The 271,690-nt window shown below is 42.4% G+C and overlaps 4 protein-coding genes and 1 long non-coding RNA gene across 11 annotated transcripts; 3 read left to right on the top strand and 2 right to left on the bottom strand.

The window, feature by feature from the left end:
- The first annotated feature begins 15,680 nt into the window (after positions 1-15,680).
- On the top strand, positions 15,681-41,239 carry NAB1 (NGFI-A binding protein 1). Of its 3 annotated transcripts, none has more exons than XM_054210313.1 (8): positions 15,681-15,915; positions 21,346-22,179; positions 27,801-27,934; positions 28,946-28,997; positions 34,441-34,551; positions 36,881-37,022; positions 38,202-38,327; positions 39,473-41,239. In XM_054210313.1, the coding sequence occupies exons 2-8, from the start codon at positions 21,361-21,363 to the stop codon at positions 39,562-39,564; spliced, it is 1,476 nt and encodes a 491-aa protein (XP_054066288.1). In that variant the 5' UTR covers positions 15,681-15,915; positions 21,346-21,360; the 3' UTR covers positions 39,565-41,239. The 3 variants fall into 3 exon arrangements, with proteins under 3 accessions (XP_054066288.1, XP_054066286.1, XP_054066287.1); XM_054210311.1 differs by having other exon boundaries at positions 15,683-15,915; positions 38,202-38,351; XM_054210312.1 differs by lacking the exon at positions 15,681-15,915 and adding an exon at positions 16,301-16,586 and having other exon boundaries at positions 38,202-38,351.
- A 52,019-nt stretch (positions 41,240-93,258) lies between these two features.
- On the top strand, positions 93,259-161,619 carry GLS (glutaminase). 4 transcript variants are annotated; one of them, XM_054210308.1, is made up of 18 exons: positions 93,259-93,633; positions 101,933-102,029; positions 102,530-102,651; positions 108,707-108,836; positions 109,577-109,656; positions 111,616-111,779; positions 118,482-118,540; positions 126,210-126,242; positions 126,513-126,571; positions 127,875-127,941; positions 128,493-128,543; positions 130,996-131,172; positions 132,297-132,428; positions 134,193-134,285; positions 156,504-156,565; positions 157,613-157,689; positions 157,868-157,931; positions 158,289-161,619. In XM_054210308.1, exons 1-18 carry the CDS (start codon positions 93,296-93,298, stop codon positions 158,443-158,445), a joined length of 1,962 nt encoding a protein of 653 aa, XP_054066283.1. In that variant the 5' UTR covers positions 93,259-93,295; the 3' UTR covers positions 158,446-161,619. The 4 variants fall into 4 exon arrangements, 3 of the variants coding, with proteins under 3 accessions (XP_054066283.1, XP_054066285.1, XP_054066284.1); XR_008467872.1 differs by lacking the exon at positions 156,504-156,565 and having other exon boundaries at positions 158,289-158,364; XM_054210310.1 differs by lacking the exons at positions 156,504-156,565; positions 157,613-157,689; positions 157,868-157,931; positions 158,289-161,619 and adding exons at positions 134,650-134,703; positions 135,105-135,299.
- A 687-nt stretch (positions 161,620-162,306) lies between these two features.
- STAT1 (signal transducer and activator of transcription 1) lies at positions 162,307-190,438 on the bottom strand. The gene is made up of 24 exons (XM_054210306.1): positions 190,298-190,438; positions 187,454-187,582; positions 186,664-186,808; positions 185,241-185,339; positions 183,240-183,335; positions 182,440-182,518; positions 181,202-181,293; positions 180,420-180,571; positions 179,990-180,148; positions 178,150-178,242; positions 177,644-177,703; positions 176,378-176,407; positions 176,198-176,291; positions 175,246-175,287; positions 174,688-174,771; positions 174,067-174,165; positions 173,448-173,583; positions 171,624-171,679; positions 170,442-170,536; positions 168,081-168,220; positions 166,606-166,791; positions 165,918-165,993; positions 165,377-165,479; positions 162,307-164,400 (listed from the first exon to the last, which is right to left on the bottom strand). Exons 2-24 carry the CDS (start codon positions 187,579-187,581, stop codon positions 164,377-164,379), a joined length of 2,268 nt encoding a protein of 755 aa, XP_054066281.1. The 5' UTR covers position 187,582; positions 190,298-190,438; the 3' UTR covers positions 162,307-164,376.
- Positions 190,439-191,639: 1,201 nt separating this feature from the next.
- On the bottom strand, positions 191,640-236,770 carry STAT4 (signal transducer and activator of transcription 4). 2 transcript variants are annotated; one of them, XM_054209677.1, is made up of 24 exons: positions 236,695-236,770; positions 234,048-234,176; positions 232,406-232,504; positions 218,876-218,974; positions 217,990-218,082; positions 215,997-216,075; positions 214,296-214,381; positions 213,246-213,397; positions 211,864-212,022; positions 210,904-210,996; positions 209,991-210,050; positions 208,567-208,584; positions 207,779-207,872; positions 206,906-206,950; positions 203,036-203,119; positions 202,659-202,757; positions 201,271-201,406; positions 200,086-200,138; positions 199,184-199,278; positions 198,617-198,753; positions 198,016-198,207; positions 196,741-196,807; positions 196,118-196,226; positions 191,640-193,964 (listed from the first exon to the last, which is right to left on the bottom strand). In XM_054209677.1, the coding sequence occupies exons 2-24, from the start codon at positions 234,066-234,068 to the stop codon at positions 193,938-193,940; spliced, it is 2,097 nt and encodes a 698-aa protein (XP_054065652.1). In that variant the 5' UTR covers positions 234,069-234,176; positions 236,695-236,770; the 3' UTR covers positions 191,640-193,937. The 2 variants fall into 2 exon arrangements, with proteins under 2 accessions (XP_054065652.1, XP_054065651.1); XM_054209676.1 differs by having other exon boundaries at positions 232,406-232,550; positions 236,695-236,764.
- Positions 225,059-237,793, top strand: LOC128912909 (uncharacterized). Its single transcript, XR_008467793.1, has 3 exons — positions 225,059-225,245; positions 226,421-226,509; positions 237,659-237,793. It is a non-coding gene; the product is annotated as an uncharacterized LOC128912909 (long non-coding RNA).
- Positions 237,794-271,690: the final 33,897 nt, after the last annotated feature.

The following is a 271,690-nucleotide window of genomic DNA, read 5'->3' as shown; positions in this document are numbered from 1 at the left end:
GATGAGATTTAAATTGTTTTGGTTATTTTGATACACAGCAGTGGTTTTATAGATACTGTGCTGTTATTGATTTAATAGCATGGCTGACAAACCTCACTGTGCATTGCTTGATGCTCCTCAGAAGCAGATGTTCTTTGGACACAGTTTCTTGCTCCCTGATGCCGCAATACACCATGTTCTTTCCAGTGCGAAGGCAGCATTCCTCATATGTTCTGTACTGACATCTGCAAGAAAGAAAGTCTTTGGTTCCAGGCTGAAATAATTCCTCTTTTGTGGAAGCTCTTTTGGTGTACTGGGAGCAAAACATGAGGCTAGAACCAGGCCTTCCGCTTAACTGGGTTTAGAGGTGTGCTTATTAGCACTAACCACGTTTTTTAACAACCATAGGGAAGCTGAACAACACCTTGGTAAATGAGTTATTTCACATTTAAGACTTGTGCTTTTACAACTGGTAGTGTCGCATCCTGAAATTGGGCTTACTGGTGGTGTGTGGGGCATGGCATGTGCAGCTGCAGGACCATATTTGACTTTTGGTCCTTTTTGTTATTGCAAGTGTCAGCGTCATGCCTGAAATGAAATGATGGTTGTAATAAAGCCAGGCAAAGGTCCTCCTGCCGTCCTCAGTACTATTATCAGCACTGCTGGAAGAGGCGTTAGAGCATCTTGAAGGAGCTACCGGGGCAGAGCAAAGGTGATGCCAGGAATAGGCAGAGTGAGGATAAGGCCATGCAGTACCACTGTGATGGGATATGAGTGAGCTGGGCCTCAGGCGTCTTGGTTCGGCTGCCAGTCGAAGCCATGAGGCTTGTCTGCAAAATTGTGAACCTCAGACAGCTAGGAACCGTGATGTCTTGCTTAAAGCTGGTATATTCCCTGCCACAGAAATGGCATTAACTCCTTTAGTGATAATTTGTAGCACAAATCCTGGATGTTTAATTGGATTTATCATGGCTATTGGGAGCATAAATGTGTTTACAGATTTGTTGTGAAAGCTTTTTTGTGTGTTTTTCTCATAGCAAGTCAACTTCCATGTGGTGCAATTATGTTCAAGATGTTCCCTGTAGCACTGGAATAATGTCAGATTATACTGTGTGTGCATGTTGTTCTTCAAAAGGGTTTTATCTGAGGCACGATGCACCCTGTCGGAAGGAGAAAGGGAGCTTAGTCTTTCATGAAGAAAGCCATGCAAAGCTTAAAACACAAGAAATTCTGTCAAATCCTGTTGTGTTATTACAGAGAAATGCTTGTCTCTGTCTACTGAAATGTGAAACTTTTTCCCCATTAACTTCCTTCCTGTTCCATCCAACTCTGCCAGAACTAAGTCCATCCGTCTGCAGCTTCCTACTTGTGTGCTGCATCCTTTTCAGCGCTGAAAGGTTGAAGCAAACGCAGTGAGACATTTCAGAGACAAGACTCTGGGGGGGGGCGGGGGAGAGATTACTTTCATTTGGTTTGGAAAGTTTCTTAGTTTATGTTTGGTTTGTCATCCTGTGTAGTTTGGCCTAGAAACTTGCAGCGTGTTTGATGCGGTGGTACAGGAACCCTGCGTGAAGCCCACTCACGTTGCCGGCCACGGGGGTGCCGCCGAAGGGATGCTGTGATATGGGAACCGCTGTCAGACGTCGGGGGCTCCAGCAAACGGTGCTGCGCTAGGGATGAAGCTGGCCCCTAGTGCTCCCTGTCAAACCTGTATTTTATTTTTTTTAATATTAACTTGGGTAACAATGCGATTTAACAATGCAGTTTCCTGTCTGATGGCAGTTCAGATATTAAATGTCATATCTGCCTAAAACTTTCATTCTTAACTATGACAAGTTTTCCCAGTGCTTTTCTAAGAGAGACAGTTGTGTTTCATTCCCTGCTGAATGATAGTCAGAAACCAAAATTTGTGCTGTAACCCATTATTATTGTTATTAATTGTTGTTATTAGTAAGCCTTGTAGAGGAGCTACTCGGAACAGCAGCACAACAATGCTCCCACTGTGGGAAAGGTCAGGATTTTCAGATGCCACCATTTGGAGCCTGTAACCTATTACTCTGCGTGTTGGTCGCAGGTTTTCTTTTTCAAAGTCGCAGTGAAGGACAATCTCCGGGGACATGCCTCTGCTCTTTCTTGCCACCTCTTTAGTCCGTCCCCTCCTTACAATGCCTCTCTGTCCAAGGGGAAGCTGCCGAGCCCTTTGGCTGAGGTTGGCAACGCAGTGAACAATGCAGGCATTTGAAAATTAGAAAGCTCAAAAGTCGTATTCCTGTGACCAGAGAGATGGATGGAAAGATCAAAGAAGAGGACACAAACTTGAGACAGTGTAGTGGGCTCTGGCATCTTACGAAGCAAACAGAAGACGGGCTCGGTGCCTGTGATGCACAGAGCATCACTGTTGCAACAGATAGAATATCTGTGCTGCAAAAATATGTATAGAAAGGCAGGAGGAGCTTGTAGCCATGCTTAGTCTGCCTCTCATCGAGGAGGTCCTGGCAGTTACCAGCCTTTCTGTCATAAGTGCTAATGAGGTAAGGAAGAGGAAGAAAGGACACAAGTAGATCGAAATTAAGTAGAAGGGAAAATCCATATGGCAATTGCTTCCTACAAATGAAGATGAGGCATCTCTGGCAACCAGATTTCTGGTGGCCCCTACGCAGATTCGTGCCAGCTGAGAGTCTGGCCCCAGAAACCGAGTGTGGGGCTCGGCTGAGACCAGAGTAACCGTGTATGCAAGCTTCAGGTAATATTTCTCATTGGCTTAGTAAACCTAGATCTGCAGATTTACTTTGCTGATTGAAAATCTGGCCTCAATTTAAAAAAAAAAAAAAAAAAAAAAGCCTGAAGCTCTGTGCAGGTATGTAAGAATGTACCCAAGAATGTAGAAACACACCTTTGTGGGCTTAATTGGGTAGATATTTTCCAGATTTTCCAGAACAGTTTGTACATTCAGAGGAAAACCACCATTAAAAAGCACAAAGTAGGCTTTACAGAAGCTCGGTGTCCAGGCCATTTTACAGAATTCAGGTTTTTACTCTGCTTCAATCTGGTTAAAAAGCCTGAAAGATGAGCCATTGCTAAGTATTTCACAAGACTCGTGAGTCATGCAAAATCCTATCACATTTTTCCCTCTGGTTGAAATCACAGAAGTTACAAATGGTAAAAGAGCTATTAAATCACAGATGAAGAATGCTGCATGATGGGTTGGTAATAATAAATAAATAAAACCCCCTAGTTTTTCTTTTAGTTTATAATTTCCTGGGCATGAATTCAAGAGGTAAGAGCAAAGTATCACAGCTCACCCTCTAAAAGGAGTGGCATGCAGCTGTATCCCTTGGAGAGTCGCTATTCCTTCTCTTGGTTTCTTTACTGCCCCAGGCAAATGGAGATTTTAATACCACTCCTTTATCTAGCACAGTTAATTTCCCCACCCTAGACCAGCTCAACTTCTCTGGCAGGTATGTTGGGGGATGGTGGACCCAAGCTTTCATCTGCTTCCAAGTCTTCTGCTAACAAAATTGCCCATTTGGGATCCCACAGAACCTGCTCCGTGCCTGGAGCGATCCGGGCAGGCAGGTAGGAGGTGACACTGCGTCCATATACTCTGCTCTACCAGTGCTGCTACTTCTGTAGTGTTAGGATACCTGTATCCCCTGGATATTTTTATTACGAGAATAAATCCTGCCTGGAACTACCGCTGAGATCTGCGGGTAAGTGCTGGGCTGGCCTCTCAACTTTTGTTTTTTGTATTCTTATGCCACTGTAATTGTTAAAATCCTTCTTTTATTTTCTTTTCCCTGAAACGCTGTGGTTGGGCTTCCCAGATGTTGTATTCTTAGTTGGTCAGAAATTTCTAAAGACCAAGAAGGAACTGAAGGAAAGCACTAGGCAGGGGGTCTTACGTGACCATAAACCATAATCAGAGGAAAAGTCTCACTTTCTGTTTCAGTCACTGTTTTTGGAGCATGTATTGGAGGTCAGAAATTACTTTTGGCACAAATAAAAGTAAATTCAAATAATAGGGAAAATATTTGCCATTTTTGCCAGTATTTGTTGAAAAAACTGAGGGGAAACAGTTATTTTTCATTGCTTACGTGGTTGAAATCTGTATGATTAGACTGGTTTTTAGCTGAGGGAAAATAGCGTAGTTCAGCGACTTTGCTTATGGCAGAGAGGGGAATAGTTCTGCTTCTCAGCAAACCTGAAACCTTCTTGCTATTAAGTAGATTTCTAATGACTTCTCCTTGCTCCTTTCTTCAAGTTCACATTTTCACACATTTTTTTCTTTCCCACAGTTACTTCATCCTCTCTCTAAGCAGTTCTTGCTGGAGAAAAAAGGAATGCAAAGAAAAGAAACGAAACTCAAATCACCGTAAGGTAGAACTGCTCACAGTGTTTAAGTGACAACCCTCAGAGCTAGCTCATTGCCACCAGCCGTACGATGGACAGCAGGAAACCCCAAACCCTGCTCCTCAGTTACGCGGCAGGGAGAAAGCAGCGCTCACCACGCGTGGCTGACAGGGTCCTCTTCTAGCGTCTTGTAGCGGATGATCTAGAGCCTAATCCACTTCTCTGCGCAATGTAAGGGGAGATGGTTAGCGGCAACCTTTGGGCATTCAGCTTCTTCCTTACTCCCCACCACTGTGTAGGATCTGCCATCTGATATTCCCTTTAGCAGTATGTGTGAAAGGTCACCAACACCCCTGAAACATCCTTCCATGTAAAATTAAATGTGTCCTCCTTTCAGATGGTTGCAAAATGCCACACATTGTAATGAACTGAGATACTAATTTATTGTAAAATATCCTTTGTGTATGTTAAGTTAATGACCTAGGTCTTGCCAATGCTAAAAATAAGTCTCAATATAGAAAAGGCTTATGGAATGGGCAAAATTGCTCATTTCCACAAAAAAAAAAAATCATCTGTTGTCAAAACATGTATCCTGTAACATCTGTAGCTCTCTGTTTCTTGTGGAGTAACACCAGACCTACTTACCCCTGCTCCTGCAGGTTTAGTGAGCGATTGTAATGTCTTTGTGTAGTGAGGATGCTGAAGTAAGACTTCTGAAAGCATATACAAAGATGTATTTATTTAAAAAAAAAAAAAATCAACTCGAGGTAAATACCCTGGCATGAAAAATTTTAATCCAAATGATTAAAGTTAGCAAGATCAAAGCACCTCAAAACAGGGTTTCATGACAGGAAATGTTAGGTAAGAGATGAAGCGCTCAGCCCTGCTAGTACTCATCACCTTAAGATGGATCAGCACCCTAAGAAGATCATATATTGTTCTGTCTCTGAAAAGCTGACAGCTAATTATGAAAACAAAAAGGCCTGTACGGCGATTATTGGAGTGAACCTTGCAGCTATCCACATATTACTCAAAGGTGACCATGTCTTTTCTGCTTTGTTTCTTAGCAAACCCCTTGGAAGAGGTTCTGCATGTATTTTAGTTGTGTTCGATACCTGTATGTGACCTTTCCCACCAATGTCAAACTCGCACAGAGGAAAGCAAGCTGCAGGCTTTGCTTTTGTCTGTCTGTTGCTAAAGCCTGTATTGGCCACCAGCTCCTTTCTGTCAGATCACAAGGTTAGTCTTTGTTCCAGTTCATCCAGCTGTCACTGCTGCTCTCAGGCACCGCCACCTGGGTCATATAGCAGTGGAGGATCAATTTTGCTGCTCTACCTCACGGCAGCATCCAGAAGAAGAAAGAAGAAGAAAATGGTGGGACTCCTTACTCTAGATCCAGTGGAGGTAGCCACAAGAGTGGTCACAGCTGCCAGAGCCAGTGATACTGTGATGTGTGCTTCCAGCTGTCTCGGGGGGGTTTGCCTCAACAGAGGCGTGAGGTGACCAGCCGCCTTTGTGGATTAGAGGAAGAAAAGTTGTGGTTTATTTGTGTGTGTCAGTAGCACCGGGATATCCCAAGCATGGGCCCAAACCCCATTGTGCTGGATCCCGTTGACAAGACAACCCCAGTTTTAGGAGATGGGAGTCTGCTGTGTGGATACTGGCAGGTAGGGATGGCGGGAATCAGTTTGATGAAAAAACAGAGTTTAGCACAACAAAACAAAGTCCCCCTTTCCCAAGCAGAGTGGCTTGTTTGTAGGCATTATGGCAAGACTGCCTTAAAAGACAGCCAGATGCCTGCTTTATACCTTTGGACAGATGTTTTGCCACGTGAAGAGCGCTCTCTCTGAAATGCAAAGCGTCCGTTTCCTGGTTATTGTGCAGTGGGTTTTCCCTGTGCTGGCTTGTCACCATGGCACTGGACTGGGAAAGCTGCAGATCAAAAGCTTTACGGAGCTGTATGGCTGAGACGGTTCTGCTTTCATCATCCATTAAAAAACCAATCAAAATGGAAGATGAGAACCTGCCTGCTTTAGGTTCGTATGCAAGTCATTATAGGACCAGGCAACAGCAGGGTACTTTCTCAAAGATGAGTAGGTTGGGCCTCTTCAGGAAATCTGCAGCAAACAGGTCATTCAGAAATAACTTTTTGAGGCTATGGAAAGTGGGTGAAAAGAAATGGCTACTGAAAAGGAGAAAACGCCGATGAAAGGGAGTCTTTTATCTGATATCAGAAACTGTTGGCTTTCATTCTGATCCTGTTGTTTTTGCTGTATGTGGCTTTTAGAGTGCCCTTAAATTGTCTTAAAAGGTTATTACTTTTCCAGTGGCATTAGAAAGGCTGAAATGATATTTGCAATGAGGGTAAGTTACTCTCTTGAGGTTTTGGCACCCACAGCTCCAGATTAACTGGAAATGTAGGCATTTAGTAAATCTGAAAATCAGTGCCTCTTAGCCCTACGTGCTCCGGAGAAGCCAACGTAAGTTTTGTCGGTAGGACCAGAGCAGAAACACAGTATATACCACAAAAGGGGCATATATCTGGAAAAATTAAGCCATCCAGAATGAATGCCAGCTTATAGGGTGGTGGCCTCTCTTCTTTTTGTCCAGACTATCTCATCTGTGGAAGTCAGAGATGCCCTGCTGTTGGTTGCATTGATGGGAACAGCTAGGACTTCCCTTCCTGGTATTAGTTTTGGCTGACCAGAGATGTAATTCTTACAAGTTTCTGTAACTTAAAATGGCCTCAGGTTTCTAGTTCCCAAAAATAAAAGAGCTCCATTCAAGGTCTGAAGTAGATTAAAGCAATGACTGCTAATCCAGAACTGGTTCTTGACATGCTCCATGAGTAGGGAGGTGGCTTCAACCGCGACGAGGCGAAAGGCCAGGTAGGACCTGGCAATCAAATACCAGGGCAGGGGACAAAAGGATAATACCAGTGAGGTATGTGTACTTAGGTACGCCCATATGTACAGCTGTATCTCCATTACACAGAAATGTTCCCTGCCTTGCCAGCAGTTACTATCTCACTGTTTTCCTTACAGAAAGAAAATCCTTGACAGACTTGAAGTGATGAGTAATGACTCCGCTTTCTTCCATTCCAGCTGCCACACAGGCATGTACGTTGATCCCCTGTTGGGCCAGCAAATTTGAACATCTTAACCTTTTCTGGTTGTCCCATGTCTGCCCTATCACTTACCGGTTGCTCCCTGTTGCAGTATGGCAGGGTCTTCTCTCAACAGACACTACGATTGTTTTTACAAGAAGAAAGGAAATACTCTACTGATAAACAGCGGTATATGTCTAGGGAAAGTGTCAGCACTTAAACCCGAGTCTTGCTTTTCCCTCTGAGTTGTCATTGCTGGATCCTCTGCCCTTCCTTACAAGTGGGTTTGAGGAGGTGGTTGTTTTGGCTGGAATTGGAGAGGCACAGGTGGTACCACCAGCTGTAAATTGGAGGAGGCACTTCCTGATTATGACCACTGCCTACACGCAGATCATTGCCAAGAGAGGAGCTGGAAGGCGCAGAAGCCTTCTCCTTACTTGGAAAAAAGGCCTGGAGGATAATCTTCACTCCCCTCTCCCGCAGGCTTTCACCTGTAGGCTTTGGGCTTCTTTGCAAGCACTTGGCTTCCCAAAATGCTGTGACGTGAATAATCCTCAGCCATCATTGAGACATGGATAAACTGAGGCATCGAGTATTTAAATTCACGCACCTGACATTTAGGCACTTGGGTCCATATAAAGGCACCGGGAGCTCTGGAGATGCAAACGCATGGCGCATTTGAAAGGCAGCTTACTTCTTAAAGGACTTCAACGTGGATTTAGATCCCTGCTTAACCATGGCAAAATAAGTGGTGAATGAGTAACTCCTTGATCTTTTCGAGGTCAAGATTTTGCCCTCTGGCTTTTAACCCTTGTGGCGAGAGGCTTGTGCCAAGCTGCAGAGCGAGCACATGCCAGGGTCTCCTGTGAGCAGTTTGGGATGTTGCTCTTGGGGAGGGTGTTTTTGGAGAGCACTGCTGGCCACCTGTGTAGGCAGGACCATCCTGGTCTGGACTGCAAGCACACACCGCCATTTGCAGTTAGGTATTTTTATTGCCAGGTTACAATTTTTTTTAATTATTGTCTGGTGCTCATGTCTCCACCTTCACATAATGAAGGCCTCTGCTGCTGGTCCTGACTTGCCTTGTCTTCAGGAAGTTTGGGGTGCTGTGTCTCCTTGTTTGCTGAAAGCCCTTTTCTTGGTCCCTCTTTTGGCCCATTGCCGCCTCACCGTCTTGGTTTTCATCTTGTCTTCTAAAAGCGGGTCCACTGCACAGCGAGCGAGGGAGAGGCGTCGGAGGATTAACCCACCACCGCGTGCTCCTCGCCCACGCACACGAGGAGAGAGCCAGATTAAAAGATTAAAGTTACAAACTGAAAACCCCCTCGGGCTACTGATGAGATCTGAGCGGCTGGCTGCGAAGCCAAACTCCCACTCCGGAGGTGCAGTGCTGCGCGCGCTGTCGCTCACACCGGAGCTGCCGGCTCCCTCCATCCCTTCCTGCTGACAGCTCCGGCTATTTTTACAGGCCAAGAATTAAATAATAAACTAGTTTTGTCCTGAAGGAGGGACCTGAGCAATACCCAGCAATACCTGGGGGCTCAGGGGGATGGTTTTATGCTCACCCTCATTGCATTCCTGAGACTGTGGGGTTTGCAGCCTCCACTGGTGCCTGGTTTGCCAGTGATGTAGCCACTGGATCACCTTGGTTGGGATGAGAGCCAGGGCTGGTGATCGGCAGCCACTGATGGTGGCAACGGTGTGACACAGGGAGGGTTGCAAGTCCTTTGGTGCTTTTCCGCCGCTCCAGAGAGGTCTCATACAAGCCTCACCCTATCAAACCTACTGCTAGATATGCCCGCAGTTTTATATCCCTTTCTCATGCTTATTACTGTATTTTCTTTCTTCCCCTCCCCCCCCGCCCCCGTATCTGCAGTAGGACTGGGCAAAGAATGGCCTTTTTGGCTTTTATGGCTGAAAGGCAGAGAAGTAAAACTGTCCCAAACCACAATACTATTTCTCTGCCTGTGTCTGTAGGTATGATACAAAATGAAATGAAATTATTTTTACTTGACCAAAGCAGTGAGTCTGAGCCAAGATGATGATTCCATTTAATACTTGGCATGCTGAGCTCTCAAAAGTAATTTTTTCCCCTTTTTTTTTTGTTGCTGTTGTTTTTAAGTTTTGGGGTGCTTTTTATCAGAAACAGACCATTTGAAAACAAAAAGTTCACCTCTGCTATTTTGAAAATGTTAAAATGGTGTATTTTGACATCTCAGAAGTTCCTCCTCCTCCCTGTACTTTTCAGATGAATCTTTTTGTCAGACAGAGACACAGACTGAACCTGCGAAGATGTTCAGTTCCTCCAGGGCTCCATGTTTCATCACATTTCCCAGCTATCGGCTGGGATTTTGCCCAGCTCTTCCCAAGTGCTTAGGTGACACCAGAGTGGAATGAGCACCGGTACCTTGTCGCCCTTGCAAGAAACAGTGTGGTGGTGCGTGTGGTGGCCAGGCAAGCAGTTGATAGTTTGACTATCAACGGCCCTTTGTGCAGCCCTTCCCACCTTCAGCTGTAGAAGCCTGCGTTGCTCGGGTCTCTGCCCCAGGGGAGGACAGCAGCAGGACCTGTGTTTCCCAAAGGATTGAAATGGGCACGGCTCAAATACCACACAGGCACAAGTCTAAAGTGGCGTGGTTTCCAGGTTCGTCCCTGTTTTGATGAAGACTAAATGAGAAGTTTCAGCAAAGCGTTGTTTTATGAATGGTAAGCTTACACAGGTCTTTGTCGGTGATGAATCTGTATCCTTGAACAGATTATAATTAGTGTACTATCTTATTTACATAGAATTGATCTAATTCAGATGACTAGATGAAATTCTTTGATCTTCAGGGTACAAGAGGTGAGACTATGATCACTTTAAACAGTTGCTCCTGGCCATAAAATCTACTCATTTGAAAATCAATAGAAAGATATCACTTGCAGCGTTGATGAGATAATTTCCTCTGCTACTCAGCCCTGACCCTGTTCTCCTGGTTCTCACCCTCCTGTCAAGTTTAAATGTCTTTTTTTTTCTTGAAGTTCCACTCCACCCCATCCTGCACAGCTCTCTGTGGGGGGGTGTGGGGGACACCGTCCTTTTCATTTGAAGCCACTTTCTGATTTACGTGCACCTGGCACGCACTCTTCTTCAGAACTCTTTTCCTGACCATGCATTCAGTCAGGTGTTGGAGCTGCCAAAAATACACCCCGCTCCATATTTGTTCTGCATTGCGTTGGATGAATGTATAGGTATAGCGTGGTGGAGACTGTAAACTTTCTAGGGCATGGTCTCCAACAAGTGCTGTCGTCTGTTCAGCAAGTCCTGCCCGTTGCACAACGGTATGAATATTTATGATGCTAAATAATAATCCTTGCCTCTGCCCCAGCACTCTCCTTCAGCAGATCTAGAATCGCTTCACTGAGGAAGCAGTCAAATCATTATCCTAATTTCCAGGTGGGGAAACTGAGGTACTGGAAGGTGAAATAACTTGTCTGACACCAGCAAAGGAGATCTAGAAGGGGAGTGCAGCCCTCTCTGGCCCCAGCTACATGGGCCTAGCCACTAGACCCTGCAGCCTCTTGGATGACAGCTAATAAAAATCCATGTTTATGCAATGCATTTTTGTCTTCTCCATTAACAGCAAACAATTTGAGTGTTTTCTTCACAGGCATTAATAGCCTCCCTGAGAAATATGTTTCAACATGCATTTTCAGCAGCACTCCTGCATGTGTTGTGCCCCAGTTAGCAGCGGTGACCTGCTAGGAGGAGGCAGACCGGGACGACGGGGAGAGGCGGCACCTTCGTCCCCGTGCCCCACTCCTCCTCCTCCGCCACCCCTCCGCTCCTCCGGTGGCAGTCGGAGAGGCTGGGGACCGACCACGGAGATGTTCTATGTGGAGCTCCTCGGGGAGCTGTACCAGCTGCTGTGTTGGCAGCCTTAGAGCTGCCTCTGGGTCTGACTTGCCGTCTTGTCTCCTTGAATATAATTGCTTGCTGCTAATTTATTTTTTTTTCTTTCCCTTTGGTTCTGTGGCACTCGTACCCTACTCAGATTCCTCGTCAATCTTGCAATCTGGGGCGTCTGAGGAAATAGAGAACTGATCATCTGCACATTTCTTCTGTATATTATGAAAGTGTCCCCATGCCATGTGTGATTCCAATCTTTCTTTTTTTGTTTAATCAGACAGAACATCAAGGTGTCAGACTGTACTGGCGAGGTCTGTGCGCTGAGCCGGGAAGGAAGGAGCCACTTCTGGAGACATAGTCCCTGCTCCCAGCTCCATAGAGGTGACGGCACCTCCGTCGCTTCCCCCTTTCTAACCCTGTGCTTTACCTCCCCATGCCCCGTACGGCTCAGCCTTGCAAATTTTCTGTGGCAGAGCATGTTCTCTCTCTTGCAGAGCCCGCTGGGGCAGGGCTGCTTGAACAGCTGTTCAGAACAAGGGGAGTCCTTGAGGAGCTGCAGAACGTGTCTGCCTGGAAACCTGCGTGTGCCGTGGATGAGCCCATTTCTCATTCTTTGGGGGTCTTGAGGAACCAAATCACTTCATGGAAGTGGCTAGAATTTTAAGCAGAGGCTTTTTTCTCACTTCTCTGTATAAATGATACCCACCCGGGTACCTTGGGACGGTGACAGAAAAAGCACTTATAGAAGGTTGGGTGGGTTTATTTGGGTGTAAGTACGTGTGCTCTTTGTTCGTGACACTGAATGTTCATCACAAGCTTTTCAGCACTCTGTAGGGCCTGTGTCATGAAGATGATCAGACTAGATAGTCCTCACGCTAGGTAAAGGTCTTAACATTTGGCATTTATTCCCTAGCTTGTAAGCATTTTAGGAAAGACAGACGGTCTGAAATAGAGGTTGTCTTCTGAGCTGAAGTTCTACTACCTCCATGACTGGATCCACCTGATTTATTTACTTTCTTAGCGTTACAATTTCTTGCTTTCACCTGCCCACTCTCGGTGCACTACAAGCATTTCAAACCCAGAACTCTCTCCATCCCGCCTTTCCCCTCTGTGCGGGGCAGACGTCTCCTGAAGGAGACTTTTACCTCCAGATGTCAGGACATTTGGGAGAAGGACCGTCCTCTGCGGGATGTAAGCAGAAGCAGTACCTGGGCAGGAAAGTATTTGAATTTTAATGATAGGACAGTGCTAAAAAACACTGTAAAAACACTTCCTTGCTTTTTGCTGGGGAAGTCTCAATTTGTCTCATCGGCTGCCTCTGGCTTTTTGCCCGGCGTTCTCAGATCTATTGGTGAAGGGAGACAGCAGAGCGCGTTTGTCCTATTCCTCTTCCCCAGCACCAGATGCCAGACTGGAGCAGATATGCCACCGTCCCTGGTCTGAGCACGCACTGCAGAGGGGGCTACAGTCTACTCACCCCTCTCCTACGTCTGCCCTGACACATTCAGTAGCCCCGCACAGGGCTGAGTTACACCTCGGTCCCCGGCAGCTGCCGGAAGCTCAGCATCTCTGCACATCCATTCGAATGCTCCCGAGGAAGCGCCGTTAGTCTCTCTAGGATGGGCACGCACAGTTCCAGGTGTGCAGGATCTCTGGCCGAGTCCCAGCACGGGATCACACTGGGTGGACTTTCAGAGGTGTCCTGGGAACTTCTTTCGAGAGAAGGGATTTGCGTCGAGCAGCCCTGGCGAAAATTTGACTTCCCATCCTGACGTGCACCGTCCCTGCTCCTTTTCCCCGTAGGAGCAGCTGCATTTCTGTTGCACAGGATGCATGGTATATCAGGCACTTAGGACAAAAAGTCTATAGAAGTGTGATTCTAATAATATTTTACAGCTTTAATTACCATGATTGTAGTGCCTAGAGGCGTATGCAAAAACATTTTGAGTGGGAGGAGAGAAGGCAGCGCTGTGAACATTTTTGTGGTTTTGCTGGGCAATGCGCAATTGAGTTTTCTCATGGGAACCACAGCATGCCAGGGAGAAAAGCTGCCTCTACCTCCTCGTCTGCTCCGTCGGGATACTGGCTCACACCCCAAAGCCAAGGAGACAACCACAGTTGCTTCGGTTTCAGGCAAGAGCTGGGCTGACCATGCCTTTGCTTTGCAGAGGGGCTCCAGGTGCAGACGCTACCCATTTTCTGCTGGCAACGGGTGTTTTTTCCTCGGCGACACCCCCTCCTGTACCCTCAGCGGCCGTTTCGCCCGCGGGGTGATTTCAGGATTGGGCAACTGCTGATTTGTGGCATCGATTTGCCAGCAGCCTCAAGAGCAGCGCGCCTGTTTCTGGGTCAGAGTACGCAACGCGGACGGAGCCCCCCGCTCCCGCCAGCTGCCCACCCGTCCCTGCCATCCACGGGGAGGGCACAAGGGGACGGATAGAGGGGTCCTCCAGCGCCCACCGCGCCGCCCTCCAGCACCCTTCCCCACAGCAGGCTGCACGGCACTGTCACTTCGCGTGAGGCCTACTGACAATCTTGACTAAAAAATAGGAAAATACCCCCTGCAGGAAGGCAAGTTTTTAGAGTTTAGGTGTTGCAAAATAAAAATGACGTGAAATAAAGATGCCTGCATTTCCCTAGCTACAGAATGCGGTCCTGCATCTTCAGAAAACTTTTTTTTAACCTGCACTCCTGGATCATATATTAATTTTCAGATGTATTTATGTAGTTTCTGTGACAGTGATTTGCCACAGGTTCATCACTGAGACGCTACAAAGCTGGGAGCCTTCTATTTGAAAAACTGGAAGAGTAATTTGATTTTATCTGGACGTGGCCACCAAAGAGCCAGCCCACGACTCGGCTTCCCGGCCGGCCGGTCCCAGCTCAGAGGAACAGCCACGAGGTACAATGCAGCCTTCTGCTACCCACCGTATTGACGGGAAGGCAACGAAACCTGAGCGGAAACCCTGAGTGATAAGGATTCCTGGCTACGGGAAGAGTTGGACATTGGCTACAAGCCAAGCGTATTTTATTGAGGCTTATTTTCCTCACTAATTTTTTCATCCGTTTTCTATTGTTACCTGCACTAAACAGAATTTACATTATTAAAACCTCTTATTTTAATCAACTCTGCATCAGTTAAATAAATACATGGTATCATTTCTCCTCACTTGACTTGACACTTGGTATTTTGTACAGACTTAAAAAAAAAAATACGAAGAAACTCTAATGAAATCCCAGTATCTTATAAAAGGGGCATTTGTTTTGACCCTAGCCTGGACAAGACTCCTGTGAGGAGCAACAATTCCATTTCCCGCGGCCACGTTACATTTCGTATGTTGAGTTTTTAAGAAGAAAAATCTGCCACTGGGTTGTCAAATGGCCAATGGTGATTAGCTCGTGAAGCTGTGGATGGAGATCCTCGACATCGCCACCTCAAGTACCCCGAGCTGCCACCAGCAGCTGGCATCATCGCTACACCCCGGAGGAACAAAAGGCGGCCAAAAAGGAAGATCAGCTTTATTTCTGCTCGGTGTTTTGAGTTCTGCCACGCATGTCACGGGCTGCGGTGTACCGTCACCTCCCGTACCGGGGTCTCTCGCCAGGTCTAAGGATGTCCTTCCTTCCGGCGGCGCTCGGAGGGGCGGTGGGAGCAGGGGGGCAGCTCTCCAGGCGCGGGGAGGCCCAAGACCATCAGGCGGTAACACCAAACGACGGCCACGGAGCCGTTCCCACGCACCTCGCGCTTGGATAACGGCTGCACCCATGGCCGGGGCAGGCGCGGGGCAGGGACGGGGAGGAGGACGTGGATGAGGAAGGCGCCGCTCGCCCCGGAGAGGTGATGCGTGCTGCCCTGCAACCTGGGCGATGGGTGACTCAGGCCGGCGAGTCTTCTCCTGGCCGGTCCCCTGCCCAGCCGGCTGGAAGGTGTCACCCGCTCCACGCCGCCCAGATCCCGCTGCTTCCGCCGGCGGGGCGTCACCCAGCCTGTCCCCGGAGGGTGCCCCGGTCGGCGGGGCGGGGCGGGGCGGGGCGGCCGCGGCGGGGCGCGCTGCCGGTGCGGCGGGGAAGGGGAGGGGGAGCGGGAGGGGGGCGGCCCCCGCCGGGCGCTGCGTCAGGCGGCGGTCGCGCGTGGGCGGGCGGCGGCAGCGCGCGCGGGATCTCCCCATGTGACCGCGCGGGAGGGGGCGGTGTGTGCGCGGGGCGGGGGCCGGCGGCGGGGACGGGGCACCGGGGGGGTGGGGGGGCGGGGGCGGCGCTAGGCCGCTCCCTCCCGCTCCCCCGCCCGCCCGCCCGCCCGCTCAGCCTCCGCGCACGGCAGGCGCGGCCGCGACGAGGCGAGCTGCGCGGGGTGGCCCGCCTGGCCTCCCCCACCCCCCCGCTCCTCGCCCCCCGCCTCGGCGGCAGCAGCGAGGCGGTGGCGGGGACCGGCTCGCCCACCCGCCCCGTCGATGGGAAAGGAGGAGCCTGGGCCGGCGGCGCGCAGGCGGGGGGGGCGCTGGCAGGAACTTCGGCGGGGCTGAGTCTGCGGAGCCGGGACGGCATCGAGGGAAGCCCCGGGCGGCCGGTGGCGACGGCAGCCTACTGCAGAGTACGTGCGGGACGGGACGGGGCCGCGGGGGCTGGGGCAGCCCGGGGCCAGCCCCGGGGGGGACGGCCGGAAGGAGCGGGCGGGGGGTGCGTGGGTGATTCCCGGAGAAATCCGGCGCGGGGGGGGGCGCGGGGGGCGGAAAGTACAGCAACGTCCCTGCCGTCTCCGCTGCTGCGGTGCGGGGGCGGCGGGGAGGGACGGGACGGGCGGGACGGGACGGGACCGGGCGGGGGCGGCGCCCCGCCGGCGGGCTGCCGGCCCAGCGCAGGGGTACCGGGGCGGGAGTGGGGGAGCGGCGCTGTGGTACCGGCCGCCCCCCCTCCATCCCCCGGCTTTGCAGTGCAGTGCCCCTCCGCGGCCTCCCCCCCAGCGCAGTGGTTCACCCCCTCCTTCCGCCCCGCGGCCGTTGGCGGGACGTGAGGGGTGTCCGGGGCCGGTGGCTCCAGGCGCCGCCGGCCGGGCCGGGCCGGGGGGAGACCGCCCCGCCTGTCCGCCGCCCGGGAACCCGTGTAGCCGTTACGGAGGAGCGGCCGCCGGGGAAGCTTCGGGGCCCCAGCTCGGGGGTGTTCCTGTCAGCGGGCTTGGCGGCTGCCCCCCCGCCCCCGCGTCGGCTCTCTTCCGCGGCCTGCCCGGGGCCGGCGGCGGCCGTGTCGCGGCGGGCATGCCGGGCGGTAGGTAACCCTCCCCGGGCCGCGCTCGGGTGGGACGCTCGAACCGATCGGGTGGGAGTCGTGAAGTATTTGGGCTCTTTTTTCTTTTTTTTTTTTGTTTTTTTCCAGCCCTTACACGGGTTTGTGGGGGTTTTTTTTGCACGTTTCAAGTTTCTTATTAGTTGAGGTGAGATATGCATCTGTATTTGAATGTGAAGCTCACTTAATAGATTGTATTTTGGCACATCTCGGAGCTAGACAAGAGTTTTTAATTTGTGAAGTCTCGCTTCTGCAGCTACATGTAATTTTCTTCTCCTGCTAAAAGTCCTTTGGAAACGCTGCAAAAATGTAATGAATATGCAAAGCAGCCAAGCTCTCAAATCCAAATCCGGTTTGTCTTCAGAGACTTTTCAAAACGCCCAAAGTGATCAAGATATATTATGAAATAATCACTTTTTCCTAAAATACAGGAATGTGATGTTTCGCACTTTCTCCTTGTGCGTATTCCTAACTTAATTGGTGACAGCTCAAATATAATTCACCTGAAATAAAAATCTCTAAAAATCGGTTTAGGGTTGCTCAATTGCTCTTACTTCTAGTGCAGCCTTAAAAAGCAGGAAAAGTGCTAGCGAAGTGGTTGCCCCGCGCTTACATCCCCCAACTCCCGCGTTTTCCTTCTCCCAATCCCTCACCCACGCCCACCACCTGCTCGCTGCAGCCATGTATCTTCCTGCCACCTCCGGGAAACGTGCCGCTCCGAACTCGGACCAGGCAGAATGGGGGGAAACGTTTGTTTTCCCCTGCTTAAAGACGTTGAGCTGGGCTGCTGCCGCCGCTGGTTGTCTTGATAGAGGGAGCCAGTTGCAGGAATAGGTTGCGATTCCTGCACTGATTGTTTACAAATACTTGGTAGTGCTCTGTGGTGTCTCTGTGGTTGTTGTTTTGCTTTTTTCCAGGAGTTATGTTTGTGGTCAGAATTAAGGTGACATCCCGCGTTTGGAGAGGAGGGCATGGCGTGTGGGGTGGGAGGCTGTGGATGTGGATGAGGTAATGTGGAAGATGGGAACGCGTGGCTGTGGGTTGCAAAGGCTGAGTGAAAAATCTAACTTGTGATTGCCGGGTTCTTCTGTGGCCATAACAGCATGCAACCTTGCATGTATTTTAAACAGCTTTTGTCTGTGGCGGGGAATTTCCTAGCTTCTTTGTTCATTCTATATGTGTAAAATGTAAAAGACAGCTGCTTTTCCCTTTGTGTTCCCACACTCCTTACGGGTATGGACGATGAGCAAAGAAAGGGGAGAAGCAGCAGCTCAACTGCCATCGCTGTGTTCATTTATTGCTGCAGACCTTCCCATGCCAGCTTCACATGCCTGCCTTTTGCCATAAAAGGGTTTGCAGCTGGCCATACCTTAGAAGATCTACTTGCTTGCTCCTAAGGCAGCAGATCATTCTGGTGAGCTTCTTAGGGTTTGCCAGAGGACGTTACTAGGCTGTTACTCCTGAACCGGGTTTGTTTGGGATCACAGATCAGAAAGCCTAAAGCTCATTGAGCAGGCTGTAGAAGAGGGGGAACACACGCGGTGCCCCAGCATTTTACCCGAGGTGCTCTCCCTGGTGAGGAGCATACTCAAGTCTCCTGGCTGTGAGCTCGCCCCGCGTCTTCTTGTTGCGTAATCACTTCTCGTGCTCACCCGTTGCCCCAAAAGTACGGCCCCAGCTGCACTAAATGAGAACAGCAGTGATGGAAAGCAGTACTTTATGTCTCTTAGATGCAATTTAAAGGTCACCTGAAAGATGTGTGGTGCTGAGACTTGAGTGGGTGTGCTTAGCACGGCTTTGCCGTAGCTGGATAGGTAAGCAAAGCTAGGCAGCAACAGCAATGCCATGTGTCCTTTGGGTTAACGGTCTCTTCTCATGCTGGCAGTGCTGCGCTGCTTTCTCAGCAAGCCTTGTTTGTTGCTTGTGCTCCTCTTAAGCCTCATCTTACTCCTCCAGGTTGACTAGCTTACCTGCTGTCCCGGGTTTGTAGGCTGTGAGCTGAGCCGAACCAGTGGAGTGGGCTGGTAGTGTCTGGAAAAGCAACATAGCTGGTGGCGTGGCGAGGCTGTCTCGGGGAGGGGAGGTAGCCTTCCCCTTGTAAAAGTTTAGAAATACTTGGGATGTCGTTGAGGTGAGTGTGGAACAAACTCGGTCTAATGAGAGGAGAAAAGAGGTCAAAAGGAGAAGCGTTTGGAAATGTAATGCAGAAATTGGTGGCAATCTTAAATGGAAAATTCGCGTGGCCCTCTCAGGAGTTGCTGTACTAAATTTGGAAAACAGAATTTGTCTTTAAAGTACAAAACAAAGGGGTTTCAGTCTTGCTTTAAATGCAAATCTCAACGCAGTCTGAACTGTGGACTCGCTACTGACGCCTCCATAGTACATATTAATCCAGTTTTATCTGTCATGAGGAGATTTGTTGATTAGAAGCCTCTAGGTAAAGGCTGCTCATGGACTGTTGCTGCTCTTCCAGCCTGTGGGCTGGAAAAATGAGCTCCATGCCTTGCCTGCAGCTCTTGGGCTGTGTGTAATTTCGCTGCCACCATCCTCCCTGGATTCAATTTAGCTCTCTGCACAAAGTCCATTTATGTAGATTTATGTAGATTTTGTGCCAAGATGGATGACTCTCGGAGCAAACGGGTATTCTTCTAACAGTTATGTAAGTTAATTTGTGGTATTGATGGTAGAAAGTCAGCATCATTTGAAATGGGAGGGTAGGAACAGTTTACTGAAATGCCACTAAACCATAAGCTGTTAGTTTTGTTTGTCTTGTCAAAGTTTGTATGGAATGGGAGGATTTTTCTAAGAACGTCTGTGAAGTAATGACAGTTTTTAAAATACTGAATTATGTCCTGTTTTCAGGATTACCTTAAGTGAGTGATTTTCCTCATTTTCCTTTCATTTCCACATCTTTGAGCGTAGATAGTAATTAATTGTTTTTTTGCAACTATTATTTTTGAAAGCTAAAATGTATTTCTAAAATAAATAGCTCTTAAATGTTTCCAGTTTGACCCTGAGTTCCGAAGGGTGCAGTTTATTAGCTCTTGAGCTCACCAGCCATTCCTTGAGGTGGCTGCTCAGATCTAAACGGCTTTTGCTGTCCATTCTGTTTTACAAATACCAGTGTACAAAGAATGATACGTGCAGCTGGTGGTTTGGGGTTTTTTGTACTTTTTGTGGTGTTTTTTTTCCGGGGCTTTTCTTCCTGAAGAGACCGGCTGTAGGTATTCTGTTCCTGTTGCACTTATTTTTGTAAGGGTGGCCTCCTAATTTTATTTTTCTCTAGTAGAGTTTAATCAAAGTTTTTTAGCAAAAGCCTGATCTTTCAGATGGCCCCTGAACAGAAGTTGAGTTCTGTTTGTTACACCTGTACATTTATTTTGAATCGCTGAAGAAAAAGCGCATATTATAAAAAAAAAAAAAAAAGCCAAAGTGCAAATTGTAAAAATAGTTTCTGCTTTAGTTTTACTTTTGATTATCAGTCTCCCAATGCCCCTAAGCATACATACATTCTTGCATTGGAGTTTTGGGGGGAGGGGGGTTGCACGTTATTAAAATAGTTTCCCCTCAATGTGTGCAAATCGTTCTGTAAGTGCTGATTTTTAGGTTTCTACTGCGCGTTTTTTAAAGTACAATGTGATGGTAGAACTAGAGTAATGTTAGCAGACCAGCTCCATGTTTTAGTTCTGTTGCTTTCCCAACCAACCGTAAATTACATGCTTTAGACCTTATTGATTGGTGGTTTAGCGTAATACTGGAAATTACTCGCTTGTAGTTGTGAAAGCCATCGTAGAGTGAAGAGGTATGTGTGATCTTAGAATTCTCTGAAGAGTTTATTATTTGCAGGCTAACTGGGGATAACGGGTTTTATGAAGTTGAAACTCGTGCAAATGTTTTTTCTGCAGCCATAAGCGTAGAATACTGCTGCAGTTTGTCTGTTGGGAGCCCTTACAGCGCAATCGCTGCATTGCTGAATAGTATTTCATGGCGTAAGTATCAATGACACGCAGGCCTGTTAGCAAATGCAGCAGGCAGGTGAATTCAAAGTAATGTTTTTAAACTATATGTGTTGGAATCCATCAGTATTTTTGCTTTGTCTGTGGATGTTGCTGCCATAATTAAGATCAGCAGAGACACTAGATCCTTTTTCTGTGAAATGGGGGGAAACTGTAGAAGTACTTGGTTCTGAAACACCATTTTGCTGATCCAGCTTCATTAATCCTCTGGGGTTCTGTGAAGCACTTTTCCTTGCTTTCCTTTTACAGTCCTCCACACTGCTATGGGGGAAACGATTTGGAATTAAGGAAAATCGAAACTGATGAGCTTTTTTTCTTCAGGGGATCACGTATTCAGTAATTCTTAGGAGTGTTTTGTGATCATTTTGATCTGAAGACATAAAAGAGAGTCAAGTAGAAGCAGTGAGCAATATTGAATGACATTCTTGGGAACAAACATGAAGTGGGAATGCTGAAAACAAGCTGGCTTCATGTTTGAATCATCTTTTTTGTAGGTGCATCGCAACTATCTGCTGATTTGTTTTTTCACAAATGTTTCCATTAAGTTAACTAGTAAAAAACCAGAGCTATTGCCCCTTTTTTCATTTCTATACGTGCTGTTATAATGAGAGAAAGGAATCCTGTCCTCTGAGTTGACAGCCTTACAGAAGGATTGGTGGTGGGGGGAATGCCTCTGGATGTCGGCGTTCTCATGCTCATCTTCTCTCTGTTTTTACTCCTTGCAGGTTCTGTCATCCGTGATGGCGTCAGCTCTACCCAGAACCCTTGGGGAATTGCAGCTGTATCGAATACTACAAAAAGCAAATCTCTTATTCTACTTCGATGCCTTTATTCAGCAGGGTGGTGATGATGTCCAGCAGCTCTGTGAAGCAGGTGAAGAGGAGTTTTTGGAGATAATGGCTCTCGTAGGCATGGCTAGCAAGCCCCTTCATGTCCGAAGGCTGCAGAAGGCTTTGAGGGACTGGGTCACAAACCCTGGTCTTTTTAACCAGCCTCTCACCTCCTTACCGGTCAGCAGCATTCCAATATATAAGCTGCCGGAAGGGTCTCCTGCGTGGCTGGGGATATCCTGCAGCAGTTACGAAAGGAACAGTAGCACCAGAGAGCCTCACCTGAAGATTCCAAAATGCGCTGCCACGACGTGCGTGCAAAGCGTGGGCGCAAGCAAATCCGATGTGGTGGGGAACTTATCGCTGCAGAGCGGCAGCGAACCGAGACTCTGGCAAGGACACCACACCACAGAGAGCGAACACAGCCTTTCCCCGGCTGACCTCGGCTCTCCGGCTTCACCAAAGGAAAACAGTGAGACCCTGGATGCCGCTGCTGCTCTGTCAGTTGCTGAATGTGTAGAACGTATGGTTCCCTCCCTGCCCAAAAGTGACTCCAATGAAGTCAAGGAGTTACTGAAAACAAATAAGAAACTGGCAAAGATGATTGGTCACATCTTTGAGATGAGTGATGAGGACCCTCACAAAGAGGAGGAGATCAGGAAGTACAGTGCAATATATGGCAGATTTGACTCGAAAAGAAAGGATGGCAAGCATCTCACCCTCCACGAGGTAATATACCTTGAGCGACAGTGTGCTTCCTCCCCTAGTCCTACACCTTTTATGAGATGTTGTTCACAGGGTACACTTTTTGTACGGGCAGTTCTCAGCGGGTGACGGGAGTTGTGTGTTCTACGCAGTTAGGTATATATACGCAGGCGCTATAGGCAGTCCTGCCCTGGGATGGAAATCTTGGGTGCAGTAGAAGTACCCTTTCCTGGGTGGGTGCGTGCATGTGTGCGCTGATGACTTCAACTTGGCGTCATCAGACTGCTCGGTCACTGGTGTCGCCTGTCAGACAGAGGGTTTAAACAGTTTTGTTCTGAAACAGCAAACCAGTGTTGAACTGAGTGTGGCCCTTGGGATTTTAGGTATTTGGCACTTTTTTAAAGCGGTACTGTCTTGGTGCTCCTTTGCAGCTTTGAGAGTAGTCAGATTGTTTGGAAGATTAGTAACTAAAATTGCTTGTGTCTGGTAACAGGATCACCTGGCTTGGTTACTGCCCTCTGCTGTCTTCCCTCTCCTCCAGACCCTGCTGTGTAGCTTGTGCCCTCGAGGTAAAAAGGATTCTGCTGATGAGGTCTCTAAACCCAGTGGGGTGGGATTTTTTTTTTGTGTGCGTGAATTGGGATGAAGCTTGATTATACAACCTGCGGGGTTTTTTGGACGCAGTAGTCTTAAGCCGGTCAAGTGGAGTGCAGACTATGTGAGGAGGAAGGGAAAGGACCCTCTCTGGTATAGGTGGGTGGCTGTAATTTGAAGGTTAGTCCTTTAATACCTGCGTAGCATCTGTTCCCTCTTGTCCTTAAAAGTCCACGCGGGCCTCCTTTGCCTCTCTTCTGGCATTCTTGAGGCTCACACTGCGTATGTTGTAACGCAATAGGTGTGTCTGTGTGGGGAATAGTTCCCTAGTGCCAAAGTACAGTACAAGAGGAGAACAAAATTCAAAGCAGTGCCAAAACGCTGTTGATATGAATGCTGCATCAGCATTTTCACAGTTAACTGTGATTGCAAAATTTCAGTTGGATTTAAAATTTGGCATGTAAGGCTTAGCTCCCAAAAGGAAAGGCAATGTTTATATTACAGGAGTGCCAAAAAGACTGTACTGGCTTTAGCCTTTTTTCGCTTCAAGAAGAAGTTTTGTAGGTGTGTGATCCATAGCATAAGACTAGGTTCTCTTTATGGTTCTGAGCAGAAGGGCAGACGAAATCAAGGCGTGTTTCTTTACATTTTTGTTTATGTATTTACATTTATAAGGCAACTGCGCACCACCAGCAGTGACTTCACTAGGGCTTTTACTACAGACTGGGGAGACGCTTCCAAGGGAACTTGTCAGTAGTCAGCCGCATTTGTACCGCAGAGTTTTAGTTGTGCAGCTTTCACTTATGTGCTTTGTGGCTTTATGTTGAACACTTATAATCTATGAATTCATCCAGTGTGCAAGAACAGATCTCGTCCTACTCTCCTGACCTTGCGGAAGTCTCTCCCGTAACAGAACAAGTTGCGTATGAGATGGAGGGCTTTTGCAGTCTCTTATATGGGGTAGCGGCTGCAGAAAATAGGCTGAAATCTGGGCAGACTTCTCAAAGGACAATTTCTTGGCATCTAGCAGTGTAATGGGAAGTGGGTGCCAGGGCCAGCTGTTGTCAGGTGTGTGGTAACCTCACGAGCAGCTCTACAAAGCTGGAAGAGTGAATAGTGGGGTGGTAGTTTGAAGGAGCAGTGTAGCAAAGAACTGGAAGAAAGGATGACTGCTCTGCCGCCTTTATTTTTTTTAGTACTGCACTACAGATCTTTACTACATCATTGTAAAACCATGTTTAAAAATGGAATGAGAGCATGGTTTGGCTTTAGGAAATATTTCTATCGCTATTATGATTAAGGGCACAAGATCAAAGGAGTATGTGGTTGACTTATGCCTCACTTACGCATATGGGGCCTCGCGGAACTTGATGGGAACTGCACTCATGCAAACAAGAAGAATTTGCTCATAATTGGTTTACTGTTTGCTTAAAGAGGCCGGATTTTACAAAGTTTTGTCTTGAACGGTTTTCTCTCCGTTTTCATTTTAAAGCAGAAAGTATACAAATAGTAGCAATGAGAGCATTTTTTTTGTTTAAAATCTGCTAAACCAGAGTTTGCCTTTTGTAAGCTGAACTTCAGTGGATTTTTGTTTTTGATGGCTTAAACAATTTGCTGCTCAGAAGGAAGGACCTTAAACAACCAGGGAGGTAAGTTTCTGCTTGTCCAGAGACTGTGTTTCTGCACGTGTTACTACATTCCAAGGCTGTCATTCTGCCTCGCAGTTCAAGGTTTCTCCTTGCAGCTGGCAAGGAGCAGCTGAATAAACTTCACTGAATTTAAAAAGCTTAAGTAGGGGTTAGCTTCTTAATGTAAAGATCAGGGTATCTGTCTCCTCTAGCAGAGTGGAGCTGCATGCAAATTAAACTCAAACTTGATGGAATTATTTGGTGGCGAATCAGTGAGAATGTTCTCTGTTTCAGTACGAACACTGGAGGGTCTCAGAGGGCCTGAGCAGCCATTAGAGACCAGTGAGAGCTGTAGACACTGAGCTGGTTTGGAAGCCTGTGCTATTGGTAGGAGTATTTGCATAGGGTACGGATCTAGCGTAAAATCTGATGCGGAATCCTTCCAAGATGTTTCAGAACTAATAAGTGTACCGTCCTTAATCCATCCTATTGTCTCGATATGACACAGCTTTTCAAGCATGGAGGGCGCTTTATGTTTAAAGTTGGACTGGAGGAGGGATGAGTACAAGGCATGCCCTTGAACTTGGTGACCCAGGCATGTTTGAGTCAGATTTGTAACTTGCGTGTTAATATTTCAGTGCTTGCCTCGGTACCTATAAAACTGAAAAAAATCCTGTTTAATCGTCTGAGAAACAGGAATAAGAAAGGCAAGTGATAAATTCTGTCTAGCTTGGTCTTTTCCTTTTCTTTTGCTGACTCACCAAAACAGTAGGGCTTGGTATTTAATTATGTTTTTTTAGTGGGGGAATCTATGAACCCCATCAGATGGGAATATACCCGTGCTTCTCCGTAGAGCCGGTATGGTTATGTGCTGCTCCGTGTCATTAAGGCTTCCAGCAAACAGAATCTTTATTTTTAGGCATGCAAAATGCTTTCTATCTCTAGTATTATGCCTCCTGAAAAAGGCAGGAAGCCATGATGCACTTCATTTCAGTAAGTCTGGATGTGACCTGAAAGAAGAAACTAGGAAAAACAAACAAACAAACATTTGGCTTTTCTCATATATTAGGATAAACAGCATTTGCCTATAACTACCCAAAGCATTTTCAGTCATTTCAGCTCTTTGCAACCTTTCAACACTTTATTGAGGGATTAAAAAAGCATCTTGAATTATTTTGTAACTATTAGCCATATTATTCCTCCTCAGCAAAGTAATAGCTATCACTGTTACAGAACTTAATGCCTGCTTTGGATGGTAATTCTTCTCATCAGTGTTGTATTAATCTTTTTTTTTCGTATCTACTTTTTTTCCCTGTGTTTTTTTATGAAAAGATAGGACCAGTTGTTCTACAATGTCTGTCTCAGGGGTAATAGTTTGTTATTTTTGTACATTGTTTTGTAGGAACATAGTAACCTAGAGATGTTTCACAGATTAAACCTAAACTTTCCACCCTTGTACATCTGATCTCTCTGAGATTTTTTTTTTTTTTTTTGGTCTGTATAGAGACTAAAGGATCAAGCAACATCCCAAGTTTGCCTGTTAAAGACATGTTTGCACTCTGATTAGTATTCAGGTATTGCAGGAAATGCCATACTCAGATCAGAGGCTTTTATGCCAAACACAGGAAAAAATGCTTGTGAAATATTAGGAACAGCAGGTCTGTGTGAGGTTTTACTAGAAATACTCCATGGGCACAGGCCACTGAGAGAATCTCAGCTCTTCTGATACATGTTTTTGTTTTTTCAACCTCCCTGGAGAACAAGTGTCACATTGGGCAAAATATAATTTTTTTTTTTTTCTAATTTGGATGTCATCAAGCACTGTGGCGAAGGACAGCATGGTTGCCTGTTGTTCATGTCTTATGACAGCCTCCATCCTTCAGGGACGGAGCGTGATGGGTTTTGGGTGAGGTGCTGGCCTCCGTGATTTAATTCACAGGTGATGTTCTGCAGGGTGGTAGACAGTGGGGTAAAGCAGCAAGTTTCTTTGTCTTCTCCCAAGAGATGCTGTTTAACTGCAGACGTGCTGGTCTGTCCTCAGCTTCACCTTCCATCCACTTCCATGAAAAGTGCTTCTTGTAAGGGCAGGGTTTTTGGTGTCTGAGGCCACGCGTGTGTGGTCCTGCCCATCCTCAGCTGCATAGCCTCGTGTGCTGAACCACGGCTGTTCTTTGCACTTGCCAGATCAAGGTTTGTGCTGTGTCGGCCCATCATGAATATGCTGACTGTGCTTTGAAAACCTAACTGCTTGGTAATATTCACTAGCCCGAGATGGATACAGAACATACTGTTGACGGTAGTAGCAAAGCTTAGGTTGTGCTCCTTTGCGAGAAGCCAAGCCCATTCAAAGCAGCTTAATTTCCAGAAATAAAGAGTAGAAGAGTTGTGGGCACTTGGGAAAAATACCAAAAATACCTGCAGTGTTCAGTTGGCCTCTTGCTGTTACGCCTCATTACAAATGCTGGCTGTTCTTCAGCTGAGGAAGAAGTGAAAATGTCTCTTCAGCCCCTGCTTACTGTGGAAGGAGCGGGGAATCTTCTCTCCAGCGTCTCGGTTTCAATGTCTCTCATTGCATTAATATTTTTGTTGTTGGTCCACACTGTTGACCATAGGTTTTTCAGACAGTGCTATTGTTAAGCTGGTATAATTCATGACAGTATCACCACTTCCTACGGGCTTCTGAAGAGCATTGTGAAACCGTTTTGAGCCTTAACTTTAAAGTGTTTTTTTTCCCCTCTTTATGAAACTATTGCCAGCAGCAGAGGCACTAGAAATGTGTCCTGGCAGGCTGAGGAAAACATCCTTGTTGCAAGTTACATTTGATTCATGTCTGAAGATAGTCTTCACAAACATGAGGGTGAGAAACACAGCTAAAAAAAGTTTAATCGTTTCTTAAACCATCACCTTCTACAGAATTTATGCTGCATTCACCAGGGAAAGCCATCTGTACCCACACTGTCAGGGCTTTTTTGTGGGTTTGTGTGGTGGTTTTTTTTTGTTTTTGTTTTTTTTTTTTTTTTCCCCCCTGAGTCCTGGGCATATTGCATTTATAAAAATAGTATTCCCTGTAAACCAGGCTTTGGGAGCCAAACACTGTGAACGTTCAGAGCTACTGTTTTATACTGAGATTTAATTAATGCTGGGATAAGGCACAAGCAGCGCACATTGAGACAGTCTTACAATAATGTTTTACTTTAAAGGACATTATATGCACCAACTACATTTATATCTTTTCCCAGAGGCTTACCTGGCTTGGTAAGGGTATAAAAGAGAAGAAACCCTCCACGGTTTAGTATACAATTATAGGTAATTTTACTTGCCATTGACATTTTTTTATTATTTCAGAAGAACAGGTACTTTTATGAGCACAACGGGTGAAAGTATACAAAACCATAAATCCCTGTTTTTGTGTTTAATTTGCAGCTAACAGTTAATGAAGCAGCCGCTCAGCTGTGTGTAAAAGATAACGCGTTGTTGACCAGGAGAGATGAACTCTTCGCACTAGCTCGGCAAATCTCTCGAGAAGTTACATACAAGTATACTTACAGGACCACCAAGTAAGATTTTAATTAACTCAAAGGACGTTTACTTGCAGGGAGCTAATCAGTCTGATAGCATTTCTTTTGAAGCACTAGAGACGCTTCCTTCTTGCTCTTTAGCTAGCAAAGTGCTCTTCTGAGGAGGGTAGGAAAATGCCATTTAAGTCGTGAAGCTTTTAAACTGCTAAGATTTAGCTGTCTTGAATTACCTTTTTATTTCCTCTCTAGTTTTCCAGATTTTGTGATGATAGTGCTTGTTGAGAGACATCTGAGAGGCTGGCGATTTCAAGTATTTAAGGCATTTTTGTATTTCAAGTTAATGTAAATAGGCAGAGTAGCCAAAGTTGCTTGATGTATCAATTATTTTTTTTCCAAACACAGATTTGGCTTGTTAGTTTCCAGAGAATGAAAAAGACAAGATCATAGGGAGTGACTTACAAACTTGCTCTAAAAGAACTGAAGCTAGTCCTAATTTTTGTTGTTACTGTTCTGTTAAATTAACTGCCCTTGTGAAAAAGTGACGAAGGCTTAACAGCTTTTAAAGACAATTAAAACATTACAGTGAATACATATGATTGAAAGTCTTGATACTTTCTATATATTGTTCTTAAACGTTAACTCCCTGATATGTGTAATACAGTATCCTTTCAAAATACATTTTCTTACACTTCTAGGAGCTTTTTATGGTTTTCCCTTGCTCCCCTTTCTTCCATAGTGATGTAAATACACATCCGTTCTGGGTAAGCAATGCCAAAGGCATTTCTGTAATTTTCTGTGCTCAGGTAGCTTTGCTTTCTGTTAGGAAGAAAAGTGCATGAGTTTCTCGACACCTTTGAAAAGGACACAAGGCCCTTATATTCCTCTATATTTGAGTGACGTTTACTGCCAAGTCCAAGTGAATTGAAGGCTTTTTCTGTGTATCTCACTTGTTCTTGCTTGATTAATTTTTCAGTCATGTTTTTCATGATTATTTCTGATGGTCAGGGTTAATGTGTTGTTTACTGACAGTGTATGTGTCTTCTCTTCTAGATCTAAATGTGGAGAAAGGGATGAGCTGTCACCAAAGAGAATCAAGATAGAGGTACAGTAATGTGACTTCTGTATTTTGACCTATGCATGCTAAAATTCACTTTTGTTTTGAAGGGATCTGTGTTAAGGAAATTTGTCAAAAAAACGTCTGACAGACAGTTGATGGGTGTGAGAGAGAGAGGGGGAGAACATCACCACCGTCTCTGCAAATGTCTTCTGCTTGATGGAGAAACCTGTAGGAACAAGGGTAAAGAGTAGGATTTACTTCATGGTAAAGTTACTGTCAGGGTTTTGCACTCTTGAGTAGGAGGGAGAGGAGTGGGACTTACTGACTTCCTGTAGTGGAATAAGCTCAACTGCTGTAGCATGTCTTTCCGTAAGGCCTCCTGCTTTTAAGTCAGTGTGGGGTAGGGTTTTCTTAATTTGCTAGAGTCTGCTTTTGATCATGTCCAGAATCCAGAGTTCTGGGTAAGGATTGATAGCAGAATACTAGCCATCTCTGACTATGCTATAAATTATAAAACTGATCACATTGAAAAGTTAAAAGCTGACAAATTGTTGTGCCTGTAGATATTAATTTACAGGTTTTGTAACTATTTTTCTGTAAAAAGCACATGTATACATGGCTAATGTATACACCTGTGCAAGGTGTTGCTTAGGGAGATGCTGGGAGTTTCTTGTTAGGAGCAGTTTCTCCTAAGAAGAAACTCCTAACACGTTCTTCAGTTACCACTGCTGGAAAGTAAATTTGAGGCCTTTTAATAAAATAAAAAAAAAAAAAAAAATTAAGTATGTATACCTATATATATAGGAATAGCAGATCCTCCTTTTTAATTTATTTTTTAAACAAGTTACTGTTTCGTGGGTATCTAATTCATCCTTAATGTTGTGAAGTTTTTTTATTGTACTTTTTATTCCAAAAGGTGTAGGTTAAATATGCATTAAAAGGTAAGCTAGGCCTGAGCTAGATTTGTATTTGACACGGCTATGCAATATATTCTTTAACTGTAGAGGAAAGTTGCAACGTATTCTGGAATGCTTTTCTCATACGTAACTCATTCTGTGATAAATGATGCACTAAATGCAAGGCTTCCATTTTTTTTCGGTAGTGCGAGACTGTGTTACCTGTACAAAGGCTTTTCCTGTGAAGCAAACCCCAGTGTGAGCCGCTAGTTTTGAAAAGGCACTTATGAATAGCTGTAGAGGAGTTATTTTAATTTTTTTTATTTATTAAGTTCCATCAGTCTGTGTACAGTTGTAGTTTGAGTTTACGTAATATAAAATAAATAAAATAAAATATACATGTGCACTTTTTACTGGTAGCCTTGGTGATAAGTCAGTAAGGATTTGCTTTGACCTATGCTGGTTCTTCGATCCACAAAAAAGAGCAGGGAAAAGCTATGTTAAATGGTTGTGTCCACCTTCACCATTATCTGCCTTGACCAACGCGTTGCAGGATGGTTGCTTGAGTCTCCCCTCTTTTGTCCAGCGTAGTCCTAATTTATAAGAGCTGTTGGGGAGCTGCCGCTCCTCTGCTTGAAATAGTTCACTGACTAATATATTAGATTTCAGCATTAGGAAGTTTTTCCTTCGTTCAGTAATAATTGACGATGAGCAAGTATCTAAAATGACACACTACAAGGGAGGTGCTTTTTTCCGCAGGATCTTCATTGAAGGAAGAAGTAAAATTAAAATCCTGAAAAATACAGGCTGAAACTTCGTGTTTTGGAGAGCAGGAAATTTGGGCAGCTTTAGGGAATGTGCATTCACTCATTTTCTGCGTGGTGAAATCTTGAGAGTCTGGAAGACCTGCTTTCTGTAGGCACTGTTTAGTTCAGTAATTCTGAGAACGGATGTTCACTTGGTTTTCTTTTTATCTAAAATTACCAGTCATATTTTAAAATGCTTGTGAAAATTTCATGTCCTAACTGTAAAAAATTAGTATTTCAGAAATATGACTTTTTTCCACAATAAGAAATTTAAAAAAATAACTTAATGAAATAATTCATTTGATAGCATTATTAATTTTGAAATGAACAGTGTTGTTATCAGCATAAATGTCTTTTTCCATACAAATTTGGGAGTCTTCTAAGGAGTAAACCATTACTTCAGTGCATTATAATTCTGAGGTACACTGTAAATCATGGACTTTTCTTCAAAGATACTAAAAAAGGATGCTGTACTACACAGTACATCACTTCTACATGTAGTGTTTTTGGTTCTTGGGGCTTGCATTTTGCAAAAAAAAAAAAAGTCTTAGTAGTACATTTGGGGATTTTGGGGGGGTGGTAAGTTTGTTTTTAGAAAGGTGGAGGTAAAAATGAAAATGGTAGCAAATGCTGCAGATTTTTTTTCTGTTCCGGATAAGAATTCCTTTTCCTATTTTTAAGGTTGTAATGCTTAATTGTGGCTCTGTTAGCTCACCATCGTGCTAATACCATGCAGAGCATCTGAACATGGGTGATTTTTTTTGTTGTTGTTGTAACTAGCTCTGTCTTTTTCATTTTTCTTTCCTTTTTTTTTTTTTTCTTTTGGTAAAGGTCATTTTGCCTTTCTCTTTTAAGGCTGAACTCTGTATTTTGATTCACCATTCCTTTACCCGTTAGTCATTAATGTCTCTGCAAAGCGTGGTCTAAAATACTAGTGCTTGAATTTGGAAAGTCTTCACACCCTGTGTGCATCGTGTAAAAGATTACTTAAAAAAAAAAAAAGGATGAGTTAATTTCCTGATATGTAATAACACTTAAAAAAACCTCCAGAGAGACTCTGAAGGTCATCCCTGAGCAGAGCTGTGTGTGCAAGCTGCACCATTGCCGGGTTACAGCCACCATTGTAAATTTATCCTCTTCGTGAATATGAAACTCACACAAGCATTACAAAGAAACAATATGCCATGAATTACATCAAATTACCTGTAAAAGCCTTTCTCTTCCCCTGTGAGCTCTCCCCCTCTTATTCGTAGAGTGGGTGGGCGAGCTGTGGGAGTGAAGTGTGGAGCGGAGAAGGGAAAAAATTCCAGGCAAATGACAGACTAAAGGCGTGGAGGCAGTGAAAAAGGGAATGGAGTGAATTGGGATTTGGAAGCAGATTGTAAAAAAGGGGTTATCGTTCCTAAATCTGCACTGGACAAAGAGCAGCACAGGAGAATGGGGATGGAAATGGCTTATCCTCCTGCCGAGCAGGGATCCCTCCTGCCTAGGTGTTGCGGGGCGGGGGGACCCCTTATTTTGTCATCTTCCGTGACTCAGTACCGGCATCGCTCAAAGCGATGAGCTGTTGTGGCACCAGCTTAGAAAGCAAAACAAGTCACAGGTATATCACGTAGAAATCTTGGAGGGAGAGGCTGCGTTGGGGTTGATGAGGTGCCCCATCAGAGTCGCTGCGAACAGCCAAGACAGCAAAGAGAGAGTTTTAAAAATATTCTTGCCGTCTGTGGTATAAAGGACAGTTGAACAAGAGGGATGGGGAGAGCTTGCAAAAGCTGGTTTCACAAAGCTCAGTGGGAGTCGGGGGCACAGGCAGGGAGGCCTGAGTGGAGGCTGGGAGGAAGCGTCTTCCCTCGGTGCCGGTACAGGTGGAGGGAGAGGAGAGAAAAGGCCCACCTCCACCATTGCTGAGGGGGTTGTAAAGAAAACCAGTGCAAGTGTAGGATTTGTGTTTTTTCACAAAAACAGCAAAAGCAGTAGAAGCTACTGTTTGCATAGGAAAAATGTCATTAGAGGGAGCGAAAAAGCACATGTGGGACTGAGAACATCTGCTGCACGAAGCTGCTTGAAAAACAACCGAGCAGCAGCGTGGCAAAACAAAAATGCTGCGCTGCACGCAGCAGGCTCTTCTGACCGCAGAGGGAGAAGGAGCTGCCGGGCAAACCTGGTCCTGCCTGGCCCAGCGGCTTCTCCTCAGCCCTCACCGAAGGGGCAGGGGGGAGGAGAACGGCCAGCAGCGGGGAAGGGCTCGGGGAAGGTGATCCAGAGCTGCATCGTCATCCGAGAGCTGTCTGTGTGACTGATGGGTGACAGTCAAGGCAAGAGGCAGCAGCGGGCAGCTGGCCCCGCTTTTGGGAAACAGCCTTTGGTTTTGTATTGGCAAGTGATCAGAGATGCGTTGTAAAGAGCCGTGTTACCTGTTATGTTGCAAAAATAGAATCCTGAGTGATAGGTTTTTGTGTATTCAGTTTCTCATCTTCCTACATATAATCAGGTCTTCCAGACAAATTCAGGTCTAACTATGAAAATGGTCAGGGCTTGTGGAAGTGTGCTGCAAAGCCTTTGTTTCTAGAGGATGAGGTTTTGTGGCAATTTACCTGGTTATGAAATTTTGCATGTGTTTTTCCCTGAGGGAGTATGTTGGGTGGATAAAAGTAATATGCAGTGTTTGGACATATTTTTTCCTGAGCACAAAGAATAGCTTTATTGGCATTATGTTGCACTAAGGGTCTGACCATCTCCCTGCGGGCAGCCTGCCAGGGGCATGGACCTTGTAAGTCCTTCCCCTGTGGTTTTTCTGAAAGATCACTTTTCTTGTTCTTGGGCTGTAATTTGTCCAGCTATTATCGAAAATGTTATTTACATGCACGTGCTTCTAGAATCCACAAGGAAAATATACCTCATTTGGTGTACTTTTGGTACCTGGGTCTACGGATCCTCAGTGACAGATGTCACTGTTTTCAGGTTTGGGGTCTGTCTTAAGATCTCTGGCTGCTTCTCATGTTTAAACAGTCACCTATACTGTGCTTTTGTAAACATTTCTGGGTGTTCCTCTATTTTACATGAGCTTTCCTTTTATAATGCCAAGCAGGATAAATTTCTCATCTTGAACCTTTGCTTCGATGATTAATTTATTTTAATGGAGTCTGGCAGGCTTTCACAGGAACTTTATTTGCTTTACATATGCAAGCTGCAAAAGAGATTTGCATGTCATAAGCATTTGAGACTGAAAGACTTATTGAATCATTATTTCCCATAGTATATAAAGCCTTTGCTACCCTGCTTTTAAAATAGTGATATTTCATTTTGTGATACTAGCATAGGTACTGTGTGAAATACATTGAATTTCGGGAGGCTTTGCTTGGTTTCTCACGGTTAGTATATCCAGCTGCCGTACCTTATTCTCAACTACATATAGACTTGATTTTTGAGGATCTCTAAAGCTGCTGTAATGAGTGACAGAAACCACAGGCCTGAATCTGCCTGGCAAGGCTGACTGTAAACTAGTTTAATGTCAGTGACAACAGTAGTCTGGATTCACCTGAAACTGTGAGAGATGAGATGTGATTGTGTTTGCCGGTTTAGATACACAGCAGTTGTTGTAGAGGGGCTGTGTGTGTTTTATGTGCAAACTTAAATGAAGTGGATAGCATGAACGTGTAAATTGCAGTCCAGAATTTTCACAGAAGTTCAGGAATGTGTTTTTGGTTTTTTGAGTATACAGAGAGGGTAAAGAAAAAACCAATAATATATCTCTCTTGGTGTTTGGTTTCTTCTTATGCTCAATAGGATGGTTATCCTGATTTCCAGGACACAGTCCAGACACTCTATCAGCAAGACAAAATGCCACTCGCTTTGGCTAAAGGAAAGAGTGAAGACCCAACAGCTCTTAATTCCCAGGTAAATCAACTACACTACACTGTGAATAATAGAGGCCATGTCTTTGTACGTTGATTTGGAGGTATTGTTTTGATGGCTGAAGTAATTACTGTCAATTTGCAAAGGCTACCTAGCTTAGCTGTGATTGCATCACTCTTAATTTGGGTTTACCTTCAGAAACTATTCTGATACAGTGCTACAGCTTTACCCTTGTTAGTTCCAAGGAGGTAAGATCAAGTGTAGTAAGCTTGAAAATACGTGATTGCCTGTTGGGAGCAAGTAGGGTACTATTGGTACAGTATGTGCTGTGTTACTTGTGTTATTAGCTATAAATGGAAAGTTCAAGTTACTGAGTCTACTGAGAAATAGAGTAGGCGATCTTGGAGTCCTCAGTTCTGACGTTTCTTGTAAGAAGAAAGGCCAATATATTTAGGAAATAGTGAGCCTCTGGATCTGAGAGGAGAAATCGCCTTTCTAAATAACATCTAGCCTGGTGGAAGTGCAGTATTTTCAAGTATCCAGAAAGCTTTTTATAAATGAAGACAGGTTTCCGATTATTTCTTTGTCTTTTCTGTACTGTGTCCCAGCCTTGAGGCAAAATACGTATCTCCTACTGCCAGTTGATGTCAAGGAGGGATTTTATGCTAAGTTGTAACAAGTTTTATTTTGTATAGCTGGTTTGGGCAAACGTAATCACTGAATTTTCATATAAGATTACATTTTGGAGTTACACTCGTGTTTTCTGAGACTAGATGTGTTACCCTGTCTCTTACCTTCTATTGCAAAGTAATGTACAGTCATACAATCTGTTCATTGTGATACATCAAAAAGCAATTGTGCTACGTGTTCTGATGTCACACAGTGATTAAATGAACTTAATTTTTGCAAGCTTATTTTCATCTTGTATACGCTTTAAAGTTTTCTTTGGTCGCTGCTACATAGCAATGAACTAGAGATTTATTTTAAGCTTAAATGCATCTGCAACTCTACAGGTTTTTCTGTGATGAGAAGCGTCATTGCAGTTTAAAATTTATCCCAGTTAAATAACAGTGACTTAGAAATGTTTTATTCTTTCAGAAATTTATTTTACAGTTCAAAAGGTCTAACAGGAGTGACAGAGTAGCAAAGTTAAAGCACACTTGAAAGTAAACTATTTGAAAATAGTTTCTTTTTTCACCTACCTCCCAAGACCAAGCTTGAGCTATCAGTGTTCTTCTGCAGAACCTGATGAGCTCTAAGCCAGAGGAAGTAAATACTGGTCGTGTCATTACCCTGCTGTCAGGGTCATCGCTGTGCTGGAGAACCTCAGACTTTGCTGGTCTCTTGTGTTGTCATTGCATTTGTAAATTGTTAAACTATGCTGAGTAAGCAGACTTTGGTGGGAAGTCAGGGCTTTCATCCTCTCCCAAGAAAAGTTACGTCCTCTGCAATTAATAGGCCTCAGTACTAGTTGAAACAATTCCATCATTACCAGAAAGAGAAATGAATTTTTTCCTATCAGTCGCAGCTGTTAAGTTCGTACACTTTCTGTTCTTATGCTCACTGTGGCTTTTCTAAATCAACTTTCTTGACTTGTGATTTTCTTTTTAGTTTTGCAAGATGCTTATTTACATTCTCAAGAACAAGATTATATTGAAAGTTAGAATTCTCTTGGCATTAAAGTCAATGACAAACATTAAGACGCCATTTCCTCCCACGTTGCACTGCATTGTTTAGTTTCACTCTCTAGAGGTGTATAGGTCTTGTTCTTCTTCTAGACAGACGTTTCACACCTTTATCCCCCACAAACATACTGTCATCCTACACGTTCAGAATGGCAGATTTTTAAGCTTGTGTAGTGCTGTTTCCTAAAATAAAGATTCCAAGATGTCTGGTGAAATCTTGGCATAAGTTTTTAGCAGATGTTGCCATTGCTCTTGGAATACTTTGTGAAGACATGTATTTGAACAGAACTAACTGGATAATTAAGACATTATTTTTTTGCTTTTCTTGATGTTCTCTTCACATAACCTGCAGTCCTAAAGTGCAGAAAGTGTTTTTTGTGTGTTTTTGAAGCAGATAATTTAATGTTGCATTTCTGCGTGGATGAACTACAGCAGCTTCCATTTTAAGTATTCTTGAGTGACTCAGATGTACAGTATGAAAATCTTCATGGGTGCAAAAATATTTTGTTTGCTTGATGGTTTTGAAGAAACTGTAAAGCACACATCTGTACATATGAGTCAACAAAAACCTATATCTAGGCTTTTAGTCTTTTTGATTTGATATTGGTTTTTTCCCTGTGTTTTGACTCACTATATGTATGTATATATAGAGAAGGTTGTTTTGGATTTTTTTGCTTTATTTGCAGTCAGAAAAGGTGATGGCAAAACAGATGGAGTTTCTTTGCAACCAGGCTGCGTTAGAGAGACGTCTTTCCACAGGGTGTTACAGACAAAACTCAGAAGAGCACAGCCCCAATGGCATGTCATTAGATAATGCTGACGGACAAGGTACGGTAGCTCCCAGGCATGGCGTTGCCGCTTAGCGAATGCATTTGATATTATGCAACCTTTGTCAATGGTGTTATTTATCTAGTGTAGAACACTGAGCACTGAATGGACAAGACAAGATCTCTGCCCTGGAGTGCTTGCAGTCTAAATAATGCAATCAGATGTACAGTCAGGTTACTCTTAATGCACCTGGGCAAACTGCTTTCCCTATGGATAACGTGAGAGGGAAGAGGTAGGGTGCGCTGCTATTGTTGAGGGCAGAACTTGGCTCTAGCTTTATTCTAAGTTTTGAAAATAGCGCAGAATGTTGCATTTTGTTTGTGTTCTTGCTCTGTGGAAATCGAAAGTAAAGCAGGTAATGTAGTTGGTACCCCTTTTTGTGTACCTGTTTGTGCAGTCTCAGAACAAAACCTGAGGAGCTAGCTATGTAAATTACTTAGAACTAAGCAGATTCTAATGATGTTCTTAGTAGCTTGTTGTTCTTCAAAAAGCTTACAGTTTTGTGGTTATCTCTTTGATTTACCAACTGGCTATTCCTTAGCTTGAATTAATTTTAGGAGTGTTTGTTTTGCTTCTGTGGGGTTTTCTTTTTTTTACTGTTGTGAAATGAGACAAAATGTTACAAACATGAGAAATACAAACAGAAGTTCTTTTATCTGTTTTTTAAGAGCTAGTTTGTTTAAGGAGGGGGGAAGAGAAGCAGTGGAGGGAGAAATGAACGGAATTGATATAACTAAGCATTAAAATGTAGGTTTTCATTTGTGTGTAGCAATGTGTCATTTGTGTCAAGCAATGTAGTACACAAGTACACAGGAAGAATTAGGTGTGTGGATTCAGCTCTTCTTGATAGTGCAAGTTGCTTTTACACTACTTATCCATTCTGCAGTGGGAGTGTGAATTTTTAGGATCTCAAAGGGGTTTTTGATCATAATAAGAGAGATTTTTTACTTTTTTTTTTTTATCTGGCTGTGTCCCTTTCTCGCAGTGCCTGTGGAACAGTCTGCAAAGCAGCATATTTACATAAGCCTTGTTTTGCCAGAAGTCATTCCTGAGCAGCTGGAATTTAGGATATGCTTTTGCTGATAGAATTAGTATGTCTTTAAATCTCTACCTGTTGTTTTTTTTTTTAATATTGTTTTGCTTTTAATGCATCAATGTTTTGCTGTGAATAACTTGCAGGTGAAAGACCGCTGAATCTCCGAATGTCAAATCTGCCAAGTAGACAGTTGCAGCACATTTCACTTGATGGAGAGCAGCATGTTGGAAAACCTCTGTGCAGTGATTTGATCCGGCTTTACCCCAGTGGTGAGGCAAAGTCCCAGTCCTCGGGTTAGTCCTGTCCATTGTAAATTACCCACCATTTCTTAAAAAGCCTGTGATGAACCTTGCTGATACATGATGTCTCTGAGTGAAGAAGCCAGTAGCTCAGCCTGGCATGCTTCCTGTGTAACCTTTAAATCAAGGCTTTAGACAAAACTTTGAGGAGTGTTACTGGCTAATCTAGAATCAGATTGAATATTAATTGGGGAAAGCTTAAAGGATACAGTAACTAGGGTTCGATAAGCAAGTTCTGGCATGTGTCTGTCTTCAGAGAGCAGTATTGAACCGAACTAGTGCTGTCGTTATAATGCAGTTTAATTATAATGTGGCTTCACTCTGTATAAAGGAACCAGACTTTTTTTTTTTATAAAAAAACTTGTTATTCTGGTTTATAAGGACCTAGCACTGTTCTGTTCCGTGAACAAAATTGTGCAGTAAGTATTTTGAACTGGGTTTCCCTTTCACTGACTTCTGCTCACTGGCAGACTTGTCATTTACCTCTGGCTAGCATCAGGAGACACTCATTCTAAGTTTGATAGAAGACAGCAAGAATTCCTTTGTGAAATCTGTATGGCTGGTTAAAGTTTAATACTTGGCACACTGAGATAAAGCCAGAAATTCTTGAGACTTTTGCAACTTTAGGAATAATAAAATCCTACCCGAGTTTGGAATATGCAATGGAAGAGAGGTTATTAGAAAGAAAAGATGGAAAAGCAGTTGTCTTGAAGACCGGGCAGAATCTTGCATCTTCCCCTTTGGTATATTGCAATCTTAGCTCACCTTTTTTGCAGTTTGTCCCGGTGATAATTCACGTAGTGAAATTTCTAGTTGGGGATTTTTACCAGTTCCCTTTCAAAATGCAAGTGAAGAGTGCATCTCTACAAGGCCCCGCTCCCGGGGCGAATTGAAGCAAATCAGTGGTGATTACTCTGTCATCACTGCAATGTAACTCAGGTGGTTTTAACCCAGCTGGGTTCAAGCCCAGTAGGAGAAGGCAGAATTTATTGCTTCAACTGTTAGTATCCATATGCTTCGTGGACCTTTTTCTTGAATTAAGAACAGAATATATTTGTTTCCAAGCAGTGGTTTTAACGTCTTTTTTTCTTTGTTTCTTTCTTTTTTTAATGCAGAAGGCCTCGGTATTTTAAAGGATTTTCCTCATTCGGCTTTTAACAATGTAGAAAGGAAGGTCATAAAAACAGAACCTGAAGACACAAGATAGTCATTCTGCTCTGGAAAACGGTGTCATAGTAAAGAACGAAACTTCACAAGAGAAAAAAAACCAGCCTTAATAACCAGTGTTGCCTCATTCAAATAAGAGATTTCAATAGCCAAAGCCTAAGAACTGGTACAGTAATCTGTGGAAACATGAAAGCAAGAGACACTGCAAACTAAAACAGTAATACAGGTGGATAAACATTCCTGTAAAAGTGGTTTTATAACGTGGGAAGATTCACAAATTAATATTGTGGGTCTTCATTATTTAAGAATGTATTATGTATTTGTATAACTTATCAAAGTAAATCTAGATGTCGGGACGTGTATTGAGTCCAGTAGATGTGGCTACAGTTCATTTTACTTGAAATTTCAGTGTCTACTTTAAGTGTACCTAGCGTACATATGGTCGTTAAACGTTTGAATTGAAAATCCTTGGAGAATTAGAAATGCGAACCTCGTGACACAATTAACAGCAAGTTTGCAACAATATTTGTAGAAAAAAAGAAAAATGCATAAAATATTTCATGGTTTAAAATGTTATGTGGATATAGCATTTGATAGACCTAGACCCTGATTCTGTATTATAGCGGACGTACTTGACACTTAACTGTTGTTACATCACTTGCAATGGTTTCAGCAGCCTTTGTGTAACACACTCACAGCGTAATACCTACCTACAGTTCAGGAGTGTAGAAAATGCCAGGTGGAGTATGGAAGAGTCCATGTGACTGGCTGCCATTCCGTTGGGAAAAACTATGGCTTTATATACTGTACAACTGCTAAACAGTCATTTGGTAGGAAACCCGAGAGACCGAGTAGCATGGACAGGGCTGCAAAAATTGTGATTCAGACCATTATGAATTTTTTAGACTTCTCTGTGGATCTTTTTTAGGAGAAAAAAAAAAAAATGCATCCTAGGTGTGGCAAAGATGAAATATGATGCAGGATTTCTGCATCGGTGTAAAAGGTTGCACTTGATATCCAGAAACCGTAAGATCTTTTGGAGGAGAGAGGCAAGGAGTTACGTCTTTAACATGTAACTCCTTATTAAGTGCTGTCCAGCCCACGTGATTCTATGAATATACCGTATACTGCATACAGTATGCCAATACGTTTCTTTATATATGTGATTAATTAACATCTGTATTCTTTATTTATTTGACAGTTTTTATTTTTTGTACATTTTCACTTTTGCAGATGTCATTTTTATCTAAGGAGAAGGAGTTGGCATATAACTTTGGAATTTACCCTGGTGTGTTTGTGTGCATCCATTTTTCCTCTGCGCAACTCCCTCAATACGAGTTGCTTCCCTGCAGCCAAAATAGTTATATGCCTCAGTTTCTGAATACAATTTTTGCCTATGACGTGTTCTGGAGGGGAAAGGGAGGGCTGAAGAAAGTAAGTTACCATGCCCGTGGGTTAACTTCCACATTCAGGTGTGCACTTCGTGTCTGCAGTTCGCTCTGTGTCATAGGTGTGTATTAACGATTCAGTCACAGTCTACGTTGTACTGAAACGGTCAGCAAAATGTGAGCTCAAATGTCTACACTGCAGTCTCTTATCACTGTAAACGTATCTAATTATTTTATCACTTTTGATTTGTGGAACAAAGCTTTATAGTAGAAACACCAGTAAACAACTTTTTATACTATTAAAATGTTTGGTTTTTTTAAAAAAAATGTTTCTTGAACTGTATGGTACTGTTTCACTTACTGAAGTATCTTACTTTAAGCAATGGAGTTCGCAGCTTTGCTGTTAGAAATAAGAGATTGAATGTGTAGTTATATTTCCTCTTTCCTGTTGTGTGAGCTAGTACTACGGATAAGATGTTTCTTCAGTTTGTAACGTTAGCCAGTGCCCTGGTTAGTACCTGAGCAGCTTTCACGAGACGCGTATGGAACTTGTTAAAGGACAGCTTAAGGTTTGAACTGTACAGCTTGAGTGACAGAAGGTGCCAAGCAACAAGGCTTTAGAGATGCAGGAGATGTTCTGTTATTTCAACATCTGGCACGAGCAAAAGTTGTGCGTGGATCGCAGAAGCTCGTAAGCTTGCTGGTCTCTTCGATTGAAGTGAGAGGAAGGAAAAAGAACTTGCGAAGCAGCACGCTCTTTCAGTTGAGTCCAGAATTTATTTTGTAAACACTAATGTATTAAATTTGCTATAAATTAAAGGTATATAACAGTTATATTTTTGAGTTGTAAATACAGTACTTTGTGTCACCACCAGTTGGTTATCTCTAGAATGATATTTCAGTTTATAGTCCAACAGGCCATTTCAGTCTCAATAAGCTGGAAGCAATTTTTTTTACTGGTTTGCAGCTGTACGATTATTTTTTTTTTTTTCTTTTTTACCTGGGCGGGGAGGGGGGGGGAAGGTGGGAGGTACATTCCGAGATTGCACATACATTTGGTAATCGCAAATATTCAAGCATTGGTCTTTCCGTGACAAAGGTCTGGGTGGACTGCAAGTTGGCTAGCCTCTGGAGGCGCAGGTGAAGGCTTGCCCTCGTCTGCTCTGGAAGGGTTGCTAGATTCAGGGTACTCTGGATCAAAGGCCAGCCCTGCACATGATGCCTGTTCTTATTCACATGTTTATATTGTTGCTTACAAAATAAAATTCACCGTGAGAACTCTTCGGTTTCCCCGGGGTTTTTCCTTCTTTTTTTTTTTTTTTTTTTTTTTTTATTTATTGTGTTTTCTAAAAGCAGATGTTAATTTTCTGGGGATAAGGGAGGAGAGGGAGTAGCGCGAACTGCAGCCCTCACTGGAGGAAGCCTTTTCCTGCTCTTGCGGTTGAATCCGTGTTGATGGGTGGCCTTGGTACATGCGCAGCCTGCGGGGCTTCAGTGGGCCGAGGCAAAGAGGGAGGAACTAAAGCCCCGGCAGGGCCTACAGCATGGCTCTCTTATTCAGTGCCCTCTTGCTTTTGCGCGTGCTCATACTTGCACGAGAATCCGCACAAAGCAGCTCTGCTGGGAGGCGATACCGGGCAGTCACAAGTGGTCTTTGGGAACTGAGGAGACAAAGCATCGCTGCCCGGCCCTATGGCTGCCCTCCGCAGTTGTCTTTGGTGATCCACCGTGTTCTAATGTGCTTTCTAAATGGTGGCCCACATCTCCATGGTCAAGTGCTGAAGTGGTGTTGGAGGACAGAAACTGAATGGGAGGTGGGGTATAAAAAGCGAAGAGGAACAAACCAGGGAGCAAAAATATCAAAGAGAAGTTGGGGGGAACCCCGCCAAAAACCTTCAAGAATGCCCAGGCTGCGGAGATGACGTAGAAGTCAGGCATGATGCAAAGCAGAGGGGAGAATCCACTCAGCGCGATGGGATCAGAGCCTTCTCCCAGCCCAGAGGAGATTAAAACATGGGAAATGGGAACCAATGGCGTAATGTTTGCTGGGTCTTGTCTGCACTTCCAGTGTGATCTTCCCCTGTTCTGGGAGAGGAAACAGGAGGAGGAAGGAAGGTGCTAGGCACCGTTGGCTTGAAGGTGCAAGGAGGGAGCAGAACATGGCACAAGTTATTTATTGCACACGAGTATAAATGGAAAACCTTTAGATACTTGGGGTTTTTTTAACTTGATCTAGGCCAAGGAGCGACTGACTAAAGTTCAGTAAAAGCAGAGCGATGCTGGACGGGCATGGTCCTACCAGGGCCCGCAGTGCGCCAGGCCCACTGGATTGTGTCTCATCAAGGTGCTGTGGAGCCCAACGCGTCGAGCGGGGAAGCACTGTTGGGTTAAACAGCTGTTACAGAAGGGTCATTAAGGTTAATTTGAAATTTCAGGAGGTGTCTGTTTTCTCATACAGTCAAAAAAACTGGGTGTTGTTTAAATTTTTATTGCTGGCTACCTGCCTAAAGCTCCTGTGTCTTTTTTTCTAAATCAACAGTTTATATGAGGGTCAGCGGGGAAGGCACCCGCTTGTGGCCGTGCCTTTCCTCCTGGCGATGGCTTTGCCCGTGACAACAGCTGCAGAACTCATTTCCTCCACGTTTTCTTTTTAAAATACAGAAAACCCGCACACAAACACCAGTTTCAGACATGGTGATGAAACGTCTTCCAGCGGCCCCTAGTTAAAGCGCAAATGCTCATTACTGCAGTAATTGGGCTTTGGTAAGGCTTTGGCTGGGATCTGGGCTCCTGAGGCGGTGGGGAGAGCACACCGTGCTCGGGGCCCCCAGCTCCGCTCCTTCCCTTGAGCGCAGAGGGATTTTCCAGCTGAAAAGTCGGCAGCGTCCTGAGCACCTTCATGCTGGCCGCGGGTGGGCTGGGCTGTGGTTTCGGGGTGCCGGCTGGCAGGAGCGGGGGTGTCCGCTCCCCCAGCTATGCCTCCACCCAGGCTAGGAGTGGTCGGGCTGTGGAGCTCGCTGGCTGTCTCCTTAAGGAGGAAAATGAGGAGAAATGCCGTGAGGCTCTTTTCTGCTGTACAGAAGGGTTGAAAAGATGTTGTGCTGCAGTGATTCAGTGGGGAAAGGATAAATCCCTCACATACACCTACGCACCACCACGAGAAAGAACTCCGTGGGCAGAGAAGGAGCAGAACATGAAATATGAATTTCCTCGAGCTGCTCAGGAGGGATGGCTTTCCAGAGCCCTTCCTCCATTGGCTCTGCACTCCCTCTGCCCGGCTGCCCAGCTGTGCCCGGATGAAGGTCTGCCTGTGCCCAGGGAAGGCCCCCAGGCAGCCCCATCGCTTGCACCTGCAGCTTTGGTGGAGGGCAAGGTCCCTTCTCAAATGGTTTTGGGCTGCAGTTCCCACCCAAGGAGATGGGTCAAGGCTGGCCGCCCATCCCTGCACAAGCTGGCAGCTCCAGCAGGCAGCGGCCCCGGGGCTGAGGGAGGTGGTGGAGGTGGCCCCCACTATGGAAAAGCTTGGAAAGCCCTAACGTAGCCTACTGCCAAGTCTTTGGGTCATCAGGTGGTGCCCCAGACGAAACCAGGTGGTTTTGTTTTGGGTCATCAGGTGGTGCTCACTCCAAAAACATCCCTCCCGGCCCAGTCCATGATACTCCTGACTCCCTGTCCTTTGGGTAAGTCCACAAAGAATACCGCTCTTGGGTGGAGGGGTTGCTTGGGGCTGAAAAGGTTGGAGTGGAGATGCTGAAAAGGTTGATGAGCGCTTTTGCCCACTGAACAAAATATTTGGAGGTCTTCAAAGCGTGTCAGTCTGTGACGTGAACCATCTGTGACGGCCTCTGGCAGAGCGGGGCCGTGCAGAGCCTGGAGCACGTGTGGAGTCCCCCAGAGGAGCTGCCGTAGTGAAGGCAGTCGCTGCTGGTTCACGTAGGTTTAGTTTACATTGCACGGTTCTTACTTGATTTTGTTTGCTTTCTTAAATATTTTATATTACTTCTCAGTAAGTTGGAATTCCTCCTGTATCTTTAGAGCATGTGTGTATGCAGTTAATTTCCTGTTACCTTGGGGATTTCAGGCAGCTTCGTTCTCAGAGCTATTTAGAAAATTATTTAATCACCTTGGAAAATCCTATGTAGCCAAAAAATCCTGTGTTTACTTATTACTCGGTTGTAAATTGGAGGTGCAAAACATAGCAGTACTGGGTTGTAAAACTGCACATAAGCCTCCATTGAAATCCAGTGCCAAAAGTAAAAAAAAAAAAAAAAAAAAAAAAAAGAAAGTTAACTCTTTGCATGCACTGACACAAATGCAAATGAATTTTTTTCATCACAAGGTTGGGCAGGAATTTCCGAGATTTCTGCGGAGCCGAGTAACCCCAGAGGTTCAGGGTAGCTCATCGGTGACACACCGAGTCAGGACGTGATCGTATTTACGCGTTTTGAAACCCCGTAATGACTCACCCGTATGCCATTAAAAGTTTGCGCTTCATAAATGTGTGTTTGGCTGCTGAAAAGGGGCAGCGTCAAACACCCACGGGCTCTCGGGAAGGCAGCCCTTCCTCCCGCCCTTGCCTCCGACGGGCGGGCAGGGTACGGGGGCACGGGCACCGGGATGCCGCAGGGCAGGGGGGTGCAGGCACTGGGATGCCACTGGGCGGTGGGTGCTGCCTGTGCCCTTGGCCCACCTCCTGCTTATCCCCAAAAGGGGATTTGCGTGGACATGAAACCGCTGCCCAAGGGGCCCTTGGGTTCAGCATGTGAAGGTTCAGCGTCGCCGTGCTGTAAAAAGAAGCGCGAGGTGGTGCCCCCCCTAAACACAGAAATGCCAGGGGACACTCTTTACGTTGCACAATGACGGGTTAAAGCCACTGGTCTCTGTGCTTTGCGGCACAGTTTGCTTGACCCCGTGCGTGTGTAAGAACCACCTTGTTTTTAAGGAACAAAATCCATCTTTTTCCCTGTACACAACACGAACCTCCCCAGGTGGCTGGTGAGCCCCCAGCTGATTCCGGGAGGGGACACGGTCCCAGCCTGGGGGTGACGTTGCCGAGGGCTCTGGCTGGTTTTGGGGAGTGGTGTGGGCAGCCTCGGGGTCCGCCTGGCGCTCACTCAGGAGCTCATGCCTCGCCGGCGCGCAGAGCTGAGCTCAGCAGCATCCTTCCGTATCTCCCCTCCCTGGCTCGCTTCCAGCCTCTCCCGCGTGCGCCCGGTTATTACTGTAGCATCCAGCATGTTTTACTTCATATTCATCTCTTTTGCACATACCGGCCCACTCACATATTAGATCTGAATCTCTTTTTTTTTTTTTTTTTCCTCCTTTTTTTTTTTTTTTTTCTTTTTTTTTTTTTTTGCTTGTTGCTCGGCAAAGCGGTGAGGCACGACACGCCGCCTGTTGTGACACATCCTGACAGGTCTCGGCGGCACGGCGCGGTACGGCACGGAGCAGCCGTCTCCGCGGCGCCCAGGCTGCCTCACCGGCCGGACCCACCAGCTCCCGGCAGCAGGCCACCTTTGGGGAAGCGGAGGAGAATGTTGGATGCTGTGGATGGTGATGGCACCAAAGGCGTCTTGGCTTTTGATACACACCTCTTGCCAAAGCAGGGAGAAAGGCATGGAAAACCGCAGCCGTTTGGTACGCCCAAAGCCGTGCTGTCGTCTTCGTAGATAATATTCTGGCTTTTCTTTCTCATGGGGGATGGTGGCCACGTTAGCTGAAGATGACTCTGTAGGGCTGGCTGGGGCTGCGTAGGATTCCTTGCTGTATTGCTAGCTTTGAAAGGGGAAATGCTAGAAACAGCGTTGAGTACACGGTTTTCAAATGATTTTGGTGAGTTAAGCGTGTGGCCCATTTTAATGGGCTATCACTGCACATCTCAAGAAGATAGGAAAAGCTTTTAAAGCTTGATAGCAACGATGAATTGCAAATGGGAGGGAGAGCGGATGGTATCTTCTGGCGGAGGGGCTGTGGTGGTGGCTGGGGAAGGCAGTCCCGGCGCACGCCTTCAGCAGGGGTGGCATCTCTCCAGCTGGGTTTTTCTCTTTTTTGTATCTTCTGAAAACTTGTTTTTCTAGTTGCTGATTTTCCTTTTCTGGAGTGACCTACTCAAAAGGACAAAAAGTACTTCTGCTGGCTGGTGGAGTCTGGGTTTTATTTAAATTTGTAGAGGAAAAAGTTGATATTCAAAGTGGCCATTTTAAACTATGCATCCATTGCGGGAGAGGTTAGGAAAAAATTCTTCACAGAAAGAGTGGTCAGACGCTGAAATAGGCTGCCCAGGGAGGTGGTGGAGTCACCATCCCTGAATGTGTTTAAGACTCGTTTAGATGTGGTGTTAGCGGATATGGTGTAGAGGAGAACTTTGTAGAGTGGGGTTGGCGGTTGGACTCACTGATCCCAAGGGTCTTTTCCAACCTAAGTGATTCTATGATTCTATGTCTGATGTATCTGTAGATGTTGTAATTATGAGATAAAGAAGTCATATCAGTGCTTGAAACCCAAGTTTAAATCTCATCCTCATGCAAACCATCTTCTCTCAGTGTCCGAAACAATCCGCTGGGTGTCCACGGAGCGGGGTCCCGCCTCATTTCCCAAAGGCTGTTCATTTCTTCCCTCAAACAGAGATTAGCAGACTTGAAGATGAGCGGACACCGTGCAAATTGCCTCGCTGCCTCCCTGCTTACCTGGAGCCATTTAATTTTGCCTTTGCTGTACCGAGCACTGGCTGGACGATGCTGGGTCTCCAGGTGGACACTTGTTGCGGGGTCTTTGGGGTTTTTTTCTAGCCATTTCCATGCATTTGGGGGAAATCAAAGAGGTTTGATGTGAACTCCACAGCTGAGACGGAGCCAGCGAAGAAGGTGGCGAGCCTGCATTCGGTGCAGGGAGGAAAAAAAGCCCTGCAAACCAAACTGAAAGGCTTTTAATTAAAACAAAAGATTAGATCAACGAAGTATTACAACAGGTGGTTAAATCCTGCGGCTAAACAGCCTGTGCTTTGTTCTCCCAGTCTGATGCATGAAGAGAAACTTTCTACAGGGCAAAGAAGGGATCCTGAATACATGGCATTAAAAGTTTATTACTGGTAACACGGCAAAATTGCCCCCCCCCTTTCACAGGGAGAAAGCAGAGACATGTAAATGCGCGGCTTACGTTGACAGGGCCTCCTGAGTGATGTCAAAAGTTTGCATTCCCATGGGATGGAAAGGGACTGATGGGGTTTGCTCTTCGCTGCGGCTGTGCGAGGGGCTGCCGGCGCCCCGCTTGCTCCCAAGGGCCGCGCCGCTGGCAGGGGAGAGCGGGGACACGGGTCCCTTGTGGCCGGTGCCTGGCTGGCGGTGAGGCACAGCCGCCCGCCCCGCTGCTGTACGCCCTGTTCGTTACACCGCTGTGAAGTTACTTCGCTCCTCACGGGCTGCGGTATTTGCAAAGCGCTTTGAACTATGGTGAGGGCTTCTGGGCAGTTCTGCAGCCACCCTGGGGAAGAGGTAGGATGTGTCACCTGCTGCTGCTTACCTGGCTCCACACCCCACGCCGTGCTGCGAAACTCCCTACCAGGGATGCCTTGTTCTTTGGGGAGGAGCTACACCTTGATTTTCAGAACTGTTGAGCAATATTTCGAGTCTCCTGCTCTTGGACACTTAGACTCATACAGCTAGAGGGAGATGATGGTGAGAAGCCGTGTGAACCCAACAGCGCGTGCATCCAGTCATCCAACACCCACACAGGCATCCCCTACAGCTCGTGGCTTTTTAAAGCTCAAGGCGAGAAGTCTCCTGGATCATGCTGGGCAACATGGTCTGCATGACAGGAGACACCCGGGCCACCAGCACGCTTCCCCTTGATTGTGCCGGTAGGTTGGCTCCCTACCAAAGAACCTGTCTGGAGCGTGTCCTCCCTGCTCCAGAGCTGCTGCAGGTCGCCCCTGTGGCTCAGGGCGAGGGCAGGTGATGCGCGGGGTGTTGGCAGCTCCAGGGGATGAAGTCGGTGCGACGGGGACGTGCCCTCGCTGCAGGCAAGCAGCGCAGACAAGCCCAAAGGCATTCCCAGCCCGGCTTGTGAGTCCTTCTCCAGTGGTGCCTGAGCATCTTAGGCTCCGGTCCTTCCATCCCTCAGTCCTTCCCTGAGGACTCAGGGAAACGGGTGAATGCTGTGTTTGCTCTTACAACCACAAATGATACCATGAAAAAGAATTACTGTTCAGAACAGTTATAATTTTCCTTCGAATTAAGGCTGGAGGTGTGGCGAGGTGGGGGGGAAGAAAAAAGAGACCCACGACCAAACAGTTTTGGTTGCTTGCTTGCTTTGCTCTACAGTCTGTGTCCAACAGAATTTGGGGGAACATTTATCTTCCTGAAAGACAACCTTTCATCAGACAAAAGCCCAACCCAAAACCCTCTTATAAATGTTCCAGAGGGAGGAATTGGATTAGTTATGGCCTGGGCACAGGGGGAAAAAAAAGAATCAGAGCTATCATCTGGTGCTATTAAAGCATCTGCCAAGCCACCATTTTAGGAGGCAGGTAAGTATAGTAGGTCCCAGAGGAGGGATGCTGCTCTCCCATCGAGTGGGTACCAGCAGGCAGAGCCCCAGCTCGGAGCAGAGCTGCCGGAGCAGGAGCCCCAAGAAGTGGTGCTGTGCCGAGGCTCGGCGCCGCCTGCTATTTTTCGCGGGATGAGGAAAACGCCTGACCCGGGGGCTCCTTCCCCCCGGGAGAGGACAGATGGTCTCCCGGTGAAGGCGTGGGACTGGGAATCGGGAGCTCTGGATGCCTTTCCTGGCTACATCAGAAACTTGCTATGTGGCACCACCTACTTATGTGCCCACGTTTCCTCCTCCTCCTCCCCCCTCGCTCACTGCTTTTTCCAGACCTTTCACCTCACTGCTCGAATGTGGGTTTTTTTTCTTTCACAGGGTGCTTTTTGCAGACTCGAAAGCCTCCCAGCATGCTGTCACCAGTACCTGGACCAGACGCCCACTCCTGCCCAGGCTCCTCCCCTCTCCTCACTCTTCCCATCAATCTCTGCCTTCCCCTCAGAGAAATGCTGCCGTTCAACGTCTCCTCCAGATACCGCTTGTGGCCAGAACTTCTCCTTGCTCTACTTTTGGAGCACGGCTATGGGTTTTGCCGCACGTGGTGCGCTCGGAGGCTGGGGCGATTGGGATGCTGAGGGCAGAGCCGGCACCGGGCACGGAGGCAGGTGGGCAGCGGGCAGGGTTCAGCCCCCGCGCCGTCAAGGCTGCTGGCAGGAGTGTCGTGATATCGGTGGATGTGACTCACAGCAGAGCAGCCTGACTCAGCTTACGGCTTTTTTGCTCTGGATGGACGAAAACCTTCAGAGCCGGGTGCTGCTCCTCCTCTTGGGTGCGTTTGTCCCGAGGCTCTGGGGTTCGCTGTAATTTGCTGCTTTGGGGTGATGCTCTCCGTTTTTGGCTAGAAGCGTGTGCTTCATGGAGCAGACACTGCCTAGGTAATAAGCTCAGTGCACGCTTTCTTACTCCCCAAAGATGATCGGTGTGACATGACACTCTGCCTCCCCTTCCCAAGGGCTCCTTCCAAAGGCGTCACTTTCCGTGCTCCATCCAGGCTGCGGCTGTCAATGTCCATTGATTTTAAGTGACTAATCCCAACATTGAGGTTATTTATTGCTGCCTCAAAAGGATGAGACGCCTGCTCCAAAGCAAAAACATCTACAAGATTTCTCAAGCCAGGTCCAGGCTGGGTTGCCCAGCGCATGTTGCTGCTCCCGGTCACCCAGGGGACGGATCAAGGTGACGAGCCATGGTTAGCAGTGCCAAAACGTCAGCAGTGTGAAACCCTTCTGGGGAATCTTTCACAGTTGCTGTTACTGCTTGCCACCCAGAACGAGCACTGGGGACCGTTTGAGGCTCCATTGGAGGCACAAACAGCATTTCAAAGCTGCTCCTGCTCCAGACGAGACTTGGAGCTCCCTCCTGCTCCAACCCATCTTCACACGGCTCATGTCCCTCCACAAGCTCTGTTCCGGCAGCCCCATCCCTTCAGGTCCCACTCGGTCGGTTTCTACCTTGGGAACATGCAATGGTGACTCCATGTCTTCAAATCCTGGTGGATGCCTCCCCTCGATAGACTGAGCGTAGCTCTGCTCGGGCACAGCAGCCACCCATTTAATTCAGGGCTTTTCATGATGAACTGTGGGGATGCAACAGCCACCGTAGCCCTTGCCTTCAGCAAGGCTTTTGGTGGGCTCCTAGTTGATAGCCTCACAAATGAGTTGAGAGGATGTCTCCTGGATGCAAACGCCCAGCAGGGCTGCAAAGGCCAGAGGTCCACATCCAAGTAGGAGTGTGCTTAAAGAGGAGACCGGAGGCATTTCCTAGGACCACCCATCCTTCCTCCAAAACACAAGGGTAAGGACAACTAGCTCATCTAGTCTGCAGAGAAAAGCTGGGAATGAGGGAGAGGAGTGATGCCTGCAGGATAAGGGGATGCCAGCGTATAAACCCTGAACCTACAGCTCGAAGCTGTAATTTTTCAGGAGCGACCAGCGGTGCCGAGCACGGGGTCCCGACGCTGGCGGCGTCCCCACTTGCTGCGGAAGAGCACGTAGAGCAGAGCAGCTTGTGAAAGTGCGTCAGAGCAAAAGGTGAACCGCAGGACTGGTTGAAAATATCTCTACTTTTCATAACCCAATAACATGTCTTGCATGTAAATTAGGTGTTTGATGTGTTCCCACCACCATCAGCAGGATTTTTATCTGCCTGCAAGAAAGGGAGCTGGGTAAGGACCTTGTGTTACTGAATAATCCTGTGAGAGAGGAGAATATAAGAACTAATTAAATTAAATCTTATTTAATACTTGGCTCAGGGTTAGGATGGTGATAAAAGAAGAGAAATTGTTTCCTTGTTGTAATATGGTAGAGCGTTAATTAAAAAAAAAAAAAAGCCCCAAATTGTGATGCCAGGTTGCATTAATATCCAGCTGTTGTGCTTTGCCTCTGCTGAAAGGGTCCTTTAAAATATATGGCTTTAAGTTTGCATAAATAAAAGCAACGGTCAAGGCTGAGAGGTGGCAATCAAAAGGGAAAGCAGAGAGGCTCTGCAGTACAGGGGCAGGAGGCGAGGTTTCTCAAGGAGCTTGGCTCTCCAGAAGAGAACACAAACCCGAGGTCCTCCCCACCTCTCCTGCTGCAGCCTCCAGCGAGGAAGCACGCCGGCACAGTGGAGATGGCGGGGCTTCTTCTTTCCCTACCCAGCAAAAGAGATGGCCAATCAACCTGATGAGAAATACAAGGGAATATGACTTCATCCCTAAGCTTGTAAACTTGCAATTTTGTAATCCAAAACCGAAGGATTCTAAAATGTCTTTTGACCTTCTTAAAAATTTATTTTATGAAATTCACATCAAAATATTTTATTTTGATATTTTTATAAAAATATTTTATTTTATTTTGATGGTTTAATCATAAATTTAAGGAAGAATCTTAGGTTATTTGTCTTCAGACCTCCTCGATGAAACTGAAATGTGCCTTCAAAATAATCTGGTTTTACTAAATCTGCATATATATTTTTTTCACATGGAGATCTGCTGGTTCAGAAGGAATTCAGCAAATCTGTGTGCTAGCACATTGCTAAACAAATTAGTCTTTCACAGAAGTAATTTGAAGGTGATGTTTTGGAAAAGCAGTAAGTGACAGAGGTATAAAGCTCATCAGATTTCAGAGTTCTTATGAAATGTCACAAAGGAAAATAATCTATAGCTGCTGAATGAGAACAAACCCAAATATTTTCAGTTTTCCATGAATTGGAATTTTGGAAGAATCAATTTTTTTAGAACTTTGAGGAAAATTTTTTTGAGCGACTCAAAATGATGTTAGTGCATAGGGATGTTTTGCCATTCCAACACGTCGTGTCACAGCTGGGAAGGCAGCGCGTTACGTGGCTTACAACCACTGACACATCATAATATGACACAAGAGCTTCAACAGTTATTATTTTTTTTAATTAAGAGTGGTTTGGGCTTGATACTGATTAAACTACCTTGCCTTTGTTTCCAGATGAAAGTGTCTCTTGTTCGTGTTGGAACAAAACGGTTTGACAGCTTTGCTAGGGCACAAACAGGAGCCACTTTGATCTAGAACAAAGAAAAGATGTCTCAAATAGTACCAGATAACAGCTGCTCTTTGTGATTGTAATGGAAAATAAAATGAGAATATTTCAACTATTCTTCTTGTCATAATATGACATGATACAATAACTACTTCTGACATGTAATCTAATAGGTAAAAATAATATTATTAGGTGGGAACTCCATAAAATAAGAATGATATTTTTTTTTAATGGGGAATCCTTCATTTATAAAGTGTCAATTTTCATCAATACGCATGTTTCGTCAACAGTTGAATTCTGTTGCGAGTGCCTTTGCGATGGAAAATTCTTGGTTTGGCCAAAGATTAAGAAACGGCTCTCACTAGCTTGGAGTCCTTGGTGCGCAGCTGCCTGGGATACAGAGATGTTCTTGCAGATGTGCCCCGTATCAGGGGACAATGTAAGAGCTCCGCTCGGCTGGGACTAGGAGGGGGATGCTGATGTCCATTAAAAAGTGGGGAAGCTGCAGGTTTTCTTCCCAAGAGAGACTTACTTGTTCAGTCTTTTTCCGAAACTGCATGCAAACATCCTCTGGGGTCTTAATTTATGGCTTTGTGGTCTTAATTTACGCCTTTGTGGTCTTAATTTAGAGCTTTGACTGATGTCTCTCCATGCTGAAGAAAGCTGTTATAGGAGGGAGGGTTTCCTTAGCCCGCTGGAGTTGGGCTCTCGCTTTCCTCACTCCAAACCCAAAGACTCCATGTTGCCAACAGCCGTGGCCTCGTGTAGCCACCACGCATTGAACGTCCCCCCTTGTCCCCTCACAGGCTCCCGGGGCAGGCAGGGACCCAACGTGGCCCTTCCCTGTCCCCTGCAGCCTGGCCATCGGCACGCTCGGTTGCAGAGCCAGGACCAGAGAAGCTTCCTGGGATCTGGGGGAAGACTCAAAAGCCACAGTCTGCTCCCAACAGCAGGTGAAGTCAGCTGAAACTTCAGGAGCTGTCAGTGGGGTTTCTGGCCAGTCTTGGCCTCGGGTGCTCCAGTGAGGAGCAGCGAATAAAACCTTAATTATTTTGTGTATGTAAATTGTCTCCCGAAACAGGCGTTTGGCAACCCTAATGGTTTTCTGCATGCCGGGGTGTAGCCAGGCACTAAAATAAGTCAGTCTGTAGGAGGAATGGGAGGTGGGAGATAGGGAAAACTCTTTTTATATTACTCTCCTTGCTATATTAAGAGGCATCGTTCCCTTTCCTGGCTCGAGAAAAAGCTCTCCCTCGGCTTGCAGACGTTCCCTCATCCTGGTTTAACTGCTCAGAAACCAGGATTTAAAAATCCTCATTTTTGGCATCATCCCCTGTATCCCTGTGACCCGTGGGGACGTGAGGAGGTCTCAGCTAAATCCAGCCGCAGGGCAAGGCCGTGGTGGTGCCATTAGCGGGTGCCGGGGCTTGGCGTCTGCACCACGTCCCATCTCGGCGGCCACTTGCAGACAGAGAGAACCTGAGGCGCTGGGCGCTGTGGAGAGGTCCTGCTCCTCCCAGAGAAGGGTGTGATGGCCCAGAGGGACCTCTTGCTTCTTGCTTTCCTTTTTTTTTTTTCCTTTTCTTCCCCTCCTCCTCAAAGCTTGCAGCTGGGTGTTGCTAGGGGTGAGGCTGCTGGGGCGGGGTGGATAACGTTGGACGTTCGTGTTTTAAATAATGGCGCCGAGCCCGGAGTTTTTGTTGTTTTTTTTTTTTTTTGGATGGGTGCCACCGTACTATTGTGGAAATCCAGAGAAATAAATAGCAAATAAGTGACTCCGACTCTTTGCTTGGTGTCTCTGCTCACGGCTAGTTACTCCTTATAGCTGTACTGCATCCCGTAACTATGACGATTTGCAACCCCTTCGAGCAGCCCTATTGCACCCGTCCTTGGAAACGAATCAATAAGCTGTTTAATCTGCGACACCCTCACATACAGAGAGAGGTCTATCTGCTCAGTTTACCCGACTTCTCTACCTCACCGGGAGCCTGTTGTGCTGCTGGAAGCTGACACGAGCGAGGAGGAACCGAGAGCAGGCTGTTTTCTTCCCGAAGTGAGTGGGAGTAGGCAGCGGGCGACGCTGTGCCCCCGCTCGTCGCTGCTGTTGTTTTCCACCCGAGAGAGGGGGAAGAGACGCAGACATCACGAAAGCTGGATCGCACTAAACCACTGCTTCTCCCCCACCCCCTGCCAAAGCCTAAACCCATCCCAATCCATCAAGCTGCTCAGAGTAGTAATTAATGAGTGTACATCGTTCCCAAATAGAAAAGCTCAGGTGAAAAGCGGAGCAGGGAAAGGCGACAGCCGACAGCCCCAGGTGCCCACCAGGAGCCCAGCGTGTCCGGCAAGGCCGGCCAGGGGCCAGGGACCCCTGTGCTCCTCACCATGGAGGAGATGTCCAGGAGCAGAGGCTGTGCCCAGGGCCAGGGGATGCTCAATAACCCACACCACCCCCCCAAGCCATTCCACTGCATGTAAAGATGTGTTGTTGTTTTTCCACAAAGCCTAAATATTGAGTTGCAGTGGAGGTGACGGTACCTTTTATTTCACCAGGGTTTAGGATAAAAAGCAAGTCAGGGGAGTGATTCCACAGAGGCGTATGCATATTTATTCACCCTACTCAGAAGCGTAGATGTTTGTGGGATACAGCCTTAACACAGCATCTGAAAATACACTGCTTGTCTAGCTATTGCTACTAACATCTACCCGTAACAATAGCATCATCATTTCTACACAAATCTACCTCAAGAGAGAAAACGCAGAGGAGACCCCACAGTAAAGACTGCCCGGCTCATGAGCCAGCAGCTCCACTGGAGCAAAACTCTGCATCCCAAAACCACTCCCCTTTCCCTCAGAAATGCAAAGGGAGTAAATTGTGAGGGTTGGGGGGGCTCTGTGGTTTGGCCTCATACCGAGACATGGCGGGGGTCCCCGCCTCTCTGTTTTCGGTAGAGGTAGGGATGTCATTCAAATGACCGGGCTGTGAGGAGGAGGAGGGAATGGGATGCTCTGACTCTTCCCCATGGGAGTGATTGCTCTTTTCTGGGGCTGTCTACTACGACACGTCACACCTAGGGCCAGTAGACAGCTAGTCCCTGTAAAATGATGGCAACTTTCAGGAGTGCAGGAAACACATCAAAGAGCTTCTATTGAGACCAACTTGATAATGGCAAGTTAACTTTGTAAAATGGGGCTTTTCCAATGAGCTGATTCCTCAGTGGTGGTTAGAGAATTTTTCCCTTTGTTCGCATTGTGTAAACACTGATTTACTCAGGCGTATTTTATAGCCTAATATAGCATTCTATTGAGTTTGAATACTAATTCCAGAAATGATCCATTTCTGTTGTCGGAGGAAAACCCCACCAATTTTCCACCATAGGGACTGTGTCTACCTTGTGCTTGGTGTAAGAACGAGCTGTCCAATAGAGCCTCCAATGCTGGGAGACAGCTGATCCGGTATTTTTCAAAAGGCATGTTTCTACAGGTAGCACGTAGGCCATTTGTTCACCATTACATCCATACAAATGTCATCCTGTATTTTGTTCCGCTTTTTTTTTTTTCTCCTGCATTCCCCAATCACTCACTTTCTTTTAAGCTCTTTCGAAAAGGGCTCCCGATGCTGTACAGACCCCCAGCCTGACAGTGTGAATATCGTACGTCCAAGATTTCCTCCTACAACATCAGGTGTTCTTTGCGGGTTAGAGAGCAGAGCCCTCACCAGACGACTTTGCTATAAAGCCTGAGGAGATCTGCTCTGACAGGGGCAGGCGATCCCCGCGCAGAGCCTGCTTACAGCGCTGCTGCCTTCTGATGCTCGGGTCTATTTTTGGAGCACTTGAAGTCTTGAATGTGTTAGGCTCTGAGATGCCATTTTGCTTTCTCTCAAAATAAATTCACAGTCTTTGTGGTCGAGGGCAAAAACGCCGAGTTTGTATTTTTCTTTCCATTGTTTAATAGAAAGCAGAAGAACCGTCCTTCAAAGCTATTCTTTATATGCCTTTCAAAGAAGAAGGAAAAGGCACAAGGCTTTTTTTGGTCTGCAGATCACCTTGGATTCCCATCTGCCATACCCACACCACCCTTTCACTCTTTGGTGAGCGGAACCAGATACATTCATTTTTTACTCTTTTTTTTTACATTTAGCTGCCCAGCTGAAATCAAGGTGGCAGTGGCGGCACAGCTGGGAGAGGGACAGCAGCTGGTCCTTGTTCTCCAGGGGCTTTGCTAATCACATTTCCTCCGGGCAGGGTGAGATGCAGCCTGTACCTCCTTGGGTTCCCATGTCAGGGTCTTTGGTAAAATTTCTCTTCTGAAAAGAAGACAAAAGCATATTTAAGCAGTTGCCATGTTTCAGCCTGTTTTCTTGTTGAGGACTTTCTTTGGGACGGATGCAAGAGGATGGATGCTATCACACCACCTAAGGCTTTGGTGAGGCCTTCCACGTTGTTACTGGCAGTCATCTGGTAGTTACTGGAAGTCTTCTGCTAGAAGACAAAGGTGGGTGAGCCTGGCTTTTGTGTTGCTGCTCGGGTGAGCTTTGCCTGTTGTCAGCTTGTCCTGTGCGATGCTGGTCTTCGTGTCAGCAGTCCCACGATAGCAATTCAGCCTCTGTTTGTGGCTGAGGGTGCCCGACAAGGGGACTTGTTCTGCTGTGCAAGCAAAAAAGCCACTTCATTCACTGTGGGCACAGCTGGGTCATGTACCACCTCTATGGGAGATGCTCTGGGTTTCCTCGCTGTTGTAACTAGATGGGAAGTGAGAAGATACACGGTGCTTAGGGACGTGCTTTAGTAGTGGACTTGGCAGTGTTAGGTTAACAGTTGGACTCAATGATCTTCTAAGATAAGTAAGAACCAGCACTTAGATGTTAAAGAGGTGGGATAATACCCCATAAGGTGTAAACTGCCACCGGGGTTTCATCTAAAGGACTGGCTCTCAGGTGTGGCTATGCACAGATTAATTGAGATGTTTAATCAGGTTTACTGTAATCAGGTTTGCTAGTGTCAGTGCGAAAGCCTTCCTGCCTGCCTTTGTTTGTTTAGAAATGGCATTAATCAATGTTAATTAAATAGACCAGGACCACATTCAAAGTGAAATTAGCTGTTCTCAAGCTAAATAAATGTTCAAGAAAGGGTTTGGGCTGGTTTAAGAGTCAGTGGCTGGGGGAACAGAGAGAGCTGGGGGTGGAAGGAACACCATGACCCCCGTCCCTGCATCGGGCGTCCGTGGGCTGCCTCCCCTCTGCGGAGCAGGGCCGTGCCTCTTGTGGAGCGCTGCCTCACAACAAGCGCATTTTTACTCCTCCGAATCGATGTAATTCCCGCTGCGAGTGGTGCCAGCCGTCCCTGCCTGCATTTATGCGCCCGCGGTTGGATTTTGCACGGTGTGTACCGACGTTGTTTCTTGGCACACGGCTTTCTCCCTGCGCTGTAGTGAGTGGGAGCAAATGTTCCCCCGTTCAGAAGTGGTCAAGGTGCTTTCAGCGGCTCTGTATGGGGAGGGAGGGCTCGTGGTGAGAGCCGCCAAGTGCCGAGATGCTACAGCCGCGGCACAGAGGCGAGCCTGAAAGTCGGTGTTTAAAGACCACAGATGTGTGAGCCTCCACCAAAGAGAAGCAAATATCCCATCTTATCCCAAGAGGGGTTCAGCCTCAAGCCCCAACAATATGCATCTCAGTCCCAAATAAAATTTGCAAAGAAAAGATTCTTAAACCGCTCCCCCCCCCAAATTATAAACAACCAGGGACCGTTGTGCAAGACCCTGGGAAGGCTGTGAATCTTTAACATCTGTGCTGGCTTGCTGGAAACCTCTGCCCCGAGAGGCAAAACCACCCACCTCCGTGCCCACCCGCCTGCGCGGCTGTCACGGTCCTTCCACCTCCTGCAGCCCAGGATGCGGGAGATGATTAATGTCGGTGGGGCGGGCATGCGAGAAGTGTTTGTCTTGATCTTAAATAAATAAGACACGTATGGAAATAATTGAATAAACGGCTGTGTTTTAACTGCAGCTCCTCTGGGGTGTATCATTGAGAGCTGATGCGTTAGGAGTAAGAGGGGAAAATGGGCAGCTTTATGATTCTTTTTGATTCTACTAATATATGGCATATAATCTGTAGGCCTGGAAGACAAAAGATCTCCTTCTTGAGCCTTCATTCCTTCACTGCTTCCCACTCAGAAGTGCTGCAAGGGACCGGCAAGGTCTGCGTGCTGCTTTCTGAGCCCCGTGCTCAGCAGTGCTGATGGCCATCAACGCACTAAAACCATTTGAGACTGTTGAGACTTAAGTTGCCTTATAATACCTTCTCCTTAAAGCCCCTGGTATCACAGAGTGCAGCTCTGGCTATTCAAAAGACTTGATTCAACTGCCAGTGAAGCTGGTGAAAATTTGGGTTAGGCCCAAGGCGGTGTTTTTTCCAGGCTGGTGAAATGTGCTGTTCTCTCCAACTTGCATGCGTTGCTCCCATTGAGCATAAAAAAGCAGGGAGAAAGCGCAATGCAATTGAAATCCAATCACGCGGTGTTTTTTCTATCCCTTTCTCTTCCTCCTCCCCCAGTTCTCCTGAAAACAAACAAAAACGAAATGAAAGAAAATGAACAAAAACAAGCAGGGGGAAAAAAAGGGAGAAGGGGTTGTTCAGTACCGAAGCGCCACATAATTACACGTTTCCTGGAAAAGAGGCCCGGTGGGGCATTACCCCCGCCTGCTGAGCCCTGCCGAGCTCCCCACACCGCTCAGCCTGTTTTTGGTACTTTTTGGAGTGTCTGGGATTGGGGCACAGCTCCATTTTAGGGCTGGTCACCCTCCTGATGCAGATGTTATTCCTGCGATAAATTAAGCGATTGAAATATGCGCTTCACTCATCCGAGATGTTTGAAATAATAATCAGCGCGCTCCCGGCGACGCAGCGCGCGGTGGTCTCCCGCGACGCACGGCTGGGAGGTAGGGTGCTACCCCTCTCGCCGGCTGCTGGGGAGAGCTGAGATCAGCCCCGCCGGGGGCAGCGAGCGCCCGGCCCCCCTGACTTTGTTTAAATAAACCTCCGGCTCCCGGAGCTCCTTTAACACTGGGCTGCGCTTTGCAGGTGGAGATGGGTTGTGCACAGGCACCCCCACCCCGCTGCTGCCGGGCGCAGGGGCAGCGCTGAGACCCGTTAGGAGCATGGATGGATGGATGGATGGAGAAAATAAAACGGTGAGCCCAAGCCTCAGCCACTGGGAAGCTTTGAATCCAGCAGCGAGATTCGGCTTTCAGTTACTGATCTGCTGTGCAGAAGGGAGTTAATCTGGATTTATACCCAGGGAGCAAAAGGAAGCAATTTGGCCCTGGGTTTCCCATCTCTAATTGCACGCCTGCAGCCTGTTCTCGCAGGGAGATGACAGGAGATTTGCCACCGACCTCAGCAAGCTCAGGTGTAGGCTCCAAGTTTCCCATCTTTATTTTTTTTCTTAATATTTAGTATTTTAGGCATGTCTTGGAATGATCCTTGTGACAACTTCATGAAACCCATCTGGCTCCTATCTCTTTTTTCTTTTTTTTTTTTTTTTTTTTTAATTATTTCTCACATGCATCTGTGCAAATCTAAATAAGCTATCGATGGTGAAATAACACACGCTGTAAAAGCGTGAACTCTGTCTGCTCGGTGCTTATTACCACCAAGTGCAAAGCCACTAAGAAAGGTGTTTCTAACTGGGCCTCCTGTCCCCGATAATTCAGGTGGTATTTGTGCAGACAAATCAGGGCACCAAAGCATTTATTTGCTTTTAGTGACAGGCACCATCTGCTGCATGCCTGCGAAGCGTTCAGGAAGGGATCCTGCCCGCCCGCCGCACGCAGAGAGGCTGTGGCAATGAGAATAATAACGGTGGATTTATCAGCAATATTTGGAGGCAGATGAGGGCAGAGGGTACGTCTGCGAGGGCAAGTGCAGGCACGGCCAGCGGTCCTGCCTGCTGGGAGTGGAGGGGCAGGGGGGTTAGCTCCAGCACAGGATGGCGTGACCTGGCCAACAGCTTCCAGGTGGGAGCGAGCATCTCCCGAGGATCCACGCTTACCCAGGGCAGCATCCCCCCAAACCAGGTCACGGCTTAAAGAGATCGCAGGCTTGGAAATGTTCCCCGATGGCTTTCGTGGATTCACCCACAAGTGCTACCTGCGGATAGATCGCCAGGCAAAAATACCCACTTGGGAGGAATTTGGGTACCCCTGGGGCACCCAAATTTGGGATAGTGAGGGACCATAAACCTGCTGGGTAGTGGGTGTGAAATCTTTGACAAGCACGGCATCTCGGTGGTAGCCTGGGTGTCGTTACTGCCTTCCGCTGTGACAGCAGCCGAATGGCACAGCCCCCGAGGTGCCCAGGACCGATCATCCCCGACGCCCTAATTAAGCTGTGCTGCTGGTGGCAGGCTGGCTCCCGCTCCTGCTGAAATGGGCACGTTAAGGTTTGGCACCACCACGTCGCCATCTGCAAAGGGAGGGAGAGGGTATGGCGCTGGTAGGGGTGGGAAAAGGCTGCGTGGTAAAGCACTGCAAGGGGAGCTGATGGAAAGGGTTTCGGAGCATCGCTGTGACTCTGTGTCTCAGAATAATGCTATCCCTGCTATAGCTATATATTTTTTTTAATTATTATTATTTTTTATTTTTTTCTTTAGAGCACAACAGGACTTTTTAAGAGGAAATAGCTACTCTTCTTTTGGGATAAGTAAGCAATTCACTCCTGGAAGAAGTTCCCAGGAATTTTTTGCTCTCGCACGCCTGTGCATCACAGCAGGGTCAGCTCCCCGTGCAAGTCAAATTCATGCAAAACAACATACATGTAGGCTCTAGTCTACTGGGCTTAGATCAGAGACGGATCAGATGACTCACAGGAATCTATGGAAATAGATCAAAGTAGCAGCACACGTTTGAAGAGAGCGCTTGCGTTCGGCAGGGAGCGGGGTTTTTTTGACAGCGGCTGGGAGCGTGAGTCAGAGCGTGGGCCGGCGTGGGTGGCTGCGGGGGCGGCTGCATCTGTGGGTGTCGGACCGAGACAGACGCAGATAGATGGCTGCAATTAAGTAGTTAGCGAAATGACTGTAATAGTAAAATGAATTTAAAGGTGCAGGTTGCAAACGCGGCACTCCTAAATAGCTCCTTCCCGGCAGCTCGGGGGCCCGGTGGGCGTTTCCCGTCGGATGCTCCGCTCCAGGAGCCAGTTATCCCTGCTGATGTGGGAGGCAAGTTGGGCGGCTGCTTGCTGGAAACCGGCTGATTTCCAGCTGCCGTGGAGGGCACGGGACGGGTGGTGAAGGCCTGCCCGGGGCGGCGGGCACTGACCCCGGCACACTCCTGCCAGGGAAGGAGAGCGGAGGGGAGGAAGGGATGCCAAGCAGAGCTGGTGAGGGAACGAGGAGAGGAGAACAGACCTACATTTACTGGGAATAGTTGCAAAACGCCCACACGCTTCTGTGGGACTAGGATCGTGCCCAGAGCTCAGAGAAAAGCTGAAGTTGGTGGGGATTTTCTTACGCTGCCCATCGCTATTGCTTCTAAAGACTGGCACTGGATCCCACTCCTGACATGACCCCGATACTCCGGTCCAGAAAGGCTGCTCTTGGGCTGTATCTCTGCCTTCGCAGCGAACGCAAACTTGCAATTAACTGCCACTGAGGGACCTGGATTCGGCTCCTTTGCTACTGGTCTTGGTGTCCCCATGATGGCAGCGGTGCCCGTGTTACACCAGCTTGCTGACTCCATCCCCGCGGGACCCCACCTCTCAGCAGCCCCATATGGGAGCTCCCTGGAGGGGGGAAGCGAAGCGAGACTCGTTTCCTCGCTGCTATTTTTAGGTATTGCGATTTCATGCCCTGCCAATCAGATTTGACAAGTCTGCGTGGCAGGAGTGTCGCGGTTTAGGCACGTGCGAGAAATCTGATTAAAATAAATAAATCAAGAAAGCCCTCACTCGATAAGCGACAAAGAAAATGCAAATCTTGTGGCCGCAAACCTGCACGCCCAGCTAAATCTCCACGCACGACCTGGGCGAGAGATCGGTGGTACCAGATACCTGCTTTGGACGGATTTTTTTTGACATTTAAGCTCCATTTCCACACAGCGGTGCTGCTGACTTAATTCATAGTATCAATGTACTCGAGTCTGTTAGTAATTTTTACGCGTTTGAGGGGGAAAAATTAAAGAAGTAATCCTCCAAGGCCAGCTTTGCCATTCTGTAAAAATGAGGTAGGAGGGACTGTATTTAGTGATGAATCCTGCTGTATTCAGTGATGAATTGTAATTAGATTTGCTGCCAACAAGGGCAAATGGCTTGGTCGTCTTATGAGCCGTGAGGATCTCGTGTGCCAGAACACAGCTCCCAGAAGAGACATCCTCCTGGGTCCTACAGGTGGCTTCCTGCACATTTCCAGACTGCACAGATCGGCCAGTTGGGGATTACCTGTGGTGCTCCAGAAAACCTCTTATCTTCTGGTGGAAACCGTCCCTGTTTATTAACGGTATTTCAATAAAGAACTTCCATGGATTTTTTTTTTTTTTTTAAGATATTGCTTGGTAAATACCTGTTACTGCCCTGCCCCCCCCTCGCTGGCCCTGCAAGGAGACATGGATAGTGGGGATTTCCTTCTCTGAGCACATGGCTGTGGAAGGAAGGTTTTATAATTTATTGATTTTTTTTTTTTTTTAATTTCTTTTTCTTTGAGATGTTCTGCACAGACAAGAGACCAAAGGATCGCCCTTCACTCTGATTGCTACACAGAGCACATTTTAGCAGGGAGAAAAAGTGTTATTTTGAATAATTAAAAAAAAAAACCCCAGCCCCTCTTGAAGTAGTAGATGTGTAAAATTAATGTATTTTTAAAAGCGTTGGTATAAGTGCTTCTAAATGTGTCCACTGTAGCATGCGCTGCCCACGCAGTTGCAGCGTTTCCCAGCGCGGGTGAGCAACACTGTCCTCTGCCGAGTGTTGTCAGAGCTGTGCACGGCCACCCCCAACACGGCCACCACCAGCTCCAGCGCCCGAGTCTCGCTTGGTTTCAGGAGAAGTCCTGGGTGCAACAATTTGCTTTTTGTAGCTAAACAAAGTCACACTGAAACGGTTGCCCAGTCCGGTACATTTACAGGGGGTTATCCCTGCCGGCGGGAAGGACAGACACCCGGTGATGCGTTGGGAGACTTTCAGGCTGGGTGATGTACGGAGGCGAGGAGCTGTATGGAGGTGAGCTGAAACTCTGGTGCCCACCTCACTCGCTGCAATTCCTGCGACGTTGCCTGCAAGCAATTTCATGGGATATAAGTTACTGGAGATAGTCCAGGTTTACTTAGTACACAGCTTCTTATTTTCCCTTCTCGTTTTCAACAATCTCTGGTCTACAGAGTTATCACCCATTGCGGTTTAAAATACTTATATTTCAAACTATGGATTGGAAAGGAGAGAAATTAAATTGCAACGTGATTTTTTTGGAGGCAAATTTCTATTCCTGTCTGTTCTCAGATTGGGGGGCAATTACAGTGTATCGGAGCTTGGAGTTTCATTTACCATCTTTGATTGTCAGGCAGTCAGATGCGTGCCTTTCCCCACCTCTCAGACCTGTAATTTAGCTGCTGCTCTGCCATGACACTTGACTCTGTTTTAATTACAATGATCACTCAATCTGGAAAGCTATTTCAAGGGGGCTGAGGGCTGGGCGTTCTGAGCCCTCTCCTGCTCGGAGGCTCTGCCCGGAGCCAGGGTGGTGGCCGTGCACCCTGGAAGGAGGGTTTTGCATCTCATGGGGGAAGTGGTGCAGGTTTAAAGCCAGGTTGGGATGACCGCAAAACAGCCCGAGTTCTGGGACACAGGGTAGAGCCCGGAGCCATTAACCAGCAGCATTTTCTGCTTTCTATTTTTGTGTAAAATCAGGGTTTTATTATTATTGTACTTTTTTTTTTGTTTCCCCTTCAGTGGCAACTGAAGATGTGTTTTGCAAGGACGATGAGCGAGAGCTCGCTGGGGTGTGCTGCACGCCAGCCATGCCAGCAGACAGCCTCCCTGACCCGCCATGCCGTGCCCATGCTGTGCCGTGCCTGTGCTGTGCCGTGCCCGCCGCATCCCTGCTCACCCTGTCCCACGCACAGCCCTCACCCCGGCCTCCTCACACTGACTCACCCTCCCGTGCGCCTTCGCACGCTGCTCTTTGCTGCTTCTCCACTCCCTGCCTCTGCCTTTTTTCCTTTTCTATCATAGCGTAGAATCATAGAATCCCAGGTTGGAAGGGACCTCAAGGATTGTCTGGCCCAACCTTTCTTGGGAAAAGCACAGTCTGGACAAGCTGGCCCAGCACCCTGTCCAGCTGAATCCTCAAAGTGTCCAGTGATGGGGAATCCACCACTGCACCAGGGAGATTATTCCAATGGCAGACTATTCTCATTGTGAAACATTTTCCTCCTGTGTCCAATTGGAATCTCCCCTGGAGTAACTTGTACCCATTACCCCTCGTCTTTTCCATGTGACTCCTTTTAAAGAGGGAGTCTCCATCTTCTTTGTAGCCACCCTTTAAATACTGTAACACGGTGATAAGGTCTCCCCTAGGCCTTCTTCTCTCAAGGTTGAGCAAACCCAATTCTCTCAGCCTTTCCTCATATGGCAGGCCTCCCAAGTCTTTGATCATCTTGGTGGCCCTTCTCTGGACCCTCTCCAGCCTGTCTGTATCTTTTTTGTATAGCAGGGACCAAAACCGAACACAGTATTCCAGGGGTGGCCTGACAAGTGCTGAGTAGAGTGGGACAATGACTTCTTTATCTCTGCTGGCGATGCCCTTGTTGATGCAACCCGGCATCCTGTTGGCTTTCTTTGCCCCTGCAGCACGCTGTTCACTCATACTGAGCTGCTTGTCCGTTAGGACCCCAGGTCCCTTTCCACAGAGCTGCTCCCCAGCCAGGTAGATACCAGCCTGTGCTGCACTCCTGGATTATGTTTTCCCTGGTGCAAGACCTTACACTTGTCCTTGTTGAACTTCATGAGGTTCTTGTTAGCCCACTCTTCCAGCCTATCCAGGTCTTCCTGCAGGGTGGCTCTGCCTTCTGAAGTGTCCGCTTCCCCACTCAGTTTGGTATCGTCAGCAAATTTCATCAGTGCACACTTGATCCCATCACCCAGATCACTTATGAAGATGTTAAACCGCGTTCAGGCCAGTATGGATCCCTGGGGGACCCCACTTGTGACAGGTTGCCAGTTTGAAAAGGAGCTCTTTACCGCCGCCCTCTGGGTGTACCTTGTCAGCCAGTTCCCCACCCACCACACAGACCACTTCTCTGGGCCGTAGTGAAGCCGTTAAACATTGAAAACAATTTTTCTCCCCATTGCCCTTAGCCGCCTGGGATGACAGCAAATGGCAGTCTCCTGCCATGCTGGTTTTTCACCTCCCACCTTGGTCAAGCTCTTGACCAGCTTGGGGATCAGTCCAGATGCTTCAGGAGATGGTGCTGTGATCCCTGCAATCTCTAAAAATATGGGCCCCCTTAGCACTGGGATCCTGAGGAAGGTGGGACACTGGGTAGACACCTGATGGGCTCTCCGTGTCAGCAAAGCTTAATGACAATGAGCTTTGTGTCTGTTTTTAATCTGCAAGAAAGGGCAGTGGGGAACATTGCCTTACTCCACTGGTTCCCTCTCATGGGGTACGGTGTGGGGGCACAGACCCCCCGTGCAGACAAACAGGGGCTGCTTCTGCTGTGGACCAGCTGCAGCCGGGACTGCCTTCTCCCCTTGCCTTCCGAGAGAGCGCAGAGGGGTCCTCTTATGCAGTTGGAAAAGATGACGTTTAATTTTCTTCTGATTTTTTCCTTTTTCCTCCTTCTCTTTTTTTCAGTTCCAAACACTTTTATCTCTGTCCTGTCACGAGGCTTGGCTTTCACTCCTCAGGGCTCTTATCGCTGAGCAAATATCCTTTACTGATATCATTTGTACCAGCTGAGGAGCAGCTCCGCACGCCTTACGAGTTCCAGTTTGATCACATATAGCATTTACAGGGTGAATTTGTTTATTTAAATAAGTTTCTAATCTTCTGCTGTATGGATTCTGGACAGGATGACCGCTTTCCTGGCAGCAAAGTTAGAGGCAGAACCTCCAAAAACAAGATAACATGGCATAATTCAAGAAAACTCCTGACTTTATGAACTGTAGTAATCAATGTTTCTATTTAATAAAGTTATAATTGTCTTGATTTGCTTCACGCCTAGTGGCTCAGCGGATGAAGCTTTGTGGTCCAGTGGCTGCTTATGCGGAGAGTTCTCGCAGGTAATGCCTGCTCTCCGGGTGTTAATGAACCAAAGCTCAGGTCTCTCCTCTCGGGCAAAGCAATGGTTGTCACTTCATCTTACCAGTGGTCCAGCAGAGCTGAAGGCACTTACCCAGGGCCAAGTCCCCTTCGTCCTGCTGCTGCTCTCCAACAGAAGGTTTCCCCGCAGAGAGCTGAGGTCCCGCGGCGTGGCTGTCACCGAGGTGCCCCAGTCCGTGGTGCACCTGGGGACACCTTTCGCAGGCCTCCAATGCAAAGTCCTTGGGAGCAGGGGAGTCTGCAGCGCAAGCGGTGGTAGAGGTTTGGGTGAGTTCCTGGCACGCACTCATGAAAGTTTCCTCCCAGGACATGATGCTCTGAAACTGGTGGGGATTAGAGTAGCTGCTGTGCAACTGCGCTGAGGCACACAGTGTTTCTGGCGGGCTGATTGAGAAGAGATTTGGGCTCCATAGGATCCTATTGAATGAGAGCAGCTGTTGAAGTGTTTTAAGAAATGACCTAGATAGTGTTTACTTGAAGCTTAGAAATTGCTGTGAGATGAGAAATCATTGTTTGCCTGTGTTTTGGTTTTTTTTGCTCACCATTCACAACTCACATCTTGGAAAGGGACGCTTTGGGAATCCCAGTGCTTCCAAAAAGAAGCACCACTCAAACCCTTGCTCTCGCGTGCCCTGCTAAAATCCCCCACCTGCGTATTTACGCTGGGCTGGGCAGCGGGGCAGCCTGGCACCAGGCAGCCTGTAGGACCAGGCTGCGACCCAGTGCGAAGGGCAAAGCAGGCTGAAGTGGCACAAAATAGCAGTATTTCCTGGGAAAAAAAATTACAAGGCATCTGTAAGCTAATGTTAATTCCCCTAATGAAGCAGCTAAGTGTCAGGTGTCAGGCATCTTTACCCTGTATGGGTAATTATTCATAGGAGAGAGAAGGGTGGTGTGTCCCGGTAGGGAGCTGCCTGCTGAGAGGCAGCTTCTGAAACGCTACGCAGGTCCCCTGCGTGGGATGTAACCCATCTGTGCATGATCAGGGTCCTTGCCCAGCGGGAAGATAACTCCATTTATCCCCTCCTCAGCACCAAGTACCCCAGACACCTTGAACTGGGGACAGTCTTGTTGCCCCCGGGGCAGGGGATGCAGTGTCAGCTGAGACATCTTATTTCCATATGACACCTGCTGGTACAAAAAAGGCACGGCTGCCTTTAGAAACAAGAGCTGCTTTGTGGCTTTTTATTTTTCCAAAAAAGCATGCACCTCTTCCTGCTTGCCCGTATGGGGTTTCTTGGTGCTGAGTTGGTGTTCTCAGTACTCTGACTCATTTTGGCAGGAAGGAAAGTACTTGTCCGAGGCACTTATCTGTACAGGACGTAGCTGTCTCGATGTCTTTGATTCTGCAGAAGATGAGCTTTCAAAAAAACCCCCACCCCTAAACTAATAAAATTTAAAATTATTTCAGTGGCAACAGAAACTGCTCTGAATGTGAACCGATGCAAAGTAGCTTAACGCCATCACCATAAAGAAAGGCGACCATATTTTCACATCGAAACACAGCTCTTGAACATCACCGAATTTTATTTTATGCTTTATCACTTTGCTTAAAGATGTTATCAGTTTTGTGCAACCTCTGCCCTCTATGTCAGCTTAACTGCCTGCTGCGTTTGTGGGAGGAAGGCAGTAGCGATGGAGAGTAGGAGCGTGGAGGCCCCCGTGGCTGCAGGATGGATAACCTCCATGGGTCCCAGCAAAAATCTGGCGCACTGCACTGGTGCAGGAGGGACCTGCGCCGTCAAAGGGTGCTTGAATGGCATTTTGCAGGGCCTGGAAGGGCAGCGGAGCTGCAAGGCATATTTACGCGCTGGTTTTCTGCTCCATCTGGAGAGGCAAAGCTGGAGTTGAGCAGGAATTACAGTCTGCCAGGCCCGACCTGAGAGCGGTGAGCACCTGGCCCCCGGAGGCTGGCTTTAGATCTGTCTCCATGTCCGATGGAAAAAAAAAAAAAAAAAAAAATGCTGGCTGGGAAAAAATATTCTGTTTACAATACTTGATAATATTTTTGTGCTGAGGACTGCTCTCTGGCTACATCACAAATACCAACTTGCTGGAGGCATCTCTCTGCTGATGCAAATCCCACTAAGCTTATTCTTAAATCCAATATCGCCCTGAGTGAACCGGCAGGTTTCAAACGTGGTCCCGAGCGCTGCGAAGGTTGCAAACCCTCAATTTAACAGTGTCGCTATATTCTTTGGCTGGCTGTTTAAGAAGAGTATCGCTCAACAAACAGTAGTTGAATGCATTCATGTCAAGTGAAATCATGCCTTTAAAAGGTTTAGTTGTCAGGTATTCATTAAAGCGGGTTTCACATCAAAATGATAGTCACTAATACAGCGAAAACATCTTTTATAGCTTTCAAGATTTTTATGTTACATTGTATAAATGCCGAATCTCCACTGGTACAGAAATGTCTTCCTGGACCTACCTGGTAGATACGAGACTGCATTTCTCTGGTCCCCTTCAGAAGAAAATTAATACAGTATATCAGTGTGGTAGGGACAAGGACATTCCTCAACTCAAAGTCCTTTATGTAAATAGGGCGCCATGGGCTGTAGCTGCAAATTTAGCATAGCATTCACATTGCTTCTGCAAATGGTTTTCCACCTTGTAAACACTAAAACTGGAGTTTGTCCTTTATTATCTCCGCAAAGTGAAAATTACCATTCTAACTTCATTATGTTTTTAAAGTAGCTGAGCTAAAAGGTAGTTCTGGCTTAAGAAATGGAAAGTCGGTAGCAATCTGGTCACTTCAAACTTTGGTTGTCTGGATGCTTTGAAGAATCTTACTCATCTGGGAGACTGCTAAATCAGCATTTAGTACTAACCAGTCCTTTTTCACTAGTCCCCAGGATGGAGAAACCCAGAGGACACCGCCAAGGCTGCCGTGGCAGGCGGCACCGAATTCAGGTTCAGGATAACGGGAGCTGCAGCACACTCAGCTCTCCCTGAAAGTCAGGCAGGTGCCAAAATATGGATCGAGGCATCTCACTTTAGACTAGCTATTTTTGAAACTCCTGGCCCTGGTGTGTGAATTGATGGCATTTCAGTTGCAAAGAGCAGATGGTACTCGCTAGTGATCCAGGACAGCTTTTTTGCATTAGTGTCAAAAATAGATCAAATGCCAGCTGTAACTCTTTTGGGTCAGTGGAGGTGAGTTCACAGAGTGATGTGCACAATACTGCAACGTGCAGCGGCAGGGAAAAATCAAGCGTTCCTTTTAGCAGCACAATGTGCTTTTCAAGAGCTTAAAATGCTATTTCCCCTGTCTTTTTGCACAGCTCAATTCCTTGTGCATTTCACTCGGCAGTAAACTAAATTGCCAGATACTATAAAAGTATTATTCTGCGTAGATTCACCTTTCGGTGTGGTGCAATTCAACGTTCGCATCCAGTTCTTGGAGGCACGTTGGGCTGTGCTGCTGATGGGGTGCTTGCACAGGGGCACGGTCCCCTCTCAACCCCGTGAGCTGGAGAATCACTAAATTTAGTGGTGCTAAGCAGGGTTGGGAGGGACCGGAGGGGAAGAAGGAGCTGCGGTGCCCTCGTTTGCCTTCCCAGGAAATCTAGTTTTAGAGGTCCTGGTGGGAAGGCTGCCAAGCTGATCCGCCTAAGAGCAGGCAGCGTAAAGAGGAGTCTGAGAGTGTTTTATGTTCATTAGGAAACCAGAGGTGATTTCCCTTTCTCAGCTTACGGCTCATTTTACGTATTGCTGAAGTTTAGTTGTACTCTGAGAAACTACAGAAAGGGGATGTAGTGTCAGCAAGGATGATCCTTTTTTGTTAGTTTAATTGGGTGCGTAACCTCTTTTTTTTTTTTTTTTAATTTTTTTTTTTTTTTGACTCAAGAAACCTGTGATGCAGAAAGAAGAGAGTTTGCATCATTTAAGGCAAAGAATGAGTTGTGTACGTGTAAGAAAGCTGGTCCACAGGCACACCCTGCTGGTTTGTAGGGAGACTGCAAAGGAAATATATATATATATATACACATACACACAAACACATTATAAAAAGGCAGCTTTCCTGCCTTCTTATAATCTACATTAACTTTTTTTTTTTCCCCATGGTATCTCTCTCTTGGTTTTCCTTTCTGAAAACAGGAGCAGTGATGCATGAGCTGCGAAGGAGGGATGTGCAGAAGTAAGGGAGGTTTCCTGAGCAGGAGGACTCCCGCAGCAGACCCCCAAAGCTTTTGGAAGTCTCTACCAGATCTGTGTGCCTACCAGAACGACTTCATAATGTGTGTAGCTGAAACAGCTAAGATCTAAAGGAGGTTGTATGTGACACCTCTGCGTGCCCTAAGCGAGGTAAGCAACACTGCGAGCTCAACTGTTCTCAGGATTTTTCCACATGAAGAAAATTACCGGAATAGCAACAGAGGAAAAAAACCTGTTCTTTGATTCTGCTCTGGAATGTCTCCCAGATGCCCGTGTGATGATTGCCTCCATATGACTTTCCACCCAAAAGACAAAAAAAAAAAGGAAAAAAACAAGGATGAAGGCAATAATGCTCCCTTTATCCCTGAATAAAATGTCTGCAGTGATTCAGAAGTAGCTAGCCCAGTCGATTTCCGCACGCAGACCCGCTGCTGTTAACAGTATGACTGAATTACCTGGGAGCAGTAAGTGGCTTCAAATTGTATCTGGCCTTCACAGGGCAAATATTGAGGCTGGTGTTTTGAAGAGTTGTAGGTGGTCTTTGGCCAGCCCATTTGAAAGCTCTCAAGTGGAGCCAATTTTGAAAAATTGCTGCGCAGCTGAAAATCAAGCTTTTTTTAGAGATGCCAGACCAGAGACACCCTTCTTCATTAGTTCTGGAGTGGGTGAACACCTGCCTTTTTCGAGAGACATACTGCAATTTTCTTATATTTGGGAGTCATAAGACTGCTGGAGAGAGAGCTGCCTGGGGAGGGGTGAACTGAAAAAGATCCCTTGTTTCTGGTGCATGACCCCCAGGGAGCACAGGCGGGAGCACAGCTGTCTGAGCATTAGCACCTACCGGGGTCTCTCTTCTTCCTCCACCCATGATTTGGGTAACCATGGCAAGCTGGTACCTGCATAGCCCTGCCCGTGACAGGTGGGTGCCCGACAGCCCCCAGGTTCCCTGGCTGTAGCACCTCGCTAGGGTCGTGCCTGAGCTTCTTGGTCCTGGGTACGCTGGCAGGACTGGGGGAAGCTACTGGGTTCTTGATGTTGCCTGGTAATAAAAGCGATGTCATGGGCATGCAGGAATATGAAGTTTGGACTTCTCCCTGTGAAATCACTGTGGGAAAGGGGACGGAGACAGAAGGGGTATCCAGTAGCACGAGCAGGCTGCATGTAGAGCTACTCGGGAAGCTCCCCGAAGACCAGGAGCCTCACCTGGAGGTAAGCCACGTTTCTTTTTGCCATTTATCCTCTTTATACCTGGTGTAAATAACGCTTGTGGGGACTCCAAGTTTTTCTGACTTGTTGGAGAAGGAGGTGATATTACAAATTATGGTGCCTAACTCACTCTCATTGGAAAAGAGCTTAAAGGAAAAATCATCATTAATATGATGATTCAGTTTTCATTCACCCTTTTTGTCAGTACCCCGTGCTCATCTACATAACCGGTTTGGAAATCCTCTTCCAGCCCCTTCCCCAGACTGGGTAAGCGTCAGGCCTTCACTCTTGCGAGGGTATGGTTGGATGCTGGGCCCTGGGAACCACGGGGCTTCTATTCCGTTTGCATCCGTAACCCGTTTTTATCCTGTAAGGAGGGCTTTACCTTCGGGAACAAAGTGGTTTTCCATGAGCTCAGTTCGAGCCCTGCAGCCCGAAGTGCAGTTATCAGTTCACACCTCTAGGTTGTGCTTCTGGACAGCTTTTCTCATCAGCTCCCATGGCTCTCCTAGACCCGTCCTGGAAAATGACGCACTTTCTATCTTACTTCTCGTAGATTATATTTGTCGGGGAAATAATTAATCGCTTGCATTTTTTGTATAAACCTATAATGAGCTTATAATAAATCGGAGTAAGATAGCTGCCTCATGGTCAAATAAACGGCAAATATAGCAACATCCTCAATAATAATAATCCACGCAGATATATGCCTGTGTATATTTTATGATACTTTTATACGGTGCCAGTGGCGTGCTAAGAACTTCAAAGCCTTGGAAGACGGATCTTTGCCCTGCAGCACTTGCAAAGCAAACAGCCACTGAGGGGAAGGGTAGCAAGGAAGTGCCCGATATAGTTGGGATGTTTGCACAGTAATGTTATTGCTTTGCATAATTAATGGCAGTGGCATGAGGAAAATGCTGGGGCTGATACTTTTTTTTTTTTTTTTTAAGGGTTGAGGGTTGTTTTTTTTTTTGGTTGGTTGGTTTGTTTGTTTTTCGTGATGAAAGATCCCTGTCAGTGACCACGCCTGATAATGTGCCGGTTCTCAAACTTTGTGAAAAGCCTGGGCTGATTTTGCTGTGACAGTAGGGAAGGGCTGTGCCTTGTGCTGCTAAATGGAGAAGTAGCTTGGATATGGCAGGCGCAGGAGGAAACAGGGAGATTGGCTCAGAACAGGTTTAATTTAGTTGTAACAGGTTTTATTTTATTTTGCTTAATGACTTTGGAGAAGAAACAAAAACATTTCTTGTTTCTGCGTATCCAGTTTGCATTGTTTTTACAGCATGATTGTTTCTTAGTTCTTCTCCTTCTCTCATACACAGACAAAAAAAATGCTATTTTGGATTAAGCCGTCACTGTGGTATGCGTGGTGGTACTACACAAGGAAGTAAACAAGGGAAAAAAAAAAACAACAGTGCACCACAACTCTTCTCCTTGCACTACAAACCTACAGTCAAAAATATTTTTGTTGTTCTCCAGTAGCTTTTATGATGTCCTGGTCTTTGTTCCGATTTCCGCAATAGTATTTGTAAGATAAGCTATGAAAGCAGTGGGAGATACGACGGGCCTTTCCTGATAGACCAGCCTCCTGTAACACAGTAACCCCGCTTGTTATCTACAGCGAGTGCATGATGATGCACAAATACCTTGGATTATTATGAGATTAATTTTGGGTGGAGCGGTAAATCCCCCATTGACTCTGCACGTGTCCAGGCACTCGTTCAGCAGGGCTCACATGCTGCCGGAGCGCGGGGAGACAGCCCTCCTCTTCCAACCAGGACGGTGCGGCCTCCTCTCTCTGCAGATATTTTGCTGGGGAGGAAAAAAGCCCACAGGGCTCTGGAGGGAGAGTCTGTTACGCACCGTTTTTGCAAAGTGCTCATCAGTGTCCCTTCAAAAAGGAAACAGCACTTAGTAAGATGATGTTCCACCAGAACGGGAACAAATAAAGGGGGCAGCAGCTGCAAGGTGATGAATTTCAGCTTGTCCCTTCAGCTAACAAGACTTTTTTTTTTTTTTTTTTTTCCCCCCTGCCATGACATTATTCCAACTGAATGCTCTTGAGGTTTGAGAAACCACCATGTAAATAATGGCATTTCAACTTTGGAAGTGAGTCATCTCCAAGCTAAGGAGTGCACAAAGGCTCCCTTCAGTTGCCTCACGGAGCAGGGTGATGTGCGTTTGTAGCTCAAGTTGTCAACTTTTAAGAACAATTGCAGGCCTCCAGAAAAATCAATGGGGATATTGCTAATCATTTACAAATAAATGATAAATCCTGTTAGTTTGCTATCCCAAAGTAATTGCTGCTGCTTAGGCAGAGAGGGCTGAAGGCTAAAGATACTCTTGGCCACTGGATTGCTATCCTCAGCTGCCCCGTCTGCTGCAGATTATCATCTTCTCTGTTACCTTGCTTCAATAGTTCATTGAATCCATGCCTGAAACTGGATCTCTTAAAGAAAACAGATTTTCTTTAAGAAAGAAATGCAAATGTTTAATCAACTTTACACACCAGTGAGGTGTTAATTGTTAAGACTTTGTGGGTTAGGATGGTTGACACAGAGTAACTTTACCCTCTCCACCATAATCACGTGCAGAACTAAGTACAAACTTGCATCTCTGCAGCTCCTTTGAAAATTTAGGAATCAAGAGATTTGGGCTGAGCCTTATCTGTTCAAGCACGAACACATTCGGGCTTAAACCTGGCTTCCAACTTGAGTGCAGCATAAATATATATGTACCCGCTGTCTGAGTAGTCTTCTGTCCCTTCCTTTTGCTTCTCAGTATTGCTGCTGCAGTAACTGAAGTGCTTGTCATCTTTAAATTGCTTTGCAGACCCTGGACTTGAGACAATAGTTGTTTTTTTGGCTAAAAGCTCAAAAGGGAGTTAGTTGGGCTGGTGCGTGTGTTACTCCCCATTCTCTGGTACCCTTTGTGAGAGGGCTCCTGGGAGGGATGAGTAAGGGCCCAGCCCAGTCTCCTGGTAACTCAAGTCATTGCGGGGCATTGTTTGATGAGGCTTTCCCTGTTTTCTGTAATGCTTGGATGACCGTGATGCCCAGGGATCAGGGGCGAGGGGCAGAGCTCTGTAGAGTTAAGCACTATATGAACATGTGATAAAGAGACAAGTGCTGAAGAGTTTACAGGCTATTGTTGGTGGGCAAAGCCAATTGGACCAGCGTTACAATTCCTCTGGGCTGGTTTGGTTTTGGGTGGTGTTTGTTTTTTTTTTTTTTTTGGGGGGGGGGGGATGGGTGTTTGGGTTTTTTTTAAATGGGAAAGTCAGCCAGCATTTAGCAAAAGAAAAAAGAGGAATTCTGTTTTCACCTTTCCGGTTTGATACTGGTACGATGGATACCAGAGTGCAGCTCTGATTTTGCAATGAAGACTAAAAACTAAGGGAATAGCTAAACCCAGCTGAGCCCGGAGCTTTGCCTTATAAGGGAACTGCCAGAAAGCGCCGTTCCCCGGCCAGCCTCTCCTCGGCAGAGAAATCCATAAAGCAAAGTGGTGATGTGTCAGAAAGGAGGCTGCAGGGATGGCCAGAAAAACGACGCTCCTTCAAATAACTTTGCGAAGCTTCAGCGTGAAGGAGGCCACCGGCTTCCTCCTCAAGAGCCGTGTGCGCAGTCACGCTGAAGAAACATCCATAAGTTTGCCTGAACAGGAGCCTCCTTTGTAACAGCTAGTGCGGAGAGTCTCTATTGCAGGCTGGAACTTCAGCTGACTTTTCCTCAGCTGGAAGCTATAAACACCTTCTGGACTACCAGGCACTTTCAGCTGACTGGAGAGATCTCCTTCCCCCGGTTTAGGAAATATTCCTGGCTTCAGCTCCTGGTTGCCACCCCGTCCCCGAGCCCGAGCTGTCCTTTCTGACTCCTAGGGCAGATCATTCATGCTGCCGTCCCTAAGAGCCTCATCCATCTGCAGACATGCCCGAGCAGCCCCACAGGTTTCGGGAAGCGAAATAGGGCTGACAGGTCCTCTTCTTGTGCCATGGGTCCCTTCCTGAGTAAACGTGGTGCTAGAGAGACAGCAAAGACTGCTGGCTCAGCAACAAAGGTAGTATATTTTTTTAATTAAAAGGGTAAGTGGTTATGAAATGTTCCTGAAGCCTTAATGTGACTAGGCATTGACAGCACCAGTTCTGTTGGCAGTATAATCAATTTAAATAGATCTGCTAACGTCTGCCGTGCAGCCATGTGACTCCCCTGGGTTTTGGCGTCTCAGCTGCAAGGCAGCGATTGCAGAGGGCTCGCTGGGGTGGAGCGGGATGAAACACAGCCTTGGCAGGAGAGAATAAGGTCGTCTTTGTACATGAGGCAGTCTCCCAGAGCAGAGCATCCTGGTGCTACTCCAGCCCCCAGCTCTGCTGGGGCTTCCTCCAGTGCTGCAATCGCAGGCTAGTAAAACGTGCCGTCAGGCAGAAACTGAATTTGCAAATGAGCAGATGTGGGGAAGTTCCCATGCTCGTTTTAGAAAAGAAGGGCCAAAACTGAGAAACCACCGCCAGCTTGCCGTGCGTGGATTGTTGTCCAACAGAAGAGCTTCATCTGATCTTACCTGGTGTTGAGCCCGACTTTGAAGACCACAGAGCAGGGCAGAGACCTCCCAGTGCTTTGGGAATTGAGCTTGATCAGCCCCTCCGCTTTGGAATTAAGCGGATCCTCCCTGAAGGGGAGAGGTACCTCTGAGGAAGGTGTTTAGTGCAGATCATCAGAGGTGCTCTGAACCTGGTTATGACTTTTTTGGGGAGCAGGTTCAACTCCAGAATACACTTTGAGGGCAAGTGGCCGTGTAACATGTGAAACCCGCTTGTGAGAGCGCTCGCATTATCACCTGCTGTCACTGCTGTTATGAGGTATGGGTGAGGTTAATCTGTCACGTAGCCATCAAGCTGGGATAATTTTTAGGGGGTAATGATAAAAAGCTGGCGTTATTAAATGAAAGCTACAGCTCCCCTCACTAAAGGATCTACAGTATAAAGTGGTAAATGTGTGTATATGCTGCCATGCATGTAAAAACTTTATTTCTGCAGAAACATCTGATATCCAAGAGCTCAATTAGGTCTGATGAATGGGCTTAAGCTTACACTTCAAGAGCAGTCTTTAGAAGCACAAGGACGTTTCCCCACATTAAATATGTACCTATATAAGTGGCTCTGTAGGGGTCTGAAGCATCACCCACTGAGCATGGGTGCAGGAACATTGCACCTTGCCAACAACTCTTAACAGGTTTTAGCAAAACCTAAGCCCTAGCAATAATTCAGAATAATAAATCCTTTTTCACAACATTGTCTCTATTAACGCTGTAAAAACTTGAATTTAAATTAAATCAGTCCCTATCTTATCTCCATCAGTACTTAGTACAGAATCACAGAATGACAGGGGTTGGAAGGGACCTCTGGAGATCATCTAGTCCAACCTCCCTGCCAGAGCAGGGTCACCTCGAGCAGATTGCACAGGAACGCGTCCAGGAGGGTTTTGAATATCTCCAGAGACAGAGACTCCACCACCTCTCTGGGCAGCCTGTTCCAGTGCTCTGCCACCCTCAAAGTAAAGAAGTTCCTCCTCATGTTTAGGTGGAACTTCCTATGCTCCAGTTTGTGCCCATTACCTCTTGTCTTGTCCCCGGGCACCACTGAAAAGAGCCTGGCCCCAACAACACCAGTACGGTGTCCTTTGTCCCAGTGGGACTGCTTCACTGTGTGCCAGAATTTGACCTCCCACATGGGAGCAAACCACACTGGAACCTGTCAGATCTAGAAACATGATGAGGTACCTGTCCCTCAGGAACGTTAAGCCTGTACACTTCCATCTCAGGCTGCAGTTAATAATTGATGTTCCTCAGATGTAAGCTACATGCTTCTGAGAAAATAAAAACAAACATACATTCCTGCCGCGAATGTCCCCGTGTCTGAATGTGAACTGCTAATGAGTAACTTTAGCACATAGTTTGGGAAACAGCGTATAAGCTCTTTTGTATGAGGCTTGCTTAAAACCCTCAGTTTTGCTGCTTGAAAGTTCTTGCTTCAGGGCAATCCCAAGCACAAATACAGGCTGGGTGGAGAATGGATTTGAGAGCAGGTCTGAGGAGAACTTGGGGATGTTGGTTGAGAAGCTCAACATGAGTCGGCAACGTGCACTCTCAGCCCAGAAGGCCAACCTGGGCTGCATCAAAAGAAGTGTGGCCAGCCCGTTGAGGGAGGTGATTCTCCCCCTCTACTCTGCTCTTGTGAGACCCCACCTGGAGTACTGCATCCAGCTCTGGGGCCCCCAACGTAAGAAGGCCACAGACCTCTTGGAGCGAGTCCAGAGGAGGGCCACAAATATGATCAGGGAGCTGGAGCACCTCTGCTATAAAGACAGGCTGAAAGAGTTGGGGTTGTTCAGCCTGGAGAAGAGAATGGTCTGGGAAGACCTTATAGCAGCCTTTCAGTACTTAAAGGGGGGCAACAGGAAAGATGGGGAGGGACTCTTTATCAGGGAGTGTAGCGACAGGATGAAGGGTAACAGTTTTAAACTGAAAGAGGGGAGATTTAGATTAGATATTAGGAAGAAATTTGTTATTCTGAGGGTGGTGAGACACTGGAACAGGTTGCCCAGGGAAGTTGTGGATGCCCCATCCCTGGAAGTGTTCAAGGCCAGGCTGGATGAGGCTTTGAGCAGCCTGGTCTGGTGGGAGGTGTCCCTGCCCATGGCAGGGGGGTTGGAACTAGATGGTCTTCAAGGTCTCTTCCAGCTCAAGCCATTCTATGATTCTAAATATTACAGCGGTGAGAAGAGTATTCTTGAGCATCTTTTTTCTAACCTGTGATTTTGTGTGTGCTCTTCCTAGCCACTCTTCTTCACCTGGTGTCTTTTCCTAAATGCATAATGTAGCTTTTTGGAGTGCACATAGTCATACAGATGTCTTGTTCTAGGTATACAGTATGACTTGGCTTTGACTCATGGGCTTGTCTGGGCTGATTTTCCACTCAAATTGTGCTCTTCCAAACAGCAGTGACTGCTGGGGTGATGGTGGCAATCGCTTGTGCTGTCATCTGAAGCATCATGGCTGTGTGGGCTGGGATCTGCTACCTGCATTGCTGGCGAAAAACAGACGATGTGCCTCTGGCATCCACCAGAAATACTAAATGTCTCAGGCTGTGAGCTCCTCGATGTGGTGGTCTCTAAATGCTTGGAAAGCACTTAGCACGTAGCACTGCTGCTGCTTGCAGCACTAACCTGATAGTGAGGATGGTCAAAAGTAGCTGCTGAGGTCTTGCTGGTACCACTGGTCCCGCAACAGGCCTCAAAACTGACCAGAGTCAGCGCAGCACGTCCTGGGCACTACATCCAGTAACCTCATGGTCGAGCATCTCTCTTGGCTCAGCACAGCCTTCGTAGGCACGTGTGACCTCTGCAATGGCACGGGACAGCCTTGGCATTTTGCAGCACTTTATCGAGCATTATGGGATGATGGTTTTTAGCTAAAGTTGAAACGTATGATGTATTTTCTTTCACTGCAGAAGATAAATCCCAGCTATTCTTGAGCTGGTGGTCATCAGAACCTGATGCTGTGGAAAACCAACACTTTACCCTGGCACAAAAAAAATGTAAGACTATCGCTTGCTCTGCTCTTCATGAAAAAATTGTTTTTTGAGCACTCACCTTAAACGTCTGTCTGTATGGTCAACAGACTGCTCAACCACCGTGGCTATTCCTTTTTGCATCTAGAAGGATGTACTGTGCATGATCTGTGTCACTGTATTCTCATTATAGCTACCTGCCTATTAACATAATCCTTTAATTGTCATTACATTGATAAATTACATGCTGGGTGCTGTTGCACAGTCCAGCGAAGCAGTTTTCCTTTCAGACGTGGCATCTGTTCCTCCAGGTTAACTGGCAGTGCCTGTCTGGAAGGGATGGAGTCACGCCTGGCGAGCTGGGGGGACTCCTATCTCACCTCACTTCTGCTTCTTTCATCTGTCAGTTCCATGACCTTGTTCTTGAAACAGCATGTCTTCCCTCTGGTGTATGCATTTTTTTCATGTTTAAGTTTAGTCAAAATCCAGGGGGCTCAGGCCTGACTTTAGTCTAAGGACTATAATTTTCACATGTACTCGCATGGTTTCTTTTTTGTTGTTTTCTTCTTCCCTTGCTCATGAAGCCCCTCTGCTCCATCTCCTGCCAGAAGATTTACTGCATCCGAGCTTACTGCCTGCCTTTCGCTGGGAGTAATGTACCCCATCACTTCTATGCGCGTCTTCAGCGCCCGCTTTCCCAGCTGACTCCAGCCAGCTGCTGCAGGCTGTGCCTTTAGCTCCTCTACCTGCCAGCCTGAGCGAAATGGTGGTTTTGCAGGAGAATGGTGGCTTTGACCAGGCACCCATCTGATGGAGTGATGCTCGGCAATATCCTAGCGCTGTCGGGGTGCCAGTCATGTCTCCAGTGCTTTGACTGCCTGGTTGGGGAATAGATTCAGAGGGTGTAATGGTGCAGGCCGTGAATGAAAGCTGCATTACCTAATGGGCCTGACTCCACAGTGCTGTGTAGACCATGCATCTGTCCTAGTGTTTTGTGAATGTCTGTTGTTTAAGTCTGGCTAAGATCTGTACAGGTTCTGCTATTTAAGCAGGGACTTCAGAGAATATAGGTCAGCTAGTTTACCTGGGCTGTAAACCTTTATTTTTGGTGTAGCTAGGTGTATTTTGGCTGTGTTGATACATACTTCTCCATCTAGACAACTTTGCAAGTAACATTTGTGGTATAAATCTTGTCTGGTGATGACAACTAACAAGATGGTCAAGTTGCCGTACGTATGTCTTCTGGTGGCTTCACTGTCTTGTATGTTCTGTAGGGCAACATTGACTCCGGGCAGCAAGAAAGGAGAAGGAACCTCCTTTGATGCTGCCAAACCACACGAGTTATGCCGGACACAGGCAGTATCAGGGGATGACTCACAGGATGATATGTCAGCTATGTGACCTTCTGAGCTGGGGCTCAGAGCCAGTTGGAGAGCATGGCCGAGCTTGCTCAAGACAACTCGTGCTTTCATTGTTATTGTCGTGCAGCCTTTTCAATGCCGTGGCTGATGTCGCCTGCATGTCCCAAAGCAGCTGATGAGGCTACTTGACCCCTGTTAGTCCTCTCAGTAGGGCTTGAGTATTGAAATAAACACGTGGCGGGGGACACGTTCACCTCCAGATGAACAAAAAAGGATCTCTTTCACTTGCCCTGTGTGAGAGCTGTTGGGATGATTTAGCATATCCAAAAATGCAAGTGGTTAGTAACGCCACCCATATTATTGCAAATGCTTTCCAGACACAAGACGTTGCATTTGTGTTGCTACAGCTATAGTAGCGTAGCCTCTTTTATCGTGCATCTTTACCGGGGCAGGGAAAGCTTGCTTTGTGCAGTTGCAGCATTATCAGATTGCTGAAAGCCCCCACTTCATTTATTTTCAGCTCCTCGGAAGTGCTGACGGCCGTTGGCCAGGCTGCTGAAGATGGCTGTGAGGTGAGAGAGATCGCAGCACTCTTCTCTGGCAGCGGCGAGGAAGGATGTTTTTGTGGTGAGGAGGAGCCAGGCACAGGTATGTGGAGTCTGGCTGCGCTCATCTGAGAAAGCGGAGGGGAAGCCTCGCATGGGTCTGTTTTAATCCTTGGGGTTTAGAGTCAAATAGCTGCATGGATTTGCAGCGAGCATGTCGGTCCTGTATGCAGGAAGGCTGCGCAGAAGCATGGAAAAGTGCCAGTAACTCTTATTTCAAGCTCTGCGATAGGTCATGTCCGTGGTGTAACTGACTGAGCCACGCTCCCACTCGCTGGCGTATCCTCCCTGCGTCCAGCCAAGCTCTGCCGTGGGCATCCAGGAAATCCTTTCCACTGAGTCAGGGAAAGGACCCTGTTGTGTAACACGGAGTTTGCACCCTATTGTGGCTTCCACACGAGATTAGGACAGCATCTGCACTTTCCCTGAACTAATGTTCAAGTATGCTAGCAGCCAGCCTTCCTGGGGTGTCCCCTGAAAACTGTAAAATGAATTAAAGGGACACTGAAGCCCCACTTTGCAGGGACGAGCAACAGCTGCCGGACTTGCCAGGGAGAGCCAGCGGGCTCCAGCTTACAGCTGCTTCCAATCACTTCCATTTCCTGGATAATAGTGTTCATTTCCTTCCAGATTTTACTTGCCTGGGAACACAGTAACATCTGCTCCTCCAGGTTTCATGAAAGATGAACTTCTGTATGGCAGAAAGGGCTTTGTCTTTTTGCTTTGTTTTTTTCTCAGAACAGCTGCTTTAAGCGAGGTTTAGACCTGAAAGACAATTATAAAAATTATAAGCTTGCCTCTGTGTTTGGCTATTTGCTAAACAATTTCTCCTCCTGCTTGCTCGCAACGCCAGCCCCAGCTCTGGAAGGCCGTTTTTCCCCGATGTTTGGGGCCGCACGCAGGGCACCGACGGGCTGTGTCTCCTGAGCGCTGCCTCATGTCGCACAAAAGCTGAACAGATTGGCGGTGCCGCTAAAATGTGCCTGTGTTGTAGCCAATTCTACTGGGGATGCATAAAACGCTACGGAAATAAACCTTTCCCATGCAAAGATACGTTCAGTCAGCTGCACTAATGTGAGTAAAAACTGAAAAGGTTCACAACAGTGAGAGTAAACAGATTATTTGTTTAGTGAAAAATACCTCTTTAAATGCTCACCCCTCTGTGTAAGCTTGCACTTAGAGAATTCAGAATTTACTTTTTTTTAGTAGAATATGACATAGTTCATCTCTATAGGATCACTTATGGAACATAGATCACAGGTTTTTTGCATAAAACTAAAAGTAATTAGCTTTGTTAAAAATGCTATGTACCTCATGGTTACCAGTAACATCATTCCTCATCGCGTGTCTCCTCTCTTCACTCTATAGTTATATGGTAAAAAAGTAAGTAACTCTTTAGGGAAGAAGAGTCAAGTAGTTAAGAATAGTTTTATTCTCGCGCAGCCCAATTCTAAGATTTCAACCCATAGCTCTCCTACTGTCTTCAGCGGAAGCCTAGCATCTCCTACAGCCTCTTGAAGGCGGCATTTATGCAAAGGACCTCTCTTTCTGGGCATCACACGGTCTTTTAACAGACCTTTGCACACATGCAAGTCACGACGCAGTGGACTGACTCTTTCCTAGAACATCCCTTTCCGCTCGAGACAGTGCGCCCCGACGTCCCTCTGCCTCGAGATAATGTGTAACAGGCTGCCAGACTGTTTGGAAATAATCTTCTCCATCCATTTGCAGCTCTGATCTGAAAGCCTCTGAGAGTTGAAGGTTAAGCAGTTCGAGTTCCAGCCGGAATAAGCAGCCTGACTTTATATGTGAACTCTGAAACACGCATTCAAAGGTTGCACCTGTAACTTCCAGGGCACAGCTGCCTATTACCCATGTCCTTGAACTCAGAAGACCAGTAGGTAACGGAGGTGCAGAGAAACTAGCTTTGTCCTGCCACGGACGAGCCGAAGCCAGTCTGCTCTCCTGCTGCTCTTTTTGTAGCACTAAATTCCCAGCGTTGAGTTTCAGCAGTACTCGGCAGGCTCACGACCGTCTGTCTGGGTGACAGCCATCCGGTGACTACGCTGCTTCTACCCTTCATCTCATGCGTGCAATGCTCTTCCAATTTTTAAGATGTAAGTCCAGCCTCCCAATAACTGTCACCTAAACATTAGAACTTTACAGGGGACAGAAATAAGCAGGCAAGAAAGCACAGGTGTAGCACTATTAAAAGGTGCTCATTCTTTTTCTCTTCCCTGCAATGTTTCAAAGACGGCATTGGAACCATTTGTGTGCAATCTATTCAGGGATGCAAAAAAAATGCTAGCAATCTTTTTTTAGAACTACTACGTGGGAAGAGCACTGTTCCTCATGGTTTTTCCAAACAATCGCTTAAGCTGCTGGTAATCCTGAGCAGAGCTGAATGCCATTCAGCTGGGCTGCACCGGGCATACAGAACTGGGCCAGATCCTTGGGAAACGATCAGCAGCGTTCCACCACACACATCCCTCAGCTTTCCCTAAAGTACAGGGTCATTGTACAGAGCTGGTGGATGTATCAGTTCATTAACTTATGAAGTCAATGGTTCTCGATATACAAATTACTATTGAGATGCAAATTAACCTTTTGCCTGTTAGCTGTTAAAATAAAGGGTATAATCTCTATGTTCAGGATGTTTGTAAAAGATTATTACTCACTAGCATGTGGATTTTGATTGATTCTTTCCAGTTCTAGTAATCATTAACAACTACTGGTAGTTTAAGAATTACTTTTTATTTCAAAGGGTAGACTTTATTTGGCTTTACACCAAGGTAGATTAAGTAAGCCACACTGAGCAGTTATTACCTTTCTCTTCAATCATACTGCTGTATAAAGAGGCAATACATTCTACTGCTTGTGCGTTTTCAACTCTGCATTTCACCTTTAGTATTAATAAAATATGTTGACATATCAAACAATGTAACTAATAGGTAAAGTAAAACAAGAATGAGTCACTACTTAAACTATTTTTTTTAGATCATGCTTTGTCTATTAAAGTATATCAATCGAAAGACAGAGATACAACTTAGAAGGCAGATAACCAGACGAAAAACTTACAGAAATGTAGAAGGTGAGATAAACTGAATAAATAAAAGAACAGCATCAGAATACACATAATGAAAGTCCAAGAAATAAAACAGATGTAGCTTCTTGATTAAACACGATGGACAGGAAGACACGTGCCTGATCTTCAGTTTGTAATTCTGCTGTAGATACGATGCAGTAAGTCAAAGCTGAGGAGGAAACAGAAAGGTGGCTGGCTGATGTTTTCTTAACCATAGATATGTGAATAACTACATGTGTCTGTTCTGCATGCCTTCTGGCCCAAAATACTCGACATGAGTTCATTTTTCATTTTTTCTATTTAAGTCCTTTTAGCACAAAATATCCTCCCTACCGCAGCTTGGTTCTGGTCTTGTTGCTCAGAGCCAATTCTCAGGTGTCTAATGGGAGTTTAGTCTAATGCAGCACATACAGCAAAGAGCCTGAAGACAAAAAAAAAATAATCATATCAAATGGACTACTGGTAGGGTCTATTAGATTTGTTCTCAAATTAGGCCCATGATGTCCTGAGTGATTGCTGTAGGGTATTAGAAGGTTACTTTGTGTGCAATAATGTGACAGAATAAGGGATTTTCTAGTAATTCCAGAATTGCTTGTATTTCCTCCTAAAATCAATATAACCATATCATCCAGACAGACAACTGGTTTGGCTTCATGCTCTGTTATAAGGATATCTAATTGTCTGAAGTCCTGTTTGTTGACCAAGCAACCAGGAGAAATTTTATCTAAATATTCAAAATATCCAGGCCACTCGGTCATCGTTTAAAAATTGCCTGTGACAGGAAGGCTGTGAAGTCTGTTGTCCAACAACATCCCTTTCCTGTGGTACAAGGCCAAGCATACAGAGAGAAACAAAATTATCAGAATTTCTTGGCCACCGCTCTTCCTTTGAGCCACCCTATGGCAGGTGTAAATCAAGCTCCTCGAGACCTGTTTCACAGATTTATTATGTGAGACTCCTCTTTCTCAGAAAGGAGAATTATCACTCATCGATTTTTAACCCAGGTTGTTTCGCTCACGCATTTTACAGCGTGACCCAATTCAATAATTGTCTCAGAACAACTGAGGCGGTGACAAGCCACGGCATGTGCGTGGGAATGGGTGACTTTGCCCCCAGATGTAATGTTAGAAACATTCCAAATTTCAACAGCACAAGCCAGTCAGTCAAGGCAGAAGCCCACATAATTTGGTCTAATACTGCTATGGAAACTATGCTGCGGGCTAAAAATACTATTTAAAAAGTAGAGATTCTGTTCTTCTGTGTTTTTTCTGTCAACTCCTTGCTTCAGTGAGAGGGTTTCAATCCCTGCCTGAAAAGATGGACCATTATGGAGCAGTTAAAGATGATGTGAAGGTGTTCTGTGATGGCAGTTAACACTAAAAAACACAAATTTTGTGCTTTCACAAGTGTTTCAAATGCACTAAAAATACCTTACAAGAATGTTGAATGTTTGTTTTCTTGGAAGTTAGGATGAACATACACACATTTAAGCACTAAACTAGTTATTAGCAAAAAATACCTGCTTAATCCAGGCTAATTTACAACCTGGATTGCTCCATTCTCTTAAATCTTTCAATTCGGTCTTGCGAATCTTGAGTCCCCGCTGGCCTACTGTGGTGGAACTGTTCAAAAGTCCTTGTCTAAATATTAAATACCCTTGGAGTGTGATGGTACAGTGTGTGCTACTGGAAGCGCTGCTGGTAACGTGTCTGCAGTCACCAGCAACACGTCAGCTCGCCCACTGGTACCAAGAGTTTCTGCGTTGCTATGCTTCCTTGCCTCCTTCCTTTCACCTCCTTAAGAAGGTTAGGTGTTTATAAAGAGAGAATTACATGGTGGGGGGGGGAGATATCTTCCTTCAAGGTTACATTCTTCAAGAATTAAAAAACATTGGATGTTTTCTCATTAGTCTTTATGGGACTGGTTGTTTTTAAGTCAACAGAAGACTTAAACAGTCTTGCAACTTGCAAGGAGACTCGCAGCTCCTGGTTGTTGCAAAGGAAGGCTGAGCCCTAAATTGCCTGAAGTGTCCGTTCCTCTCCCCTCAGTGGGGCAACAGAAATGAGAAGGTGCCGAAAATATCAGGGCAGAAAGAAACATGTGGGTTTTGCTGATGAGTTTGCCATTTCAGAAGTGCTGGGGTTTTGTTGGTGCTAGCATTGTTCTCTGCACTCACGGTGGTTTTTATGTGCTGCAGAGGAGCCGTCTGGAGGTTGGAAACTTTTAAACTATTTGGATTACCACTTATGATGAGACAGTTTCCATTACAGACTGATTGCTTGTTTTGCTTGCTTGATTTTAACTTGTTTTGTTTTGTTTTCCTCCAGGATGGGTAGCCCTGCTCCTAAGCCTGGGTGTCCTTGTAGGCTTAAGCTTCTACATGGCTACAAGTAATTTTAACCTCAATTCGTGAAAGGGCAAAACAAGCTGTGTGAGAGAGGGTTTTTCTACATGAGAATGTGAAATGGGATGCACTTGTGGTTTTGCCTGAAAGACTGCATCTCTCCAAGTGCCTTTTTGTAAAGTGCTAGAATTCAGAGCTGAAAGCAACCAACTCGGGACAAGGTGTGGCTACAGCGCACCGTCACCTCCATCGCTTCAGGGATGGGGTGGCACGTACAGATGTTATGGTCAGCCAGCGATCGCCCGGCACTGCACAGCTTCGTATGTGCCAAGCCAGCTTGTGGTCAGCCTAAGTGCTCTGACCTTTGCTTAAAGGCAGGCGGCAGTTTTACATGTCTGTTCTCAAAAGCGTCTAGGTGTGAGTTTATGGACCCACCCGAGCAGCCTGTTCTTCTGCTCCTGGGGTCTGTCCTGAAGGCTCAGTGCAGACATCCGGGATACAATGGAGCAGCCAGGTGATATTGTCCCTTGTTTCTATTTGCTGCTAGCACAAGGTTACCAAGGCTAATATTTGAGGATCAGGAACGCAAAGAGAAGATCCAAGTTTGCATCCACTCCCTGGGTTGCTGTGGTATGAAGACCTGGACTGCAGTTCGGCAGGTGTCATCAGAATTAAGCACTGAATATGATCGTGTGTGGAACACATGGGTTTTGTAACGCAATGATTTAAGTATGTTGTAGCACAAATAATATGCAGTGTGCTGGATGCAGCAGGGGATGTTTCTCTGGTAGGTCAGCTGTTGGCTTTTGGAGGTGAACGTTCTGATGAGGAAAGGATTTTGCATCTGAAGAGTGCTGTAACTGATAACGTGCAGGAGGAACAATGGTTCTGTCTCGCTGGCGAAGATGACAGGAAATGGGTTAACAAATAATGAGGAAAAAATTGTGCCAGACTTTGCCGACCATCCTCAATTAAGCTACTTCTATTATTTGCTTGCTCTTGTGTATATTTGTCATATACAGTAGAAAACACAATATATTGTCTCTTAATCACGCTAGGAGTCTCTCAGGCCCTTGTGTCTCTTCATGTCAGTCTCGGCAAATCCTCCAAATATTTTTGTTGCTTTCTTTTGAATGAATTCCTCGCTGCCCCTGTTTGCCTGGAATGAGAGTGACGAGAAACGAGCTATGGGCTCATTGATGCACTACATGGGGGAGATGACTTTGAATTTTTGCTATTTCTTGTCACTTGAAGTCACTCCCTCAACTATTGCCTTCCAGGTAAATTATTCCTCTGAATATTTTCCTCCTTGTTGGATTTCTAAGCTATTACGCCTAAACATTTTAAATTTAATTTTCTTACATTAAATCCTAACTTTATCTACTACTTATGCTTCTATGCTCAGAGGAAGCTGTTCCGTATCCTCTGTACAATCCAACAGGGAACATTTCTTGTGACTGAGCACCTTTCATTTGAATCTGTATCAAAATGTCACCCAAATGTGCAGCAAGTTAGCCTCACAAAAGAAAAAAATATTAATTTTAGGAACTGCTGTTAGAATCGGTAGGAGTACTGGAGTGTCTGGTCCTCAGTTCTCTTTTAGAAAGCATTACCCAGCAACACATGAAATGAAGCCAACATAACCATTTAAAATAGCAAAGTAAACAGTTCATGTCGTAGTCAAGATAATCCTTCATTTCTGCTGCTTATCTGAGATCTGCCCTGCCGATCTGATGGGAGGATTTAACCTTCCTGAAAGCTGGTATCAGTGCATGTGCTTGAACTGGGAAGACCTCTTTCCACCTGCTTTTCAGAGCCCTTTCTCCTAGAAGATTAACGCCGCTATGCCCCTTTTAGAAAGAAAACCCGCTGAAATACGGATTATTTTTAGAGGCATATACTGGGAATATTTTGCTACAGTACAGCTTAAGGGAAATACTTGAAAAATAACGCCTATTTTAAAAACTTGCTTTTTTTTCCTTTTCTTTACAGAAAAACCCTGTTGTCTTAAATTCGCATCATTTTTGTCTTACAAAAGTACGCGTATAGCTGCGGAAATTAAAAAGAGAACCATTGGTTTATGGTTACCGCCGGTTATGTAACCAACTCAAAATAAGAGCCATAGGGAATTTCAATTTCAAATTTCTTTGCACTATGTTGGAAACCATTTTTTTTGTAATTTTCTGTTTCTCTTGGGATACTGTGTGAAGCACAGAATGGCAGAGCAGATGGCCTGTCTTCTATTGCCAGAGAGACGAGTAATAGCGCTCTGTTCAAGAGGCAAGGCTAAAGGGGGTTTCTTTGAGATGTGGGAAAGCCCAGTCCAACACCTGCATCAAAGAAAAAATCAGAGTCGGTTTAACACTTTTCACAAGCAAATGGATGTATTTCTGATGTTATCTTTACTCCATTTTTTATGGCTTATTTTAAAAGTAAAAAAAAAAAAAAAATCCATCTTTTAATTAAGATTCTCTAGTATACCTGCACCTTTGGGAGAGGAAAGAATCACTGGGTGAAACTTCTTAGGCTTAGTCATAGTAGGAGTGAGGAATGATGTCCTGAACTATGTAGCAAAAGTTCTCAGAATAGGGAATGAGTCACTGTTGCCCTTGAACTTTGTGAATCTGAAACTATATTTATCATTTTGCATTGTTCCCAAGCTGTGTATTTGTAGTTCCACACACAGAGCAACTTGCCTTTTCTGCCCTGAGGAGCTAAAACACACACAAGGGAAATTCCAGGGAGAGAAACTGAGGATTAATTTCTTGAAGTGAGTGTTAAGAATATTTGTGTTGGGAGATTACAGGGTGATGCTAAAAGGTTAAATAAAGGAATAAGGCAATAGCATACAAAGTAAAAAAAAAAAAAAAAAAAAAAAGAAAAAAAAGGAAATGAGTAAAATTAAAGAGTTCACGTAGGGTCAAGAATGTGAGAATGTGTAACATGGGGTACCGTCATGAGATGCAAGTATTTTTGTTAATGTAGTATTTTTTCTTTTCCTTCCCACAACCTTATTTGCAACATTCAGAACAGAAACCAGAGCACTAAAAGGAAAGACGTGGCTCGTTAAATTTTGCATTCTTCTTCTCCCCCCCCACTACAGTGTAAGAGGTGAATTAGACAAGTTTTTGAACCAGGTCAGTTGCTAAACAGCTGGCTTGTGAAAGAGTGCAGCTGTCACGCCGAAAATATCACCTCGGCACTAAAAATCAGTGGGGAATCTTGTAAGTGCCTGCAGAGCTGTGTGTTCAATTAGTGACCAAACGCACACGCTGGGAGCGTGCTTGCTCTCCGGCACACAGCAGCAGCCCCTGTAGAGAGAATGGAAGAGGTGTTCGAGAGACCTCTATCTTTAGAGCATTTTACATAATGGAATTTAAAAAATGAGAAATATTATTATTGGGTGGCAGGATAAAAGAGGCAGTTATTGGCTTGCCAAAAAGACTTAGCAAATGGAAATCCAGAAGCAGTTCCAGGGTAATGTAATAAGTATGTGAGAACTGTAGGTACTTTGCATTTTTGTATGTGATGTAACTGTAGGCCAGGATTACACGTCCCACACTGATATTTCAAGTTTCCTTGTTCAGTGGGAAGGAAAACCACTGGTGCGCTGAGACTCATTTTATAGGCATAGGTTATCAGCTATCTTTAAATCTGCTTCCAAAAACTCTCATGGCTGTTTTGACAATTTATTAGCAGAAGGAACTCCTGTGGGCATTTGCGCTCCGGTGTAAATATAAGCAAAGGCTATTCTCAATGCCTGTTCATAGTGATTATCTCAAACTCGGAGTGCATGGAAAACAGGTAACAAAACCCCCTCTGTGTTTTACGTGGCTGGTTAAGAGCAATTTACTAAGCCTAGGCGGCTGAAACTTTCAATCTGGGGGGGGGGGTGGAAAATAAAATACCAGTATCTTCAGAGTTAAACATTTCCAACAAAGTGTGCAGGAGGATCATTTTAACTTAGAACTAACCTTCTCCACCCCCACCTCCCCCCAAACACAATAAACATACCAAAAGAAATAAACCTCAATGGACGGGGAAATCGTTCACAAGGAAATTTAGCAGTAATAGACTTGGAACTACAGAAGTATTTACATTTTTGCTCAGAAAATTATGATTCCTGAAATGAGAGAAAGCCTGTGGCAATTTAAACACTGGTTTCCATGTTGGCATTACTGATGAAGTAGGATGACAAGAGATCTCCTCTTCTACTGTTACCCATAATGGATACAATTGACTAATACAGATTTGTACTCATCTAGGACAAATTTAGCAATTGGTTATGCGAGCGAAGAGTTTCACCAAGTAACTGCAAAATCCGTGACTTCCAAGATGCTCTACACTGGCAAGTGGCACGTTGGGATGCCATGACAGAAGCTGAAGTATACGTCAGGAGTGACATTTATCCCTTGTGCTGCAGCCCTATGTTTTTTTTCTGCTACTCTTCCCACTTCGGCTTTTGGCATTGCATTACTATGTGTCGGTGGCTCCCAAACTGAGAGCTGGAGGTGAGCAGTAGCAAAATTTTCACGCTGATGAAGTGTTTGACGGCGTGAACACGAAGAACGGCCGCACCCAATTCATCTAGACGTCCAGGTGTTTTACTTCTTACCTGTTTGTTGTTTCTTGTGGGTTTTTTTTGTAAAGTTGTACACTTTGGCCTCCACAGGGAGTGCTGGCACTGAGCTATGCAATTGAACTTTTCTTGCAAGCGCGTGGAAACCCATCAGCGGACCCGGGCGATAACAGAAATGTTCGCCCAAAGCATCTGGGCTCCGCTCTTCCCGCTCAGGCTGTTTCCAACACCCCGTTGTTCCCCCAGCCCGTCCCCGCAGCGCCCGACGGGCAGGACGGGGCCGGCTGCCGCCGCAGGCCGTGCCGCCCGGACGGCTCCGCGGCGGGAGCATTCCGCTCCCGCCCCCACCTATATAAACGTAAAAATAAAAAATCGCCCGTATCCATGGCAACCCAAACCTGACACCGACGGAGCCCAGCCCCTTTCCTTACAGGCCGCCGGGGAGGGAAGCGCCGCCGGGGGCGGTTTCACGGGGCCCGCGGGGACCCCCGGGCGCTCCCGGCACCGCCCTGCAGGTGCCGGCCTCACCCCGCGCCCCTTCCCCGCCGCCGGGCCACGGCCCGGGCCCACCCGCGTGGGGGCGGAGGTTACTCAGACTTTCCCTCCCCTCAGGACCCGGGGCCGACAGAAAATGGAGGCGCGGGAAGGGCGGGGTGACTGCGGGTGCGGACGGCGGCCCCGGCCCGCTACGCGCCGCCGCCGCCCCGCCGCTCCCCTCAGCGCGCCGCCGCCTGGCCCTGCGGCCCATCCGCCGGCGGGGGGCGCTGCTCGGCGCTGCTCGGCCCCGCTCCGCCCGGGGGCCACGGCCTGTACCGGCCCCCACGTCCTTATCTGCCCCCGCCGCCCGCGGGCCTCCCCCCGCTCCGCTGCGCCCAGACCCCAGCGGCCCGCGGGCGGCTGGTCCCGCGGCGGGGGCGTGGCCCGGCCGGGAGCGGCGTCCCCCCTGGCCAATGAGCGCGCCGCCTGCCTGACAGTTAGGCAGCCGCCGCCAATGGGGGCGGGCGGGGGCGGGCGCGGCGGGGTGCGATCGGCGCGGCAGGCCGGCGGCCGGGGCAGTCGGCGGAGGGAAGTGGCGCAGCATGATGCGGCTGTGGCGCTCGGCGCTGCTGCGGGAGCTGCTGCTGCTCGGCCCGCCGGGAGCGGCCGGCGGCGGCGGGCCGGCTCCCGGCGCCGGCCCCAGGCGCCTCCCGCCGCCGCTGGCCGCCTTTGGCGTGAGCCCGCCCGCCTCCCGCCGCGGCCCGGGGCTGCCGCCGCCCTCGGCGCGGGGTCTGTGCACTCGCTCGGAGGGAGCCTTGGAGGAGCCGGGGAAGGGGGCGCAGGCTCCGCCGCCCACCCCCGGCGAGCCCCCCGCCGACAGCGGCCACAATAACCACGGCGGTGGCAAGGAGCTGGCCGGAGGCGGCGGCGGGGGGGAGAAGTGAGTGCGAGGGGGGCGGCGGGGGCGTGCCGGGGCGCGGGCGGCGGGGCCGGGCCGGGCGGCGGGGGATGCGGAGGCGCCATGTGAGCGCCGCCTTCCCCTCGCGCGCGTGGTGCCTGCGGAAGGGGGCCGGGCCAGGCCAGGCCAGGCCGGGCCGCCCTGGGTGGGGCGCGGGGGCCGCCGGGTTCTCTTCCCCGTCAGGTGCGAGGGCCGGGCGGCGGGGAGGGCGCCGCGAGGGGGCCCCGGTGGCGGGCTGGGGTCGATCACGGCCGTGCCTGTGCGGTGCGGGCCCGGCTGCCGCCTGCCTCCGGGTGGGTGGTCGGGGCGCCCGGCCAGCGCCGCGGTGCGGGGCTGCGGGGTCCGGCGGGTCGTGAAGGGCGGGCTCGGAAGGGGGGGAAGGAAGGAGCCCCTCGGGGCTGCCCCGGCCGCTGCTAGGGGTCCCTCCCGCGTCAGGCTGGGGGTGCGGGGGGGGGTGGGGTTTGTGCTTTGGCTCGGAGGAGGCAGCCTGCATCTGTGTGTCTTTTTCTAGCGCTGCTGCTTGCATAAAATATTTTCCAAGAGAAGTGGAAGCTGTGTCATCTTACATTAATTATTAAAGGCAGCGCACGGGGTGTGTAGTTCGGCCTTGGAAGTTTTGCAGCGCTTTCTTCTCCACGTCTACATCTAGTGCAGTCAGGGACAGATACTAACCGCCCACGAGTGATGTGTACACACGTTCATAGGTGCTGCACAACGTGGCCCTGTGCTGAGGCATCCTCATTTGTCCCTAAGTGGCAAAGGTACCTGCAGGTAATAGAATGATAAGACTGTATGCGTTTATGAAGCTAATATTCCTGCACTTAGAACCTGAAATATTGTTAAAAAAATTGTTCAGGGACAGGCGTAGTAGATAGTAGCGGATACCGGGGATAGAGTATAATGATGAAGTAAATGGGCTGATGGTTCTTAGCACTCTCTTAGTCCTCAGCGTTTTGCAGATTTTGAAAAAGTCTTGTTCATTTCCCACCTCCCCGTCTGACAGTTCGCCCCTTGCTTGTTTGAACCTGCTGTTAAAGGAGAAGCTGCTGCCCAACACCTGGGTACAATTACTATCTCTGATAGCCTTTGACAAGAAGTTTGACAGCTTAACTGCAGGCCCTGTGAAGACCCATCTCCTTTCAGCGTGTTTGGAACATGCCACTTGGCTCTTCTGTAGGCAGCCCGTGTGTCATCTTTGCGCTGCTTGTGGGGTGGCATAATTAAAATCTAAAACCAAGCTGCTTTCCCAGGCTTTGGTGTGCTTATTACTTAGATGAAAAAAGCAAAAGACAGAGGAAATAAGGCCTTGTTTTGACACTGAGCAAAATCTTTCGTAGCCTAATGCTAAGAGGAAGTCTAGAAAAGATTCCACAAGGCCAGTTGGGAAGGCCTCAGCCCCTAGCTTTTTAATAGTTCTGCTTTTGAATTGTGGTTTTTGGTGTTTTGTTTTCTTTTTTTTTAGCATGAATTTGTAGTCCTTTGACATGGCAGCTGGGGAAGGAAGCTATCTTCTTTTCCCCTTTCTCCCAACCAAATGTCTTGGCTGCTCAGCTTGGTTCCAGCTTTTTGTTCCAACAGGATATAGTCTTCTTTAAAGGCATCGTTTATTTCTGCCGTCAAATGCCTTAAAAATGCATGCATGTCAGGTTACTTAACCATATACAATATAATACACAATCACGTGTATTATTATTATATTTATGCTATTGTTCAATGTGTATGAAGTCTCCTCTTTGAATTAGCTCTACACGTAATGTTTTGAAACAAAATATTATTCAGCTGTGGCTCAAGTAGGTGTGGTTTATAAAGGTACTTCCGATTTCAATGAGAAATCCAGACAGTACCATTAAAAACTTGGGAAAAACCAGGATGCCAACTGTGAGGGGTTTTTTGAAGATGTTGAGAAGGTGATTTATTAAAGAGGTAATATTTTCTTAAACTGAGCTTTTGTAAGAGCTTCCTACAGCTAGCATCAATTAGGGAAATCCTGTAATTTCTAATACGTCTGGTAAAGCTATGTAGTCACAAACCACTTATACACTTTGAATCATTTTTGGCTTTTGACAAAAGGGGGCATTTGAAAGTCAGATGCCTGTTCTTTGAGCCTTACTGCAAAATGAACAAGGAACAATTATATAAAACATACAGCATATAGTTATGAACAAGGAAAAAGCTGAAAACAATTTCTTTTCAGTTCAGGCTGTGCAGGAATTCCTGGTGGCACATTAGCCAGGCTGCTGGATACTTTCATTCTTATTTTTCTTACTTCAGAGTTATGAAAATCTTCCTTAAGCAATTGTAAATGATACATTACATGTGGAAATCTTTGCTATATTAAGACAGAGTGCAGGATTCATAGGAAAAGTGAACTTCTTCAAAAGACTGGTTTCTGGAATAAATTGGCAACTGGGCTAAGTCAGTGTAGTCTGTGTGTTCTGCCGATTCCTGCACTTTGCTGTCCATCAGTATATAACATTTGACTTGTGTTTGGCAGATGATTTGTGGACCCAACTGGGAAGACAATAGTCCTTTTCATGCTTTCTTTTTTTTGTTTGTTTTGGGGGATTATTTTTTTCTATTCGGTTGTAAGGTCATCGTTCTAGGAGGCTGGAATAACCTACAGGGTCAAAAGACAGCACTAAGATTTTCTTGCTCATTTATTTTCTTAACATCCTCATCTGCAGAGAGTAGGAATTGCAAGTGAAAACCTCAAGTGTTTTGTGCAAAGACTGTACAGAAATTTAAACAATTTAATTCCTCGTAGAGGGAATAAATTATGCGGTCTGGTGGCTGATGAAATAACTAGTATTCCATTGCATAACCAGATCCCCTTGTGCATTTTTTTCCTAAACATCTTCCGCCACCTCCTTATCCCTGCTATCCAGCCTTCACTCTGTGTATCCACCTGAAACTTAATACATTTTGGAAAGGAAGAATATTTGAGCTTAAACTGAGAGTGGTTATAGACTGGTAATTTTGATTTATGAAGGCTGTGGATTAAGATGCAATCATATCTGTGTTCATGCTTAAATACTTAAAGCACAATACCCAGTACAGTCCTAAATTATAAACTTGTATGGTATTTAATAGCGTTTACTTCTCTTTTTGATATAACTGTGCATCGTTCACTTTTACTTTCAATATAAGTGTACATTCTTGTTCTTACATCTTATGCTGGACAGTAGTAGGATCAAACATAGCTTATCTTAGTATAAGCTATTTCTAAATTACGAAGGCCTTGATTAAGGTGAGAGGAAGGAGCAACATGTGAGCAACCCTGATTTTTGAAGTCGAGCTAAATGGCATTACTGATGGATATTATATGGAATATAACAAAATGTTTAATTAAGGTATTTTATTAATATTTTTTTTCTTAAAATGACAAGGGAGTGGTAGTACTCCTTTTTAAGGACAGGGGTGAACTCTGGAGATACTTCTTAAAATTAATCTTGCTTTTGCACCTGGTCCAGATTCCAGAGGAATAACTGTATAGTAGCAGTGGTTTGTCTCACTGTTACTCCTGTTGGAGTGTGGATATAGTACTTGCAGCTACAGGTAACTGTTAGAAATGCCTTTTCCTTAGACCTTTCATAACTTCCTTCGAGGCTAAGGTTTTGAAGCAACAGTTCTTGTTTTTACCATAAATGCTTTGACATCTACTAAAACATGTCCGTCTTTGGTCTAAGTTTATAAATATGTAGTTTTGTCTGAATTTTGTAAGCTCTCATGTAAATGGTTATCCACCACTGTTAATGGGATCAGCGTCTAAGCATGCAAGTGGACAGAAAGTGGTTATTTAGTGACTTGACAGGTGTTCGTGTCTTTTAGTTGGAGATCTGTTACCAGTAGTATGATGACAACTTCTTCAAGATGCCTGTTTTAGATAGAGTGGCTGCCAACTGTAGCCCTTGCAGCTTTCATAGAATCATAGTTTGGGTTGGAAGGGACCTTTAAAGGTCATCTAGTCCAACTCCCCTGCAGTAAGCAGGGACATCTTCAACTAGATCAGGTTGCTCAGAGCCCCGTCCAGCCTGACCTTGAATGTTTCCAGGGATGGGGCGTCAACCACCTCTCTGGGCAACCTGTGCCAGTGTCTCACCACCCTCATAGTAAAGAATTTCTTCCTTATATCTACTCTAAATCTTCCCTCTTTTAGTTTAAAATCATTACCTGTTGTCGTATTGCAACAGGCCCTGCTGAAAAGTCTGTCCCCATCTTTCTTATAAGCACCCTTTAAGTACTGAAAGGCCTCAATAATGTCTCCCCGGAGCCTTCTCTTCTCCAGGCTGAACAACCCCAACTCTCTCAGCCTGTCCTCATGGGAGAGGTGCTCCAGCCCTCTGATCATCTTCGTGGCCCTCTGCTGGACCGGCTCCAACAGGTCCATGTCTTTCCTGTGCTGAGGACTCCAGAGCTGGATGCAGTACTCCAGGTGGGGTCTCACCAGAGCAGAGTAGAGGGGCAGAATCACCTCCCTCAACCTGCTGGCCACGCTTCTGTTGATGCAGCCCAGGATATAGTTGGCCTTCTGGGTTGCAAGTACACATTGCTGGCTCATGTCCAGCTTTTCATCCACCAGTACCCCCAAGTCCTTCTTGGCAGGGCTGCTCTCAATCCCTTCATCCCTCAGCCTGTATTGATACTGGGGTTGCCCCAACCCAGGTGCAGGACGCTGTACTTGGCCTTGTTGAACCTGATGTGATTCACATGGGCCCACTTCTCGAGCTTGCCAGGTCCGTCTGGATGCATCCCGTCCCTCAGGCGTGTCAGCCACACTGCTCAGCTTGATGTCCTCTGCAAACTTGCTGAGGGTACACTTGGTCCCCCTGTCTATGTCATTGATGAAGATATTGAACGGTACTGGACCTAATACAGACCCCTGAGGGACCCCCTGTGACAGTTGTGACCTTGTATTTCTATGACTGGTGTCTTATTGTTAATAATGAGTCTTTAACTATTATTAGCAGTATCGTATCTTTGTATCTTTTGTTCTATGAATCCTGTTTTACATTTTGCCAGTTACATCTTGAAGTACAAAGTAGGAGTGTTTCATTGTATTTGAAATTTAATCTTTTACATTGTAGAAATCATAATTTCGCTTTTGTTAAAATGGAAGCCTGTGTGGAATCTGGTATAAGCATTGTGCTGATGCAAAAGGAAGAGCTGAAGGAAGGAACGTTAAGGACTACAAAGTCCTTGTGCTTGCAACTCCTGTATTCTGTTTATATTTAAAGAGCGGTGTGGAGCATTCACCAGTATTCTAGCCCACAGATGAGAGTACCACTGGAGAAGTCTAGTTGTGTAGTAGTCTGGTGCTTAATTTTAATTTCTTTTTTTTTTTTTAAAGAAGGGAAATAAGTGTCAAAGTCCTTATTCTTGAAATGGAATAAACTGGAATTACCACTTTAAATCAGCTGTGGAAACTGCAAGTTCCCTGACTTGAAAAACAGCTCTTTACACCGTGTGCTGAACAGCACTATCTTGCTAAGTGTGCTCCCAGTGCCAAAACATAGCTTTTAGGTTAAGCAAACATTAGTTACTTACATCACTGACCTGATAAACTGCAGAGCAAGCCTTTTCACCTCTATTTAGCTGATAAACTTTATCAAAAGATGGACTATTTGACAAAAAGCAATTTTCTGTAAATATATTGAATGCCATCCTCTTTACTTTGGCAGTCAGTGCAGATCCATTGTTAAATTAGGCTGACTGACCCAATATTGAACAGCAGCAGATGTGAAAGATATGGAAACTATGTCAAGAGAGAATTTATGCTGTGAAAGGTGCATATCTCTTTAATAGATTAAAATCTTATGAAGAGGCAGATAAAAATCTTGGTCAAATGTCTGAGGGTTTGTTTTTTTTCTGCACCCTTCCAGATAGAAATTCCACATTTGGAACAGATGTAAAATTCTGAGTAATAGTTCAGAATCTTGTAATTAAATAGGTTATCAGTTAAAATTTCTCAATTTGTTTGCCGGCTTCTTTTGTCAAAGTGAGGTATGAAAGTTTCCTCAGTCAGACCTTCAGCAATCCAGTAACGAGCTTTGTAGCAGAGACATTCCTTAAAACTCGATGCTTTGCGGAGCTTAGTTACGTGCTCTGCGTAAATGGGGAAAACGTAGGGGTGTAGACGGTGTAACTCAGCATAGCTTTAAAAAACAAAGTATGTAGCTGCAGAGTTAGGATGCAGATACAGGATGAAGCTTTCGTTGGTGTGTTAGTAATTCTGGTTCTGTTGGCTTGACTGGACATACTGTTCTCAAAAGATTGAAAGTGCAATGTGCTGTGTGGAAGACTTGAATTTTCTTTAGGAAAAAGGGTGTTCAGTAATTTGCTTGAGGTAGTTGGAAGTGTTTGTCTTGGTTGAATTGCCTGCTTGTCTGTGCATTAGTCATCCAGCATCATTTAAAAAAAAAAAAAAAAATCCAGACTGGAAGACAAGGAAAGTTCTGTTGGCTTACAAAGCTGTCTTCTGTTCTCAGTATGTAAGTACAGTGTTTTAAATAAATTGGAAAATGAGAAGTGAGATTTTTACTGCTGGTTTTCACTGCTAGTTATGAGGAAGGGAGGGAGGCGAGTGCTATCTAAAGGTTGTCTTAAAGAGCATTTGGATATAATCAGATTTTTATTAAAAATAATCATAAATCTGACCTGTTGTTGGGCTAGAGTAAGCTAGTATTGGGAGAAGAGGGAGGATTAAATGTCAGCCTGTAAGATTGCATTGGCCTACCTAGGGTCTGTCGTTAGTTGTAGTATTTTATTTTTGTAGTTATAACCCTGACTACCAATATTCAAAGAATAACTACTCTCGTGAAAAATTTCATGATTAGAACTTATACCTGCTTTTGGTACACATGTGCATGCATGCATGCATAAAAATAGATAAATTGCTACTGAGTGTTCTACTTTTGGGCAATAACTTTTATATATTACAGTATAGAAACAAAGCATTGCCGATATTATTAGATCATAAGATTAAGCTTTAAAATTGATGGCTAAAATAATGTAAGACTGCATACTCTGCATTTTAGTTTATGTCTACGTTTACTAGAGAACTGTTTTGTTTTGTGCTTGTTTATTTTTGTCTCTCAAACATCAGAACATTGGCTTTGTCTAGAAACAAACCCAAGCACTTCAGGCGACCAAAAGAGTAGATTGGAAGCCCTTTGCTATCACTGCCTCTAGCAGTTTGGAAGTGTACATTCCAGCTGTATGCTATGATGCCGTACTTACAGGGAAGTAAGTTTTAGTAAAGAACTTGAGTAAAAAACTGAGTACAGGCCTGTGCTCCTGCCTGCTGCGGGGTCCCTTGGAATATCAAGGAAAGGCAAAACTCTGAGGTTAAACTTTTAGAGAACTTCCAAAGGCTTTGAGGGAAAGCTGTCAGTATTAGAGCTTTCTCCTTGGAATCTTGATGCTTCATCTTTCTTGATGCTTAATCTGGTAGGTTTCCTCCACGTTTCAGTTTGAGATGGAAGTTACAGAAAAACTTGGGCATACAGGAAGCATATCTCAGAGTAAAATAGCTAACACATGGAACTCTTTGAGGGCCAGTGTGTTTACACTGATAAACATAGTGACCATTAAAGATGTATCTGTGCTGCATGTTAACTTCCTCTGCCAAGTACACACCATGAGAGTTACTGCTGCTGGTGCTGGAGGTGGTTCAGGTTACTGTACTGTGCTGCAGATGGCTTTGCTTGCTTTCCCTGTAACTGTTGAGGCTTCCATAAGCTTCTAGAAGGACAAGGGCTTTAGGACTCCTTCTAGGAGTTCCTAAAACCAGGACTAATTTGAAGAAAATAATGCACATTCATCATCTCTTTCCTTTTTCTCGCCTGTGGAATCATTGGGTCAGTCTTCTCTTACAGCTTTATTACGAGTCATGTAGGTCTTTGAGTCTTATAAATACTTTATTCTTTGTGCAAGCAACGTGCGTATCCTCTGTAACATTGAGGGAAATGTGATGAAGCTGCTCCAAAAGAATTCTAAATATAATCTTAGCAATAAATGTATGTCAGTAAAAACACGGCTATGTTGCAATTAAGTGTTTGCTATTATGAAGTGTATGCGTGCTACTCTTAATAGTACAATTTTTTCCCTACTTAAAGCTGAAGTAAGCTTTGTGTTCATTGGTGAAAGCATTCTTTGAAATTAATGGTAGTAGTTACACTGGTAGTGAAAATATGTTTACTTGTGAGTAATGCAAAAATGTATGTAAATAAAAATATGCACTAAACTAATCTGTGCATGTTTTGTTTGGTTTTTTTTTTTTCAGTAAAGTGAAGCAAGGTCTCCTTCCGAGCTTAGAAGATCTGCTTTTCTATACTATTGCAGAAGGACAAGAAAAAATACCAGTTCATAAATTCATAACTGTAAGTTTACTGTTCCAGAGTGCTGTAGAAAGCTAACTACTATGAGGTTATTTCTAACATTCTAAATGCAAGAATACAAAGCAAAGAATTTCTGTTATACATGGCTAGCTGCAGCAAGGAATGTAATTATATTCGCCCCCCCCCGCCCCCCGCCCTGTTTCTGTAGTTAAGGGAATGAGTGTACTAGTATTGTTATTCACTTCTCTGCTGCGCAAAAGAGCATGCTTGAAAGCATCTGTGTCCATGGCAGGTAGTATTTGCACTTGTGTAAACATGTAGTTGGACCACTGTGGATTTCAAATGATGTTAATTCTTTGACATCAGATGCAGTCAAAGTGGCAGAAGGAAATGGCAAAAGGATCAATGAGGTGTCAGAATGTCTCTGTGTTGATAACACAGTGGTAGTTGTCTCTTATCTTGATAAATGAGACCGAGCAGTGGAGAACTTGATTGTAAAAGCGTATTTTTTCATTTTAGTAATTATTGTTTTATTGTATTAGGCACTCAAATCTACAGGATTACGCACATCTGATCCCCGATTGAAAGAGTGCATGGATATGTTAAGACTGACCCTTCAGACAACTTCAGATGGTGTTATGCTGGACAAAGACCTTTTTAAAAAGTAAGCTTTCTGTCAATGTATAATTCTCAATGAATGGTGTCTGTGTGTTACCGACTGCTGTCTTAGGAGGGACATAAGGTATATAAATCAAAGTGTAATTAGAAGGGGAGTCAAACACACGCTCCTACTGATGCTGTCTTCATATGAGTTTGTTCTCTGGTTTCACACAGCAGACAGATTGTGTGATCTCTGCAAGAGTTTATTGTATCAGTGTTGTTTGCGTGTATATCTGACCCCATACTGCAACTCTTGATCAGATGCCAAATAAATTAATCGATGCAGCATGGAGTATTTAGTATGAGTACATAAAACTTCTGTCTCGCTGCATCATCAGTTTTTAATCTGAAGTTCAGGATGCTGCTGCTTTGTAGTGAGATGTAGTGAGTATGTATGTAGTTAATTCTAAAAGTGAGTATATTAAAAAAATACATTGAAGTTAAATTTCAAGATATGTAGAGATGAGAGCAGTTGGTACTGTAGATACTGCTTTGGTCTTTTTTGGAAAAGATTTATGTGCCATATTTCAATGATACTTTTTTTTTTTTGTAAGAAAAGTCTGTGGTGAGTTAACTGAACAATATAAGCACTGTTCAGGTTGTCTTCAGTTCATTCCAAGCCCACTCCTTTGCTCCTCTACTTACAGTTTTTGTCTGCCAAAAGACTGTAAGTTTAGAGGCTCCTAAATCTTGAAATAAAATCTGTAGACTTATTTTTTTTCAGTGTATATTTTTATTCCATTTACAGGGTAAATGACATAATATCTAAAACTTGATTCTTTCATGAAGAGTATACTTTTATCAAAATTGGTTAATTTTTGTTGTTCTGTAGCATTTTTTGAATTTGTGAGCTAATGCCGTTTAGTTCTGTTTCCTCTCAGTTACAATTTAAAATATGTAAGTATATAAAAAAGGTGTGTTTACATATTATATACATATAAGTATATAAAATATATAGTACACAGTATATGCTTATACTATATTATATGTTTACATAGTTTATATAAACAGAAAGTGTATCTGATATATATTTTTAAATATATATAAACATTTTTGGAAGTACATTGAGAAAAAATGAATGTCTCTGTGTGTGACAAAATAACAAACCAGTCAACTCCTTAATCAACTGTGGGATACTTTTTAAAGATACAACATGGACTAACTTAATTTCTGTATTTAAGTTCAAGACCAGGTCTTCACTGGTTATTTGTCAGCACAGCTCTAAACCTTCCTGGGAGTATGGTTGGATTGGAAAGGAAATGCTTTTGCTAGTATGCATTACGTTTATAGTAGAAGGCTTGTTTGTAATAGTGAACTATGAATTACATTTCCGGCAAGGGCTCTATATTTAAAAAAGGACAAGTGATTGCTAACGAGAGGGCTGAATATTATAATGCCCGTGATCCCCTGTTTAGAGGGGTGGTTGTTACTATGACAATTTGTGGAAAGCTCATGTGGTTGCTTCTTGTGTAGGAAGAGTTTTGACCATAAAGACTATGCAGAGGGTGGAGAGGTGAATCTCTTCTCACATAGTAGATTTTCATTCGCAGCAGCAGGTGTTAACCTTTTTTATAAATTAAAACTCCCCAAACTTCAGTTATCTGTTCCCCTAGGCATACTGCATTTGCTGTGTGGAGACTTGTACAAGGATTCCTGTATTTTTTTGTTCTCCTCCAGGTGTTTAAGGTGTGAAATGTAATAATGTGTCTACTCAGCTGTTACTTACCTTAGGACTTTGAAGCTTCAGTTCACTACACGTAAAAGTCAGTGGTGTAATTCTCCTGTTGAATTTGAATCCAAAGCTGATGGATAGAATAAAGCATCAAGGATAAGTGACATAGAGTAGTGGTAGCATAAGCTTGACTACATCAATTGAGTCCAGTAGAAATTACCTGTAAAATATTTTAGCTCGCTGCCTGTCTCTGTAATAGAACTTTCAGCACCTTTTTAGTTGTTCTAAACGCTAGACTCCAATTTGACTAAAATTGCTTTCCTTTGAAGATTTCTGGCTTAACAGTACTTTCCACTTAAATAAAAATGTGGAAAAAAGTCTCCCTGTTACAGGCAGAACAGTTTGGGTTTTTAATCTTTCATCTCCAGAGTTTCTTGAGGGCTTCACTGGTGCACGTATCAGAGAGAGCGCTTGACAAATTTCTTGAATTAGCTGTTCATGTTGCATCTGTAGAACATAACACGTGGTCTTTGTAGCATGAATGATACGTTGTGGAGAACAGCCTGCTTACTGAAAGCAGCGCAGCATGCGAGTTAGCTTGCTATGTGAATTTTTTTCTTTTTTTTTGTACCCTAGCTGTGGTAATACTTAATAAAGTAGTAGTACTAGTACTATCCGACTGTTGGAAACTTAGGCAACTTAACACATAGGAAGACTGTACGTGCTAATCTTCCTCATGAAGCGTGCACGTTTTGATGTATCCTACTTTATAGGTATGTTTCTATGACATTGTAGCTAATTTGTAGAAAAATTCCTAATAATCTTTGTAAGAAATCCTCCTACTCGTCTTAGCTTTTCCTTCAACTCACAGCTCACTGCTAACAGAAAAAGTAGGAGACTTGCAAAAAGCTGTATGTCTTAACTAACAATATTTTGGTCAGTGGAGGGGAGGGTGAAGGAAAGGCATGAGGCAATCGGAATTGAGTGAGTTATGTTGAAAAATGGTGTAAATTTGAGTGAGATGATAGCTACTGACTAACAGTTACAGCTCTGAGGTTTAAATTCAGTTCTTTTTCAGAATAACTAACTTGGCTTTGTAGGCTTAGCCTTTGTCACAAGGTGCTGTCTGTCCAGCTTTATTGACCGGGAACTGTGGTGTTGGTAGCCAGATCTCCCTGACCTGCAGGTAGGAAGCAGCAATCTGGGGACGTTGTGTTCTAGGCATAAACCTGACATTCTGATGCGGGACCTCAAACAAGGTTATCTGCTTCTGAGTGGCTCTGCTGCTCTCAGTTTTCTGTGTAGCAAATCCTGAGGGAAAACTTTCATTTTAGATATGCTCAACCCCGGTATTAATAAATGTTTTCATCCTATTTGCTTGAGCAATGAGGAAGCTTTTGACAGATGTAGAGGACTTCTGCTATGTTATAATGTTAATACCTTCTTTGTCAAAATAATGTCACTTTTGTCTTTCTAAAATGTCTGAATATATGGAACACTTCTACAAAGTTAGTCTTGCTAGTTGGAAATGGAGTTTTGCATTCCTTTCTGCAGTGTTTATACTGCAGCTTTTCAAACATGACAGAAAGGTGTCCATTCAGCTATATAGATGGCCTAACGGTTCTTCAGAGTTGGTGGGACTTCAGACACTGTTTTTAGCAGATGTTTACTTTGTGTAGGGAAGCAATAATCAGCAAGCCCAGCCAGAACTTGGGGGGGGAAAAAAAAAAAAAAAGGAAAATGTAACAAGTTGTATGATAAAGGAAACAAAGTGATCCTGACTTTATGCTGGAGACCAAAGATTCAGTTTCCAAAAACAACCAGAAACTGTTACTTTCAGTGAAAGTTATTATAGATCTTAATCTTCCTAGCCCAAATGTTTCAGGGAGGTTTTATAGTTTGAAAAGACGCGTTTTCAAATGGGGGAAGAAGTGCTTGGATTGGGATTTGGCAAGACAGAATTTTTATGGTGAGACTATAAAGTCTGGAGAAATGGAAGAATTTGAGGTGGGAGGTTTTTAGTGTATCTGTCCTGAACACCATTAGAGTATGTGGGGGTAAGGGCTACGTTGTTAGTAAAATTTGGCTGTAGAAAGATTTTTATTTATCAATATATTCACTTACTTAAATTCCTCCCTTACTTAAATTCCTCCTTCCTTTTCCTACTGCTCCGCTTCTCCTGAGCCTCAGAGCATTTGTCTCCGAAGGGTTACCTGGAACACAAACCAGTGGGGACGAATGCTGGTTGCAGAATATTAGAGGCTGTCAAGGCTCGTTTCCTCTGCTGACTGAAAATATTACTGCTCACTGAAGCTTATTGAGACCCTGTCCTCTTGTCAATGCAGTAGTTGTTCCAAATACCTGTCTAGATTAATTGAACTCCCATACTTAATGCCTGTGAATTCATATGATTTGCCTGGGTTAAGGAGTACTGGGGTAAATACTCGGACACCGAGCTTGGCAGAAGTCTGGGAACAATAACTTCTTGCAGAAATAAGTAATGTCCTTAGCCAGCACAGCTATTTCTGCAGTGAGTTTCAATCTTGAGCTTAAAATGCTTGAATTATTGAATCCTAGACTTGGTGTGAATTGGTAAGCATATAAATGCCCTTCCTGTTTCAGAAATGTAATATTATATCAGAGGACTGTATTTCAGTGCATACTGCCTCCTTGTTGTTTTCCACACTTTGTTTTCTTGAGTTGCTCTAATAGGTTTAGGTGAACTTTTTTTTTTACTTACAAGAGTTCTTCATGCTGTCCGGGTGATTCAGGCAATGTAGAAGTGCATCCGAAGGTTAAGCCTAGTGCCTATGTGCATTGTTTTTCCTTCAGCGTGTGTCACTGCCAGGAACTGTTGCTACTTTTGAAAAGGGGTTGTTGCACCTGGAGTAGGTAACTGTAATTGGAGGCTGCAGGGAACAGAAATGGACAGGATTTTTCTGCAAGATATGTAAAAAAAGGAGTGGATAAGCATGACAAATTACAACAGAACCAACTCAATTGCTATTTTAACAGACGATCAAAGCAGCTTATTACAGAGTGACTCTTAAGATACCGGTTTGTACAACGGAAACTTCTCCACTGTTTCTCTTTCACTTGTGGAGGGTAGTGCATTCCAGCATTTGAAATGCTTGTCAGTTAAATGTGGGATAAAGTTTCCTAAGTACAAAGGAGTTCAAACTGAAGCTTTAAAAAAAGAGAGGGGGGTTCAAAGGGAAGATAATTCTGTCTGTTCACTGGTCTTCATGCAACTTAATTTTGAACTGATAATGACTTTTAATAATAGGATTATTGGAAGTATCTATTCCAACTGAAAGTATTTCCCTAAAAAATTACAAGTCTTAATTGGAAGGGTATGTGCTTGTTTGTAATATGGGCGTAGATGTTAACTTTCCGTTTGTCTGAATTAACAGCTCGTTTCTGCATAGTATGAGGGTGTTAAGGAAATCGTTTGTTTGGTGTTAAACCTCCCTTTCTCTTCCTTGCACTGGGATAGGGCTGTTAATACCCTTTATCAGGTTGTATTTCAGCTGACCTGATAATGGCTCCCGATTTCCACCCCAGCTCCTGCTCACCCCCCACCCACTGGCACACTACTTTTAGCAGTGTGTCTCAGCTTGTGTTTTGATCCTTCCCTCCTTCTGTTTCTCCTAGATAAGTCCTTTCCTTTTTACCTCATCAGTTTTCTAAATGTACCAGATGGGCTGATGTTCAGAGGGTGTGGGTGATAATGCATTGTGGGTTAAAAAGCAGCAAAGATTCCTTAACTGGTGATAGTTTGAAGCAGGACACTTCCAGTACTGGTCACTGTTAACTTTTGTTTAGTTTAGAAGATGTTGCTGAGTACTTCCTCAGGGTTATGCTCTTGTTAGAGTGGAAACTCACACCAGTTTGGTCTGTTGGCAGTCGTCTTGTTCAGTTTGTGGTGAAACCAGTTGGAAAGAGAGAAGCCAACCCTGAGCCTCAGAAGTCCAATCTAACTCTGGAATTATCACTCTTTGGACGAGGGTTGGGTTAGACGGCTGTCACATGTCCTAATCCTAGGAACTGGGTGGCTTAGATCCCTTTTGCAAGTGTAGATGCTACTTGAAGGCAAGTTGACAGTACCTTGCAGTACAAGCTTACAGTTGAAACTTCAAAAAAGGGCCTTAAATAAAAAGGCATGAAAGCAAACGCAATGGAACAATTTTAAATATTTTTTTTAAATTATTTATAACTTATGGATTGGAAAATTGAAAAGTCTTTCCAATAAAGTTCTGTTCATATAGTCATATAACTCCAAGGGACTGATGTTGCTTATTTAAATAGCATGTAATTGCTGTTTAGGTAGGCTTTTTGACAGCACTTTGTCAAAATACTAACAATTTTTTTTTTTAACTCTTTGCAGGTGTGTACAAAGTAATATTGTGTTGCTTACTCAAGCTTTCAGGAGGAAGTTTGTCATTCCAGATTTTATGTCGTTTACTTCACATATCGATGAGTTATATGAAAGTGCTAAAAAACAATCTGGAGGAAAGGTAACCTGTTTGTAAATTCAGCTTCAAACTTATGTAGATTTGTTGATATTACCCAAATATATTTGTCAAGTAGAGAGATCTTTTCTTAATGTTTATAGCAAAATGTAAAACTGATAACTTGATAAATAGTTTTGGAAGTTCAGTTATGTCTGCAACTTGTAAACTGTCTTAGAAATAAAGCTCCTTGCCTCTAATGATCTTTTACTATTTTGAGGTGTAGAGAAAATATCATTATTCTTCATTTTACATAAACTGTAAAACTGCTATATAACTTGTCAGACTAAACTTAGTCTAAAAAAAAAAAATTATGCGAGACTACACAACTGTCTGGGTTGTGTGACAGAAATAGTTGTCAACGCCATGCCTGTGTTCGTAATTAAAGTTTATTCTAGTGCTTATTTTCAGTAAATTAATTGAAAAACCCCAAACTTTGTTACAAGCTAAAACTTTGAATGATTTGAAAATGCTAAACATGCCGTGATACAGAACAGAGATTCTTCTTAGAATGTGCTGAAGTTTGTACTTTCATTGGGGAAAAAAAAAAATTTATTCTATAATGATCTAATGAATATAATAATTTGTAATGACGTTTTAGATATACTAGGTGATTATTAGTGGAATAATTCAGTTGTGGCTTGTGTATTGTTTCTGTTGGCACTTATTTTAATTAAAATATGTTAACATATAGTTAAATATTTTGGATGCTGTAATGTCTCTGGTTTTATTTCACATTGTGATAGGTTGCTGACTATATTCCACAACTGGCCAAGTTCAGCCCTGATTTGTGGGGTGTCTCACTTTGCACAGTGGATGGACAGAGGTATAGTCTAACTTCTAGATTTTGCTGTTTCAATTATTTAAACTATCTGACGTATTGCAAGGAGCAGAGAGTTGGATGTGATGATCCTTATGGGTCCCTTCCAACTTGAGGTATTCTGTGATACGCAGCACTTCATGATACCTCATGGTTTAATAAAGAAAAAGCTTTATTGGAGTCTTTTAAGAAGTGAAATCCACTTGGTCATCTGTCTTAACATTATTTCAACTTCTCTGTTTAAGCTTAATTATTTTGCTATTATTATAAAATATTTTTACATAGTATTTGTAAATACTGTGTGTTTAAAGCTAGATTATATTGTGCTTACGATCCAAGCACAGTAATGAGGCTGTAGGTAATTTCAGTGATTACCAAAGGACAAGGTAGAGACAATGCTTATGTAATATAAATCCGTGGCAGTTGAAGGGCTTTACTAGTAGTACCCATGCCGTGAGCTACATTAGGTTTTTTTCTGTATGTCATGTTGTACTTAAAAATTAGTTCCTTTTCTACATGTTAGTATTCTTATTGTAGCATTATTATAGGGTTGTTACACGTCATTGAAAAAATTCATATCCATATTCTTTAAAAAGAAAATGAAGACGTGGACTGGACAGAACTTATCATGATTTTGCTTTTCAGGGTTATTAAATTTTCTCCTATAAGGGTCTGTATAGGTCTTAGATACGTCTTGAGTGATTTTATTTTTATTGAATAGCGACTCAGTGTAGCAGAGACAGTTATGAGCCCAAAAGTAAAGGAGTATCTCGCACTGTCTAGCTGAGAAGCAAGGTGAACTATTGGGTGCCCACCTTTGGGTCTAAACAGTGTGAGATATTCATCAGCTTGCGTGTGTCCGCTGTCTTGCGGTTTGGTATAGTCATACTGCATATTCCAAGTACCATAATTTTTAGGTAACTGGTGTGTCCCAAGCAAATCGGGAATTCTTGAGAGAGCATCAGACTTGCTTATGGTGACTGTGGACTGGGGATCATTTTAGTGTGATCTGTTATGATCTCTGTTTGTTTCTTATTGTCCACATGCCCTGTAATTTCTAGAAGAAGAGCTGTACAAGTGAGTTGAAGTATTTTTCAGCTCCCTGCTTAAGTGTCTGAATTATAGTTTATTTATAGTAAAAGAGCTTTGAAAGTAAAAATGTTGTCCTCTTTGAATATTTTAAATTAACATTTTGCTTTTTTTTGGATATTATAACACGTACTAATGAAAATTTTGATAATGCTCATTTTTGTAATGCTCAATGTTGTGTACTGTTAGTTTTTTATAATGCCAAAATGGTTTCGTGAGTTTCTGTGAAACCTTCTCGCATTTTCTGCAAAAAAAAAGCAGCAAATACACTTCTGAATTTGCCATCAGACAAGCGGTTGCTCGGAGCCTTTTGCTCTAGATGTGGCATATGCTGCTTGTATGAGTCATTCCGAGATGCAGTCTGACTTAGATGTTGAAAGTAAACCTTCCAAAAGATAGCATTTAATAATTGTAATAAAATGCCTATGCCATTATCAAAGGGGATGTAAATACAGATATTTAATTATTGCCCTCAAATTCTAAAACTGAATTGTATCTCATCTTTGTTAGTATAGACATAAATATGTATAGTGGCTATATTCAGGTCATGCCCTTTTGAGTATGTGGTTTGCAATTGAGTAGGGTAAGTGCAATAGTAAGAGCTCTGAGGTGATTTTTTTTTTTTTGCTCTGGTACAAACCCATTTTTGAACTTGCTTTTATTTTGTTACATCTGCAGTAATCACCAGCAAGTGACTTTGTTATGCTTAGCTTATGGAGGCTATTGTTAAAACCTTTACATCTTTTTGTCCTGTTTTTCAATATGAGACTCAGTAATAATCTGCTTTTCTTTTTTTGGGCGTTTTTGTTAACAGTCTCTACTCGCCACAGCTGGTGAACGGGAAACTTTAAACATCTTCATCTGTGTTTTTCTCAGGCATTCTGTTGGCGATACCAAAGTTCCATTTTGTCTTCAGTCCTGTGTAAAGCCTTTGAAATACGCTATTGCTGTTAATGATCTTGGCACAGAGTACGTGCACAGATATGTTGGTAAAGAGCCTAGTGGATTAAGATTCAACAAATTGTTCCTGAATGAAGATGGTAAGAGACATATATAATACTTAATAATGCAAATACTCAATTTTAGAAAATTATAAAAAAATATATATTATATATATTTATGTATATTAATTTTTTATATATATATTTCTATTATATAGAAAATTACAGTCTTTCCATTTTACTGTATCCTCTTAAGTTTTACTGTTAGACAACGTCCCAAAATATTTTGCCATCAGCAAGGTAGGCTTATCCTTTATCACCCACTTCTGCCTAATTTAGAGTGCTAGTAAAAGATGCTTTACAACTTCTGTTCTATTTGCTAGTATCCAGCTGTAGAAAAAAAAATAATTTTGACAATGCCGGTATTTGAAATGTATATTTATTTAGTTGAGTCGGTAGCAAGTGTTCGTTCATCATGCCCTCTGTAAAATGATGGTGAAAGAATCAAAGATGTTAAATTGATTTTAAGGAACATATATATCACTTCCCTTCTCAGCCCTCTGAGAAGCAGGTGCTGGAGCCAAAGGCGAGTGCTGGCTAGTTTCCAGAAGGCGAAACTGAACACATCTTCCCACACATTATTCTAAACTGAATTTGGCTACTCATTCAAAACAATGTTTTTATTTTGTTTTATTTTTTCCTGGGGCAGGAGTGCTTTAGCAAGAATTTCTTGCACAGTACTTACCTAGATTATTTCTTTTTCGTATTATATTAATTCTCAAGCATGAAAATGTTATTTTTAAAAACATGATGGCAAAAATCTGAGAAGGATGACTCATGTAGCCTTAGAGGAAATAGTGGATGCTATCTCTGAAACACAAATGTTTCTTCTAGCAGATCCTTCTCAGTAAGAGAACAGACAATGTTTCTGTTGCCATGGTATTGCAATTAATATTTAATTAACAGCATAAGGCTTAGATGATATCTGTCAAGCACTGTGTTGAATTTATATAGAAATGATATATAATTATATTTAGTACGTACCTTAAAATCATCTTTCCAAATTCACAAATAAAATGGATCTTGACAATAGATGTTGTCTTTTGTATTATGTTAGTAGGTGGTAATGAAATGCTAACGTGTGAATGTATCTCCAAGAGGGAATTAAGCATTTTGTCAAGCTTTGCTGTCTTGTTTTTGCATTCCTAGTTTTTTCCAATACTATGTTGTACGGTGTGAAGAAGACTGTCTTTCGTGTCCTAAGAAAGCTTTCATATAAAAAAGTTTTGACAGTGCTGAAAATTGCCCGTTTTTTCCTTTGGATTAGTATGTTGTTGGTTCTTTTAATTTTTAATTAAAAGACCAACAGTATAGTAGGCGTTTTCTTTTTATTGCTACTTTTAAAACTAAACCATGAGACAAGATGAATTGTTAGGCTGTGGGCTTTTATAATCTTACTGTTAGACTTTAAGATGTTTATAAGACTGTTATGCAATAGGAGAATTGGCATTATTGAAAGTTTGACCAGTGTGCATGAAAATAATAGACAGGAGGAATTTACATGATAGAAATTTTAATTTTTAAGCTTGTGCGGCTGACATAACTGACATGAGGAAAATGTGTTAGAACTAACCCAAGCAGCCTCTTAAATGAAGGACTAAAACAGAAGGTAGAAGCCTAATAAGTAGGAACACTTCAGTTATAGGGAAAGAAAGGGAAATTGAATTTCTGTTAGAGAAGAAAGGGAGAAGGGGTTACATTTTACTTGTAGGTTTAAATTGTTGTACGAAGTTTGGATGTGCAGAGTATTTGGCAGTTTGAGCATACATAACTACCTTCAAGGTCAGATTTGAAAATTAATGTATATAATATAGATATTTAATCTATTTGCTTTCTGATTATTCCGATGTAGTTGAATTTCATGCATGTAATCAGGATTTTATGAAGTGATATGCAGGTGTTTGAAAACTGGCTAGACATGCTTCCGAAAGTCTTTTTTGTAGTGACTACATTAAAGAATTCTGAAACAGCGTTCTTTCACTTCTTTGTTTACTAGTATTGAGATTCAAGCTGGAAAGAATGGGGAATATTACAAGACAATTTTAAATCATAGCTAAAAATGCCGATTCATAACAAAAAAGAATCATGTATGTTTTCAGTAAAATCCATGTTGTGCAATAGAAATTTGGAAAATTCTACAGCCTTGTGAATATTCAATTTTAAAACTTTGTTATCAAAGGGAACATATGGCCCATCAGACAATTCAGATTTCTGGAGGAGACTAAAGCAATTCCCATGTTAATTAAAAGCAGATTATTCTAGTTGATTGGAGTAGATCAGGAATTGTACATAGTAAAATGTGTCTGAAATAGGCATCATCAGGAATAATTTTTATGGTCATCAAGCAGTTTGCAGATTTTTTCATAATTGTTGAGTTCATGGTGCAACGTGTCTGACAATACCTGTATATATGTACAGTTAGTATTTCTTATCCATACATGGGACCTTCTCTTGATGACAGCTATTTGTAGAATTAGTCCAGTAATACAGTTGTTTGTAAACTCAGTCCAGCAATAAATGTTGCATTGTATCTGAATTGAGGGATTGCCAGGAAATTGTTTATTCTGCTGAAGGATTTTGTTAGCTGAAGATGTAATTCTTTAAGTTTTTTGTATTGGACAAACACATTTTGATGTAATTTCAGAAAAAACTTGTCACGGTGAACTGTTCTGTGTATTAAAATGTGTGTATTGTGTATGTGTGGCAACCTCTGCTTTCTGTGTTTAAAGACTGCAAGGCAATCGTACAAGAAAGGTCTAAGGCCAATGATGGACTAAAAAGGTCAGAACTGGCAGAGGAAAATCACTGTAACTTGAGCTTATTAGGGGAAGGGTCTAGTTTGCATGTGGCATGATTGCGTGGCAGGTTGCTTGAGCAACAGTGCTAATTGTCAAGCATTTTTTTTCTGCATGTGTTAAAAAAATACATGTTTTTCACCATTCAAAACTGATCTCCAGTGGAGAGATTTTTAGGTAAATAAATAAATTATATTTTCTTTTATTTTGAATTTAGATATGCCTATTAAATATATTGCAGTTCTCTATGTAAAAGGCTGTTCTAGACAAGTATTTCCTTCCCACAGGAAAAACAGCACTGTATCAGAGAGGAATATACTTACTGTTCAGAGGCTGTTAGGTGGGTTGTCTATGCAAGAGGCAAATCGTTTAATCAGGGTACCCCTGTTAAAGTCGAAGGGTTATTGTGACTTGTGCTTTTTGTTAAGGATAAACACATGAACTTACTCTGAAGTATGAGATGACACAGCAATATACCAGACTTGCAGAGAAGCTGTGTATAAGATTTTTTTTTTTGTTTTATTTTTTCTTTTTTTGTTGCAGGCCGAGCAGGTCATTGTCTTTATTATTTGATTATATTTAGAGAGAGTGTGTGTGTGTTTTTAGTGGTGTGTGTCAGTTAGCTTTGCAGAGTTTGATACCTCTTTCTAAAGATTAATAGATGAGTTTGTTTACCTCTTTGGCAAACTGTTGTAATTACAGTATCAATCTTCATTCCTTGTCATTGCACAAGGCATCTTGGCCCTTAAAAAGCCCCAGTATATCTTAAGTCAGTGGAGAGGTTCTTTTTTGTAGAATAGAATAGTTCAGTTGGAAGGGACTTAAAACAATCATGTAGTCCAACTGCTTGACCGCTTCAGGACTGACTGAAAGTTAAAGCATATTATTAAGTGCATTGTCCAAATGCCTCTTGAACGTGGACAGGCTTGGGGCATCAGCCACCTCTCAAGAAGCCTGTAGCTATTGTGGCAAGATGAACAGGTTATCTGCCAATTCCAGATATCTATTTATGGGAAGCATTTGGATAGCATTGTCAGGTGCTATCCAGATAATAGTGAAAATTGCTTTCCTGGGACCCGGATGCCCTACCAGGGTTTATTCTGCTTAAAAGAGGGAGCAGTGAGTTAATGGAAGGTGTTCTGCTCAGCTCTGTGATGGGCTGGTGTTAGGTAGCAGTAGGAAAGACCCTCAAAGAAGAGCTTTTGTTAAGTGTATGGTCAGCCGGACTGCTGTACGTCCCCTTGGCCGTTAAGGCTCTGACAGTGATTGTTCCTTGTTGGCTTGTCAAGGGGGGAACAAAACACAGCTTCATTTCAAAAGCACATATTCAGGAAAATCTGTGTCTCCTTTCATCAGAAGGTTCTTCCCATTCTTCATATGAGGTCAGCACATGGTGGTGTGTTGGTTGTAAAGTGGGCAGAACTGGTACATGTAGTTTGAGATGTTAGGCAGTGAGAGAGGAATTTTCAGAGTAGAGGAAAAAGTAACCAAGAATACCTTGTGACATTGAAAGTAAGTGGTGACATCCTCAAGGAAATGAGATGTGTTAGAATTTTTGAGGGTGCATTCTGTTGTGTGGACTTACCACATTGATAAGCTTTTGAGTTGCTGAATGCTAAATAACCATTACACATCCTTTTTATTCAAATATGTGATGTGGGCATTGCAAATTAGTTTTTTGCTTTATACTGTGTGGCAGATCGAAACCATAGAGATGTGCAGAAGAATCAAGAGCAAAAAATCTATCAAAATACTTTTTAGAATGGGGTTGTATACAATTAAGCTGTTAACTTGTTTATGGACTGGAATGATATCTGATGTTAATGAGAGGAAGCTGGAAAAAAGAGAAGTGTAGCTAGAGCAAGAAATGAGGGTGATAGCGTGTTCTCATCATGCATGAGGCCAGCGTTGTGTTGGACTGTGTGTCTGGAGTTAGGATCCCCAGTTCAAGGAGAACACTGAAAAAGTGGAAAGGGCTCCAGCGGAGGGTTGCCAAGGTGCTGTGTCGTCCAGGGCATATAACTCCCAAGGAGCAGTTGGAAGTCTCCCCCGGGAGCCACTTAAAACCCTTAAAGAGCAATTGCAAAGATGACGATTTGTGTAGCTCTTCTTGGTAGTGGCAGATGATATAACAAGGGCCAGTAGCCCCACACTGTGCCTTGGGAGGTGCAGGTTGAATGTTAGGGTAAACTTGTCATCTAGGAGGAACGGGGTGTCTAGAGAGGTAGAGGGTTTGCTATGTTTGAAGGTTTTCAAGACTCACCAAGATAAAGGCATGGCTGACCTGATGTAACCTTGGCAATAGCCTTGCTTTGAGTCGGAGAGGGAGAAGATGACCTCCAGATGTCCCTTCTGAGCAGCAGTCTGTGATGCTGTGAATGGTCATTTGACTTGTGTTCTTGTTTTTGGTCCCTAACGAGAGACAGAGTTAGGAATTTATAGAAATGCTACGTTTTTGCTACTTAGAATCGAGATTTAATCAAAAGTTAAATATATTTGGCCCAGGTTACTTGCAAGGGGAACAGGACCTTCAATGGAGGTGGATCTTAAGTACAATCAGATTAAATGAGAACAATTCATGAGTGTTGCAGAGAGATAAGGAATGGCACTAACAACTTTAAAAATAGTATGTAGACACTAAGTTTGTATTTTGGGGGAGCTTTACTTTTTTAGACAGAAGGTATTGCTCTTACCTTTTCACTAACAGAATAACTTGACTCTTATTTTTTTAAGTTCCTCTTAATATTGATTTTCTGAAAAATACTAAAAGGAATTTGAGATTATTAATTTTTGGAGATTATCTGATAGTCATAGATGGCTAAGTGCCATTGACCATGACGGTGTGATTTTCATGGGAAAATGTGTGTGTGTGTGTATGTGCCGTGAATATCAGACTAATCTCCAAAAAGCAATCATCTCAAGTTCCTTTTAGTGTGCGTGTGTGTATTATGTATAAAAATAGTGAACACTTTGTGTGTTTTTTTAAATTAATACTTTTTCTGAATTTGGAGATAAACAACGTAACAGCAAATAAAAAGAATTCAAACCTGTCACAATATTAATGTATTGAGAATTGCTTGAGGTTTTCAGACATCAGAACCCTTAAAAATCAATATCCTAGTTAGAAGCCACAGCATAACTGTTAGTTTAAAAAAAAAAAAAGTAACTGTAGGAGGTAAATGTTAATGAATGAAAACTTGTATTTGGGAAAGGAAGACAGCTGATAAGGAAAGCTTTTTTGGAAAAAGAAGAAAGGGGCAGGGGGTGGGGGGGGAAGTGATTCATTCACGTGAGCAGCCAAGAATGACTGGGAATGCAAAACCACTCTTAATATGGTGATTAGTGATAAAAAGAAAAACTTGTGTAGCAGGTATATGCAAGTCAGTTATAAAGTTAGATAAATTCCAGTGAGGATAAGTAAATTGTTATTTGTATTTTGGCAGCTGCCAATAGAAACATCTGATTTTTAAAAAGAATGAGGATACTGTATTTATGTACAGCAATGAGGACATTCAAGAACTTGAATTCTCTTATTTTAAAGGACTTGTTGGAACACTTTTAAAATCACTGAAATTTGGTAACTTAGAGGAAAAATTGGAGAGTCCCTTTGGGTTGTTCCACTTGCAAATGGTGCATTGATCAGATCTTGGAACACTGGAGAGGATTGAAACTTTTCAGGAAAAGAAATGATGGCAAACTGATTAATTTACCGGACTGTTAAGTAGCATTAGGCTGAGTTGTTCTAAGCTGTAAAATACTTTGCTCAGAAATTACAAAAAATTGTGTATAATGTTGGATTACAGTATTTTTAATTTAGGATTATATTCCATAATCATAGCTTTAAATCATACATTAACATTTATCATTTCTCACTTAAACACTTGACTAGTTTTGTTTGACAAATGTGTCTTGGGGTATATTTGTAATTGAAAACTTTATTTCACAGACAGGCCTCATAACCCAATGGTGAATGCTGGAGCAATTGTGATCACGTCTTTAATCAAGGTAAAAAGTTAATTTTTAGTTTCTCTCAGAGTATTTTAATGAAACGTAGAAAAAGTGTCTTATTTGGATTATGAACAGTTTTCATCCTGTGTGTGCAGTACCTGATGGTAGTTTACTTATTAGTAGGTAGACAAGCTCTGATGTTTTGGAAATAGTAACACTTCCAAACAAATGCAATATTAGACTAGCAATTTTTAAAAAGTAACAGTGCAGCTGAAAGACTGTCTTTTTCATTAGTGTTTTTACTTTTATTTTCTTTCCTTCTTTAACTGCCCAACACTTGATATTGTCTTGTGAGAGCTGCCTCATACTTCTTAAACGCTAAGAGTATGTGCTCAGGAACGTACCGTATAACACTCAGAAATATGTTTCTGAATGTCTAATGCTCTTATGTAGCATAAAGTTACAAGAGTATTTCTTGCTGTGCAGAAGAAATGAAGATACTGTAATTTGTACAGGAGCAATGGGACTATATTCGCTCATCAGTCTTAATACTGAATTTGTCCACTATTAACGAATGGTACAACTAAACTATGTTTACCTTCTATGTTATGTAGTTTCTGTTAGAGTGTTAAATGTGCCTTCTTGAATTTGGAAACAGTTACCTGTATTTTGCTGAGTAAACCATAGCTGAATAATGACTTTATAATCTTTAGTCTGTGATCTTGCAACTTTTGGAAAGCTGTATTTTATTTTTGGTTAGAATAGCTATCTATATCTCGAAATTATAAATGGCATAAATTCCATGTAACGCTAATGTTTGCCAGGTACTTCACTTGTATTTTCTGCCTTTTTTTGGTAGCCACTGATAAAAACAACTTTTTTTTTTTTTTAAGGGTACCTGCTTAGAATTGTGGGGAACATGTCAGTCCCCTGGAGTTTTGAAGTAGAAAACTTAATGCTGTTACTTCAGAGGTCTAAAAATCTTGTTTACAGCTTTTGAATTGATTACGGTTCAAAGTCCATTAGCTATAGTGTGTTTCCTACCTCCTATTTCCAAATTGTTGATTTTAAAATTACTAGATCATGATTTTCTGTTATTTTATATTTAAAGAAGGTGTAAGAACTCCTGCTTAAAGACATTTATCTTTAATAGCTGTAGGTGAAAGAAAATGGCCTTAAGTATGACAGGTAAATTTATTCACATTTAATATTTTTTTTTAAAGGTTGACTGAGCATTGAAATTCACTTGGATAATAGTGAATTTTAAAATCTGACTTAACACATTTGTCTGAACTGTCAAAATGTTAGTCCTACTACAACATGCCCTACTGGTCATAAGGCAAAACACAAGCATGTGCCTCTTGCGGAAGGCACGTAGTTCTTGATAAATGGTGTACTTCTAAATAGATAACATGGATTTGTTTACTGCATGCAACTGTGATATTTGTTAGAAGTTTGGGGGATTGTTTTTGCTGGGTGTTTTTTTTATTTTATTTTTTTTGCTGTAATGTTCTTAATGAAAAAGTATTGCATTACACTGACGTTTTTGCATGTGGTAGCTGCACGTCTAATGGACTCGTATCATACTTATCACACTCCATTATTTATTTTCAGTGTGATTAAAATGTAGATTATTTTATGTACTGCTTCCACTAAGATACCATTTATCATTTGAATAACTAACCATACTAAACATATTCTGAAGAAAATTACATAGAGGGTCACAAGTAAAAAGTTACTTAGCAGTTGTATTTTTTGTGAAACAACTTCTTTACAATCTGGAATTTAACAATATTCCTACTAACTGTTCAGTGACTTAAGTAATTCACACTTATATTTGATCTAATCTATGACTTAGTTTCTCTGGAAAACATGACTTCATTAACCCATGTTTTGCCCTCAGTTCCTCTGTGTTCATTCTGTTTATTTAAGGTCTTACTTGCATATCTTGAAGACTGTGTATGGCTGCTGGAGTCCAAGACAATTAAGGGATTATTGAACATGGTTGAAGTCACCATGTATGACAGATTTATCTAATGATAACATGTTCATAGCTATGGAGAGACTGTTGCTGTATTTCAGTGTTAAGAATGCTTTTACCTCCTTTTATGTTCATTATTTTATCTCTTTCTGAGAAATTGATATACAAGTCTTTCAAAACGTACATAAATTGTACTGAATTTTGTAGTTATTAGAATACATGATCTTGCACACGACTGCACTTAGATTCTGACAGAAGTTATGATTACTTGTGGATAAGAGATGACGCTTGGAGTAATCTTTTTGTCAGAATATGTAATATGTTAACATTTTAGGGGAAAAAAAGAGTTCTTAGCATCACATACGTAGTCCTGACTGCCTGAAGAATTTGCTATACACACCTTGGAACAGAGCATAGACCTAAACTGTAATGTTATGTTTAGTCCTTGCTATTCATAATAATAATAAAGCATAAGTGCATGTGAAGTTGTACGTTTGTTTGGCTTAGTTAGGCATGACTTACCATCCTTTGACCAGCTTAAATGATTTTCCTACTGTCGTGTGCTTGGAACTACGATGTATTTACATTTTGGTGCCTTAACTCAGAGCTCTGTTCTAACTGTGCTTGCATTACACTCCACAGACTGTTCCAGCAATTTAAAGCATGCATCTACAATAAAAATGCTTTAGCAAAAGGACATCCTGGGGGCCAGTTCTAATGAAATAAAATTTAACTTTTTAAGAGGGAGCTTTTCCCTTGTTTGTAATTGTACAGCCATTTGCCTGTATTACTAGTTATATAAATTGCATAGTTATAACAATTTTCAAATAGTTGTTATCAAAAGAAAATTGTGGCAATTTCAGGAGCTTGTGGAAAAGTGATATTAGACAAAATGGTAAATTCTTCTATGTCTCCAAGGAAATACAGGTGCTTGAAAGAAGATTCAGTTCCTGTACAGTTTTAGTACAGGCTTGGTTCTCTGCAACCACGCAGCTTTCCGTACATCATATTGACTGGGAAAAGTTTCTGTTGCCTGTAGTATGGATAAATTTCAATGCCTTGATCTGTTGTTTTGCCTTAAACTCAATTCTCAAAGCATGTCAGCTCCAGGAATATCAGTGGTTGTGTTAGCAATTGCCCACTTCCATGTATCTTTCTTGCCTGGGGAGGGGAGTGTGTTAGAGGTGCAAATGAGATGAAGAGGAAGGGTCCAGAGTGAAATACGTAGAAGGCAGCAGATGGCTGTGGCAGGAATTGCCAGAGGACAAGGGTTTACTCTTAAATCATTTTTATTGTATGCCTCAGGATTGCATCTGTAGATAAAAGCTTTCCTAGTGTAACAGCAAAGGTCTGGGCAAATACAGTGTGTATAAATCCTGTAAGTGCTGACAGCCACGTGCACGACCTTACACAAACAGTGAGGATAGACTTGAACACCCAGTGGAGGGAGTTATTCCGTGCTAATGAATTAAGGTGGGAAGCATTTAGACGTGGTGGGGGGGCATAGCAATATTCCTAGTCCTTGCAAAGGAGTTGGTGTATGGGAAGATGAAAATGCTGATCTTGTTGACCCTGAAAAGACCTGATTCAATGAAAGCTTTTCTCTGTTGTACAAAACATAAAAACGCATACCCGATATACTTCAGAGCTTTCTAAATATTCTGATAAGGCATAAAATAAATGAGGCGGAGAGTGGTGGGAAAACCTGTCCAGCTGTGCCAAGGGTCTGTTTGCTGTCAGGAGGCAGTTAATTAGGAAACTTATATAGTTACGGTCTAATACTTGAGGGGTGGGAAAATGCATGGTTTATTGGGTTTATTTGACAATATAGTTACGATAAATATTACAGGTTTAGCTTAATTGCTGTATGCTGCCCATTCCAGTTATCCTTCCTGTTAGACTGATGTGTAAATGTACATATGTACCACTTTAAAACATGTGTTGTCGTTGTGATCTGCTCTGCCAGATACTTGTCTTTATTTTGGTGATGCTTCCCCTCTTCCCGGATGTATTCATTTTCCTGTAGTAACTAATGTAGTAGAATGTGTGTTCACGTCATTCAGCACTTGCTTTTTGTTATAACTCAAATATATTGGATGTTATTTGCATAGATTATGTAGTAGTGGTAGATGAAATGACATGTATTCAGTGGTAACGTGCAAATATTTCATAGCTGAAGGACACAAAAGTAATTCTTACGTTACTTGAAATAGTAATAATATTGGTCTTAGTAGGTCAAATACTGTCTGTGACAGTGTGCTCTCAAGTATTTCAGAGCTGAAAATGGCACGCTAAGCACTCAAGACACCAGTTCTCACAGAACAGGCCAAGATTAACAAATAAAATTTTTAAAGTGTGTAAGTACAGAAAACTAAAGACATTAACAGTTAATGTAAAATGCACAAATGTAAAAAATGTTTTTTTGCACTCTGACGTAGTGTTATGATTTCTTTTTTCTGGATGTCTTCATCACGGTATAGTGTTAGGTTGTAAATTTGGCTTAAAAAAAAAATCCAGAAATTATTTTTAAACAATCTTGTATTGTTAGAAGATTATAAACTTCTCATGATCCAGATGTTTGTATTGGCTTGGCTTAGATTCAAAATTGAAAAATTATTTTAACAAGAGACACATGGTAAGAGCTTATGTGGTCATATTGTATAAACACTGATGGTTGATCAATGAAAAGTGGCTAATATTAACTACTTTTCTTATAAATATTGTCTAACTTTGTTGTTGCAAGCTCTGGTAAGTATCCATGGGTCTCTTCTTTCCTATGTACATGTAGGCATGCAACCTATGCAACCGCTTATATTTTTTCTAGTAGAAATACAAATAATAAAAGTACCTTGTTTAAAAAAAAAAAAAAATCACCAAAACCTGACACACTCAAAAAGTTCAAATTTATGATTGACAGCCGTAGTGTCCATTGTGGTTTTAAGTGTTGAACAAAATTGTATTGAGTGGTCTGCTGCAAGTTTGAATCTTCTGCAAGTTTGAATTTTCTGCTTATCAAACTGCTTCAACCTTAACATTTTCAATTTCATTTTGTATTCATTTAGAAGTATTTTTTCATATGTATATACACACAAGCATGTATACAGTAAGTGTGTATATGAACATATATTCCAGTAAATGTACTGAGTGTTTGTGGATTTAGTGCATGGAACATTTCTTTTGATGTCCTAGACAGATGAATTGCATTTGAACTTAAATACAAGTGCTTTTTAAGAAATAATGTTGCAGTGCCCCCAAACTCCTAAGCTTATACAATCAAGCTAAAAATAAGAAGCACTTGTGCAAGAACAGAAGTTTTGTTGTCTCTTCTATTTGTTTAAATTATTACGGAAAAGTTGCTCAGTGTTCTTAATGTTAGGATTTTATATTTGCAATTGGGTTTTAATCACAGAATGTGTGTTGCCTCTGTGTCTCTTCAGCTTTTTAGGAGGAGCAGCAGCATACCTCTGTCAGCTGCTGAAAGAGGGAAACTAATATGTTGGGTTTTTTAGTCATCATCTTGTGTATGGAAGCAAAGTTTTCTGTTTTACTTACGTGTTATGTTAAATCCATACTGAGGTCTTGGTCATATGATTACTTAGGCAAATATTTTAGGTATATGAGCGCTCTAATTTCAGTAACGATGTTTCTGTGTTGTGATATAAAGTACCTCTACAAGTCTGTGGAACATCAAGGACTAAAAATGCATCGTCTGAGTTAGTATATGCAAGATTTCCTTCCTGAAATAAGAGATTAGATGTAAATTTTAAAAAGAAACCTTTTTTATAACAAGTTGATATGGAAAATTTTGCATTGAGTCTTTTTCCCATCAATTTTATATGCTGCTGGTAAAGCCAGGTTTTTGTTGAAGGGCTAGGAATTTTTTTCAACTGGGCAAAAAAAAAAAGTATTATGTATTTACATTTTTGCGGAAAGCATGATCCCTTTCTCCCTCTTTCTTTTTTTAACAAAAGAACTTGTTTCGATTTATTATACATGTCTAACCATACAATTATCAATGCAGCATCCCATAACTAATGCTGACCCACTTTCCCAGAAAAAGATGTTCATTGTGCATTTGAAAGGTTGAAAAGGTTTTTGTGGTTTAAATGTTGTTACATATTTTACAGCATTAGGATCTATGGAATATTTTGACAACTGCAACAGTTCAATGAAGTTGGTAATTTCTTCTTTTAATTATTTTTCATTGAACAGATTTGGAGTTAAATTTTTAAGATTTGTGTTCTGGTATATTATACAGGAACATTTTGATGAAATGTATCATGACTTTTTTTTTTTATCTTATTGCAAATTAGCTAGAGATTATTGCCTGTAAGAGTAAGGTTATTAGCCTTTAAGCATAACGTAACCACTGGCTCATAATTTTGACAAAGCAGTGTGGTGTTCCTTTCAGCTAGTGATCGTACGTGTATGACGGCGCATCCTCTTGTAGATGAGCTGATGCATGGGCTTCAAAGAGTATCTGCAACACCCTAATCCACCTACAGAGTGGGAAATGAGACTGGCTTTACACGTTTCATTAAGTAAAATACTGGTCGATCTAAAGCTTCAGTTTTTTTCCATTTCCTTCCCCATTCCCATGCTAAACACAGTGCAGGTAGTGTCTTGAATTGTTCGCGATATGTTAAACAGAGTTTTGTTGTCTAAATGGAGTATCTTTAATACTAAAATTATTTATAAAATCATCTTCTCCAGATGCATTGTTTCCATTTGAGTATGCGATGCCATTGTTTTTTAAACTTCCTCAAAAAATTCTACTTGGCTACTTCAAAAAAAAAATTAAAAACTCCCTCCAGTATACCATGCACTATTTTTTTTTTTTTTTTTTTACTCCCGCCCCTTTTTCAATGCCTTGCTATAGGAATTTGTGGAAGGTCGCCTGTCAGAGACCTGTAAAGAATTAATACATCTTTAACTGGAAGCTACTAAATTTGAGAATGTTCATAAATGGGGGGGAAGCCCCAAATTAACACCCCTCCTCCTCCCCAAAACAACAAACCAGCCAACCCTAAGAATTAAGTTTCACTAGCATCCTTATTAAGTTGGATTTAGATTTTTTTTCCTTACGTTGTTAGCACAATGATGTACTCTCTGATGTGAAATTCTGTTTTTCTAACTGTTTAATTTTAATAGGTAGGATATTAATCAGATATTAATCAAATCAGATATTTTTGATTAAGCGCAATTATTTTCATAGTAAGGGGTAACACTTTATTTTAAGTCTTCAGTCTAAATTCTTAGTATGGGCGCTAGCCATGGAAATATTTTTAACTTCAGTAGCCTGAACTTTCCTATGCTCAGCTCTGTCGGTAATATAAGAATGCCTTTGGGTTACTAATCTGTAAAAAAGTTAGTGTTTTCATTATAATTACCCTGATTGTAGTTACTTTTGTATTTTTTTGCTTTAACTACTACATTTACTTATGCTAAACACGTAAAGTTGAATAGAGAGCACTTAAAATAAAGCATACCTTTTTCAGTTTAAATTCATTTTCAACATACAGGTGTTTGATAAGACTCTTATAGGATTACTTAATTTAAATGATAATTAAAGATTTACTTACCTAACACGTTAATTTTTTCATTAATATACGAAATGATTGTAGTACCTTATTCTTAATTAGCCTCATAACTTAGTTATATGCATTAAAAAGCCTAATACTGTTAAGTGAACTAACGTCTTTCTTATGTTAACAATTTTTGTAAATTATTTTTTTTTTCTTGCAGCAAGGAGCAAATAACGCAGAAAAATTTGACTACGTAAGTTAATGTTACAACATTCCTTTTTTAACTAAATTCAGTGGTGAAAGTCTCAAGATAGTGAGGGAATTGCAAGTGAAACTTTAGTAATTTCAAATGTTTTGTCTTTTTATCTGTACTTGGTTGTTTAAACATTTAGTGATTTGGATTGCATTTGTAAAATTGTGTTACAAGATTTAGGGTAAGGCTGGATTGAAAGTTCATCAGGTATAACTTTAATGTCTGAAAATGTTAGCATGCTTTTCCCCCCTTCCTCTCTGTCTCTAACAGGTGATGCAATTCATGAATAAAATGGCTGGTAATGAGTATGTTGGATTCAGTAACGCTACGTAAGTAGTTTTTATTTACTTACTGAAGTTAGACGGAAACTGATAGTTGGCAGTTGCCACCTGATAGTTGGCATGTTGAGCTTATGGCAAAGTTCAGTTACTTACATTGAAACCATCATTTCATCCCTAATATTAGAGGCTGTCTTTGGCTTAAAATTTACCAGAACCAAAGTTGTGCACGTCTCTGACATCAGTGTGGCTATATCTCACCTAAAAGTGTTGGTTACCTCTTTGAAACTTCATTATTCTGTCTTAGTGCTCTGGTGGGGCTTTAGCAGTGAGAGCTGTAAGTGCAACTTATCTTCCTGGCATTCATATTAAAAATTAAACTCTGCATGTTGATGGCTGCATATCGAATGTTTAGAAAGCATACTTTATACAATTGGGACTCTTTATGCTTTTTTATTTTGCATATTTAATTTTTTTTCTAAAACAATTTCCCAAATCTTGAGAGCTCTTTGAGGCAGCACTGGGAAAATCATAAAGATTCCATATAGCAGGGTTGCTTCCAGGTTGGCACGCACGTGCAGAGGAGAGAAATGAGATAACTTGTGTTTCTCCTGAGCTTTGGTAATGTAAAAGCATTTACCATGGAAGGAAACAGACAGATGAGAATTACCTACCCTTGTGTACATACAGATTCCTCCATTAGGCTTCATCCTGAACTTAATCATCATGACAAACAGTGCAGCCATCAGTCTGGTTGCTCTTTGACCTGCAGCTTGATCATCAGATTCCTCCCTAGTTTGGTGGGTGTTGGCAGTGAATGACCCTTTTGCTACAGCTCCTTGGGGGATGTTTCGTTCCGCTATGGCCTCTTCAGAAACTCTTCTTCCACTTGACACTGGAATAGGCTGCCCAGGGAGGTGGTGGAGTCACCATCCCTGAATGTGTTTAAGAGTCGTTTAGGTGTGGTATTAGGGGATATGGTGTAGGGGAGAACTTTGTAGAGTGGGGTTGGTGGTTAGACTCAATGATCCCAAGGGTCTTTTCCAACCTAAATGATTCTATGATTCTAAGAGTAGGATCTTACGCTGCTTTGCCTGATCTCCAAGTCAGCTTCTGTATGTGTAGGCAACAAGTACTGTGTGTATTTGGGTGTCAAAGCTAATTCACTCCAGCTGGGTGTGCTGGGGTGAGCTTCTATGGACTTCTGTCCTATTAGTAGAATGTGCTTAGAAATAATGTATCCTTTACATGCAGTTTTATTGAATTACATTATGCAATTCAGAAGTTCAGCAGTTTTTTGAAAGTTTGACGTGTTGTCTTGTCTCACTTTTATTTTTTTTTTAATTATTTTAAGGTTCCAGTCTGAAAGAGAGAGTGGAGATAGAAACTTTGCAATCGGCTATTACTTGAAAGAAAAAAAGGTTGATCTCTCTTTTTATTGTATTTTGAAGACTGTGTGATGGTGTTTTTTTCATAGTCTGTGAAGATTTTTAATTTATTTCATGTACAGTATGGCTTAAACTGTTCTAATACTGTATATGTTTACATACTGTTACTCAAAAAGCTGTCATTTAAAGTGTGATACTTGTGTCATTCTAATAGAACACCTGTAATCTCTTTTCTGTATCGTAGCCATGATAAGGTGTTTTATTTGTTGTAAAACACATAATCTGTCCTGTACAGATGACTTTATAAAAATCCTAGATGCATTTTGCAGTTTACTGATTTAAAGATGTTGAAAGCTGTACTGAAAAGTATTTGAATACCTTGCTTATTGACCTTAGTGCGCTGTTATTGTTAAATGCCACATGACTTAATATTTCTACTTGTTACATGTAAATAAATAGTTTTAAATCTGCCTGATGCTAAATATGCTGACGAGAATATAGCTTAATTTATGTCTCTCTAAAAATGATATTAAAAAAAAAAAAATCGTAATTTTACTTGGATCCTTTTTTTTTTTTTCCCTTAGTGCTTTCCTGAAGGCACGGATATGGTTGCTATACTAGACTTCTATTTCCAGGTAACTGACTTGAAAATTGAGACTCATTATAGACTTAGAATTACTATTATAAGCAGTAGAAGCTGATCTGATCATAGATATGAAGGCTTTAATGGCTTATAGTTAAACTTGTCAGCTTCTGTTAAATTCTGTTTGGAAATGAATGATGTACGTTTGATGTATCCAGACTTGCTATTGTTAGGTGATGTGTCTTAGGTGTCTTTATTGCTAATGCAAATTAGCAATAGTCTTTAAAACACTAGTACTTAGAACCTTAAAATGTCTTGTATTACTTCAGTGAGTTTGACAAAATATTTCTGCTTCTTTGGGTTGCTGCTCTTTATTGTACTGTGAAGTGCTTTAAATTCAGTGTGTGACTAAAATAGTATATGCATGCTCTATTGTAAGCTCAAGGGTAGTGCTATAAATGAAATAATATGAATATCTCCTCCTTTTTGTTTAATTCAATGCTTATGAGTAAAACAAAGAATCTAGTCATATATATTCTCCCCTCCCCCATTTTTTTTCTTTTTTGTTTTCAGCAAGTTCCTTGCAACTGTCACAAAATGAGAACTTGGCAAGCGTGAGGTATTTCCTCAGTAAGGGCTTCCTAATGTTAAAACACTCACAACTCGTTCAGCTCTGCTGCATGTAGTTCTCAAGAGGCAGTTCAAGTTGAGTTACTCGATTCAGTCCATCTGGGATGGTTTAAAAAGAAATCCAGAGTTTAGTTCTCAAAATGAGTCTGGTTTTGATTCGTGAGACTTGCTTTTACTTATGCAAATCATAAACAAGATTTTTTTTAAATGCAAATTTTGTCTGAATTTTTGTATTGGGATTCGCCTGCTCTAATTTTTAAACTCAATGACTGTTTATGAAGCAAGGTGTATGTGACTAGCCTTAGCTGACCTCTTGTTGAGTTGAAACTAGGTAGAAGTTAATAGCCTACTCTGAACTTCTGTTATTACAGAACAAAACTGATAATATATTTGAATTTACTTTTTAAACATGCTTTTTAAATGTTTCCTATCCTGATACGCTTCTGACTGCGAAGCTATTCATAAGTTAAGAAATGACAAGCCTGACTCTTCTGATGTATTTTAATTTGGCCCCGTTTTCATGCATTTTGATCTCTAATTTCATGACTGCTTGTCATTCTCCTCCCCCAATCCCCCTTGCAAAATCCCCTTTTCACTCCATACTCAGCAAAAGGGGAGCTCATACCCGAGCGGCAGTTCTGTTTTCTTTTCCTCTCACTGTACAACCCTTACTTCCCAACGCTCCGCTCAGATTCTACTCAGAAGGCTAGTTAGTTCTTTTTGTTGGGTTTTCTGTAATGCTCCGTCCTCCTTTGTGTAACCGGGAACTTCCTGAGCAGGGCTAAACTTATTTTCCTATTGTCTCTGTAAAGTGAGGATGGATTATTCTCATTTTAGAGAACTGAGGTACAAAATGCAGGTGCTTAAACTGAGAACCTAGAAACACTTTTTTCAAAGTAGGTGGTCTTATGTAATACTTCATATGTTTAAAACACAGTTGCCATTTTAGATGCGTCTCTGACAATCTCTTGATTTGCAACTCCAGTTGATTGGACTAGGATGTATTGAGTTTGGCACCCGGAAAATAAGAATTCCAGGTAGTAACTGCTCATGCAAACTTGGCTTAGGTAACTTCATGAAGTATCATGTAATGACTGTTTGGCAAAAAGCAAGAATACAAGCACTAGTCTGTTTACTTTTCAGAGTAGCATTTCAGGTTGAAACCAGCTTATCTTTTGGTTTCTGCAGAAATGAGGCAGCATCAGGTGATGGCATCACATCACATTTCCTGATGTGTCACCAAAGTATGTATAGTCTGTACTGAAGCAGGGATCCTGGGAGAAACTATCGTGTGGTCGTATCATTAATATATCAAAAAGCATATACGAGAGAAGGGTGAAATAAGGCTGCATCAGCAGGAAGTGCTGGCATTAAGACTTGCATGTGCTAGAGTTTGCAGCTTTAAAATGTGCTTTGAGTAGATACGTGTGGTCTTCTAAAGCTTAAAAAATCCCCACACAAAACATACTCAAATTGGAAAAAAAAACAAAACCAAAAACAAAACCAAACCCAAAACAGTCATTCTGTGGCTTTGCCATTTGAGCAGATGCAAAATACTGAGATTGGTTTCCAGACCTCTTCCTCTCAAAGGAACATAAGGGGGGTGGGGGGAGGAATCAAGTGAAGACACTGACCCACGTAAAATACTATCCCAAACTATTCAGAGGGCTTACAAACACTGTTGCTGGGATTTTTATAGTAGAAAGATTGAGACCATATTAGTTGATGCTACTAGCATCACCTGTAACAAATGTTATGCTACAAGTTATTTTATGAAATGTTATTTCTATAGAGACAGATTGTTGATCCTGCTGTAGTTGGCTCTATTGTGCTAGAAGTATCTGTTCTTATAATCTCAATTTCTTTCTCATAAGCTTTGCTCGATAGAAGTAACATGTGAGTCAGCAAGTGTGATGGCAGCAACTCTGGCTAATGGCGGCTTTTGCCCGATCACTGGTGAGAGAGTACTGAGTCCTGAAGCAGTCCGGAATACCTTGAGTTTAATGCATTCCTGTGGCATGTATGACTTCTCAGGGCAGTTTGCCTTCCATGTAAGTAGTTTTCAGATATTTATTAGAGCTGACCAGGCAGATTAATCTGTGCTGTTGTTTTCCATGTTCCAGGGCTGGCTTGCTTCTGGGATAGGGGAGGGGGTGTAACCTGAATTGTTTAGAAATTGAAAATCTCACCTAGAATTCATGGCACGACTAGGAGACCTTCCCTTACAGCACTTACTGTTCTCTGCCACTTCCCGCTTGAGAATCCTTTTCATGTTGAAACATGAATACTGTCCTTCAAGAGAGGCTGTTCATGAGAGAAACAGGTTACAGATGTAACTGGAGACAGCATAACTGAAGAAATCCTGTTATATGGGAGTAAAGGATGGCAGAACGCCTTTGCAGACAGTTGCTTTTTCATCATTGGCTCAGGCTGTTTCATGAATTGTTCTCATGTGCTGTAAAAGTGGCTGTCACACGCAGCATACGTACCGTGCTTCTATTTTCCCGCAGTTACGTTTCTTATATGTAAGTATTTCAAGACATACTGCATCTTTTTTGTCTTCAGCATTTTGTTTTGAGTGTTTTTAGTTTTTCCTTATTGCATACGTGTAAAACTGATTGTGATACTTTGCGTGACCTAAAAGATACTGCTTACTGAGCTATGGGGATATGTGACATGTTAATTCCTATTGGAAAAAAGGAATACCTCTATCCAGATTGTAAATAAGTAGGTTATTGTTTGGCTTTATGGGCAGACTCTTCTGTTTTCTTGGTTTTTTGTTTTTTACCTTTTCCAGTAAGGTTTTTTTAATGTGTACAGCTTTGTACTACGCCCTTGTTGCAAACTGTTCATGACAGATACAATTGTGTACTACTGCTTACTCATACTTGATTTTTTTATAATAGATTTGTATTATCTTTTTCACTCTATTACTGACTCTCTGTGTTGCTGAGAGCAAATAAGTTGACAGTTGCATACCTCGGATTGCCACAAACTGTGATTCTGGTTATTGTCTATCTAAAAGAGATAAGTAATAATGCTTTCACAGCTTAAAGTACTTTCCAAAGCTATATTTTATAAAAGCTGCGTAATAATCTTAAGTAAAATGCTAGCGCATTGTGTTACAATAGTGAATAATATTTGCAGAGGACATAATTCTCTGATTATTTTATAGGTTGGTCTTCCTGCAAAATCTGGAGTTGCTGGTGGGATTCTTCTGGTTGTTCCTAATGTCATGGGCTTGATGTGCTGGTCACCTCCTTTGGACAAGATGGGCAACAGTGTTAAAGGAATTCACTTTTGTCATGTAAGCAGCACTGCCTTTAGTGTCTTGTCTTGTTTTTTTTTTTTCTTTTTTCTTTTTTTTTCTTTTGCAGTTGATGTTTACTAAGCTTCAGTTAGCATAGCTGAGATCTAACTGAATTAAATAGTGATTAATTGCTCTTCCATACATAGCAAGATTATCTGATCCAAGGGTGAATGGCCAATAAGAGATGTTTGCATTTTAGTAATAATTAACACTGTAATTCAGTGAGGATTTAGAAAACACAATGCCAAAAACACTGGAGAAATTTATCGTGGAAAAGCTTTGAAAAGGAACACTTCATGAAGTAACAAAGGAGCTGGTCTTTCTGTATGCTGCATTAGAAGCTGTAGAGCTTTATTTATAGACTACTTGTTCTTCTCCAGTCATAAAAGAAACAATTTTCAAAACACTGGAAATGCAATTCTTTTTTCATTACAATAAAAGAAAAAAAGATTCCATGAAATATCCTGATATTTTTTTTTTAAACAGATTTTTGTGAATAATCTGACATAAAAAGGTCTTTATATGTCAGACACTGTTGTTGGGGCAAGCTCTTCCTAGCTTTGTCTGTCTTGCTTCTGAAAGGGCTGTGGACAGTCTGTTGATAGCAGCATTAGAAGCAGGAGAGATTGTGTAGAGTACATTGCAATGATTAATAAAGATGCTTTGTGGGAGAGGAGAATGTTTAAAAAAAAAAAAAAAGGTAATTAGAAATGGGGGGAAAAAAAGAGTCTCAAAAAGGAGAATAGCAGGCTATCTAGAGCCCCATTGGAAATGTAAGATTATTGTTAATGCATTGGAAGTTGAAGGCATAACCAGGCTTTTTCTTGTTGGGTTTTTTGTTTGTGTTTTTGTTTTGTTGGTCGTGGGTTTTTTTGTGTGTGGTGGTTTTTTTTTTTTAAAGTAGTGATAACAGTTAAGCTGTAGCGATACTAGTTTGGATGAACTTCAGTTTCTGGGGTGAAGACTTGTATGACTAGTCTTCACTTAGCTTATTGATAACAGCGTGGGTTTTACAGTGTGCAAGGGCTTAGTTCATGTGGATGAGCAGCAGTTAAAACCTCTCATACTTCTATTTATCTAACATCCGTACAGCTGTAAAGTAAGAGTACTAAGAAACTATTAATTGTAGTTTAGGTGTTTTAAGATATTTCATATGAAATAGTCTTGTACTTGATAATTTAAATAAAATCATAGAACAGTAGGTAGGTGAAGGATTTACTGCATTTATTCTGTGTTGTAATGAGACCTAAAAACTGGTAGATCATCATGGCATGCAAGTAATATGAGGTAATAGTCACTCTTAAAAATACAATGGCATAGCAAAGTTCTGTAACTATAACATTTCATATTGTAATTCAAAGTGAATTAAAATAAATTATGTCACACCTTTTCTTGTTTTATTCTTTTGATTGAATTTAAAAGTTTTTATTTACTAGACCGGCCCAGACTATTCTTTCTGTTCCTGAAGTGTTTAATAGAGCTGGAGTAGAAATACATTACAAGAGATATTTTGCAAATTGCTACCTGTTTTGTACTACTTCAAAAAGGAGTTTAAAGATATTATTAGAATTTAATCACATCATTGTGTTATGTTCCAAAGGCCTTACCGACATTGGCACTAAATTATTAAGTATGCTTCTCTGATGACTGGCTTAAGTTACTAGGGTACGATGTAAAACATAAGCGGTAGTATTATTACAGTCTCATACGCATTTGACTCTCATATACAAATAATAATGCGTGTTCTCTAAATATTTGCAGGATCTGGTTTCTTTGTGCAATTTCCATAACTACGATAATTTGAGACACTTTGCAAAAAAGCTTGATCCTCGCAGAGAAGGTGGTGATCAGCGGGTAAGTTAATATGTGTGTTTAGTGAGTATTGCTTGTAGTCATCAAGTTCTTCTCTAAATGCAAAACTGCTCAATGACATGTATTGCATCAAAGCTTTCAAATAAACTTGTTAGCTTACGTTATTAGTGGACACTTACCTGGGTGGATCACACTATCACAGGGTTTTGTATAGTCGAATTTCATATTGTAGCTCCATTTCATGCAGTTCATCTCCCTTGCTAGAGTAAATATATGGTATTTGATGAAAGTTGCAAGGAGTTTTACTGTTCTGGTTGCCTTTAATAAAGATTTGACCAGCTGGTGGGCTCAGCCTCTCTGTTCTGTGCTACAATGCATGAGACGTACGTTGAGCATTTTTTCACAGTGCTATCTCTGAGACCACACGACTTGCTGTGAGTTGCCCAGGCAGTGAATTCAGGTATTATATTGCCGTAGACAAGTGCCTGTTACTAAGGAAGCGGTATAAGCAATCTCTGGGAATGAACTGAATCCACTCCAGCTACATGTACGCAAGATAAAAGGGTGCTTGAGATAAGCAAAACCTCTTTGCTTTTATTAAGATTAATGTTTTAACTAAGGCATGAAGATTTCAATAGGAGAAGATACAGTAAAATGATTTTTAAAGTGCTTCTATTTGCATGTATTTGCATCTGAAAAATACCCAATTTGGAATTTGAATTTTTTATAACTGGAAAAGCCAAAATAACAGTTTATGTGAGGAAGTGAAAAACTTGAGTCTGTTAGGATTGACTGCAAGTATAGATATTTTTTTTTTCTTCAAATACACTAATAAATAATGTATGTTGCTTGAACAACTAGCATTCCTTTGGACCAATGGACTATGAGAATCTCCAGCAAGAACTTGCTTTAAAAGAAACAGTATGGAAAAAAGTGTCACCTGAATCAAACGAGGACATCTCCAGAACCGTAGTGTATAGAATGGAAGGTCGGGGAGAGCAAAACTAAATGAATGGGTTCTAGCTTCATTAAATTCTTCATTTTACAAACCCTCAAGCATCTCTAGATTTAACTTTGATTTGAATATTGTTTGCCTGGTGTTTCATTTATATATACGTTTTGTGTAAATTCTGTATGCTATACCAAAAAGACTGTCACAAAGTTCAAGGGGGAGGGGAAAGCAAACAACAAAACCCCAAGCTGTTAACTGACTTCTATAGTTACTTAAAACACGTTTACTTCAAAAAAAGAAAAAGGTAAATCTGAATGTTTTCAAAGATATACCACTTTTGTGTATATCTGTTTGTTTTTGTTTTATCTGAGAATTTTAAGTAAATTAACTTGAGAGCTAAGCAAGAACTTAGATGTGTCGTCTGATCAGGGTCAGCATGTAAAGACAGAAGAATTTTAACTAAAATATGAAGTAAAATGGTGTGAGCAAAATACGGCAAATTCATCAATTTTTAAATAATTCTGTACTAGGTGGAGATAGGTTCTGAGTCATGTTATTACTGTATCCTCTCTTTTTTTTAATATAAGCTTTCAAATTGCTTCAAACAGAAATGGATCCTTTGGATATGCCATGCTAGTGAAGATTAGATATATTTTTTTCATCAGGCCTTTAATAATTATTCATGCTAACATTTAAATAAAAAGACCAAAAATGGCTGGGGAGGAGAGGGAGAAGGAGGGGGATGGGGGAGGCGGGGGGAGAACCTGCCTTGTCTGCAAGTTAACTAATTCAGCAGACAGATTTCTTACCAAACTATTTGGAGTGTCTTGCTAGCTGCTCGTAGTGCCAGCTGGTAGTTATGACTCAGAAGTCTGCCTTACGAATCATGCTGGCCCTCCACCCTCCAGAGGAATCTGAGCAATCTTGAGTTTAGAGAGGGAACCAACCAAGTAGGAAGCAGAAAATACATTCAGGGTAAAGGAGGTAGGTAGATACTGTTAAAACCATTTACAATTAACTTATTTTTCAACGGCTAATGTGTGTGCGTGTTCATATATAAGACCAGAGGTTTCATTTACTTACACATTTTTTGAAGTTTTTTTAAAAAGTTGTCATTAATTGCTACTTATTTTGAAATGATAGTGAGATCGCACCTCTGTCAGCTTGCTAAGAAACAGGATTTGCATTCTTCTGCAGGCAACCGCATGTGTTCATCTGCATAATTTGATAATTTTGAGTGTCTTGAGTAGAGTGCATCTTGAAGTGGTTTATGTAAGCTTCCAATAGGCTCAGTAGGCAACGCTGGGCAGAGGGCAGGCTTGTTAAATTCTCGATACTTGCAGATTAGATTCTTAATGATGCTAAAAATCTTAGAAAATTATTCTATTTTTATAAAGTTTTCCCCTTTAAAAGCTTGTAGATAAATTTGATATATCCCACCCCTGGTACACATCATGCAGAGACATGTTTATAAAACTGTTGAAAACTTGTCCAAGTAATGATAAATGGTAATAGCTGGGTGAGTATTTTAAGAGACAATGACAGATAATTCCTTAGTAACACCCCTACCCCTTTTCCCTGCCCCCTCCCCCAATGCCTCTCCTCTTAGTTTATCTCAAACTCCAAAATGCATTCGTATGTGAGTTTTGCATGAGCGGAGAGTTAGGTTTTTTCCTGCCCCTTTGTGTCCCATCGGGATGTTTGTTAGTTAAGGAAGATGCATAAAGCAAAGCTGATGTTCTCTGAGTAAGCAAGCTGTTCTTAATTACTCTGTTTAGGTATTGTTAGTTTTGCATAAACATTTGAAATAAGCTCTGACTAAACCGTGAATAATCTTCATCTCGCAGTGTATTGTAAAAGGATGGGCTTCCTGTCTTTGAAGCCTAGGATTAAAATGTTTAAGCAAAACAATACAGAACATCAGTTTTCAGTGAATTTGAAGTCCGACTGGGATGAAGAGGTAAATCTGTGGTGCAGATGGCAGTAATGAGTGTCAGTCATAAATTGCTGAATAATGGCAGTTTTATAATCTTATCACTGATGATAAGGTTAGGTTTGTCAGTGCTTACCTTTGAAAGTAAAGTAAAATAAATAAAGGCAAAATCTTGAATTATAAAACCATCTCACCCGTTTGAGGATTTTACAGTAAACTAGTAGTTACAGAGACATAACAAGTTTTCAAATCCTGCAAAACTACATGTCTTTACGTGAAATACCCTCGATTGCAAGAGGGGACATAATGTGCCTGTGCTGCTAATGAAAAGTACTTACAGTGATGCCATGTTGTTGATTTAATTAAAAAAGGAAAATATATGATGCAGGATTTGCTTGATCTAATTCTACACACATTTTCTGATTTTTTTTTTTTTAGTACCATTTGAAGCTAATTCGAAAAACGTGGTTGACGATGGAAAATTGTTCCATCTGTGTTTCAGCTAGAAAATAAAAAGCTTTATGGTGCTTATGTTTGTCAATTACATACAAAACTTACGGTAGAGGCAAGTCCTGCATGGGAAAATGTAAAATTAAGGAAAGTACTAGATCGTTAATACGCCTAATAAGAATATTTAGGGTACAGCTTACACAGTCCTTACTTTAGATAGATATATTACAGTTCTGTAATATATGCTTTTGAAGCCTGTCTCAGAATTTAAGCCAGCCTCTAGTTAGGAGGGGCCAGGAGGAGGTTCCTTTGGAAAAATTATTTTGTAACTCGCCTACGCTCAACATTTTCTTGTTCTGGCCTGCCGTGCCTGCCGATGGCTCTTGCTGAGGGCAGGGTACCCAGGCGGCGGGGACCATAGATCTGCCAGGAGGACTCACCCTTGCCTGCGTTGTGTTCGGTGAGCGGGTCTGAACGAACGCGTGGATAGAGGCTAGGCATTGGATGTTTCAAGTCTGCAACGGTTTTAGTGTTCACCTGTGCTACAGTAATAGCAATTCTTGATATTCAAGCATTTTAGCTGTTTGTTTGTTTTTCTTTGTCAGCATCATTAACATTTCATTAGAAATGTAAATGCTTTTTTAAATTTTATTTTAGCATTTGTGTTGTACTTTTTGGCTCAGTTGTTAAGTTACCTGTCTCGTGTTCCATTTCTCATTTGCATTGTATGTTATTTATGTATCTTGATTTCCAGCATGCTTATTTTTGTATTGTTTAATAAATTTATTTTAAGCTGATTTTTATTGTATTTTTTTTCTCTCAATGGAGAACAGATTTGTTTCAAATATATTTTTGAGACTAAAGTGAGATAGCGAGCACTCAGTTCTAAAAAAGATAAATTTCTGAAACAGTAGGTGGAATGAGCAGATTCAGTTAAACCAGTCTTTGAAAGCCTTCCTAAGATTTCTTAAACATTTTGTACAATAATCTAATTATTTTTCTCTTTGAACTGTTATCTTAGAAAGTTGAAAGCAAAAATCAAAGTAGCAAAACTTTCTCACAGTGACTTTTCTAATAAAAAATGTCATGGCGCAGTAGGTTATTAACGTCACTGTGTACTTGTGTGGTTTTGAAGATACTAATTCAGTCACTTGGGAAATATGTGGTTAATGCTAGCAGTGCCAGGGTAGTAACTGTTGGTCCTGAGCATTATGAAGTGGAAAATACAGCTTGTAATAAATTTTGCCCAGCAAGGAAGGCGGTCCAAACCCCACATCTGTGTATTAGCAGCAGTGGGGTCTGAACAACAGTTAGTTGAATCTGGGTTCCTGGCAAAGCACTTGCCCTTTGTCACAGGCTTACTTTTTTCCCCCCTGAAAATTTATTTGAGATACTAAATAGTAGATGTATTTGTAATGTGATGATTCTGAGACAAGACTTTGTCACTAGAGACATACCCATACAGCGGATGGCTGTAATTATGCATTTAGCTTTTCTGTAGGTTGATTTATAAACTGCAGTTACTTGTACTATGTTTTTAAAATTATCTGTATGTTCATTATGCGTATCACGTATCAAAAGAATTTATTCTCTAAAAGCCATAAAGATGAGGAAAGGTAGAAGAGGAGTAGATACAAAGAGAGAACCATGGGCGATTTACTGTAGCATCACTTTGGCTCTTTTATTTTGGTTTTCATTTTGCATTTATGTCAGAAGACCAGTGGGGGTGGGTAGATGAACGAAAAGGCAATGGAGTCAGAAGCGGGTCGGGGGGAGGCGGGGGGCGGGGGATAGAGTATGGTGTTTTTTCATTGTTCTTATTTCTCTTGGTCTTGATTCATACATGTCATTGATGCACAGTAGTTAGCTATGAGCAAAGTAGTTAATTAGAAGCTTCATGATTTATATATAATGTTTTAGTATCCTGATCACTGTAGAGTTTTACTGTTTCTTGGTTTTTTGTGTTTGTTTTTTTTTTTTTCTTCCTTAAGCTTTGTTTCAATATTTCTGTAGTTTTCTGGTGGGAGTACAGAAGCAGTTATTCCAGTGAAAGAAGAATAGACTTTTTTCAGCTGAGTTCTTACTGGGATGACTAAATGCACCTAATAATTTATCTTCAATGCAGAGTCTCTTCCAGGACTTTGAATGTCTCAAAGTCTATAGTAGTTGCAGGGGTGGCAAGAGGCTTTAAATCAGGTAGAAATCTAACTAAAGCTTAATTATTTTTTTTTATTGTGTTAGTACCTTGGCTGTTGTTCTTGTCCTGTCTAGAAAACGCATGACTTAAGTAGTGTGGGTAATGACATGCTTGTAAAGGATGGGTCGTGCACCATCCCATTTTCCTTTAGGAATTTATGTCCTGGTGTGTTGAATGGTTTGTTGCAGTCTAAATAATTAAACTACCTACTTTGAATCAAGTATGTCTTCTAACTTAGCATTTGTTCCTTCTAGAGAATATTGTATGCAAAATAGAAATGCTCTGTTTCCTTTTGGTTTTCATGCAAGTAGAAGTTAATTTTATTACTGGCGTCTACCGCTGCTTTATGCAGGCGTTTGATACCACTTGAACACTGAGCTTTTACAAGTTTTTGCAAGGCTTAAGAGTGGCACAGCTCTGCACATAGTGCAGTTACTTCTGAAAATGCACATGCACTTCTTCTGTGTGTAGCTGGCCTTACAAAATGGTTACATCTGAAGCTGCAGTTTAACGAAATAAAGCCCTACGGTAGAGTTTAGGCTGGCAGAAGCGTGGTGGCGGCAAGGTATTTCTTTTGCACCAGTTTAAATAGTTTAATTTAGGTGAGGACGCTGAGGTGGACGCATGACCTATAGTAAGGGTGTTAGAGTTAACTGGACCCTGCAAATTTTTAAAAAGCGAAAGACAGGCACGTTTACATATTGGGATAACCATAGAGCCTTTGGCACCTCAGCACTAAGGCTGATGAGGAAACAGGATTAAAGGAAGGACAAGGGGAAAAGGAAAGAATTTTAGAACGCTTTTCTGCATTCGGTAATGTTCCAGCCAGCCATACTTTCATGTATTTCATTTATGCAGCGGGCATGCGGGGGAGCATATCTGTTCTAAGGTAATGTTTCCAGTTTTACCTGCTGCTCTGCTCTGATTTTGATCTAGCTGGCACATAGCCGGTGCCTTCTGAAGTGTTGTCCGCGTACCTTCCTGATACCAGTTATGTTTGCAAAAGGCAAAAGCTGTCTTCTGCATATCTTTTCTCCCGATTTCCTCTGACACTTTTACCTGATCAGTTACAGCAGATCATCTCTGGTTAAATAGCAGTATTTTGTGAATTATGGACAGTTCGTAAGGCTTCTCCAGTTAGAGATCAGTGTACATTAATTATTATTTGGTCGGACTTGGAATAAGGACTGACTTCCCCCACACACACACTCACACCCCACCCCCCGTATTTGCACTTCTGTTAATTTGTTTGGCATCATGATTTTTCAGTGAAATTGCTTGAATTTGATTCTTATTTTTACATTGTTGAGTATTCTGGAAACTTGAAGTAATTGTTTTGATAATACAGCCAACAAATATATGTTACTGTCTTTGGAAGGTTCTTCAATAGCTAAGTGCTATTGTTAAGTAGGCTTTTCATTTGAGTTGCCAAGCAGCTGGTATACAGGATTTGTTATTCCAGAATTGTTGTGCACACTGTAAATTGGGAATTTATCTTCATACTGTATCTTAAATCATGTCAACTTTGCATAGCTGGGTGAGATCATCATAACCCATTTGTATGAAGTGCAGGAGATTCTAGTGACTGTGAGCAACCTAAGACTGAAACCATAAGGTCCCAGAGCTTGGAAGGGATCTCTGGAGATCATCTAGTCCAACCTCCCACCCAAAGCAGGATCTAACATCAGTTAGACCATCAAAGCAGGATCTAACATCAGTTAGACCTTGTTGCTTGGGTACTTTGCTGGTCAAGTGTTGAAAAATTCCAGGAATGTGGGTACTGTAACCTCACTGGGTAACCTGTCCCAGTGCTTTACCACTTCATCATGAAGAATTTTTTCCTAACTTTCAGTGGAAATTTTCCCTCTCTGCAGCTTGTGATGGTGACTCCTGTCTTATCACTGTACATGATGACCTTTCCATCATGGGGAAATTTGTTGGCCTTCAGGAGTTCTAGAAGTGGTGTAGTCATCAAATGGCTTTCGATCAGCAGTAACATTTTCATCTCCTGCTGCATTTTCTTGCTGGATTCTAGTGAATTTTTAAAATTGTATTGCTGAAAATAATTTATGGATTTTAAAACTCTGCATTCCCTTTATTTTTCTATTAAGGCTAACAGGCTAAATGCAAATGTGGATGTATGTTATTTGCCGAGGGACAGCGTGTTACTACTAGGACCCCTTGTGATCAGAGCAGTTGTTATCAAAACAATGAACTGAGAACACAAGTGGAGTGATAGGAAGAGATAATATTGCTTGCTTCCTGTTGATGTCATTCACTAGTCCAGCTTTTTCCTTGAGGCAGGCAACTTTATTGTTTGTTCAGGAATTACTCATTCAATACCAATTTTTTTTGGAGTGGTAGATCTGGTTTTGGTTATATCTGTAGCTTTGGCTTTCTGCATGGTAAGTGCATTTCACACTTCATTTAAAGGACTTGTCTTTTAAACTTCTCCAACCCGTAATTGTTTCAAGACAACTAATTAAAATGTAATCCTGGGCAGAGAATAAACTGTTCTGATCAAATGTGTCTTAAAAAAAGACAATAAAACCCACCCGTGCCATTGCAGAAAAGGATTAAGAATTATGGTTGAGGAAATGGAGAAGCAGTCATAGGAGAAGAGGCTAAAATGGCTGAGGACATTTTGCCCCATATATCAAAGGCTGATGGGGAATAATATGACTGTTCCCAGGGTTTGGAGCTAAAACCACGGAGGCAGAAGATCTGTTTAAGCTAATAAATATTTCTGATGGAAGAAAAGCGAGTACTGAATAAATAGTCTAAAAATTAGAAGAAGGTTTCTAGAAACTTGTTCCTAATAGTTTAGAAACAATGATTCCAACAAGAGTAGAGTGCAAATTTCTGGTAAGGTTCCATCTGTTCTGCTTTCAGCCTGTAGGGTGTAGTCTGTCTTTTGCTTGTAAAGTTTCGCTAAGTATTTTTTGAGAACACACTCCTTTATTTTGGATGGGGCTTTGAGCAACCTGGTCTAGCAGAAGGTGTCCCTGCCCATGGCTGGGGGGTTGGAGCTAGATGATCTTTAAGGTCCCTTCCAACTCTAACCATTCTATGATTTTGGGAATAATTCCTGCTCTGAGTCCTGTAGTTAAGAGTAGGCTGTTGTCCATACATTGCGAAGTACCTACAACCCAGGAAGCGGGAGCATTACTCGGTTGTGTGGATATCAGTCATCAATAGGTCCTTGAAAGGGCAGACATTCTTTTGTCCTGTCTGCTTAATACAGCTAGCGTCACTAAAGCATCCATCAGCATTCCGCTTTATTCGTGTGACTATCGTTGATCCCAGTCCTTTGGTCCCAAATCTTGCAGTGTTAGTAATGTCTGTATCCACTACTTCAAAGGCTCTTGTTTTTTTTCCCCGACATCCAGGGTCAACTGGTCAGTGATCATTCCCCTTGTTAAGATTTCTGTATACGTTCTGTATGCTTTTGTTGCAGAAGCGTTTGCAGGATTTAGTCTATGAAAGGACTGAGCAGGAATAGCAAAATCCATATTATGAGATGATGACGGCCCTAAGATTCCTGCAATAGTTTTCTGCAAGAACTACTATTTTACCATTTTCAAATTTCCAGTTGTAATTTCCTGGCCAAAAACATTATTTCACTGCTGCAAAGAATGATGAAAAGGAAGTTAAAGCCTTTGAGAGGGTCATTCATTTTTCTCCATGTAACTTTGATTTGAACATGGCAGCAAGATTGAAGTATTTCCATTCAAAATGCTGATGGTAAATGCATACCACCTAAAACTGAAAATGTGCCTAGTCTTCGTCTTCTAACTTGAAGGGTGAAAGTCTTTATGCCTCTTCATGCTGTAAGTGTTTCACTTAATCTAGTAAACTTTGTGTTGGAATAACTTGTCTACCTGCTATTCCTTTGTCATTCTGCTTGTGACAAAAAACACAGCAGTAACATTTTGTCATCAGGACAGGAGCCAGGTTGGATTTTTCTATTACTCCCTCTTGTTAAGTCTCAGTTCTCTGGAATTGCCTGATTCATAGTTACTCTAATTTGGTTTTCCGTATTAGGCCTTCAAAAATTTCTGCTTGCTGTCATGATTTATGAGTTCATGAATGTCCATGAAAGGTTTATTTAAAGACCATGTCGGTATGTGGAATCAACCAACTTTAGGCCTTAACTCTAGTGAAAGATGATTTTTTTTTTTACTTCACGTCTTTTGAGTTTTGTCTATGATATGCTTAATTCTGTTCTCTATGATATGCTTAGTTCTGTTCTCCAAAAGTAAAAAGTGTGATAATTCATTGATTCAGAAGATTTCAGAAGCAATCGGAAACAGCAGGTAGAACCAAGCGTGACCATGCTCATTGTAAGCTAGTTAAGGCAGTTTTGGTGCTCAAGTCTGTCTCTCCTTCCCAGTATTCCTACCTTTTGAAATCAACATAATCATCCCCAAAACAAAGGTCATGGGTATGAAACAAAGCATAAAACATCTGTAAGTAATTGTTAGTGAGTGGCACTTGAGACTAGCTACTCTTCTGCCAGACTTGTCAATTTGTCCAGGCATGCATATGCGTGGGGAGAGAAGCTCACTAGTCACTACATCATCATCCTCTAAGCCCTGGTGAAGCTTCAGCATTAGTTACTAAAGGCCTTCTGTTTTGAAAAATTTAGGATCATCTGTGAGTTGTTCAGGGGTTTCTATTGACAGAAGAATATTGGCTGTGTCCATCCTACTACCTGTTCTTAATATTGAGTACCGTAGTTGTGTTTAAGGGAATCTTGAGGCCTCTTTGCAGGAATTGTCTTCCAACTAGAGAATTTTCTGTTCCTGGGTTCTTGTAATCTAATATTGATGGAGTTGATGGCTCTCAATCTTGAGCTGTGGCTTGTGTGTTCTTTTTTCTGTGTACCCCTTGAACCAGTTCATCGTTAATGGTGGTTTTATCTGCTTGAAGAGGAAAGAGGCAACCAGTCATGCACTGGTCCTCCCACAACTTTTCTCACTGTCACCTGAGCACCCCCTGCCCCTAACGATGGTACAGGAAAGGAGAAACTGCCCCATCTGGGCACCCTGGACATTCTTATGATACTACATACTCTTTTCTAGATAAAAATGAGTTTGAATGCCCAGGTTTGGGGGGAGAGGCTTGTATGCAGGGGTTCAACTAAAATTCTGTTTGTGTGACGCACTCTCCACCTCTGGAGCTCAAGTTCTGGAGTCAGTATTGGTGAACGATTGATTCTTCTGCTTCCATTGGGGGGAGGCGGTGGGGGGAGTGTGATGGCTGGCCAAGACAGCCTCGGCTCACCCCGTGGGGTTTATGCATCTCAGGAGTGGAATAGATGGGAATGGTCTTTCTGAAAGAATCTCAGTTACTGAAGGTAAGTAGGCGTTTCACTTAATCTAGTAAAGATGTTGTTTAATTATTTAACTCTTGATTCACTTTAAGTAGTCTTATCTGTAATTTGAACAGAATCGGTTTACTAATCCTTCAGAATTAATCAGTAGCAAGAACTGTAAATAATAAGTTACTGCAAATTCACAGTGTTTGTTGCCGTGAAATAAGGTTTGTGCTTTCGTAGCTTGCCATCTTCAAGGACAGTTCAACCAGTGCCACTGTTACTGTCTTTCGGGCACTTGAGCAAAACCAAACATAGTATGAAGGAGACTATTACCTAAGGACTCACAGAATATATTGGAAATATGTAGTATTCTAAATTTCATTTACAAGATGCTAAATCTCATTTATTATTTAAAAATCAGAAGAATGAAATTCAGTAATGTCTGAGCGTGCAGTGGGCTGAATTAGTTGCACAACTGAGCTCAGTCCTATCTATGACTTTAGCTTTTTTGTTTTCCATATGCATAAAGGATTTTTTTTAACTCCTTGAAGAGCTTACATCTCCTGCCTGTTAGTATTTGAGATGAATTAACCTTTTCACAGGTAAAGAGATGTTTCTGTGAGGAATTCCAGCGAGACAGACTTTTTCCAGAATTGTGTGTCCACTTGATGATTGTCTTAAGAGCAAGAAGTTGGGATTGGAAGAGGCGAATTCTGGTTTAGTACGTCTCTTGTAGCTGCAAATGTGAATGGCAGAAATCCATTTGAAACTAGTAGATGAGGACGAGAGAGAGAGAGAAACCATCTCTTCTCAGCTTTCACCTCCAGGAAGGCTGCCCTTTCCCTTTGGCGACTCTAGCCTATAAGTTATCCAGTGGAGGAGGCTGACAGTTGTTCTCAGGGTGAAGGAAGGGGTTTATGATTCCCACCACCCCCACCCCAGTGTTGAGAAATCTTCAATGTATATATTTGGTTTAATTAGATGTTTCTTATATTCATCTACGTGCACGGCTTCTGTGGCAGTTACTAAGCTTGAGCTACCAGTGCAAGCTTGTTTGTAGGTTAGTGCTTCGGGGTCTGAATTGAACCTTGTCAAAACTCTTTGCTGGTTTCGGACTTCTAAAGGGACATTTGTAGGACTGGAGAATTGTTCTGTCAAATATCCACCTGCTAATTTAAACGTGTACGAAGTCAGCAGAAGAAATGACCAGCTTTATTCTAAAAGATCGGATTTGGATTTGAAGCAACTTAAAAAGTTAAATTACGAAAAGAGGACGTTTAAAAGCATGCTAGGATTTTGAGCAGCTTGATTATACAATTTAAAGAAATTAAAATCTCAGGATTGTGTAACTTTTCCTGCTGAATTTGATCTGTTTGTTAGCAGTCACGCCTGTCTCATAACTCTTCCCACTTTCCTTCTGTCTGGGTCCGAAGTGCCGTCTGATGCTGAGGGGATGGCAGTAGCCACAGTGCTAGCCCTTGGGGGGGGCTGCCCTTGCCATTCCCTGTCATACACTTACTTGTGGATTCCTAATTGAGCAGCAATTAATTTCTCATAGCGGATCCAGCTCCTCTTAGCAGCTGCGGACTGCTGCCATCCTAATCTGTAGTTACATCAATAATTTAAAGCTCAAAAAAAAAACGTTTAAAGTGAAAAATTATCCAGCATGTTTGTAGCATTTTTAATAAAGTACAGATTAATGAATAAGCAGCGAGAATACCTAAAATAACCCAGTCCTTGCGTTTCTGTGTAATTGGATGCGGTAAGGGTCTGTGTGTAGGTTACAGAGCACTGGAGCAGGTCTTGGCTGTGGTCATAAATGCGATTAACTCGTCAGAGTGACTGCAGGCGGGAAGGTGTTAGTTATTGCCACCTGATATGGCCAAGGGCAGGCTGAGAAGCTCCTCTCTCAACCTGGGTAAGTAACTGGCTCACCTGAGGTTTTCGCAGCTATAGCAGAACAGTTGTTTTAAAGCTGCTTTGGATACGTGTATGTGCCAAATACAGCCTGTTGTGGGGCTGCAGTCTAGCTTTCCGTATACGCAGGGATTGTGTTTGAACATGGCTGCTGAAAACTGTAAGGCAGGTACTGAGGAATAAATAAGCGCTTTATGAGTCTGTTAGTTTTTGACCAACAGCACAAGCTACGCGAAATCACTGCCGTGCAAGCGGCATTTCAAGTTCATTCCACCGGGGAGGCTCCAAAAAATAAACTCCCCGGCAGCAGCTTTTGAAAGTCACTGTTGCAGCCATGACTCCAAAAATAAACGCTGCACCCACAGCTCGTAAAACTAAAGGAGCTGGGTATCATCCTCCCTCCCGCGCCGTAACGAGGAGCTTGCACCATCTAGAGGAAAAGAAATGATAGTTGGTGTGTTAAAAACGGATTGGAGAAAAAAATTGACAAAATCTTACTTCCCGTGTTCGTTTCAAAACACGGAAGAGCAAATACTTGCAGATTCTAGAGTTATTTTTGCACTTTCTTCAAATTACCTGAGGAGACAAGGATCAGTAGTGCAGAAAATAGGCTGAAGAGGTGGGAGAGAGAGTCTTGAAGAAGAAATGAAAGTTTTATGGAACAGTTAGCCTTGCGTTTGCTTTTTCAAATACTTCTCTGGGTCTTCAGGGTGTGTGAGCGCATGCATTTATTTATTCACATATCCTCTAATCTTTTATAGTACAGTGGGAACAGCAACTTTCCCAAGGAGTTCTAACTTTCTGAACTTTTCGTGAGCCTTGTGTTCGCCTGAAGCCGGGGCAGAGGCCCTGCTGGAGGCAGCTGGCGTTGGGTTGCTGATGGGGAAGGTGTGGCCTGTTGATTGCTCATAGTTGAGCCAGAAGACTTATTTTTTTGCACGCTTCACTAAGTTATTTTGAGAAATTATGTTTTCTTATGTAACTGTTGGTTTTCCGTGTCAGGCGGGAGGGGTGGCACGCGTGCGCTTCTCCAGCTTCTCCAGCGCCGGCACCGTGGGCATCGGAACACCCGTCTCGGTCCTTCAGGTACCACTGGGGGTCACGGAGGCCTGTCTGTGCCAGACTGAAAACCAGCAGTTTTAAAAGCTGTGAGAAACTCCAGTGGGACGACGGAGAAATACTTCAGTGCTTTTGACACACCCCTATTGTTTCGGTTGGATATTTGTTTACAGTTCAGTATTAGTTTTTACTTTTCAAAGTAAATGTTTTACTAACCCTTAGGTAATAACTTTCACTTTTTATTTCAGGGGAAACAAAGCAGAAGCTCAGTTGCAAAGATACTGACTTTCAATCGACGTTGCTTTCCTTACAAAATACCGCTTAATTTCATATTGAGGAATGGTATTTTTAGGGAAACCTGTGGCTCTCTTTTGGACTTGAACAGTAATTTTTTTTCCACGTGATCCTTGTCAGCAGGCCCTGGAGAGCAGATTCCAGTTCATGGCAAAATAGTTGTAAATATAAAAATAGCCAATTTTTTAAAATAGTCACTCCTGTCGAGTGTCAAAATGTACAGGCACGTGTGTTCCTCTCGGAGATTAGTCTCTGGTTTATTTTTGTCCTTTTAGGGACTGCTTGCATTCCAGGTTTAACTTTGGAGTTGAAGCTTCAAAATTAATTTTGAGCAGGTGTTTTCTGAATTTTAATTTGAAACCTTACATGCAGGGAGAAAGTCATCTATACGCTGTGCTTCAGCATAGCTGAAATACCAGTTTGGTGTGTAAAAACTGGGTGACCGAATCATTTAATTTGTGCTTTAGATTCCCTTTTTTCTGGTGGTTGTTTTTGTTGTGTTTGTGGGGGGGGGGGGTTTGTTGGGTTTGGTGTTGGTTGTTTTGTTTTGGGTTTTTTTTTTTTTTTCAGTAGGTCACCACTGCTGTTTCAGAATTTATATTGTCATCTTTTAGATTTCAGGAATTTTACTCCACTGATAAAATGAGCCGGCGAGCGGGAAGAATGGTTTGCTTTCGCTAGGTACTCAGAGGACCCTCGCCATGGGATCAGCTTTAGGAAAAGGGGCAGAATCGCGGTACTGTGAATCAAATTTATGTTGATTTTTGGAGCTTTTATGACCTTGTGCAGTCCCTCTTATTAAGAGTTATGTAAACTCTTTGCTCCCGCATTACTTGTCCGTACGTGGCTGTTTGCAAAGGTCAGGAGAACAGGAAGACTTTATAGTAGTCGGTCTCTTCCCAGTATGAAATGTTAATCCCTGTTCACTAGACAAACGCTCACCTTAGGCAGCTTAAAAATCTATTTTTTGCGTTTCGGTGTTAATCCAGCGCTGAGCTGGATTAGCGCTGCCGTGTGCTGTTAACAATGGGTACAGTGGCAGCCCACGGCCGGGGCATCTCTTGGCAAGCGGGACCTTTGCTGCCAAACAGGGGTGGCCTTCGGCGGGGTGAGGAGAGACCCCGCGGGAGAGAAATCACCCGCCACTTTGCGCTCTCGTCTTTTTCCTGGCCGTAACAGTGCGTTGCTGGGATCCGCGGTTTTGAAAGAACATCTGTCAGACTTTTTTTCGTATTAAATAGGGGAATTGTGCTGCGTCACCCCCGGCTGTTGGTGCAGGTGCCAAAGCAAGACAGCCAAGGTATCGTAAATGCAGATTAACTGTGCCGCAGCGTTAGGTGCTTTTAGTGGTGTGGAGAACTGTATCTCAGCGACACTTCCAGAGACGTCGCTCTCGTTGCTTTGGTGCGTTCTGCACTGGTAAAGAGCAGCAGAGCTTTAGTCCCGTTTCAGGGCATCTCTCCCGCAGCTGGGAGCATTTTTCAGGAGACAAATGGGTGGTGGGGTGTCATGAACCAAGAGTCTCGCTTATCTGGGACCCACTCTGAGATCTCAGTGCATCGGGAGCTGGCTCCGTATGCCAGCTGCTTGTCGTTAGGGACGTCCCGAGCTGCAAGAGGTGAAATTTGTACCCTGATTTACCTCCACGCCACTGCGCTATCTGGGGGAACGGTTAAAACTTTGTTCTTCAAGCCGGTTGGCCAGAAGGGCAGGGTTCCCAAAAGGAAACATCGCGTCCCATTTTAAGCACAAAAAATGAGACCTGAGAGAAGAGAGTGGTGTCTGTTTTTTCTCAACTAGCTCTGCTATGTCTTTTTTTTTTTTTTTTTTCTTCCCCCCCGCTCCTTGTTGTATTTGAGAGTCTCCTGTCAGCACAGTGAGTCTGGTGCCTAGCAAAGTTCAGGTATAGCGAAGTTCTTGAGAAACAATATGCATTCAAACAACCTTTTTTCCCCAATATTTTGAATATCTTTTTTGAAGGCTAACCAGTGGCATTGTCCCTAAATATCATGTAAAGAGCACCAGAAAGATTAGGGGAGTTTGTTTGTTTATCCTTGTTTGTATTGCCTTTAGCAGCACCGTTTCAAACTCTTGTGCTTGACTGTATTCCTCAGCCACCTGGAGAAACAGTAGAGTTGGAAGTAATATTATTTTTTTTTTAAACTGTAAATTCTGTAATATGTTCAAAGAAATTGGAGGGCAGTGCTCTCAGGAAGCAGGACACAGTAGGAAATGAAAATCCAGATTCAGTGACCTTTTTAGCTAAGAGCTTCTCATGGAATTAATCCAGCTCTGAGCTAAATTAATTTTTTTTTTTTCCTAAAGGATTTGTTTTCTTTGCGTGTGCAGCTGTTTGGCTTTTCTCTCCTGACCCAAGCGGAGCCCAGAGCAGAGGCTCTCCCTGCTGTGCCGGAGTCACCGCGGCGGTATTGGAGCAGGACGGGCAGGGACAGAGGATGGGGGGCTGGTCCGGCCAGCTGGTTGGGTTTGGTTCCTGCTTGAGGTTTGGTGGTTTTGTAATAACGCTGAAGCGTGTGAGGCGGTGGGCAGAAGGTGCCAGGTCGCTCAGGGAGACTGTAGCAGTTCAGTTCCATCTCTGGGCCTCGGTTTCCCATCTTAGAGCCGGTAATGATAGCAGCTTGCGCTCTGCGAAGCATTTGGAGAGATCTTCTGTTGATGGCATTAGAGCTAGGCAGCCATACACGTGCTGTTCTTCTATGTTAAAAATAAATAATAAATAAATCCTCCAAACCGGTCTGTGTTAAGGGAAAAGTGGTTTTCGTCTCAGTCTTGTACAGAGATTTGCTATTAACCGTCATGAGACTAAGACTGTTTAAATAAGTCTTTTTGTGTGGGCTGGGTTTGGGTGTGCAGCTCAACTAGGAAAGACTATTCTGTTACACATACTCCACCAAGGCTGCTCCCACGTACCAGTCAAGCCTTTCAGATCAATCAGATGGGTTGAAATTTCACTTGCAATAAGCATATTAATACTGAAGTTGAACTTATTTTTTCATTACATTTTTCAGGTTGGTACACTTGAGAAACTGGGGAAAAAAAAAAGCCAAAACACCCCCAAAAAACCCAACCAACCCCAAAACTGTAATGTCTTACCAAAGTACTTTGACAACGCGTGTTACAGAGAAACGGGGGGCAGCAGTGTACTTGCTGTGCGCTGGGCACGTGCTCCCTGACACACTGAGACAGCCCCCTTGTTTTTGCTGCTCCTCCTCCATTCGTGTGCAGTTGGCTTCACAGCTGAATCCTGCCGCTTGAACGATCGAAACTTCTAGCACGGCTAAAATAATTGCAATGTGAAGGCTTTGGACTAGGAGTCACTTTAACGCCTAGCTTTCCTTTGTAGCTTTCAATGCCGTATCTCACTCGGTTTGTGCTGTCAGGGTTTTGGGTTGGTGTTTTTTCCTTTTGGCCCCATGTGTTTATCCAAAATATCTACTGCAGCCATGTGACTTCCTGCTGCTCCGAACTCCGAGTGCTTCCTTCCTTTGACTTGACCTCTGTGCAGTTCTTCAGCACCAACAGTCTTGATTTTTCTTTCTTGTGCTGCTCCCGTTCTTACCCACAGACTCACAGAACGGTTAGTTGGAAAGGACCTTTGGAGGTCATGGCCACCTCTAACGTGAAGCAGGACCCTCACCAGCACTAGACTGAGCCGGTTGTAACTTCATCCAGTTGAGCCCGAGATCTCTAACACCTAACTTGCAGGTGAAAATACAAGGTGTGCGGTCTCGGACTTCTGATCTTTAACGTTGGGTGACAGAAATATTCCTAAAGGACCTTTCCTTGCTGGTTTCACCACCTGGATAATAAGGATTATATCCAGCACTCGGGAGAAGTGTTTGTGTACAAAGAGGGTTTCGTCATAGCTAAATGAGCAGTGCTCGGTATTTCTGGCGCAACGACAAGGGAGCTGTTAGGTTCGTCCGGCCTGGTGCATGCAGGTTTTATCTCCCATGTGACAAAAGGTGGAACAGTCTTCTCTCTGGGTTTGGTACTGCTGTACGGTAATGTTTGATCCAACTTTATAGTGAAGGCTCCATCCTTTCTCCTTTTATTAAATTCCCATAGTTAAAGAATCCTGTGCGGTAGAAAAAGGTAATTCATGGCTGTCGGATTGAAGGTAAACAGATGCTCTCTTCTCCTCCTCCTTGGAGTGAGAGGTGGGGGAGAGCATCTGTCATTTTGTCCTTGGCCAGCCTGGCCCAAACCACGACAAGGGGAAAATTATGTTCCTCAGTGCAGGTAACAGAAACACCAGTACTGAACGTGGCATATAGAAGATAATGAATCACTCGGTGAGGAACTCAGTGACAGTCTCTAAACACTTAAATTAGTTGCCTTGTCCCTTGTGCCCTACTTAGAGTGGATACAGCTCATCTGTCGTCTTCACTATTTTTTTTTTTTCTCACCTACACTTAAAAACCCCACATTTATGTTTGCCGCTCCCACTTCAGCGTTTCTTTGGCTCTAGATTTTCGCCGTGGGCCTGTTATTTCAGGCTGGTAAGCTGTGAGTTTGGGGGTAGAGAATTTTCACTTGAGTTTTTGAAGCCTTGATTGTGCTTGATTTTTTTTTTTTTTTATTGTTGCAATGATAACCCCTTACATGATGGTTTAATATATATGCCACTTAAATTAACAGCCTCTTGAAAACTAAGGGATGTTCCACAGCATGCTTGTGGGAACTGTATATTCTTACTTGGAATTCAAAAGGTATTTTCTATTTGCAGATTTTTTGAATTTTATTCTCGAATGAACTTTTTATGTCCATCTTTGTTGTTTATGGCTGCCTTTTGAGCAATTTTATTTCGCACCTTACAAAATCTGTTCATTTTTTGGCCTGGACTTTGCTGCTGGTAGAGCAGGGTGAAGTCACAGTCGAGGTGTGTTCCGTTGACAGCAGATACAGCCTAGTTCATCTGTAGGATCATTAAAGCCTCACGGGAAACGGGGGCAGGTTGCAGCTAGAGGGGGTTGTTTCAGCTGTGATGGCTCCGCTCTTGTCCGCTTTTTTCCAGCTTGAGTTCATTCCTGACCAGTTTTGGGTAATTATTCTGCTAATGATTGTCCTGCTAAACATGTTTTTCTCCTGCTTTGTGTATCCCGTTACCTTTACTGTTACGTAGGCAGCAGTCATATTTCCTCTCAAATTTCCTTCTTCTGAACTAAAGAAGCGGAGTTTATTTCTCTTCTGTCCGGACTTAAAGTTGTTTTTTTTTTTTTTTCTGTTTTGATCTGTCAAGAAGATCAGTTTTGTAATAATGCAACCTTGGATTTTATGTTATTTATACTAAGAAAGGAGCGGCTTTAACCTCTCCCAGATTGCTGAGAGACACGGCCTAAGATTATTGTGTTAGAAAGCCTCAGGAATCCCCAAATTACATTTTGTCACATCGTTATAGAAAATGAAAATGGCTTCTTAACAAAGTGTTCAGCTGAACCCAGAGAGATTCTTGGCCCTGGCTGCATTTGGAAAGTCATTTTTTGTGAGAGAGGAATGTGTGTTATTTTTATTTTATTATTTTAATACACATTTGCATTTCCCTGAAACATGAAGCAGCCCAGCCAAAATGATGGGTTACCTCTGAAGTGGTTTTTATGAAAGACAGGATGTCCTTTGTTCGTCCTAGATGCCGAGCAGGGGAGGGTGCTCGGCACCTGCAGGACCTCAGCTGTGCGAGTGCCACCCACCGGCTCTGCCCGCGGGGCACCAGCGGCGGAGCGATGCTCATCTCTTCTCGCAGCAAGGAGAACTCCCGAATCACCTTGATGGAAATTCGGAGTTTATCAAACTAAATTCCCCTTTCATGCCTGTGTTTAAATATAGTCTGCAGCCCAGTATCTGTAAAAGATGTGCATTCTTTTTAGGAGGCTTTAATATTTTGGTGTGACTGGGATGTTGTCCATTGAAAGCCCAGTGAGAGCACTCTGGGCTGTTGGCTGCCCTTAACTGGCCTTGGTGGGGCGAGTCTCTGCCTCCTCGACAGCTGCAGAAACCATGAGACGCAGCATCCCTGTGGGATGCTCCTTCTCGCGGTCCTGGCCCTGTGTGCGGGGCCGGGGGCTGCGAGGGGGTTGAGCCGGGCTGCGGGGTGTGGGGGGGAGAAAAAAGGGCTTTGGGGATGGGTGGGCTCAGCCAAGGCTGGCTGGCTCTGTATCCAGAGCAAAGCCCGTACTGATGGGCTGTAGCATTCTTGGTCACTGGTGTTGGTTTTTTGTTTTTTTTTTTTTTTAGGGGGTTTTCTGTGGGTTGGTGTTTTGTGTGTTTTTTTTTTTTTCCCCAGAAGCTTTAAACAAAAAAATCTTTGTGGGAGGAACAGAATGACTTCAGGTCTATCCTCTGTAGTGCTTGTGAGGAGGGCCTGGGAAATGATCACAGAATCACACAGAATGGTTCAGGTTGGAGGGGACCCTAAAGATCACCTAGTGCCAACCCCCCTGCCATGGGCAGGGACACCTCCCACTAGACCAGGCTGCTCAAAGCCCCATCCAGCCTGGCCTTGGACACTTCCAGGGATGGGGCAGCCACAGCTTCCCTGGGCAACCTGTTCCAGTGCCAAGTTTGGCACAGTTAAAGGTGGCTCAGGTGCTTTGGGCTCAGTGCCGGGTGCCCAGGGGCCCAGCTGTCGGTGCCGATGTGGTTTAGAAGCAGCCTGGGGGGTGAATGCTGAGCCTCCTGAGAGGGGATGGAGACCTGCAGGTCCTGCCGAGCAGGTCCCACGCCTGCTGTGCAAAGCTCCTCATGAGCCTCTTCGTGCAAGCTGAAGAGGAGCTGCAGGAGCTTGTGGATGCTGGAGTTAAGGAGTGTGGCTCCCTTTCCATCCAGGCTCTGTCTCCTTTTGCTTCAGCCGCTCTTTGCGTCAGCGCATATTTGAGGTGTAAAAAATAACAAGCAATTCCACTACTTTGGTTTATGAGACACGCAGATGTTGGCTCATCTGTGGCCTTGTGAAAATATGCCGGTGTTTTTGCAGAAATCTGTGGGAGACTTGCTTGTGGGCGGTGACTTTTTTTTTTGTTTGTTTGTTGGTTTCTTCTCCTCCTTGAGGAAGGTCAATGCGGCATCAGTTTTATCTCTGTTACTTGGCTGGTAGCAGCGACAGAACTTTGTAGACTCAAAAACCCACGCGGCATTTAGAAAGTTTGCTGGAAAATGCTGTGAAATGGTGCCTGGAAGCGGCCGTATCAGTTTGTGAAAGAAAGCTGAGGTGGGATGCTTAAAACCATCCATCTTGTCATTTTTGGCTCTTGTTAAAACTTTAAGAGTGGTTATAGTCAGGACGTGGTAAAAATATGCGTGGGACGAAGTTGGTAGCCTAACAGTATGGTTTCTTACTCGTTAATGCAGCTGAGAAAAGCGCTACTTGCTGGAGACTTTACCAGTGTTGTTTGACCTAAAAAGATCCTACTTTTGTCTGCCTTGAAACCTTGCTTTTCTTCTAGTGTTCATTATGGGATAGAATTGCTTAAAATTGTTTATTTGAAGAAAGCCTCTGTATTAGATGTACGCAAGGAAAATCTTTGATACAAAGCAAAACCAGTACCGTTTCTTCTCTTCTGCCAACGTGGGTATCTCTCAGTGTTATGAGTGTCCTTAATTAAAAAAAAAAAAAAAAAATCCATAAAAACAAAAATACCCAACAAAATCAACCCCCCCCCCCCAAACCCTCTTACTTTTCCAGAATGAATTCGTCTTACGAGGTATTTATTGTTTTTGAATTGTGCAAAGTGATGCTGTCTTGTAATTCAATGCTTGGTATCACTGGGCAATCAAAGAGAGAAATATGGATTGTGCATACAGCAAGGCTCCTTTTTTTTAATATATATATTTTTTTTTACCACAGTAGAATAGAAATGTGCATTTTATGACTCTCTGACTGTCTTTGTCTGTCTTTCCAAAGTTGAAGTCATACAAGTACTGGTAGCAAAGCAAGCTGGAATGAATTCTTCCAGTGTCTTAGACTGTACTGCAAAATGTGGCCAGGAAGGGGATAAAATTAACAGGTTCATAAGCACTGGACCCGCTGGCCCTGGCCACGCAGGGCTTTTCTGGGTTTTCCTTTTGTTTTCTTTTTGAGAAAAGAAGCTAAATAAACCAGCCTTCATCTCTCTCTGTAGGTGAAGTCTGTGATAAATCTGCTGTTTGCTGCCTACACGGGGGATGTGTCTGCGCTCCGAAGGTAAAGAAAAAAAAAAAAAAAGGAAAAAAAAAAAAAAAAGGGGGGGGGTGTTGGCAAAAAAAAAAACCCCAGTGCGGGGTCGGGAATAGGAAAGCTGCTTGTGTGGTATCTGCTGTTGTTTGTTTATGAATACGCTCCGTGTCCGTGTTGGGGACATCTGAGCTGCACTGGAGACTGAATGTGTTGACCCCAAAATAAAAACCCAAACAAAAAAACCCCCCACACCTAACCATCAAAAAGGTACCCTCACGCTATCCTGAAATCCCATTGTTTTCCCTTTCTTTGCATTGTACTGAAATAAATGTCCTTAACCTATAGTGATGGTAGAAGATCCTTGCTGTACTCTAGCCCGCTTTATAATTCAGCTCTGAAACTGCCACAAAAAGTCAGGCTGGGAAGTGCACGCCGTTGCTGGAGAGGTTGGGAAATGTAGCTTTGCTTTCTAAGTCCGGAGTGGAATCCGGCAACACATATAGTAATAATAATAAGAGACTAAGCATATTGATGTGGCTAGAATATACCTGAATATAGTTAGTTGCCGGAAAAATGTGTATGGTTTGGCTCTGCTGTCCCGGAGCACCGTCGTGTGATGAAAGGACTCCCCCAGTATCGTGACGCTGTCGGGGATTTGCAGACTTGGGAGCCCTTCCTGGGTTTCCTCAGCTGGCATGGATTTACTTTGCCTTCTATGACTTAGCTTGTCCCTGTTCGATGGTTTTTTTTAAAATGGGCGATGTTGACTGTTAGGAACCCTGCGAAGACATTTTTGTTTTATTTTTCTTTATACCACCTAGAGATCAGAGAGGGAAAATTAAGCCCCTACCTTATTTTTCGAGCCCAAGCAGTAAGGGCCCCGTTCGTTATACCTGAAGGCACGATGTGCTCTTGATACGGTTTCTGTCCTCTTGCAGCAGATGTTTCATCGTTTTGACATCAGGGTATTTGTTCCGTGCTAGTTTTGTAACTTGTTCTAATTGTGTAAGACTTCTCTGTAACCATGGGGGGTTTTGTTTTTTGTTTTGTTTTGTTTTTTCTTTTTATTTTTAGATTTGCTCTGTCAGGAATGGATATGGAACAGAGAGACTATGACTCCCGAACAGCCCTGCATGTAGCAGCGGCAGAAGGTAACGTCTCCTCCTAGGGGATTTGCTCTCCGTTAATGGAGTGTGGTCAGTTTTCCTTACAGTATCATCACTCTCTATACGTGCATACCTGCTTTTCAAAAACTTGTGCATATATGCATAGATAGATATATATATATATAAAAAAAAATGTACACTCACTATCCTGCTTTTCTTATAGGACACGTGGACGTTGTTAAGTTTCTACTGGAAGCGTGCAAAGTGAATCCTTTCCCCAAAGACAGGTGAGTGGGTTTACTGCGGGTTTGGAGGAGAGATGCTGTAAGGGCATCTCTCAAGCCCCCGTGAGGAGAGGTTCTCTGTCAAATAAGATGCCCCGTTGAGCTGGTACGAGGAGGCAGAAGGAACAGGGTCCTCCCGGTTCTCTGTAGGTTCTGCAGAGCCAGCAGGAATAAGAAATGGCGAACCATTAAAACCATTACTGAAAAGGTTATGCTCAACTCGCGAAGTATTTTCACAGTTACTGAACTTGGTGTGGTCTGCGAGCTGAATTATCAGCAGTTTGTAAAGAACTACGTGTTTGGTGCTTTTGGCTCTGTACTTGCGCGCCGATCTTAGAAATGCTGTGCTGCTTCTTGCAGGTGGAATAACACTCCTATGGATGAAGCTTTACATTTTGGACACCATGATGTATTTAAAATCCTTCAAGAGTATCAGGTCCAATACACGCCATCAGAGGATTCCAACAACGGAAAGGAGAACCGAACGGTTCATAAAAATCTAGATGGCTTACTATAATCGTCTTCAGCTAGATCCTAAGAATCAAATCACTTACCTATTTAATTGTGGTATACATAAGTAATGAAGAGCGTGTGTGTTTCTATCTGATAGTGGTATATATTTTACAGAAGTCTCTGTTACTTCAGTGTTATATTACAGGAGTTTCTATACGCACAGGACAAATCCAATCTCTCTCGAAACAAAACCAACTAAGAATCTCCCTCCATAATGTGAGCAATATTACCTCATGCTGCATATAATTGATGTGTAAAAATACTTAGCTGTTGTTGGCTTTACCGTGCACTACTTAATTTATTTTTGTGTTCTACGTGAACTCTAGTCTGTGGTCAGGAATTTTTCTGCTGCGTTTTCGTTTCTATAGCCCTCTGTTTCCAGTATGGCCAGGATGAGCCAGAGTACTGTCAGGTGTGAGCGTCAGTGAGGTTTTTTTCAAAAGCTGAGGATGCTGATGTAGATTTAGGCTGGGTGTGTTACGTAAGGATCTGCACTTATCTTTGGGAAAAAAAAAAATAAAAATTCCACACAACCTCGTTTACATAATATAAATATCAAAAGAGTGACAGTTGTCAATGGTCTAGGCTTGTTCTTAGAGATAGTCTTGTCAGGGAATCTGTTTTAAGGTTTGTTTGACCAAATGGCATAGGGGAATGTGTCTTGTAACATCACGCAGCGTTTAGTGGGGGTTTTGTTGTCGTTTTGGAAGCGTTTCTTTCAGTTCCCTTTGTCTCGCCTCCCTCCTCTCTCTCCATGTTCAGCTGCTAAAGTGCTTCCCCATCACTGGGGAAAGCGGGTGCTTCCACTCTGTGCAGTCGTGTTCCTTGCAGGGGTGTTTGCACTACAGCAAGCCTTGACGAGCTGCAAAACCCCCTTTCGGGCTCGCGTGTGGGGTTCTTGGCGGTTGCACCAGGAACCAGCGAGGGGAACGGAAGGATGCGAAAGGCAAAGTACTAAACCAAATACTGCGTGTAAATCTGACTTCATATAGGCTTGTAATAAGGAACACGGATGGAGTGAAACAGCTTTAAGGAGCATAGAGCCAATCAAAGCATGAGCAGAGCAGGAGATAAGCCAGATTTTTGGGTATGTTCTCTTCTTGCACTACCATCAACCAGGGAGCAGGATACTGCATCGGTGGGGTTTTGCTGGTGTAGAACAGGAGTTCGGCATCAGGAGCACAAGTAGGCGATGCCTTTTGTGGTGAACGGTGGCATTTATTGTCCTGCCACCAAAGCCAGCTCGGCACGTTCCCCATTGTGGGAAGCGTAGATGCAGATACTCGTCGCTTGCAGAAGTACAATGTTACGACAGTTCCCTATCCCGTGGGCAATTGCTTCTGCCAATCTTGTGGCGTAGAACCTCGGAAGTGAGCAGTCACTTAAAGTTAAGAGTTAGATTTTCACAAACCACCACAGTCGTTGGACACAGGCAGGAATTTTCGCACAAGAATTTTAGGCGAGAATTGTTTAGCACGTGGAAAAAGAGATTGTGCTTGAGAATTGTGTGTGTGGCTGTTTTTATCCTCGCACATAGCGTACAAGTCATTAGTAGATCTCAAAGTTCACATTTTCTGTTTAGGCACCAAAGTCCTACCAAAATAATGTCCAAATTCTTTCTAGAATGGCCCAAGCACTTTATAAAGATGATCTGAACCACATTATCCTCCTTTTGCAAATGGGTACACTCAGGCATAGAGAGAAGTAACTTCTCCGGAGTGACCCAGCAGGTCAGTACAGTTGAGAATAAATCCTCTCGAGTTCCTGTACAGTCTCTCGTCGATATGCCATACTGCCTCCCTGGCGGGAGGACAAACCACATGGAAAAGTGCTTGATACTCATCACTTCACTGACGGTGAAATCTTGCAAGAGTCTGAAAGTCGAAAGCCCTGAAATCACCTTTCCAAGCTGGCTGGCATGGTTATCAAACACTTTTTCTCAAGAATCTTACTGTTCTTAAGCAGCATTTTTTTCCCATCCCCTTCTCTTTTTTTTTCTTTTTTTTTTTTCTTTCTTTTTTCCTGAAGATCAGCTATTTTTCTGAAGGCTTTTAACTCATTCTTTTCACGTCCTGTGTCACAGCCACCTTAATTCTAATCAAGAGCTAACCAAAGTGGCCTCTGGCTCTTTATTGAGCCACGCTGGTCACCGAGTAGCCCAAGGCCTCTTCTCTGAACTAAATTCCAAGATATTTTCTCTGGTAACAGATCTGTCAACTTTAGCGTAGAGGAATATTTTCAGATGGATTCCAGTTTAGTATTCTGTATCTTAACGCTAATCTGACTTCTTCCATATTTTTTTCCCTATGAAAACATATCCTTTAGCTTCTCAGAAAAATACCTGATTTAGCTTAAGTGACACTTGCAGTGCTCAAACTGGCGTTTTTAACAGATAAGTACGTTATATAATCCATGTATCTACAAAAAACCCAAAGAAGGCATTTTAACTGAGTTAGCATTAAAGATCATGGCTGTACCTTAAATTTAAGGCTTTCCTGAAACTTACTGAGTGCTTTTAGCCAGTCTTAGCTTCAGTGCATTTTTGCTGGTTAGTTTTAGTATTTTCTCATTGTGAGAAGATGCATTATTTTGTAATGTCCAATTCAGCGATGCAGCTACTTAGACATGGCGTTATTTATAAATATAAATATATGCAGTACATTGGTTTGGCTGTTTATCATTCATGACACTGACATGTAGATTTTACCGTAAATGGCTTTTGGTTATCTTATCAAATGCTGACTTCCTTATGCTCCAAAGAGGATTTCCCCACACCTTTGTTTTTGTCATATATGTTTCTTCTGTATCACAACCTAAAATCATTAAGCTAACTTAATGCTTTGTACTCGGAAAGTGTGATAGTCTTAGCATTAATTAGCCTATCTTTGTGAACAAAATGTATTGTACCAGGTTTTTTTTGCTTCAGAGCTGGACTATCGGTGACTATACTTACTGGCAGTGTACAATTCTGGTCGTTGTAAACTGACTGGGCTGATCTTGACTTTTAGATTCTGTATTGTGGGGAAGAGACAGTGATGAATGTATTTCTAGCAGTTTCCCATGAATGAATCTAAACTTGAGCTGTACTGGTTCTGAAAATGAAAGTTATTTATTTTAAGAAATAAAATCCAGATAGTGTTGCTTTTTACAGCATAATAAATGGAAATACTGAGATGATGATGGTGGTGGTTTTTATTGGTTATCTATGTAGCTGCTCTTGAAATAAGCCTTCAGGCTGTCTGGGAAAACTTTGGTCATTTCCACTGTGCAAAGCTTACAAGAAATCAGAATGAGTTTATCTGATCCAGCTTTGTTTTGTTGGTTGGTTGGTTTTAAAAATCCTGTACTTCTGCCCTTTCACTGGTTGCTTTCTATTAATGCTGGGATTCTTAAGTGGCTTGGCCACGTGCCCTCAACAGCTCTAGCTTTCCCTTGCCTACTCTTCGCTCCCGCTATCCTTCATCTCACCAGCCGTTTCTTTCCTTTTATTATTCTCCTGGCTGTGTAGTTAATATAAAAGCCTGACAAATGTGAGACAAGGGCTCGTGCCACTTAATAGCCCCAGAGAAAAAGGGCGCAGCAGCGGGCCTGCTTGATAGCTCACAACGTTTAGCTATGGCTCAGTTATCCTACTGATCAACTCAAATTACAAACTGAAGTTTGGTCGAGGAAAGAAAAAAAAAATCAGTGATGTGATATAAGCAATAATACAGAGTTCTTAGAAGGTGGCTGTTAGAATAATTTTTTGTAACGCAAGACTGAGCCGCAACAATGCAGTGAATTTAAAGCACCTACACTGCCTTAGGCTTCAGAGCTGTAATGGTTTAGTTGCACAAACAAGTTCAAAATGAGACACACAGTAAACTATTGGCAGACACATTGTCTTTATAATAGAAGTAGCAAAAACACAAGAGAAAAGACAAAAGCGTCAACTGACAGTTCATTCCATTTACTTAAAATGGCTAAAGAATATTCCATCAAGGAAAAAAAATGTTGCTTTTAGAACTACCGGCCTGAATAAGGCCATTGCTCTACATCTCCCAAGAAAACTTCACCCTGGTCAATAAACTGAAGTATAAAAGTAATGAAAACAAACTGCTGCATATAGAACATGAGTACAACCTGTAGCTCGAGAAAGAACTATCTCATTTTTTTGTATTACAATAAAGATACAGATTCAGCTACATATCAGATAAAAGCATGAATTCACCGATTGTGATACTGTGTAGCACTTTTAACCTCAGTAACCTGGGGTACCTAAAAGAAGTCAGTTTAGCAATGCTTTCTATTTAAATATGTACATTGCGTGCTCTAGGTCCTTTAAATTTTCTTTCTTTCTGGCTTTTGCAGGGGGCACATCAGTCTTCCTGGGCACAGCACAATAAACGGAACCAGTTATTTATTTTCTAAGCAGCAGCTGCTCGATCTAGCATTTCTGAATGGCAGAGAAGTAGGTCCGCAATCCCTGTGAGCCACGCTGGCCCCTGCTGCCCTGCCAGGCGCTGGGCATGGGCAGCACTTGGTTGAGATGCCCTGGAGTCTCAGACTGGTTGAGGTCGGAGGGGACCTCTGGAGGTCATCTCGCCCACCCCCCTGCTCAAGCAGGGCCACCTAGAGATGGCTGCCCAGGTCCTGTACCTGAACATGCAGGATCCAGCGTGAGTGTTCTGCAGTCCCTTTGCTCGGCAGCATGCTAATTGGCAGTCTGGACTAACACGTGCCCCTTGGACAAGAGACCAGCTGCTTAAGACGACCTTGACTCTTAACTATGAGTTGTTAATTATCCTTGAACACATAGAGAAACAAATCTGTTCCTCCTCTGGCGGAAGCACAGCTTCATCCTTTCAGTACTAAAGACTGAATATCCTGCAGCCATTACTCAGTATAAATTCAACTTTTTCACTTTCCTGCGCCTTCTCCCTAATTGCAAAACTTCTTCATCATCAAAGCCTGTAGGGTCTTCTAGCTATTCAAATCAACAGTTAAATAAATGCCCTGATTCCTAGTGCATGAGAAAATGAAGTTCCTTTCCACCTGTTATAACCTAAATGGGGCATGTATTATTGTAAAAGATATAAGTGACCAGATCCTGACCTTGGTAGATTAAGCACCATGAGTAAAACCATACTCCAACTGTTTGGTACTCTTCAGGAGTAGGTTCTCATTTTGTCCAAAGAGTGTGCTGCTGGACAGCATGACCACAGTCTGTACAGGCTGTAGTCTCGATTGTACGTGTTGAGTTCCAAGCTCAGCATGTGCCAATGGAACTTTAAGAGTGTCCTAAGAATTGCTCTTTATGAGAAAGGTTGTGCTAAACATCCCACACAAGAAGACCTTGCCTTAAGAAACAAGAAAAAATGAAACGCAGATACTACTTTCGGCTAAGTTCTCTCAGGATGCCATGCCCTTAGAAAAGATAAAACCAGGACACACTTCAGCACATGGATTCCATGCGGTATATACCTGCAGTGTTTCTCTTCTTTCTGTGATGCAGATGAAAATTCAAAGTTGTGAAAGTTCTTCAGAAGCAGTTAAGCAGAAGGTGCAAGCTTTCTGAACAGAACCTCTGCAAAAGAACTAGCTTTACTTTGAAGCTTTCCATGTACAGCCAACTGTTCTAAACATTAAATTTAACTAATTGCCTTAAAGAAAAAATGCGTGTTTCTCCCATCACTTTCGCTGAGGACCTCTCATTCCTATCCTCCGCTCTGGCACAATATCTCACTAACTGGAAATTCTTTAACAAAGAACTTCTAAATAAAAGAAGCACACGAGAGAAGGCTGCTCAGACTGCTGCTTATATTCCCGTTAGTTAAAAATTGCTACTGGACCTTCAGGTTGAGAAACCAAAGAACTGAAGTGGAGCGTGTCACCAAGCCACTGACTGCAGAGCAGGATGCATAAGCTAATCAGCTGTGCTAATGATGCCCAACGTTTAAGTTGAATATGCTGAACACATCTGCAACAAGAAAAGTACACGTCAATTAAACAAGCCAAGTAAAGCCCTAATGCTCTAGTCTTTGCTAACCGCACAGCACAAATGGGTCTTCCCCAAATAGCACCAGATTCACATTTTAGGATCAAACTACCCTGAGGAAAACAAAAAGCCATGCTTTAATTGGGATTTTTTTTTTTTTTTCCTGAAGTACACCCCAACAGGACAACACTGCTCAGTTAACAGGCAGTACCTCACAGCCATGGGCAGGGCAATGCTTCCAAGCTGCCTATCTGCTCTAGCTTCCCTCCCCACCCAGACCCCACAGGAAGGACTACAGCATTACTCCTTCCTGTCCTCCCCCTGCAAAATACACACTGGAAGCTTTGCTCTCCTTTTCTTCACCCCTAGCCCCACAAACTTCTCCTATGAGAGGAGCACCTCTGCTATGAGGACAGGCTGAGAGAGTTGGGGTTGTTCAGCCTGGAGAAGAGAAGGCTCCGGGGAGACCTTATAGCAGCCTTCCAGTACCTGAAGGGGGCCTACAGGAAGGATGGGGAGGGACTCTTTAGCAGGGAATGTGGTGATTTAGATCAGATCTTGGGAATTCTTTACTGTGAGGGTGGTGAGACACTGGAATAGGTTGCCCAGGGACGTTGTGGATGCCCCATCCCTGGAAGTGTTCAAGGCCAGGCTGGATGGGGCTTTGAGCAGCCTGGTCTAGTGGGAGGTGTCGCTGCCCATGGCAGGGGGGCTGGAACTAGATGATCTTTAAAGTCCCTTCCAACCCAACCCATTCTATGATTCTAAACAAGTGGAAAGAACAAGTGATAGCAATCTGAGCCTAACTCTGGATTCCCAGCTTTTCCTACGCGTTTGAAGAGATGTGTTCTGAAGCGTTAGCTTCTCTTATGTGTCTGATGTATGTTTGAAGGGGAGAAAAAGCAAAAAAAAAGTTCCATCTCAACCCTCTTGCAAAAGGCTGGTTTGTGATACATACCACAGTATCAATCTCTGCTGAGCCCACCATCCGAGACACCTCATCGAACTCTTCAGGAGACATGGGGAGCAGGTTTTCTGGAGACTGGAGCCTGGAAGGGTGGCTAATACAGGGAGGAGAGCGGAGACAAACCTTTACTAGAAGTGAGGCACAGCTGGGCTACCATGTCTGGCTCTGAGTCCAGAAGGGCCACTAGGGAGGTCCCTTGTGGAGAAGACAGCCTGTGAAAAATGCACCATGCTTTGCAAAACCAGCATGGTTTTAAATGAAAACTGGGAAGACTAGTCAGTGAGCTACATTCTAACCACATTCCAACAAGTCTTCATGAACTTGCTTTTCAAGGAATTATTTGCTAGAACAACTACCTGCCAGTTTCTAGGGTTTTTACTTAAAATCGTGTTTCAAACACAGCACAGTATGACTGTGGTGTGATCATATCCTCAAGGAGAAAGAGGCTATGCGTTAAATATTGTGAAGACACATGAACTACAGCTGAAAAATTATCACTTCCTAGAAATCCAGCATTTCTGTGGAAACTTACACTTCAGATACAGAGATTAACTCAGTCTTGATGTAGCCGTTTCCCTTGGGGCCATCCAAATCCATAGGCTCTGGTGCTTGAAGGAAAAAAAAAAAAAAAAAGCTTATTTTTTTAGCAGTTTACCTCACACTGGCATCTTTATTGTGTCAAAAATAAAGCCTGTGATCCAGAGAATACACAAGTCTCTCTCACACACATTTTACAGCACTACGGTTAATCCATTCCATTTTTTAGTCAAATTTTCTCTTTTGCCTTTCCCCTATAAAAAATGAGGAACAAAACTTCCCCTTAATTTTGATGTAGCTGTACCAACACACGCTGCCAGGCCCACACAACCAGGATCAGTCCTGTGAAATACCGTAATGTGAGTCCAGCTGTTGGTGGGAACCTACGTCTCTGAAATATCTCACAGGCAGACGTGAAACCTGAATTAGAGGGCCAGCAACAGTTATGTTTTCAGTTTTTGATCTGGCTACATCTCATGTTGTGCCTCTTTAAAAACAGACATTTTCTTAACCTACTAAAGCTCAGGTACCTGCTCTCAACTTTCAGCTGAGTTGGGTTAGGCTGCAAAGACGCTTAGTCCAACTGCTACCCTGTCTTTCCACGCCACAGAAATTATACAGTGCCCAAGTATCTCAAGAACAAACATCACACTTAGGCTGTATGAGCCGTTTAGAGCACTCACCCTCCTTAGGCCTGGAGTAGTATTTGCCGAAGGCATTGTCTTTGGGTATGTTTGGGTACAGAAACCTCAGGGGATTTTCAGGAATGTTTTCAGCTGCCATCACTTTGTAGTTGCGAATGATATCAGGGAAAGTAACAGCAGAGAGCTCCTTCTTGGTGTATGGTTCTACTGAATGGAACTGGGGCTCTGCAAATGAGAAGAGCAGCAACTTTTAAAGGTGCTTTCAAAGCTTTTTCTAGAACTGCCCAGAAAAGGTGCAGCTCCTTCCACAAATTCAGAGGTCGTGTGAGCTTACCTGAATTACACCTGCTGTGCTGCAGTTAAGTATTCAATGATCGTCAAAGGGAGCACAATTGCTTTGTGGGGCAGGAAGGCATATGGGGGGATAGCATATAGTGATAGTTCTTCGTGTATTTTATACTGAGTGATCCATGGAAATGAACTGCAGTATTTCATTCACTAATTTAAGTTGTGCTACCTTTTTAACCTTCTTCCAAATGACGTCATTCAAACTATATTGCCTATTAGGAAGTTTGAGCCTAATAAAACCACTTGAGGCTCTTATGACTCATAAAGAGAGCCAGATACAGCCTCCCTGAATGCTCAAAATACCGTCACCCTTCTTTGCTCAATTTTTGGATGCCTTAGGTATGAAGGCAGCAAAGAGAAGCGAGTCATCCAAGTACATTCAGCAGTTTCTCTTCCAGCTGTTGTAGATCTTGGGCTCATCCAAGTGAAGTGTAAACAGCTGTAGCATTCTGCCCGGTGGGGCTGATTTAAGTAGTATGAGAAGGGAAGATCCCTGATTGGATATAGGGGAGATTATATCTTTTTTGCAGTTTTTAAGCCTGTAGGCTTCCTTGAATAGATAGTAGCTGAGCTAACTGAAGAACCAAGCTCTTCATCTGGAAATGGGAGGAAGGAGAACTGCTAGAGAAATGAAGTAAGTGACCACGTGGTTTATCTGGGAAGAATGTGGGAAGGAACAAATGTGTTGGACTGTGAGTTAAAGAAAGCATTGCACAAGCTGGAATAGGGGCAGAGAACAATAGTAGAGGTGGCTGAATGTGGCTGCAAGTGAACTTTTCCTGGGAGAGAAATCTCTGATGTGGAAGATGGTGTGGGTTTGGAGGGAGATGCAGATGTTTATGTACTAAAGGTGTCTTGCTAAGAGTGAACTTAAGGAGGCAGGGGAGACAGTCTAGTTTGTCCTCAACAAAATTCTAGGCCAGAAGCAGTACCTGGGAAGCGTTACTAGTCCTAGCTGAAACCTTGAATAATCTACTGTGTGGCTTATGAGCTAAGCCAATTAAGTCATGTGTCTACTATTGCTTGTGGCCTGTTGCTTTTAAGGGTGAGGACTGCTAGCATGGTGTGTTGTATTGGTTCTCAGTGTGAAAAACAGCATAAAAGACTTCTTGTTCTGATATAAGCTTCTATTTTGAAGATAAAGATGTTCTTTGTTACTGACTTACCATTTTGAGATCCTTCTACCCAAGTAAATGTGATTGCTCCTTCTCTGCTGCTTTCGCTGAACCTTAGTAAAAATGTTCCCGGGCTCTGGTCCTTCAATAAAGCACGTTCTTTCTCTTTACTGATGAAACCCATGATGCAGCTGTAACATGGAAAAGAAGAAGTTGAGTTTACTCATAAACATAAAATCTAAGCTGCATTGGGCTACCTAGGGAAACTGAAAACCTCTTGTCACTTAAAAGAGCTGAAGTACTTGTAAAAGCCTCGCGGAAGGCTTTGTCCTGTGAACAGCTGGAAAGCTAGCAGTAGGACTGACAGGCTGGAGCTGCCCTGTGGAAGCCACAAATCATCACAGCTTCTCTCAGCGCTCTTCCTTTTGCCTGGTGGCATATACAAACTTTTTCTGGAGCTCAGAATAAGAGATTGTCTTGTGCTGTTGAAGCTGGGCTGCAGAAGTAAAGTCATACGCGTGCAATATGGTCAAGATGCCAGCTAGTGGTTTTAACTTCAAAAATATATTAAGGAACAGTTGCTCTCTTTAGCTGATGAAACCAAGTTTACGAGCTAGATGAGCTGTTAAGCTTGTGTGACTTCAACCCCCCAAATTCACTACGCTCAGTAAATGTCATTGTGTAGGCAAGGAGGCCAATGTGGTGATTATAATGGATTGGTCTGAACAGGCCCTGAGGAGGGAGTACTGAGGCACTGGGGCCTAACCCTAGTCAAACCCTAACTGCTTTTTTTTAAAAGGTCAGAATTTCTTTATACTGCTTCTTACTCCTTAAAATACTCCATCAATAATGAAGTTTTGAGTGCTACTACTGTCCTTCTGTGCATTAAGTTCGGGTAAGTGCTTTTTGCACAAAACCTACTAAATAATAATGATTTTGCTTAGAATTTCAGGTACTGTAAACTGCCCTGTTTTGTGGGGTGTGGGGTTTTTTGTTGTTTCTGTGGGTTTTTTTAAATGGCATCCTTCAGGTAACAAATGCGTTTGGTAGTAAATGCACTGTGTATAATGAAAGTCACTAGCCTTCCCATTCCTCCAGTATGAAGAAAGGCAAGTGTTCTTGAGGCTGTAATGCTTATTCTTTTGTATACAAGGGGAGTCTTTGTCCTAATGAATACTATAGATTTGTCTCTTTCACGCTCAAGTATCATTGCAGTTTTCAAGAGTTTTCCCTCCAGTTTTCCTTTTTGCCTTTCTAGAAAGCAAAGATCTGTGAGTACCCAACAAAGTCAGCTGAGAGAGGAAAAACTAAGAGTACTAAATCTCTGGTTTTGATTACATCCAGGATTTAACTCGCACCTCCTCTTTCTGTTAAACCCTATCCAGGGGATTGCTCTCATAACTGAGAGCAATGAGTAATGCTACTCAGGACTGTACACTATCAAAACCACATGCAAAAACAATCCTGTAGGCACGCAGCCACGCTGAGGCAGAACACCAAGTGGGGCAGAGCTGCAGCTCTGCTTCAGTAATGGTGGCAAAAGTTCCCACTGCACTGAAGTCCGGTTAGCTGAGAAATATGTAGGTTTTAGGCAGTGAAACAAGGCTTGTACTATAAAGGGCTTTGACAGAGCTCATCTGGAGTGAGGGGGTAATAATTTGAAGTCTGCTGCTAAATGTAGCAAGACAGCAATGCCGCTGGTGTAGGTCCTGCATCCTAGGCTGCACTATTGACAGGGTTTCGTAGCATGGCTAAACCTAAAATGCAGGATTGTGACCTTGGCTAAACCTGTTTCTGGCTGCAATTACTTCTGAAATTGGAAATACCAGAATAAAAAGTTTACTAAATCAGTACTAAAGGGGAATCAGAACCGGTTTTCCACCTAGCAGAGTCTTCCTACTTAATAACACTCTATTAAAAACCAGTACAGACTACTTTCTGGACTCAGTGCAGATACAGAAATTCAGAGTCTGGCTGCTGCCACCTATAGGATGCTCGCAATAACGTTTCCTTGTGCATAGGCTTTTTTTTTTTTTAAGATGGATGACTACTTTATGACTTTGTTGTACTTCAGTCCTCCCTATCAAACACAAAAGAGGCTCTGTTCCAGGGAAAGAACCTACTTACGGTGGGAGAAGAGGCAAAAAAATAATAATCTAACGTTCACAGCTCAGCTCTGTGACTTAAATGGGACAGCTTGGTCATCTAACTTTTTGCTTTAAGCAGTTGCCTTGTTAGAGGCTTCCTCACTACTAGCATTCATTTGTCTCAGGTTCTTCTGGTTGCAACTTCCACTTTATTGGATCCAAAGTATCTGCACAAACAACCTCACAACCTGAAGATACAACTGCGAGCCTAAATGAGAGGTCTGAGGCAATGACGGCATCTTTGTTAACTTCACTCAGGTCTTACCCATCATTCCAGAGACACAGGAGGTGTTTCTTAATAAGCTCCAGGATTCCCTCAATCCACAGCCAAAAGGGGAAATTTTTATCGTTTATGTTTTCCTGAAATTCAAAATATGGAAAAGCAGCAGTGAGAGGGGGGAGAACAAGGATAATGAAACATGAGTTTTGTTAAGCAGAGAGGAAGCAAGCTCTCAATCCTGCCAGCATCTACTTGTTCTTGTATTTTTCTCCCCTCTTTATTCTTTTCCACCCTCCCTGTATTCTCTTATGAGTTTTTTTTCCCTTTCTGTTTCTCTACTCCAGAAGGACAGAAACTGTTGGGAACAAAGCATGTACTGAATCTTAAAGCAAGAGGCAGTGTGAGAAAAATGCCTGCCTGAGCCTACAGGACCCACAAACGTGTGATCCATCACGTCATGCAATGACATTGGTCTAAGAGCAGAGAAAAGGCTCTGGTTCCTGCCCGGGCACTGTCCTTATTGGAGCTCTTGGACGTCCAAAACAACCCATGTGGCTTTCAACCAGGCTGGCTAGGAGAACAGCTTAAGGACACTTTCTGTTCAGGCTCAGATTTCAATTCTTTGAGACACCCATATTAATGAACTTGAGTGCTTGTAGCTCACCAGAGCTTTGCTCTTCCTCTGGAGTATGCTCCTGACTGTCGTCACTTCCTGCTTATCTATACCACTTTGGGGTCTAAAGCCAAAGAAAATGTGTCTTTGCTGCAACCAGGCTTATGAAATCTCATGTGTCTTTCTGCCATCATGCTGACCCTCTTGGCTGCCCTGTGCTAATCCTCGCCCTAATCCAGTTGCCCATAGTCTGGGAAATGTCCTTCGCTATGGCTCATCTTGCTGATTATTTTGACACTTTCTGTAATGGTTAAAATGGAGAACTATTCTATTAATAGCAACTGCATTAATAATAATGAAGACACTGTGTTTGAAAGATGCATTTTTCTATATAGCTCATGGCTCAAAGCAATCCCAAAATAATCTAGTCCTTGCTATTACAAGCTCTTTTTCCTCCTGCTGCTATTTTAACCTCACCACCAAAACTCCCCACAACCACATAAGCTCTACAATAATTAGGGTACGCTACTGAAAAAGAAAGCACCCTGGAAAAAAACCAAACAAACCAAGAAAAAGCTCCCTCTTCCTTCTCAGTTCTTAAACTGTGTTCGTACCTTGCAGAATCTTGTCCAAGGAATAAGGCCATCATGAGATCCTCCACTTGTTGGCCCTGAACAGAATAAATTGACTTCAGTCATGTTCCATAAGTTACTTAGTAAGGCTGAAAGGAAAGTACTTAGAGCAGCAAGTTCTGAGTGTTTATTTACAACTCTGAACTGTTGGACTAAGAAAGAAAAGAGATGGAAGGCCACTGTATTTTCACGGCTAGTGCAGGGAGAGATTGCAAAGTTCCCCTCTGGAGAAGTTCACTGCACCAGAACGACCAAATGATTTAAACAGACCTTGTGTAATGGGAACCAACTCATTCTGACACTTTCTACGCTGTGCTACACCTAATGCTTGCCAGTTTCAAAATCCTTCCTGGAAGGATACAGAAATCTTGCATGTTTCTTTTCCACTGAAACTGCAACCTGTGAGCTTTTCCATAGGAGCTCAGCAGACCCTACAATATCTTTTTGAGATTAATCACCTGAGATTCTGGTGACTTGTAGGCTTTTGCCCCAGAAACTCTTGACTCCTAGGGTCTGCCCCAACCACAGACCCATCTCATTCCTGTTGCAATCATTTCCCCCTGCCTTGCTTTTATGTCAAGTGTTTCATAACCACGTCCAAACCACAAAGAAAATACTATGCTGTGACTACGCCAGCTAGAGCTTTGCAGACCCCGACTGTATTCAGAGCCAAACTCCTTCCACTACAGATCATACTATGGATTTCAATACAGTTAGAAATATGCTGCTTTTTTCTCTCTCATCTAAAAATAAATTGGGTTAGGGAGCTTGTTTCTGATGCTGCTATCACATCACAAAAACAGCAGGCAAGTTGTATCCTGGCACCCTGTTAGATTCTGTGTCCCCTTGCACTAAGGAGTCCTGAATATATAGTGTTCAACTACCTGGATTTTTTTTTCAGTAGTGAAATACTTTTAGCTGCAGAGCTTGTTACCAGAGATGACAAAATGTCTAAAGCTCTGACATGAAGTTGACCATAGAAATATGTCAGCGGTCACTTTGTCTTCATGATGGTTAATTAAATAAATTACTCTCCTTGCAGAATTCTGAAAAGTAATCTATTAAACCAGAAAGCTTTTTGTTAGATCTTATGTCTTGGGGAAATTAGAGGAAGAGAATGAGAGACTGGAATGCTGTACTTGCCACTTAGACCCACTAGTGTCAAATCCCTTTAAATAAAATGCTTCCTGAAACTTAAGGTTAGTGGAATATACTGAATCAACAGTATTTTTACCTGGAGTCTACTATGCAGTGTCAAGTGCCCTGCCTATCAGGCAAACTGACAAGGTGTTTGGAAACAAAACTCATGGCTGATTAGGCCTTTTACTGAGGACTCTCATCTAGATTTTCCATTTGATACCCTTTAATAGTTTCATAGTGTTTGCACTTTGATATTGCAACTGTGTTTATGCACACAGAGTAAACCCCCACTGCAGCTGGGGGCATGCATGAAGTTAAAATTAATGCAGACGGACTTAAAACCAAAACAAAAATGCCAAGAAACAACCACCTCAAAGACTGACTAAACAAGCGCATTACTTCAGTAGCTCTTCAAAAGGCAGAAATAGCCTGCACTGCCCTAATGCACAGAACTCCGAAGTTAGAAGTGCAGATTTTTTTTGTGACTCGACCTTCACTTACAAACTCTACCATACTGAAAACTGGAAAACACGTCATTGCTATAAAGTGATATTGTATGAGGGGGGAAAAGGCATGAGAGGAAACGAAAACTTAAAATAGATTGCAGAAAAGATGTAGAATTAGCTTCAATTCAAAGAGTCCGCCTGTGATGGAAGCGGACCATACCAAGCAGCTTCTCTCCCAGCATGCTCAGCTGATCTGCATTGAGTCCTCTCTTTGTTACAGAAGAAAACTGCCAGCTCAGAACTTCAGAAAGTTTAGACCACTTCGCATAAGGTGGATTCAGAAAGAAGGACAAGTTCTAGAATGGAAGGGAAAAATACATTCTATGGTTATAAATGTTAATTTTGGAATGCCATTTGAATTTACAAAAGTATATTGCCAAAACAAAATGCAGGTTTAAGAACGGACGTCAACTTGAGACTGGCTGCTATTCTGACAGGCACTCTTTATCAGGAGAAGCAATCTCTGGGACTCTGCTTTGGACATGTCTTCTCACAGTGGGCAGAATTACTAGATTACTCAAATACAGTGTATTTGAATTCTTGAATGCTTATTTGGCTTCTCACTGTGTATACTGAATATAATGTATACTGTCCTTATGTGGGTTTCAAACACTGTCCTGTTTAGGATAGGGAAGTAAGTCACTGTGTTTCTCTCTCTGCATCTCAAAGCCATTAAGAGTCACCTGCGTGGAAAGAGTGCAGCAGCCATTTCTATACAGACAATGCTTGAAAATTACGCATAGTGTTTCTGATAACAATTTTTTTTTTTTTGCAAATACCTTGGGATCAGTAGACAGCATGTTGAACCATAAGATAGAAGCCCATCCACTTGGAAGCTGGCTCACGTTTGAGATCACAACAATGGGAAGCGATGTGGTCTGAGAGGGACACAAAAGGAAACATGTCAGACCATCCTCTACCGCTGCTGCAGTCCTCCTCTCGAGTACCCACAGAACCACTTCCATCGTAATTCCCTGCTTGCATGGTCCTAACTTTCTCACTTAAAGTTTGTATGTAAGGGATAAAATATCAGTATGAAGTACTAGAAAGGCTTTGATTTCGTGTCAGTTATGACAGCGCTGATAGAATGGTAGAATTAATAGCATATTGCTTCTGAAGTAAAAAGAAACCGGTACCTAGAGCGCTTAAAAACCAGGGCTGGTTATCAGACACTTTGCAAAGCACATCTACGCTTTATTTACCCAGAGATTTGATAGCATCCTCACTGTATGTGTCTACACAGAGATGTTGTAAAGTGCAATTCATGTATTTTGAAATAACTGAAAGTGCTTGATATCACAATAATTAAAAAAATATAATAATAATAAAAAGAAAGCTTAGATTGTCAGCATTGAGTGACGTACAGGAGTTCAAGTTCATCTGTTTCATCTAAGACATACCTCTAGGTCTATTACCAAGCCAGGCTGGCACAGCTGCGTCTCAAAACTCAGAGAGTGAAGTTCTTCTGTTACAATGAGAGGACCCTTTAAAAAAGAAAAAAAAACAAAACAAAAAACAACAAACAAACCTTTCAGGGACTGAAAATTGCCTGGGGGGAAGGTAAGGGTATTTATCATGGGGAAAAATCTTTTCTGCACAAGGTCACTTGCTTTAGACCTCAGAAACAGTTTACAGGTGAAAGTCAAGTGGCAATACTAACTTCCTAAAACTGTCTGTTAGAATGGGTGCTCTCTAGGCACCTTGTTTTGGCTCCTACCTAGAAGCCACAGATAAATCTGTCCTTGCCAGAAAGTCCTGTTAAAGCTAGATGTCAGTGAGGGACACCATTCTGGCAGTAGTTGTCACTTGTAGACACCTCCTACACAGATCATTTCCTAGAAACGCTGAACTCCTCCCCTATTGACCTGTCTCCTGTGTGTTTCTTCACGGGGCTGAGTGGCCTGAACGTCCCTCTAGTATTACGTGAAAGCTTTACAAACAAGGTTAGTGCTGCTTACCTCATTTGTTCTGCTTCCTGCATTTTTCTGTTCTTTCAGTTGCTGCAAACAAAAAAAACCAACAACTGTCACTCACTTACCTCAGCCACAAATGAAAGTGGTAGAGGATGGAAATGCTTGCATGCTCAAGTTGCTCAAGTGCATGCAAACTTGCTGCACTAGTGTCTGATTTTATTTGGTTCTAAGCTGTGGAAGCCAAAGGATTAAACTGTAGGTAACTACTACTCTTTTATAAACTAACCATCTGTGAAAACAGATATCGCACTGTTAGGATGCAATGCCTTTATGCAAGAGGCCTTATAAGAACAGAAGCACTGTGAAATCAGGAAGGATTGGATGAAATAATCTAAGTTTATCTAAGTATCTCTCTGAATTGGACAATGAAGTCCAGACAGTGTCTGTTCTGGACAATGAAAGGAGAAAGGGAGGCTTCCATGTTCACTGGTTCAGGACTTGCGTTTTCCTTTCCTGTTGTAATGATGGAACCAATCTGATTTATCTCAATCTGCACAGCAAAAGTTGTTGTATAGTCTGCTGAAAGCACTGAATTTTTTTGTAGCTGCTGATTCCTAGACAACTTCTGTCTTCCAGACTCAAAGCTCTTTAAACTACTCCAAGCTTTCCTACCTATGGGTCTTCCTCTGAAAGACACAAACCAGTGTTTCTAGGCTGCTGCTTCCTCCTCCTGCAAAGAACTCATTGCAACATAAACTGTATGGCAGCAAATACTCTTGTTTGCATTTCTAGCCCTATTTCAGGGACATAAGCAATAGCATTTCAGTTGAAACAAGCCAAAGATTTCAAAAAGGGAAGAACAAAGAAAAAGGAAAATGACCGCAGTTCCTCTTATATAAACAACTACTTCAACAATAAAAGCAATGTCTCCTTCTTACCACACCCTCTACCCACACAATTAAATGGATGTGTCAATAAAAGAAAAAAAATCCCCTACCAAGTGCCTGAATTCTGCTGCTAGACTTCCATTAGTAGATTCTTCCATGTTCATTACTTTTGTGTTTGTACCCAAAATATTAAATTTCCTGAACCTTCACAAAGATAGAGAGAAAAGAATTGAGTCTCAAATTCATTGAAAGAACCCAACATTAATATAACAAATTGTGATGCCACATACCCTTTGACTGAATTCTTCTCACTTACATCTCTGTCAAAAAAAAAAAAAGACAAAATAAAAATCTCTTAAAGATTCTGCCACAGACAGAGAAAATGTGTGTTTGTTTTACTAGCTGACTGAGAACTGGTAAAATGTTTCTGTGAATTTTTTTTTGTGCAAAAGAGGAGGGAATTGGTTCAAGTAGCCAAAATAAATATTGTGCTACACAGGCTGTCTTTTACTGAGGCTTAAATTTTGCTATGGGGGCTCTATAATCAAGGCAAGTCCTTTCTTTTACTACATAGGCTTTAACTCTTGCTCTGAGGGGAAAAAAAAAAAAAGCCATAGTACTGTCATTCTAAATCTGCTTTCAAATCATACAACTTGTTAAATAAATTGCTGCATCACTTGAATCAGGATTTTACTGAGTTGCGTTATATCTGGTGCAATTCTCAAAGCCTCAGCTCCCACATCTACGTAAGAATTTCTCTTCCTTTTCCCCATTCCATGCAAGTTTCTGGACTCCAGAGCCGTTTCAAGAAAACAGATTGCCCCCTAAGGACTTGAATGGGAAGACAAAAACCCACCTGCTCTCTTAAAAGCACAGCCATCGTTGTTATTTTGGACAGCCTGTTATATTTCTTTCCCTGCCCTTAAAGTAAGTGCTACATTCATCTGAACTGCATTGCTTATGAAAAAAGATGAACTTGCTTAGAAAAGACTGGTAGCAGTCTGTTTAGATTGGTGTACATTTTTCACTAATTGGGAACGTCATATGTTAGAAGTAGACCATTTATACCCCTAATTCAAAGACAGCTTTAGGATAGCTAGATTCCTCACTAGAGGCTTCCCCCCGGCAAAACCCCCATATTTAAAAGACACAACTGAATCAGTGACTGGAAACAGTGGAGTTCAATTCTACGCTTCCATCTAGCGCTAGCCCAAGTGAAATACCCACAACAGAGAAGTGGTTTTGCAGTGCATGTGCTGCCCAAGTGCTGCTCCATGCCTAGACTGATTTGGCAACAGTGAGCTCTCGGGTGCACCCGAGTGGAGCTGGTGGCAAGAAGCTGAGGCAGTCTGTGCTTTGTGACATGTCTCTAATGGCAGAGAGAGATTTAGAGCAAGGGCGCCATGGGTAAGAAAAAGGGAGGATGTACCTACTGCCGTGGAGAACCAGCCTGCTCCTGGCTCACTCAACGCTTAAATTACGACTGCCTTTTGGGTTTCTGAATGTGGGGACTGCTTACCATTAATGTACACAGGGATGAGAAAAATGCAACGTACTTATCAAATAAAACTTTCACTTTCAAGTTGTAGTTCAATTCCTGCAACTTCACCAGCAATCTGGAAAGAGAAATATTTTTTTTTTAAATGACTGCATTTGCAAAAGACAGGTTCTCTTCTATCACATTGCTTATCACAGATGTACTTAAGCTGCACAACTCAGGGCCATGTACAGGCTCCAAGCTTGCTCCATACAAGATAGCATTTAGAGAGGAAACTAGATGGGCAAATGAGTTATTCTTTTGCATGACAAAGTGGTCTGTGTGCGTCTTCTACTGCTTGGTTGTATTTCTTACACACACTCAATACCCCTCACTTCTGGTAAAGGGTAAAAGCTGAAAGCAAGTTAAACTTTGCTAGAAGATACCCTCCTGCCACATGGCACTTCTCTCTTACTGACCTTAGCACTTGGGCTACAGTGTAAGATCTGCAATCCTCTCAGCTGTAGAAAGCCAACGACATGAAAGGCTTACCACAAAACAAGAAGGGGGAAGGGGAAAACATACCTCAGCTTTACAGTAAACTGTACTCCTGTCTTCAGGACTAATGGCCTCTGAGGATGTGTTGGCATGCAAGGCTGCCTCTCTACTACAAAGGAACTATGGAAAGAACAGATTAAAGGCACTTTGATTTATCAATGTTGTCTTTAAGGAATAAGAAATTACATAAACAGTGAACTTTGAATGAATGGTGATTTACCAGTAGTACTACATACTTCATTCATTCAGTTTCAATCTACATGGAGGTCTGCGTGTTGGTTTCTTTCATTTGTATCAACAGGCTAAAAATATTGCCAGTATGAAGTGATTCCATAAGAGCTGGCTTTTTCTAAATACATTGATGGCTTGAGGAGGGAAAGTGCTACCTCAAACTTCCCTGAAATCCAACAGCATGTAAACACTGTGATGTAACTAGCATAATCCAAGTGAGGAGTGTTGCTTTGTTTGCCTTTCCAAAATTGTTACGGTTACATTGCTGTGAGACAGTGCTATGTAATAACACATGCCCAAGAGCTAGATAAGGTAGCTGGTGGTTTGATGAGGGCTAGTTAACCCCATGAAGCAAACTCCTGAGGCTAAACCGTTCTGATACGTGCCAAGCTGTTGCTGTCTCGGGCACCTTTTTTGTGTAGTACTGCTGCGTAGACATAAATCATAGAATGTGTTGCACTGGAAGGGACCTTTTTTAAAGGTGATCTAGTCCAACCCCCCTGCGGTAAGCAGGGACATCTTCAACTAGATCAGGTTGCTCAGAGCCTCATCAAGCCTGGCCTCGGATGTCTCCAGGGATGGGGCCTCCACCACCTCTCTGGGCACCCTGTGCCAGTGTCTCATCACCCTCATTGTAAAGAACTTCTTCCCAATGTCTAATCTAATTCTCCCCTGCTCTAGTTTAAAACCATTGCCCCTGGCCCTATCGCTACACGCCCTTGCAAACAGCCCCTCCCCAGCTTTCCTGTAGGCCCCCTTCAGGTACTGGGAGGCTGCTACAAGGTCTCCCCAGAGGCTTCTCTTCTCCAGGCTGAACAACCCCAACTCTCTCAGCCTGTACAGAAATACTCTGAAGTATTTCTACTGTTACCAAGTCCTAGGCAGTATTCAGACTTTTCCTTCCACTGTACTCATAGGCAAGATAACTGAGAAGCAGCTTATAGGTAACTAAACAGCAGCTGCATTTCTGCAGCTCTTTCTCATTGCCTTCACTTCATTGAAAAGCAGCACCTGCGTTGTCCAACTGAAGATAATTGTCCAGAGCATCCGAATGGGACTCTGGAAACCTGGATTCTAGCCCCCATAACAGGGTGTTACCTACTGTATCTAAGCCTCTGCTCTTATCTGCTAGATTCAAGACTTCTGCAGCATTAATTTTTATCTACTGTACGTTTACAGAATGGGACTCTGATCTCTGTGGGGCAACCAGCTACAGTAACTTGCATCAGAGATGGTACAGAGACAGGGCTAGCCTCCCTATACTAGAGATAAAGGGTTGGAAAATCTAGTGTATTTATTTTGGGCATAGCTTGGTGCAGATGTTTTTTTGCCTCCCTTTACTCGAATTTTGCAGGGCTGAAGCTTAAAGCAAGAAATGGACTAACAGACTAGTAGTTTGATTCTGTAATCAGTGCATATTGTAGCATAGCTCCTGCTAACTTAAACGATGACTGATCACAAACCCTTTCCATGGGCCTACCCAGATAGGGTAAATTTCAAAAACGATCATTTAGCTTAACGTTTATGACAAACTTAAGAAAACCTCAGAAAATGCAAAGTTAGTGTGTAGGAAATATTGGGGGAACATAAGGGAAGGTGCTCTCCATTCATGCAAAAGATCCTTCTTGTCTATTACCTCTGGATGAGTTGTTTGAAAAGGCTGTATGTTCGGTCCTGCAGAACTTGTTTATTTTTTGTGATGGGATCAGGGTCATAGGTAAACTTCTGTTCAAGTTCCTCAAGCTTTTTGAGCTGCTGACGAACTTGCTGCAGACTTTCAGCAACAACGGTGAACCTAAAATTACACAGTCTTATTACTTCTAGCATGTTTTTGTACTGCAATAATGCTGAGACACAAGCCAGGTGACTGTCCCTAAGGACTAGGCAGTGCACGGAGAACGCTTGTTGCTCATTGGAAATGTGCTGAGGTACTAAAATCAATAAAATGTAGTTATGCTGTGACAGAATGAAAACGTGCAATATAAATAGTATATTTCACAGATCTGGTGTTCCTTCATAACACACTTCAAGTTCCTACCCGATGCAGTCCTTGACTAGAGACTTACCAGTTCTGTAGCTGGTCAAGACAGGCGTTGGGTGGGCCACCAATGCATGCAGTCTGTTGCCTGTGTTTCCACTCCACCAGCTCCTCATTAATAAGAGCACTCTGCGTGTGCTCTGCGGTGTTCAGCAGCTGTACTATCTTGTTCACCACTTCCTATAGAGAATATTAAATTACCCTGTTTATTGAAAATACTTCATACAGGAAAATTAAGTATTGTTTTAGCTAACGCTATCTGTCTTGCAAAACTCTGCAAGGACCTCAAAGTAATAGTTCCTGTCAACAGAGGATGTCTTCTAAAAACATCTGCTTCTCTTTAGCTGTAGTACTTGGTAGACTAGGTGGAGAAACAAAGCACATTCAGTATCGTTGAATTCTGAAGACCCAGTGTCTCACATCCATGTATGTCCTAAGTGTATATCTGGGATCACCCAGTGCTTGCCATAGATTTGAGCACTTCAATGAGAGTGAGCACATTTAACTCTAATATAGCTGCAAATTTTGTAATCAGTGTTTTCCTCAAGAACATGACTATTGATATGACACCTATTCTCTCTCATTCTTCTTTTAGCTTTACCTGACAGAGTTTGATAAAGGTTGCTAGAAAAGAAATAAAATTGCGTACAGAGATTCTAGATTTTCAGTCAGGATTGAAAGCACGAAATCTTAGTTCAACTGATAGTAGTAAAGTTTTCTTTTGTATAAGTTGTTATGTCAACCCAATGAAAATGAACATGTATCCAAAATGAAGTGCTGTTGCCTTCTGAAAGAAAACTGGAGTGCTACCTTTCTCTTAATGTCAAGTGATAAAAACATCTTCTTGAGATTCATCTGTTCTTTCTTTAATTCCTCCTGCGACACACCATTGGACTCGTGCTCTGTAAAATAAGGCCAAATTGTGAAGGTGAGACTGAAGGAGTGCTGAAGTATGGGTGGGGGAAACACTCTGGGGAGGAGGGGACCTGCATGGCTAATGTCAAGTGAAGTATACCTTTAAAGCTTAAGGGAGGAAACATTTACTGCCTCCTAGATATTTTTTTTTGATTCCTCCTCCCCGCTTCTAGAAAGGACAGAGTCTATGCTTAGAGCACTAATGGAAGGAAAAGCCACTATCCCAGTGAAATAATCGAGGTGTGAATTTGCTTGCTTTTTAGAGCAAGAACCTGATTCAAAATAATAATAGTGTGTAGAGATACACACTGAGCAATTTGTTCTCATGCTGACTTCAGACACGAATCATTCGTATTGCTTAACCTGGCAACATAAGTCAACTGTTATTTCAAAGGACAATGTTTACAGCCTCCTGAGGGTAGCCCAGGCTGACAGATCCTACAGTCACCCTAGCTACTACCTCTGCTGCCTACTGACCTTAGGGTAGAGGTTCCTGTCTGCCTCATAGAAGCGCTACCTGTCCCCAAGTCCAAAGAGCAAGATCATGGCTCAGTGGTCCCCTTAGTATCTTCTGAATGTGTCCCTCTTCTGAGGGACAGTCAACTGACAAATTGTGTTGGAAACTGAAGCCTTTTCTAGAACAAAGCAGTCAAAAAGAGCGCCAGATCTATATAATGAAACCATTGTGGACTACAGCTGTATGTGCTTCCCTCAGTACACAAGGGCCTACAAAACTTGAAGCAGGAAGGCATTTGTGAAATCCAAGATGGCAAAGAGAAGCCTAACCTTCACTATTTAGGTGTATGGTTGAATGGTCACAAAGTCTATAGGGTTTGCTATTTCTAGTAGCAAAGGGATGTAAAGGACAAAGGAAAGCTGTGTTAACAAAGTGTCTCTCTTACTTGCAAGAACAGACAGATGCAGAGAACACATTTTCAGGAATTTAGGTTTCAGAGTAAAGCAGAACTAATGAAGGAGGGACGTTATCAACGCAGAATTAGTAAAGGAGGGATATTACCAGTAAGTTTGGCTGCATATCACTGAATCATTACGTTTAGTTTCCTGACGTAAGAAAATAGAGTTTACTCTTACAAACTACATACAATAGGGTATACCCTTGATAAATTACTCACCTCTACTCTGCAAGGTTTTACATTTAAAGTCATATTCATCTTGCATATCCTCTAATGTCTTGATGTCTTGCTCCACGTCCTATAAAGCACACATGAAGGTGGCCACAATTATTCAATACTTTCATGTAATGTAAGACTACTTCTGATTAGGAACTGCCTGGTACCAGCCCATTACAAGTCCAGTTTTGTAGCAGTGCCTTTTCCTGCAACTTCCTAACCGGAAATATCCCTAAACTTAATCACCTTCGATTCACTCTCCCTCCCTCTTCTCAGCTAACTAAAATCCGTTAATTATAAAAGATGGAAAAAGTCCTCACTGTCTAGCCACGTAAGTTCAGAGTTCAGGAGAACCTAGGCTCCCGTGGAAAAACTTGAAACAGCACACAGCATTTTAAACAAACTTTCACAGTCTTAGGTATTGCTTGGAGAAAAGTTTTCTGTTATGACAATATTTGTTAAAACAATAAACATCTATATGCTAAATGAAAATCCACCTTCTAGCTAACAACAAATTGGTCAGTACATGATTTCTTAGGAGTTTTTCCTCGGTTGCTAGTATTTCAGATGGGTAAAATGTTTTTGTTGCTAAAATTCAGGCACAAGACATTTGATCTTGCTAAACCAGTCAAATCCCAATCTGTATTATGGTGCTACTGACAAATAATTACTTTCTATTTTCAGACAATCACTTGAAAACCAAACCATTACCTTACTTTTGTCATTTTAGAAAGTCTTATGTACTGAAAGCTCTTTCAACATCTGTTAATCAACAAACACTACTTTAGTTATACTATACTTACTACAACACTGTTTTTTACAGCCTTAACTTTCGCATCAAGTTCCTTCTGTTTGTCCAGCATCCCAATCACAGTGTTCTGTATGCTCCCCACTTCCATCTGAGGGAAGCAAGCAAAACAAGAACAGAAGTCAAACCAGAGTGACCCACGACAGCAAATACTTTTTTTCATTAATGTAAGTTAGTGGCTTTTGTTGACAATTGGCCTGATGAAGTGTGGCTTGTTCTGATAAATCATACTAAGGCTTTATAATATAAAATCAACTTCAGGGGAATCTGCAAGACACAAGGAAGGATTAAAAATGCCTGTTGTGTGGTGATGCTGCATTTTTTTTCATCATACCAATATCAAGCTATGAACTTATTTCGTTTTCTCTGTGTACCAATTGATTCTGTTGTTTGCTTATCTTGATCTATCTTCTAAATGTATTTCAAGAAAACAACAACTCTGAAGGCTGGATGACACCTACATCAAGTATTAGATTCATGCACACAGGATATGGGGAGAAACGGGTTAAGAGCAAGAAAAAGATAGGTCTGTGTGCAGTCAAATGGGGTAACCTGGTATGCAGTTTCTTTCCTACAGGGCATTCAAGCACTTCTTAGATTTCTGTACAGTTTCTTTGAAAGCCGACCTCAATATAATTCAGGAAGCTTATTGCATGACACCATTCAGGGAGAGTTGCAGTAATTTGAAAGACAGGCTTTGCATTCCATACATTAACAGTACGATCGGTGTAGAAACTTGCTGTTCCTCCCATGTGATGTGGGACAGTCAGGTGTGCATCATTGCTCTGATTAGATGACCTTAGCTTAAGTTACAGTGTTAAAGTATTTTGGTAAACTGCTAAAGGCTCACCATCATAGATTTGTCAGACTATTAAGGCAGTCTGGGCATACTCTAACATTTGGGATTCTCCTTTGGGTTTTATGATGCTTATAATTGTGCTTGCTCTGCTTTTTACCTGCTCAGCTTTGGGAAATTAGAACATTTACCAGAAAGCAGAGGTAGGGCACGGTGTTTTACCTAGTGCCAACAGTAAGTATAGGAAGACTCATTTCCCTTTTTGATGACTCAAATATATTGCACGCCAGAAAGGCAGTTGTGAGTGCTTTATGTCATGTGCCAGAACAGAAACTGAACAGCTGTGCTGCAGCTACAAGGGCTTTGTCAGAGTCATATTTTTAGAGAGGCTGTTTTGGGCACAGTTGCATTAGGCCCCTTGTTGAAAGCCTATGCCTGAGTGCTCTTCCCTCTCTATTAATATGCATTGAAAAACTTGCCCTAAAGGGAAGTATTTAAGTATCAGAACTTCACATGCTTGGTCAGCCATCACTTTATTACTACATAAGTGGATTATATCTAGCTATACAGTTTGCATGTCTTTGCCACCTGCAGAACTTTTTTTATTGCAGAACAGTTCTCTTTGCAAAGGAAAAAACCAAAAGGATTAAAAGTCAGGGAACAGATGAGGAAGGAGAAGAATACAGCTTTACCTACGGTTCAGAGGAAAGAAATGGGCTTAATTTAAAAAAAAAAACCAAACAAAAAAAACTGGGAAGGAGAATGATACATCGTTTTCCCAAAGACAGTCCAGAGAAGCACCAAGGCTCAGCTGCTTAATAGAGTAAATTCAGGAGTAAAATGCAGAAGAAAAAAGCTAAAATCTTGCCAGAGGAAGAAGGCAAGCACTTATTATTAAATCATAATAAAATCTGATGAGCATGTAGTGCTTCTGTATTACAGAAGCACTAAAAATACCTAACAGAGTAACTTTTACATCACTCAAGGAATAAAAATTACTTCCTGGCCATTTCCCTTCCAAATGCTTCTTACAGCATAAACAAGCCACACTGTCCATCTGGTGCATATCGGTGTTCTCTCTTCTGTCTTTAAGAAACATATTGTTGGACAGACAGCCTGTTTCCTATTTCGGTCTTCTTCCACTCACTCTGTCCCAGTAAAGGGTAGACACAACTGCAGTAGATATTGCAAGACTGTTACCTGACTTGACAACTGGGCACTGTTCAGGATTTTCCTCTCTTCTTTCAGACAGTTGTAGATGATCATTGCCATGTGTATTGGGTCTTCTTGGAAGTTATCCTGGCATTAGAGACAGTCTATTGTCAGAATCCATACTCATAATTTCTTGTCCTTTGGTAAACCAATTTTAGTAAAAAGATTCGTGGGTGACTGTGTGTGAACCTCAGGGCACACATTGGTCATAGCATGCTTCAAGACTACAGGGAGCGTGACAGCTGCAACCAGCCCCAAGAATGAGTTTCTCTTTTAGCTCATTTAGTGTATGAAGTAATGGAACTCGGCACAAAACAACAGGAAAGGGTAAGGAATGTTACTGGGAGATGTGAGATACTACCCTACAGTCCTAGAGAGAACTCATCTTTCCTCAACAGCCACCCTCCCGCATCTTTGAAGTACAGTTGCTGGTTTTGAAGGGTGGTAGTTCTAGTTTGAGAGGTACAGGTCTTGCTCAATGATGTAAAGGAGATATGTTAGCTGCCATTTATGAACACACAGTCAAGGCTGGATAAAAATTCGACTTTATTGTTTTATTTCTATACTAAGTTATTGTTTAATACGTGTACTAAGTTGAAACATGCTCTGGATTGAGTACCGCCCTGCTCCACCCAGGATGGTGCTGCCCTTGGGGTCACTGAGCTGTACCAGCCTTCTTGACTGATCCTTCATTGCTGATCTGTAGTTACTATTGGATAAGTACAACCTGGTCACGTTCTCCTCTCCTCAGAAAACACTGCCCTAGTCACTAACTTGTGGTGAGGAGAAGCTAGGTGTGTGGGCGATAGGCTCTGGAGAAGGTGACTCTATGGAAGATCCTCCGGCATAGAGCCCTACAGGGAGGAGGGGAGGACCGACTAATGAAAGTAACTAAGTCCACTAGGCATATGTTCCAACTGCCGCTCGCTACTAATTGCTTTGGCCCTTTTCTTTGTCAGTACAATACAATGCACAGAAGTGCTGTCTAATGACAAGTCCTTTGCTATTAACTGTAGTTCTGCAGTTACAGGGGAAGGATTTCTTCCCCCTGTGTTTCTTCTGCATCAGAAGCTTAATAGAACACTGAGGAAACCAGCTGGGGAAGGGGTGGGGTAAGTGAAACTACATTCGAGTAAGCGCTCCAAATACATATAGTAAACACCTTACAAATGACAACTCTCCATTTTCTAGAGTTCTCAGAAACTGTAACTGTGCTGGTAATGAAACCGTAACTTTCTAACTGTACCCAAGTAAAACAAAAAATGGAGCTGCATTTGAATTCTGACTTTTAAATTAGAATTCTCGCAAGTTCTGTGTGAAATCCCTTGTGGCAGGGTAGTTTGCTTAAAGGCATGCAATTGCCCTACTGAAGCGATTCAAGCAAATGTATAGGCATATACCCCAGGCATACCTGAAGGTTACGTTTGCTTTTTCTTATGTTGTGTTGCAGCAAAAAGTTGTTTTCTATCAAGAATCTACTAAATTGATCATCGAGCTGTGACAGCAGATCATGGAATAACACCGTAGCAAAAGATACGTTGTTGGCTGCATGTTCCCTAGAAAGATATAAGGCATGCTTGTGTTAAATAAACTTTCAATACAGCATCAAGAAATGCATACAGGAGTACTTTACTTTTAACCCCCAACTCTGGTTGTAGTATACGCAAGCAGTAAGAATTACCTTCAAACATAAGCCAGTTTCATTCTCTCAACTTTGACTTTACTTTCCTTGATACAGAAACGTTGTAATCTCTGTATTATTCTTGCCACATTCTATACAACTTCATTTACTCATTCCATGCACATCAAGAAGCTAAAAGCGAACCTGATGCATGGGCACATTGTACAACTCTCCTAAGAAGACACTCCATAGAAATCTTGACAAAAGTTAAAAGTCTGCAAACAGTGAGAGACTGAGCTGCCAAGGTTAGCAGTAAATGATCGGTCTTAAAACAGCTGCTATTGTTATAGACCAACCCAGGGAAATATGAGATAGTACACTTGTTACTCTAGGTGTTAAGCCCCTCTAGAAAGCCCTGAAGGGCACGAACATAGGCTATAGCACCCACACAGCTACTAAAGTGTCTTACCAGCAAAGGTTCACCTAGCAGCTTGCTTCCCCAGTAGTCTTCTGCTGCCTGTAACTGCAAGTATGAGAACATTGCTTATCACACAACCTGAAGGCCTATTTCTATGCTTACCAATCCTGGTTTTCCAGCCACTGTGCCAGGTACTGCCTGATTTCCATAGGAAAGCTGTCATCGTATAGCTGGTGAACTTGCTCCAAAAACTTGGAATCAAGTTGCTGTAGCTGATACCACTGAGTCATCCTGAGGAGGAAGAGGGGGGGGGCAGATAAATCAGTGTAAATATTTAAGCAGTATTTGGACTGAACTGGCAAAAAGTAACTCATTTAAAGTTTTCATGAACAATGGCAAAATTGGAGCAGTAGGAAAGAAAAGTGTTTCCAGCAAACAAAAACATTTTATTTTCAGCTGTAATAGTTTTAGAAAGCTACTCGTTAAAACTGAATACACCTTCCTCTGTGCTTGTTTTAATTCAAAAGAAAAATTAAAAAAAATTACAAATTAAGATGGTGCACTATTTCATGAAAATAACTCAAAGTGAAATCACCCTTCTCTATGAAAATTTGCATTATTTTTTTTTTCCTTTGAACCCCTTTTCACAGCATTTAGAGTACTGGTAGTGTTACTGCTCTCTTGCTTAGTAGGGATACAGGAATTGAGGACCTGTGTGTTTGATACCTGTACTCTGCAGGATAGAGATCCTGCGTACGGAGTTTCACCTTTTGTTGGTGCAGATAATACTCCCCATCACCAACAGGTGGAAAATCAAAGAAACATCCAGGGCCCTGCTTCGGGTGCTCTGAAAATGGACTAGGTCTCAAGTTACTTTAAGTGGAGAAGTATTGGAGAGCTGTGTCTTCTACTATATGCTTTGGTGCCTGTGATCACATTTTTGGGCTAAATTAAATAATGTCTGCAGCAGACACAGGTTACTTAAAATGAACAAATATGAGTGAGAGAAGCCCTGCTGTACAATAATCTATGACAGAGTGGCTATATGTTCTGATATACGGTGTCTGGCTGCAGACCCATTATCATCTCATCAGTGGGCTGCAGGTTAGAGACTTGTAGTGGAAATGGCATGTAAAGATACGTCTAAGGAACAATCTAGGCTGAGAACATGGGTGGTGAGATTCAAGTCCACTTGCATTTACAGCTTTTAAAAAGGGTGATAGGACCTATCCAAGGAACCGGTCAGCATTGGGGTGAAGGACTATCTTATACATGCACACCTTTGTTTGTATGCCAGCTCCCTCAACTGCCAAGCAGCATACGCTATGCATGAGAAGTGAGCGTGAGTTAAAAATGCTATTATATTTAAAGTGAGGGACTTTGAGGATTTTGATGTGCATGGGATTCAGATTACAGGTAACACAGTATTTCAGTATGCTGTAGTGGCACCAAGGCAAACAGCTAAACGTGACACTGGTGAGGAAAGCTAGAATAATTTGTCTAAATGCAAGAAGTTGATCTATTTTTTTTTTTTTCCCCTGCTGCTTAAATGAAGATGTGCTCCAATCTTCCCCTGTCTTAGAGCAACCAGAATGGGGAAGGATTTGGGAGTGATGGCAGAGAGCCACCCCAAGAGCTGGTTACAGAGCAATGCAACAATGCAGCAAGCACAGTCTTTGGGGGTGCAAGCAGGGAAACAACCAAAAAAGTGGGAAGTCAGCACCTTCTTGTGGAGAAGGCATTAGAGAGACTGATACTGGGATACAGGGCTGAGCCTGCCATTGACAAACTGACAAGCGGGTGTGTGTGTGTGTAGGATGGAAAGCCCGTTTTGCTGTTCTGCCTTCCCTTGGGTAAGGGCAATAGGATCGCAGTCCAATATGCGTTTCTGGAGCAAAGGGGCCTTATTTGCAGCTGTGCGGGTCTGTGTGCCTCCGTAACACCCGTGCTGGGGGCTGTCTCCCACGGCCGAGCTCCCACTCCTTCCCCCCTGCACTCTAACTGTATTCAACCCCCCCGCTTCCTAACAGTTCCATTCTCCGTGCCGTTCCCGCGTGATCGCCGCCCAAACACTCGGCGGCGGCTCGGGAGCAAAGGGCAGGGGACAGCCGTCCCTGCCGCCTGGGACCTCGCACGCCTCCCTCTGCCACCGCGGCTCGGCGGGCCGGAGAGCCCTCCCCCGTGTTTCCCCTCCCACCCCAGGCCGGGCGGGCCGCCCTGCCAGCCCCAGCCCGCTTTCGCCGCGGCCACTAAAGCCCCCCGCCCGCGCCGCCCGCACTTACGCGTGGGACAGTGCTGCACTCCGACTCCGCGCCGCGACCGCCGCCGGCACCGGGAAATACCCGCGGAGCTGTGGCGGTGGGGAGTGCGGGCGGGCCGCCGGGCCAATCAGAGCCCAGCTCCCCGCCGCCTCGGCCAATGGGCGCGCGGGGACGCCGGGCTGCCCCGCCCATAGCCCTTTCCCAGCCGCGGCGGTTCCCGGTGCGGCATTCTCCCCCCCCCGCCCTCTGCCGGTGCCCGGGCCGCAGGGCTGGCAGGCAGAAGCCCCACACGTACAAGGTAGAGAGAGGTTCCACCTGTTCAGACAAGTCCGCCCGGCAGCGCGGCGGTGCTGACAGGAGCAGGCGAAGCAGAAGTAGGGTGAGCACCCGGGGACGGGCCTCCCGCTTCCGCCGGGAGCAGAGCAGTGCGAGAAGGCTGGAAACCTGCGAGGGGACGTGCGGCTGTCGGAGCTAAAAAGGAGCTAAAAGCTGTTTAAGCAGCAGGATGTGTGAGCAGGTGTAACAGGTGAAAGAGAAGGGTGTCCCCGCAGGAAGGGGAGGAGGTGACCCTGTCAGGAACGAAGACCGTTAGGAGGCGACTCCCCTTGCCCCAGCAGGAAAGGCGCTGAAGCGTCCAGCCCAGTGGACCTCCGGACGGCGAGCTAGCCAGCGCGGGGCTAGCCTGAGGCAGCCACAGCTTTAGGTACAGTGCCCCTGGGCGTCCGTTCCCCGCCCCTCACCTCACCTCACGGGGAAGGCGGTGGGAGCCTTTTCCAGTGCCCAGCCCCGCTGTGTCCCCGCCTGCGGCCGCCTCAGGGACCCGCCGCCCCTCCCGGCCCTAGTGCGCAGGCGCGGCGGGAGGGGGAGCGCCGAGGCAGGAACAGCCGCCCCACGTGACTTCGGGGAAAGGCGTCGGGGAACCAGAAAGGGCCGATTGAGGGGAAGGCGAAAGTGAAACCTGCGGCCGCCCGGCCTTCCTCCCCCCGCCCCGCCTGGCCTGCACCCGGGCTGGCCGCACGCACGGCCACCGCCGCAGGGTCCCCTCGCTGTCAGCCCGAGCGGTCGGCCGAAGCGAGGGGAGGCCCCTTCGGGGGGTGGCTGGCACCCGGCCCCTCTGGTATGGAGGCCTGGCCCGGCTCTCCCTGCCCAGGCAGTGGCGGCATGTTTTCCTCATGGTCGCGATTTATCGGGGTTTTAAAGCATTAGATGTTTAAAGTAGTTCTGAACTGTAAGCAATAGAAAGCGACCCACTTTTCACCGTATCATCAAGAAAATCTCCAGGTTTTCAACTCCTGTTGGTGAAATACTCAGCCGGCATAGGGACAGACAGGCTCTAAAAGGCAATAGCAGGGGCACAGAGGTTTGAAGGCAGCTGTTGTCTCACCCATCCGCATTGCATACGTGGGAGAAGGGCATATGAGTGTAATAAAGGGTTGTACAAACACAGTTGCCATTGTTAGTTTATGAATTCTAACCCAGATTTCCATCAAGTTACAGAAACATTAAGAATGCTTACAAACTGCGGGTGGCTGCGTGTCTTAATGATTTCTGGCTTTTTATCAGTAGAGAATTTTCTTCCTGCTGAATATCTTTTGATAAAGTGGTTTTGTTTTCCTTCATGTCATCTTTCTTTCCACAGTCTTATTTGCTAGGACACGCGCAGTCTTGTTCTTGTCTCATGTATGAAGTGTCAACAAAGACCAGAAGAATTAAAATCCAGGCTTTGGTGCAGTTCTCATGAATACTTGGATCTTTTTCAGTATCTTTTTTATCCCCCTCTCTCCTCAGATGGAGGAGCCAATTCTTAGTCCATGGAAGAAACAAGTATATAGAAGGTCTGTTTGGTAAACTTTGTGGCATGAAATGCTACCGAGTAGTGGATATAAATGTGGCTATAAAGAAAAGCCGTAGTAGAAGGTAACTGACAGTTTTCACGTTTTTTTGATTAGAATCATTACAGTGATATGACAAGATACAAAGCACAGAACAATTGTGATTTTTTTTTTCCCCCTGTTATTTTTGACTTTGCTACTGCAAAACACAGTGAAAGCACAAGCACAGTTAGTAAAAGTACTTAAAAGCAGATGTTTCGCTGCTTCTGGCAGTATTTAAGCCATCCCCGGTTTTCTCTTCTACCCCTGGCCCCATCATTTTACTAGAGAATCCTGTTCTTACTCATAGTGGCATAGGGACAAAATTATCACTTTTTAAATTGAAGGAGGCTTGGGCTGTATACATTTATCTTACAGAAAATTACTCTAATGTTCCTTTAAAACAGTGAGCTGATTTAAAGTCATATGCCTTTCAATTAAATGTTAAACCTACCCCTTGCAAAGTCTGTTTGAAAACAATATCAGAAACTAATGCCAAAGCATGATCCACAATGCTATTCAGTAACACAAAATAGATGGTGTTGAAGTCAAAATTCCAGAGTCTTGAAGAGTTGCATTGCATGCGGAGCAAGGAAGAAGGTGAGAAGATGGTTTCACCTCCAATGTCTGGACTTTTTTTATAGTATTTCTCACAAGGTATAGATGGTCAAAAGGGGGGTAGCCCCCCATTTTGTTTGTATTAAGATTGTGAGAACAGGTTAGAATGAAAAGGTATACGATAGCTGATGTGAGGTGAAATTATGTTTGCTGCTTTAGAAGTCTGTGTTACTGCTTGTAGTTCAAACTTGAGATCAACAAAAAGAAAGAAAGACTCTATTTTTGTTGTATCTTGAAAAAATTACACAGAAGTCCAGGTATCCAACATTAAGCCAAAATCTGTTTTTATTCATGCTGGTCATATAAATTACAGATGTTACCAAACTATATACACAGTTCCTCTTGTTGTTTTGGAAAATTATTTATACATGGTCCTTTCTGAAACAAAATGATGTTTTATCCGTAGCTTGCTTTAAATCATTCAGATTAATGAACAGATACGCGTTTGTTTAAAATCTACTTTCATGTATCACAGAAATATCTCATTACTCTGTTTCTGTTTACTTGTTTTCAACTAATGTCAATAGTATGGGTGAGAGGCGTGAATGAAACAGGAGAAATGAAAGTAAAATCCAGGTCTTAATGATTCAAGGAGGTTATGTTTTCATCCCACGTGTCTAATTTGTACCTACATAAGAAGAATGTAAGGTGCAAACACTCAAGCGTTTGTATATATTTCAAGAACTTTGCATGCTTTAACCACATATTCTGTAGACAAGAATTAAATCTCGAATGAGCCTGCACACATGAACTACAGAGGCCTTGGAATTGCCTGTTTATTATTCTGTTAACAGATAATATTATTCTGTTACGGATAACGTTGGGGGTAAAAGCAATAAAACCAAACAACGCAAACGCAGCACTAAACAGTGCCTGAAAGAAAAAAAAAAAAAGAATATTTTTAAAAGGGAATTTACCATTTTTACAAAAAACAGTGATTCTGCTTATTAAATGAGTCTCTAACAAGCATGTAATATTCTGTTTTGTAGCATAAATTGCCCAGTGGTCAGCAAATGCTGCAGCTCTTCAGTAACTATTTTTTAAAACTGTATTTCCCAGTGCGTGTTTACCAGATAGTATCCAAACTCTCTCAGATTAGGATTTTTTCTTTGTAGACTTTCTGATAATACTTCCTGTAGTATCTGAATGCTTCATACACAAATAGATTTACTCCTGCAACTATTTTGTGAGAGGGGGAAGTTTTACTAACCCTCTCTTCCAGTGGCAAAATGGAGACAGCCTTTTTGACACCACAAGTTTTATGACTGTTTCCTTTTTGGAACTCCCTTCTCTTTCCAGCTTTACCTTCTTTCCTTTCACAACTTCTGCTGTGGTGGCAGATAAAAATCTATGCTGAAGATAGATCATGTTTGGAAAGCAAGCAAGCCCTGGACATCTGTGGCACATTTGAACTCAAGAGGGATGAGAATCTTTGCTTTAAAATAGAAGCTAAACCAATGGTATACAAGATGATGATAGAACAGAAACTATTTAACATAATAAATCCTAACTTCCCCAAACACATTAATGTCTTTAGTTACCAGTCTATGCTGTTTTCAGAAGCAAAATATTTTTTTGTTATACTTTCATATTTACAGCAATTCTATGGACGTTAATTCTGCAATTGAAATTTATCCCTGCTGGACCTCACCTCCAAGCCAGAAAGGATTTGGCCTTTTATCAGCGAGGACAGCAATTCTGACTTGCAGGAGGCTATTTTTAATCTCTAGGGAGAAGAGTCCTGGTTTACATGGTATTGATAACAGAAGGAGGCCCAAGAATAACATCATAGTGGTTTCCAGGAAATGCTGATTTACAAAGATGGCAAAAAAATCCATTCACCATATCCTTAACCCATTAGTTCAGACAATTAATAATTTTTCCAGTATGTGAACTTCAGTCAGTTGAGTAAGGAGAACTCAGCTAGAAGAAAAAAAAAGAAAATATTAGTCTCATGGCAGTTACCGCTGTTCATTTAGAACTAACTGCAGCTGAAACCTCTGGCTCAAGGCCACTGCAGTGTCATTTTGACAATGTAACACAAACTGGTAAGGATCTGAGGATCCTGTTGCTAGTTCTTTACAAAATACAGGAATGCTCATTAGAAGACACTGTGTGGGAAACAGTTGCAATAAAAATGATATATATTTCATATGAACTCTTGTGGTTCCCGTGGCCTATGGATATGTAAAGCAGGGTTCTCATGGGAGTCTTGTTTTCCCGATGGGAATGGGAGTTTGGAGAGGGGGGAAATAGAAGGGAATTCAGCAAGGCTGCAGAAAACGTATCTTATACATAAGACTGAGTGAGTTAGTTATAGGATAGTTTGTCCTGCTGCAGATTTCAGTCTTGTTCTCTGCATCTCACAGTGCATTTTTATTGGCATCTCATGGAGAAAAAAGTGTTGATTTAGTAATGCAGATTGTCTGCTTTCTGAATTTAGCCAGCTGTTCACCAGGGTAGGTTGCTGTGTGAATTTGCAATGATAAAGAAAAAACCTCCATGTTTTCCTCATTTCCATTTAGTAAGGTAAATAGAATGGAAAAAGGAGGGAAGGAATTCTTTAAAAATCTTTCAAAAGTATTTTCTCTCCCAGTTTCTAGCAGAACTTGAAAACGCTTCTAGTAAGAGCCTCTATAAATCCACCTACCATCTAGCAGCACTGAACCGCTTCTCTAGTACCCTTAAAAACCACAGCATGATTGTATTTGATTCTCCCAATTCATCACCAAACACATTCTTTTTGTGCGGTTGTGACCCCGAAAGATGGCAATGGTCACAGCTGGTTTGGAATATCTGGACAGAGATGGTTTGAGAATTACTGAGCATGCTAAAAGAAACCAAAAGCTTTTGGAGCCTGATGATAAACAAAAGTGAAGCCAACTATTTTTGCTGCTGAAACTTTGGGAAATGCAAATGCATACATAGTTTACAAATGCAGTCTAGGTCAGAACTGTTTTCATACGTATAAAACAACAAATGACTGTGGACATGTCTCGGATTGGGTGTGGTAGGTTTTAATGCAGAACTTTAATTCAGGCTATTATTTCAATTTTAGCTAAGGGATTAGTTTGTCATGAGTGCTAACAGAAAAAGGTGAAGAAGTAAAAAAAGATATTTTGCTTTTGAACAGATCATCAGCTTGGTGTATATTAAAAAACTCCTCTCTTTGTATATATAATTTAACTGTGCTTCCAATCATCAATGGTCAGGATTCTAGTTTAGTTTTATTCTGGTTTGGGGTGAGGAGGAGTGTTTACAGAAAGGCATTTGAAGGGGAGTTGACAGACTTTTAAATACATAACCATTTTAAGATCATAAATCATTGAACATGCAGAAAACTAAGAACTAGTATTTAAAAAGGAGGTTTTCTTTTAAAGCTGTTAAAGCCAAACTACTGCTGTGTTTCCTGATAGAAGTCTGCTGTGGGTGAATCCTCAGTGGGTATACATCAATGCTCAAAGTATTCTAAGCCATGATGATTCAGAACACAATTTCTAGTCAGTAAATAAAAGAGGAAAATACTTTTAATAGGACATTGGTACAGTATTTTCCTAATCTTTCTATATACTTAGTGAATATTAGTTTTATTTTCTAAAAATGTTTCAGTTGACTTTTAGTTTCTCACTTTCGTACCCCATGTAGAAACACGCAGCACTGAAAAGTTGTGCAAGTTTTCTGAATCAGAATTTTTTATGTTCCTTGTGCAGCTTTCTTGAGCAAGTCATCAAGGCCTTTTGTGCTGTCTACAGAATTAGTGTAATCATGATGTATTTGTCAGTGTTAAGCCTTTGTTTGTGCAACAGGTCTGGGATCTTTGAATTATGACAGTCATGGTTCATTGGGCAGTGTGTCAGATCATTTCAAACAACACAGTGCTTCCAAGTATGCTTCCAGCGTCCTGTCCCATTTAGAGTAGGAAATGATGCACCATCGTTTCAGAATGTAATACAGCAAGTGATGAAAGAACTCTAATTTTTTCATAATTGTACAAGCAACCTTTTCATAAACAGCATCTGTGTTGTACGTGTCCTATTTGCTTAGTATTAACATGAATGGAAAAGTTTGCAACATACGGCAGTTTCGATCACTGTGGGACTCAGGTGTTCTCTCAGCACAGCATAGACGCTTGGAGACATTGGAAGAAGATCTGATGGAGAATGTGGCTCTGTAGAATCATTTAAGCTTAAAAAAAACAAAACAAAACCAACAACCATAAAAATAACCTTAAAAGCAATTTAAATCCCTCTAACTTGATGGATAGCAGTGAAGTATGGTGAATGTTTGTTAAGCCTGTACTCATGGTTGGTGGTGGTCCTGTAAGCACATGCCAACAACCTGGTGTACGTTTAAAAATGTAGGAGACAGGACCAAGGGAAGAGTGGATAAACCTGACTCTGTAATACCAGCTGCTGGGGAGGAAAAGGAGACAGTGAAAGATAAGTAGATCAGAGTACTGTACAGTCTGCATTCAATTTTTACAAATGTTTTGCCACATAGATGGGAAAAGCACTGTAGAAGTGAAGTTCTTTCCTTTCCTTTCTTGTCTTTAGCAGTCCTTGGCCAAATAAAAACATGCGATGTGTTGCTATCCCAGACTATTTGAACAGGGGAAGGGAAGCAGGGAAAATCTTTGAAACAGGATGCAAATGTAATAAAAGTAACATTTGAAGTGTAATACATCTGTAAGCATACTTACATTTTGGAGACTGGGATAAATACAGAAGGAACGTAACCCTTGCCTCCTCCATCTGAGGGCTTTGAGACTAAAAATCAATATTAGAGAAATTAAATATTACCTAGTAATTGTATTGTATTTGAAATTGATTATCAGCTTTAAGTGCTGCGGACCATAATATATTAAAAAAGAAATGTCCCTGTTTATGCTTAAATAAGCAGCCATAAAAATGAGGGGAATTCCTAAGGTTTGGCTTTGAGGTCAAGTCTTAGTCATGTAATTGACTGTGCTCCCTTGATACGAATCATTATCTCAGAATATAATACAGCAACTGATGCAAGAGATCTTGTTAGGGCTTCAAAAACAAATATACTGTAACTCTACAAGCTTGGTACTTCTAAGCCTCTAGATTTCCATTCTGCAAATGCTTGTGGGGAGCTCTGGCTCTACAGATAGAGCTTCAGCATTGTCTTTTGCATGAAATTAAGCATATACATAAATTGTTAGAGGATTGGCGCATTAGGCAAAGTCCACTGAAGTAAAATGAAGAGGAAAACTATTTGTAGCCTCCGAATATTTTTGAGTAGTGTAGGAATTTTAATTCAAATGGAAATGTAACCTTTTATACTGGAAGTCCAGAAGAGAGTTTATTATCTCTAAACAAAATCAAGGCTTTGAGGGCTTTTTTGAGAGAGAGTGAGTTTAATCTAGAAATGGCCTGACTTGTAACTTGGACAAGAAAGAGCATGGTCCTGAACATATTTGGAGCCATTCTTCTCTAGCCTTTTTGTATTTTCCAGTGCAGTTGCCAGGGGTTATGCTGCTGGAATAAAGCTGTTTGGAAAATACAGAATTTCCTTGAAATAAGAGAGACAGCATGCTACAATGTGACACAATTGTGAAGCCGGTAAGCAGGATGATTTTTCAGTTTCATCTCTGAATGCCCAAGCACTGAATTTTCTAATGCATCAGTCAGGAAAGAAATCCTTTTTTTTTTTTTTTTTTTTTTTTAGATTTTTCTTTTTGCCTCTTTCTACCCTAAGATTTATTTCTTAGCTTCTTTTAAATATTATTGTCATCGCCTATAATGTAACCTCTAAGACCAGGGATATATTTACAAAATGAAGCTGTCTGAATGGTAGACAAAGCATTAAAACAGTTCTCTTGAAGATGCTGATTAAAGGAGGCATCTTAATCTGTTCCCTTCCTTCCCCCCCCCCCGCCCCCATTCCTCAAATTGCCTCTCGACTTTGCAGCTGCTTTGCAGAAAGGGTAAATAGAGAAATGGAACCCAACCTTCATTTGGCTGACAGCTGTAGTGTTTGCCAAAGGCCTTATCTTTGGGAATGTCTGGATACAGATACTTCAGAGGGTTTTCAGGAACATTGTCTGCCATAATAACTTTGTAATCACGCAGTATATCAGCAAAAGGCAGTGCAGATAAGCGACCTTTGTTATAGGGTTCCACCGAATGAAATGTTACGTCTCCTGTAAAAATACAAAGGCACCATAGCCACTGATAACTGGTAGATAACATCTGCAGTTGAAACATATTTGTGGCTTTCTTTTGTAGTTTACACTGGTGTGGGTTTTACCTGTTTGTACCAATGTTAGTATCTCTCAAGTTATACTTTCTGCACATGTTGAAACATTTAAAGCCTGCAGTAAGCAGGTACACTTCCTAATGAACTCTTATAGTTAATATAAAGAATTGAGAGGTAGACTTTCAGAGTTCTGATTTGTGTTTCAGTAAATATGATACTTGCATCTTACCCAAAACCATACTAAGACATGATACACATGAATTTCACTTTTAAACAAAAAAACACATGGCTCCTGTATTACAGGTGTATTGCAGAGTTTGAGGTTTATGTTATTTTTTTTAAATTATACTTACCATTTTCTAACTGATCCACCCAAGTAAAGGTAATTCCACCCAGATTACTTTCACTAAATCTTAATAAAAATGTTCCTGGTGTCTTGTCTTTGAGCAAAATTCGTTCCTTCTCTTTGCTTACAAATCCCATTACGTACCTGAAGTGTAACAGGAAATCATGGGTTTGCTTTTGGAAAAAAATACAGACTTCAAGTCTGTGCAATGCATCTGCCCAAACTTTATATAGGTGTTCAAAGCCTGGTGACAAAACTTTAAAATGTCTTGAAACTATGACACAAGCTTCACATGCGTTACATGTGGAGTATGGCATCGAGCTTAAAGTACTATGAAGCGTAATGAGATTGACTGTACACTGACAGAACTGATAAACAGATCTAAACATGCATTTCTAAGAGATTCAATGGTGTTTCCTTTTGGCAAAAATTTCAAGAAGTTATAAACAGGAAGAGGGAGACAGAAGTATTAAACTCTTTACAAATTTTCTTCTGCATAGCTAAAACTGAGATTAGTAAAGGAAAAAGACAAAGCAGAGAGAGATCAAGATACAGCTGTTTCCTTGTTGCTTACCCATCAATCCAAAGAGGAAGAATGTGTTTTTTAATTAAGTCCAGAATGGCTTCAAGCCAAACCCAAAAGGTAAAAGACTTTCCAGGCAAATGTTCCTAATGGTTTAAAAAAAAAAAGCCACAACACAAAACACAAACAAAACCAACACACATGAGAAGAGAATTGTGAGAGTGTTGTTACCCAACATCCACATGACATGGCTATCTCAGTTTCTTAAGAATAATCTAGTTTGTTCAAGCGAGAATGACAAATTTGAACCGCTGTTTAGAGTAATGTCTCTCTTTCAGCCTGACATAAACCCAATTGATTTTTAAGATATGCACTGGAAGCGCCTCACTTTTCAAGAAAAAAAAAACAACCCACATTTATTGTTTCTTCCTGGTTATGAAACTACATTTTGAGAGAAACAATGATGAGAAAGTCGAATTTCCTTCTAAGGTCCTATATGTGTTTAAATAATGTAGTTAGTATGAATAAAATGGGTTTACTCTTCTTTCTCAATAACTTTTCTGTTCCTGATCAAAGTTACTGAATATGTCGACTGACTTGAAATAATTTAGGTTACAACTGAGCATGTGAAAAAATTTACTATATGCTTTATGAAAAATGTGGGCTTTGATAGCACAATCTATTGATCATTTACAGAAATATACAGGCCACACTATAACGACAGTTTCTGATCTCTGTAGCAATGTAACTAAGTAGATCTCTTAGCCTAAGCTTTAAACTTCTGGAAATATTATTGTCCTATTTAAATTTTTACAATGAGTGTGATTGTGCTGGGCTACGAGTCCCAGATATGTCAAGTGGGAATCTTATCAGTAGCATCAGAGAGACAGAGTTAGGCACGCATGTGGGTGTGAAAAGAAAAAAAAGACTAGTTTTACTTTTGGAAACCGTACCTTGCAGAACTTTGCCCAGGATAGCTGATAATCATTATAACTGACTTGTTGTCCTGAGAGAAAAAAAGAAACCAAAACACCACAAACAATGAGTCTATTTTTCTGAAGTTTTGCAGTAGATATAGCTTGATATCTGTATAGTTGTGGGGGAGAGTACAGTACATCGAGACTTGGAGAGGAAATGAGAGGGGCATACTAAGTGGATGTAGATCGGTTTTTCTGTATCACTTTGAAGCAGCTGACAGTGGTAGTTTTGAGGATATTTGCCTAAAGTAGTCTGGGACTTTGTTTCTGCAACACTGTATGCTCAGTTTCAGTTTTTAGCCCAAGTATTACTTCTCTTGGCTTTTGCTCTATCTTGAGGTTACATATTTTAAGACAATTTATTTTTTCTTTCTTATGATTTTTGCTGATTTACAATGGCATCTCTCAACTCCACTACCTCCACTAAACAAGAAAGCTCCAAGAAACCATCAGAAAAGTGACTGGTATCCAGGGAAACCAGTCTTCACTTCCCAGCTTTGAAAGCAACAAAAAGTAAAGATTCCCCCCAGTCTCTGACAGATGCTTTTTTTCTTCCCAACAGTAGAGGTATCGTTACAGCCTCAGCTTGGAGTTTCTTTCAGATCACAACATATTTTAGAATTGTTTCTTCCCCAGAAACAGATAAGGCTTTCTTTTCTTCTGCCAGCTTTCCCTAAGGCCTCTCCCTTCTGGGGGACAGTCAGATCCAAGTGTTCAATAGTTCATCTTGCTGAAGTTACGGGTCACCCTCCTGTCACCAGTGAAGGATGGGTACCAGAACTAAACAGACTCAAAAGGATGAATACTTAAAATGAAACAAAACCCAAACCAAACCCCATAAGCAAGCAAAAAGACTTCCTTTTGATTTCAGATGCATGAGATAATTACTTGCTAAAGAAACAAAATAACATCACAGTTCATTGTGACTGATGCCCTCTTTCTTCAGTTTAGCAGCCTGGAAGTTCAGAAGTTGAATCACTTTGTGGTGAGAATAAGCTGACGCATGCTTTTCTTTAAAGAAAAAAATGTTATTGTGGCATTTTTGAAGTCAGCTCTGGAAGTGGAGGTCATGCTTAAAGTCATTACCTGTGACTATCAAATACAAGAGCTCAAAAATAAAATAAAATAATAAATAAAATCTCTATATTTCTACAATCTTACCCATAAGTTTTTCTGCCAGCATGTTGAGCTGCTCAGAATTGAGTCCACGACCAACATACGATGAAAATTGCCAGCTCAGTACTTCTAAGAGCTGACTTAAAGTGGCAGCAGGGGGATTGTTGAAGAAAGACAAATTCTGCAACAGAATTAGTGCTTTGTTTAGACAGTTAGCAACCATGAAATACACTACAGGCTGTAAAAGAAGGCTGCAGGTGCTCAAGCAGAATCCTGAAGTGTTAAAAATGAGGTGTGTATGGGGGGATACACTGGGGTAAACGAGTGCTGGCCCTTCCGCATGCAGCAACGCAGCAAGGTCCACTTGGGTACCTGGGCAGAGTTGTAAGGGGAGGGAAGAGGTGGGAGCACTCTTAGAAAGAGCAAGAGTCTGTGCGTCCATCTTGGATGATAAAATATCTTGCTATATTTCTCATAGTATCGTATGTTAAGACAGTGAAAATATGCTTAAAGCCTATCCAATAAGTGTAGATACTCTCATTATAACATGTGGTGAATGGAAATCCCAAACTCTTACATACTCTTATAGCCGTATGTTGTTGAATCGTTTGGCTTATCTTAGTTATTCTTTTGGTTTCTGGACGGTACATGTAATGAACATACTGAAAACTGTGCAGAAGACTCTCTGGAGTATCGCAGAGTGATAATGAAGTCAGCTGGTCAGCTGGCCTGCTGTCATTCTTAGGCACACTCCACGGTAAACTACCTTACTCTTTCTCTCCTCCAAACATCTACGTGACTGCTGCTTACCCCGACTGAAAGTCTGAGAGCTATTGACAGCACCAGCACTATTCTACAATCTGCAAATGCAGTAACAGTGACTGAATCTAAAATGTGTGCTGAGCCGGCTGGAGTCTGAGATAGAGTGATCCTGCTTTTGCTCCCAGTTAGAGACACTAGAAGGTGCTACTTGACACTTATAGTCTTCTCCATAGAAACCACTAGCTCCTGTAAAATGCATGAGGGAAAGCAGCACTTAAGTATATTACAGACCCACCTATTCACCTACTCTGACAGTTTTGAATTGTACCAGTAGATTTATTTTATGCCATGTACAGTTTTGGTCAACCACCTCCAAAAAGGACAAATCAAACTGAAAAGTTGTGGAGCAGGGCTATCACGTTTCCTTAGATTAAGAACTACTACTTCAGCCTATGAAAAGGAAAGCTGAGCGCGCATATGGCTTTATATCTGGGCAGGGAACAAAAGATAAAGTGAACAACATCAAAGTATGATGTTGATAACAGTGTATGTGAAGAAAATAAGGCCAGTTTAAGAGGGGAACACAGCCTTTTTATAATTACTATATTTGGTAACCAAACAATAGAAAGGTGAAAGTGCAGAAAGTCAGTACTTGCATACTGAAGACCTACCTGAGGATCGTTGGTTGACAGATTGTACCAAATAATAGAAGCCCACGCATTGGGTAATTGGCTTACATTGGAAATCATCACCACAGGCAAAGAGCTGGTCTGGTGGAAAGAATGAACGTGCTATGTAAATGCTGTCGAGGAGAGTGTTAGCGCTGTGCTATGCTTTGGGTTTTTTAGCCCCCTCTTCCTTCCCAAAGCGTATGATTCTGTCCAAAAGTTCTGGAAATCTTGCGTTTGCTTATGGTTACTGCTGAAGTAACCACAGTAACCATCTAGGATAGATGGACCTGTGGTCTGGCCCAACACAGTTGTTGTTCTATAAGCTGCTGGAAAATGCCTTTTATTCTTGTCCTAGAAAATTTGGCTAGAATACTTACTTCCAAATTTATAGTCAATCCATACAGGCAGACCTGGGTTTCAAAGCTGATAGAGTGGAGTTCCTCGGTCACCATGTGAGGGCCCTGAGGGAGTAAGTAGGTTATAAAACTGTGAACACACAGTTGGCATTTAACACTGTTTTAGTGATCTGACTGCTGAGATTACACAACCTTGAAAGAAAACACTTATCGAATACCTAAGTAGAACAGGAAAAGAAGGAAGTGAAGGAAATAATTTGTTTGTTAACATTTGACATTAAATTAGTCCAGAAGTCTGGTCTGTTTTTTTCTGGTGAATCTAAATAATCCCTTCACATTGTTAAAGCAATACTTTTACACTTTTAACTTTTGCTTTTAACTTTTTCTAAAATGATGCTTTTAAACACAGATTTGCACACAAAAAGTTACCGGATTATTTTTTGTTTCTGATAAAGATTGTCCACAACTTTTCTTTTCCTAAAATTTCCTTACTGATTGACAATTTCAATTTAAACAGAGATATTAAACTTCAAGGAGAGACAAACTAGAAACAAAACAAAACCCCAGAGCTTTAATGACAAGTAGGCCCTCATCAGGGAACACAGGTTTATTGTAAGTATACTTAGATAGTACTACTTGAAGGAGTAGAGGCCTAAATCATTAATCCAAAGTAAATATGTTACTAAAAAGCAAGCTTTTCTTGGATGGAAAAAAAAAAGATCTGATTGTCCTGGTTGATTAAAGTTTGTAGTACAAGCATTTTGTTTTGATTACAAACCAACATAGCTCAGTAAAGATCCAAATCTCTGCCCGGTGGGAAACAGATCTTTCGAAATACATTTCCATCCCCAGAAGTCTAAGTATAAAAATCTGTTTGTCCTTTTCCTGGTTTGTTGTTGTTTTTCCCCTCCCCATCACATATTTCTTTTGTCAGACTTTTTAAAAAAGAAGCAAAAGTCCCAAATCAAAATGATTCCATTTACTGAAGTACTCTGCTTTCAGTCAGTGTAAAATAAATCAATTCCTTGGGAAATTGCCTCATGGCCTTATCTTTCCCATGGAGCACCTCCTCCAGGACACGTACAGGCCATTGCAACAAAAGATACTGTATAAATGAGGGACTGAGACTACAGGAGATCCTCAGGCATCTGAATAATAAATCTGCCTTGCAAAGGGAAAACCCAGCTTAGAGCTGAAGGCTTTTACATTAAATACTCATCCGTCAAATGAGCTCAAATGTTTTGATACAGATAGAATCAATCCAGCTCAACATGTATTGCTGACACAAAGTTGGAAAGGGTTGCTGAAACTTCCCCCTCCCCTCGTCATGATTTTGCAAAAACTGAATTTTTCTCATGGCAAAATCATCTAAGCAAAAAGGCATATCTACACGAAAGGGCAAATGTCAAATGCAGAGAACGTAGACTTTTTTTTTACGACGCAAGTCATACTCAGCAACTACACTCTCAGTTTACAAATTATCCTATAACAATCGAAGTTTTTGAATTATTATAGTTGCTGTTAATAAAAAAACCACAAAACTTGTTCATGCTAATAATGACTTTGCAGACTGTGATTTGACCAAGGAGAAGCTCTGTTTGAGGATATCAGTTAGCAGTGAACCATGTCACAGTTCAGCTGTCCTAATTCTCCACAGCCCTATGTTTTATAGAGTTATAAAGGCATAATGTGTGAAAGTGGGAGCAAAATGTTACCAAAAGCAGAGCACCCACATTTTTACACCTCCATTTTTGCATTTGCTTGTCTTGATAGAGATGACTTTGTAAGTAGCAAAGTAATTGGGAGGTGAGCCTTGAGTTTCAGTCTTGCTAATCAGGTTGCAAGTAATTCTGTTCAGAAACTCAGTGTGAAGCATGTCTTCTGCTTTATGTTTTTGGTTAAAATTCTCCATGCTGATCACACCTTTGCTTTTTACTTAAAGACTATTTGTAATAACTTTTGTGCTCGTGTAACTACATCTATTTGGGCTGTGATATGAGTGATTCTTTTTTTTTTTTTTTTTTTTTAAACTTTCCAATACAACTTTACCCTCAGTGCTTCCACTGTGCAAGAAAGTTACACTGATGTGGAGACACCTTAAGCCAGTATAGCCTATTTTATTTCCTAGGTTAGTAGGTGGCATTCATAGAAGTATCTTATGACTTCAGTTACCTTGAGAGACATTAATTGTTCTGGTCGTGTTGGCAGAGGCTGTATCATTGGCTGCAAGCTTCTGACTCTTGCTTCAGCCAGAGATTTATCTGCAGATTTTTGATGTTAAATAGCAATGCTAAATTTATGGTGATGGTCCATGGCCGCTCTAGAGATTGTGTGTACTTGTGCCTTTCCCCTCCCTGCCTACTGCCTCCAGTTGCTGGATGAGAACATCCTGCCTTCTCCCCTGCTGGGACAGTGCTCCTTTGCCCTCCTGCCAGTGATGCAGAAGGTGAATGAATGAAGGCAGTAACTTTCTTGCCTGTGATTCTGATTTTGTCTGAGAGCGCCAGGACGCTCAGGAGAATCACAGTTTGTAGGAAGCCAGAGCTGAGAAGAAGGATGTAGGGTAGAGCTGTGCAGATGGTGAGGAGGTGGGCAGGGGAAGAAGCACTGGTGGGCTGGATGTCTGCTCTCGTGAGACCCCACCTGGAGTACTGCGTCCAGCTCTGGAGCCCCAGCATAAGAATGACTTGGACCTGTTGGAGCAAGTCCAGAGGAGGGCCATGAAGATGATCAGAGGGGCACCTCTCCTATGAAGATAGGCTGAGACGGTTGGGGTTGTTCAGCCAGGAGAAGAGAAGGCTCTGAGGAGAGCCTTCCAGTGGGGCCTTCCGGTACTTAATCAGGGCTTACAGGAAAGATGGGTAGGGACTTTTATCAGGGAGTGTAGGGATAGGACAAGGGGTAACAGTTTTGAACTAAAAAAAGGATATATTTTAGATTAGGTATTAGGAAGAAATTCTTTATTGTGTGGGTGGTGAGATGCTGGAACAGGTTGTCCAGAGAGGTGGTGGAGGCCCATCCCTGGAAGTGTTCAAGGCCAGGCTGGATGGGGCTTTGAGCAGCCTGGTCTAGTGGGAGGTGTCCCTGCCCATGGCAGGGGGGTTGGAACTGGATGATCTTTAAGGTCCCTTCCAACCCAAACCGTTCTATGATTCTATGTCAGTGGTGCTGGAGGGTAACGCAGGAATGGAAGGAGCACTCTACAGTACAGGGGCATGGTGTTCGAGGTGTGGATTAGCGCCGATGTTAATACTTCTGATTTCTGTTCTCCACAAAGCAAGAATGTATGGATATTAAGCTCCTCCATTAGGAAGCAAGCATTTGCAATACCTTTTCACCTTACATGCTAGGTGGTATGTGCATGTCTCTGAAACCTGGGTACTGCAAAGTACCTGCTGGTTTGTTAGGGCTAACATGTCATAGTACAGTGTCACCACAAGAGGGGAACCTACGACTGGATTCGGATGAGCGTTGGTAAATTTAGCACGCTTTTGGTCCTGGGTGAGGCAAGCAAACTTTGATGCAAATATAATTATACCCTAACCTCATCTGTAAACTTGGCCAACAGAATGAATATACATTTAAAGAACTGTTCCTATAGAAAAAAATTGTTTCAACGCATACTTTCAGATTATTACTTCTTACATTCTATTGTAAGGTGTTTTTTTTTAATGTACAAATTTAAAGCATGTAATTAAAAATTCTATGAGTCGTTCTGAAAAGTTCTCATTATACTATTAGATGATAATTGGGTCCTATACTTATTGTAAGGATACATAAGGATATATTTCAAATTCTAACAGCATATGGTTACTATTTGATTTAAATAAAATCCAATTTGAAATACTTGTGAGAGTAATCAAAAATAACATGTAAAATAAATGCACAAACCTCATTTCCTTTGCTTCCAGCACTTGATTTCATTTCTTTGGGTTGCTGTATAAAGCAAAACAATATTTATGTGCCAAAGAAACTAAAGACAGAAGTACATATAAAGAACATAATTTGTAACCATGATGTTGTTAGTATAACGTTTATTTACAATATACAAATATGCTGAAATGAACTATGACGCTATGCCTTGGAAAGTCTATTCAGTCAATAGTTTTTAAATATTTTTAAAGATTTTTTTTTTTTAAGAAACTAAGTTAATGTAACAAAGCGTTAATTAGGGTGCTTGCAAGGTATATAATAGAAAAAAGCACTAAAGACCATCAATCTCCATCTCCTTATGCAAAACCACACTGATGCACTGCATCTGTGGTTAAGCCGAAAAAAACCCCATAGGTGAGGGAGTCTAGTCAGAAAGCATGACTCACTGGGATAGCAGAGAAGTTAAAGAAGCGGTACTATAGTCTCTCAAAAGACAGTTATTGCAGGCATTAATTTCAACCAGATCTAAAGCATTCAATTATGTATTTCACCTAGACAACGGTGGTGTGGTTTGGTTTGGTTTTTTTGTTTTGTTTGTTTGGGTTTTTTTAACAAAACTCAGTTTCTGAGAAGCTGTGTAATTCAGTATGATTAGTCTTTTCTGGCATTAATTAGGATTTGCTTTGTCATTTCGTGAAAATGTATAGTCTTATGGAATAGATAAATTTTGGAATGGGATAAGGAGGTTCTAGGAGTAAACTTCTGTTTAAGGAAAAAGAAAATGAGCATAGACTTGACAGTAATACAGTTGTCCCTACGTATTTTTTTTTAAAAGAATCTTTTATTTCTTTACCAGAGGTACATGATAGGAAAAAAACCAGTCAGACTTACCAAATGTCGAAATTCTACCGACAGGCTTCCGTTTGCAGATTCATCCATGTTCATTGCTTTTACGTGTGTTCCACACAGAACGAATCTACGATTACTATGGAGGACATTACACTTATCATAGAATCATAGAACAATAGAATGGTTTGGGTTGGAAGGGACCTTAAAGATCATCATGTTCCAACCCCCCTGCCACAGGCGGGGACACCTCCCACTAGACCAGGCTGCTCAAAGCCCCATCCAGCCTGGCCTTGAACACTTCCAGGGATGGGGCATCCACAACTTCCCTGGGCAACCTGTTCCAGTGTCTCACCACCCTCACTTTCTTTTTATTTCTTCCTAATACCTAATCTAAATCACCCCTCTTTCAGCTTAAAACTGTTACCCCTTGTCCTATCCCTGCACTCCCTGATAAAGAGTCCCTCCCCATGCCTCCTGTAGGCCCCCTTTAGGGACTGGGAGGCCGCTATAAGGTCTCCCTGGAGCCTTCTCTTCTCCAGGCTGAACAACCCCAACTCTCTCAGCCTGTCTTTATAGGAGAGGTGCTCCAGCCCTCTGATCATCTTTGTGTCCCTCCGTGTCCTTATGCCGGACGCGGTACTCCACATGGGGTCTCACCAGAGCAGAGTAGAGGGGAGAATCCCCTCCCTCGACCTGCTGCCCAGGCTTCTTTTGATGCAGCTCGGGATGCAGTTGGCTTTCTGGGCTACAAGCGCACATTGCGGGCTCATGTTGAGCTTCTTGAATAATATTGTATTGGATAATTTAAGACATATATTTTATTTTCTTACCTTACAGTTGAAACATTCCTGAAACAGAAGAAGGGCAGGAGGGAGGAAACATTGCGTATCAGTAAATGCGTACTGAGAAAAACTTGTACTGAGAAACATATCTTGAGAAGGTAGATTTTGCCTTGTCAAAGTTAAGTCGTATTACCAATACAGCTGCAATTTTTAAACTAAAGAACTGAGATTTGTACTGTCCAGTTAGACTTTTGCATCTGGCCAGGTGCAAGTACTATATTTTACCTAGCCTTTTTCCTGCCGTTGGAGTGATCTGCGGGTATTCAAAGCTGCAGTACTATCTAATTGCCTGTATGCCTGTGCTCTGGGGCAATACAAGCTTGCGTAGATAGCTCATGGTGTACTGGGGATACACGCACAGCAGCAAATCAAACAGTACGCAGCTTTTGAGAGAAACAGTCCTGGCTTCTCTCCTGTTCCTTCCTCACTGGGGGTCTTCCTTCCTTCTTTTGGGCCGACATCTATGTCCATGTGGTCAAGGAGTTTTTTAGAGGCATGCAGAAGCACGAGAGCCAGAAGGGAGGTGTCCAGTACCTGTGGCTGGGGACGTTGGGCGGTGAGGACTTGGATCACCTTTGCTGATTTTGAAATCATACCTTGTCAGCAAGTCTTCTGGCCCCGTGTTTTATTGTGCTAGGGTGCCGTGACCTATCTGTAACCAAGGTTGCTCTACAGTACTCAGTATTGCTCAAAATAATACAGCTTGCTGAGAGAAGATGCGTCAACTCAAATGGAACTGCTCCAGGCAGCGTTAACACTGTTTTCACAAACGTAGTATAGACAGGCTCTGAGATGCTTTTTGCTCAGGAAATTCTAATCAAACAAAGAACTTGGGGATCCTGCTCATTTGGGACTACTCTAAGAGATAATGGGAACACAAAGGAGAACCAACACCTTAGAAAGGAGGGAATTTATGTAGCAGTCTTAATTTCAGGTAGGGATAAAACGCTGTAAGCTGCCATAGTTACTAATTACAGCACTAGCTTGTTAAGCACAAGCTTCATGTGGTCCTTGGAGCAGCTGCATTGAAGATACTGGGCCTATTAAGGCAAGCAGAGATAAGGGGTATTTCAAAGCTAACTATCCCATAAATGCAATACGGTTTGATGTAAAGGTTTTGCCTGATACTACTATTTCAGACTGGTGAATTTTGTCTAAGTCTTGAAACAAATCTTAAATGGACTTCTTGTCTCCAATTTGAAAATATTGATAGTAGCTTTTTCTTTAAAAAAAAAAAAAGACAAAGAAATCTTCCACATTAAAAAAAGAAAAGCATTACCCTGATGTTTTAACTGTTTTGCTTTGTTTTCTCATTTCTTTTTTAGAGCAACTTCTACATCAGATAGAGTAGCAATTGAAAAACCTGTGTTTTCTCTGTAGGGAGAGAATATCTTCACTTTAAATTTTCTTACTTGTCAATAGTTGCTTTCACTCTGATCTGGTAGTTCAGCTCTGGTAATTTAATTAGCAACCTTCAAAACAGAAAATGTAAAAGTGAATAGTAACAGAATAAATTTATCACCAGAAAATATTAGAGACCAGTATCTCCATGCTAAAGTATCTGAAATGATTATAATCTGAAAACAGATTAGGTATGTAGGATTATATCATGATTTGCAGGGTTGTATTCTCAGAAAGAGGAGCTGAGCTGTTCCAGCAGCAGGTGTTCTACCCTCCCTGCAAGTATGTGGAAAAGTTAGTATGTGTTTGGGGGAATGGCTAGAGAGAGAACAAAGACGTAATAATTAAGAGATGGATTTCTGTAATCTGTGACTGCACCATAGACGTATGTGCACTCTCCTTCATGTACCCTTTCCACACCTCCCAACCCTCCATGCATTCTTTTTGCTGCAGGGTGGAACTGAGATGAGAGTTCCTCTCCAATCTTTGCTCTTTTCACAAAGTCAGGCAAGGAGCTAGTGGGAGAGAAAGAACTTGTCATTGAACCACTAGAGCCCCCCAAAATGCAGATGCTTCTCTTTCCTATGTGCAAAAGTGGCTCTGAGTATTCTGATGTTGGTTTGTATGATGTGGATAATTATTTGCTCAGTTTGCAAAGTCATGAAAACAAGAATTCAATGCCTGCAGGCCTACGAAGGTGCTGACTTCTGGTCACAATTTGCCTTTCTTCCTCACACTGATTTATGCTTTATTGCCACTTATTACAAGTGACAGATTCTGGGGCCTTTCTATCCCCCTCCCAGAAAGTGTCCCTGGAGTCAAAAGGATCTCTGCCACAAGTTGGTCTGCTTTGCTTTCTAGATTCTCCTAGGATAAAATGCAGTACGCAAATGAAGGAGTTTATATCGGATTTCCTTTCCTTACCTTAATTTAACAGTGAACTGTATTAACGTTTTAAGAACCATTGGCCTCTGGGGATGTGTGGGCATGCAGGGCTGCCTTTCAACCACGAATGAACTGCGTGAAAAGTAGTGAAACAGATTGTTAGGAATATGCATAAACAAACAGCTGTATTGGTTCAGGGGAGAAAAAAAGTGCTGGTGTCTCTTAGAGATTTATTTCTCTACAGATGCTGAAGTGGCAGGTATGTATTCCAACTCTCGGTTCTCAAAATCATCCAGTGGTCTAATTTACAGTTGAATTGTTCCCATAAGAGACAGATATTTGGAATATGTTAAAAATCAAACCAAGACAAATTCCATAGTCCTAAAATTCCAGGCTGATAAAAGTCTAGAAGACTTTTATCAGAACCAGAGAACAGAGTATGAAAATACACTGAGCCTGGCTCCAATGAAATTAAACAATCATTTTATCTTTTTTCATTTTTTTACAAAAAACCCAATTGACTATGTTTTGCTTTCAGATAGTCACTTGTGGTATATCTCTCGTACACCCAGTACAAAAGGCAAGAGGAAATGATAATGTTTTATATATTAATAGAATGTGTTGGTGGGGAAGAGGAAAGACAAAGAACAAATTAGCACCTGTCACTTTGCTTACAAAAAACAAACCAACCAAACAAACAAAACCCCAAACCCACAACCTTTTCTCAGCAGTATGGACATGACTCCTACTGAAATAAGTGGATTTTGTGTGTTCAACTAGAGTCAGAACTTGACCATAATCCCTTAACTGCTACACATGAGTGTAGTAGCTTGGTGACAGCTGTACATACTTGTAATATTGGAAACTCAGTCTTTAAGATCCTCAAAGAATCAAACTTCTTTATATTTTTTTTTTCTTCTTAACAATATGGTCTTATTGTTGCCAATAAATTTGTAGCAGTTCAGGTAAAGTTACGTGCATTGAGAATGGCTTACGCACTTCCGGAAAAGATTGTAGAGCAGGAAGTTGACTTTTTCCAGCAGCTGAGGTCTTTGCACTGGGATAGGGTCCCCGTCGTAAGTCAGTCTGGTCAACAGTTCATCCAGTTTTTCTAACTGCCTTCTAACTTGGAAAAGACTCTCTGCCAACAGCGTAAAACTACAGCAAGACAAAAGATTAGTTTGCAATCTTTCATGTACATGGCTGCTTAGAACATAATGGCCACTGAAGTTCTTGCTTAGGGAAATCAGAATCAGTACCAATTGGTGCTTTCTAGCTTTATCCAAACTCACGTCCATTCATCTTTTGTTCACAGGAGTATATAAATACATCAGGCAAAATTTCCTACTTTATTTTCAGAGATAAATATTTTCGCAACAGGTCTCATGAACAGCAATGCAACACTGTCTGTAATAATTTAGAAGAAATAGATACACAGTTCTGACCTTTTACATGCAGGGGACTTGTGCCAATTTTATTTCTTTCCTATGGCTTAGTGTTTTTGCAAAATGTATTCTTTAAAAGGATAACATTTATATAAAATGAAAAAGTCAGTAAGACTGAGGAAATGCATTTCTCAGAAATTTAAAAACAATATGGAAAATCAAATTCAAACACGTTTGCTAAGAGTTTCATAGGGTATGTGTGTATAAAATCACATTCTTTAGCTATTTTTAACATCTTCATTGGAAAAAAAATACTTAAGTGGAAAAAAAACTACACAAAAAAGGCAAAAACTACTTTTTCTTCAAACCTAAAAAGTTCTTAGTTGTTTTCCCTCCTTTTTTCTTCTTACTCTTTACTTCACCTTCTCCAGAAGAGAAGTTTGATGGGAGAGAAATGAGCAGGACATTGACATTCTCTGTCTGCATTATGGGGTTTTTTTTGGTGGTTTTTTTTTTTTTTTTTTTTTTTTTTAAATTTACAGTCACCTTTAAATTTACTACTCAGAGACTACTGCCACTCAATTCCTGTGTATTTGAAGTCTGGAGGAGTGATGTTGTACCTAGTGAGTCAAAGCATAAAGTGTCTACCCAGGTCCTGCCTAGACAAAACTCCCACTGTCCTCAGTGACAAACTCACTCATCACGGTTCTTACTCAAGCAAAACTCCCAAGAGGGTATGTATCATGTATCTGGAACAACTGTCAAACCAAAAAATGACTGACTGCCAGGGCTCAGGCTCAGTAGTTCACTGTAATGTTATTAATTCTGGACAGCAAATGTTGTCCACCAAAACAAATTGTATTTTTGTTATTTACTTGCTTAGCTGCTAATGAATTTGCTGCTGTTGCGAGGTAACTGATCTAAAGGAAAGATCATTTCATGTGCAGCAGACTTCCTGTGGTTTTCAGTGGAAACACAAGCTCAAGGCAAGTTTACCAGTTCTGGAGCTGATCAAGCCCGCCATGGAGAGGACCCCCAATGCAGGCAATCTGCTGCCGTCTCTTCCAGTCTAGCAGCTCTTCAGTCAGCATGTTGCTCATAAGCATATCGATTTCATGAATCACACGCCCTATTTTACTGAGTACTTCCTGTAAAATAGGAAAGATGTCACAAACTGACCACGGGGAACAGCCACAAAATTCAGCAATTATTGTAAAAGTGCCAATTACATTTCTTTCAACTACTTTGAAAGTAACCATATTTAGCCCCTTAGCTGTAGTCTCTTTGATTTAGAGGTGACTGGATTCATCACCCATTGTACTTGACATTAATCCTAAATCTCTATGAACTCTTCCTCAGTAAAACTTGTGGGTTTGGGGATGGGAAAAGGGGGATTGTTGCATTCTTTGTGGGCATAACACCTCCAAGAAGTTGACATTTACAAGTACTGTCAAGGTCAAAAAGTCCTCCTTTTGTTTTGTATCATAGCCAGTGCTCTGTTTTTTTTTTTTTTCTTCCTTGTTTGCTTTTAGCTGTAAAAAGCCCATGACTCAAACAAATTGCCTAAACGTACTGTTTTCTATGCCAGTAAAGAAGTGGTCAGGGAATATTTGTCATATCTGCAAGTCTCGGTCACTGAACAGAGCAAGGTACCATTGGTGGATTGTTTTGTTTTTGTTTTTTTCTTTCAATTATTAGATTACATTTACTTTGAATACTTTTTGCTTACTTTAAAAGGTATATATTGCCAACTAAGTTATCCATTTTGCACAGTACCTGAGACATCCTGTGAAGTGATACCCTCACTTCCCTTCTAAGTTGTGCAGAACCATATCCTTGATCGAGCCATTACTAATTGCCAATTTCTTAACTGCTAGTCAAAATCACCCACATCCACTCAAAACCTTTTGTCAATTTGTAACTCCTGTTATTTGTCTATTCTTCTGAGAGGAGAATTAAAAAAGGCACGCATATGCATTTGAGTATTCAACGTGGGAATAAGGGGAGAAAGCAAACGAACCACAAATGACAAAACATGTCACTAACCTTTCTCTTGTAGTCTAAAGTATTGAGCATCGCCTGCAACGCCAACATTTCCTGTTTAATGAGAGCGCTGTTTTTGTCGCTCTGCTCTGCAGGGGGATGAAAAAAAACCAATCAGTATAAATGCATGCGTGGGTGTGTGTGCGTGTTTATAAAGGGAGGAAGGGGAAAAAACCACGACCAGTCTGCAGCATGAACTGGTGAAAAATGAACTGCAGGCATCCGTAGATTATGTAATAGTGTGTTTCATTTGAATGGACTAACTTTAGTATAAGTTTAAGATAAGGTTTTATGACTCCACTCTTCAGATGTGTACGTGGAACAGGAAAAAAACCACACAGACGATACCTAGAAATCTATACATTTCTTATTCATGTGTATACTCGTGTATTAGCTACATCTGTTTTGGATCAGTGATTGATCTGTGCACTACTGAAATATGCTCATGGTGTCAGCAGTTAGACTAAAGCTCTTTGGACTTGATGTGAATTACGTGTGTGGCTGAGAGAATGAAGGTTAGGCATTTGAAACGGAGATAAAGTGTTCATCGCCGTGGGGATTTCAGCAGCCAGGAGTACTGATCAGTGTGTATTTTCCCCCTCTCTGTAACTTTTTTCCTTCTCTGGAGCATGCATTAATTTCAAGCTTCCCCAAGCTTGCCCCACACTCTTTCATATACAGCTCTTTCCCCCGCCCTCACCTTCCCCCACCTTTTGCTCTTCTTGCATCTTTCATGCTACCTTCAAAAAAGAAGCTGGTGCCAACTGTGTCTGCTAAGCTCTGGACTGACATCTTCCCATTCCGTCAGGGTAGATATTTCAATAGAGGCAGACTAGCAACCGATTGCCAGCTCGGCCACAGCAACTGTTCATGCGCAGTGTAAGGTACTGCAAGCTGGCTCTGCTGGTGGAGAGCATTTGTTGACACAGTGAAATTTTAAGCCCTGAACGTAATTTATGTAAGCATGTTTTATTTTGCAAGTGGGGCAGGCTTCAATCATCTGTGTGGTCAAAAAATTATGATTGGCTTGGTGACTAACAACTCATTAAACTTGATCTCTTCCAACTGCGTGGCCATATCCAACCTTAAACGTATAGGATTGACATGTTTAAGAACTCGGGACATTTCAAGCCCAATATCTTTGCATGTTCAAAGGGAGATAATATGAAGATAGGTGAGCAGACACAAGTGGACCTCAGTTTCTTTTCTGAAAAAGATCATGCAAGGACTGTTGCCATGTGCAGATCTCAACCATCGCAGGCTGGTCAAACATGCATTCAGAGTGCTTACCAGCTGGTTATCACCACTGTGGTCAAAAAAGAACAGAAAGCCAAGTTAGAGGCTAAAAGTTCAGTTTTGCACAACTACTCTGGGGAAATAAGAGGCTTTTCCACATCCTGCCAAGGAAGGGCCATGTCAAAGGTGAGGAAATTGAAAAATAGGTTCTTTAAATTAAGACAATTACTACTTTTCATGCCGTTATGCAGATTATAGAAAATAACTTGCTCGTCGAGATCCTGTTTACTCTCTTAACCACAAAAGAGTCATTATGTTCCAAGACTATAACTTCATATAAACTAAAAATCCATTTTTTTGTGTTTACATATATTATCTGTGTAATGTACAAAACCCCCTGATACTGGGGTCTAGCTGCAGAATTAGCCATTTCCTAGAGAATCTAAAAATTATTATAAAATCTCTTACCTAAGCTTTGTATTGTTTTATACCTAAAGTCAAATTCCTCTTGCAAGTCTTCCAAGTATTTGACATCTTGGTCAGTCATCTTTCCCCGGGAAAAGAAAGTAAAATTATTTGGGTGTTCGCAGTGACATAAAAAGGAATTTGTTTTGTAATGGACAAATGCATAATGTAGTATTTCCCTTTCCTATCATTTGAAAATCCCTAAGCAGTTCTGGGAACTCTGGTTTACTAACTTATAAACTTTAAAAAAGACAATAGAATTACAAATGTGCATTTGTAACTACAAATTTATTTCACTTGTTCAAAAAGCCAACTGTTATTCTCTCTCCCACAGTTGATACAGCTTAACCACTTCTTGTTTACTGGTTCAATGACGTAGTGGAAAGTAGGAATGTTTACATTTAGCATGAGCTAAATTGAAATTATTATGCCATTAATGTAACTCTCTTCTTGGAACTTTAAAGCAGGGCAAATGGATAGTTTTACATTGACTTCAATGGAAATTGGAATGGGGTGTGCAAAGCCAAGAAAGATGGAACCAGAGACATGAGCAGAGCTCAGAGACTTTAGTTTGAAAATTACTTAATAATTTGGGTAAAGAAATGAAACATTTCTGCTGCTTTGGCTTTTTGCTAGGATTTGTTTTCATACATGCTGCAAAAATTGTAGGTGTTTTCTAGTAACCAAACAATGATAATTCAAAAAAAGACACATCAAAAGAAGAAAAATAAAACTGTAGGAAATCATCTGTTTTACTTTGGTGGTCTGTTTCTGTGCTGTGTATAGGAAGCCTTGATTCTGCCAACAACTCGTAAACAATCCTTTTTAGTTTCCTGAGATTTCCTCTTTATTTTGGAGGCTAAAATTTTAAATTATATGTGCAAGGTATGAAATTGCATACACAAGGAGCTGGATGATTTCTGTGCTCAACTTCATTACCTACTAAAAAAACCTGTATCTAGAAATTGTTCTCATTTTCACATATTTCAGGGATGGCTGAAAAAGCCTGTATCTAGAAATCGTTCTCATTTCTTGTATTTCAGGGATGGCTGCACTTCCCCACACAGGAAGAAGGAGCAGCATGGTAGGCTGCTGAGTTGCAGCTTTGTCTGCTTTTGCTCTGCAACTTTTATCTTGTAACTTTTTACATAGATAGAGATCTAGTATCACATTCTCCTAAAGCTTGCTTTATCATTTTAAGGGTTTCATCTCTCTAACCTTTCTTCCCCATGTAGGGAGATGCTGATGAGAGAATGCTACTAGGGCATCTTTCCAGTATACCAGAAGTGTTGCTCTTGAACGGCATATGGACAGGTATTTCAAATGTAACTTCTACATTGAGACTGCTGCAAAGCTGAAAGTGGGGCTGGGATAGCAAAAAGGTTGGAGGTAACCTGAATCCTTATCCTGCCTTGAACTGAACCCGAAGGTATTCTCTGAGTGAGCTTTCAAGGCCGCTATGGGACATAGCTACAGGTTTGGCTCAGCCCAGCTCTGCCCTGCAATGGTACGGGAAACTCCTGGAGACTAGTTACCATCAGCTCCCACAGTTCTTCTCCCCTCATGCCTGCAAAACATGTCATTATGTCACGTAGCCTTCAGCTTTACAAAGATCTTGGTACGTGACTCAGAGGTCACGAAGGCTAGTTACTGCTGACCCAACTAAAAGAGGTGAAGTTGCAGAAATACATTTACTGAACCTTACATCTTTTAGAGATGGTAGGTGTGTTCTTACTGCACTCAGTGGCCTGCCTGCACCTCGCATAGGGATATATGTGATGGCTTTAAAATAGGTAGCTCTCACGCTGAACCCAGAGCGGCTGTAAAAACCTGAGGATCCAGGTATGTCCTAAGTAGTTAGTCCATACTGAGGTCCTCAGAATAATGGAAAATGGTTGGCACAGCTTGTTAGCAAAAGTATTTGTGCTACCCAGCTGAAAGATATGTCCGTATGAAAAACGTGGCTGCATAAACAGAAAATGGGACAAAAAAATACCTGAGCGCTGTTCTTGATGGCCGATACTTTGTGTTCTACATTTCGTTGTCGTTCTGAAACCACAGAGTTCTGCAGAGACTTTTCCAGCGGCCCCTGGGACACATTGAACAGATAATAGTTGGATAAGTAATCATAATGAGTGGTAGTAACCGTACTGCAAGTTCTAGCATAGAGAGGGAATTCAGAAGTTCATCTTCAACCAGCTGGAGACTGGTGCAAACAGACAAATTTGTTTAGTTTAGTTCCAGACATTTGAAAAACATGCTGGTTTAAATTTGAAATCCAAAAGGTGAAAGGGTGTGGGTATACTGCAAACATTGAGCATCTAGTAAATTAAAGAAACTGAAACATAGATTATTAGATTTCTGAAAAAGACCCATGTCACAGGACTCATAAAGGAACATGTATTACATCCACAAGTGATTAAAAAGAACACGTTCGACTTAAAAATTCTGTTTGGGTTTTAACTATGTAACGATTTCCCCAAAATAGGTTTTATATGTAATTTTTGAGTTTCTTTCTTCAAACAACATAAAAACTATCAATGCCTTGCAACATATCAGATAGAATCTCTTTTGCATTGCATAATTAATATGAATTAATGCACTGCATAATTTAAAATATACACATCTGTTTTGCAACGAATAATCTCTTTAAAGCCTTTCCCACAGATTAAGTCTTTGCAGATTAGCTGTGACACAGAAGTCACTTATAGCAATGTTTGTAGCAGTAGAGCCACTGATGAAGTACAAACATGCATTTAAAGGGCAAGTTTGGTAACGCTTAGTGCACCCAAATACTCTAGTGGAATGAGAGGGCAGGATTTGGTCCTAAAAGCACGTGCGCAGATTAACATGGAGCAGATTAATGAAATGTAATTCATTACCTGTACGGGCATGCTAGCTGCAGCCAATATTCTTCTTTCTTCTCTTAAACAGTTTGAGATGATTACTGCTATATGCATGGGATTACCATGATACTTGCCCTGCAAGCACAAGTAAATACAACTTTTAAAAATTTGGAATTCAGGGTGTCCCTCTGGAAATCAGAAACAACGTCTCTCAGTGTCTATGAGCTGCAGCTCAGTGCGGATGGAAAAGACTGCCCTATTGTTCTTGACCTTTCTTAGTGCTGGTTCAGCCTTGCAGTGCAGCACCAGTTAGTGCCGTTGTCATAAAACATTCTTAACAACATTCTACAGAGATTATAAAGATACAACTCCAAGATGTACATCACTTGAAGATCAAATTGCTCCACTGCTAACACAGCTGTTTTGAAAGGGCTTTCCTGTCAGCCTATTCTGTGCGCGATTTTATCATGTCTTCCATTTTCGATAGGATGTTGCTGTTAGCATGTAGCAGTTCTGCTAACAAAAAATTGTAAGCATATCAATACGGTAATGATGCAAGCAGAAGAGCCTCCTCAGCAAAAAGCAGAAGGCTTAGATTTTAATGTCTATAAACAATTTTTCTCCTTCACAAAATTATGCGCCTAAGATGAAGGAAGAAGCAATTCTTGTCCCAAGCCAAAGAACCAAAAAATGTCTCTATTTTTACACCACCATAAATAAGGTGCAGAATTGCTGATGCATGACTGAGGACTGGGCACAATTTGAACAAATATTGGTTTGTGCTGTATTTATCAAATTGGAATGATTGAGTACTTTCAAGCAACATCTTTCATGGTGATGTATTCGTTCAGTGTTTCTCAATATCCTTCATGCCTTTTATTCAGTATTCACATATCATTCATTCAAATGCCCTTTATTTAGTGCTCATACAGTTTTCGGCCATTCATTAGAATTTATCCAGCTCATTTCTTTTCCTGTGCGGTTTCCACTTTTGTACTTGTTCTATTTTCCCCTCTTTCTGATTAGTTTTTATTCTCATCATATTTTGCTGGCATTCAGAACTTCATTTATTCTTGCTTTCTCTGAATGTGGCACAATGAGCTTATACATACTTAAATCGATGCTGTATTTTCCTTTGATATCTCATACCAATTGTTGTATTTGAAACAAGGGTGTGAACACACCTGATAGAAATGTGAACATGCTGCTTCTATATTCCAACTATTACTATGACAGTGGACATATATTTCTAACACTTTTTACCAGACAGACAAAACTGAATCATCTCCTGGGTACTTTTGCATGAAATCTAAGTAATCTGAAAGATTTTTTCATAATAGATTTTGACTTCAATTAAAAGGTAGAGAAATATTGTATTTAAAATGGTAATTTTAATAATGGGGACTTGGTTTGAGCTTCTCGGTATTAAATCTGCAAAGCCCCTTCCAGCCTGGGCAATTCTATGAAATACCATGCTGTATTCTCCAGGTGGAGACTAAGGTGAAAGACATAGGATTCCTAAAACTCAATAACTGATGTACAGAATGTTCCCTTCTAGAGAAGGCATTGTTGGCAATAAAACTAAGCCTTCTAAGGTTTCTAGGGCTTCTGAAGTCTTCTCAGGACAAATGGAGTACATGCCCCACAGTGCAGCCAGTTCACACCCAAAATAGTCCCAGTGCTGTACCTCCTTTGATCTCTTTAAAAGCAGTTCAGGGTGGTGCTTTACTCCAGCAATCATCTGTTGGTACAGATTACCCTGAGGAACGGGAGTTAGGAACCAGACTGTGATTTTAGGAGTTTCTCTGGAAAGAAGAAGTGGTGAGTAATTCTACCCCAGGCCACGCTGTATCTCAGCTGAAACACTGAGCGCTCCCTCCCTGCCTGCTCCTTGCTGGGCAGCGCGGGGGGGATTTAACATTAAGGCTACACTGCTGATTTCCGTGTCCAATGACAGGGCCAAAGATCTGCCATTACTCTTTCCTCCCTGCCCGCTTTCTACCCTGCCCTTGGCTACGGGGGTAGTAACCACGTTCTCACTGCAGACTTCCTTCAGCGTAACTGTACTTCAGGTCCGGGAATATATCCACAGTCCTCTTTATTGAGCATATTCCTGTGTAGCGTCAGGTTGTAACTCTGGGAAGGGAATACAGGAACGTGGGAAATGGCTACGATCTATCTGCAAAGGTGAAGAGTGGAGTGGAGCTTTGTGAAGAAGTAAGGTAATGGTAGGGTCCAACAGCAACAGCCAGAGCAAATTAATTGCTGCAAATAATGGTCATCATGCTCATGGCTGTGCAGTGCCAGCCCCTGTCTGGTGCCAGTCCGGTGCCGTCTGACTCCTTAGTGAGCCAATCCAGATTGCTAACTGGGATGGAAACCACTCACTTTTTTTGCTGAACGGGCTTCCTGCTCTTTAGTGGACTGAAACTGCTCAGCAAAGGATGAATCTGTTGTTAAGGACTAGCGCACATGAAATCAGGAGAGGTTGGCTGGGAGCGGGGAGAACAGGCCAGCCTTGTTTCAGCTACAGTCAGTTGTATCACTCAGCCTGTCTCATTTATCTGCACCTTGATTAGAGGAAAAAAAAGTCCTGTTTTTAATAAGGCTTGGGATGAATGCTGTGGTGAGAAATCTGACTGGTGTAAATCCACTGATGTGCATATTAATTCCTCAGTTAACGTCTGTTAATTTCTGCTTGTTGCTCCTATTTTTTTGCTGGTAAAACAGGGTCCCACCTTCCACAGAGATGGCTAGTATATGAGGACTGTACCACGTGTCAGTATCTGCAGGCTATCTGGAGCTACAAAGCTTGAGGAGTGTTTAGTCTGGGCTTACCACTGCCCAACAGAATTTGAGTGCTCTAAGGGCTGATGGTTGCCTTCGTCTTTGCCCTGCGACAAAAAGGAGTCAAACAACAGCTATTTAACAAAGTCAAGAAGAAATAAAAATCCTCTCCTGCAGCTGGAAAATGCGTTTGTGTAGAAGAGGAACTTCAAAAAAAAATCTTCTGACAGCGGGATGTTTTAAAATTCCCCACAAAACATGCCAGCTATTAGGGACTTTCCTAGCATTTCTAGATACTATTCATACGCAACACTTTTAAAAACTCTTTCTCTCTCTCTCTTTTTCTTTGTTTCATTAAGAGAAAACCATCTGAATCAAGAGATGAAGTGGAAATTCACTTTTTTTCTGTCTGTCTGTCTTTCTGTCTTTTCTAACTCATAAAGCTCTAGCAATAAGCTGCGCCCATAGTGGTTCTGTACTTGAGCCTGTCTGGTGCTTGTTCAACTTGGTTCTGTTTGAGCAGACACCAAGCAGGTCGACAGAGAACCGCCACCTGCCCTCCTGGAGCAGCAGTCCCGCAGGCAAAAGCTGGAACGATGGTGGATCTGCAGTACGAATGCTTGCAATCTCAGGCTAGGAACGATTTCAGCTTTTGCTGTAGACAGATGCTCTGAACGCTGGACATCTGGCACAGGGCTGAGCCGTGTGCCGCAGCCTGAGCAGGCATCCCCTTCTGTCGATCTTGAGCTCTCTCTAGAACGGCTGTGTTCGTACAATATATGCTGTATCGAGAGCCTCTTTTGCAGTAATCTAGCAGATGGATTGCAACTCAATAATAATAAATTGAGAAATAATAATAAATAAGTTGTAACATTAAATATCTCAATAATTGTAACTTAGTAAGTAACAATAATTACTAAAAGTCACAATAACCAATGTGTTTGACTCCATCAAAATAATACCACCGAATTTTTTTTTCTCCTCACATTTTATACTTCTCAGAGGTAATTACACTTCAGAACATGCCACTCAGTATTCCCTTATTATCCATTTACTGCTAGCTCTTGCTGTTCTGCACTTCCATTTTGTCTTTGGCTGAGGGCAGAATTTGCTCAAGATGACCTTAGCTTCTGAATGACTAATTGAAAATTATTTCTTATCATTGAAAGAGCAGTATGAGTTGGAAAGTAAATGAAATTTAACCAAAAAAAGGCTTGAGATGGGGAAATCCTAACTTTATGTGACATGAGCATTGGCAGCCAGGAAAGGAAGAGGGGTGTGGATTATTTAGTTATGCAAAATTATATTATTAAATTTAGATATTTCTAGAGAAAACTTATAACTGTCTCTTGATAAATGCCAACAAAGGGAAACTGAGGATTCACTTTCCATCTGAAATTTCAAATGGAAGCATTAGTTTTATCTGCTAATATTGCTGTAATACTGTTATTCTTAGTAATTTTCTCTCTCCTCTCTTCCATTTTGATGAGGTCTTCCATATCATGTTTTACAACAATCAACAAAGGATCTTACTTGGACTGGCTTCTTCTCAATAACTACCAGCATGATGCTAAATTTAAGCAAATGGGGGAAATTAAACTTTCATTCTGAACAAGTGAAAATTTTCTTGGAATGATGATGACATTTCCTTGGGAGAAAACCTTCCTACCACCGCCCAGCGTGCACTCTCTCTACTCCAGAGACATCTGTTGTGATGGAATCTTACTAGATCATGAAGAAAAACAAAGAGGCATTTCTGCCAAAACAATTTATACATTATAGTGTGCAGAGTTGAGATCCTTTAGCCAAATTTTAAAACGACTTGAACTATTTGGTATATGTTAAGATGCATGAAACAGTGGCTGGGGAAGTGTAAGATTTGATTCTGTAAGTTGTAAGATTGTGGAGAAACTTTAAAATACATATTATGACACTTTAAAATACATGTGCTTTTAAAAAGAACACCAAACAACTGTCAGGTTTAGTAGGTTTTCCTGAGATGAATGAAGAAATCTAAACCAGAGATTCATTCTCTTACTCTTCTTTTCTTCCCATTTCTTTCATTTCCCAAAATTTAGCTTATTTTCCTGTGGGCAGCTCCATCACGAAGTGGATCACTCCCAACCACAGCAATACTGGTCAGCTTTCTTTTCAAGACCAAAGGTCTCTATGTACTGCGCACATCTATAAATGAATACTATATATGCACTACTTGAGTATCCTGACTCTGTTTTCAGTGATTAAAGTAGAAGATTAGGTATTAGTGACTGCTGGTCTCTCCTTGTAAAGCGGAAGGATGTGCTGTGGAACCTTTAGAAAGTCAGTCAGGGGTTTACCTGGTTATATCCTGGCTTTCAAGGTGACCTAAAAAGAACTTGAGTAGGTTTTAGTGCTTTCTAATTCTGAAAAAGTGCTTCAGAATTTTGTTGGGTTTTCCCCCACTTTTCTCTTCTTTTCTTTCTTTCATTTTTAAAAAAAGTTATTTAAACTACCAAAATCATCAGCTGTATTTTTTTCTTTTTTCTGCTAGAAAAACCATGCTTGAGCCTTTTGATTTTATACAATAAGGGCTTTACTTTGAGGCGTGGAACCATTACCTAGTATGACTGTTGATGTATTTGTTGAAGCTGAATGAATGTTTAAAGTTGATGGAAGCGAGGTGTGGGACATGGAGAGATAGGAAACAGGATTACAAAGTCAAGAAAAGTACATTTCCTTCCCTGTCGCTCACTTGTGATATGCTTATTTCACTAAGTCTGATATTCAGCATCTTTCTAGATAAGCAGATATCTCATCTTTCATGTAATTAAAAAACAGGGAGGAAAACCCCTTTTTGCCTATCTTTTTTTTTTTTTTTTCAAAGAAAAAAACCTTTGGTATAGTTGTGTATCTCAAAGAAATGTGTGGGTGGGAAGGCATAACCATACAGACTTATTTCCCATTTTCACCTTCAAATATGACAAACAGCATTTTGCCTTGATTTGTTTTGTACCTTTGTTTATGCATCCAGGAAGACAAAGACAGTACTAGAATACAAAGAAAGAGCAGATCCTTGTTTTACCCTGATATAGGCAAAGTGCTTGGGAGGTTTTTGAAAGCCTGTATTTAAACAGGCAGTATTCTGACTTAAAAATATTTTTTTCTACTAGAAAGATGGCTCTGTTTTATCTGTGTCTTTAAGAGGAAGTACCTGTGACACTGTCTATGCAGGCTGCTCTTTAGATAGACTTTTATTTTTAGATTTCCCCTTCCCCCTCTCAAAATACGTGAGAGAACTTAAAGCCAACCTCATTGTTTTAGACAACTCCTATGATGTGTGGGAATTCCTAATATATAGGTCTGTAGTGTTGTAGTTCTGCTCTTCTCGTATCATGTAATTCATTACTTCCAAAACATCACTTTTTATTTTTTTTTTATTTTTTTTTTTTTAGGGCACGTGCAACCAAATTGCAATAGGCAAAGCTGTAAAAGCACAGTGAATGGAGCTGTGAAGACAGAGATCTTTTTTGTTTTTTTCTCCATGGCCCAGTTTGCCCCCACGTTCCACTGCCAGGTCCCTCCCAGCAGACACCAAAACCAGTCAAGGAACAGTCTACAGAACCAGCAGATTTCTAAGCAGGTAGGGTGAGCTACAGCTACAGAAGAAAACATCTATCTGTAGATCTCATCATCGGACAGCAGAGCTGGGCTGCCAGGGGGGATGAATAATGTAGCAATGCTTCTTATTTAAATGAGATTTGTTTCAGGATAAATAAAATTACAGTCTTCCCTATGAAAAAGGGTAAAAGAGCAGAGGAGAGAGAGGATTGATTTTTTTTATTCCCCCCCTTCCCCCCTCCATCTTCTGGACACAAAGACCTGAGTATTCTTAACTAATCTCCTGGGCAGATGTTTGACTGCAACTGGGCCCTTAATACTGCAGAAGGAACAAAGCCCACAAGAGGCTATTTAGTTTGTTTGCTGGTGGTTTTACTTCTGTTTGTAAGTTAACTCTTATTTATTCTACAAAACCAAACCTAAATGTTTGTAAACTGTTAAAAGTTGTGTTCTTTAAGTAATAGCTAGGAACTAAAAAATACTTTATTTCTAATAAGTAACCTTTTTTTTTGGTCTTATATTAATCATTTATAAAAATCTTTATGAGCTGATGTGCAGTTGCCAGCCTGCGATCGCTAACGGCAGAGAGGTAGCTGCTTTAGCATACAGACTTCTGTGTGGGGTTTCCCATTTGTACGCCAAAATGTTTTGTAAACGGCTTTAATGGTTGAACTGGAAAGCTCACTCGGGGCAAGATGCTAATCTGAAAAATCAATCTGAATTGTATTAGACAGCATGACACACTGGTTCAAAACACATTTCCTACTATAATTTGTTGCTTTGTTGATCTGGCACGTTCCATGAGCGCTAATTACATGTAAATAACATTTTGAAATGGATCTTCTGTGGTGTATTAGAAACTTTCTCTATTTCGTTCCATTCTCACCCTGTTGTAAGGTTTAACAGGAAACTGCAACTTAAACATCAATGGCTATGTTTCCATTCTTCGCAACTGTTTCTCAGCACGGTGCTTATTAGAATTGTTTGTGAAGTACCAACTGGAATGTCCTATTTCAGACCTAATGCTGTTTTGTCCATTTTCTTTGATGTACTGAAATAAATAATCTTAGGATCCCTCATGCATGTACCTTTCTGGTACAGTGAGTTGTGTAAACAGTCACCTGAACTAAAAAAAACTTTATATGTTCATTTTAGTTCTATCTGGAGAAGTACAAAGATGTTCATTTCTCGTTACAGATGGAAACAAGCTGGGCAGTGTAACCCAGAACCTGAAACAGAATCAGGAACGCACTCCTGCGGTACTGTTTTAAGTAGCATCGTGTAAAGTAAGACGCTCTTTGTTTGTACTACTTAAGAACAGGGTGATTTTTATATGGAAAGAAGTGCCATAATGTTAATATATGTTGATTAAGTTGACAGAAGATACTTTCAGACGCTATTCCAGATCTTTCCATTAAAAAGTAGGTCTGTGTACGAGAAAGAAATGAACCGAAAGTATTATTTCCCAACTCCATAGTATAACTATAGTGCTTCCAAAAGCTCGCTGGGTGGTGTGAATCGGCAAATCTGGTGATTCTGCCTGACCTCTCCCTTTGTAAGCACCCCCCAAGGTGTTAGTGGCGTGCACACAGACCTGCTTGTACGGGCAGAATCCCCATTGCCCTCCCTCCCCTCATCTTAGGCTCCTGCAGGGCTGGCAAGCGGCTAAAGTTCACCAACACCTGAGAATCTGCTGTGAGTATTAAATGAATATACATCATTTACAGCAAATTGTTCCCCAGAGCACACAGTATACTCATTAACTCAGGCTTCAGTGGTAAATGAGCAGAGCAGCCCCTCTTACTTATTCCTGAAATCTGTTATTTCGCTTTTATAATGGAAGATTTATGTAATCAGATTTTCCCCTGAATACTGTAAACAGCGATGTGACACAGATGCATGTTGCCATTCGCGAGAAGGGATTGCTTTCAAAAGTTAGCTTGAGACTACAGCATAAATGAGAGCTTCAATTACGAGTAGGATGATTCTGGAAATTTCTGCTTTTTCCCCGATGTCGCTGTGGTGCGCCCCTCGCAGTGCGCAGCACAGCCAGCGCCTCTTCAGTTCCTGGGAGCTCACCTGAGCCCACGCACGGGCCAGGCTGCAGCCCACAGAGCTACACCTCGTCTAGCAGGCACCTGCGGAGTGCCCCAAATTTCCAGCTTGGAGTGTGGAGGGAAGAACACCAGTGGCTTATTCAGAGACCCAGAGGCAATCGCCCACTGGCACCATTCCTAAATGGAGTGGTGGGACACTGGGGTATGGTGGCCATCTCTGAATCCCAGGCTACTCCGAACCTCCCCTGCCCTGGCTCCCCTGGTGCAGCGCAGCCCGGCTGCTCTCCCTGAACCAAAGATTTTGGCATGTGAGTCGGGAACGTGGACAGTGCCTGAGCTACAGGAATGTCTCTATATTTCACCAGTCATTTTGTGTACTAAATCTCCTCAGGTATGGCACAGGAGCTTACATCAGGGACAGGTATGCTGTCATTTAAAAACATTCTTTCTGAAAATCGAGATGTAATTGTTTATGGGCTAAGGTCGTGTAGACTGTTGGCACTTGCAGTTTGGTTCCTAGAAGTGCTAGGCAGCTCTTCTGAGCTTAACATCTGCCCTTTACATTTTGTTGTCATGGCAACAGCACAAACCATCTCCTTCTGAATAATCTGCTTTGCTTTTCTCCATCTAGGTTTTAAGCAGGAGAGAGAAGCATAGACATAGTTTCCCCCCCCGTTTCTTCCACTGCCTCCAAACATTTTCTCTCCTCATCCCTTTCCAGAACCGCTGCTGGGGGGAGCAGGAGTTCTGCAGGAAGACAGACAGAGAATTTAACCTTAGCAAGTGACTGTGCCGTACTGTCTCCCGCTGAAGAGCACAGCAACAAAAGGCTGCTCTGCTATAAAAATGAATCTGATTTACTAGACTAGAGAAGTAATAATAATGTAAGTAGTAAATATGAAGGATTTGAACCTAAAACGCTGACCCTGATTTTAATATAATACGTGCATTTATACCAGATTAATGTCAAGAAGCGATGTTTCAATGAAAGCAAGAAATAGATAGAGAAGAAAATTACTGAGAGCTAGCAGTAACCTCAGCTGCGTAGCCAAGTTTCTCAGCACTTTTTCAAGTGCTTGTAACTCTGTCAAATTGCATGTTTCCTGGTCAGTGGTTCTTTTTGCCTCAAGATAATTTTGGAAATGTCAGCAGTCTGAGCAGAAATGCCACGTTCCGTAGTTATTTCTCTAATGGTGAGAAACCAAGGATCATCCCTGTGGCCTAAAAGCAAGGGTGCCAGGCAGACCCATCTCCCTGCTAAAACTTGTACTCTTTGCCCTTCGCAACGCCTAAGATCACTCAAAGTTTCATATTGCAAGTATGAGGCAGGTGAGTTCCCACTTCTTACGCTACTTTCATCATTATTTTCATGGAGCAACTAAGAAGTTTATGTAAAGATGTTTCAGGTGAAGCTCAAATAGAACATTTTCTCCATTTTATAACAAAAGTGAATCCCAGGGAGGTCTTTCAGATAGAGTGTGCTTGGCTGTGGTGCTGGTAACTCATAGGCATAATTCTCTCTAGATTCAGTAACAGCACCAGGAATCTTGATCCTAACAAGTCCTTTGCTGTCTAGCAAGGAGCTGCGCAAGCCATTTGTAAAGTGTGCGTTGCTTCCTCTTCTAAGGCTGCGCTTCGTTAACAATACAGTTGTATTTCTAATTAAACAATAGTCCCTCATTTTGCTTTTTGATAGGAACTACAGATTGCTTTTGAATGGCTTTTGTGCGTTCTCTAATTTTAATCATTTTATTATTGCTATTGTCATAGTATTTAGGAAGCTATACCACAGCTCAACATATTACTCTGCATAGTTAGTGGTAAATGCTGGTTTCCAGCATTATCTAGTTGGACAAGCATTACTAAAGGTTGTAACACAATTTGGTTCAAAATAATGCACAAACATTGCACTCGGATCACGGATTGAGGTCGAACGGCTTTGTGCACGCTGTACATGTGTCTGTATGTCTGTGTGTGTAGTACAGAGGGGAAGGAAGAGGAGCGAACTGTGAAATTTCAAAGTGCTTGCGCTAGAGAGCAAAGCAGAGATAAAGGTGGGCTTGTGGTAACTAACCTTCAGAGAAAATCAAACCAACACTGTTCGCAGAGTCACTAGAAATGAAAAGGTGTTTACAAATGCAGCTTCCTCTCCTATTTAGGAACCCAGTCTTTCCTCCATCAAAGACGGTGAAAAAACTCGCTAGTTCTAAAGCGTACCCTTCCCGTCTCCCTTTCTCTGGGTGGTACGTTGGGACAAAAGGGACCATGGCGCTGTACCATGTACATCAGTCACCTTTTTCTAGTGTTGTCTCATGAAACTGGCACAAATTAGCTCAAATTGCAAGAGTTAGGTATCTGCAAGTGCATCCAGCTGTGAGTGGGGAGCCAAATGCCCAGTTCTAAACTCCTCATATAAAATTCAATCAGTGATGCATTAAAAAAATTAGGCCTGTAATTACATAATTTGCATACTCAAATTTAAGGACATTACAGCAGATACTGTCCATACTATGCATCATAGTCCTGTAATAATACTTGATAGTTAATAACAAGGATAGGATGTCAGCCGATTACAACTACTGTAGCATTTTTTTTCCTGATGTACTTACCTAACAATAAAGAAATAATTTTAACAGCTGAAGCTCGGGAGACTGCCTGTGCAGCTCTGTAGAACATGCAGCCCATACTTTGGCTGAAAATGCATTTATCATCTATGTTCTAAACATTAAAGTTGTAACATAATATTTGACACAAAAATCCAAAATACCTGTGTGACAGATTTCTTAGGACATAGTTTACATTATTTGCCTTATCCAAAATAATAATAACAATAATAAAAAAAAAAAACCCAAACCATTGCAAGAGTCTGGTCCTACTCCAGCCTATAGATATTTTGGAACTCAGAATAGATTGTGCGTGATAGTGCTAAAGGCGAAAGCGCTGTTCAGTATCTGGTAGTTTGCATGCGTATTTTGAAACTGAATGAGTAGCTTTTTATCTAGATACAGGTTCTCTGCTGTCTTGATACAATCGAGAAAGGTCGGCGTTACTCACAAGCTGTTGTATTTTTTTGCTCAGCTGGAAACATTTTACTGCAAAGCTCAAGACTGAGATCCTTTTTAATAAGCGGTATAATTCCAGCATCACACATGTCCTCTCGGGAAGTTCACAACGCTTTAGACCGCAAACCTACAGGCCTTTGCAGCCGAAGGGAGCAGAGGACGTTGCTGCTTGAGACCGCTTGCTAAGTCAGGGCCTTACAGCGCTGCAGGGTGATAGAGAAAACAAGTTGGTGCGCTTGTTTTCTTGTGAAAACATCGCAACATTTGCGGCATTTCTTTTCAGAGGCAGCAATCAAGTAAAATGGTGGGTTAGGCTACTCCACATGGACCTTTACTGTTGCTTTATCTAGAGAAGGAAAAGACCAGCTCTGATGCTGGCCCTTCTGCTGCTGTAACTAGTATATGGTGACTGTAACCTAGCTGTACAGTTGTAATGGGGACACCTGAGCATTTTGGCTTGTTCTGGAATCGTGACTCAGATCCTTGCCACCTGAGAAACCACTTAATCAGAAATCACTTAAGACTCCCCTTCTCTTGCTTTTCTGGAGTAAGCCTCCTTTGCTTTGTGCTCTTCGGCAAGCACATCATAATATAATTTCCAAATACACCAGGACTTGAAGGACATGGCTTTCATTCTGGCCATGTTTACATTGGTTATTATGTAAACTCACGCGTATGTTCCCAAGGCCTGATTACTTGTGTCGGTATGCCAAATTTCATGGAGCACACAGAGCTGCCACTTCCAAGTTTTGGTAAAAACTTTAGAATAAAGGCAGCGATGTGAAGAGAAGAAGGAACAGTGAGAGACTTGAATTTTGTAGAGCCTATATGTAAATATATCCCAGTCCATCTGCATGTGCACATTGTGATGGTATAATCATAAATGCACAATCTTTTAGGCCAGGAATACACCAATGCAACTGCTTGTTTCAGTGCCCTGAAATGCTCTTTCCAGGTGTATGCTACTGTGCAAGAATACCTTTATGAATGCGATACAGCTGTGTCTCAGCCCTGCTGTGGTAAAGCGTGCTAAGACCATGACAGAAATAAGAGTATTAACCTTTCTGCAGTTAACTCCAAAAGCAGTTAAGTAAATCTGGTGTTTGAGCAGTACTGAAATTATTGGATAGTGCTGCTACACGAACCAGAAAAGAAGTTACATGAGGCTGCTTGCATAACGCCGTAAGAAAAAGTGGTAGCAATGGAAATATTGTCACATTTTAAGAGGCCACCATTAGGGATAAAGAATAGAAAGACACACAGCCATAAAGAGAATAAAGTGATTGGCCAGGTCATGCTAAGATTTTCCAGACCAGTATATTTATATATCAAATAAAGAAAATGTTTTGCGAGCAACATAATTGTAATTTTTAAGTACTTATGGAAAACACCATCAAAGAAGAGAAAAAACCCCAAACTTTCATTAAACTCAGATGCATATCTGTTTTGTGCAGAAGACAGACAGACGTCAGGAAGTAGGTGACTAATGAAGTGGAACTCTCAGAATCCTTGCCTTAGATAAACAATTATTAGAGAAACATTCAGCCAATCAAAATAAATATCATTTTGCAGAAGCCTAACGGAAAATCCTTTAAGCCACTCATAAAAAATAATCCCAGCTAAGCATAAAATAGCAAACATGCTAATGATTTACAGGGGTTCCTTTTTCAGGGTGCTGCTTTAAGCCCCAAATATGCATTTTTACTCCATGTGTCTGAAAGGTGGTAATTACGTTTGTAATAAACATGAACATCCATAAGCACTCCACAGTCTTATTTTTAAGAGCTCAGCGAAACACAGGTGCACACAGAGCTAAGAAGTCACAGCACTTGTATCTGAGCAGCGTGCGTTAAAATGTGAATTATTGTTCCACGAAGTAACAGACAGTGGAATTAGTATTTTGAATTATCTTGTTGAAGGCTTGGTCTTCCCACAGCTGCTTGGAGTCTACAGCAACCAGGACAGCTCTGAGCTGTGCACAGGAGCAAACTACGTCCAACAAAGGTTGGGTCCTACCTTTAGAAACTGGTAAGGGTAATTTGTCATCTGCAGCAATGACCCACCTGCAGCAGCTTCCTGATTCTTTTCAGGTTGTGTATCAAGAGAAGATTCTTCTCCTGTGAAACGCGGTCCAGCTGTTCATCCACTTGTATTAGCAAATTCTGTAAAAGGATTGTTGCCATTGCTTCATTGTTGGATGCAGCCTCCCTAAAGAATCAATGAATGAGGACCACGCATGTTTAAAGTGTCGTAAGAAGTATCAATCTATCTGCACAGAAAATTATAATCCATTCAGAAATCTAGGTAGCAAAAAAAGGCTTTAAATATATGGTGACTTGAATATAGTTAGAGGTTTATCAATAATTGATTTTATGATATGCAGCTATAAAGACAGGGTGAGGATGTTCTTAGCACAGCCTATGGAGTCAGCCAGAGGGGAGACAACCAGGGTTTTCTAGTTGCTGGTCCAGTGCATATTTAAACATTTTTAGCCCACTTTCCAGAGGCAACGAGGCTTATGCATACTGTCCCCCTCACTCTGTCAGTCACACAGATATAATTTCTGGATTTGCTGCCCAGTTTCAGACAAAGTTGACAGTGGGCTCCAAGTCCAAAAGATAGTATGTTCTTACAAATTTCACAGAAAACTGGCAGGTTGGTAGAGGAGAGGAATCCAAATTAGTGCCTCCACTGAGGGAAATGGCAGTAATAACTTGCTCCAGGAGGCAACAGCCAGATGGCCAGTCAGCAGATACAGATCTTCACACCAGGCACCAGATGAGCCTTCGCCCAGCCAAACTATTTGGGGATACGGGAAGACTCCCAAGCTATTGGTGAAGGGTATGTAGGGGACAAAGGACACAAACACACACAAAAACTGGCTTTGCTGGTTCTGCTGTTTATAGAACAGCTTGGTACATGAAGGGCAATAACATTAGTGAGCAAAATAGAGGAAGACAGACTTTGGACTGCATGGCATCCTTGTCCTTGGGATATTCTCTCCGTGCCCTCCAAAAGGCAGGTGCCTGTTTAAGATATGCCTGCTAAATCGGGTGAAAAGGAGATTTTAATGTTTCCCGTGTTCCTACAGCCCCATAAACACTGAGGTATAAAATGTAAGGAATTATATTCCTTAGCAGGTTTTCTTTGGTGGTTGGGTTTTTTTTCTCCAATAGTCTTGTGGATTTAGCTTGAGAAATGGAGATGTCTCTTCCTGGTACGACTGATATAAACTTTTTTTGTGTGTTTAGTTCTGAATTTTCTTAAGATAACTATCCCGCGAATTCAATCCAAATTTGTGCATAAAATCATCTTCTAGAGAACAGTCCCTGCAAAATAGCTGGCTTGTTCCCCAAGATTATATATCCAGTTTTGGACAAGTGAATAATTTTATGCTGCAAGAGGTAAAGGTATAACATTTCCATTGAAAACTGATTTTTTTCTATGGAAAACCTGTAATACCATTAGCTTGCTAGATCATTTGTGTTGGATTTTGTTTAGCAATAAGTTCAAATGAAACCTCTTCTGCAGGCATTCCCCAAATTTAAACTTTGACAGTTCAATGGGCTAAATCCATAACTAGTGGAATGCTATTCTTGGAGTGCAGGTGCCTGCACAGTTCACAAATGAGCACCCTAAAATATGCCAGATAATGAAAGAATTCTTCATGACTGAAACAATAAGAGGGAATAAATTTAATCCTACCAATCTTGGCTTTCTATCCATTGCGCTAGTAGATGACGGATTTCCATGGGGAAGTTATCATCATAGAACTGGTCTACCTGCTCCAAAAACTTGATTTCCAGTTGTTGAACTTGACTCCATTGGGACATACTGCAAAAGAAAAGGTTAAACATGTTTTCTGTTGAAAGGTGGCTATGAACTAATAACCCAGAGTGCATAAGCCACTTATTTTCATTGCAGTTCTTTTTTATTATATACTTTAATATTCCTGTTTGTTCTGTCTTTCAAAACAGATGCTGCTTGGCTAAAGTCAGTTAAAGGGAAGAGGGAGAAAAGTGAGCAAGACCATTAAAAGGAGTCCTAGCTCTTGCACTTGAATGGGCACCTCTGTCAATTTCCTTCCTTAATACGAATGTTTTGGGGTACTGTATAATGCTTATAAAGCAGGGAGATTTACACGGCCTCTCTTTCAAGAGAAGTAGTTTAGGATTGTACTTTTCAAATCCAGCTAAAACTATTATTATGAAAGAGTAGCAGAAAGCAATGAATTTGCTGCTCTTGGTGAATTCATACCGCTCCATTTTTACCAAAAGCCACTGATAGCTGTATGTTATTGTGCTGTTTCTAGAGCCTCACATCTTCTGTTTGGAGTTGTTTTACAACCTAAATTATTTATCTAGTACATCCTTTCCATTTTTAATTGCCATAGAATTCTGAGATTTGATGTTACCAAAAAAAAAGAAAAACCAACTTGGGTAAGCGTAAAGTCATATGAAAACTAAGAGACAAGCAAGAGTAGGGTCACTCAATGACAGGCTCTGAAATTCTTACTGAAATAACTTTCCCAATTAAGTTTTGGCTGTTTACTGAGATACCGGAGTTAGAAGCTGAATTGTCTCCAAATACCTGGACTAATGAGATTGTTTTGAGTGAGCAGGTTCTCCATGTAGACACTTCAGCCTCAGGGACTCTCTCTCTCTCTCTCTCTCTCTCCATTTAAGAGAACCTTTCTGTTACCTGCACTCTTGGGTTGCACCACATCCTCCTTCATCTCTGGTGAAACTGGTGAAAACTGTTTTCATTGTGATTTGTTTAGCTCAGGAAAGACTAAAGATAAAACATTGCCTCAGGGCAGGCTACACCAAGCTGTAATTCTAGATGTGGCACGCAGATAACAAGTCAGTGGTAAGGCTGGGAGCAGGTCATTGTGGGTGAGAAGAGAAGAGGGATGCCCGAGGGCCTGTGCCCTGAGATCTTGGTCCTGAGCGGGCTCTGCCCACGCCCTGATCCCATACAAGAGGCCATCTTCCCTTTCGTTAGGATGTTTGTTTGTGTTAACAAACTACACAAAATCCAGTCATGGACTAAAGATTGCACCACGGTAGGTCAACATATTACATCTGTTTGAACATTTTTGATAAAAAATTTTCCTGAAAAAGAGATGAGATTTCAACAAAATTGACGTTTTTATAGAAAGTTAACCATTTTATAAACAGCTTTTCTATTTCCAATTCTGAATCATAGTTTCAGAATGTCAACAGTTTGAAGTAGAGAATACATCATATTTTTAATGCTGTGGTCTTTCATTTTGCGCTTTCTTAAGTCAGAGGGGGAAAAAAAAGAAAAAGAAGATGAAATATCTCAAGGTGGAACAGAGTCATGAGTACTTACTCATGCAAAAGTAAAAGTGACAGGTTTTAGTTTCCCCTTAACAATGGCTGGATGGGATGATTCTGTGTGTGCTATGAAGGATACTGTATAACGTCAGTGGAAATGTGCCCAGTGACATTTCCCTCCTCTTCATTACTTCCATTCAGAGAGGAAAAAAATATTGTCTGAACGTTTACTTTGTTTCTTTAAATTGCTGAGAAGGAATAATGCATAGGAGTGTTTCACTGTTGCTCTACTGATAGTTACAAAGAATCACAGACCTTATTTCTTGAGATACATTCAAGGAACCAAACAATGATGAATTAATAACTCATGCTCAGAAAAAAAAATAATAAGTAAGATTTGTAAGCCTGTTCACTTTCAGTGTGACTTCTTATTGGTGAATTTTGGTGATTATGATATCCTAAACAGATTAGTGAGAAAACTTAATATTCTTATCTAAAGGAAAAAAAAAAAAAAGGGCAAGGTTTTGTCCAGGCTTCAACCCCCTTAGGGGCTGCTCGTAACGTGCAGGGATGCTCACATGCCTAAATGCTTGACAAACTGGACCCATGGGCCTTGCAATGGGATTTTGGTAGCAGGCTCGGTACAATACATCCTGGCATCCATTTCCCCTGGGCGCAAACGGAGTCGCACGGCAAGTTAAAAAACTCAGACAGTTGTAGTTTATTCAGGATGGCCCCTGAAGGCGGCTGGCAGGAACGGGTGACATGTAGCAGCCAGTAGCGCGATGGCGTCAATTGCAGTATCGACAGCGCAGCTGCTTGACGTCCCACTTTTGTATGTGGCCAAGCGCTCGCTTAAACGCTGCTGGTTTTGCCCGCGAGCCTCCATCTAACGGCACCATCTCCGCTAAACGGGAACTTTCTCCCGCCCTCCGGCGGAGAATCCGCTTCGCCTTTTCCCATCGCCTGTCCCTTGCCAGAAGAGCCACAGGACAGGACAGGACAGGACGGCCCGGCCCCCTCTCCCCTTCCCCCGGGGCCGCCCCACTTGCCTGCGCCAGCGGGTCCCGGCGGCGCCCTGCTGCCGGCGGCGGCTCCCTCCTGCCCGGCGGCTGCTGCTGCCCGCCCCCGGCCGCCGCCTCGCCGCGCTTTATGCCGCGCCCGCCCCCGGCCCCGCCGGCAGCGGCCTTCCTGTGCGTCAGGCGGGAGCGGAGCGGCGCTCCGGCTTTGCTCCCAGCCCTCAACCCCCCAAAAAACCACGGGACCCCCACGGGGGCTCAGTGCAGTTGTGTTTCAGGTTGGTGGCAGGTATCAGAGAAGCAGAAGTCATGGCAACTCTCTAGGCGTCTGTTTGTCTTCAGGAGGCTTAAAAAACATTAAAATCTTTCCAGTTCATGCTGTGGGGCCCGAGCTTGGGCAGAGGGCTGGGGCCTGCCATGCTGGGGGACATTGTGCCCCCAGGGACCCAGGCTTCTGCTGCTGCGCTGGGAGGCATGGAGCCACCAGCTTCCCCGCGCACGTGCTCACCATCTGACATCTGCTGCAATGAACACCAGTCAAAAGGCAAAGGGCAGCCCTTCCAGGAGTTCTGGCGGCAGAATGTGGAAATGACACGTGCAGTGGCTTCCTGCAGCATTCCTCGTTCCTGGGATGCAGGAGCTTCTCTCTAAGATAAAAGATTTCGTCCCTGTCCTCAGGAGTTAACGATCCAACATCGTATCTGTGAACAATATTCTTACAGCAAGGGTTATGGCAACACACACGTGCTCCAAGTATTTTTTCCTTAAAGAGGTATATTATTGGAAAAAGGATTTCTACAATAGCAGGTGCAATGCTGCTAAAACCAAAGTGAGTGGAAAATGCTAAATTATGACTGCTTCAAATCCATCTTACCTCAGCACAGAGCTTGAGTGGTAGGATCGTGGCTCTGATGTGATGTGAAGCAGCTGCAATCTGCCCTAAAGAGGATCCTTTTGAGTGACTATTGTTCGATTTGTCATATTTTTGTCTTACCAGAAACCCCAGTCATGAGCAAGGCTTTTTCTGCAAGGCCGTGCAAACCTGGAGTAAGAGGCGTGCTCACAGAACCTGCCAGCAAGCCAACCGAGTGGCATTACACCCTCTGTGTGCTGGGAGGAGCACAAAACCTCGTTCAAGTGAAAAAGCCAGGTGCTGGAGATGCAGTTAAGAGGAAGGTGCGTGTCCCTGTTGATGTGTAATTGTATTTTCCAGACAGAGCAGAGGGAGAACTGAAAGTGAGGTGAGGAGCTTTGATGCACAGGCAACTTGTTGAAGATAGTATACAGGTGTCAGCAGCTCACCCGTGTCTGAATATCACTGGGTAGACATCATGTTCACTGTACACGTGCTTGAAATGAGATTTGGTATTATCTTTAATAGCATTTAGAAATTTTTCATGTGAATTTGTATAGAGAGCCAGGATCATAACAGAAGTCTGCAAAATCCTGATTTATAGAATTGTGTAGTCCGGTGCATATTTCAGAAGACTCTCTGTTTATTTCTATTATTCTTTTATGTTGCATCACTGCATATTTGTTCATTACCTTTTTCAAGTGAGATGAGAATATAACATACTAGAGGATTTTCTTCAGCCTCTTACTTTTTTGCTAAATGAACAGAGTGCAAAATCATGTTAGCTATACAACCCAGAAAAGAAAGATAAGCGTATAAGTGCAGAGGAATGCTTCTGTTGCTGTTCACGACCAGACGCACATCTTGTCCCAAATTGCATTTTGACTTCTGTAAGCAGCTGACCGTTCTTGGTTCTGATTTAACTCAGCTGCCTCTGGCTCAAAAAAACTGACATGAGAGCGGAATGACAATATTTTCACTGCCTTTTGTTGGGAACTGGGGACCAGGCTGAATGTCAGACTTGACCTTTGTCTGAAGAGGTCAGTCCCCAAACACAGCCAGAATTTGGCAAGTCTCTGCTCAGACCTACCATCTGTCCTTTTGATTTCAGCAAGCACAGGAAGCTATACAGCTGCACTTTACTTGTGTTTCTGTTTTTTGCTGATGGATATCCTGGCATTTCATTCAGAATACATACGCTCACACACATTTTACAATCTTTCCATACTGTCATTTTGTATACATGATAAATAATCTTAGGCATCAGTGGGAGTTTTGTCAAATTTTGTTCTCTACCATTTAGTGAATATTCATCATTTTCTAAGGTAGCTGATGTTCGCGTCATTGACTGTGTACTGGTAAGCTTATGTAGGTACCACACTGTGACATTGAATTAGTAATTTAAGGACCCCCCAGGAAATAACATTGATTAGTAATTTGATTTCGTACTGTCAGTAGGGGGAACTATTGCACTGTACTTTTTTCTTTAGCCTTTAAAAAAATATCGGTAACTGTTTCTTTTTCTTTTTAGATTAAGTACTCATTCTCCGAGCATCCTTATGCAACTGCTATTCGTAATGGTAAGAAGACAGGTAGTTCATACCGTCCCAATAAAATAAGACAGTAACAGGTTTCCAGTCCCCTTTTTACTTGCTGTTTCTCTGCTTAACCTAGAAAAGAAGCTATATGGTTGAGTGGTTGCTATTTAGATGATACTATGCTTCAAATTATGTGGTGCAAGTATCTATTCTGGCTTGCTTCAAGAGGCCGTGAGACAAAAGCTCAGTTAGGTGTCATTTGCAAAACCTAGGGTAATCAGAGGTCATCCATCATCTGAGGCTGAGAGATCAGTTTCTGGGAAGATGGTTCCTATTCCCCTCTTCCCTTCCTTCTCCCTCCACTTTCTGGCAGGTAGGGCAGTCAAGGCTGGGATGGAGAGCAGCTGTGGAACCAACTGTTGGGGGTGCAGGATGCTGGATATGAGCCGTGGCTGTGGAGGCAGGAGAACAGGGGTGTGATCATCACAGCAAGGGGTGCAGGAAAATGAGTGGAGTTGCTTGTGAGTCAGGGGGAATCCCGAGGCTTTACAGAAGCTCGCTGGAGACTGTGGAAGGGAAGTGAACTTTCTTTGGAGGAAGGGAATAAAGAGGCTTGTGGTCCTAGGGCGTTAGAGTTGGACAGTCAAGGGGTTGAGGTATGGCTGAACACAAAAAGGCCTGAGGTGTGCATGGGAAGATAAGGCAGCCTGAGTGTGTGTGTGGGCTGTCTGAGGAGCACAGGTGGGAGAGAGGAGGGTGTGGAGCAGCAGAGCATGCTGTCAGGGAGCTGAGGGCTAAGAGGTTCCCTTGCGAGGCTGAGGGATGGCTCGGCTCTATGCTCTTGGAAGAAGGGTCAGTGCGGGTGTATTAGCACACCATGAAGGATGTGATCATGCTTGGAGGTGAGAGGGAAACTGCTGTGGAGCAGAACTGAGTTAAGAAAGAGGTGGTTTAGGTCAGTTCAAGGAAGCTTTGGAGGAGAGCTAAGTGGATGGAATCCTGCAGGAGATGGCTTGAAACATGCAGTGACTCTGCTGAGCTAACACCTGAGGAGGGTGTGAAGGAGGCAGCTGTGTGGGCTGAAAGGAGAAGCTCAGGGGCAAGGAGTTGTGGCTCACACTCAGCGGAGGAATCCAGTGAGGCACACTGGCAAGGCAGGACAGGCCGAGACAATGCTTGTGAAGTAAGGGCAAGGAAATGAAGAACCTCTGGCAGCCCATGGAATGGAAGGAGTTTCTTCAGCTGGACTGAGTCACAGTGGTATGGTGAGGGTGTGGGTTGCAGTCCTGCTGAGTACAGGCAGGCACAGGCCAAGAAAGGTTCAAGCCACTGTTGAGTTTGGCAGGTCAAGGTTAATCTTCACCGTGTAACATTTCATTCCACTTCACCAGTGTTTCAGCACCGGTCAAAGCAGGAGAATAAGAAGCAAATGCCTAAATTGGGTGGGCTATTTAAAAGGAAGAAAAAGTCTCAAGTGATGGAGAAGGAATTCAGGACATGGTAATCCTCTCATCAAAAGTTCACAAAGTTGTTTCTAGGAACACTGAGCCAATTTATTGCTTTGATCTGTCTGACCTCCCTGTAATCAAGATTATCATCTCTTATGTTTGGCCTCTAGTCATTATACTCCTTGACTAACCTTTAATTAGAGTATGTGTCATCTGTCTTTTACATAAAGGAGACATTTAGCTCGTACATGCTATACATGCATTATGTATTGTATCTGAACTGTTCATAGCTTTTCTTCTTACATTCAGGACATGGACTTCTGGTCTCAGTGAGACTAGTAAACACTGTAATAATGAGAAATTGTCTTGCTGACAGTGTAGTTCCTCCTAGTCAGTACAGCATAAATCAGCAGTTCTGTGTGCAGGTCACATCCCTTGCTGTCCTCTATTTTGGATAAAAAGACAGGAACAGCAATGTTGTTCTGAAGTTACATTTCTTAACAAACTGTTTATAAATACTGGAAAGAACTCTTAGCTCTGTGTTTGTGTGTAGCTAAGAATTATTGTCATGCTTGGGAAAGATGGTTTTTTTGGGCTGTTTGGTTGCTCTCAATTGCTGAAAAACTTACTGTTTTCACCCTTCCAGTAGCGAATGAACCATATGTACAGATGTATAAATCCATATGAAGTAAAGATACATATCTCATCCAAATTCAAGATGATATCAGCTAGAAAGAAAGTAAATAACTTGCCGTGTAGAGAAAAACGAGAAATCGGGAATTGTAGAAAACGAAGTTTTCTCACACTGAACTGTGCTCTGATCTCTGCGTTCGTGCCAGTATGGCCTTTGGATACTGTAGTCTCTAGCTTTGCTTTTTTGGCAGGTGCATGTAGAGCGACCACTCAGCAATGCAGGAGCAGGTCAGAACAAGTGCCCTGTAGGTAGTGGACTTCCCTCCTGAGCCTTTTTGCTGCAGCTTGTGCCTGTGCCCAGACCTCTTCAGCCTTAATGGAGGGTCTGTGCCCATCCCCATTGCTGGGGAGAGGATCTTCTGCACTGGTTTAGAGGAAGATCAAAGTGAGAAGTTCTTCTGTCAAGCTGGGGCATCAAGAGCTCTCTTTTATTGTTATCTTTGAACAACAGGTATGTTGCTTTGATGCATGCCTTATTTATCGTTTCACCTCGTATTTGGAATTTTGCACTGGGTAGTTTAATGTGTATCCTGGGAAAGCTTGTAGGTATTGGGTCTCAAGAGGAAAGATTTGGATATTCTGGTGATTTTTTTCTGGGAAGGAGGTACTCCTCTAAGGAGAAAGAAGCCAGTGCATCTCTCCTGTAGAAGTTAAGGCCAATGCCACCTGGGGTCCTACAGTCACCATGCAAACTTATATACTGACAAAATTAAGGTAGGAAGGAATTATGTGAAAGGCCTCAGTTCCACCTGAATGCAAATCTGTCATAGTTTATGGAAAGGGCGTGTGTGGTGAAGTAGAGGAAGTGTGGAAAGAAGTGAGGGCAAAAAAAGTCATCTAGAAGAGCAAGGAGAAGGAGAGGAATTCTGGGGGACGTATATTAATTAACTTGTAGTGTAAATGAAACTGCCTTTTGATAATGAAAAATTGCATATGTGGAATATCATTGTAAATCTGCTTTGCCTTGTATCCCTCCTCTGGTAACTTTTTTTCAGCAATTTTCATTGCTTGATATATATGATTGCTTTAACCCCTCCACTTCCTAAATGGTATCGTACAAACTTAAGTTTTCCTTTTCCTGAATTACTTTAGAGTCAGGTTTCCGTCTTTGTTTATAGTTATGTAGGTTGTTAGGAATGCGAGTAGTGCTATTTTAATAGATTTTTCCACTCAGTGTAGCCTGTGGGTGCTCAGGAAGTTTTTTTTTTATTTTATACAACAGTTTCCCTGTCAATTGGTAACGATCACTTTTTGTTTGCACAGAAGCTGAGAACTTTGTGATTAGTGGTTTCAAAAGTAGAATGTGAGAAAGGAATACAAAGTCAGTGTGATTTGGGGAATGCTGTGGTTTTTTATCTATGTTCCTGCGAGGTACAGCTTGGAGGGCAAAATGGAGATTCTTGGTGATGCAACTTGATTAGTATGTAAGTCAATGTCGGCTGGACAAGAGAAAAGAGAATTTTTTCATAGTAAGCTCACTTGGGATTTGTGCTGTCAATAGTTACTTAAATTCTTACTGCCTTCCATACCTGGGATCAAGATGACTATGCATAATGGTAATTTCTGAGCATACTTAGGAATATTTTCATTGTGCAGTCTCTTAAGTCCTTAGAGGAGTCCTTGAGTTTTATTAAGCTTGCTAGTATATGCTAATTGCAAAAACCAGTTTGAAGCCAAACAATGACTTCCAAATGAAAAGATCAATAATTTTAGAATTAGTAATGGATCGTGCTCTGAGAAGATAACTTGGTTAATTAATTTAATAAAGTCTTTTCACAAAGGGAGCAATTAAACCAAAGTTTGATTATCTCTGCTTGATAATACTTTAAATATTCCATATTAAAGTTACAGGTTTTAACTCTGATGGTACCAAGGGAACCTCTTGATTTATGTTATTCTCTGAAACTCCTTGTCTTTTTATATCATTTGTATAACAAAGCACACATCTTCAGAAATAATGTTGGCTTTTTCCTCGGCTAGGCAAGAAGATATCAACAAATCTGAAGCAATTGTACAGTTGACCGTAATTGTATTGTTGGATATCACAAGGAGGATTGCAATCACATGCTTGTCATGGACTCATTGTCTTTGAGTCCTGGTGAATGCCTCAAATACTGACTTACTGGTTTATTTGAAAAACAGGGCACGGATTTGAAGGGGAGGGCAATGTTTGCAGCAGGAATTCCTCCATGAGACCAATGCATGTCGTGTGTTGTTTGAGCTTGTGCTCTGGGTTAGAGCGTGCTGAGGCTCATGCCAAATTGGAGAGTTGTGAATCAGAACTGGGTTAGGGCTGAAGTGGGCAGCAAGGTCTTGAACAAACCTGGGTATGGGCGGCACAACTTTAGTGGCATCACTCAGATACCCACAAATTCTTGGTGTGTAAAAGACTGGGCAGCAATTCTGAGGATTGAGTTCTGCAGCTCAGCTCCTAAACGCCACCCATATTACATTTTATGTGCATTTAGGATCTTGTCTTTAATTAAAAATGAGGCTAAGGTTTGCTTTGATATGCTGCCTCGTGTTAGACAACAAACTGCTGCGTTCTTGCTGTTCTGTGCACGTGGCCAGGTTGGGTGGATGGGTCAGAGTAAAGAACTACTTGGGTATTTCTGCACCTGCCCTGGTCAGGCCTTTGTGTGCTGGGGGAGCATCCCAGTGAGCAGTCTCGTGTGAGACTCACGCTGGTGAACAGGAATTAAACAGGGGCTTTTTCTCTTCTGTGCTGTGTCTAGTAACATAGATGTTGTCAAAATATGAAAACGGTAGGTACTATGAAGGTACTCTTTTAAAATACAAGCCATAAATAACTTTTTTCTGATGTTCTTTGACTCATTTATAATTTATAATATTTCATTTCTCCCATTTCTCATGCTTTGAATACAGAATAAAGAGTTCCTCTTTGTACGGTTTGTATCGTTGATCCTAAAACCAACCTGAGTGGAAATCTGTGATCTCAATTTTCCTTTTCTCTCTCTAGTTTAGGATCACCAGCGTCTGCCTGGTGAGAATCCGTGACTTAGATTTTCAGAGAGGGACACTTGATGGTGAGGCCATCTAGAGCAGTGTTTTTCAAGCTTTTTTTATTCATATGTCCTCCTAAACTTACTGGAAAAAAATCTGAGCATTGCCTAACTTCTTTGGGGGAAAAAATGAATCACAAAGGCATTGTGGATTGCTGCCACAATAGTTATCATTTACAATCAGAAAAATGAGGAAAAGCTTTTAAATTATCATTTTCCCAGTGCTGATTTTGTTTGGTTCTTTCCATACCTAGGAATGTATGCATATCTTTCAAAAAAATCTTACTTTGTGTATAGGTTGTTTTGCAAACTGTGAAGGTTTGTGACCTACTTGTGACCCAGAGACTGAAAAGTGCTGCTCCAATAGCTACGGTGGTGCAGATAACCTACACCACTAACATTATCTTTTGTCAGAAAAGAAACCGCTGAGTTCTCTGAACTCATGAGAACTGAGCTAGAGGTTCTCAGTTAAACTGATGCTAGTATCTCTTGTGGTATTTTTTTTTAACTTTGTTTTACAAGCCATATGTTGTTGTTTTTTAAAGTGCTTTTACTGGGAAGGAAATAACATAATGCTGTATTTGAATGCACCGAGCAGTCACAGCACTGGGAGGTGCAAGGCACTGAGCAATGCTGAAAGGCGTGATATTATTAAGAACTGTAGTATTATTTTTTTTAGTATATGGCCTAATTTGTAACTTCTTGAAGCCGTGAAAGAGAACAGGCAGCCGAGGGGTTTTGCCCAACCTGCTTGTCATGCCTCCCCTTTGCTGGGAGAGGAGGCTGTGCAATGACTCGATGACTGGCACAGCCGTGGGGCGCTGAGCCCAGGGGACATCTTGGAAGTGACCTGGACAAACACTTGAGGAATGGAGGTACAGCCAGAGTCTGTATGCTGTATAGTTTGAAGACTACATCTTGTGAAGTGCCATTCCCATGTACACAAACTTCTTTTTTTTTTTTTCTTGAGATTGTTGGAACTGGGAGTGTAAGTGCATGTCTGGAAGGAGAGGGCTGTTTTGTCTGAGGAAGCAAGTGATCTCCGCCCCTTGGCAGCACCTATGTAGCTATGACTACAAGCCATACATATGAAAATATAAAAATACATTTCTTAGTATTAAAAGAGTACTTAGCAATGAGAATTAGATATATATTCAAACTTAAATGGCCATACTCAGCTGATGAGAAGAACGATCTTGATGCGTGGTGTTAAATTTTGCATACTTGTGCATCTAGATTTGAATCTTCTGCCTTGAGCTCACTACCAGTGTTGTGTAAATCAAACCATATGTTAGGCATCTTCAAAAGAAAACTGAGCAAACCACAACAGTAATTAAAGTGGGTTTTGAAAAATCAGGCTTTTTTTTTTTACTTATTTGAAGATTTATTGCTTTGCAGTTCTGCTGAGAATAAGTATCTTTACATTGCTTTGTGAACAGCATATTTTTTTCTCAGAGGATCCTAATTCTGAATAAATGCGGGAATCTGTGGTCTTTGTGCCATGTCCATTAGTGTTAAGCGGGGAAAAAACTGTGAAGGGAATTCCCAAATGCAGCAGAATATATTTAGGGGACAGCAAAGCCTACCACTGTCTCAAAACTTTACCTGTTTCATCAGTCTGAAGAGATACAAGTGTTGATAGGTTTAATGAGGTTCTCAAATGACAGGAGGTTGTGTGCTGATGTAGGAGTTGTGTGGTGACTCAGAGACAGCTACATTTGAGTTGCCCGAATGCATTTGTTTTCAAGCAATATGGTTATATTGCTTGAGTTCACCGAAGTAAAGACTGTGTTTTCCATGTGCCTTTCTTTACCAAAAGCTAATGTTGTGCTAGGTAGCGAGTAATTAGCAAGAAGGCTATAAAGAGACATCCTGGTGAAATTACTGAAATTAGGAGTAAAAGGACTGCATTGCCATTCAAAAAGATCCTGTTGAGAAAGACAGTACGTAACATTAGGCTCTACCTCACGTTACAAAAAGATAAGACTGGTAGGCTGTAGAATCATAGAATGGTTTGAGCTGGAAGGGACCTTGAATATCATCTAGTTCCAGCCCCCCTGCCAGGGGCAGGGACATCTTCCACTAGACCAGGCTGCTCAAAGCCCCATCCAGCCTGGCCTTGAACACTTCCAGGGATGGGGCATCCACAACTTCTCTGGGCAACCTGTTCCAGCATCTCACTACCCTCACAGTAAAGAATTTCTTCCTGATATCTAATCTAAATCTACCCTCTTTCAGTTTAAAAGCGTTACCCCTGTCCTACCGTTCCACTCCCTGATAGAGAGTCCCTCCCTGTCTTTCTGTAGGCCCTGATTAAGTACTGCAAGGTCTCCCTGGAGCCTTCTCTTGTCCAGGTTGAACAACCCCAACTCTCTCAGCCTGTCTTCTCAGGAGAGATTCTCCAGCCCTCTGATCATTTTTGTGGCCTTTCTCTGGACCTGATCAATATAGCTTGTTTCCAAACCAGATTTTTCTCCCATAGCTACCTTTACTGACGTAAACATTGACTTTGCTTCATGGTCTGCCGGCTGGGTGGGACATGGAGAACCTCTTGAAACTAAGCCTAAGTAATGGGTGTTATGAGGTGTGTTTAATTCCAGTATATTGGAAAGCAAGTCATGTCTCACACTGAGATTCAGACTGTCCAAGGAGCTGTTATCCATTAAAACATGACATCAGTATTTTCTTCCATGAGTTGTAAATCATAGAATCTTTATGGTTGGAAGAGACCTTTAAGATCGTCAAGTCCAACTGTTAACCTGGCAGTGCCAAGTTACCTCTAAGCCATGTCCCTCGGCACTACATCTACATGTCTTTTAAATACCCCCAGGGATGGAAACTCAGCCACTTCCCTGGGCAGCCTTTTCCAATGCTTGACAACCCTTTCATTAAATAATTTTTTCCTAACATCCAATCCAAACCTCCCCTGGTTCAACTTGAGGCCGTTTCCTCTTGTCCTATTGCCTGTTACTTGGGAAAAGAGACCAACACCCACCTCCCTATACCCTCCTTTCAGGTAGTTGTAGAGAGTGATAAAATCTCCTCTCAGCCTCCTTTTCTCCAGGCTAAACAACCCCAGCTCCCTCAGCTGCTCCTCATGAGACTTGTTCTCCAGACCCCTCACCAGCTTTGTTTCCCTTCTCTGGACCCGCTCCAGCACCTCAATGTCTTTTTTGTGGTGAGGGGCCCAAAACTGGACACAGTACTTGAGGTGGGGCCTCACCAGTGCTGAGGACAGGGGGACAATCACTTCCCTAGTCCTGCTGGCCACACTATTCCTGAAACAGGCCAGGATGCTGTTGGCCTTCTTGGCCACCTGGGCACACTGCTGGCTCATATTCGGCCACCAGTCGACCAACACCCCCAGGTCCTTTTCTACCAGGCAGCTCTCCAGCCACTCTGCCCCAAGCCTGTAACGCCGCATGGGGTTGTTGTGACCCAAGTGCAGGACCCGGCACTTGACTTTGTTGAACCTCATACCGTTGGCCTCGGCCCATCGATCCAGACTGTCCAGATCCCTCTGTACAGCTTTCCTTCCCTCAAGCAGATCAGCACTCCCACCCAACTTGGTGTCCTCTGCAAACTGACTGAGGGTGCACTCGATTCCCTCTTCCAGATCATTGATAAAGATATGAAACAGAACTGGCCCCAATACTGAGCTGCCTCTGTAACTCAAACTTTGAGGCAAAACACCATAAGGTAACATTTCTGGGTTTTGTTGCCTCTGTTTCCCCATCTGTAAAATCCTATATCCATCCAGCAAGTGTGTTGTCCTACTTGTAAAGTTCTTGGTCTTGCACGAGAATGCTATTGAGATGGCACAGGCATTATTTTTGTTAATGGGGCTTGTGGTATAATTAGAACTGCCTTATCTTTTTTTCCAAGTAGAAGGTGGTATTAAAATCACCATGATGTAGATAAATAAGGATGTTCAAGTACAGTATGGGATACGTTAAAGAGCACCGTAGTCATTATCTGTCAACTTTTGTTCTTTCCTTCTTCATTTTGTTGTTCCTCTTTTTTGGGGGGCTGTGCAACTAGATATGAGGGTACTGTGACACATGGGTCCCAAACAGCTAGTGTTTCTGTTGAAATTCACGTGTAGGGATGTGATATGTAACAGAGCAAGGAAATACTGGTGAGATCACACCAAGTGACTGTTAGGTGTAATTTGGCAGGTTTAATACTAGAAATGTTTACAGGCATCTTGTTAACTAGGGGGAAATTTTCCAGATTATTTATATTATTGTGTTAGTGTTCACACTGTAGTTTCTACACTGTGATTCTGTCTGTCATGGATTCCAAGATTTCAAGCCTTAAAAAACTAAAGCGTACAAAACCTATGGATTTCAATCCTGCTAAGATTAGCATTGAAACAAACTCTTTTAATCTATATGACTTTCTTAATCCTTCTGTGAAATTCGAACAATTCAGTTTTTCCTGCTTCCTCCCCGTTGACCTTTACTATATGGAAAGTATCTTTGGAACATATATTTAAAACAGGAGTTCAGAATCATGAGCAGACACCCACGTGCGCTCATCGTCTGGAATTAAGTTACTTTCATGACAAAACAGGGTGTAGCATAAATCTGTTTGGATGTATCATTTTAATTAAGCAAGAATTGCTTGTAGAAACACTGGTCAGGTTGTGTTGTTTTTTTTTTTTTAATAAGGGAAAAGATGATGCAAGTGTAAATTGTTGTAATGCTGAAATACTGTAGGTGTAGTTTCAGTGGAAGTACAATACAGTCAGGACTAATGTCTCTGATATCTCATTCTGCTTGTTATTTGAAGGTCGTAAAATACCATTTCAGAGCACATGCTAAAACTTGCCACTATGTTGTTTAAGTGTATCATATGAATATTTAATTTAAAGAAAATATTAAAAAAAGAAAAGGCTTATTTTTCAGGGCTTCATCAAACTATGCTCACCTATAAATGGTGCCTGGCGCAAACTGTGACAGTTCCCTTTAAATTCTGTGGAAATTAAATAAGAGGAAGCTTGTCAGGATTTTGAGGCTTGCTATGTATTTAGACAGTTCAGCTCCTGACTGTCTGGATTTGAGACATCCTGAAGTCCATTACCTATCTCTGCGTTATTCCTCAGCAAGAATTGATCTAGCCTGATACACTGGCAAAGCAAAACTTTAATTGTCTGTCAGTACTGCACTTGAATGTACGTGTCTTTTTATGGGAAGGTAGTCCTGTTTGCAGTAAAATCACCCCTTATTTCAAAGCTGTGCAGTGAAATAATGATAATGTCATAAATCTGCAGGTATGTCTGAGAGCAGTAGCTAGCCCTCTACTACAGGCATGTTTCCTGTGTAATATTGAACTTAATCTGTAGGGACTTCCAAATTGGGAAAGCCAATGTGTACAGTACTGTATTTATAAATCTAGGTGATGTCAAGCTTTCTGTTGCAGAAGAGGAAAGTGCTGGATTTACTAAACCACGTTATTTCTGTGACGCCTGCTAATCTCTTTTTCTTGTTTCTTTTCTTTCACCACAACACTAAATGCCCTGTAGTATCTGTATGATTTCAGGCAGCAATCCACTTTGTTAGTTTATTTCCCCTGGGTGTATTTGGGGTATTTTTTGAAGTCAATTTAAGAATTGCATGGATCCATTTGAAAGGAATACAGCACTTTCCGTTCAATTTTGCTGTACGAGAGCCTCTAGCAGGCTGGATTACCAGAGGCACATAACTTCTTGGAAACCTAGTGTGGAACGGTAGAGCACAGCTCAACAGGAAAGGTGGTGCTAACACATCATGGCTCTGGTATGTGATGCTCTGGGTGAAGACTTGCAAGACCAGGAAAAGAAAATAATGTATAAGTAATATCTGCACTTAGTCACCGAGTCTGTTTAGGCAGATACCGCTGCTTCCACTTATGCATTTGCAGGTAATTGAGCAAGGCAGTGAACACTGCTAGCTTAAGTCACGGATTTTCAGTTGCACCTTGAACTTTGAAGAGCTGAACTCACTGAAACTTTAGTTGAGGCTGAACCTCTGATTTTTCTTGTCATTAAATAAAACCATCTGGAGATTAACAAGCTGGGTAAAAGCAAATTTACTAATTTTGTGTTTTCCAAACCAGAGCTGATTAAAATGTTCAGCTCAAATCTGCAAGGATCAAGGCTGTTCAAGACACTACGTGAGAGCTCTGCAAGAGGCAACTAAATGGCAGTGGCAACTGGTGAGCATCCTCCCAGACCTAGCTGTCCCTCTGCAGCATGTCCGCTCTTTCTGCTGACCAGTCAGCATGACTTCTAGCCACAAAGAAGATCTTGCGTGTTACTTCTGAACTGGTGTGCTGTGCCCAGTGGCTCCTGTCACAGCAGCACATCTCTTTGGTCACATCTCACCTAAAGGCTTGGAGAGCAATTTACTAAACCCTGTGAGCACTTGCGTTCAGCCTTGCTGACTCTTACAGCTACTGAGCTCAGCGATGGCTGGGCGGCTTCCCTCCCACCCACTCTTCTTCCTTCCCCAGCTAAGCAGCTGCGAGCTTTGTATCCGAAAACATGGCAGCCTTGGAGACGGTCCTGCCAGAGTTACTGTCCCTTAAAGCTGTGCCATCTGTAAGACAAGTCCACTGCCACTCAGGATTCAGAGAGAGAAGTCCTCTGAAAAGCTGACCTGAGCTAACACATCCCCAAACATTTCTCACTTACTTACCTGAAAGCTCCTCCTCACCCTCGATGCTGTTGTATGCATTTCCACTTCCTATTGCCGTTCCCCAGTTCTTGGTGCTCGCGTCTCCTCTCACACCTCACTAGAGAACATGTGCCGGTTTCTTTCTTGCCTCTCAATTCCACAGGTGCTCGTGCCTAAAGGCCACCACAGTGGTACCATTGAGGTGTTCTCTTCTGCCTTAAATCTCACTACAGCTTGTGGATGATCTGTATTTCCATATCTGGATTTCTAAAAGATTTTGCATACCTGTTTTGCCATGGCCTTAGCATTTAGTTTGGGTCTTGCTCCATACTAAAACCAGAAGGACTTTTTGTCGTCTTCTGCCAGGGAAAAGTGATTGAACATCAAGCTTTCCATTTCTTAATAGCTTTTCTTGTGATAGCTGTGGAAATGCTGTTATGACTGAGCAGAAAAAGTGGGTAAATATGTTTGCAGTCCAGAGATGTATGCTCTACTCTTCTGCTGTTATTTTTATAAGACTTGTTCTTATTTTAATTAAGGTCCTTGTTCAATTTTGAAGAAAATGTTTTACTGTGTTCTGTGATATAATTGTTAAAATAAGAATTTGCCTCACTCAATAAGCAAGAGGAAGAATTCATGTGCTCAGCCCACCATGTATGTGGCAATATCGCAAATGCAAGAAATTGTCCTCATTGCTTTGTTTATGTTCCCTGCAGAGACTTGAAGTACAAACCAGCTCACCAGTTTATGAAATCAAAGGTAAAGCTGACGTATCACCTGCCTTGCCTAAGGAAAGAGATAATAATTATGAGACTGTACTTTAAAAAATGGTGGGGATCAGTTCATATATAAAAGAATATAAACAAGCCTCCTGCTGGCAGTGTGAAGAACCCTGTAGAAATGTTGGATTTGTTCATGTGTGAGTAGAAGGTGTTTCTGCTAAAATGGACCTCCAGCTTTCTCCTAAGTTCCTGCACAGCTTTGGAAAAAGCTGCAAGTAGGGAGTCAGAGCTAACGGATTTTACAATTAAACACTTTTTCTGACTTACAGGACTCTAACTCTTGATCAAGATGCATGACATCTCAGATAATGCCATACAGCTTGCTGATTGACAGTTGGATAAACACAGACTTCATAAGGATTATTGCTTGATTTTCATCATGTCTTGCACATTTGACAGGCATGCAATCTATGGACCTTAGGATGCTTTTGAAATTTGCCTCCTTAGTGGCCTGGGCTGATGTTGAGCTTCGCTGAAACGAGGTTTCCTTTGTGTTCAGGTGGTGTAAAGATTTCACTGTTTGATCTGCTTGCGGGCTCGTATGTTTAGTGAGAAATGTAAGTTCTTCAATTTTACAAGGGTATCTATCTTTAAGCCATTTTAAGCCATCAAGAAAAATTTTGTGGGAAATTTAGTTTAACTGCAGTGGCCACGTTGAGGATAGACTGACTCATGAGTGATAAAATTTTGGATGTGTTTGATGAAGTGTCATTCAGATAGAGTTGTAATCCTGTTGGGACAGAGGTGATGTGATTTCTCCTAGTAAATGAGACATCTAAATGGAGTCCTCTTTTAAGGAAAACACAGCACCAGAGGATACTGCAGGTGTGAAGCACAGAGTCTTGCAGCTCATGCCAAGTAATGCTTCTTAAATGATACACTGGGGCACTATTTTATGTAACTTGCCATCAGATGACATAAATTCTCTGACAACTCTTAACTACACTGAAGCAGGCAGTCTTGGAATAGGTTGTAGTACTGGAGCCAAGCAGTTAATCAGGTGTAACATGAGGCTTTGACATGATTTACTGCCTGCTGGTAGCTTGTACTGGGACTGTATTGTCCTTCTGTGTGTACTGTATAATAGTTTTAAGCTGTCCTTGGACAGGGTCCTATTGTAAACAAGCTGTCTGGCTTAACTGGGATATCCTGTAAAAATATGTTAATAAAAACTGAAGTCATTGTAAAGGATCCTGCTTATACCATTTCTGCTTCCCAAACTATTCCCACAAGTACAGCACATGCCCTTAACTCTTGCTGCGCTGGTGCTTTGCTGATGCCTGCTCGTGTTGTAATACTTGTTGCAAAACTGTTCAATCATCACATGCCATCTCAGCTGGCTGCTGGTGTGCGTGAATTCTCTCGTGCCTTGGCTTACACAATGTAGAAATTCCCACCAAAATAAAGTTTGTTCTCAGGGGGTCACATAATTTTATTACCACTGGTTTTATTTCATGTCCCTTCGTGTCTCTGCTTAGTCAGGTCTATGGACCGAGTTTTGAGCAGTGCTTTATTTGGGTTAAAGGAGTTTTAAATGAGGTAACTTGGTATTAGAATATTATGTCAGGTCCTTGTAGCCTGGAGCTAGTAGGTCAAGATACAACAGCAAAGCCTTACATGGAGTGTCATTTTCAGAAGGAGGTTCTGAGAGACGTCATTCGCTGAGGGCAGCCTTTACTAGACTTTTGAGCTAGGGAAGGATGCTGAAAATGTGAGTTCTTGCAAAATGAGGTGTCATTCCTTTAAACGGAGAGGTGTGCCCTGGTGGGTTTAGACATACAGAATTTCATGGGGAAACAGATGCTGAAAAGTGCGTGCTGAAAGTCTTGTCACACAAATCACTGAATTTTATAGGAAGGGTGAGACGTTTAGGAGATCCTCAGAGGTGATGGTGACCTGCAAGATGGGTCCTTGTCTTACTAACCTGTCTATGATTCCTGGAGGAAGATCTTGAAGTTCCATGAGGAGGTTTCCGAAGCAGAGTGTGATGCTTTGGAAATGTTTCTAGTTCCTCCCTTTATTCTGCTGAGTACTCTGCAGAGCACAAATCCACTGGAAAATGGGTACCAGGATTTTAGCAGGACCTCAAAGGGACCCACTGGTGGCTCTAGAGAAATGCGTCAATTCCAGCTTGCGATAGCCCCCTTTCACCCCACTCATTTTTTTGATAACGGCGAACTTGTGATATGCTTTGTTTTGTAAGTTAACATGTAATTTTGAATGTAAAGCAGGCATCAAATCTTTTTAGTAAGGATTTGGATCCTCCCCATCGATGGAAACAACACTTGTGGGTTGTGTGGTCGTTTGAGAAGGGAAGGGTTGTGTGTGTGTGTGTGTGTGTGTGTGTGTGTGCAGCTGTTGAAGGCCATTAAAAAGTGACCTGAGCCCCTCTGAGAGCAAACCTGGGGTTAGCTGTAAATTGATATCACAGATCTCCATAGTTTTCATCTCAAACACTAATTTCATATTTCTAAATGGCAGACTTTTGCTAAATGTTCTTATTCCAGGTATTGTGGTTACACTAATCTTTCATGTACTTTTAAAAATAGACTGCACAGCAAGTCATTGGCTGTGGGTACAATTTAATAATTGAAGAGTTAATCTTTCAAATCTGAAAAAGAAGAATGAATATCCCTTGATGTATTTCCAGCATAGCAGTAAATTTAAAACTTATCCTAAAAATAAGAAAGAAAAAAAAGAAAAATGGTGACCATTTTGATTTTATATTACAAAGGGCCACCTGAAAAATTATTTTTCTTGCTTGGTTTTTAAACTTATGGGTGTGTGTTGTCTTTGTTCTGGAAAATGCTTGTCACAATGCTATAGTACTTGCTGTCATGATTGTGCTGCTTTACAGGTTCAGTAGAACTTGGAAAACTTTTGGAGGTGTGAGAGAGAACAAGATGGCAGGTGCTAATCTGGGTTTGAAAGAAGCTTGCAAGCATGCGTCCCGTGGTGCAAACACTGTGTGATGTCTTTTTTTCCCTTGATCTGATTAACTTAAAGTTACTGTAGTGAACTTTAAAAGATGGACATGCTGGTTGTTTTTTATGCGTCAGTAACAAAATTACTTGGTCAAGATGGTGGGGTTGGGCATCTGAGGCAATGTGTTTGCCAGAGAAGAGAGGAGTACTTTTTGGTGGAGTAGTAACCTGCAGAGAGATACTTCCCTGTAAAACCCCGTAGCTAACCAAATCCAGTTATAGTGCTTTGGGATCACAGTGGAGACAAAGCAGAGGTATTTACCTCAGCTAACAGCTCGGGACAGAAATGGTGCTTGCCCAGGGCTGAGGGGCCAGCAGCAGAGACCTGGCGCTGATGATGACCTCAAGTGTTTCTGCCGACGTGAGAACCTTGCATGACCCCTCCCTGCAAGGTTTTGTTGAAACAGCAACTGCAGGAGTTAGAATCCGTAGAATTGTCTAGGTTGGAAGGGACCTTTAAGATCATCAAATCCAACTGTAAACCTAACACTGACAAAACCAGCACTAAACCATATCCCTAAGCACCATGTCTACCTGTCTTTTTAATATCTCCTGGGATCGTGATTCCACCACTTCCCTGGGCAGCCTGTTCCAATGTTTGATAACCCTTTCTGTGAAGAAATTTTTCCTAATATCCATCCTAAACCTTGCATGACTTGAGGCCGTTTTCTCTTGTCCTGTCGCTTGCAATTTGGGAGAAGAGACCAACCCCCACCTCTCTATACCCTCCTTTCAGGTAGCTGTAGAGAGTGATAAGGTCTCCCCTCAGCCTCCTTTTCTCCAGGCGAAACAACCCCAGCTCCCTCAGCCGCTCCTCATAAGCCTTGTTCTCCAGACCCCTCACCAGCTTAATTGCCATTCTCTGGACCCGCTCCAGCACCTCAGCGTCTGTCTTGTAGTGAGGGGCCCAAAACTGGACACAGTACTTGAAGTGGGGCTCGCCAGTGCCGAGGACAGGGGGACAATCACTTCCCTCATCCTGCTGGCCACACTATTCCTGAAACAGGCCAGGATGCTGTTGGCCTTCTTGGCCACCTGGGCACACTGCTGGCTCATTTTCAGCTGGCAGTGGACCAACACCCCTAGGTCCTTTTCTGCCAGGCAGCTCTCCAGCCGCTCTTCCCCAAGCCTGTAACGCCGCAAGTGCAGGACCCAGCACTTGGCCTTGTTGAACCTCATACCAATGGCCTCAGCCCATCGATCCAGCCTGTCCAGATCCCTCTGCAGAGCCTTCCTACCCTCAAGCAGGTCAACACTCCCACCCAACTCGTTGTCATCTGCAAACTGACTGAGGGTGCACTTGATTCCCTCTTCCAGATCATTGATAAAGATATGAAACAGAACTGGCCCCAGTACTGAGCCCTGGGGAACACCACTTGTGACCAGTCACTGACTGGATTTAGCTCCATTCACCACAACCCTTGGGGCCCGACCCTCCATCCAGTTTTTTACCCAGCAAAGAGTACTCCTGTCTAAGCCACGGGCAGCCGGTTTTCTCACTGTGGAATGGTTTGATGATGGTGATGACGGCAGAGCTGCAGAAGGAACGGAGTGTCTAACCAGGCTGGTTAGCTCTTTGTTGGTGGCAGCGTGGCTCAGCCCTGGAGAGCCCAGAGCAGCCACCCTGGCTATGTCGGTTCAGCAGATTTTCTATGCTCTTGTGTTGATGGACAGCTGTTCCCCCACAGCAGCTCCTAGGTATTTTGGAGACCTTTGGGTAAGCCCATGAAGCACTTCATCAGGTAAGAGTGAATAATTTTGAGGTGACAGAGTGTTAGAAGGCACTAAAAATTTCAATAGGCTGAAAATTGTGGGTAGCAGTTGGCCACCAGCTGGGGCCCACTCTTTAGCTTACCTATATTTGCAGTCGCCTGATTACTGCCACTTGGCAGGAGGCACCCAAAAGGATGCAGGAGGTGAAAGGCCATATCCTTAAGTTCACAGAAGTGTTTCATTTTTAAAAGACTGTGTTTTATTAGTTTTCTTGATTCCTGTGACCTGAACCAATTCCAACAGCTCTTGAAGCACCCATGCAGGGCAGTGATTGCTGATTTTCAGTGGGAATATGGAGCTGATGAGCTAGTGTGTACCTTTGTTATCTGCTTGTGTGATTTTTAAAAAAATTTTTTTAAAATTTATTTTCTGTTTTTTTAACTGCTAGCTTAATGAAAACACAAGGAATGGAACCTAATTTTTACAAGGTGACTGTCTTCAGAGCAACAACAGCAAAAGCAATCGTGAAACATTGCACGTAAACGAACATCAATAACTATTGGAGGGAAATACACACAAAATGCTCTTTTTTAATAAAATAAACTGTTGTCATTCCCTAACATACTTCTTTTTATTTTTGTTCCTCAGCTCCTGTCTGTGCCAGTTTGTTATGGGGGTTGCACAACCTATTTTCAGCAAGGTAAAGTTGAATGCTTTCCCATTCATATAAATAGGTGATCAACCGTGACCTTCAGAATATCGTTTATTCACTCAAATGTGACAGTCAGGATAGTCATGTCTTGCAAAACATTTTGCCCTAACTTGTCTCTGAATTTTTCATTGACGAAGTTCAAATTCATCCTTCGTTTCCCTCCCTAAGCCAAGGAGGCTCAGGAGGGAGTCATGGCAGAAGGTTAAAGCCTATTGTATAATTTGGTATTTAAGCTGCATGCCTTTTGCATACAGTAAAAGCATCAGGGATTAATGAAAGCATTTTAATGGATTTCTATATTCATGAATCATAGCAGAACCATGAGATCACTAGAGATAGCCTGACTACCAGATTTTCAGACCGGGTAATGCTACGCTATATTATCAAGTATAGTTTTTCTATGCATGTGAAAAATTACCTGGTAAATGAATGGTGTTTTTATTTTCTGCATTGTATTGTTATACTGTATTGAATGCGTGATAAGGCTAATCAAAATAATTTTGACAGATAGAGAACTGATATCTTAAATTTATCACAAGACCAATGCTTTGCCTTCTATCATTTTTCTGAAAAGCTGAAGCCACTCTAAAACGTCATTTTACAATGCATATAAGATACTTGCTAGATTCACATTCATTTCCAATTAGTGACAAAATAAGTGTGATAATTTTCTATAAATACATTCAACAAAAAGCATCACAGTAAATAACCAAATGTTTATTGAAAGGTAAGGTAACAAGTTAGATCTGCCTGTGACATGTAGGAAATCTCTTAGCACGTGGAACAATTACTCGGTGTAATGCCTAGAAACCAGATTGCTCCGTACACTGAAACAGTGATGTGAAATATGGCTGGAAGCGTACAGCAGAGGATGGTGTTGCCCATGAGCAGTTCTTAATGCCCCTGGGTTCTGCGACTAGCAGGGAAGAGCTCAGTCTGCAGACACTGGAAGTGTTTCAGTAAAGCAATTTAGAATATTCCGGATCTGAAATAAGTTAATACTTCTATTCATTCTTTTAACAACCTTAACATATTGACCTGATTCATGATCCCTGTCAGATTTCCCTAAGGAGAGGCTGTAGGAACCCTCTTTTACCATTGATCTTGAGGAGTGCAGGAACCTTGTTGTAGGCTGGATAAAAGAGGGTTTCTTTTATCCTGTATCTTGTATGCCGTACCTGTGTCTTATCTGCATGGACTTGCATAGCGTGACTGTAAAAACGCTGTGGACTGAATTACCCTCATTCTGACACCAAATTACCAATGCCTAAGTCTTGGAAGACAGGGGTTCTTGTAACTTCCCTGACACAAGTCCACTGTAACATTTTGAGGACAGCAACATGCACCGATTTGGAACATAAGACTAGAAAGCTATTAATTAATATTGCTAACTCATACAGAATTAGTAGATGAAATGTCACCACTTGGATCATTGCCATCCAGGAAGAAAATAGAATTGGTACATATGGCTTGTAGCTCACCTTTTTTCTTTAAACGCTAGGGAGCCTAACTTCTCCCTTTCTATTGAGACCCCTTTACTTCAGTCTGGCACTGTCAACGGCCTCAGTCAGGCTGAGTTTCATTCCGTTCTTTGAAGGTCCTCTATACTGCTGGAGGGAGTCATAAGGAGTATTTAATACAGATGGAAATCAGACATAGTGCTCTATCCAGGAGACAATAGCCCTGTTCATAGCTCTGTTTTATAAAGTCATTAAAAAATGAGGATGACGACTTCAAAATAGCAGAATGAACAGACATGTCCAAACTCCATTAGAAACTGACCAAGCTGGACAGAAACTCACTTTTTGTTATAAAGTGATAATTGTTTCCTATAAAGACCATATGGAGCTTGACAAGAATAGCTGAGATGACCCTAATGGTTTTAGACGTGAGCTTTCCTTAACCAATCATTAAATTGGTTAATGGCTTTTTTCACCACCACAATCAAGATAAAGCAGTTACAGTGGAGCACATATAGTGGATAACGCTACGAACTCTTTTCATGTAGATATAAGTTTGCCCATCTGAGCAATGACATCAGAACATTTAACCAGTGTTCTAGAGAAAATGGTAATACATGCATATTGGCAGACCTTGGTCGATGGCTTACAATTCTTTGTAAAATCTTTACATGTTTGCAAATGATGCATGGCTTGCAAAAATTAAGACCTAGAGAATACAAGATTTAAAACATAGCACTAGACCAAATTGACTGTTTTAGGGCATGGGGGAGAATTCTCATCTAATTACTCCTATGCATATTTTTTTTCAGTTTTCCTGATTTAGTTTCAAAACATAGAAATATCATTTCCCCCCCTCTCCTGATTACTCAAGACATTTTTATTATTAAAATACATTTTGTATAATTACTTCACTTAGCCTTACAGCCTCCCCTTTGAGCATCTGTGTTAATTATACTGAAGCATGCTATGATTTTGCTGGCTTAAAATTTCCAAGACTGGATGCCAGTAGCAATGTGTTTGGCTACTGCCTTACTCTAGTTCTGCCAAAGCAGAAACTCCCCAGGCTATTCACTTCTGATTTTTTTTGGGGGGGGCAGAAGGAGTATCAAACCTTAAAACAAGCGATGCATGATCCCGTGTTAGTTTTGATTGGCTTTCAGACTCATTTATCAACACAAGTCCCTTCCTCTCTGCAAAAATGGTACACAGGAGTTCCGTAATAATGGAAAAAAATTCTGCCTGCATTAGCAATGTGAAGGGAAGGGATCGGAGTAGGGCCAGCATGAAAATGTTATAGCGGTGAATATTAAGCCCTGCAGCCAGTGTTTACAGCTGTAGAGGATGTTTTCTTGTAATCTTATTCTTGTCTTTATAGTTATTATACTGAGTAACTTATTCTGTTTGCTCAGGAGATGTCTGTGTTTGGCATCCTAGGGAGCTGGAATATGTAATGCTTTCTTCTTTTTTAGGAAGAGTACACTGAAGAAAGAGAATAAAACAATATTTTATGCATCCCTTGTGCAAATAAAGTGAGTTACCATAGATTACTGTTATGTTTGAACTCAGCTATAGCTAACTGGTTAACAAGGAAAGGGGTGGGGTGGGGAAAGGAGATACTGCTCAAGATTTTTTAACACAGATAACGGAAGGACACAAGCAGATGAGCAGGATTTCTCTTTTTTGTTTACTCTTTAAGTGCCAACTGAAAAAATGTGACGTCCAAGATGAGCAGTTAGGACATGAGTACAGGTATGCGTGGTTTCCCTCGCTAAAATTAAAAATTGCTCAATATTAAATTAAACGAGTGATTATGCCTTAAACCACCAACTCTAAGGGAATGCCTGCAGCAAGGACTAAAGCACAACTTCAGCTCAGGCAAGCAGTCCTTGTTACCCTCCGTTCTGCCATGACTATGCCACTGGATATCAGAGGTTGTTCTGGGGCTCCCATCCACGGTAACAGCTGCTGTAGTTGGTAGGTATTCCCCTAAGTTTAAAAGGTCAGCTGGCATCTGGGGCAGACTGTTTCTCTTCTCCTTTCTCTTATTTAGCTTACATTTCAGTGGATCCTTTGGGAAAATATGAGCTGAGGGCAGCAGTTTCCTCAGCTGCGTTGTAGTCTTCTGCTAATGAGGACAGGCAAGCTGTGTGTCTCCTAAAGGAAAAATGTGCTATTTAAGTGATAATTGGATGTTCTAATGTTAGATGTCAGTGTGGTGGTGAGTTTAACCCTGTGGGAAGCAGTGGCATGATCCTGCTCTGTGCTTGGGCTTCCGGAATTTTGTCGTGCTATATGCTTTTTCTTAAGTACAGAGATAAAATTATTCTAAACAAAATTCACTGAAACAGGTATCTGTTTTGAAATGTCCATGTAACGTGGACAAGGGATGATTATGTTGACAGTGACATTTCCATCACATCTTTATGTAAATAGCTTTGAATCTGAGCTTCATGATGTGTTGTATTTGGAGTGGTGGCAGATTAAGAGCTTTGGAACAAAACCAGACTTTGCTGAGAAAGTTTTCATGCAGACGGAGGATCAAGTTGAAAGGTGAAGTCCTTCACCACCTGATACCTGCAAAACTCCAGGTTTAGAGCATTATTTTCAGAAAGCAGTTTATTTACTGAATGTGAATTTCGCTGAATTTCCTAAAAGTTTGGTTGCAGTGAGGGCTGAAAAAGCAAGAAGGTTAAGAGGCTGCAGAAGTAGCTGCAACCCTTCTTCCACTTCTGTTGGAAAGGATGCAGAGGACTAAATGAGTATCACTGGCAAGGAAGAGCGTGCTTGAGATTAGTTGAATCTTGCTTGCAGAGGCTAGGGCTTTTTTCTGCAGGTGGTTGAACATATTAATTGGTATTTCATACCCCTTTCTATGCCCATCTTTCTGTTGCAACTTTTTTCTTCAAAAACGTCAAAGATAAAACTGCAGTATTAGTGAAAAAGTCAATAATACAGATGCTGAGTGAGCCAGAGCAATAAGAAAGGCGTCTACCCTGAGGGAAGGAGTGGGAAGCCCCGGTGTAAGATACTGAATGTTTCAACAGTGATATATCCGTAATTAATAAATTCATGAGAAGCTGTTGTGCAACAGTACACGGAACAGATCAGTGAGTAAGCATCTGAAAAGCCTTGTTTTAGTAGATTAATAATTATGCAGGGCTATTCTGATTTCACAGGACATATTTTAGTATATGATCTGAACCACTATATATGAAAAGTAGAAGTTCAAAAGGCTTCATAAAAATCTGATATTAGTAGAAACAGTTTCATGATTAAAAAATTGCACAAAAGCCTTTTTATTAAACACCTGTATGTTTTTTGCAGCAATATTGCAGGCTACTGGCATAATCAAAAAAACAATAAAAAAGTAATGAAAGGATAAAATGAACCTATATAAATTGACCTCATAAATGAGGTGAAGAGACTAGTTTTCAGAAGGGTTTTTTTTTTTAAACTGATGTGATACTTAGTTTGCAGTTTTCAGTATGGCTTTTAATTTGGAATCCTCTGCTCCTAACATGGGCAAGGAATAGCAAAACCGTAGCTAACATTAGTACATCCAGTTGTGTTTGCTTTGTTACCTTTGGCACAAAGATTTAGCATCTCTTTTTAACTTTTAGATGCAGAAGCACAAAGCAAAAGCCTTTTAGAGTGGGTTTTCCAGTAGTGTTTTCCAGTAAGGCTCCAAGATCGTTTCCTTTAGTCTCTGGGTATACAAGGACAGCCCAAAACTCAGCATAGGTGGCTGAGGCAAAATTGCATCAAATCCTGAACATTTTGCTATCTAAAGTCCAGACTTCAAGTTCAGCCACCGCCACTCAGGATAAGCTCATTCCTTTTGGCATGACCAACGCTTAGCAAATAAAATCTGGCCATTCAAAAGATTGAGGACATGATAAACTCAGATATTTGCCCATATCACAGTCTGGATGTTTAAACAAGACCGAGTTGTTCATTAACATTGATAGACTTTAAAGGAAATCCTTCCTTACATCTGAGCTTGATTAAGGCCTCATGCCCCTCAAAGTGCAGTGTCAGGAGATGAGCAACTGCAGACTAATCAGGGTTGATATCCTAGTTTCTGCTCTGAAAAAAAACCCTAAACCAATGCATTTTCCTCATGAGCTTTGAAATCTCGAAGTGGCAACAGTTGGTGATTGTTTGTATGAAATGTGCAGTGGTCTCTGCAGTGCTCCTTCATTCCTCTGAGCCTGTCTCTGCTGGAGTTTCTCACATGGAGAAAGTTATCTATTCTTTAAACAAGAAAATGTAAATTAATGTCTTTTGTAGGAAACATGCTGAATAAGGATCTCCTACAGACCTAGTTCTGTATGTAGGCAGAGACAGTTTCTGGACTCAAGCCATTCATTTTTCTCCCTACAATCAAAAACATTCATTATAGCCTACGTAGCTTTACTTGAAGTCTACCAGCCTTGTTTGCAATAAGGAATCCAGCCTTTTGGAGACGTTTCTATCTTTTCTGGTATGCTGCCTTGATAAAGTTACCAGCCCTAATTCTTGCACCACGGCAAATGAGTTTTATCTGTCCTTTCATCGGACCACAGAAACTCCCTTGCCATGAGTGTTCTTTTCAAGGGCTTGAATAGCATATGTGTCGTCGGTATCTTCAATATCTGCTTCTCTGTTGCCTTTTTACATTGCTTGTTGCCTTGTGTTTCAACAGCCTGCTCAGTTCTGTGGCCTTGCCGACACATTGTGTACTTTCACAGCTCGCTCAGTGTGGTGCTAAACCATTACACAGAATGGTTCCCTGTAAAGTACGGTACGGTAACCCTCGTCATGCATCCGATAGTGAAAGTTTTCCTGGCATTGTCCTTGCTGAGGTAACCGCTAGACACGAGAGGCAGTACAGCAAGCAACTTTGAGCAGTCTGGACTCTTCTCATTCTTTTTGTATAGGCGTAAGAAGCAAACGAGATGGAGAAGAGTGTCCGGAACCTCATGTGTTTCCCAGTATTCATAAGATGTATGGCAGGAACAGTCCTTGTGGTCTACGAAGTAAAATGCATCTAACTCTCACTGGCTCCTGGGATGGGTGATGTGCTGGAGGAAAGGTTCCTTTTTTATGTATTTCTCTCAGGACCCCCTTTCTCATTAATTTTTTAAGATGCTAAGAGTAATTCGTCCCTTAAGCAAGTGTTCAGAGCTCACAGACAAGTTATACGGATGAAACAGCAGCTTTCTAGCTATTTTCTCTCTCTCAGTTATGCTTTCCTAAAGAGACTAATCATAGAAACCATAGGGTCATGTATGAGCCCTTTCTAGTTGCGTGTTATATTAAAACAGTAAATCACTTTCTTTCATGAATGTGCTTTTTCTGTGTGGCAGCTGTTGGGTAATTTAGTCCAAAGTCAACTGAACATCTTTAGTTACTTCAAAGATAACGTGTCCTACAGATGGTTTCAATTAATATTTGTTCAGGGCTGTCTAAAGCAAGTAGCCAGTCTGCTTGTTTAGTAAGTGTCAGTTGAAAATATCTCTCTTTATGCACGTGAAATGTGACCTTCAGACTCGTGGTCTGCTGGGTAATATGCCCAAAATGGCTTGGCACAGGGGTTTCATTTACATCCTTCTCTCTTTATCTGTTTGTACTCAATGTTGGAAGTGGGCACAACACCCAGGGCTTGTGGGATGGGCAGCCCCAGGCATCTGCATCTGGTTGAGGAACAAAAATAGTGATCTTTGTTAAGCAGTTGTTATGGATTTTACAGAGTGTATTTTTGATGTTCAAAGCCTGGTTCAGCCCAGCTCTTCTGCTTCAAATAAGCACGCTTTTAGGAATAGTACTTAAACATGAACGTGATTTAAGTACTTTGCTGGCTGCAGTCCTTCAAAAAGTAGCTGGGCCGTTTTTAGTTAAACCAGTATTGGAGGTAAGGATGGTTTATTACTTGCACAATAAGAGTGTTTCTTAATGAGTGGATATGAAATAACAAAGGGGATATTTTGAAGAAAAGACATATTGTGACCATCTATAAAAGCAAATGGATGGTAATACGTATTATAGGACAACACACGCATAGGACCAAACGCCATAAATATATAGAATTTTATTATAGTGTGCACATTTTGTTTGTTTAAAAATGAGAATCTATATATTACACAGAATAATAATCACAGAGAATAACTAAATAATACACATTTAGTGAATGCTGGAGGCGCTTGTATAAGTTACATTTTGACAGACTGGTGATTAATCTGGTGACATTTAATAAAGTATATTCTTGGTTTAAACAGGTAGTGGAATAGCTTGAGTAACTGCATTGATGAGGAGTTAATATGGCAACATAGAGGGAAGTTGTATTGATGTGTTTGCTCTGTTTCTATTTGGAGAGAGTTAAAAGTTTGGCTGAGGCATCTGTTACATGACTGTTGCCTTGCTTCTTCCAGTAGAATTGCAGTTGGTTCACGCTGGTGTAGCTGGGGCTGGATTCAAGTTCCTTGCTTCAAGAAGGTTGCAAATGGCATCTCTTACAAGCACTGTATTCACCTATTATGGAAGCAGAAACACACTATACACATATGCTATTAATTTGCTTCTCGTTGGCAAAAATTTGCACTCCTAAAGAGTTCACTATGTTGAAATAAATCTGGAGAACAAAGAAATTGCTATTTCCCTGCGTATAAAACGTGCATAATCTCCAGTGAGTAGTTAACATTTGGGAAACATAGGAAGAACTCTGGTGCTAGCAATGTATGTCTGGCGTCTATGGTCACATCCATCCCAGTTGGGTTGCCTTCCACAGGCTTTTCTTGCAATTAAGTTGGAAGAAAAAATTGTCCTTATGTGCCCTAGATGAGCTGATCTCTTTTCTTTAGCTAGGAGGGGAAGTGGAAGGCTCTCAGGCTTACAAAATTATTAAGATGGAACTTCCAGAAGTATCTTATTTCTGAGTTCTTTAGCCATCGATTTTTCCATGCTGCGCTTCTCTTTATTATTTATACTGCTTTCATTGCTGCTACCATTCATAGGCTGGTGGATAGCCAGCAAAGGCTTTGGCTGAATTGTCCATCTGTCCGTACTTTTGCTTGCAGTCAAAATGGTTTTGAGTCCACAGCCTAAAACTTGCAGTCAGTTCCGGTTTAAACTCTTCTTTAAGGAAATCACAAAGGTGAGAGAATCATACATAATTAAAGAAATATATGAAAAATAACTTCTTCATATGTAACTGCGTGAACACCGTTCAGTATTAGTATTTGTGATGAGACCTTTTATAAGGTCTTTGTTAAGATTTCACAATTTCCTGTTAAGGACCCATGTTGTTCTCTATTAAACTTCTGTTGGCTTAAATGGTGCAACTCCTTTTCTAACACCGTCTTCTGTCAGTTACTTTTCTAAGAAGTGGGCTGTCATTTTTCAAGTTCTAGTGTAAATTGCAGAGCAGTTTTAAATAATGTGAAAAATAATAATAAAGCATAACTCCTCATTAGAAGTCTTGATAACTATATTGCGAAAATTTCACATCTTTTCATATTACCACACAGGAATGGTCATTCCCAGTCTGCAGCAACTTGCTAAGCCTCAATACATGACATGCAGGATTTATTATTATAATATACTTGGTTTTATTCTGCAGTTCAATTCCAGCGCTTTTGCGTTGGGTAATTTTGTTTGCAGGAAGAGTCGTAGTCCCATATCTTTAATACAGGCACAAGTTTTCCTTCTAAGCAGAGTCCTCGATAACAGAGGACTTTCCCTTAATTACGTTTTTTATGATTTGCTTGAGGGGGTGTTTGCAAAGGGATGCATGCAGCCATGTCTCCTAAAAGTTTCTTTTTCAGAGGGAGGAAAGATTAATTTGTTATAATAGGAAAAATGGGACTTTGCCCTGTTCCATAACATCAACAATACAATCCTTTGAGTGTGTGTGGGAATATTATTTAGGAAGTCCGAAACTGCAAGTGTTACCTCTGAGCAAATTCTTCCTTAAGCTCTTGAAAATACGTTCCATGTTTGCAGAATTATGGGGTGGCAGTTCAGAAGGTTCTCATAGCCTTCTTATGATTTTCATTTTCTTTTTTTTTCCTGTGTTTTTTTCTTAATTTTAATGGATATACTTACTCTTGAACTGAAAAGCACAGATGTTTGGGTAGTTTGACTGAAGAAACTATACTGGGAAGACTAACTAAGGCGTGTTAGCAGGGAAAGTTGTCTATGGTTTATTTAAAAAATAGGAAGAGAAGAAAACCTGTCTGGGGACTCCTGGTTTCGTGACTCGATGTGCTGATCCAGCAGCTATTGAGTCCATCAGACGGTGTAGTACCTGCTTCCCTGGGGAGTCCATTTTTTCTGTGCGTTGCATCCCAGGTGCTTACGGAGAGAAACCAGAAAATAATCCCCCAGGTACATAACAAGGAGATGCTCAGCCCTTCAGAGCAGATGAACTGCAGAGGTTCGTTCTGCCTGGTGGCGACTGGGTCTGGCTGCTGGGACCACTGGATCAGACTGGGGAGGTGCCTTTGTGCGACGGGCTCACAGAGCTGCAGAGTCTGCCCGTGTTGGATTCTCTGGGAGTTTTTCCATCCTTCCTCATTGCTGGCTGCTGAGGAGGACACTCAAACCCATTTCTGGGGAAATTCTGTTGAATTGTATCAGCTGCCCCTAGATTTATACACAGTCAATTTTTAAATCTGTTTTCAAAGGAAATGTGGAACTGTGGAAATGAAACTTCTAACGTGTCCCCATTGTAACTTGGTTATGCTAACGTAAAGAGCTTGCCAGTGTTAGCATTGACAGGGGCCACTTCTCCAAATGTGCCTTTTGACAAGCCCAAATATGTTGATGTCTCTGAGCTGAGGGAGTTCTCAGCTGCTAGACAGAGCTGGTGTGTGGTGGGATGAGGTGAGGGCTGAGCCACCTCCATACTGGGGGTTTCTTGGCTATCAGAAGACCATTAGTGTGAAATGTACCAGTTTGGTTCGGGGACTTTGGTAGCTTGCGTCACGTACCAAACTGATTTCAAGCTTGAATCAGCCAGAAAAAAGTGAATGCTGCCTCTACTGTCCCGTGCTTAATGCCAACACACAGGGTGAAATTTCCCCTGGGGTTACCTCTTCTCTTGAATTCTAAGTCTAGACCCTCGGGCTGTCTTACACAGGTCTTTGCTGCAAAGGACAAAATACCATGCTAATTGAAGGCATATTGCTGCCTTTGGACAAAAAGGGAAAGCCCCTGTTGGGCAAAATGAGGAGACATTATGGCAAAATGGAAACTCGACAGTGTTTTGACAGATGGGAATACAAATCCTGTATAGGATCCATAGCTGGGGGAGGCAGATGATCTATCTCAGTACTGAATTAACCGATGCTTTCCAAAGCACCTGAGGAGCATTCCAGCATGTGGCTGTACGGAGCCACTCTCGTTCATTCTGCCTTGCATGCAATTTAATTTGCCACAAGTGGGTGAAGGATGAGCTGTATTTATGTACAGTCTTTGCTTTCTGGTTTTCCAGTCACAAAACTGGAATTCTGTGGACGACTGGCAGCTTGTTTGTTGCGTCATTCACTTGTGTGCAGACAGAGCTCAAACCTGTGGCCATTTTCCATGACAAAGAAGCCAGAGACTATTATTGTTAAATCCCTGTGCTCAGTCTTAAAACAAGATTTCCTGTCATCGTCTTATGAGTACTGTTTTGTTTTTTTGTGTTTTTTTTTTTTTTTTAGCTTGAAGTGGAAAACTATTGTAGCTACTGTAGGATTTAGAACAGAGATATAGCTGCAACATTTTATGAGTGTGCAGAATTTTCTCACTGAGTACAGGAAAAATGACTCAGCTTGGTCTTGTGGCTAAGCATGAGATTGGAAACGTGGACATCTAAATTATATTTTCAGCTCTGTCAAGGAATTGCTGTATTTTTTTGGTTGAGTTATTCTTGCTGACTCCATTTCCTCATTTATGAATAGGAATAATTTGATCTCACAAAGTTCATCTCTCCATATATGAGAACTGTGTATCCAAACTAATACGAAATAATAAATCATGTCAATCAGTAACTATCCTCGGTGTCTGAAAGAAAGATTAAGAAAAATGATTGGTTTTGTTTTCTCTTTTTTTTAAAAAAAAAACCCAAACAAAAAACAAAACTATTGAAAGATCATTTTAACTTATAAATAATAATATCTGTCTGAAGTACTGATTTTTTAAGTATGGTATTTAAATGCATGATTCAAATAGGTAAATGCGTTTGAGAGCACTTCTACCTCCCATCCAATTTTATCTAATGTCAGATGTTCCTATGTGTCTAGGGAACTAACCTCATCCTAGAGCCATGAATGCAACTGAGCCTAGATTACTGTCCTGCCTTGCTGCAAATCCTGACAGGCAGTACAAATTTTGGTTCACAGTAGTTCTGGTTTTGTTCTCTGAAGTGGCTGGTTCAGCTATTCTTTGCCTTCTTTTCTCGGCGGGATTGGCTAGGAAGTACTTCTAGCCATTAACTAGTGCTCTTCTAATTGCCAGGGATTGTCATGGGCAAATTTAAGGACTGTTGTGTATTTAATTTGTGGTTGGTCAGTCAAAACCGGTCCCTGAATCTCCACAGTTTTGTCCTTGCAATCTTAGCAACAGCTAGTTTTACAGTTGGTTGTGTATCTGACTTTCTTGGCTTGTGAAGCCATAGGTCTTAAGGCTGTAATTCAGAAATCCAAGAAACTATAATCCACCCTGTGGAAACGTCCAAAAAAAGAAAAAAAAAAAAAAGGGTCATCTGTAAATAAGCAGCTCCTAAACTGCTCTGATGTACGTGGATGTCTGCCACAGCTTCTGGTGAGCCCGTGATTTGGGAGCTGCAAAACAGGGACGCAGCCACATTCCCATTTTCTCTCTGAAATTGATGTAGGCTGTTGCCAAATGAAGCCTCTGCCTATGCCCTTTCAGAAAGATGTGTGCGTGCTAAAGAAAGCATATTTAATGATTCAGTAGTTGGAAATTCCCCTTAAATATCCTCTAGGTTATATCTAACGTTCAAAGGAAACCTGTATGTGCGTTGAATACTGATTACCCCCAATCTCTTACATGGTCCAGGATATACCATTTGGTTTTAAGAAATGAGACATTTCTTAAAGAAAAGAATTCTTGGTATCTGCCTGATCATCTGTGACCAGGTATGTCTCTTAGTTCATTTTAGATTTTTTTTAATTTATTGCAGATTGTGTCAGTGGTAATTATGGTAGTCCAGTGGATGTAGTAAAGAGGAAAAAAAAAATATTCTAGATGGAGTTGTGATACCCTTTGTATTGCCCTAACTTTCTTTAGGGAAAGAACACGGGTTTCAGGACCAATGTTTTTTAATAAGCCAGGACAGAACAAAGAGTGTAAGATACAGCGATAGGATGCTAACTCACATTTTATAAAGAGTGAGCATTGAAAATTGCCCCAGGATAAGGATGGGTAATGAGATATCTTCTTTCATGCAGATCTGAAACAAAGGGGGAATGGAGAGCTGGAAGGCTAGGTGAAAACTCTGGGTATTTTTGGTTCGTTTCCTGGAGGACAAGGCAGCCTCATGAGGATGCTTAATATTATCTGTGTTATAAATGCTACCAAATATCACTACCTGTTACAGATAGACATTCTGATTTCCGGGAATCTAAGGATCAAATGGGCATGAAGAGGGCATCTGAGAAGTAGCCACTGTTAACCCTTTTGAAGCACAGTGGTAGGACCATCGAAGGAACGCTACACTGCTTTTTTTTCTGTGTTGACATTCCTCTTTGGATGAAATGGAGGATTTTAACCTCGGAGGTAGAATTTTTTGTATTTTCATGCCAAAGTAATGACTTATGGTAACTTTAATGTGTAAAGTTGAAATAGATACTTTATCTGTGAGATGTTTGCAGTCACTGTCTCGTGATGTTACTGTTCTGGGTGCGTTGTTGATAAACAGTGTTGGCTGGACAGCAACTGCTTTCCTTACAAAAGCTTGAATTTAGTTTTCATTTAGATTTGGAGTAAAAGGAAATTACTTCCCCCCGCCCCCCATGTTAATTGGGAAAGAATGCAATAACTATGTCCCAGAACAGCAAGCTGAGTCATGAGCAAAGCACTCACCTGAATGGAGAGCCGGGCAAAAGGACGGGGTCATGGTGCTGCTCAGAAATGGTTCTTGCCTGTGTCTCTTTCAGACCACCCCAAACCTAAATTATCTTCCTGAAAATACCTGCATCAGAACTGTCACAGAATCCATCCATAGAGTTTTGACCAAGCCTTCAATTTTTCAGTAGGAAAAATATTTTTTTGAAACAGTCTTTACCACTTCTGATTAAAGTGGTCATTATTTTTACTGATACAAAAATTTAAGGGTGAAATAAATCTTAGGAGCTAAGCATCTGCTAGGAAAATCTACAGATAATAAAGTAGTGATGAATCTATGAATTAGTAGGGCTGTAGGGCTCTAGTTCCTCAAATTAATCCGAAAGCTGTCTCTAACATTTATATAGTTACAGATTTGGAAAATTGTGTGAGAACACAATCTCTTTCTATGCACAGAAGGACTACTAAGAAATGGCATCTGTAGCTGAAAATACAGTATTGGCCATGAAATAACTGAAATGTTTTAATGAGAAAGGCTTTTAAAATGCATTTTGCTTCTTTACTATTTGGTTCTGATCACATTGAATCTGGAGTTGTAGGCTGGATTTCTTCCATGTACTGAAGAGTTTTGGTTGTGTGTGTGCAGTTCAAGTCCTCTTCACTGTTATCCGTGAAATGTAAGATTAACCTGTAGTTGAATTGAAGCTTGTTGCTGTTTAAAACCAAGCCAGCTCAGAAAAAGCCTACTTGTGATCACAAAAAGAAATAACTACAAGATAATGTGGTAATTGGTTTCTTAGGAAAAAGCACGTGTAGCGAAACTTTTCATGTGGGGTATTTTGCCAGGAAGTGTGTGAGTGTAATATATAGACCTAAATCCTCCCCTGTTTCATCTGTGCATTGGCGAGTTTTTAATGGGGGTGGGGAGAAATGTCTGCTGATTTTCCCTCAGACCCGGTTTCAGGCCAGGGAATGGCTGAAACATGGTATGAACACAGTCCTTAGGGGGTTTTCTTCCTTTTTTTTTTTTTTTTTTTTCCCCCCACACAACGGCGTGATTGCCCTACATTGTTGGTGACTTGTGTGCTTATCGGGGCCAGGATTGGGCAG

The sequence above is a fragment of the Rissa tridactyla genome, chromosome 7 (assembly GCF_028500815.1).
Source record: "Rissa tridactyla isolate bRisTri1 chromosome 7, bRisTri1.patW.cur.20221130, whole genome shotgun sequence".
NCBI classification, from domain to species: Eukaryota; Metazoa; Chordata; class Aves; order Charadriiformes; family Laridae; genus Rissa; species Rissa tridactyla.
The sequence above is the reverse complement of the archived record's forward strand: the minus strand, read 5'-3'. Positions and strand labels throughout refer to the sequence as shown.

Excerpts from the sequence above, each read along its gene's own strand:
- GLS (XM_054210308.1), top strand. The coding sequence starts at position 93,296 with ATGATGCGGCTGTGGCGCTCGGCGCTGCTGCGGGAGCTGCTGCTGCTC. Across the intron at positions 126,243-126,512 it reads ACGCAGAAAAATTTGACTAC|GTGATGCAATTCATGAATAA; the intron begins GTAAGTTAATGT and ends TGTCTCTAACAG. Across the intron at positions 127,942-128,492 it reads ATTACTTGAAAGAAAAAAAG|TGCTTTCCTGAAGGCACGGA; the intron begins GTTGATCTCTCT and ends TTTTTCCCTTAG.
- NAB1 (XM_054210311.1), top strand. The coding sequence starts at position 21,361 with ATGGCGTCAGCTCTACCCAGAACCCTTGGGGAATTGCAGCTGTATCGA. Across the intron at positions 37,023-38,201 it reads AGATAATGCTGACGGACAAG|GTGAAAGACCGCTGAATCTC; the intron begins GTACGGTAGCTC and ends AATAACTTGCAG. Across the intron at positions 38,352-39,472 it reads GGCAAAGTCCCAGTCCTCGG|AAGGCCTCGGTATTTTAAAG; the intron begins GTTAGTCCTGTC and ends TTTTTAATGCAG.
- STAT1 (XM_054210306.1), bottom strand. The coding sequence starts at position 187,581 with ATGACTCAGTGGTATCAGCTACAGCAACTTGATTCCAAGTTTTTGGAG. Across the intron at positions 166,792-168,080 it reads GGTAGAAGGATCTCAAAATG|AGCCCCAGTTCCATTCAGTA; the intron begins GTAAGTCAGTAA and ends TCTCATTTGCAG. Across the intron at positions 165,480-165,917 it reads TTAATCTCTGTATCTGAAGT|CCACCCTTCCAGGCTCCAGT; the intron begins GTAAGTTTCCAC and ends TCCCTGTATTAG.
- STAT4 (XM_054209676.1), bottom strand. The coding sequence starts at position 234,175 with ATGTCCCAATGGAGTCAAGTTCAACAACTGGAAATCAAGTTTTTGGAG. Across the intron at positions 216,076-217,989 it reads CCATCAAGAACAGCGCTCAG|ATGACTGACCAAGATGTCAA; the intron begins GTATTTTTTTGT and ends TCCCGGGGAAAG. Across the intron at positions 201,407-202,658 it reads TGTCAACCAACGATCCTCAG|AATTTGTCTTTCTTCAACAA; the intron begins GTAGGTCTTCAG and ends ATTCTGTTGCAG.